Source organism: Schistocerca gregaria, chromosome 7 (genome assembly GCF_023897955.1).
Source record: "Schistocerca gregaria isolate iqSchGreg1 chromosome 7, iqSchGreg1.2, whole genome shotgun sequence".
Classification (NCBI taxonomy): domain Eukaryota; kingdom Metazoa; phylum Arthropoda; class Insecta; order Orthoptera; family Acrididae; genus Schistocerca; species Schistocerca gregaria.
Window position 1 is genome coordinate 213892602 of NC_064926.1, and position 288358 is coordinate 214180959.

Sequence of the window (288358 nt, forward strand, 5' to 3'; positions counted from 1 at the left end):
CTGGAGATTTCGCCCTGTATTTTTACTTTACAGTTGGTTTCGCTGAGGGTCGTCATAGAAAGTTTGATTGAGCATCTTAGGTATTCCAGCCTCTACCATTCCATTCCGCAATGCCACTCTTGAGATGCTATCATAGGCTTGTTTAACGTCGATATAAAACTGGTGCATGTTAATTTGATGTTCGTAACATTTTTCAAGTATTATGCGCAATGTGAATATCTAGTCAGTTGTTGACCTACTGCTTCTAAAGCCACTCTCTCTTCCACATATGAAGTAAGCCTCTTGGGCAGAATCTTGGAGAAAACTTTGTATATAGTATTTGGCAGAGAGATTCCTCGATAGTTCTGGCAGTCTAATTTATCTGCTTTTCTGTATATGGGGCACATTATAGCTGTTTTCCACTCCATTGGCATTCTCTCCTCTTGCCAAATATTCAGTATTCTTTTATGAATTGTTTTCCACAGCGTTTCCCCACCATATTTGAAAGTTCCGGCCTGGATATGATCTTCTCCAGGCGCCTTATTCTTTTTTACGGTCTTAATATATTGAGCAAGCAGTAAAGGAAACAAAAGAAAAATTCGGAGTAGGTATTAAAATCCATGGAGAAGAAATAAAAACTTTGAGATTCGCCGATGACATTGTAATTTTATCACAGACACCAAAGGAATTGGAAGAGCAGTTGAACGGAATGGACAGTGTCTTGAAACGAGGATATAAGATGAATATCAGCAAAACGAGGATAATGGAATGTAGTCCATGAACCATGGACCTTGCCGTTGGTGGGAAGGCTTGCGTACCTCAGCGACACAGATGGCCGTACCGTAGGTGCAACCACAACGGAGGGGTATCTGTTGAGAGGCCAGACAAACGTGTGGTTCCTGAAGAGGGGCAGCAGCCTTTTCAGTAGTTGCAGTGGCAACAGTCTGGATGATTGACTGATCTGGCCTTGCAACATTAACCAAAACGGCCTTGCTGTGCTGGTACTGCGAACGGCTGAAAGCAAGGGGAAACTACAGCCGTAATTTTTCCCAAGGACATGCAGCTTTACTGTATGATTAAATGAGATGGCGTCCTCTTGGGTAAAATATTCCGGAGGTAAAATAGTCCCCCATTCGGATCTCCGGGCGGGAACTACTCAAGAGGATGTCGTTATCAGGAGAAAGAAAACTGGCGTTCTATGGATCGGTACGTGGAATGTCAGATCCCTTAATCGGGCAGGTAGGTTAGAAAATTTAAAAAGGGAAATGGTTAGGTTGAAGTTAGATATAGTGGGAATTAGAGAAGTTCGGTGGCAGGAGGAACAAGACTTCTGGTCAGGTGACTACAGGGTTATAAACACAAAATCAAATAGGGGTAATGCAGGAGTAGGTTTAATAATGAATAGGAAAATAGGAATGCGGGTAAGCTACTACAAACAACACAGTGAACGCATTATTGTGGCCAAGATAGATACGAAGCCCACGCCTGCTTCAGTAGTACAAGTTTATATGCCAACTAGCTCTGCAGATGACGAAGAAATTGAAGAAATGTATGATGAAATAAAAGAAATTATTCAGATAGTGAAGGGAGACGAAAATTTAATAGTCATGGGTGACTGGAATTCCAGTGTTGGAAAAGGGAGAGAACGAAACATAGTAGGTGAATATGGATTGGGCTAAGAAATGAAAGAGGAATCCGTCTGGTAGAATTTTGCTCAGAGCATAACTTAATCATAGCTAACACTTGGTTTCAGAATCATGAAAGAAGGTTGTATACATGGAAGAACCCTGGAGATACTAAAAGGTATCAGATATATTATATAATGGTAAGACAGAGATTTAGGAACCAGGTTTTAAGTTGTAAGACATTTCCAAGGCCAGATGTGGACTCTGACCACAATCTATTGGTTATGACCTGTAGATAAAACTGAAGAAACTGCAAAACGGTGGGAATTTAAGGAGATGGGACCTGGATAAACCGAAAGAACCAGAGGTTGTACAGAGTTTCAGGGTGAGCATAAGGGAAAAATCGACAGGAATAGGGGAAAGAAATACAGTAGAAGAAGAATGGGTAGCTCTGAGGGATACAGTAGTGAAGGCAGCAGAGGATAAAGTAGGTAAAAAGACCAGGGCTGCTGGAAATCCTTGGGTAACAGAAGAAATATTGAATTAAATTGATGAAAGGAGAAATAATAAAAATGCAGTAAATGAAGCAGGCAAAAAGGAATACAAACGTCTCAAAAATGCGATCGACAGGAAGTGCAAAGTGGCTAAACATGGATGGCTAGAGGACAAATGTAAGGATGTAGAAGCTTATCTCACTAGGGGTAAGATAGATACTGCCTACAGGAAAATTAAAGAGACCTTTGGAGAGAAGAGAACCACGTGTATGAATATCAAGAGCTCAGATGGCAGCCCAGTTCTAAGCAAAGAAGGGAAGGCAGAAAGGTGGAAGGAGTATATAGAAGGTTTATACAAGGGCGATGTACTTGAGGACAATATTATGGAAATAGAAGAGGATGTAGATGAAGACGAAATGGGAGATACGATACTGCGTGAAGAGTTTGACAGAGCACTGAAAGACCTGAGTCGAAACAAGGCCCCCGGAGTAGACAACATTCCATTAGAACTACTGACGGCCTTGGGAGAGCCAGTCATGACAAAACTCTACCAGCTGGTGAGCAAGATGTATGAGACAGGCGAAATACCCTCAGACTTCAAGAAGAATATAATAATTCCAATCCCAAAGAAAGCAGGTGCTGACAGATGTGAAAATTACCGAACTATCAGTTTAATAAGCCACGGCTGCAAAATACTAACGCGAATTCTCTATAGACGAATGGAAAAACTGGTAGATGCAGACCTCGGGGAGGATCAGTTTGGATTCCGTAGAAATGTTGGAACACGTGAGGCAATACTGACCTTACGACTTATCTTAGAAGAAAGATTAAGAAAAGGCAAACCTACGTTTCTAGCATTTGTAGACTTAGAGAAAGCTTTTGACAATGTTGACTGGAATACTCTTTTTCAAATTCTAAAGGGGGCAGGGGTAAAATACAGGGAGCGAAAGGCTATTTACAATTTGTACAGAAACCAGATGGCAGTCATAAGAGTCGAGGGGCATGAAAGGGAAGCACTGGTTGGGAAAGGAGTGAGACAGGGTTGTAGCCTCTCCCCGATGTTATTCAATCTAGTCAAATTAAATCGGGTGATGCTGAGGGAATTATATTAGGAAATGAGACACTTAAAGTAGTAAAGGAGTTTTGCTATTTAGGAAGTAAAATAACTGATGATGGTCGAAGTAGAGAGGATATAAAATGTAGACTGGCAATGGCCAGGAAAGTGTTTCTGAAGAACAGAAATTCGTTAACATCGAATATAGATTTATGTATCAGGAAGTCGTTTCTGAAAGTATTTGTTTGGAGTGTAGCCATGTATGGAAGTGAAACATGGACGATAACTAGTTTGGACAAGAAGAGAATAGCTTTCGAAATGTGGTGCTACAGAAGAATACTGAAGATAAGGTGGACAGATCACGTAACTAATGAGGAGGTATTGAATAGGATTGGGGAGAAGTTTGTGGCACAACTTGAGTAGAAGAAGGGATCGATTGGTAGGACATGTTCTGAGGCATCAAGAGATCACAAATTTAGCATTGGAGGGCAGCGTGGAAGGTAAAAATCGTAGAGGGAGACCAAGAGATGAATACACTAAGCAGATTCAGAAGGATGTAGGTTGCAGTGGGTACTGGGAGATGAGGAAGCCAGCAAAGGATAGAGTAGCATGGAGAGCTGCATCAAACCAGTTTAAGGACTGAAGACCACAACAACAACACAATAGCTAGCATCAGTTCCCCCAGTGTAGGTTCTGGTGTTACAACCTCTGGCCCATAGTGAGTTAATTCCACCAGTTCCTGTGGTTCTAACCCTTCTACTTCTGCGTTCAGTAACTCTTGGAAGTATTCTGACCACCTGTCAAGTATTTTATTAATCTCCTCTATCAACTCCCCTTCTTTGTTCCTACACATATTTGCTCTGACTCTGAACCCGGTCTTTCCTTCTTTAACCTTTTGGTACATTTCTCGAATTTGCTTCTCTTCTCCTAGCTGTTCAATTTCTTCCAGTTTTTTCTAGTGCTCTTTTCTTCTATCAGCAGACCCTCTTTGCTACGCGGCCATTTTCATTATATTCATTCAGATTTGATCGAGTCCTTCTCTGCAATAATTTCATTCGTGCTATAATACGTTCCTCAATTTTTTTCACACATTCTTTGTCAAATCAATCTCCCTCTCCCGCTGCCACGAGGATTGCAGTCTTACATCGTTTCCACATTACTTCTATATGTTCATTAGACGTGTCGGTATCATTCCAAAACCCCTCTTCTATTTTCGTCTGATATTCTCTCCGTATTTCTTCTACCTTCAAGAGTAAAAAGAGTAAGGCAACAAAACTCCGTAAACAAGGTAATAATTGCACAGAAATAGCAATTAAAGTTTGTGTGGAGGCGGTACCAAGTCGGATGTTAGAGAAGTTCACAGGCGGTGTGAAGAAACTAGGCGATCCAAAAAGCTCCCAGACCCGGCAGAAAGCTGATACTGACTATCCAGGACTGTCATAGAATCTGAAGTCTCTCTCTGCTAGATCGTCAGCCACGGCAAAAGATTTAAATGGCATCCCAAAGACCTCAGTCTTTGAAGTTTCTTATCGGAAGGTCAGACAAAAAGTTGGTCTCCAAGAAAGATGGCTTATCTGAACAAAATGGAGAGGTAGAAACGTATGCGATGTATTAAGCACACAGAAAGTGTACGTAAAAAAAAATGAGTTAGAGTGATTGGAAGTGATGAGATTACGATCACTATCCTCGGAAGCGACTGACTTAGGTTCTTTAGTTGTAGACGAGGCCAAGACTTGTTGATGAAGTGCACCACCGCCACTATGAAGCATTGTCATGAGTGTCACGGAATGTGATTGCAAGGCAAGATACGGCATTGCGCGTTTGCAGGCATTACAAGGCAACATTCATGTCAAAAATTAGCATAAAGGAAACGCAGTGTTGAAATTGCTGTCCTCCATCCGTGATCCGTTTCAGTGTAAAAACGATCAGTGAATATTTCAGCAAGGCGGTGCATCGTGAGCCAGTAAGAAGTGATTCGCTGACCGTCTCATTGTGCTGAGATGGTTTGGTAACAGTCCCTGTCTCAAACCGATTGAGAACAAGCGGTCAAAGCTGAAAATTATGGTTTCATGACGGAATCCCAGCAACGAGAGCTCCAAAATTTGTTAAACTCGATGTTGTGCAGAATAGAGGCAGCAATTATATAAAAATCATATCCCACGAAATACTGATAAATTGCAGTAAGTTTTGAGCCAAATAACCTGGAGCTCTCTGAAGTTGTTTCGTTGCGAGTATTTTCTTTGATATCAGTTACATATATAATTAAAATTTTATAGTTTAACTCAAATTTCCGAAACAGAGGAGCTCTGAACAAGTTTCCTGATAATTTATAATAAACTGTACTGTATATTTTATCTAAAATAAACAGTATTCCATGAATCTTTACAAAGAGTCCAGAATTAATTCCACTACCAGTGGAGTCGTTGGCACTGTCTGCTCTAATACAACGAGCGCTGGTTCCTTTTCGTGATGGCCCAACTATGTGAGGAGAGTAAATATACTTTTCTTCCAGCCATTCTCGCCAGTAAGTGAGCAGGAAGTGGCAGTACAACTAAATGTGTGGTGAACAGAGTGCAAGGACCGTACAAATGGATCAACGGTTCAAACGGCTCGGAGCACAATCTGACTTAAATCTGAGGTCATCAGTCTCCTAAAACTTACAACTACTTAAACCTAACTAACCTAAGGACATCACACACATCCATGCCCGCGGCAGGATTCGAACCTCCGACCGTAGCTGTCGCGCAGTTCCAGACTGAATGGCCTAGAACCGCTCGGCCACAGCGGCCGGCTCCTGGCCCGCACTGACAGCTATTGCTACGCAGCAGCGCTCCTCAGTTACTGCAAGACTTATTATTACTACATATATTATTAGATTATTAGATATGAGTTCCGCCATTGATGCAAAAAAAATCGTTTTTTTCTTGTTACCCAAACATGTTTTGGCACATCTGCGCCATCATAAGTGGAAATTTTGTATTGAAAAACTGTAAAAAGTGAAAATACTTTAGATTGTGAGTGGTCCAACAAAATGAGGTCAAAAGATATATTTTGTTCAGTTTTGTTCTTACATTGATTTTACTTTAAGGTTTTGCCGGACCATCTGCATGGTGCCCTGCACGATAGCTTGCCATCTGCAAAGCAACTGATGTAAATGTGAATTTTATCGGCACATTAACACATCACTTCAATTTTAAAAACGTAATTTTAGTATGGCAATATGTTTTGTTTGTATATTTGTTATTACTTACGTTTTGTTTTTACAGAACCTTCTGCTTCCGCGTTCTGAGGGCACTGCAAACTCATATTAAATGTACTTGGCATAATTTTGGTTTAACAAACGCCTTTTCACTTCGCAAAACGCAGTGTAAACGTTGTTGTTGCGTGTAAAAGGCCGCGTCGGCATTCATTTGTTCCCAAGTGAGTTCAGCGCTGAATTTGAGTTTTGTTTACTTTTATCTCTCTTTTTCTGTGTGCGGTAAAAGGAATATCTCACCAGTCTAATTTGGGACCGCTGCGTTGTATTGGCACATAAAATTCCACTGAAAAAGTCATTTTGTTTGTGGAATTCTTATTTCTGTATAGCAGCTTTGGCTAGTACACACTTTGCTATTCAGTTTTCTCCGAACAGCGGTTATCGGATCTGTAATTACCAAAAGACGTTGTACATAATTTTGTTGGGTCCTGTAGACGTTCAGTGTTCTTACTGTTGCTAATGTCAGAACATATTTAAACAACGGCGATCGGGGAGTGCTCGAAGTTCCACACCTTATTGTAGCTGACGAAGCATTTCTTCTACAAATATAGTTAATGCGACCATATCCAGGGGATAATTTGAACGATCGAATGAATCGTACCAGAAAAACATCAGAAAATCGTTCTGGTATATTGTGTCAAACATATTTGTTTTACAATAGGTAGGTTCCAGCGGCTCCAAACTATTTAGTTTACATAATTACAACGAACTGCTTAGTGCATAATATTATTTAAACTCTGATAAAAATATATATAATAACGTCACTCAGGGAACAAACCTGAGCAGTTGGGCTGCATTACAAAATTTACGTTAGCAAGGGGGGAGGAAACGCACCGGCGGATGCATTTGGTGAAACGGAAATATTCACTGAATACTTTTGTCCTAATGCTGGTCCCTGCCTTGGTTATCAAACATGCACAGATAAGAAAATGTTACAGCTGTAGCCAATACTCCCAAAAAGAAAAATCTATTACACGTACTTACTTGCCAGTTGTTTTGTTTCTGTTTTATTCCAGAATAAATTTTTGAGCTCTGCGTCCATGCATTTAGTTTGGAAAGATCGTACAACAGAGAATAGTTCCGCACTAATTGAATAAGTTCTTCGTCATACGTGTTCATGTTGATAAAATAATGCACGACAACTCAACAATCTGACCATGCTGCAGCTGTGAAGTAAGAAAATACGGTTATCACGGCAAGGCGTGGACAAGGGCGCGGTAGGGATTGGGTTATAGCTGAAACAACCGATTTTCGGTTATATCGTCTTTTTTTAACGCCATCCGCGATTCGCTGCTTTTCTCGAAAAATGATACGTGGTTGACTACTACAGAAAATCACCAGTATTCTCCTACAGATTCAAATTTTCTGAAAGTCTGCTAAAAATCATGGTGTAAGAGGGGATCATACCACTATTTAACATTACGAACGTTCAGGACTAAAAAGTGAAAACTGAGGCTGAAGGATCTATTTTTCAAGTTAACTTGTCCGTTTTCAGGCTAAAAGCAGATAAAGGCGTGTCGTATGAACACAGACAGCAGATCAGCTGTTTCCTTTTTTTACTGTAGTCTATGAATGAACTGTTAAGTTTTCTGCTTATATTACGTCACAAGTTTGATGAGGTTCCCCCTGTTTTTAATCTTTTAAAACAAATGGAGCATTGTACTTCTTTGATACCGCACTTCGCAGAAGGGTACTTCCAGAATAGGGACAGTGTCATTCTGTAATACAAGTGATATCCTACGACAGTGAGAAGCTACCGTATAGACAAGGGACAAGTCTTGCACGCTGCATGTACATACGTACCATCTAACAGAGCACGCCACAAGCTAGCAGGTACATTATTGTCTCAGAAATGTTGTACCAATTCTTATGCCATGTGTTTGTAGCTCGTCTCTGTCGGTATTTCCACTAAAACAGCGTTGAGCGCTGTTCCCCATTTTCTTTCATACTGCAGCATTTTGAAGCAATCGAACTTTTATGGTTAAAAATTACTCATTTCTTAAAAAGTTGATTTAAAAACAAAAATTTTTTAGCACCGCTGCTATGACTAATTGATATCGGCTGACTGATATTTTCGGTATATGACTAATCGATATTTCGGTTTAGTGAGAAAATAAAAAGACCTGTTATTACCGAGACCAAACAAATATCGAAAAATAGCAGTTAATAACGGTATCTGTTTTAACCGGTCGGTTTTTCCCACACCTAGCGAGCGGTTTGCACTGTCAACTCGATGCCCAGGGCGAGTGTAAGTAATGTCTTTTAAATTCCTACAATGCTTTCAACAATGTCGGAGGATCTGCGGTCCTGTCACAGTGCTGTCGCGTCGTTATTGTGTGTGAATTCACCTTTAGAGTCATAACAGCGTGTCTATAAAATCCGTGTTTTGAGATAAAGGCAAAAGAAGTTTTGCAACAGTGTAAACACTAGCAAAGTTACCACCCAAGATCACTTTTCTGATAATATCTCATAGTTTTTAGAGTATGTTTCTATTCATCCAACATCATCTCACCTTGAGAATTAAATACTGTAGGACAAAAAAAACACACTGTTGTAGTTACGTTATTTAACTTCAAACATCTTGCTGGCCTGGATAGTTACAAGTGATATACTACGGTCAATTTAAATTTGGAAATGAGATTATCGGTCCCTAGGATTACACACTAATTAAACTAACTTACGCTATGGACATCACACCGAGGGAGGACTCAAACCTCCGACGAGGGGAGCCGAGCGGACCGTGACCAGGCGCCCAGACAGCGCGGCTATCCCGCGCGGCTGTCAGTTTAAAATTATTTGATAGTTGACGTCTGTCACATGGGGCTGCAGTGTTGCCTCATCGGCTACCACTCGGTTAAAGGCGACATGCAAACACGGTGGACCACTTCGTAACTGTGCAAATGCTGTTCGTGTAATTCGTTCTTGGAAGTTGTTGCCATTAGGTATGGCGGGAACGCGAAATGCTCTGTCCATAGCTGGTTTTCAATGATCAGCGACTGAACTGCGCCAGACAAAGCGTTTTGTAGACCTGCACAGCAACGCATCCGAGAAAACGGCGGTCAGCAACGTGCAGCAGAACTGTTAATCACGCTCGCTTTGCCCTCGGCGATTAAAGCTGACCTGTACCAGCAAACTCAAGACAGAAATAATTCAGTTTCAGCGCTAAAAGCGAACTGTAACATTTCGCTTTGGATACGCGGGGTGATGCGATAGCGATAGGTACGCAGTCCTGGTTGGAACTCATTTACAGGTTACAGGTGAATCCAAAAGAAAGAAGAATGATAGGAAGAAAAGTAAAGCAAAATAAAGAAAATAAAAAAGTAAGCACGACGGTGAAAATGATGCGACAAAGAATTAAAAATAACAAAATGACATTGAAGCCAGTTAACTGAAAATAATAAGTGTTGTGGTTGTCAGGAGAGCCAACCGTATTCCTAAAGGAGGCCGAAATACACGCGTTTTAGCTCACGCAGGCTGGCGTGAGGTCTGGAACATGACGAGGGAATTAGAATTGACAAAAACGGACGCAGCTTGTGGAATACTTAACTTTAATCCATTAATGGTGAACGTCGCTCTTGACATTACATGATGCACAATATCAATAATAACTGGTAATGGCGCCTTGCTAGGTCGTAGCAAATAACGTAGCTGAAGGCTATGCTAATTATCGTCTCGGCAAATGAGAGCGTAGAAGCCAGTGAACCATCGCTAGCAAAGTCGGCTGTACAACTGGGGCGAGTGCTAGGAAGCCTCTCTAGACTTGCCGTGTGGTGGCGCTCGGTCTGCAATCCATTGATAGTGGCGATACGCGGGTCCGACGTATACTACCGGACCGCGGCCGATTTAAAGGCTACCACCTAGCAAGTGTGGTGTCTGGCGGTGACACCACATTCCTCCCCCGCAAATCGGCGTACGGTTGTGGCATAAGGCTTCCGCCCGCCGTGGGGAGGACCGCATGTTGACGTATGCGACGAGGTGGGGAGCCTAACAACAGGCGAGGCTGTGCCACCCGCACCCTGCCATTCGGACCGCGGGGAGCTGGAAACGCCCGTAGAGAGACGGGAGGGGCCGAAGGGTCGACCTCCATCGGGCCGGGGCACCCGACGGGCGAAGCCGACATATGGTCCGGAGCGGGCAAGAGTTCCATGTCGGAGGACAACTGGTCACGGGAAGCGATCGGCGGCGCGTGACCCAAGGAGGCGCCCGACCGCTGCACCGGCGCGTCCACTGCGGGCGTCGCCGGCGGGAGAACAGGCGGCGGCGGCGGCGCGTCGTCATGGGGCAAAATGGAAGGCAGCGTCGGTAACACCTGGGGCTGAGGCGAGGCAGTAGATGGGTCCCCGGGGCGCTGACCGGACGGCACCGTCGCTGAAAGCAGACGGCGAGCGGCAGATTCCGTGCGACGACAGAGGCGCAGCGGATTGAGATGCCGACGCACCTCACCAGAGGCCCCCAAAACCAGATACATAGCGCGAAAGGCATCGAAGAATGCGCCCTTCGAGCCAACGCCGTGAACCTCGGTAGTGGCGGTAGTAGACAACGTCGCCTGGAGCAAAAGCAGGTGTCGGCCGCTGCACAGGAACCTGATGCGGCGGATGTAGCAAAGACATCAAGGTTCGATGAGGGCGACCGCGGAGCAACTCAGCCGGTGAGCGACCATCTCGGGGCTGAGAGCGATACGAGAACAAAAAGAGCAATAACGAGTCCTCCCGAGAATGCGACTCTTTCAACTTCAACATTTGTGACTTGAAAGTCCTGACCAATCGTTCAGCGGCACCGTTTGACTGTGGCGAAAACGGCGCGGACGTTAGATGTTGAATACCATTGGCCTTGCAGAATGACTGAAATTCTGCGGACATGAACTGTGAGCCGTTGTCGGAAACTATAGTCTGTGGAAGACCTTCAATGCAAAAGATAGCGGATAACGCTTGGATGGTGGAGATGACGTCGTGGAAGACATCCGGACAACAAAAGGAAAATGACTGAATGAATCTACCACAACCAACCATCGAGCATTCCAGAATCGACCAGCTAAATCGATGTGTAAGCGTTGCCAAGGGCAAGTGGCTTTTGGCCATTCAAAGAATTTCCGCGGTGGTGCTGACTGTTGTTCGGCACACACCCTGCAAGAAGAGCACATATTCGTAATCGCGGCATCGATTCCGAACCAAATACAGTGCAGACGAGCAAGTTGTTTCGTTCTCACTACACCCCAATGTCCTTGGCGGAGAAGCTGTAAGACAGAGGACTGTAACGAACGTGGTACCACGACCCTGGATTGATCATTATCAGAACGCAACAGCAAAACACAACGTCGTACAAAAAGTCTCTCCTTGTGAGCAAAAAATCTGCGAACCAACGGGTCCCCGATTCGTGATTTTGACAAGGGCCATTGCGTAGCAACAAAACGCAGAACGGGAGCAAGGACAGGGTCGGCAGCTGTGGCTGTAGCTACACGATGAAAATCAATCGGAAACGAATCGACCACGTCATCGGTTTCCGCATCAATGAACATGCAAGCAAGTTCGGAGGAATCGGATGCCCTATCCTCAGCAACAGGCAAGCGGGACAACGCATTGGCGTTTCCGTGCTTAGCAGTGGACCGATGCAAGATATCGTAGCGGTACTGCGAGAGGAAAATAGGCCAGCGAATGAATTTCTGAGCTGTACGTGGAGGTACAGGCTTGGTCGGATGAAAAAGCGATGTCAATGGTTTGTGGTCTGTGATTATGGTAAAGTGACGACCATACAAGAAATCATGAAACTTTGTAACACCAAATACGAGAGCCAATGCTTCTTTCACGATCTGTGAATAATTTCTTTGCGCAGACGAGAGCAATTTGGACACAAAGGCAATAGGGCGATCGTGCGATCCATCTTTGTGCGCAAGCACAGCACCAATCCCGAAATCCGATGCATCCACCATCAACAAAAGGGGCATCTGAGGATCGAATTGCGTAAGGCAAGTATTGGAAAGCAACGCCGATTTCAACTGGCGAAAGGCGCGTTCGCATTCCGTCGTCCAGACGAACGGAACACCCTTACGGCGTAAGCGATGAAGCGGAGCTGAAATGGAAGAGGCATGCGTCATATATTTGTGATAACAATTAATTTTTCCCAGCACACTCTGTAGCTGCTTCAAATTCTGCTGTGAATGCAAGTCATTTATGGCACGGAGGTGTGTGGGACTGGGATGTATGCATGGCCCAGGTATGGGAAGTCACGAGCAAAAATCACACATCTTTCCTTCCGCAAGCGAAGACCATTTTGTTGCAAGACCTGAAATAATGTTCTGAGATTGGCTAAATGTTCTTCTTTCGTCTTTCCGGAGATCGTCCAGCTAGTTTGCTGCAGTAGGGACCGACGCACAAAAAGTTTGGAGATATTTCTGAAACAATGCAGGGGCGGATGCACACCCGAATGGCAGTCGTTTGAATCGATACAAACCAAGATGCGTGTTAACCACCAAAACGCGCTGGGATTCTTCGTCCACCGGTATTTGCAAGTACGCATCTGCTAGGTCCAACTTCGAAAAATATTTACCCGGGCACAGTTTGTCAGAAAGATCTTCCGGGCGGGGTAAAGGAAAAGTTGCAATCACTAATTGTGGATTCACTGTTGCCTTGAAGTCCACACAAAGTCTCAATTTTCCGGAAGGGTTTGGCAAAATGACGAAGAGTGATGCCCAGAGAGAAGCCTGCACACGTTCAATTACACCATGTGATTCCAAATCGTGTAATGTTTTTGCGACCTCAATACGCAATGCGTGGGGAACATTGCGCGCTCTGAAAAATTTTGGTTGCGCGTTTACTTTCAGTTCCAAGTGTGCTTTATAGTTCTTAGCACAACCGAGGCCCGGTGCAAAAATGTCTGCAAATTCTTCACATAGACGAGAAACGCTGTCTGAAGGCATAGTCTGGTTCACTGATAGGACCTGATTTACTATAGACAAGTTAAACAACTGAAAAAAATCGAAACCAAACAAGTTCACTGCAGAAGAAGAACGAAGGATGTAAAATGTCACAAGTTTTGTTTGTCCTTTGTATGTTGCAAGAAGGCTGCACTGTCCTAACACAGGGATATCTTGACCGGAATAGCTAGATAAGTTAACATTTGCGGCACGCAACGGAGGTGTGTCCAGCAGATTGTAAGTGTCTTGATTGATCAGTGAAACTGCAGCTCCGATATCGAGCTGGAAAGGTATCACTTTGCCGTTGATGGCCAAGTCCACAAAAAGTTTATTGTCCTGCTGACGACAAGAGCGACTGTCTCGTGCAACGTGAACTGACACTGGTACAAAATCACTTGCGACTAGACGGGAGTTCCGGCGATGTCGACGCACACTTTTTTGTGACGAACATAGTCACTGTTAGAGAGAGTGGCACTGGGCGGAGTGGAATGAACTACATGAATTTCCATGGGCGAAGTTTCGCGAGCCTGAGTATCCATGGCTCGATTCCGATTCCAGCGCGAAGCAAAGGGCCTGGATCGGTTTTGAGCTTCCGATCTGAGCTTTTTCTGGCAAACACTCTGAAAATGTCCTTTTTTATTACAATAAAAGCAAATAGGTTGGCGTGACGGGCAATTCTCACGCGAATGTTTAGTAGCACACCGCGGGTATGATTTGATCACTGCATTTGCGTGACGGGGCGGCATACGTGGCTGAGAGCATGGCAGCAGCGGCGCGGCCGGGCGCGAGGGCTGTTTACTGCTCCGTGCAGCTCGCCGGGCGGGCCGGTTAACCTCACACACTGCTGGCGAAGTTTCAAATGATTCCTGAGCAAAGTCAAGTGTGTCCTGCCGATCCAATATGTCCATCACTTGTTGAAGGGAGGGATTTACAAGTTTCAAAATCTTTTCCCCTATACGAACATCAGAAACGTTCTGTGCAATTGCATGACGTACCATAGTATCTGCATAAGGGAGTCCACATTGACATTCAAAAGCACAATCCCTAGTAAGGCCTTGCAAGCTTGCAACCCACTCCCGATTAGTCTGACCTGCCGTACGTTTTGTACGAAAGAAGGTATACCGTTTGGCAACTACATTGACTGATCCTTTGAAATATGCATCTAATGCAGACAAAATTTCTTCGTGGGACAGAGTTGCTACGTCGCGTCGGGGAAATAATTTGACTATCACACGGTATGTGGTCGCCTCTACTGACGATAACAAAAAAGGCTGCCGCTCGTTTCCTTGAATTCTGTAGGCGGCGAGATGGAATCCAAATTGGCGTGACCACTCCGTCAAGCTTTCCAGTGACGCATCAAAAGGTCGAAAAGTGGGTGCAACTGCGTGTTGTGGCTGTGTTAGCGGTGAAGCGGCTGCTGCCGCATCATTTTGCATCGCACGTTGACCCTGGACGAGCTGCCCAAGGGCATCCAGTAAGGCCTGCGTCTGCTGATTCTGTAAGCGATAAAATTCGGACAGTACCTCTGGAGATTGTGGCGAAGCCATTACACAAGTAAATCAGGGCAATTTAGATAAGCACACTTTTACTCTCGTCGCCAATGTTGTGGTTGGCAGAAGAGCCAAGCGTGTTCCTAAAGGAGGCCGAAATACACGCGTTTTAGCTCACGCAGGCTGGCGTGAGGTATGGAACATGACGAGGGAATTAGAATTGAGAAAAACGGACGTAGCTGGTGTAATACTTAACTTTAATCCATTAATGGTGAACGTCGCTCTTGACATTGCATGATTCACAATATCAATAATAACTGGTAATGGCGCCTTGCTAGGTCGTAGCAAATAACGTAGCTGAAGGCTATGATAACTATCGTCTCGGCAAATGAGAGCGTAGAAGTCAGTGAACCGTCGCTAGCAAAGTCGGCTGTACAACTGGGGCGAGTGCTAGGAAGCCTCTCTAGACCTGCCGTGTGGCGGCGCTCGGTCTGCAATCACTGATGGTGGCGACACGCGGGTCAGACGTATACTACCGGACCGCAGCCGATTTAAAGGCTACCACCTAGCAAGTGTGGTGTCTGGCGGTGACACCACAATAAGCCATTTTGATACAGGTATAAAATAAAAATTAAAAAAAATTGTGAGGCTATGGTATTCGAACCACCGACATTCTGCATATTATACTATACTTCTTTTTTCGCATTCTGTTCATTAATGGTCATTGTATTTGACCGCAGTGGATGTCAATTGACATCCGTAGTAGTTCGTTGTTGTTCCGTTCACTCACTCCTTTTATTACAGAGACCAGCCAGCTCTCTGACCCAACACACTGAGCTACCGTGGCGGCAATCTCTGCGCTTCAAAGATTTTTATTTTCTGGTATTACATTTTTTTTTAAATCTAGGGAGCCAGTTTCAAATATCATTTGCCGCCTTCAAAAAGCTCAGTCTCGCTCCATGTCGTATAAAGTTTATCTACTGTAAGACGATCTCAGTGATGACAATAATTGAGTATAAGAAGCTGAATCGCGTCTTGTTCGTAAGAATTCAGTACTCTTCGACTTGTGGTGTGAAAGAAATGTGGGCTATTTTGTTGCCATCGTTGTGTGTTGCTTTGAGTGTGTCTATCATGTGTAATGAAATGAAAAATAGAAGGGCCGGACTTAGGATTCGCGATCGAAACACAGCAAGAAAAAAAAAGTGAGACTAGGGACCGGAAGAGAAGTGACCGTTTCTAGTGGCAGTTTGGAAGTGGCGAACAGTTCTGGCGTGACGTTGGGCGTTCCAAGACCAACAAGGTATTCCACTTCTCGTATAACAAATTAATACTCTCCTTTCAAATTGTTCCTTCCTCCATCAGTTGGGAACATTATACTCATCCATTCTAATGCTGGAGGAACGCGTTTATAAACAGATTACTGGAAAAAAATTGATGTTCTTGTCCTAGATGCTTACATAGGTCTGTTGCTATTAGCAAGAATTTACAAGTCACGTAATGAGACTACCGAAAGTTTACGAGACGAATTCAAAGGTCGCCCAGTTTTCAGAACTAAAATGTCATTAGGAAAGTTCAAAAATAGAGTTGATGATCTTGAGAGAAGACTATGAATACGTGTAAAAGATGATTTTGCATCTATAAGGGATTTGTGAGAATAATGGGTAGAGATATTACCTAAGTTATACAATCCCAACATATTTGTTACAGTAGATGAGCAACTTGTTGCATTCAGAGGAAACTGACCTTGGCACCAGTATTTGCCTAGTAAACTAGCAAAGTACGGCATGACTTTTAGGTACTTTGTGACAATGAAACAAGATATGTGTGAAACATTCAGCCATTTACTGGAGAACTACTACGTAGTGCCCCCGAAAAGAACCAAGGCCTAACTGTTCAATGTTACTGCTTGAAGGGGCATAACATTACCCGTGACAACCTTTTCACCTCCTGAATCAGCAAATGCTGATGAAAAGAAATATCACTAAGTTTGGAACTGTGTGATAAAAAAAAAAAAGCCTTCCAGTCTACCAAAACTATTACAGACCAGGGGGATACCAATCTGCGCATCAACATTTTCTTTCAGAAAGGACACATGTACTGCAATCCAAAAGTCAGTGATGGCACAAAAAAGAAAGCCTCATATTATTTTAAACTACAGTACTAAGAAAGAAGCTGTGGGCAAACTGGACAAGATGGTGGTGAATTATACTGTAAAGAGGAAGTAAAACAGATGGCTTGTTGTTTTGTTCTCGGATATTATCGGCGTACCTGCATATAACTCGTGTCCTATACAAGGCAGCGTATCCCCAGTGGAAAGCAGACGCCGTACAGCGCAAAAGACTATTCCTAGAGACTCTTGGCAAGCAGACAACTGACGCGGGTGTGAAGGGACCAGAACATCTTCCAAGAGGAAGTGCTGCAAGAGAAACTATAAAGAGAAGAACATCGTCTGAGTCTGCACCATAGACGTAGGGAGAAAATTTTACTAGCAGTAAGAAGGCAGGCAGATGTCCTCTATGTGGAAAAACCAATAATAAAAGTTCAGTGAAGTGTGCTAACTGTAAAACATTCACTTGCAAGAAACATCGTAGTCACATGTATAACAAACTGTTAGTAAAAGTTAGGCACAAGGTAGTAAAATCAACAAAAAATCATATTAATATCCCATTATTGTATCGCTGTACTATTCTATTATGAAATCTGAATTATTAATACGTTAAACTTAATTGCATTTATGATTTCAGTATATAAATGTGTAAATGTACAAGTACCAGGAACAGAAAAAAAGCGGGTAACATTTTACCTAAACATCTTGAGTGCATGTGCAAAATAAACAGCGTAGTAGTTTTAAGCAATGTGTTTAAAACATTTATAAGTTTGACAGTGCTGCACAAATTTCGTAGGTCATAATAATTGTATTGACATTTGACCTTAATCGTTTAAAGGGGTAACCATCATGAGAACATTACAAAATACACGACAACACAAGATAACTCTATTTCTTTGTACAGATATAAATGAAACAAACTTTACTAAAAGTTAAATATACTTAAGTCATCGTTAACATCGTTGTGCATATTTAACTTCTCACGGCGTAATGAATAATCTGTAACATTTCGGGCCTATAGTCGCGTAAATATTACTTCTTCAATTGATATTTCGGCCGCGTATCTTCCAGCCATTGTCGAGCACAAGACAATGGACTTGGCAAGTTTTAAACCATCGGTTGTAGGTATGTGGACGACGCGTTTGTAGTTTGACAGGGCCGGCCGCGGTGGTCTCGCGGTTCTAGGCGCGCAGTCCGGAACCGTGCGACTGCTACGGTCGCAGGTTCGAATCCTGCCTCGGGCATGGATGTGTGTGATGTCCTTAGGTTAGTTAGGTTTAAGTAGTTCTAAGTTCTAGGGGACTGATGACCACAGCAGTTGAGTCCCATAGTGCTCAGAGCCATTTTTTTGTAGTTTGACCTCGCGGAAAGGATGAATGACACTGATTTTTTGAGCATTTTAATTCTATTGATACTGGTGTTAAATTTACTGTGGAAATAGGAAATGAAGGCTGCCTTTGTTTTTGGATGTTGATGGCACATTAGGACATGCTGTATATCGTAAATCAACGCATCTTTTTACGTGCTAGCAGTTGCGATCATCCTTCACAAACCGTAGACGTCCGTAAGACCTTATTGCACGGGGTACACTATATATCCGATCATGAAAATTTACAAAAAGAACTCACATACCTCAAGAGCATTTTTAAAGATAAGGGATATTCCCAGCAACCAAGTCGCAGAGCATTCAATCTGAATCTCATAATGTAAGTACGTGATCTGGAAGAATAAAGTAATACCTTCATATCAAGAGCACTTTTGCCTTATTTGTGTGATCTGTCCTCGAATATAAACAGTATTCTCGAGAAACACCGTGTTAAGATTATCTTGCGGCCTCCTAAGAACACTGCAGTCTTGGTTGCTTCTGTGAAGGATGATTTATTGCTTCGGGAGGAGGAGGGCATGCATCAGATTTCTTGCAAAAATCGCGATAAGCCATATATAGGTCAGATAACAAGCGCCGCTCATGAGTGGTGTGTAGAACACTGAAGATTCACGCCGTTACCGTACTCAGAGAAGTCTGCTGTGGCAGAACGTAGTGTAGGTATGGGTCGTTCGATGAACTACAGTGACGTGAAGATTTTAATACTGACCTCTTCCTCTTGTGATTCTATTTTCAAGGAATCCACAGAAATCAGATTAACCGATAACTTAATAAATAAATAAAATGGTTCTAATTTGGATAAGGCTTGAAATCCGGCTCTCGGTGTAATGAAATTGCAGGGAAGTCGTCAAGGCGCTACCATCGCCGAATATACATCGAAATGCGAATCGAATATCTAAGCGGGTTCACCACAGTGGCGCGTGTGCAAGTGTATCTGTTTCCCGCCGACCAGCAACTGTGACCTGCATGCACAGTACCTGTGCGGTGGAGCACATAAAGGCCGCGCCTGGAACCTCGTATTATGCCGCAGTTGGCGCGCTGCGAATTGGCCCTCTACCACAATGACGCAGCGCTGTACACGCGCAGCACGAACGCGCACACGATGCATCGCCGTCTCCAACTCGAGTGCGACACCCTGGGATAATGGTCAACGGAATGAAGGCTGAAATTTAGCGCAGCGAAGAGCCAGACAGTGATCTTCATCCGAAGAATGCTGCCGCCAGATCCCCCGCTCTTCGAAATACTGGTAGCACCTATCCCATGGAGCAAGACGGCGAAGTACCTAGACCAGGCTAGCGCCCGCGATGGCCCGCGGCTAGAGCCCCGGCGCATTCGTGTGTTGCAGCAGTGGCCGAGCCGTGCCGCTTAGCTGGCCGTGCGGACCGCCCGAACGCCAGCCTATAGATATACACTCCTGGAAATTGAAATAAGAACACCGTGAATTCATTGTCCCAGGCAGGGGAAACTTTACTGACACATTCCTGGGGTCAGATACATCACATGATCACACTGACAGAACCACAGGCACATAGACACAGGCAACAGAGCATGCACAATGTCGGCACTAGTACAGTGTATATCCACCTTTCGCAGCAATGCAGGCTGCTATTCTCCCATGGAGACGATCGTAGAGATGCTGGATGTAGTCCTGTGGAACGGCTTGCCATGCCATTTCCACCTGGCGCCTCAGTTGGACCAGCGTTCGTGCTGGACGTGCAGACCGCGTGAGACGACGCTTCATCCAGTCCCAAACATGCTCAATGGGGGACAGATCCGGAGGTCTTGCTGGCCAGGGTAGTTGACTTACACCTTCTAGAGCACGTTTGGTGGCACGGGATACATGCCGACGTGCATTGTCCTGTGGGAACAGCAAGTTCCCTTGCCGGTCTAGGAATGGTAGAACGATGGGTTCGATGACGGTTTGGATGTACCGTGCACTATTCAGTGTCCCCTCGACGATCACCAGAGGTGTACGGCCAGTGTAGGAGATCGCTCCCCACACCATGATGCCGGGTGTTGGCCCTGTGTGCCTCGGTCGTATGCAGTCCTGATTGTGGCGCTCACCTGCACGGCGCCAAACACGCATACGACCATCATTGGCACCAAGGCAGAAGCGACTCTCATCGCTGAAGACGACACGTCTCCATTCGTCCCTCCATTCACGCCTGTCGCGACACCACTGGAGGCGGGCTGCACGATGTTGGGGCGTGATCGGAAGACGGCCTAACGGTGTGCGGGACCGTAGCCCAGCTTCATGGAGACGGTTGCGAATGGTCCTCGCCGATACCCCAGGAGCAACAGTGTCCCTAATTTGCTGGGAAGTGGCGGTGCGGTCCCCTACGGCACTGCGTAGGGTCCTACGGTCCTGGCGTGCATCCGTGCGTCGCTGCGGTCCGGTCCCAGGTCGACGGGCACGTGCATCTTCCGCCGACCACTGGCGACAACATCGATGTACTGTGGAGACCTCACGCCCCACGTGTTGAGCTTCGGCGGTACGTCCACCCGGCCTCCCGCATGCCCACTATACGCCCTCGCTCAAAGTCCGTCAACTGCACATACGGTTCACGTCCACGCTGTCGCGGCATGCTACCAGTGTTAAAGACTGCGATGGAGCTCCGTGTGCCACGGCAAACTGGCTGACACTGACGGCGGCGGTGCACAAATGCTGCGCAGCTAGCGCCATTCGACGGCCAACACCGCGGTTCCTGGTGTGTCCGCTGTGCCGTGCGTGTGATCATTGCTTGTACAGCCCTCTCGCAGTGTCCGGAGCAAGTATGGTGGGTCTGACACACCGGTGTCAATGTGTCCTTTTTTCCATTTCCAGGAGTGTATTTGTTCGCCCGTTTTCCGTTCGGGCAGTGGACGTCTCAAAAGTGCTTCAACTAGAGCTGATTGACCTACAGTGCCATATCCGCGTGAAGGACCGCTTTCTTATGTGCAAAACTTTGGATGACTTTTACAGCTGTCTTCCACGACAGAAATATCCTCTTTTGCTAAAGCACGCGCCCAGAGTTCTCTCAATGTTTGGTTCCAAGTATATTTGTGAGCGCTTTTTCTCTCTTTCAAAGCTTGCTAAAACTAAGAATCGTTCATTCCTTGGCGACAAAAATTTGTCCAATTCTTTGAGGTTAGCAGTCGCACGGAATATTGTACGAAGCCTAGACAAAATCGTTTCCTCGAAAAAGAAAAACGTGTAAAATGTCAACTGTCTTCTTCAACAATGTTAACTGTGAGAATTAAAGAGCTTTATAACCTTAATTCAATTTTTAATAAGTTTTCAAATTTGGTCAGTTAAAATTATTATGTACAGAAGAGCATACTGAGGATCCGATTTCTAAACTCTGAAAAGGGATACAAAACATTGTAGCACGAAGTATAACAAAAAATACTTATTGTAACTACTAACAGTAAGAATGAGACTCTGTATCCCTTACATAAAATTAATTCTAAAATACAATATTTTGTTTACGTTAGATCTGACCGCGGGGCAGTCTAGCTCAGATCAGTGCTGTGCGGAGCCCTACCCTTCGCTCTCTCTACCCGCTGCTGAACCCCCAGTCAACACTGTCGCCCGAACACGGCATTACGCTGTACCTAACACTGGTCCGACCAGTGTTGGAATACGCAGCTGTGGTGCGGGGAACGGCCTCATCGCAACGCTGCAAAGCATCCAGAACCGAGCTCTGAAGACCGCTCTGCGTCTTCCGATGGAATACTCTACTCGTCTACTGGACGAAGACACCGGCATCCCGCCGGCCGTTGTGTCCTAGGGGTTCTAGGCGCTTCAGTCCGGAACCGCGCTGCTGCTACGGTCGCAGGTTCGAATCCTGCCTCGGGCATGGATATGTGTGATGTCCTTAGGTTAGTTAGGTTTAAGTAGTTCTAAGTTCTAGAGGACTGATGACCTCAGGTGTTAAGTCCCATAGTGCTCACAGCCATTTGATCCATTTTTGAACAGGCACCCCACTCCCGCATGACAGACTCAGGATCATTGCGAAGCCCTTCTGCGAGAAGGCGGGACAATCCCGCAACCAGCCCTTCTGTGAACTGAGCCACCAACCACACACCACAGGCTGAGCCCACGTTGGCCTGACATACTGCGAGAATAATTTACTCACAGCAAACACAGGATATCATCACCACATCACCCAAGGACAATTCATATGGATAAGGTTCTTCTTTTCTTCCTCACAGGAACAGCAGGAACAGCATTTTTTTGCTTACAATGGTTAAGGTGCCGAGCAAGGAAAGCTCGCCAATGAAGCGTCAGCGTCAATCTTGTCGTCAGCCTTGCGACTCACTCTGAGGATGGCCGGAATATTCGTGACCGGAATATCAATTGAGAAAGTAGTTTTTGCGAGACTGCATGCCTGAAATCTAATGGATTATAGTCAGCACTAATTTCCCTTACTTCACCCGCTGTTGTATTTGTCATTAATGACTTGTAGAAAAGATGACACAGGTCGGGTATACTGCACGAAATAGTCGCGTGGTTTGAGGCGCCATGTCACGGATTACGCGGCCCCTCCCGCCGGGCATGGGTGTGTGTGTGTTGTTCTTAGCCTAAGTTAGTTTATGTAGTGTGTAAGTCTAGGGACCGCTGACCCCAGTAGTTTGGTCCTGCAGAAATGAAATTAAAAAAAATTAAAAAATATAAAAACAGCTCGGGTATAATCCCAGTCCTGCAAAGATCAAAAGATCCTCAAGCTTATATTTAGGTATGGGAATTAGAGAAAACTATAAATGCTGAATTGTAAAAGATTCTTCCAACCTCGCTTTAGCTCTATGGGAGATACTCATACTTTTAAATTTTTCAGAAGTACACCTGTTTTTAAAATAAATGTGTTCCGAGTTTTCTTTTTTGTACTGAAGCCAGGTTATCCAGAGCCAGACGATATTGCTTCCATCAATGTCAATTTTTCAGTTCTTTGTCTTGCAGCGACGGAGTTCTGTAATATTCAGTACATATTTCTGCTAGACTTCAGTGACATGGTACTTCTGTCAGTCTTTGTTCAATGAACCAGCATAATTGATCAAATATATCAAGCAGTCACGTATTTTTCTTTATTGCCGGCAGCGGTGGCCACGCGGTTCTAGGCGCTTTAGTCCGGAACAGCGCGACTGCTACGGTCGCAGGTTCGAATCCTGCCTCGATCATGGATGTGTGTGATGTCCTTAGGTTAGTTAGGTTTAAGTAGTTCTAAGTTCTAGGGGACCGATGACCTCAGATGCTAAGTCCGACAGTGCTCAGAGCCATTTCAACCTTTTTTTTTTCTTTATTGAGGGACGAACGGAGTCGCACTCCATTGGCGAGTGACTTGGATCAAAGAACATCTGATTTTTCGGGGTGTGTTAAGATGATCAGCAGCTTACAAAAACGTAGCAGATGGTTTGCATTTCTATTTTCTCTTCCACTCGTATCGGAAAAGGAACTCCACTTATTATCATCTGCATTTTTTTTCAATAAAGTGAAACAAGTACTGACCAATTTCTGCGGAGCGATGGTTGGCGGTGTATTCATTCCAGATGCAGCATGCAGATTTACTTGGTTCGTATTGTACATAGTTAAGTTGTCCACAGTCAGTCTCCGTCGATAAAACAATAATTAAACATTTGTCTTTGGCCAACAGAACACACCAACTAGTTGAAATTCAGCTAAATTAGTTAATATTGATACAGCTTCTAATTTGATGCTGTCTTTCATAACCCTTCCTATCAGTGTGACAGCTCTGAATGCTGAATTTCTTTCTGTGGGGCATTAATGTGAGAGAACCTATGGTATTTATCACAGAAATCGTTTTTGAGTACTCGGTGGAATAGGCTAAATTCTGTGTTTTAAGCATATTTCTATAATAATATTCTTTCTGAGGTAGGCCTACGTTATCATAATTTTTGCAAGTTTTCACATAAGCGAACATGAGATATCTTTTTCGGAGATTTAACTTATGTGGCAAGTATCGTTTCTCCGAATCCTTCTTATTACAGTGGAAAGCAAGGTTTGGAAAGTTTTTGACGTGAAATATTATTTGACGTGAAATTATTTGACGGGAAAAACTGTGTCTGCATTGTGGTTGTACTCTTCATTACAAAAAAATGGTTGGGACTTAACATCTGAGGTCATCAGTCTCCTAAACTTAGAACTACTTAAGCCTAACTAACCTAAGGACATCACACACGTCCATGCCCGAGGCAGGATTCGAACCTGCGACCGTAGCAACAGCGCTGTTCCGAACTGAAGCGCCTAGAACCGCTCGGCCACAAAGGCCCGCTCTTCATTACAAAATGGACTGGAGACAACATTTGGATGACTTCACACCGGGAAGAATCATCTAGCACCTGGAAGAAGACAAAGTGTGACCGAGTGCAGCTCAGGAGTTTGCTATTGCTGACAGCATTTTTTCACGTGGATTGGGTTCAAAATGGTTCAAATGGCTCGGAGCACTATGGGTCTTAACTTCTGAGGTCATCAGTCCCCTAGGACTTAAAACTACTTAAACCTAACCAACCTAAGGACATCACACACATCCATCCGCGAGGCAGGATTCGAACCTGCGACCATAGCGGTCGCGCGGTCCCAGACTGCAGAGCCTAGAACCGTTCGGCCACCCTGGTCGGCCGTGAATTGGTGGACATTCCGAATCTACCTGAAAGGAGAGGAGGTGGTCGACCACAGTCAGTTACATCAACAGATGACCGTTACGTCGTCAATAGGCAAGAAGGGGCCCACATCAAATAGAAGGAACAGTGGAAACCACATTTAACATGTCTGCAAGGCGCACACTCTCATGCTGCTGCATGCGGTTTGTCTCTCTGCCCGATGAGCAGTATATGAGGTGCGACATTAAAGTAATGAGACTGGTTTTAAAAAAAATGTTGCTTACCGTTTTAGTCAAGTTTAGTGTTGTTTCTGTCTAAGTAGTTAGTTCCCTCCTGATTGCACACACTTTTTCCAGCGCTTCTGCCATTGATGGTAACATTTCTGGAACTCATCTTCTGAAGTATTCTCCAAGACCCTACTCACAGCTTTTTGGACATCTTGTGTTGTTTGAAAATGGTGTCCCTTGACCGCCGTTTTGACTCCTGGAAATAGAAAAAAGTGGCATGGAGCGATATCTGGTGAATAAGATGGCTGTGGTAGTACTTAAATTTGTTTTGAGGTCAAAAATTCCTGTACTGACAGAGCAATATGGGATGGCGCATTATCGTGATGCAGAATCCAATTATCAGCAATGTTGGCACGGACACAAAGAACTCTTTTACTAAGTCTTTCTAAAATTTATTTGTAGTAATATTGGTTAACTGTTGTCCAGGAGGCACCCGCTCTTTACGAACAATTCCCTTGGAATCAAAGAAGCACACAAGCATGAATTTCACTTTCAATATTCGTTCCGCCTTCACTAAACATTTTATGCCAACGAAACACTTCAGCTCTTGACATAACTTCCTCTCCAAAAGCCTTCTGAAGCCTAACGTAAGTTGTCGTCGTATTTTCACCCAATTTAACGCAAAAAGAAATTGGCATACCGTTGTGCAGTATTATGCGGTTCCATTTCCGTGACGAGAGACAGAAACACGTGTTAACTTATTACAGCACAACTCACGACTGAGCAGTTGCATCGATGTGCCACTTGGACTAGAAGCAGCTTACAGACCAAGGTCAAAGATACTGTGCCTATACAAGTCTGCAGTGTTGCCACATTTTGCAAAGAAAATCAGTCTCGTTACTTTATTGTCACACCTCGTATTGTGTTCTGTTGGCAACCGCACATTGTTGGCACTGATTCCTTTGCACCAAGACCATAGTTCTGTTTTTCGTAAATTTTAGCAAGCTAGCTCTGTACAAGCCGACTTTCTCGGCTAGTATAGACTAGTGCTAGCGTAGCAGGAGAACTTAAAAGAGTCCACTAAGTGACGCTGAAAAATTTCAGACAGAAGGCGTTACCTCTTTTCATTGAAGTGATACCTTACTAGGCAAATTAGCCATATTTTTTATTTGCAAATCAGGGACACTGATATCCAAATCAATTGTATTTCATATGGAATCCAGTCGAAATCCTGGAGACAGGGGAAACGCACGTTTATTCTGAATTGCAGTACAACAACAGTGACTGCGTAGGTGATTTCTTCCCTTTTCTTCTGCTTGTAGATATTCCTTTGCATGTATTAGGTACGGGCCAAGGCGATTTCTGCAGGCTGTGCCAGCCGCAAAGTAGCAGGAGGAACCGTCACTTGCGTGTGAGACCCCAGTGGATTCTGAGATGGAATGAGTTGCCGGGATTGTAGCTGCATGTGATGTGATGCGAAACACACGTGGTTGGTAACGGCCACTGCTGGCAGACTCAGGTTCAAATGGCTCTGAGCACTATGGGACTCAACTGCTGTGGTCATTAGTCACCTAGAACTTAGAACTACTTAAACCTAACTAACCTAAGGACATCACACACATCCATGCCCGAGGCAGGATTCGAACCTGCGGCCGTTGCAGTCGCACGGTTCCGGACTGCGCGCCTAGAACCGCGAGACCGCCGCGGCCGGCGCAGACCCAGGAAAGGGGAGGACAGGTGGTGCAGACAGCCGTGCATCGTGCTGCATTGGCACTCTGGAGAGACTTTGTCAGCCATGGGCACTCTGTATATTTTTTTTGCTAAGAATGTCTGTGAAACGTTTCCCTCGCGGAAAAAAAGATTTGGTAAATAACATGGCCAGTTTTTTGAGCCATTGTTTAAGAGAACACTTTCCAGAGGAAAGCTTTCTAACAGACAAACTTCGGCCACCTATTGAGCACCCAGCCCAACATTTTTTTCCGTTTTTTTTCTATTTTTTCTATTTTTATGTTCCCTCGCTAGAAAACAGAGCTCAAAAAGGCATCAAATATAAGACGACTTGGCTGCCTGAATGCAGTGAAGAACAATTGTTAGGCGGAAGATTCTGGGAAAGGGGTCTCAATACACTTGATTGGAAAGGCAGCATTTTTCTTCCGGTGGTGGAACAAAAATGTCACTTTCCGATTGCCAGTTGTCGCTTGAGACACGCGAAACGTCAGCAAGCTGAGGCGCTCTGGGCATTTAACTCCACTGTGGATTTTGCTCTGCTTGCAATGGCGACACTTCGGCCTCTATTTTCAGCAGAGTCACTTCGCGTCGTACACTCGGTTCCGCTCGCAACCGGGACACTGCGGTCACGTCGCTCCAGGCAGATACTTAGCTAACACACTCGTGGGTCATATGTCGCCCGATGGCGCTGCAGCAGCGGCGTCCACACAGCCGTGTTTAACGAGCCGTCGGTACAGCCCTAAGCCGGCGCATTCTCACTCCGACGACGGTGAGATTTACGGGCAGCACCGGTGGCACAGGTCGCGATGAACTTAATAACTGTCAGTTATTTCTCAGTTAGGCTCTACCTTTCCCCTGGGACTGGCACAAGACGCTCATTAATCCTGATGATCTTACTGACTACCACGCCGTTCTCACGTCAGACGAAAGAACATTACTGCTAATGTTTTGCCAGTCTACGTTCCATGCTGTTGCGGAATATTTAGTTGCTATGTTGTTTTATATTTCATGTTTCCTTCTTTCCTCTAAAACCTTCTTTGCCGTAATGTTTTTGGATTTTAAAAGTTTTTGCTGAGGTAGCTTCGTTGAGAATGCAGCTATCTTCAGGTGAGTGACAGCAGTTACAATACTGTGTATCATATTTGTACTAGGTGGCGGGTTGCAAGTTTCAAACACTATAGCCGCAACGTGTAGTCAGTTAACTAATAACATTTACAGTTACTAAGCATCTAAAAATGTTTGTTAAAGTGCTTCGTGTGTTGTAAGTGAGATACAGGGTGTTCCCGTAAGAGCATGCAAAAATGTAACAGAACTTTTTTTTCTCTTTATTCATTTTCGATTTCCCCCCCCCCCCCCCCCATCTGTGGAGGGGCGGGCTGACAGCAACTTCATACGCTGCTCTACAGCCGAGAGAAAGTTAAACAAAACAATGCTGAGAGAGCAAACAATAAAAAAAGGCGATGAAATGGTGACTTTATTAATAACAGTAAAAGGTCGGAAGTTGCGGAACTTAAAATACAAACACGGCGTTGACGATGCTAATGAAGACACAGAGGGAGGAGACATGCAGAATTAAAAAACACGGCGACAGTCTGGTTTCTGTTCGCACGAGATAAAAACACAACCAGCGACAGTATGGTTGCTGTTCTCAACACTGACAGGGGGCGCACAACACTGAACACTCACTTATAACAGCACTATGCAGGTGACACGGCAGCAGATAGAGTGGGGGGGGGGAGGAGGACCCGGGCCTGAGGGGGAAAAGAGGGGAAGGATAGGAAAAGGAAAAAAAGCGGAGCCGATGGAGGGAGGGGACATAGGAAAGGGGGATGGGTGGATGCGAGAAGTAGGGGGAAAGGCAGTGGAGGGGAGAGCAAAAACGACTCAGGGGAGAGAAGGGAGGCATAGAGAGGGAAGGTGGGGGAAAAAAGGATGGAAGGGGGGAGGGGGGTCACAGGAGAATGCTCCACTGTAGAATTTGAGTTAGGGAACCTGGGCTCGGAGAAGGCAGCTTAAAGAGATATGGAAGTAAACTCTTCCATCGCTTTATCTAGCATTACTGTTTTCCAGATTATTTAGAACTAACATGTGCACAAGTTTACACGTACTGTGCTGTTTACTTACATGTACATTCTTTATCTCCTGTAAGGAAACAAGGAGGACGAGCCTGAATACTAGGAAGTCATGATGCAGGTTTTGTTTACTTTACCTGTTCATAAGGTGGCTCTGTTGTATCGTATTTACATTGTCCTATGCCAGGTTGTGCCTTGAATCAACGACAGACCCATTCATTATCCAGTGCTATCCGGAGACGTACAGTACAATAAGACGTAGCAGTGCCGATACAGTTTCGAAGAACTTACTGAAATGCACCTTGTGTATGCGAAGGTACGTTGCAGTGTTCTCGCTGCTGAAGGCTGTACAGGGAACGATTTCTTGACAGGCACCATCCATCACGAGGAGTGTTTATTTCTCTCTATCGATGAATGCGGCAGACTGGTTCATTAGAAAGAGAAACGGGGGACCTGCCAACATGAGGACCACTCGCATATCCGATTTTGAGAAGAGGTGATGGAACGTGTTGTAGCAGATCCCACTACAAGTACTCATCGTATTGCAAGTGAAAAGGGCATTGGACGTACTAGCGTGTGGCGAGTACTTCACGGACAACAATTACATCTATATCACCCACAACGAGTCCAAACAATGCTTGTGACTGACTTTGAAGGACCACATTGTGTCAGTGGTTGCTCCAGCAATGGACTGATGGACCAGATTTCCTTGGTTGTCGGTGAGAGGATGTGGATGCAACATAACGGTGTACCGCCTCACTTCAGTGTGGATGTCCGCAACCATCTCAATGCTGCATTTCCTGGTCGCTGGATTGGAAAGGGTGGTCCTATCCCATGGCGTGCGAGGTCACCTGACGCGGATTCCCTTCATTATTTCCTATGGGGATATCTACAGTCACTTGTGTAAGACACCCCAGTGGATCCGGAGATGGAATTAGTTGCCAAAATTGCAGCTGCCTGTGATGTGATTCGAAACACACCAGAGATATTTTTCAGGGTGCATCACAATCTTGTTCCCCAATGTCATGTCTGCACTGAGGATTCAGCACATTGTATAAGATATAGTACGATTGGTACACTAATTGTGTTAATGATGATGGCATCTGCAGTTAACTTTAACTGTAACTAACGTAAATAGAAAAGTACACAGTTATGAGATGTTATTCCCATTATCTCCTTAAGCTGGCTTCTCCGACCCCACGTTCCCTATCTCAAATTATTCAGTGGAGCATCCTCTATGTCCTGTTAAAATTTTGCTCGCTCTTGCGAATGATCCTGTGTAAAGAATCTTTTATGAGAGGAAGTTAAGCTGTCCTTAACCAGAAGAACGGCGTGAACATTAAAATGCTTTTCTGTGGATGTCCCTATCGGAAGTGGTATTCCTCTATCTTCCTCTGGCTTATGAACTGAGATACCCAGTCACTCATATGAAGAGCAACAATTTAACTGACTCTCCGAACCACGGTGTAATTTGGCATTTTTCTTAATGATAATCACTGACAAATGTGATAAATCCATTAAAATAAAAACTTTACTTATATTTTTGGTGTCTGTTCTTTCGCACATGTTTTAGAGAACAGACACCAATTCGATCTTGCAGCCACTGTGAATTAAACGCAGTAGAGTTATGTCAATGTGGAAAGTTGAAATTTTGTGCTGGAATGGTGTTCGAACCTGGCTCTCCTGGTTACTAGGCAGACGCGCTGGCCACTACGCCACCCGGACGCAATAGTCGTCACAACTGCGCGGGCTACCGCAGCACGCCTCCCGTCAGTCTCAAATTCTCACTTATCTGCACACTACTAATGTAGTGTCCCCCTCCCCATTATCCTCACTACTTGCAGCATTTCGCCGATTCTCGTAAGAGAAACTCCGCGAGTAATCATGAACAATGGGCAAGGGGCATTACATCGATAGTGTGTCGATCATCTGAGAATTTGGTTTTGATGGGAGATGTGCTAGGTAAGTCACTATAGTTGAGTTAACAACTGTGTCGGGATGGCTTAGTGGTCAGGCGACCTGGGTTCGAATCGTGGTCCGGCATAAGTTTTCAACAGTACTCACTGATATAAATCAGTGCCCACTGGGAGCTAATGTCTTTAATTCCTTCGAGTTTTAAAAATTTTACTACTGTAAACTATGTTGTGGGTGAGCAAGGGCATAGGGTAAAGCATAGGTGTGCGAGAACGCCTGCCGCCACCAGTACGTTCCCTGCCGTTGTGGTGCTTACAGTCGCGTGCCCCGGCATCGCAGACGGGTCGGGCATGTGTACGGCGAAGGCGCTCGCCGATTTTTTTCTTGACAGGGCTTCGTAACAGTAGGTACAGTGAAAATGTCTTGTTCACGGAAAACAAAGCTGAGGTTTAGCTTTGAGAGGAATAGTTTACGTCCATAGTCGTTCTCCCTTTGGAAGTGGCTGGTACATGAGATAAACTGAATGATGACGGATTTTTCGCTGTTTAGGGATGACGTTATAAAAAGTGAATACGTGAAGTCCGTCAATGTTGAAGTTTGTGAAATAATCGTACAAACTAAGAACAGTGCAGGTAAATTTAAGCGCAATTGCTTTAACTTACGCTGGATGAGGTTTAAGGTCTATCAGAATTAACAGTGTGTCCTTCGAAGTTCTGACTGATAAGATACGAGATATTCTGAAGATATATGGCACTGTCTACGATGTCAGAGAGGATACATGGTCAGAGCAATGTCTGTTTGGCAAACTAAATCGAAGAACAAACTGATTTACTCCATTTGCATAAGCAGGAGTCAGTGTGTAATATTTTGACCCAGTACTGTCGAATAGCGTGTTTAAGATTCTCGTCCTATTTGGTGTGCAAATAATCGGTAGCTCAAGGGCTATCCAGTACCCTTAGCCCCACATTTGTACCACCAATAGAATCTCAGGTTTTTATGCGCGGTCTTTCTGAAGGAAGTGTTGAGTGCTATCGACAAGGGATTTCAAATTGATTCCGTATTTTTACGTTTCCAGCAGGCTTTTGACACTGTACCACACAAAAGTCTTGTAGTGAAATTGCATCTCAGTTATGTGACTAGATTGGTGATTTCCTTTCAGAGAGGTCACAATTCGTAGTAACTGACGGAAAGTCATCGAGTAAAACAGAAGAGATTTCTGGCCTTCCCCAAGGTAGTGTTACAGGCCCTCTAACGTTCCTTATCTAACATTGCAGTCGTCTTAGGTTGTTTGCAGATGATGCAGTCGTTTATCGTCTAGTAAAGTCATCAGAAGATCAAAAAAATGCTAAACTATTTAGAAAAGAAACCTGTCTGGTGCGAAAATTGGCAATAGAGACTAAATAAGGAGAAGTATGAACTCATCTACATGGGTGCTAAAAGGTATCCCTTAACCTTCGGTTACACGATAAATCAGTCAAATCTAAAGGCTGTGAATTCAGGTAAATACCTAGGAATTACAATTACGAACAACTTAAATTGAAAAGAACACATAGAGAATGTCTGCGCTTCATTGTCAGAACGCTTAGAAAATGTAGCAGATTTACGAAAGAGAATACCTACAATACGCTTGTCCGTACTCATATGGAATGCTGCTGCGCGGTCTGCGATCCTTACCAGACAAGATTAACAGAATGCATCAAGAAAGTTCAAAGAAGAGCGGCACGTTTTGTACTATCGCGAAATAGAGGAGTGGGTCTTACTGACATGATACACGTTTTGAGGTGGACATCATTCAAGCACAGGCGTTTTTCGTTGCGACGGAATCTTCTCACGAAACTTGAATGACTAATTTCTTCCTCCGAATGCGAAAATATTTTGTTGTCGCCGACCAACCTAGGGAGAAACGTTTATCATAATAAAATAAGGGAAATCAGAGCTCGCACGGAAAGAGATAGGTGTTCGTTTTTCCCGTCCGCTGTTCGAGATTAGAATAATAGAGAATTATTGTGAAGGAAATGATTATAAAGAATCCGCCTCAATTACAAATAGAAACGGGCTGTTGAGCTAGGTTTCAGCGCGGATAACTACACCTTCTTCGGAACACACTAAACTACAAACTGCCTAAAGAGGCGTGGTCCAGTATTAATACAGAACGCCCAAAAGGGCAAAAGACTCGCGTAAAATGTAAAATAAACGGTACGTGTGTACTATGTCAATAGCTGTACTTATCTCAAACGTCATAAGCTTGCTTCCTCACCCCAGCCAACGATCAGTGGGCCGCCGGCTCTCAGGTAAACTAAGAGTTTAAATGAGGAAGCACGCTTCTGACGTTTGAGGTAAGTACAGCTATTGACATGGTACACACATACCGTTTATTTTACATTTTATGCGAGTCTTTTGCCCTTTTGGGCGTTCTGTATTAATATTGGACCAACTTTCTCCTCCGAATGCGAAAATATTTTGTTGACACCGACTTACATAGGGCGGAACGATCACCACGATAAAATAAGGGAAATCAGAGTTCGTACGGAAAGATACACTCCTGGAAATTGAAATAAGAACACCGTGAATTCATTGTCCCAGGAAGGGGAAACATTATTGACACATTCCTGGGGTCAGATACATCACATGATCACATTGACAGAACCACAGGCACATAGACACAGGCAACAGAGCATGCACAATGTCGGCACTAGTACAGTGTATATCCACCTTCCGCAGCAATGCAGGCTGCTATTCTCCCATGGAGACGATCGTAGAGATGCTGGATGTAGTCCTGTGGAACGGCTTGCCATGCCATTTCCACCTGGCGCCTCAGACGACACGTCTCCATTCGTCCCTCCATTCATGCCTGTCGCGACACCACTGGAGACGGGCTGCACGATGTTGGGGCGTGAGCGGAAGACGGCCTAACGGTGTGCGGGACCGTAGCCCAGCTTCATGGAGACGGTTGCGAATGGTCCTCACCGATACCCCAGGAGCAACAGTGTCCCTAATTTGCTGGGAAGTGGCGGTGCGGTCCCCTACGGCACTGCGTAGGATCCTACGGTCTTGGCGTGCATCCGTGCGTCGCTGCGGTCCGGTCCCAGGTCGACGGGCACGTGCACCGTCAGCCGACCAATGGCGACAACATCGATGTACTGTGGAGACCTCACGCCCCACGTGTTGAGCAATTCGGCGGTACGTCCACCCGGCCTCCCGCATTCCCACTATACGCCCTCGCTCAAAGACTGTCAACTGCACATACTGTTCACGTCCACGCTGTCGCGGCATGCTACCAGTGTTAAAGACTGCGATCGAGCTCCGTATGCCACGGCAAACTGGCTGACACTGACGGCGGCGATGCACAAATGCTGCGCAGCTAGCGCCATTCGACGGCCAACACCGCGGTTCCTGGTGTGTCCGCTGTGCCGTGCGTGTGATCATTGCTTGTACAGCCCTCTCGCAGTGTCCGGAGCAAGTATGGTGGGTCTGACACACCGGTGTCAATGCGTTCTTTTTTCCATTTCCAGGAGTGTATATGTGTTCATTCTTTCCGCGCGCTGTACGAGATTGGAATAATAGAGAATTGTGAAGGTGGTTCGATGAACCCTCTGCCAGGCACTTAAATGTGATTTGCAGAGTATTGATGTAGATGTAGATGCCTCGTTAGGCAGTTTGTAGTTTTGTGTGTTCCGAAGAAGGCGTGGTTATCCGCGCCGAAACCTAGGTCAACAGCCGGTTTCTATTTGCAATCGAGGTGGGTTCTTTACAATCATTAAATTATTCACGATTGTTGACGCGCTGCAATGTTAAAAGTTGTCAAATTGTGAAGGTGTTTCGATGAACCCTCTGCCAGACACTTAGGTGTGATTTGGGGAGTATCCATGTAGATGTAGATGTAGATAAATAGCGCACATTGTCACATGTGTACCGAAATTCTCTGAGCACAGCGGCGTTAATTATCCGTTATAGCGGAAGTGCGTGTGGTGCAGCGTTATAGACGACTTCCGAGCAGCGACACACGTCGCAGTTGCATTGGTTGCTACGAGCGTCGCGCAGCAGGTGCGTGTGTGTCATTCTAAGCCGCTCTGCGAGGTCAGTGCATCCTTGCAGACAACACATTAGGCCTCACACGGCGGCCGCTGCTGAAGATCTTGTCCACAGTAAACAACACCACGTCCAGTAGCTCGGGAAACTAAAGAGCCGTCTTCAGCTCACGTGAGGTATCGTACGCTGCTAGCAGAATCGTAGATACCTGTGTAATTTTTAGGGTTCTGTACCTTAATCGATGAAAACGGAACCGTTATAGAATCACACATTTTTCTCATGAAGTTGAAATATATGCCACATACTGAGGTCTATGGTCCCTTGGCGGAGTACAAAATTTAAGCTTCCAAGTCAATGCTATCAGAAAATACGGCCATTTATGTCACATATTTTGATACTTACAAACTCACTCATCAAAACCTATACGGTACTTCCCTTTGACCTAGAATCATGAAATTGAGCAAGAAGCAAGGTTTCACAGTACAGGTAAAGCGAAAAATCCGAAAATTGTAAATCTGTAATTATATGATGCGAAAAAAAGACTTTTTTGTCATGTTATCGGACAATGTGTCTATCTGTGAGTCAAGATCCCTTTTTCTCAGGAACAGGGGGACCTATCGAGTTGAAATTTGTTACATCCTGAAGTCCACGGTCACTTGGCGGTGTAAAATATTTAAGCTTCAGCGTCAATGCAGTGAATAGATACGGTCGTTTGTACCACATAGCCGGCCGAAGTGGCCGAGCGGTTCTAGGCGCTTCAGTCTGGAACTGTGCGACCGCTGCGGTCGCAGGTTCGAATTCTGCCTCGTGCATGGATGTGTGTGATGTCCTTAGGTTAGTTAGGTTTAAGTAGTTCTAAGTTTTAGGGGACTGATGACCTCAGAAGTTAAGTCCCATAGTGCTCAGAGACATTTGAACCATTTATTGTGCCACATATTTTGGTATATTGTCAGTTTCGACATCAATGAGGGGCAAAAATCGTCTAGATTCTCGGTTCCGGTGACGTATGAATTATCCACATACATAATTCAGTTCGTACGGAACCTTCGGCTCACGAGTCCTGCACACACCTATCCGAATTTTTTTACACGCTGTCTGCTGCACGAGTGTAGCCAAATGGAGCATACAGACATAGCATAACTGATGTCGACGAAGATCGAGCACTTTCCCATAATATACTCTCCAAACGATTACACAGTTTCATAAATTGCTTCTGGTTCCGTTACATTTCATTCGTCCTGAAAATAATGCACAATGCATTTGCGACTTATCAGACTTTGCTTTACAAATACAGTCTTGGGTCTGTCGCCGTATAACACTGTATAAATGCCACAATATTTCATCGAAGCAACTGTTGGAGCCGAGCTGTTCTAGACGCTTCAGTCTGGAACTGCGCGACCGCTACGGTCGCAGGTTCGAATCCTGCCTCGGGCTTGGATGTGTGTGACGTCCTTAGGTTAGTTAGGTTTAAGTAGTTTTAAGTTCTAGGAGACTGATGACCTCAGATGTTAAGTCCCATAGTGCTCAGAGCCATTTTAACCATTTGAACCAACTGTTGGACATATTAAGGTAGTTGCGGTAATCACTGGCGACATTCGGCAAGTTGCTTCTAAATTTATCGGGAACGCAAACAGGAGTTGTGAATGCAAGGAAAAGCTCGTAAGCCCGTTTTACACAAGCGACTTTCTGTTGGAGTAACAACTCGCCGTGGGTATGGGTCACCAGGAAGCGAGTGGGACAGCGGCGTCAGTGATCAATTGTCTGTGCCGAGAGTGGAGTTCTAAAATTTTGAGTACACTGCAGACAAGCGAGTGTGGCACCTTCTGCTAACAACTGAAGTTAACGAATTGTCGCCAAGGTCATTCCTATTTGACTAGTGGATTTTGTTCTTTTGTGTCTTTTCCATCATTATTTGTTACTTGGTTTGTTTGCCTGATACCTTGAAACGGTGACCCGTGGGCCTGGTGTTTTTCCTACTACTGTTCTCCAACAGGAGGGACAAAATATCTGTAACCAAAAATTTGTTTACGTTTTACATTACTCAGACAAATAAAAGATTACACTTTTCCTAAATAAGGAGTGAATCGATAAAGGTTTAAAAATGAAAATAGTGAAAAAGTAAACTCTTTTTAGTGAGAAAAATAATTTTCAACGCTATTTAAAATTTAGAAATAAAATAGCTGGAATGTCATCACTCTAGGAGTGGCCTGTTGTAATTACAGGATGATGTCCACATAAATTATAATCATCATTTCTTGTGTCTTAGCCCACATGAGCGCAGGGTCAGCATATTTATTAACGGATGTGGCAACGTTAATTTAACCGGTGCCCAGATGCCCTTCCTGTCGCCACCCCATTACCCCCCCCCCCCCCCAACTGTCTATCTGTAGTGTTATCCATGTAAAAGTGAGTAAAGGTTTTCTCAATATTTGCGAATTGTGTAACTGGGACGCGACTTGGGGACTAGCCCAGTATTAACTTAATGGGACATGGAAAACAGCCTAAAAACCACATTATTGGCCCGCCGGCATACAGATCCTCATCGTTAATCCGCAGGGCATTTCGGTGCAGGGCTGGTGCACCTTCCTGTTCGGCAACTGGTCCTTTAATATGGACGGTGATCCTGGAGGGTACCACGACCACATAAATGTAGAATACAATTAATCGATCTGGTCGACTACAAGTCAATCAACAGCAGGATACGCGACTTCTGCTTGCTTGTAACTTGATGCCACAATATTTCGGCGCAAAAACTTCTGGCCCTTGCCAGGTGTATACTGGCGACAGTACACTGAGATCTCCTTTTCATGATTCTGCCGGCGGCTGCGCCATGTTCCCAGATGTCACTGTGCTCGCGTTGCTTTAGCACCTGTACTCCTGCTGCATGCTTGTGGGCTGATCCGAGCGCCTTCCATGTTGAAAGTTTACGATGTTGTATCGATCGTTCTCACACAGTAAAATCGAAGAACAACACAGAGCACTAGGGTTCCATGCAGTATCTAACTGAAAACCACCGGTCCGATCCATAAGGTCCTCAGACAGTCCTATTTCCACCGATTCATTGATCACGGAATTCCAGAAATTTGAATTATGGGCCACAGCATTTGCTGCACTACATTTCATCGAATGACAAGTAGTAATAGAATGTTCAGCGATAGTGGGTTTGCTTGCTTGGCAGAGATGAGTTGGCCGTTGGTATTTCACATTGCGCCTCTGAATTGTGCGCTTCGTATAAAACTTACAGCAGTGACACGGAATCCTATGAACACTTCTTTTGCGCATCTTCGAGACGTCTTTGACCGATTCTAGAGGCGCCGAGATTTTTGATGGAAGGCGAAAGGTCACATTTACCATCTGTTTTCTTCGTACTCTGCCTATTGTCGTGGAAATATTTTCAATACATGGCAGATAATCAGTCGTCTTGAAGGCCTCATCGTCTTCATCGTTCTGCCATTTATACGCCCGTAGCGCTCTATGTATCAGCTGAAACGAATATTCATTTTCCTGGAACACAATTTGGAGTTGTCCCAGCAGATGAACTGCATAAGTTCGGTGCGTCAGTGCCTTCCGAGTATTAATTGTTTGTGCCTGTAAATACAGCTCTGTATAATTGGAGTTTCGTGAGCAATAGCAAGAAAAGTGTTTCTGAACAATATAAATTTGATAAATTTGTTAATATCGAATAAGATTGAAGTATTAGGATGTCCTTTATGAAGGAATTTACCTTGAGTGTAACCTTGAAAGGAAGTTCAGACAAAATGCGTATAGTAGTCTTTGAAATGTGGTGCTACATAAGAATGCTGAAGTTCAGTTAGAGAGATTTAATAACTAATGAAGGGATACTGAACCGAACTGGGAAGAAAAATTTATGGTACAACTTGAACGAAAGGAGGTGTCGGCTGACAGAACATTGAGGTATCAATAAATCATCTGTTCGATAATTGAGGGAAGTGTGGGAGTAAATACTATAGTTGGAAACCAATGCTTGACTACATTTAGCACGCTGAAATGGATGTCGTTTGTAGTAGTCATGCAGAGATGAAGAGGCATGCGCAGGATACACGACCGTGGAGACCTGAATCAAACTAGTCTCCATATGAAGACTACAGAATCATGGATGCTGGATTCAGAGGCACTTCATGTTCGAGGTCATGCAGACACTGGCCATTGTACCGTGAGTACCTTGGCAAGGGAAAAAGCTGCCACCAGCGTCAGGTTCTGTAAACAACGAAGTTTTGATGGCAGAGATCGTCGCTCACTGTATAAGTTTGTAACAGTAGATACGATGGCCATGGTGCAATTATATCCTAGACAACCTCAACCTGTGAGCAGCTGTATAACCCAGAACATTTGGTCGGTATTGGGTACATGTACCCAGCTGCTGCTCATGCCCCTGCTAACGCCACGTCAAGGACTGAGAAATTAATTTAAGGATATGAACACCGCCAGTGGATTATCAAATCTTGTAGAAAGACTGCGTGAACTGTCGAAACGCGGTCCTGTCTGTTCAAAAGTGTCTGGACACTTTTATGTAGTGGGAAACTGACCAAGAAATGTCACGGGAGGCGGTCCCGGGAATATAAATGGAGGCGAGGAGTACTGTGTTGTGATTAGAGAATCTGTGATAGTAGGATGGGTCGATCAGGAGAGCTGACTGGCTTCGAAGGTGGACCAGTCAGTAGATGTCTGAATAACAAATCCATCTGCGGCATTTCAACTTCTGAAGCTTCCCAAGTCAACATCTGGCGATGTGACTGTGAAGTAGAAACGCAATAGACCAATCGCCGCTAAACCAAACCAAGCAGAACTCATGTTCTGTCTTTTTGTCAATAATCAGAGTTCAATTTCTGAAGAATGATTTTCTTTACAGTAAAACCCATTTCCATGATTCGTAGTAAAGTTGTGAAATTTTGTCATTGTGCATTGCACCTTATACTACACGAAATCACAGATTGTTTCTGACAAGCAAACAAGTTTCAATTAGTTCTCTTTAGCTGCTGCATCTACTGAATTGTATTTGCTTTCGAGAACATCAGTACTTCAGACACAAAAACAGCATGCTGACCAAGAGGTAAGTCACTTTTACTTCAGGGCAGATTTCACTTTGCATTCTCGAGCAAACAGTGTGTAGTTAGGGTTGTCAGGTGTCGTACTAGCAAGACTAGAACTATCTAGTATTACGGAGGGTGTTGTAAGAAACTCATGAAATCAGCCGAAGAATTCACCCACGATTTCAAAAGTACTACCAACAGTGTGACTGTGGGAAGGGAGTTAAAAAAGTGTTGAGTACAATGATGAAGCAGCTCCCCATACGTCGCACACTTCTGTAGTCAACGCTCAGTAAAAATCGAGGTGGTGCAACGAGCGATCGCACTGGACAGTGGATAATTGGATACGAGTTTTCTGGAATGATGATTCACGCTATAACCTCTATCAATCCGATGGATGGGTTTGGGTTTGGCGAATGCCTAGAGAATATTACCTGCAATCATGTGTTCCACCAACAGTGAAGTAAGGAGGATGTGGTTGTATGGTAAGGGGTTGTTTTTCGTGGTTAGGGTGTGAATCCCTTATTGATCCTAGGGATACCTTAAATTGGAAGGATGTGAGCACATATTACTTTATTATACACTGCATTGGGTAAATTAACAATTCGTGCACGATGATCCTTTATATCAGCATGACAATGTATCCTGCCATAAAGCAGCATCTGTGAGACTGTGGTTTGTGGATAATAACATTCCTAAAACAGGCTTGCCTGCCCAAAGTACCGAACCGAACAAGGGGATACCTTTGGAATGAATTAAAAGTCGACTTCGCTCCAGCTTCCAGCGTCCTGCATTAGTACCTTATCTGGTGTTGGCTAAGGTTCTCATATGTTTTCTGCTATTGTGAAATTCACCTTTACTGTACTGGGACAAAGATGACAGAGAGCACTGCAAGTGTGGTGAATAACACCGTTGACGCTGTATTTAGTTTTATCTGTGCTTGACTTGCTAATCTTCCAGTTGCACAGGGCTGAAACGTTATTATTTGAAGCATAGTAGTTGAGGTTTTCAGAGAAAAAGATCTGTTATTTGTGAATCTGGAACTAACTACCTGGAATACTATATTACGAAGATGAAAACTCATTTATAACACTTTCGTGTTCTTTATATTAGTGGACAATATTTTGGAGTAATTTTAAAGGTATGTTTGTAGTTTCTTTGTAATAAGAGAATTTTGGAATTGTTAGAGTCTTCTTAGATTGTGCATAGTCAGAGTTTGATTACTCAAAGTTCATAATGTACACTCCTGGAAATGGAAAAAAGAACACATTGACACCGGTGTGTCAGACCCACCATACTTGCTCCGGACACTGCGAGAGGGCTGTACAAGCAATGATCACATGCACGGCACAGCGGACACACCAGGAACCGCGGTGTTGGCCGTCGAATGGCGCTAGCTGCGCAGCATTTGTGCACCGCCGCCGTCAGTGTCAGCCAGTTTGCCGTGGCATACGGAGCTCCATCGCAGTCTTTAACAATGGTAGCATGCCGCTACCATTTGAGCGAGGTCGTATAGTGGGCATGCGGGAGGGCGGGTGGACGTACCGCCGAATTGCTCAACACGTGGGGCGTGAGGTCTCCACAGTACATCGATGTTGTCGCCAGTGGTCGGCGGAAGGTGCACGTGCCCGTCGACCTGGGACCGGACCGCAGCGACGCACGGATGCACGCCAAGACCGTAGGATCCTACGCAGTGCCGTAGGGGCCCGCACCGCCACTTCCCAGCAAATTAGGGACACTGTTGCTCCTGGGGTATCGGCGAGGACCATTCGCAACCGTCTCCATGAAGCTGGGCTACGGTCCCGCACACCGTTAGGCCGTCTTCCGCTCACGCCCCAACATCGTGCAGCCCGCCTCCAGTGGTGTCGCGACAGGCGTGAATGGAGGGACGAATGGAGACGTGTCGTCTTCAGCGATGAGAGTCGCTTCTGCCTTGGTGCCAATGATGGTCGTATGCGTGTTTGGCGCCGTGCAGGTGAGCGCCACAATCAGGACTGCATACGACCGAGGCACACAGGGCCAACACCCGGCATCATGGTGTGGGGAGCGATCTCCTACACTTGCCGTACACCTCTGGTGATCGTCGAGAGGACACTGAATAGTGCACGGTACATCCAAACCGTCATCGAACCCATCGTTCTACCATTCCTAGACCGGCAAGGGAACTTGCTGTTCCAACAGGACAATGCACGTCCGCATGTATCCCGTGCCACCCAACGTGCTGTAGAAGGTGTAAGTCAACTACCCTGGCCAGCAAGATCTCCGGATCTGTCCCCCATTGAGCATGTTTGGGACTGGATGAAGCGTCGTCTCACGCGGTCTGCACGTCCAGCACGAACGCTGGTCCAACTGAGGCGCCAGGTGGAAATGGCATGGCAAGCCGTTCCACAGGACTACATCCAGCATCTCTACGATCGTCTCCATGGGAGAATAGCAGCCTGCATTGCTGCGAAAGGTGGATATACACTGTACTAGTGCCGACATTGTTCATGCTCTGTTGCCTGTGTCTATGTGCCTGTGGTTCTGTCAGTGTGATCATGTGATGTATCTGACCCCATGAATGTGTCAATAAAGTTTCCCCTTCCTGGGACAATGAATTCACGGTGTTCTTATTTCAATTTCCAGGAGTGTATTTCGACACGTAACGAAAGGAAGCCACCTGTAGCGTTTTGTTTTAGACGTCTATAAAACAAATTTCGATTTCTGTTAATTTTCTCATTTCTTAATTTTTTTTCTATGCGTTCTTGCTACTCGACAGCAGAGCCTCCTGTATTCCATTTCCATTCCTTTCCTTTTCTTTTTGTTCTTGTTTGTAATGGCCTGTCTTTCTATCCCATTCCTACTTACACTTCTAAAATTTAGTTACAGCTTTAGTCCACACAATACACTTTGTTTCTTTCATTGTTACCTCACCAGACCAAATCTGTTGCTAATTTATGCCGTGCTGTCTCCTTTAATTACTACTGATTCACTTAACGATTCATATAATCTACTATTTTTATTGCTTCTGGTCCGGTTCACAAGTCTTACCCGCTGCTTCCAACTAAGATATCCATTGCAAAAGCCCAGGTTCCGGGCATGTTTCTCCAATTTACGAAGCATGTGATTCACATCACTTTCATCTGATACTAAGTTAACCTGACAACTGGAAAAACATTGTCTAAAATATGTTCAACAACACTCAACGAATTTCAATCCGTTCCCACGCAACCGTCAGGTCCATACTCTGTCATCTGCGTGCCACCTTGCCTCATCGCCCACCAACAGCCTGCTGTACGTGTGACAGGTGTTGTTGTTTTTACCACTCCAAGTATCATCGCATTTTAGTTCTTCTAAGTAGCAGCACATGGGCATGTGCAGTATGATGAAAAAAAAAAGAAAATCGCCACGCCCCAAAACACATCTTTAGGCCACTGATCTTTTAGCGCGAACGCCCAGATTTAAATTCCAGATCACTCCGTAATGCGTCATGGGGCGGGGACAAGTGACGCTGTTGGTGATGATCCATGCATCAGAGGCGGATGTTGAGTTCTGCAGCCCCCTTGCTGCTCTTCGAGAGGAGTAGCCTATGTGCCAGCCCCGGGTTCCACCTTCTCCCTTCTCATCACACATAACAACACAAACACACTACACTGTGCAAAAAATCACCACAGCTGTCCACACGAACAAGAATAAACTCAAGGCACTTCATAACTCGGAGAGCCGGTCAGTGTGGCAGTGCGGTTCTAGGCGCTTCAGTTTGGAATCGTGAGACCGCTACGGTCCCAGGTTCGAATACTGCCTCGAGCATGGGTGTGTGATGTCCTTAGATTAGTTACGTTTAAGTAGTTCTAAGTTCTAGGGGACTGATGACCTAAGATGTTAAGTCCCATAGTGCTCAGAGTCATTCGGACCATAACTCGGAGGGAGGTAACGGCAAACCATCTCTACTACACGAGTAAGTTAAGTTTATGGAAATCTGTTTTATACTGCAGTGTTCATGAGGTTTTGTGTTTCTCTACTTGTGTTCCTTTGGTGTCATGTTATTTAGCATACATTGTTTTCATATTGATGTAGAAATGATTTCACTGTATCAATACGAACGACTTTTCTCTAACGCAACATGGACAACAAACTATGAACATCAGCATCTGCAAGCCAAGATAATTTATTTTTTATATACCTTACATAGTTATTTATTTAACCTGATCTGATTAGGGCCATCAGGCCTTCCCTTACAACGAACCAGTGTTTTACATACAGAGTACGTTTTTTTACATCATAGTTACCTAAGAAATAACAATTTAAATATGGCAAATAGTTTTAAAATGATTTGAGAGTCCGTAGAGGCAATGTGAGTAAACAATAGTAACTATTGAAACGTCCCCTTAGAAAAGTTATACACGACTGGTCTATGTGAAACGTCCTCTGTGAAAAATTATACACGGCTGTGTTTAAACTGACACACGATATTTTTAGTACAACGCAATCAGACTTTCAATAATCCCTACAAAAGAATGGCCCTGACTCACATTAACCTATACCTTTCACAAATCACTTACCTCACAAAAAATCTTCGTTACTCGAACTACTGCAATACAGCGAGCACCACTACTGCCAGCTAAATAAAAGATTCAAACTACGGAAGGCACTAACTACTGATAGGTATAGTTAGCAAATGAAAGATTTTAATAGAAAACAAACTGTGTATTTACCTTAATAGTCAAAATATATATGATAGTTCATGACATCCAGTCTTACAAATTACAAAACTCCGCCATCTCTCTCCCCCCATCCACCACTGCTGGCGGCTCACCTCCAACTGCGCAACGCTACGCGCTGTTAGCATCCAGCTGCCGCTGCCCAACACTACAATGGCAGACAACAATGCAAACCAGCCACAGACTGCACACGGCACAGCCAGTGATTTTTATACAGAGCGCTACGTGGCGGCGGCGTTACCAATAAAAAAACCTAAACAGCCTACTTACACTATGAACTAATAAAGTGAATCCTGGCAGTACTTCTACTACTGCTGCTGTTGCAACTAATAATGATAACGCTGTTGTGATCTTCAGTCTGAAGACTGGTTTGATGCAAATCTCCATGCTACTCTATCCTATGCAAGCCACTTCATATCCGAGTAACTACTGCAGCCCACATCCGTTTGAAACTGCTTCTCGTACTCATCTCTTGGTCTCCCTCTACGATTTTTACCGCCAACACTTACCTCCAATACGAAATAGGTGACCCCTTGATGCCTCCGATCCCTTTTTCTAATTAGGTTGTGCCACAAATTACTCATATCACCAATTCGATTCAGTACTTCCTCATTAGTTACACGAGCTACCCATTGGATTTCAGCATTCTTCTGTAGAACCCACCACATTTCAAAAGCCTCTATTCTCTCTCTCTTTTTTATCTAAACTGCTCATGCCGCGTGGGCTAGCCGCGCGGTCTAGGGCGCCTTGTCACGGTCCGTGCGGCTTTCCCCCGTCGGAGGTTCGAGTCCTCCGGCATGGGTGTGTGTGCTGTCCACAGCGTAAGTTGGTTTAAGTTAGATTAAGTAGTGTGTAGGCTTAGGGACCGATAACCTCAGCAGTTTGGTACCATAAGACCTTACCACAAATTTCCAAATTTTTCTAACCTGTTTATCATCCACGTTTCACTTCCATACATGATTGCTCTCCATACAAATACCTCCAGAAAAGACTTCCTAACACATAAATCTGTATTCGAAGTTAACAAATTTCTCTTCTTCAGAAACGTTTTTCGTGCCATAGCCAGTTACATTTTATATCCTCTCCATTTTGAGCTCTCATCAGTTATTTTGTTGGCCAAACAGCAAAACTCATCTACTACTGTAAGTGTCTTGTTCCCTATTATAATTCTCTCAGAATCGCCTGATTTAATTTGACTAAATTTCATTATTATTGTTTGCTTTTGCTGATGTTCATCTTACATCTTCCTTTCAAGACTCCTTCCATTCCATTCATCTACATCCTCATTAGTACTCTGCAATTCACAAATAAGTGCTTGGCAGAGAGTCCATCGAACCAATCATACTATCTCTCTACCATTCCACCCCCGAACAGCGCGCGGGAAAAACGAACACCTAAACCTTTCTGTTCGAGCTCTGATTTCTCTTATTTTAGTTTGATGATCATTCCTAGCTATGTAGGCTGGGCTCAACAAAATATTTTCGTATTCGGAAGAGAAAGTTGGTCTTCCAAATCCTTTGCTGTCTCTGATGGAATTACGGTGTCATCGTCAAATCTCAGTTTTTTTTTATATCTTGTCGCTGAACTTCAATTCGTACTTCAAATTTTTCTTTGATGTTCTTTCCTGCTTCCTGAGCGAACAAACTGAATAACATCGGGATAGGCTACAACCATGTCTCACTCCCTTCTCAGACACTTCTTCCTTTTCATGCCCATCGACTCTTATAATTGCCGTCTCGTTTCTGTACAATTTGCAAATAACCTTTCGCTCCCTGTATTTTACCGCCACTGCCTTCAGAATTTCGAAGAGAATATTCCAGTCAACATTGTCAAAAGCTTTCTCTAAGTCTACAAATGCTATAAACGTAGGTTTGCGTTTACTTAACCTGTCTTCTAATATGAGCCGTAGTGTCAATACTGTCTGGCATGTGCACACGTTTTTACGGAATCCAAACTGATCTTCCCCGTCGTCGGTTGTTACCAATTTTTCCATTCTTCTGCAAAGAATTCGCGTTATTATTTTGCAATCATGACTTATTACAGTCATTGTTCGATAATATTCACAACTGTCAAAGCTTGCTTTCTTTGGAATTACTATATTCTTCTTGAAGTCTGAGGTTATTTCACCTGTCTCATATGTCTTGCACTGCAGATGTAAGAGTTTTGTCAGGGCTGGCTCTCCCATGGCTATCAGCAGATCCGACGGAATGTCAGCTACTCCCGGGGTCTTGTTTCGACCTACGCCTTTCAGTGCTCTGTCAAATTCTCCTCGCAGTATCATGTCTCGCATCTCCGCTTCATCTATGTCCTCTGCCATTTCTATAATAATGCCTGCAAGTTCATCGCCGGTGTATAGGCTTTAAAATACATTCCTTCCACCTTTCAGGTTTCCCTTATTTGCTTAGGACTGGTTTTCCATCAGAGGACTTGATATTCATATAGCTGCTTCTCTTTTCTCTAAAGGCCTCTTTAATTTTCCTGAAGGCTGTATCTATCTTTCTCCTAGTGACATGTACTTCTATATCGTTACATATGTTCTATATCCATTTGTGTTTAGCCAATTTTGCCTTTTCTGTCAGTCTCATATTTAAGACACTTGTATTCCCTTTCATCTGATTCATTTGCTGCGTTTTTACATTTTTTTTTTTTCATCACTTAAATTCTTTATCTCCTGTGTTACACAGGAATTTCCACTAAGCCTTGTCTTTTATAGCTACTTGATCCTCTACTGCCTTCAGTGTTTCCTCTCTTAAAGCTATTCATTTGTTCATTTGTGTTCTACTACATTCCTTTCCCCTATTCTAGCCAGTCGTTGCCCAATGCTCCCTCTTAAACTCACAACAACCCTTAGGTCTTCCAACACGTTCTGGTCCCGTTTTCTTAATATCCTATCTTCAAGCAGTTCATTTAGTTTAATTTGCAGTTCATAATCAGTAAATTGTGGTCAGAGTCCACATCTTCCTCAGGAAGTATCTTACAATTTAAAATCTGGTTTCGAAATCTCTGTTCTACCATTATATATATTATAATCAATATGAAACCCTCCGGTATCTCCAGGCCTCTTCCACTTGTTGTTGTTGTTGTCTTCAGTCCTGGGACTGGTTTGATGCAGCTCTCCATGCTACTCTATCCTGTGCAAGCTGCTTCATCTCCCAGTACCTACTGCAACCTACATCCTTCTGAATCTGCTTAGTGTACTCATCTCTCGGTCTCCCTCTACGATTTTTACCCTCCATGCTGCCCTCCAATGCTAAATTTGTGATCCCTTGATGCCTCAAAACATGTCCTACCAACCGATCCCTTCTTCTAGTCAGGTTGTGCCACAAACTTCTCTTCTCCCCAATCCTATTCAATCCTATTCCACTTATACCGTCTTTTCTCATGATTCTTAAACCAAGTATTAGCGATGATTATATTATGGTCTGTGCAAAATTCTACCAGATGGTTTCCTCGTCATTCCTTTCCTCAAGTCCATATTCACCTAAAATTTTTCCTTCTCTCCCTTTTCCTATTATAGAATTCCAGACGTCCATCGCAATTAAATTTTCGCTCTCTTAACTGTCTGAATTATTTTTTTATCCCGTCATACATTTCTCCAATCTCTTCATCTACAGCGCTTGTTGGCATATAAATTTGTGCTACTGCGGTGTGTGTGGGCTTCGTGCCTACCTAAGCTACGATAATGCGTTCATACTAGCTTACTACGTACCTATTTTCTTATTCATTATTAAACATACTCCTGCGTTACCTCTTTTTTATTTTTGTATTATAACCCTGAATTCACCTGACGAGAAGTCCTGTTTCTCGTGCTGCCGAACTTCACTAATTCCCACCGTATCTAGCTTTGACTTATCCATTTCCCTCTTTCAGTTTTGTAACCTACCTGCCCGATTAAGAGACCTAACATTCCACGCTTCGATATGTAGAATGCCAGCTTTATTTTTTCTGATGATGCATGAGATCAGAATGGAGGACTATTTTACTTCCTGAATATTTTGCCTAAGAGGCTGCAGTAGAAAATAATAATAATAATAATAATGAAAAGTCGTCTGTAGACACAAGGTGTACATGTGGGAAGTGATGTCAGAGAACACAGCACCTAAAGCCCAAAGGCCAAAGTGGACTGAAAAAAAAGGAAGTGTGTCTTTAGTGAACGAATGAAGGAATACTGGAAGAACAGGGAGAAGAAGTAGTCATGAATGTTTCACGTGGTATGATAAAAGGCCTGTAACGATGTTACTAATAATGACAATAATAACAATAATGATAGTGGCAGATATTTAAAAAATTATAGGCGCGCAAAATAGAAGGCCTGGGGAAACCAAATTTAAGGAGACTGCACCACTTAAGAACACTGGGAAATGTGGACGTTGGAGAAAAGGATATACAGAAGTAACGAGTGCATATAGGGACAATGGCAGTCATTATTATTGCTTCAGTAGATATGTCATTAGCTGCCTTCTGAAGATGGAGATGTTATTAAGTTTTCTAATATAATGTCGGAGGTTATTCCAGAGTCTAGTCTCTGCTATGGAGAAGGAACTCGAGAAGTGGCTGGAGTAGGACAGAAGGGATTGTGTTCTGGTAAGAACGGGTGTTTCTGCCATGTTACTCAGACAAGAATGTTAAGCTTCAGGAGAGATATGAGGAACAGTTTACGTTGATAAAACAGCAGAGAGTATGGAAATCTTTGCCCTTGTCCGCATGCAGCCCAAATAGCTGTTCATATGACAGTGAAATACGGTCAAAGGGTCGAACATTACTGCTATATCGAACAAACACATGCATTCATAACCAGTTCCAGGTGTAGCCGGCCGCGGTGGCCGTGAGTTTCTAGGCGCTTCAGTCCGGAACCGCAGGACTGCTACGGTCGCAGTTTCGAATCCTGCCTTGGGCAGGGATGTGTGTGATGTCCTTCAGTTAGTTAGGTTTAAGTAGTTCAAAGTTCTAGGGGACTGATGACCTTAGATGTTAAGTCCCATAGTGCTCATAGTCATTTGAGTTCCAGGTGTGTTGAGCTTTCCTGAAAAACACATTGAAGAATAACATCGCTATAATCAATAACTGGAAGTATAGTTATTTGTAGAAGATTCTTTTACATGTCAAGAGGGAAGAGCTTTTTATATTTTTGTAGGGCATGGAGAGATGCTGATGCGTTCTTGCACACCGCAGTTTCGTGCTCAGTTCTGTGTAGATTTTCGTCCATTATTACCCCTAGACTCTCTACCAGGATTATCGAAGTTATATTTGTCCCATTTAGGATTAAAATTCGTATGGATCCTCGATATTTCGAGCCATTTGTATATATAATGGCATAACATCAGCCCCATCCTCCATCCCACGCTGTTGCAGTTGTGTTCTTCAGTACAAAGACTGGCTTCATGAAGCTGTTCACGTAACTCTATACTGTACAAGTCCATTAAGATCTGTATACCTGCTGCAAAGTACAGCGATTTGGTAACTGCTTAGTGTATTCTATCCTTCGTCTCCCTCAACAGTTTTTATCCCCATACTTCCCTCCACTAGCAAACTGCCTATCCTTTGATGCCTTGGGATGTGTCCCATCAACCAAACTCTTAATTTTTCTTTAGTGCAATTTGTCAGTTCATGTTGAAAGCATACAAAAAAAGGAATTTCGCTTTTGACTGAGATTAACACAAGTTCCAGCTTAGTAACCATTTCAACTTAAGAAGTTCTTATTACAGATCATTCGTAAATAATATCTATGATTAGGGTCAGACTCTATATTCCGGAGTAACAACAGCAGTGTGTCAGAGCAGACGATGTCAGTTCTTTTAAAGAGGCGTCCAGACCATGTAGATGTCAATTGATTTTATAGATTTCAGGTGCTTTAAGGTTTTGGATAATATAATGCGCAAATTATCGATTTCTACTGCACCTCATGAGATTGTTTCGCACGGCAACGCAATAAATGGGTAATTATAAAGGAGAACTCACTTTTATGGTCAGATTGTTAATGTGTTCATGTCGGATCGCGCTCGTGTCTTCAAAAGAATGCAGCGAAATTGTCACAGTATTTTGTACTAAGTTTAAATCACAGCTTTTTGCACTAATTTTAAAACAGAAGTCTGTATAATCAGACGTAATGGACTCGTGTACGCGCAGAACCGGTAAGTTCTAGTTACAAGGATTTTCTCGGGCCGAACTTTGTTTCTTGGCTAATTCCAACACGACGGCCGGTATGCAGTTCTGCATACCATTTAGGTAGATGTCACAGGTATCTATGTATTAAAACCTGCTCAAAGATAGCTAGCATGAAATGTGCTAGAAACTCTTTGACGATAGATGCAGTATCCGTGCACCAGTGTATTGTTTTTTTTACACACTGTATTGTCGGTGTCAGCGTTTGCCGATGTAAATAGAAGAAATAGAAACAGAGCGTTCGTTGCATCCACCTAGAGTAAGTATTTTCTTTGGAACCCGCTCAATTAACAACTTATCAGTTGACCAGTGTGCATAGCTTCCTTACACAGCAAAGGCAACAAAGATTTCCATCTGCTATGGGTCGTAAAAGTAAGCACATGTATGTGTGTATTATTCATTTGTTTCCTTGCTCCCAAGAGTATCAAAACTTCTGATGTGGATAGTTCGAATATTTCAACAACGTTTCAGGATACTTGACTTTTTTTTATACTCCGAAATAACTCCCAGAAGTAGGCTACAATCGTAATGTTAAATGTCAACTTGACTATATTATTAGGTCCTAATTTAATCACCACCTCTCAAAACGTCACATATTCCAAAAATACAGCCAAACGCAGTTGAGAATTATGATTATAAATATCTTTACTGCCTGTTTTTGTGTACAACCAGTTCCACCCTAATCACGACCTCGGGAAACACTGCCTATTTTGAATACAGCCGTACGGCCTAAACTACCTGACAACAAAACGTGGAGACTGCGGTACTAACCATCGGCTTTTATCGGTGATGTAGTGAACATGAGTCAGAAGCCGCAAATAAAGTGGCTACTACAGCTAGAAGACGGCTCGGACAAGATAGAATGATCTCTTTACCCGTACGTTAATATTAAAATTTTGTAAACCACTTTAAGTCGTCATTTTTTAAATATTTTTCGACATTTTGTTTTTTGAAGGTGTTGTTTGACTAACACAATTAAATGCAAGGCTGTTCGTACTTTTTATTGTGCCATACGCATTTCGCTTCTTGTTTGTGAAACATCTTCAGTAGCCTCTGATGCATCTTTGTTTTATGGATACAGTAATTGCATTATATAACAATAATAATAATAATAGGGAGACCATTTACTACATAGCAGCTTCTGTTTTTAGACTATTTTTTTGTTTGGAGAGAAAAAGTTTTTGCAGCACAAGTTTGGTTACGTTAAATTTCTGTTTGTTCCTGCTTAATATTTGTGATCTTATTAGACCATATGTGCCACCCTAGGGTTGTCCGTAGTTGGTCTGTACACACTAGGATCTCTAATTTTCACGTTTCTCGGACACAGTTCAACTCAACACCTAATTATCACCGTTCACTGTGTTTTGATTTGATTTGTTCACTGTATGTAGTGTTGCTGCCAGCTGTCCAAACGTGGTGGTCTTTTGTTTGTTGTGCTGTCTGTGTGTAATTTAATATTCTGCTTTGTTCTTAAATGTGTGTGTGTGTGTGTGTGTGTGTGTGTGTGTGTGTGTGTGTGTGTGTGTGTGTGTCTGTGTTTGTCATGCCGTTTGTGTATGCGTTTTTTTTTCAGATTTAGGTATATGGTCTGGCTATGTTCTACGTCATCTCTGTTACTGTTATAGTGGTTACATGATCCACATGTTATTGTTTGTATTGATCTAGTAATTTATTGCTTTCTTCTGCACTGCAGTGGCTCTTTATATGCTGGAAGCTTCCCTTTAATGTTAGGAATTTTTTGCTGTGGTTGTTCATTCTAACAATTTTCATAACTTGTTCTACATTAGATGGTTCATTCTCATGCTTTATTAGATGTTCAGCGAAGGTAGAATGGCTGTTTCCGTATTTCCAGTTTCTTATTTGTTCTTTGTGTCTAGTTTTCAAATTTCCACAAGTCATTTCCAGATACTCTGAGTAGAAGTCTTGACATTTTAGGTTGTATGAACCAGCTCCTTGGTATTCGCCTCCTTTTTGTAAATACGACTGGAGTGTATTTCTTATTTCGTATGCTATGCATACTCTTCGTTTAATTAGTGCATTTGCTATTATGTGCATTGTCTTGTGTTTGTACGTTGAAAGGTGCCATTTCTTGTGATTACACACGTCATGAGTGTCTCATTTTTGCAAATTTGTGTGTATTGCAGTTTAACTTGTTCGGTACTATGGAGGACAGATGGTAGGCTTCGACATCGCTTGAATTTTCGTGTGTTGAAGTCGAAGAAGTAATTTACACAGACTGAGAACTTGTAGACTGATTATGACCGCACTTTACTATGATACAGTCTGTCGTATTCTTTACAAGTTTTTTAAAATACAACTTTTTCTCGTAATTACTGAGAGTTTTGTAAAATTCACTGAAGAATATTTCTTCAGAAATAGGAAATAAAATGAAGTTGTTATAAATGTTGCCGTCCCCTGGTACATACTGTTAAATATTAGTCATGCGGTTGGTTTATCAGGCGTTAGTAAATTCGCCGTAATATTAACTCATGTAAGACTTTTTAATGCGATAAGCGTTACACTGTGTACCTACAAATATTTTTAAGTGAAACGTTGACAGCATCACGTACATTATACTCAAAATAATTTCTCGTAAGTGATACACAAACAGGAGTTAGAGCATGACTCGAAGATTTCAGTGGATGGTGTGTCCTTTAACAGCCTTCATAATATATAATTAATATAACATTTCGTCCATAAAGGATGACATCGTGATGTAAAGTACAAAGGAAATAGTTTTCCGCGTCAGTCACCTACTTATTTTTCCATTACGGTTTCAATTGTTCACACCATATTCTTCAGGTAGAGGATTGTTTAATAACGTAGGAGATGATAGTGAAGAGCACAGACGCCTTTTCACAGCAGCGGACCAGGAGCAGTGTAGGTTATGTTGAGTCTATTTCTGATGACAAAAACTGTTTTTAGTAAAGTCACTTTTAAAGTTAAAAATACATGTATTTGTGACAGTAAATCGTACTTACAGGGCTGTAGAGTCGTAAAAAGTCTTCATACTGCTACTTGTTGCATGTCCTCTTCACTGTAAATTTATGTTCATAATGTCACTTCAAAGATGTACATGTTATAGATAAGCTTGCTGATAGTGCATCAGAGGTAATTGAATGATGAAATAGCTGGCGGTTGGTTATTAATTACTCTACATCACAATTCAGTTATTATATTACATAGTCATAAACATAAGTACGTAATTCTTTCATTTTGAAAATATGAATCGGCTGCAATAGAAAATGGGCATCGCAAATTAGTTATTATATTAGATTGCTGTTTATACATAAATGAGTTTTTCGGCTGTAGCAGGATATGAAGATGTGCACCATTCACTTATTATATTAAATGTTTTTATATAGAAAGGATTACAACAGATGATGCATATACATTGTAGATGGAACTTAATTAGGAAATGAATGAAAGTGATTAAATAGTTATCACTGAAATTGTAAGTTATGATAGTGAAGAGCACAGACGCCTATCCATAGCAGTAGACCAGGAGCAATGTAGGTTATGTTGCATCTTATGTGAATGCTTTAATTAGTTTGTTAAAGCTTTTGAAAAAGTTGGTTGAGCCTGTTTCATTATTTGTGTTGAGTAGATTTTCCTGGAGCTTTTTTTTCTTTTATTTTTAAATGAAGTAAGTCTTCATAGTGCAATCGATAATTGCGTATGTTTCCTCTTTCGTAATTCCGTAGAGCTAGTAAATGAAGATAAATAGTAATTTCTTCTGCTAGTTTAGAATTTAACCACATTGTCGGAAATTTCGGGGATATCGGAAATACGACGTAAATGTAGATTATTGCAGTGACTCTGACTACGCTACACGTTAGTCTATTACGGTATGTCGCAAAGTACAGACACCACGCATCCATATGACTGATTAGTTTAGATGGGCAGTGTATTCAGCTTCTTCAGCGCGGTTGCACAAGTCGCTATGTTCACATGCGAAACACTACCCGAAAGACGAAAACCGAATTTTTCGAAAACAGTTTTTCGCTGTCGTGCTTACTTGTTAATGTCAAGCGGATTTGCTAGCCTAGTTAAATATGGCGTCTGGAAAACAGCTGATCCAGTTTGCTATGCAGTCAACACAGTCGTTATTTCTCTTCGCTTGAATATTACAGGTAGACAGCTTTATGCTCGGTCTAATATTCCTGCTTCTCCTTCACCGCACAACTCATATTAACCGAATATTCTGAGAACAAGGCGTAACTTGACAACCCAAGCACGTTTCAAAACTGGTTACATGAGAGCAAAAAGTGATTGCGAAAATCGATTGGAAAACCGACAACTAGAAGCGGAATTCCAGAACCGATTTACACAACCAGGGAAAAGTGGTATTGGGATAGCGGTTTACGTAATGTGGTTTAGGGAGCCCCTGCATGGGGCTGAACGGGGTAAGTACGTCCGACCTCCTGCGGGAATCTCAGGGTAGCTAGAACGCAGGAAATGGACAGGGACTGCGAATAGATGGCCCAGGGGGGATTGTGACTCGGCCGTGAGGCGTTGCGAGATATGCCGCGCAGTTGCGGTGAACACTTTGATCCGGGTGGCGCAGTGGTAAACGCACTTACCGCATAAGTAGGAGATCCTGTGTTCGAATCTTGGTCCGACACACATTTTCACTCGTCGCCTCTGATTCCGCGTAATGCCCCGATGCAGCTGACATCAGTAATCCCTTTCCTTCTTCTTCTCCCCCTTCCACCTTCAGTTGACGTACAACAGTCTGCAAATATAGGATCAGATGCTCTCTAGCGGCCAAGCAGTCAACTATCTGCTGAAACGGACATTATCCAGGTTTAATTTTTTCTGTTCTTAAGTTGCCCGATTATACTTGGGACTTAAAGTTTCTGTCAAAATAATAAAAACAAGGTAACTCGGCGTTTTATGTTTTAAGCCGTTATAGTAAAAAATCGAAGCTACTATCGCAATATTTACTTCAGCTGCTAAACTTTAGTATTAGTCCGAGCGGAAGGGGAGATGACAACACTAAACAAGGGTCGTGGTAGTGCCTCTTCCGTATGTGTGAACTTATAATCCTGTACGATTACTCATTTCATTAAAAATAAATGTTTCCTTCAACATCTCAGTAGATGATTTTTTGTTGATAATAACTACAATTCTCGCCGGTTTGATTGCTTGCTGCCGGCAGTAGTCGCCGAGAGGTTCTAGGCGCTACAGTCTGGAACCACGTGACCGCTACGGTCGCAGGTTCGAATCCTGCCTCGGGCATGGATGTGTGTGATGTCCTTAGGTTAGCTAGGTTTAAGTAGTTCTAAGTTCTAGGTGTCTGATGACCTCAGAAGTTAAGTCCCATAGTGCTCAGAGCCATTTTTGAACCATCTTATTACTTCCTGACCTAGGTTGGTTGTTTGCCAGAAATGTTATCTTCAACCACTTTTTCATTTCCGTGGTGGACTTCAGCTGCTAGGGGATAATACTACCTGTAATACGCTTACTTAGTAGTCTCTCACATTACAGCACTTGAAATTCCTCATTTTTAGGTGTCGTAAACGGCACTGGTACTTAATCGATGAATACCATGAAATGCATCTACGATGTATTGCTTCCTGCGACTGGGGGTCTGTAAATAACAGTATATAAGCCGAAGATATCATATAAACTTATATTAACATCGTTAAATTGTGCAGCCATTATTTCACGTTTGGTACTTCAATTATGTTTGTCATGTAAATAAGAAAAACTCCGTCTGCTGCAACTGAATATTTATTTTGGTTCTAACGAAACATGTTTTGCCTATTCATATTAGGTGTAGCCAGTGGTTTTCATTTTTCTGGTCTTTTTCAAGTATCGATGTGGTCTTCCGTAGACACTACATGCGTACAGTACAGATTTGTAGCTGATAGTAGAACAGATTTAATCGACTAACTACACACAGCCTTTCCCCTTGCATATTGCACATGACTTTGGTCGCTTTCTCACTTGCACTTTCACTGGTGCCGCACTTGAGTGAAGGAGGTAAGAAAGTGCTACAGTTCCCCCTCCCCTTCCCCTCCAAACCCACCACACACACCGGTCAAACACTCCTGGATAGATCAGCATTGCACTGCTATCAAAGTGCATCAGAAAACCAGTCATCCTCCTTACCCCTCTGCTCATCAGACCTGCTTCAACATTCCACAACTAGGTTTCTGGAACGCGTCGTCGAGAAGTGTTGAGAATTACGTTTATAATATTTAATTGCTACCTTGGATGACCGTGGCACTTATTAACGTAAATGATTTTTAGTTTTTCTTATGCCTTCATTAGTCTCGTTGGGCACATATACTAAACCTGCGATGATGCAGTGCGAATCAGTGTGGGGTAAAACTGGAGGGAAATATTAAATATTCCTACGAAATAATGGAACCGAGTTCAAAAGATTTACTTAACTCATATTTTTATTCATTTTTGTTCGCAGTTATTCATTGAAAATTATGCGTAATATGTAAGTTGTCTACGATGGCCTCGTCTGACAGTCGACCCTTCAAGACCTTTCTTAAGGCACTGAAGACGTGATAACGCAGTGGGGTGTGATCAGAACTATATGGCGGGTGCTCGAATGTCTCCCGCTTTAGCTGGAGTAACCTCTGCTTTACATTAGCGATATGGGGACATCGGTTATCATGAACATGGGTTTCAGCAGACGTGTTATCCGATACACATTCGTCATTCTCCAGTGGGTGTCAAACGGAGTTTGTCCTTCGATGGCCAAGGAAATAATAACAGGTCGTTGGTGCTATTTGGGTGAATTTGATAACAACGTCGCCATAATTCACGTTTAAGCATTCTACGCAAGCACGTCGGAAAGACCCAAATACCACTCTAATCCCTTGCCTACATTTCGGTGGTTATATACCCATATCGGAAACGCACTACGTTGCATAGAAGCTGTAGCAGTGCCCTCAAACGGAAATTTTCCGATCCCCTCTTATAAAAGCGTTACTGTAAATCACGACTCTTAACTGGTTAGTTTTCCTCGAAGACGGGGAAGAGGTGACGCGTTCGTAAGTTAACACCGTAATCATCAGCATACCGAAGAGCATCCAAAGGCAATCATTCTCAATTGAAGAGCGAGAATATGATATATTTTTGAGTCAATCCCGCTTGACATTCTACGGGCTTACTAAACGTTTTAGTAACATCAGACGCAGACCTATCGACTTTCTTTCGAAACGTTACTTGCATCTCATCCCCGGAGATGCCAGGGGTCGCGGAAAATTCACTCGCTGTTGCGGACGAAATTCCCGCGTTCCTGATTTTTGCTGTTGTGGTCTTCAGTCCGAAGACTGTTCGATGGAGCTCTCCATGCTAATCTGTTCTGTGCAAGGCTATTCGTCTCCAAATAACTGTTGCAACCTACATAGATTTGAGCCTATTTACTGTGTTCATCTCTTGGTCTCCCTCTACAATTTTTACCCCCACCCTTCGCCCCAGTACTAAACTGATGATCTATTGGTGTCTCAGAATATGTCCCACAAACGTTCCCTTCTTTTAGTCAAGCTATGACACAAAGTTCTTTTCTCCCCAGTTCTATTCAGTAGTCTACATCCTCATTAGTTACATAATCTACCTATATAATCTTCAGCATTATTCTCTATCGCCACGTGTCAAAAGCCTCTATTGTCTTCTTGTCTAAACTGGTTATCGTCCATTTTTGACTTCCGCACATGGCTACACACCATACAGGTACTTTCAGAAAAGACTTTCCAACTTTACTTGATGTTAAGAAATTTCTCTTTTTCAGAGTGTCTGGCAACACTGCGCCGACGCGGACTCTTCGAGTATTTGCTGCACTAAATAATTATAAAAAGCGTTGTTATTAAGCGATTTTTAAACGTCTACAGGCGCTATAATATAAGTGTTATTAAAGTAGTGGAAGTGTTAATGAAGTATAAAATAAGATTAAACGGTGTAAGAAGCGTATTTTTCTTCTCGCGCCTGTAGCACGAATCCTAGGCCTAATTTCACGCGCGCGAATTGTAAGTAAGCAGTGATTTAAACTTTTAGAAAAACGTTTCCCGTTGGTAGAAATATATTATAAGTGTTGTTACATTAGTGGAAGTGTTAGTGAAGTGTTAAATTATATTAAACTGGGTAAGAAGTTTATTTTCCTTCTCGCGCCTATAGCACAGATTTGAGGCTTAATTTCACGCGCGCGTATCGTAAGTAAACAGTGACTTAAACTTATATGTAATCACCAGTTTTTTTATTCATTACTCTTTCAATTTATTTATATCTGCCTGAATAGTTTCCAGGGTCCTTTGTTTACGTATTAGCCAGTACTTAAATCAGTTTATACGATTTCTGTTTTTGCCATGAGTGAGAAGTGTGTGACATGCCGTAGGATAGTTAGTTCCGGGATATGGTGTGATGGGTGTTGTAGTTTCTTTCATTGGGGCGAATGTAGTGGCGTGGAAAATGGGGACATAAATGAGGCTCACCAGTGTTATTGTAGAATCTGCAGTAGAGATAGGAAAATACTGGAACAGGAAGGGAAATTTGCAGCTCTTCAAGCTGACCTAAACGAGGCAAGGGAGGATCTGGACAGGTTAAAGAGGGAGAAGGGTGAACAGAGGTGGGAAGTGGCAACAGGTAATAGGGGGAACAGGCAAAGGAGAGCGTCAGAAAGCTTTGTGATAAATCTCTAAAATAGATTTGACCTGTTGCCTCAGTCAGAATCGGACTAGCCTCATGTAGCTAAAGCTGTAGAAAGGGCGCAACAACCTTTCAAGGCCTTGGAAAACGTAGGGAAATTTGTAAAGAGAAAGAAAGTTCTGTTGTTAGGTAGTTCCCATGGTAGAGGTGTTGGCCAACTACTGCAGGAATATCTAGGTCCAGAGTACCAGGTCACAAACTTTTTCAAGCCTAGTGCAGATCTGGGACAGGTAACAGAGCATCTAGGTTCTTTATGCAAGGATTTCACGAAGGAGGATGCCGTGGTTATAGTGGGTGGTCCGGGAAATAGCATTGACAGAGACTCTGAATATTCCGTAGAAAGTGACCTGATGAAGATAGCATCAGCAACGAAGCATACGAGTGTGGGATTTGTGTCTGTGTTGAGACGCTATGATCGGCCGCATTTGAACTTTTCTGTAGGGAGGGTGAACTTGGAGTTGGAGCGGCTGCTTAGGACGGATATAGGGTCCCATATTGGTTTGATTCCTGTGGATGCTGTTGACAGGTGGGACTACACTAGGCATGGCCTGTCACAAGTGGTAAAATACCAGTGGTCACAGGTGTCAGAGGGATGCCTTTTTTAAGATAGGGAAGGGGGATAGAAAACGAGTTTTAAGAGAGATTGACAGACACACTCAGTTTGAGAAAACAGATGAACAGGAGTCAGATTTTAACATACAGCCTCCATTTAAACAATGTTTAACAGAAAGTAATCAGAAACTGCCAGTTCATCTTCACCAAAGCAATTATAATCCCATTAGTATGCAGTATCCGTTATCTTTATTACACCAGAACATTCCGGGACTCAGAAATAAAGTTGATGAACTACTCATCTGTATCAATGAAATGAAATGAATTCATCTAACCAAATTGACATAATCCGCCTCTCTGAGCATCAAGCAACCACTGGTATAGATATGTTAGACATTTCAGGATTTAAGCTAGCTTCCTACTTCTGCAGAGTAGATATGGATGGAGGAGGAGTTGCCACATTTATTAAAAACTGCCATCAATTCAAGAACATTGAGATTAATAAATTCTGCTTAGAGCAGCATGTAGAAGCATGTGCAACAGAAGCAGAGTTCCATAACAGATCCTATATAATAGCAACTATTTACCGAGCATCTGCAGGAAATTATAATCTATTCATAAATCATCTAGAAGCTCTTTTGGGTTATTTAACAGGAAGAAACAAAGAAATTTTGATTGCTGGTGACTTTAATACAGATTTTCTAATGCAATCTTCCAGTAAACATTTACTGCAGTTAGTAATGTTGTCTTTCAATCTAAGTCACACTCTAAACTTTCCAACTAGGATCACTAAATCCTCAAGGAGAGCCATTGATAACGTTTTTGTAGACAAATTAAAGGAACAAAATCACATAATAAAACCTGTAATAAATGGACTATCAGATCATGACATGCAGCTCCTTGTTTTAGATGTAAATTCTAAGCAGATTATCAAGACTGCTAAATCTGAGTACAGGAGAGTATTCAATCAACAAAAAATTGAGTGTTTTAGAAAACTGCTCAAAGATATGAACTGGAAAGATGTTTATAGTGCTCATGACATGAATGAAAAATATAACACATTCATGAACAATGTCAGTACCATGTTTGAAAACTGTTTTCCTCTAAAAGTTATTCAAATTAAACAGAAGTCTATAATAAAACCATGGATCACACAAGGAATAAGGATTTCCTGTAAGACAAAAAGTAAAATGTATCTGTCGACCAAGAATAGATCCAATGCTGATGATTTAGCTAAATACAAGGAATACTGTAAAATATTAAAAAAAAGTAATTCAGACATCTAAACAAATGCACTACGAGAAGAAGATGGCAATGTCAGGGAACAAAATAAAAACAATATTGGGTATAGTGAAAGAGGAGACTGGTAGAACCAGAAAGGGACAGGAGCAAATAGCACTAAGAGTAGAACACATTAGTAACCGATGGGCATAGTGTGGCAAATCTATTTAACAAGTACTTTGTATCCATTACTGATAGAATGGGATTGTCAGGATCAGTAAATAATGCTCTTGAATATCTGAAACTAGCCTTTACAAATAGCTTCAGGTACATGAATATGTCACTCACTTCACCAAAAGAAATAACTTACATAATAAAATCTTTAAAAACAAAGCACTCTAGTGGTTACGATGAAATATCAACAAAGTGAATTAAGGCATGTTCTTGTGAGTTTAGTACAATTCTAAGTTATTTGTGTAACCAGTCAATTATAACTAGGACATTTCCTGACTGGCGGAAATAGTAGATGTTAAGCCTCTATTCAAGAAAGGGGATAAAGAGATGACATCAAACTACAGAACGATTTCACTTTTTGCCAGCATTCTCAAAAATTTTGGAAATAGTCATGTACAGGCAGCTACTCAAACATCTGACCACAAATAAGATATTATCAAGAACACAGTTTGGATTTCTGAAGGGTTCTGATATCTAAAAGGCTATTTACACCTACAGTGAAAATGTACTTCATTCATTAAATAACAAGTTACAAGCAGCAGGTATTTTCTGTGATTTGTCAAAGGCATTCGATTGTGTAAACCACAACATCCTTTTAAATAAATTATAATTCTATGGTGTCACGGGCAGTGCTGCAAAATGGTTCGAGTCATATCTCGCTAACAGGAAACAAAGGGTGTCAGTGCAAGGGACTAGTGAATTAAGTCATCAGTCATCATCAGAATGGGAAGAAATTACATGTGGTGTCCCACAAGGTCCATCTTAGGGCCATTGCTTTTTCTTGTGTACATTAATGATGTCTCATCAATTACACTGCCAGAAGCAGAGTTCGTTTTGTTTGCAGATGACACAAGTATTGCAATAAATAGTTTGTCGAGTGTAGTTCCAGAAAGATCTGCTAATGATATTTTCATGGAAATTAATAAATGGTTTAAAGCCAACTCACTGACATTAAACTTCGAAAAGACTCACTATGTGCAATTCAGAACCCGTAAGAGGTTTCCACCCAGCATATGCGTAAAGTACGAAGAAGAGCAGATAGAAGAGGTTGACCGTCTTAAATTCCTGGGATTACAACTTGATAATAAATTCAGTTGGGAGGAGCACACCACAGAACTGCAGAAACGCCTTAACAAATCTGTATTTCTAATTGGAGTGTTAGCAGACATAGGCGACATGAAAGTGAAAAAGCTTGCATACTTTGCCTACTTTCATTCCATAATGTCACATGGTATAATATTTTGGGGGTAACTCTTCAAGTCAAACAAAAGTTTTCAGTGTCCAAAAGCGTGTCATACGTAGTGGAGTAAATTCACGGACGTCTTGTAGAAGCCTCTTCAAAGAACTGGGTATACTAACTACTGCCTCTCAGTATATTTACACCTCAATGAAATTTGTCCTAAATAATATATCTCTTTTTCCAACAAACAGCTCATTTCATACATACAATACCAGGAACAAAAACGATCTGCACAAGGACTTAAAAGCACTCACTTTAGTTCAAAGAAAAGGAGTCCACTACGCAGGAAAACTCCTCTTCATTAATTTGCCAGCAAACATAAAAGATTTAGTTACAAATAAAGATGAGTTTAAAAGGAGCCTGAAAGGCTTACTAGTGGCCAACTCCTTCTAGTCCACTCACGAATTTTTGGAATAGAAACAAATGATGTGTTGTATATATTCATACTATTAGTATTGTTATTTCAGCTTTTTTTAAAGAAAACTTGACATGTTCCACATCCACGAGGATCTCCTCAACACGGATCTATGAAACGAAAAAATAATCTAATCTAATCTAATCTAGAAGTGCTTTCCTTGTCACTGCCAGTCTGCATTTTATGCCCTCTCTAGTTCAGCTTTCAACAGTTATTTTACTGCCCAAATAACAAAACTCGTTTACTACTTTTAGTGTCTCGTTTCCTAATCTAATTCCCTCAGCATCACCTGATTTAATTGGACTACATTCCATTATCCCCTTGCTTTCGCTGATGTTCGTCTTATACCCTCATTTCAAGACTCTGTCTACATCGTTCAGCTGCACTTCCAAGTCCTTCGCTGTTTCTGACAGAAATGCAATGTCATCGGCACTCCTCAAAGTTTTTATTTCTTCTTAAAATTCTTCTTTGGATTCCTTTTCTGCTTGCTCAATGTAAAGCTTGAATAACATCGGGAATAAACTACAAATCAGTTCTCACTTCCTTCTCAAACACTTCTTCACTTTCATGCCCCTAAACTCTTTTAACTCCCGTCTGTATTCAGTACAAATTGTAACTAGCATTGCGCTCCCTGCATTTTACCCCTGCTATCATCGGGATTTCAAAGACAGCAGTCCACTCACCATTGTCAAAAGCTTTCTCTAAGTCTACAAATGCTGTAAACAAAGGTTTGCCCTTCCTTCACGCATCGTCTAAGAGAAGAGGTAGGGCCAGTATTGCCTCGTGTGTTCCCGATGTGAGGAACAAATTATCCTAAGAGCACTCCGAAGATGAATTCGGAAGCTTTTTTCAGTGAATCCAGAATGATTCTCAGCACAAATACACTTCAAAAAACTGTCTGAGATAGGGTCTCTAAGCTAGAGACGGGCTGAAACTTACCACTGGTTAATGCCGTACAGCTATCAAGCTGTATCCAGCAAGATATACAGGCCCGACCACAGTCCTGGATTGTCCACCGCGAAGAGCCGATAAACCGCTTTCAGTTTTTCTTAGCAACTTCTGCTGACGATCACCGCGAAGCAGAATGGTTGTTGCTTACGCTTGGAGTAGCTCATCTGCTTCCTGTCATGCCTTCTCAGAAACTCCTTTCCGACAACTGCTGGAAAACACCTGCACCTTCATGAGAGAGTCATCAGTATTAAGTCAGCTTGAAGTATTATCTGTGTTCAGCCTCAGCTAATTTGTAGTTAGATTCGGAATTCAAGTTTAAAGGGTACAAGGATCATAATACGAGCACGTGACATCTCTTTTAACTGGCTGTACTTACGTACCGTACTTATTCTTGTCGTTTACTTCCTCTCCATAGACTGAAGTCTTGAGGCTAATAAAGTAAGCCCAAACTATCCCTGAAATACACAAATAGGAGACATAACTTCTTCACGAACCGTTCTACATACACTCCGTATTACAGCAGGCAGCAGTTCTTGTAATACATTACTGTTGATAAACATTAACATTCGTTGAGCAGTCTTTCCCACCTCATGCAACAGAGACAGAATCAATATCCAACTGCACTCGTGACGTCATCATTTAACTGTCACGAGCTTCAGCATTCTCTGGAGCGCTGCGTGTCTCTTGAAAAGTGGCGCACTTGATGGAGTAACCGCCAACACCACCAAGTGCTAAGTTCGGATGGCCAAAACCAGCCGCCACTTCTTACAGAATGGTAGCGTCCATCTCCCGATTTCATGCACGTATAAACTAACTCTTGCAGACTATGCGTATTCGCAGTTATTAACTACTGAACGACTTTTTTATGTTCAGATGACGAACATCGTTCGTCGGTAAAAGAGACATATACTAACTTATCACTGGATACCAGTAATCTTTTCTGGCATTCCTTCTTACCTCCAAAAGCGCTCTGCGATGTGTCCGGGAACTAATTTTGCTTCTTCTTTTTTTTTGTTCTCTTTTTCCTTTTCCTTTTTTCCTTTTTTTAACCTTTCTCCACTTTTCTTGAGTCCCTCATTTCTCTTTTTTCCTTTTGTCATTTCTCTTTAGTTCCTTTTTCCTATTTGCGCTTTCCCTGTTAACTGTTTTTCTTTTCTCTTTAGTTCCTTTTCCCCTTCCCCCGTTTCTCCCTTTGTTCCCTTTCCCCCTTCCATATTCTTCTTGTATATGAGTACGTTAATGAATAAAAAATAATGAAAGTAATACATATGGGTAATTTATGTCAATTCAACGCACCACTCAAACCGACTAGCTGATATTTCTTTCAAAATGGTGCATTCGGTAACCTGGTTAGAGATTGGTAACTACCAATTCACAGAGTACAACGAAAAATGTTACAGGTTACCTTAGTTTGGAACCGTGTGAAATTTACATGCCTCTTTCTCGACATAAATTACTCGAATTCTGCCTCTAATCCAAATATAGCAGTGAAACTTTTATTCCAATTCTGGTTCCAATCGAAATATAGCAATGAAACTTGTATCACTGAAAAGCTAGTGAGCAGAGCTTTACATTGTTATCCATCATGGTGAGTTTCTAAGAGTTTTCACATTCAACGTCATTTACCTTGACTTTTGACCTTGAATATCTTGAAACACCTCGCCTTCATTTTCTTTACATATATTTTATTGGTCCAGAACGTTACTACACTGCTCATAAGAATTATGGGAACATGACTTTGGGCGTATGCCATACTGCATTCAACAATAATTGAGAATTGAGTATATTACCAAATTAAGCCTTTACCTTTCACAGATTAAGTACACAACAAAACATAATTACATCTTCATTAATTTACGTAACAAGAACTGAAATGTCCGCCAGATGTCGAAAACAAGGTGAAGCCAATCACTCACACCGTTATCGTGGGTGCTTTTCTTTCTACTTGGAGACCTTCAGTAAAGTGTGTACCCTCCGCGAGCGTTTACCAGCGTTTACACATACGTACGTGGCACGCTGTGTGTAAGTCCACGAAGTGACCTTCTGGTATCCTTTCCCACTCTACAGTCGGCTCGCTTGAGAGTTCTTGGAGAGTCTGTGATGTAACAGGACGACCACGAACACAGTACCTATAGGGTCTAGGTATGAACTGACCGCTGGGCATTACATTATTTCAATGTACAGGTTTTGCAAAACTTCCCTAGTGACACGCACCACATGGAAAGTCGGCCCGTTTGACGTCCTACCCCCCTTAAAGGCATTTCTAGTTTCAAGTACCACATTCATCTCGGGCTCTTTTAGTAAGAAAGATAATGACGTCGTTTTCGAGTCCCCTAAACACACACACACACACACACACACACACACATATTTTCTCATTTTCTAATTTTACTTTTTGCCCTTTTAGCCATTTTTAGTTTATTCCTGTTTTCCTTTGTTCCTTTTTACCTCTTTTTTTTCTTTTTCCCTTACTTTCTTTTTTCCTTTTCTCTTTTGTCCCTTTTCCACTTTCTCACCTTTTTTTCTCGTTTATCCTTTTATTCCTTTTCCCCCATTTTTCCCTGTGTCTTTTCTCCTTTTCCTCTCCCCCCTCTTTCCGTTTCTCCATTTGTTCCTTTTCCCCTTCTCCCATTTCAGGAAGATTTCACTGCCCTGCGGTAAGCTAGTGTGTACTTCACTGCGGCCCTCCATATGCTACGTGTGTTGACAGGGACGACAGAGAGCGGAGTGTGCGGGCAGCCATGGACCGGTGGTGCGGACGCATCGCGGCGGTGACCGGCGCCGGCTCGGGCATCGGCCTCGCCATCGTCAAGGCGCTCTTCCGCTACGGCGTCACCGTCGTCGGTATGGACGTCAATCTCTGCAAGTTCAAGGTCCACCTGAGCTTACTACGTAACCAGTACATAACGTTCCTCTCTTATCTAGCGCGCTTTCCTAAATTCGACGACTTTCTGTACGATGACAGGCGACCTGATGGCATTCTAATACAAATAAGCAACCTCCGCATCGTTCCAGAAGGTTATGTGTTGTACAGGTATAATTTTTTCGACTTGAGCAATTTATGAGAATGTTGGGTCTTGCTCGTTTCACTTTTAATTATAAGGGGTGATGAAAAGTTTCGGTTCGACGGCCTTGAAGTCCAGAATCGATACGCCAGCCACACAAAGTCACCAAGAGCACTGAGGCAATCACCCCACGGCCTCACCAGTTTGAAGATACCCGTTCGGTAAAACAACGTGTCCTGCTGCGTGAAGAAGTTCGTAACTGCCTGCTACACGTTCTCGGCCGACAGAAATCGTCGACCTTTCAAGGCATTTTTTCAGGGACCGGAGAGAGATGAAGGTTATAGGGCGGGTGCTTAAGTGTCTCCCAATTCAGTTGGCGTAACTTGTGCGTCACAGCACTTCTGATATGAGGTCGTGCGTTATCATTAAGCAACACCCCTTGATGCATCATTCCACAGTGGTGGTTTTTGACAGACGTGGTACTCGATACCCATTCTTCATTCTAGACTACTGGAAATGGAAAAAAGAACACATTGACACCGGTGTGGCAGACCCACCATACTTGCTCCGGACACTGCGAGAGGGCTGTGCAAGCAATGATCACACGCACGGCACAGCGGACACACCAGGAACCGCGGTGTTGGCCGTCGAATGGCGCTAGCTGCGCAGCATTTGTGCACCGCCGCCGTCAGTGTCAGCCACTTAACCGTGGCATACGGAGCTCTATCGCAGTCTTTAACACTGGTAGCATGCCGCGACAGCGTGGACGTGCACCGTATGTGCAGTTGACGGACTTTGAGCGAGGGCGTATAGTGGGCATGCGGGAGGCCGGGTGGACGTACCGCCAAATTGCTCAACACGTGGGGCGTGAGGTCTCCACAGTACATCGATGTTGTCGCCAGTGGTCGGCGGAAGGTGCACGTGCCCGTTGACCTGGGACCGGACCGCAGCGACGCACGGATGCACGCCAAGACCGTAGGATCCTACGCAGTGCCGTAGGGGACCGCACCGCCACTTCCCAGCAAATTAGGGACACTGTTGCTCCTGGGGTATCGGCGAGGACCATTCGCAACCGTCTCCATGAAGCTGGGCTACGGTCCCGCACACCGTTAGGCCGTCTTCCGCTCACGCCCCAACATCGTGCAGCCCGCCTCCAGTGGTGTCGCGACAGGCGTGAATGGAGGGACGAATGGAGACGTGTCGTCTTCAGCGATGAGAGTCGCTTCTGCCTTGGTGCCAATGATGGTCGTATGCGTGTTTGGCGCCGTGCAGGTGAGCGCCACAATCAGTACTGCATACGACTGAGGCACACAGGGCCAACACCCGGCATCATGGTGTGGGGAGCGATCTCCTACACTGGCCGTACACCTCTGGTGATCGTCGAGGGGACACTGAATAGTGCACGGTACATCCAAACCGTCATCGAACCCATCGTTCTACCATTCCTAGACCGGCAAGGGAACTTGCTGTTCCAACAGGACAATGCACGTCCGCATGTATCCCGTGCCACCCAACGTGCTCTAGAAGGTGTAAGTCAACTACCCTGGCCAGCAAGATCTCCGGATCTGTCCCCCATTGAGCATGTTTGGGACTGGATGAAGCGTCGTCTCACGCGGTCTGCACGTCCAGCACGAACGCTGGTCCAACTGAGGCGCCAGGTGGAAATGGCATGGCAAGCCGTTCCACAGGACTACATCCAGCATCTCTACGATCGTCTCCATGGGAGAATAGCAGCCTGCATTGCTGCGAAAGGTGGATATACACTGTACTAGTGCCGACATTGTGCATGCTCTGTTGCCTGTGTCTATGTGCCTGTGGTTCTGTCAGTGTGATCATGTGATGTATCTGACCCCAGGAATGTGTCAATAAAGTTTCCCCTTCCTGGGACAATGAATTCACGGTGTTCTTATTTCAATTTCCAGGAGTGTATGATGGATATCTAAAGGTGTTTGTCCTTCGGCAGCCAAGAAAAGAATAACAGCAGTTTGGTCCTGTTAGACCGCATTTGATAATATTGTCGCCATAGTTTCGTTTCCGCATTTACAGCAGACACGTCGGAAAGACACGAAGACCACCCTAATCCCTAGCCTACATGTCGGTGCTTATATACCCGCATCAAAGACGCGCTACGTTGAATGTACGCTGAAGAAACGCCCTGAAACGGAAGCTTTTTGATCGGGTCTTACAAATGCATCATTAGTACGTTGAAATACTTGACTCTTTATAGAGGAAAACAAGTTTTGGTGCGAATTGGGTGTAGCCTACAGTTTACTTACTCTATTTATTCTCCTTTATTTAATATTCTGTGAAGAGAAATTTTTCCATCGTTGAGCTTCAGGCCTTCGCGATTTTTAGGCTTTGAATAATCTATTTTTCCTTTAGATCTGTTTCAGTTCTTTGCACCTCACTCAACTTTAATACACTGAAGTGACAAAGTCATGAGATACCTCCTTTCGTCCGGTGTAGTAAAGCAACTCAACGTGGCTTGGGCTCAAAAAGTCGTTGGAAGTCCCCTGTAGAAATATTGAGTCATGCTCCCTCTGTAGCCGTCCATAATTGCAAAGTGTTGGCGGTGCAATATTTTTTGCACGAATTGGCTTCTCGATTATGTCCCATAAATGTTCGATGGGATTCATGTTGGGCGATATAGATGGTCAAATCATTCTCTTGAACTGTTGAGAATGTTCTTCAAATCAGTTGCTAACAATTGTGGCCCGGTGGTATGGCGCATTGTCAACCAAAAATATTCCATCGTTCTTTGGGAACATGAAGTTCATGAATGGCTGCAACGATTACAGTTTGCCACACACCACGTCAAAAGCAAACAGTCGTAAACTGCTGCTCATATTAACCGTCAAATCATTTATCTATATAAATAACTAGAGCGATCATATCACACTTCCCTGGGGCGCTCCCAACGGTACCCTTCTCTCTGATGAACACTCGCCATTCAGGGCATCGTACTGGGTCCCATTACTTAAGAAGTCGTCTAACCATTCACGTATCTGGGAACCCATTTCGTATGTTGGGACGTTCATTGACACTCTCAGTGAGGCACTGCGACAAACGCATTCCGATAATACAGGAATATGGAACCTGCCTTTTGCTCTTCATTCGTGGTTCGCAGCATACCATGTGAGCAAAGGGCTAGCTGAGTTTCTCACGAGTGATGCTTTCTAAATCCGTGCTGATTAACGGACAGAAGCTCTTCTGTGTCAAGGCCATTTATGATATTCGTACTGAGAATATGTCAAGAATTCTGCAACGAAAGTCTGTAATTGTACGAATCCATTCTTTTACACTTCTTCTATACTTTTTTCCAGATGCTTGGAAGCATGTGCCAGGTAAGAGATTCGCAATAAATGTAATTTAAGTAAGAGGCCACTCCCGTGGAGCACTCTTTCCTTCAGTTGGCTTCTCTACGCCAGGGATACCTATTTCTATGTCCCCCAAGCAAGAGTTGTACAATAGCCAAATGATAGTCTCCTTGCGCGATTCTCCTGTGTGAACGATTTCTTAAGCGTGAAATTTAAAACTCCACTTTCCTTTTGCTATATACTACTGTCACACTAGACTAGTCAACGAGTGACTGCATAGAAGCCTTCACCCCGCTTAGTGATTTTACATAGGTCCAGAATTTTCTTGGGTTCTCGGCTAGGTCTTTCCCTAAGGTGCAACGGAGGAAGGTGTATGCTTCGGACATCTATATTTTTAAAGACACACGACTATCTACTTAGTCTGCCTGTAGACATTTTTCAGAATTTCGTTATTAAACCATGGTAGGTCTATTCCGTCCTTAATCCACTTACTCTACACGCGCTTCTTTAGACTGCGATTTACATTCAGTTTAAACAGTGCCCATAACTCCTTTACGTTCATCATATTGGAATTAAATGATGTCCATTCAATGTCTAAGTGGAACGCTAACAACTGTTCATCGCTCTTTGTAACAAAAATACTCTGCTGGTCTTCTTGATGGATTTATTAACTTTAGTAACCATCGTCTTATGCTACCTTTTGCTTCATAAGTGGCCTGTGTAATAGTGATTTTTGTGCTTCTTACCAGTCGGATATGTTCACATCTAGCACTGGCGGTAACGTCCATTGTCTGAGCTCTGAAACCATCACCAGCAGCACTAACGCTACCATCAGCACCGCCACTATCATCTTCCACAGGATGCAGAATTTCAGCTCCGTCCTCACGAATGAATGTCCGGTGTCTTACCACGGTGTCGAAGTAGCAGAAGTACTGGAAATTCCCACGCTGACATCGAAGAGCGTTAGTGAGCAGAGCTCTTATTTCTATACTTAATTTTACTTTTTAAGAAGCAACATAGACGGATCATACGTTTCCATAGCCGTAATCTTCAGTGTACGTAAGTGATGCAGCGATTCAGCAGTGATGCAGCGATTCAGCGGAGTGGTTAGTTATTTCCATGTTCTGTCAATCATAACCATGATATCCGACAATAAGGTGGAAAATGTCAATTTGTAAGATACTTTCTCCATAATAAATATATCAACTTACTAATTAAGAGGATTTTCAAAGAAGTAATTTTCTATACTTCACAAAAAAAGTTACACGTCATTTATCAAACTGAAATAATTTTTTGATGTTTAACGTGCCTGTTTTTTTTTTTTTCTAGGCTACTGGCAATAAAATTGCTACATCAAGAAGAAATGCAGATGATAAACGAGTATTCATTGGTCAAATATATTATACTAGAACTGACATCTGATTACATTTTCACGCAGTTTGGGTGCATAGATCCTGAGAAATCAGTACCCAGAACAACCACCTCTGGCCGTAATAACGGCCTTGATACGTGTGGGCATTGAGTCAAACAGAGCTTCGATGGCGTGTACAGGTATAGCTGCCCATGCAGCTTCAACACGATACCACAGTTCATCAAGAGTAATGACTGGCATATTATGACGAACCAGTTGCTCGGCCACCATTGACCAGAGGTTTTCAGTTGGTGAGAGATCAGGAGAATGTGCTGGCCAGGGCAGCAGTCGAACATTTTCTGTATCCAGAAAGGCCCGTACAGGACCTGGAACATGTGGTCTTGCATTATCCTGATGAAATGTAGGGTTTCGCAGTGATTGAATGAAGGATAGAGCCACGGGTCGTAACACATCTGAAATGTAACGTCCACTGTTCAAAGTGCCGTCAATGCGAACAAGAGGTGACCGAGACGTCTAACCAATGGCACCCCGTACCATCACGCCGGGGTGATACGCCAGTATGGCGATGACGAATATACGCTTCCAATGTGCGTTCATCGCGATGTCGCGAAACACGGATGCGACCATCATGATGCTGTAAACCTGGAGTCATCCGAAAAAATGACGTTTTACCTTACGTGCATCCAGCTTCCTCGTTGAGTACGCCATCGCATGCGCTCCTGTCTATGATGCAGCGTCAAGGGTAACCACAGTCATGGTCTCCGATCTGATAGTCCATGCTGCTGCAAACGTCGTCGAACTGTTCGTGCAGATGGTTGTCTTGCATACGTCCCCATCTATTGACTCAGAGATGGAGACATGGCTGAACGATCCGTTACAGCCATGCGGATAAGATGCTTGTCATCTCGACTGCTAGTGATACGAGGCCGCTGTGATCCAGCACGGCGTTCCGTATTACCCTCCTGAACCCACTAATTTCTTATTCTGCCAACAGTCATTGGATCTCGACCAACGCGAGCAGCAATGTCGCGATACGATAAAGCGCAATCGCGATAGGCTGTAATCCGACCTTTATCAAAGTGGGAAACGTGATGGTACGCATTTCTCCTCCTTACACGAGGCATCACAACAACGTTTCACCAGGCAACGCCGTCAACTGCTGTTTGTGAACGAGAAATCGGTTGGAAACTTTCCTTCTGTCAGCACGCTGTAGGTGTCGCCACCTGCGCCAACCTTGTATGAATGCTCTGAAAATCTAATCATGTGCATATCACAGCATCTTCTTCCTGTCGGTTAAATTTCGCGTCTGTAGCACGTCATCTTCGTGGTGTAGCAATTTTAATGGCCAGTAGTGTACATATTCAACACGTCTTTTCAAGCATTTTTGGTAGTGTGACACTATGTTTTCCAAGTCAGTATTGTACCTAGTCGACTCCCGAGCTCGTAATTAGCTGTTCAATGTTGATGTGACTTCTTCATCGTTGTGGAAGTGCTTACCTTCAAGACAACCTTTGTGTTTTTGGAGCATGTGAAATTCACTTGGGGCAAGATCTGGTGAATATGGAGGAGCAAGGAACACTTCCCAGTTGAATCCTGCGAGCTTCGCATGCGTCATTCGAACTGTATTAACGCCAGAACTGTCCTGATGAAAGGGAACTTTGCGAGACAGAAGTCCAGAATGTTTTCTTTCGATGGCAGCCTTCAGTTTCCTCAACACGTTGTAGTAAATCTCTGTATCCGTTGCGGCATTTCGAAGCAGGTAGTGAAGTAGTAAAACCGCCTGACAGTCACAAAAAAAGGTTGCCATAAGTTTCCCTGCCAAATGTGAGACCTTTGCGTTTTTGGAGCACATTAACCAGGATTCTCCTACACCACGCCCCGAAGTTGAATGATAGATGCAGGTATCGTCCCCAATGGCAAGCAGTTTGAAGAGCAGATCCCCCTCCTTCTCATGCATTTCCAGAAACATTGTGGTCGAATCCATCCGTTACTGCTTGTGAACATCACTCAGCACGGACTTTGCGGTAGTGAAGATGGTCTATCAGGGCCTTTGGGGTGAATTAGCGTCCAACTGCAGCTTCAGGGGGTAGCCCTGTTAGAATGTTGTCAATGATAATGCGACGACCGTCCTCCACAATATTGTGGATTGCAATACTGGCATCATAACATGTCACTGTAGTGGGCTTAACTATGCACTTTTCATCATGCATATCTTCGCGCCCTTCCACAAACTGTACACGCCAACGTCAAACCATTTGAATGCTCACGCAGTCTTTCCCATAGACAGAGATTAACTCCCGATGGATATCGATAGCGGATAGTTGTTTTACTGTGAAGAATACGATTGAAAAAGCGAAGCTCACAAGCGGGCATTTTTTGTAGTGGTAACTCCATGTTAATTGCCAACGTACTGGCAAGATACTTCAGTATACATCGTAAAACCGTGTGACCGTATTCAGTGCATATCAGTCGAATTTAATTCTGTTTTTTTACACACACACACACGAGGGTGAGTCAAATGAAACCTTAAAATATTTTTTAAAATATTATTTATTGTGCAGAATTGGTACAGAGCTGTATCACTTTTCAACATAATCTCCTCCATGGTCAATGCAAGTCCTCCAGCACTTACAAAGTGCATAAATTCCTTTAGAAAAACATTCTTTTAGTAGTCTCCGCGCAACCACTCATGCGTGGCGTACCTCTTCATCAGAACCGAATTTCTGTCCTCCCATTGCGTCTTTAAGTGATCCAAACATATGGAAACTACTTGGGACAAGGTCTGGTGAGTATGGTGGATGAGGAAGACACTCAAAATGCAGGTATGTGATTGTTGCAACTGTTGTACGGGCAGTGTGGTGCTTGCATTGTCAGTTGCAAAAGGACACCTGATGACAGCAATCCACGTCGCTTTCATTTGATTGCAGGCCGCAGATGATTTTTTAGAAGATCTGTGTATGGTGCACTGGTGACAGTGGTCCTTCTAGGCATGCAACTCTCCAAAATGACGTCCCAAAAGAGAGTCACCATAACCTTCCCTGTTGATGGTTCTGTTCGAAATTTCATTAGTTTTGGTGATGAGGAATGGCGCCATTCCCTGCTCGCTCTCTTCGCTTCCGGGTGGTAGAAGTGAACCCAGGTTTCGTCCCCAGTAACGATTCTTGCAAAGAAGCCATCACCTTCTAAATCAAAGCGCCGAAGTAGTTCCTCACGAGCAACAACACGTCGTTCTCTCATTTCAGGAGTCAGCTGCCGTGGCACCCATCTTGCTGACACTTTGTGAAACTGGAGCACATCATGCACACTGTGGTGTGCTGACCCATGACGAATCTGTAAACATGCTGCAATGTTATTCATTGTCACTCGGCGGTTTTCCATCACTATGACTTCAACTGCTGCAATGTTCTGTGGAGTCACTGCTCGTTGTGCCTGACCTGGACGAGGAGCATCTTACACTGAAATCACACCATATGCGAACTTCCTACTCCATTCGTAGATTTGCTGCTGTGACATACATGCAACACCGTACTGAACCTTCATTCGTCGATGGATTTCAATAGGTTTCACACCTTCACTACGCAAAAACCGAATAACTGAACGCTGTTCTTCCCTGGTGCAAGTCGCAAGGCGGGCGGTCATCTTTATACGGGTATTGCGACGGTATGTGTGCATCTACACTATGCTGCCACCTACAGGCCATTCTGCACGCTGTTTGTAGCACACTTACCAACTTACTGGACAACGTCGCGAAATTTCGATTTGTTATTGCAAATCTAAGATTTTCATTTGACTCACCCACGTATGTCTCTTTATCTAGCAATCTGCACCAATAAAACACACACACACACACACACACACACACACTGACACGTACGTCAGTACTGCATTTACGAACTCCCTGGTTGTTTCCCGCTTGCAATTTATCATTAACGACAAGCTTTATAAAGGAGTAATGAAGTAAGAACGTTGTGAGTTTGCCAAACTCTTAAAGAGGCTCTTTAAGAGTCTTCCACATGAAGCTCTAAGGCTGTCATTAAATGTTATTGTCATTATGTGCTTCAATACAAACACATTTTCTTCCTTGAGAGTATATAAGACATTATTAAGTGAAAATAGAAAAAATAAGTATATTTTTTACATTTTGATCGCCCTTGTTTTAATACTGCCAACAACGAAAGATAGTCAATAACACGCGAATTCCAGTTCAGATTCTTATCAATATTTTATCAATATAAACACCAAAGAACTTACAATATTCTGTTTCATTTATAAATCTCCCATCAGAAATTATTTCTGCCAATGGGGTCAGATCATGTGCAACACAGAACTGAATGTATTGTGTTTTATTTGCATTGATCGGCCAGAACGTCATGACCACTAACCTGCTATCGATATAAACCCGTCCAGGCGATAGTGCGTCACCTGGCGAAGAATGACTGCTGGTCATACATACGCATGGTGCATGTAGTTACCAATGAACGTGCCGTCCGTGTGCAGTGAGTGAGCTGTCCGTGTCTAGAATGAGGAAGGTGCGCTGTCTATCCGAGTCTCTCTGAGGGCAGAATGTGATGGCCCGTAGGCTCGGCACGAGCATTTCGGAAACGGCACGACTGATTAGGTGCTCGGGGAGTGCTGTGGGGAATATCTTCAAGACGTCGCGAAACCAAGATGAAACCATGTCCAGACGTCGTGGGGTTGGGCGACCACCTCTCATTACAGATGTCGGACGTCGTAGGCTGGGCAGACTGGTAAAATAGGGCAGGTAGCGAACTGTGGCGGAACTTACATCAGACTTTAGCGCTGGGCACAGTGCAAATATGTGTGAACACACAGTGCACCGAATACTCCCAAAGATGGACATCTGCAACCGACGTCCCATACATGTGCCAATGTTAACTTCACAATATCGCAACTACGGAATAAATGGGCACGTGACCAGTAGGCATTATCTGAGGAATCCCGATACCTTCTTCATCATGCCGATGGGAGGGCGTGAATCCGTCGTCTTCCAGGGGAACGGCTTCTTGACACCTTTAGTGCGGGACGGAAATAAGCTCCATTATATTCTGGGGATCATTCACGTAGGCATCTATCGGTTCAGTGGAGCTAATGCAAAGCACCATGATGGCCAAGGAATATCGTACACTCGTTGCATACCACGTACACCCCCTCATCACGATTATGTCTCTCAACGGAAGTGGCATTTTTTAACAAAATAAAGCGCCATTTTCCAAGCCCAGGAGAGCGATGAAGTGGTTCGGGGAACACAGTGGCGAGTTCCAGTTGATGTGATGGCCCCTCAGATAGCCAGATCTGAACCCGATCGAACACATCTGGGATGTGATTAAACGTGGCATCAGAACTCATCGCCTCCCTCCCCGGAATTTACTGCAGTGAGGTGACTTGTGTGTCCACATGTGGTGCTAACTCCGTCCTGCGACCTACCAAGGCCCGAATGCTTCAATTCCATAACGTGTTGCCGCTGTTATCCGTGCCAAAGGTGGATTGACCGGCTATTAGGTAGGTGGTCGTAATGTTCTGCCTCATAGATATAAGATCATTGACAGCCGATTTGCAGAGAATTGGTTAATAATTCTCAAGAATAATGACATTCTCAAATGTTGAAATTTCTCCATTCGGTTGATTATAATGCTTGTATCATCAGGAAAAAAATTATTTCAGCTTCTTCGATGTATGGTTGGTTGGTTGGTTGGTAGGTTGTTTCGGGGAAGGGGACCAAACAGTGAAGTCATCGGTCCCATTGAATTAAGAAAAGTAGGGAAAGGAAGACGGCCGTTCCCTTTCGCAGAAAGCCATTTACGTGAAGCTATTTAGGGAAATCACGGAAATCCTAATTAAGGATGGATGGACGCGGGTTTGAACCGTCCTCCCGAATACGAGTCCAGTGTGCTAACCACTGCGCCGTCCACCCCTGACACTTGTGTGGTCATCGCGACGGAATGTCGTCCCTAACGGCCCGGGTTCGATTCCCGAATGGGTCGGAGATTTTCTCCGCTCAGGGCCTGCGTGTTGTGTTGTACTTATCATCCTTTCACCTACATCGACACGCAAGTCGCCGAAGTGGCGTCGACTCGAAATACTTGCATCAAGCGAACGGTCTACCCGACGGGAGGCCATACCACTGCGCCACCTCACTCAGTTCGATGTATGATGACAGGCTTTTTATACACAACATGGACAAGAACTGCTCCTGTATCGATTCCTTTAGTACACCCCCCATGGTTATACCTCACTCTGGACCTGCTGCTTAATTGTATACACTCCATGGGTTTATTTGTATGACACTCTGCGTTCGTCCACTGACATAATAAAACCATTTAGCAGCAAGATCTCTGATACTATAATGTTTGAGACTCCGTGGAGAAATACTATGTATTAAACAGATATTTTGGACATGTAACATAAAATATCAATTGACAATAGTTTGTCTCCTAAATTTTGTAAAATCCGACTAGTGAATTGAAAAACTTCATATTTCGTGGAGAGATCCTTCTAAACGCTAAACTGACTCGAACTAATTTTTTTATTCTTGGGAATGTATTTTATTGTTCTTGTAGACATAAACTTTTCTAATACGTTCAAAAAGTGAGTGAGTAACGAAACTGATTGGTAATAATTATTAACATCTTTTTACTACCTTTCTCGTAAAGTATTTCAAACTGACTGTAAATATACCCTGTCACAGTGATGTATTGCATAGGTGACTGAATACATTCCATGTAATTAAAGAACAGGATGTCATTAGTATTGTGCAAGTGAAAGTTTTTGCTCTCCGGAGATCTAATAACATTATTAATTTGTTTGGTAGAGCATGGAATAATTGTGATTTGTCTGTACGTGTGCGACATCGCTTCTTGCATGTATTCTGTTGGTTTATTTCTTAAACTTTGAACCACCTATCATAACCTTCTAAGCTACTTCCAGGGAATGATTATTAAATATGTTGGCTATCCAGAAGATACCAGCCTGTCACTTATTTTTGGGCTGATTCAGTTAAAACTAGAACCTTATTTTTCTCTTTCTCTTTTAACTATTCCCCGTACAGTTATAAATGTTTAGTGTTGATTTGAGGCATAAGCAGACTTTTTAAGTACTTAATCTCTTTCCTTATGAAGCACAATATTCCTTGCAATATGAAACGAGTGCTAGGTATTTGCTTCTTTTAACTTTTCGTATAATTTTCATTTCATTGTACATGATGGTTTGATTCCTTCTGTAACCCAGTCCATATTTTACTTCTTATTAATGCCACTCTTCGTTGTCTTAACCACACAGGTTATTAGAGACCAATCAACAGATACATTTAAATTACATTTATGAGATCATAAACATCATTTCAGTCATTAGTCCGCAGTGATACTTTGAAACTTACTGATGTCTGGTTATTAATCATTCTGTTTATCCCGAGACTGCTTAATCGTAATTGGGATGGTTATTAAGTATTCTTAGTTTGCGTCACAGTCAGAGATGCTATCTTGGCTAGGCGAACATTAAAATAAATGACCAAGTGTTCACCTAAAAATATTACGTCGATAATTCTTCTGCAATCCTATGCAATTTTCGTGGAAAAATAATCAATAGAACTCAGCTCGTAAGCATTAAGTAACATTTCTGAGCTGTTTCCTTTGTCTTGCTGTTTCATAAAACTGATATTAAAATCTGCATAGATTATTACTTGCTTTCTTTTGTTCGTCAGGTGGCATAATAATGATTGGATGTATCCAGTCCCAAATCTGCTAATGGAAAGCGCTCTGATAGGCAGTCTTGGTCAATAACTAAATGAAATATGTTTGCGAGTAGTTCCTAAGAACCAGACACTACGCTAATGCCCTGGTTTAAATTTCAGATCTCTCCATTATAATTCACTGAGAGAAGAGTGTGCTAACTGCAACTGTTTGGCACATATGACGACACGGCACCCTGTAGAACTTGTAACAGTCCACCACGGACCACGACTTTAAGACACACGGCGCTGATGATATAAGACCGAACCACAGCGCTTACTGTATCCCTTGAATATCAATGACTAGGTGTCACAGTGATCGAGTTCGATCAAATGAATAAGCAAACGGGATTTTCTTTTACTTGTTCCTCCATCTCAACTTACTAGAGCATTATGTTCACATATGGGTCGTTCGTACAGTAGATTCCTACGTCATGAGGCACACTTTAGTGCTGTCACCGATAATGCGGATGGTTGTCCGAAACAGAAAGTAGTCATTAATAATTGGTAATACAAAAATTTGGAAATAGATAATAGACGCCACAGACGGTATATATACCCAGCGTCTGAAATATTTTGAGACATACCGTTCTTGTCGTCTTTGGAGCTTTTGTGACTTCGAGTGAAGTCCCATTTATGGCCATGTCCAGAATCAACACACAACACACTCGAGACGGCGCTCGAGTGTTACTCATGTTCTGGCAAAGCCGGTTCCGGGTCAGACTCGGACCCCGCGTCGTCTCGAAATAGTTAACATTGTGACAAAACGAATGATTCCCAACAGCAGAATCACCTCCATCATTATTGTCGGGACCACTTGAAAGCACTGCCACCTGGCACTTATTAACAGGCCTAATGATGCCACTATCGCTGGGATAGTCCTCAGAACGATAAAAACATTCATTCACAGTCAACCAGGTCTTCATTGTCGCTAGAAACATCTGAGCGATCGTCGTCAGAGTCTCCGAAAATATTTCATTTTCGTTCATTTCCTGCTGTTTTCTGAACAGGGCTATGTCTAAAAGCAGAAGGAACTTCAGGACGAAAGTTCTACCTATTCGAAACTCTAAAATACAATTAAAATACTAAGTAAGCAGAAAGTACATAAAGGCAATAATGTTTGATACGCTGACTACTGGTGCAGATATCTAAACAGACGTAGTAGTTACAATATATCACAACTGTCACAGCTGCAAATGTTATTAATGTAAGAGATGTCATGATATCAAATTTTAGCAATATGAGGAGACGCACCATGCATGTAGCATACGGGCAGCGGAAGGTCGGGCGAGTGTAACTGTGAATACATCGTGACGAAAGTGATACGTCGCAGGCACGGTCGCTGCTGGGGCGACAACAGCTCTGTATGCAACAGAAGTAACCGCAGCCAGAAGCCAGAGACAAACACGGAAATGATAGCAAGGCTGCCGTCTTTGAGAATCATTTTAACCAAGGTTGAATGGTTCCAGGTACTAGATAAACTTTCGGTATCTTTAGAGGACAACAGCCAAGCCTCTGAGTCGCTACAGATTAATACTTCGATTTTCTGCAGTAAACTACGCGAAGACCAAAAATTCGAAGGAGGACAACTGAGTTTCTGCTGCGTATCCAGCAGCAGTTATTAACTCGGATTTTCTGCCTATCGGTACAGAGCGTACTCTGTAGAGTTTCTCTCTAGTGAAAGGAGTGATCAAAAAGTTTTCGTTTGAGGGTGTTGCTGCAGGCTATATGCAATGTAGCGCGCATGCGATGCGAATATATGATCACTGACAAGTAGCCATGCTATTAGGGGGCATTTGCGTCTTTCTGACATGCGTACCGTAACTGGGAAACGTGAACTGTGGTGACGTCATTAACAAATGCGTTCAAAGAGGACCCGTTTGGTATTATTGTTTTCTTTGCTGCCGAAGAACAAACTCCGGCAGACAGTGGAGAATGAAGGATATATATGGGGCATCATGTATGTCGAAAGCCACCGTTATAGAATGATGCGCCAAGTTCATGGTAACACACATCCTCATATGACTAATGTCGTAACGCAGAAGTTACGCCAACTCGAGTGAGATACACTCGGGCAGCCGCCATGTGGTACTCATCTCTGCCCATGCGATTATCACGCCTTCGACTCCTTAAATAAAGGTCTTGAAAGCTCAACGGTTCCTGTCGGTCAATGGTGTGCAGCAGGCATTTACGAACTTCTCCTCGCAGAAGGACAAGGTGTACTCAACCAGGTGCATTGGTGGGGCGATTGCCTCAGAGCTCACGGTGATTTTGCCTCACTAGCAATCCGCTTCTGCACTGTACGGTCTTCGAACGAACACTTTTTGATCGTCACTTATAGTAGCAACGAGTAAGACATCGAACTGCGTGAGTCGCAACGTGATAATTTGTTGTGTGTGTGTGTGTGTGTGTGTGTGTGTGTATGTTTGTCAGAATATAAAGGTAAAAGAGCACTGTCTCGCACCTGTGCTTTATTTTAAAAATGGCTCTGAACACTATGGGACTTAACTGCTGTGGTCATCAGTCCCCTAGAACTTAGAACTACTTAAACCTAACTAACCTAAGGACATCAGAAACACCCATGTCAGAGGCAGGATTCCAACCTGCGACCGCAGCGGTTGCGCGGTTCCAGACTGTAGGGCCTAGAACCGCTCGGCCACTCCGGCCGGCTGTGCTTTATTTTAGTTAGAGTATTTGTCAGAACGAGCTGCAGCCAAAGTGCTCCTCTCTGATAGTGAAAGCCTGAAATTAGAAACCAGGAGTTGTATCCAATTCAGTTCAATTCCGTTTATTGCTACAAATTTAAGATCTGTTATCTGAAAATCTAAACAGGCCATACATGTTCGTTAATAATGGTGGCGTACAATGTTTTATAATATGTATATAGTAGTAAATCATGTTAACAGCAACCATTTGCAATATTAATGTAGAAGCAAAACTGAATATTTGAAAAATAAGAATAGATTTTAAAAAAGTAACATAAAATAAAGGGAATTAACTCAATTTCTAAGTGAATAACTTCCATCTTACGTTACTACGAGGGTGAGTCAAATGAAAACCTAATTTTTTTTTAATATTATTTATTGTGCAGAAGTGGTACAAAGCTGCATCACTTTTCAACATAATCTCCCCCACGCTCAATGCAAGTCCTCCAGCGCTTACGAAGTGCATAAATTCCATTAGAAGAAAATTCTTTTGGTAGTCCGCGCAAACACTCATGCACCGCCTGGCGTACCTCTTCATCAGGATGGAACTTCTTTCCTCCCATTTCGTCTTTGAGTGATCCAAACATATGGATATCACTTGGGGCAAGGTCTGGCGAGTATGGTGGATAAGGAAGACACTCAAAGTGCAGGTCTGTGATTGTTGCAACTGTTGTACGAGCAGTGTGGGGCCTTGCATTGTCATGTTGCAAAAGAACACCTGCTGACAGCAATCCACGTCGCTTTGGTTTGATTGAAGTCCGCAGATGATTTTTTAGAAGATCTGTGTCTGATGCTCTGGTGACAGTGGTCCCTCTAGGCATGAAATGTTCCAAAATGAAGCCCTTTTCGTCCCGAAAGAGAGTCAGCATAACCTTCCCTGCTGATGGTTTTGTTCGAAACTTCTTTGGTTTTGGTGATGAGGAATGACGCCATTCCTTCCTCGCTCTCTTCGTTTCCGGTTGGTGGAAGTGAACCCAGGTTTCGTCCCCAGTAACGATGCTTGCAAGTAAGCCATCACCTTCTCGTTCAAAGCGCCGAGGAAGTTCTTCACAAACATCAACACGTCGTTCTCTCATTTCAGTAGTCAGCTGCCGTGGCATTCATCTTGCAGACACTTTGTGAAACTGGAGCACATCATGCACAATGTGGTGTGCTGACCCATGACTAATCTGTAAACATGCTGCTGTGTCACTCAGTGTCACTCGGCGGTTTTCCTTCACTATGGCTCCAACTGCTGCAATGTTCTGTGGAGTCACTGCTCGTTGTGCCTGACCTGGACGAGGAGCAATTTCCACTGAAGTCACACCATTTGTGAACTTCCTACTCCATTCGCAGACTTGCTTCTGTGACAAACATGCATGACCGTACTGAAGCTTCATTAGTCGATGAATTTCAGTAGGTTTCACACCTTCACTACGCAAAAACCAAGTAACAGAACGCTGTTATTCCCTGGTGCAAGTCGCAAGTGGGGCGGCCATCTTTATACTGATACTGCGACGGTATGTGTGCATCTGCACTATGATGTTACCTACAGGCCATTCTGCACGCTGTTTGTAGCACGCTTACCAACTTACAGCATAACGACGCGAAATTTCGATTATTTGTTACAAATTTAAGATTTTCATTTGAGTCACCTTCGTATTATGTATGTAGTAGTAAATCATGTTAACCGCAATAATATTAATGTAAAAACAAAACAGAACATTTGATAAATAAGAATCGATTTAAAAAATAAAACAAAAGGGAATTAACTCAAGTTCCAAGTGAATAACTTCCCTCTCACATTACTAGATATGGTAATGACAGCCTCGGAAGAACTCCAGGTTTGCCAACTAATTGCAACTACGCCTACTTCTAAACCAATTGTCGCAGCCCTGTCCTACATCACCCACACTGGTATGTGCGTACCTCGGCAATCCTCGAGTTATGCATACCCATGTGGGTGACCACTGCATTCTTTCTATTCTTTTTCTTTATTTCTTATATATGTGAAGTTTCTCTTCATTAAATGTATAGGTGCCTATTATTATCTATAATTGAGGAAACGCTTCTTGTAACCAATTGACATTATGTTGATAGCGCGTTCTCTTGATGCTACAGACTGAAAGCTAAGCTTGTGGACTAAAGTCAGTATGACAGTGCATCGGATATCCAAAAGCCAACCAGGCGTTGCAGTAAAATACTAACATACACTGTGTATTCGTATTCGTATGGTGTAATCTTACAGCCTTTGTAAGACACCTCTTCGAATGAGTCTGTATAATTGGGAAATAAATTGAAGCACTGAGAATCATAAGGGCCCAAATCACAGACAAAGTTTTGAGAAAAACTGATGTTTGTGTATATCAGAATTATAGACAAACCACTAGTCTCATAGGTCGGAATTGTTTTTCAACCAAGTCTCAACATCCTATGTTTCTTATGAATAACTAATGAAATATTAATTAATATTTAGGATTAAATTATTTGTTAATGTTAATTCACAAAATTCCGATGTACAGGCTGAAGACAATACTGTATTTTGGGAGTTGTAAAGTTTTTAATTAATTTGAAACTAAAATCAGGACAACGAACAGATATTACATGCACGATACACACGTTTATGACCTATTCCAACATTTGAAAGTCATCATTGTCATCCACGTTCTATAGCTTAACATTTACGTAATGTTGCCAATGTACCTCCGATTACGAAGTACTATTAGTACGTACATTAAATTGTACAGACTCTTGTTTCAGGCTATCTAGGTTTTGCTTCATAACATCCATTTGAAAGTCATCATTGTCATCCACGTTCTATAGCTTAACATTTACGTAATGTTGCCAATGTACCTCCGATTACGAAGTACTATTACTACGTACATTAAATTGTACAGACTCTTGTTTCAGGCTATCTAGGTTTTGCTTCATAACATCCACTGTCCTCGTGGAAATATTTGCCTCTTTAATTTGTCTTTGGTCCTAGGATTTTACTATCATCTTTGCACCAACAGGAAGTGGTCTGAACCACATTGTATGCCCCGTACGTGGTAGACACTAAATTACGATGGAAACCCTAAACAACAATTAAGCATAACAGAGCAACATATGAAAATAATTTTCGAGAAATCGGCGAATAAGCTTTTCGTGAATGTTAATATATACAATACGGGCTTATCGGCCTACAGATATAGATACAGCTGGTTCACGATAATATCAACAGATGTAAGGAGCATACATACGTGCTACAGTCTAAAATTGATGACGGTTTGCATTAGGCTCGTATAGTTCTCAGCACCTCAGTTGTTATCAAATTGTAGTCTTAAGTGTTTATACCCTTACTCGCTTCCTACGAAGCCAACAATTTCTCCTCTCCGTTCCAAAATCACATGTGCAACATATCCTAGGAGACTTTCCCCTTTCACAACCCTTCATTACACACTTTTTTTTAGAAGTTAAATTTTTTTTATTTCAAATTGTTCAAGGATGTCAGGAAAAATGTTGAAAAAATAAGATGTTTTTAATTCAGAATAAAAATTTATTTCTATTCAGTTTGCATTTATGCAAAACTGTGTGAAACTAATCATACACATACATAAGTGACACTTTGCACATATGCAAAACCGTGTAATGTTTTTCACACAAAAAGGTTATTAACTGTAAAAAAAATTTTTTCATGTCAAATTAACAACAGATATGAAAGAATTAATGACATATTCGAAAATTAATGAAAGACCCATGTCTTAAACACTATGAAATGCAAGAAAGCAGTTTTTGTCTTTATTTAAACATAAATTCACTTTGCTCTTTTCACACATGATAAAGGTATAGCCTTTGCAGTTAGGGCGTTTGCATGTTGTTCTCTTCTTATTCCACACTTGCCAGTGATCATAAGGATCTAACCTTACTTTCTTTGGAGGTGATGATGATCCCTTATATCTCATCCTGTTTATCCCTATTGGATCTGTGCTAGCTGGTCTACCTCGTTTTTTTTTTGCTCCAGGACAAAGATTTCGAGCCAACTCAGTTCCAAATTTCTTCTGATTCATTGCCATGTTTGCTGCTGCTTTTCCCATTAGTACACTTCTGTACAAAATTTACCAATTTATTACAATTATATCAATCAGATGGAAAAACAAACGTAAATACCAGCGTTTGGATCTAATCTTTATATGAAATCTTCCAATGTTGCTATCCAACAAATCTACATTTCCCATGCGTGAGTTGTAAACAGAAACAACAGCTGGACAGTGCATCATTCTATGTTCTCTCTTCTTTCTGTCAAATCTTGTCACTTCAGATTTTGGCAGGTCACCAACAAATGTAGACAGGAAACAGACAATATTATTATCTTTATACAAAACAGAGGAAATGTCCACATTCTCAACAGTAGTGATGTATTCCTCAGAAGAGCCACATACTTCTTTCTTCAGTTCCTTTTCACTTTGAAATTCGCAACGTGGTGTCCTATTCCTTTGTATTGTCCCTGCACTCTGGATCCCAAGTTTGAAAAGGTATACAATTAGATATCCGTCAAAATAGATCTTGTAATTCTGATACCGTGGATACCTTGGAACTTTCCTTATGAGGCGAATCACATCGTATCCAGATGCTCCAATATCTGGTTCATTACCTAACCTGAATTTTTGATTATTTTCTTGCCCTCAGTAGATTTCACTTTTGTGTGCAAACCCCACATCCCCACACAAAACAAATAGTTTATACCCAGATTTAAGTGGTTTGTCTTTCAAATAAACCTTCATGTGGTGCCTTGCTTTGGTTGCGCAGATTTGTTCATCATCTGACAAACGCTCACTCATTGGAATCAAAAGAAATATCTTATTCACATGATCAATTATAGGTCTGATTTTGAACAATTTGTCATGATCTTGACTCTCAGGGTCTGGCCGCTCTGTCACTGAAATGCAAAGTGGCCATCAGACTCTCAACGTATCTCTGAGACATTGTCTGTTTTACTACCTCAACACCAATAACATCAAATTAAATTAAATGAAACAACAAGTTTACTGTTACCAGTACCAATAACATCATTCAAGAGATCACGAACAGCAGTAGGTGGAGCCAAAGAACTAATAATACATATGCCTATAAGTTTATGAATGTCATGAATATTGCAAGTCAATGGTTTGTTCGGATTTTTTGGTGTGCTGTAAAGATTAGTTTCATGAACAATTTTTGGCATTAATTCATCATTAAAAATATTTTTAAAAACTGATATGGCGTGGACAACTCTAGCACTGAATGTGGCAGTGAGGACTTTCCTTTGAATATAAATTTATCATTTCGAAATACAGCACTTTGTTTTTTCCAGATGATTAGATTTTTCTGAACGTTTTGGTGTTTTTCAGCAGCTTGTGGTACCTGTGCATCAGCAACAGCTTCATTCTCATCATCCTTCAAACAATAATTATTTGAATTATGTGTTTTAACCATAGTAGCCTCAGGCTCGCTATCACTATTGCAGATTCCAGATCATTTACGTTTATTGTCGTGTCTTCATCTGAATGGTCAAAATCTAACTCATCTTCACTGCCAAAAGGGCATTCTAGGGCCATGAATTCTTCACACGTCATCACTTTACGTCGTCCATTGTCGAAATACGAGAATGACTCCATTACAGCACTCGAACTATCACGATAAACTAGAAAAAAGCAGACAGAAGGAAACACTACTTTCTCATCGTTCGATTGTGGATAGAAGTATTATTACGCACTACTGCACATATGCAAACGAAATTGATTTGTATACTACTTACATATTTATTAGCAGAAATACAAGATGGACGAAGTAGAATACCCTCCAAAGTATTGTAGAAGCACTACAAATTTTTTGCATTCACGTGTTCTTCCATTCAACTACTAACAGTCACCGCCGAAAGAGAGAAATGTCAGCCTGACTTACACTGCTACTCACAGCAACACATATTGTCGCGTCATACACTCAGTAGCGCATTCTAGTGGCAGAATCTTATCAGTTACCGTCATAATACAACATAGCACACCAGCAAAGCAGTTTCAATCTTTAAACTTCAAGAACAACGACGAAAAGAGAGTTGAAACTTTGTTTTGCACATCTGCAAAGCAACGCAGTGAAGGGTTATGGGGGGTAGGACGTCAAACGGGCCGACTTGGAGTAGGAGAGGCACCACAGGACATTTTAATTTCCACTGTCTATACTTTTACAAATAAATTCGTAAAACTTTGTCAGCATGACTAGGAAGGATTCAGGATTTACACTTATAGCAGTGGAAGTTCAAAAACATAACAAAATAAATTTGCATTGTTCCTATAGGTAAACTTTTCTTCATAAATAAGAGAGATTCTTAGATGAATTCTGAGCAGCATACAAACCATACTTACAGGTGTATGAAACTCTAGAATTTTCCAAATCTATTGAAAGCCGTGGTAAAAATTCAGAAAATTAACTATAAAATTTGAGTTTTTTTCTAAACATGAAGTTAAAATGTAACAACTCATTCATTTTTTTCATAATTTAAATAAGTGATGATGAGATGACGTGGACTCGGTGAATCAAGGTCTTCAGAACACCCATCGTTTGTGCCGGATGGTGGCAACTAGCGGCTTGCAAGTAAAGGTCTGTGTGAGTGGGCTTTCTATGTACTGAATGACCAAGTACAGCGCGGGATTAGCCGAGCGGTCTAGGGCGCTGCAGTCATGGGCTGTGTGGCTGGTCCCGGCGGAGGTTCGAGTCCTCCCTCGGGCATGGGTGTGTGTGTTTGTCCTTAGGATAATTTAGGCTAAGTAGTGAGTAAGCTTAGGGACTGATGACCTTAGCAGTTAAGTCGCATAAGACTTCACACACATTTCAACATTTGAACAATGACCAAGTTTGCCACTGCACTTACATCCAAAAAGGGCAAGAAACCATCTTCTTCCATCTCCATAGTAAATTTTATGTTTTCTTGTATGGAGTTCATGGAGCCCAAACTATAAAAGTGTCGTCAAAACATCGCCAAAATGCTGTTGCTTTAAAAGTGGCCGAGGCGAGTGCTCGCTCCTCAAAATCATTCATAAAAAGATTGTCCACCAGGGGAGACAAAGGACTCCCCATGGCAACACCGTCCGACAGCTCATAAAAGTCGTTGTTAAAAATATGTAGAGGGGAGGGTGTGCCCAAACAGCGCTGTAATGTCAGCTCCTAACCTATTGCCAATGAGATGTAGTGAGTTCACAAGAGGTACATTTGTAACAAGTGAAACCACATCAAAACTGGCCAACAAGCCATTACTTTGCATCTACAATAACTTAAATCTGCTGATGAAAGCACTAGAATTCTTTATGTGATGTGGACATTTTCCTACCATTGGTTTGAGCAAAGAGGCTATGTACTTTGCTATGTCGTAGGTCTGCTCCAGTGTTACTCACAATTGGACGTAATGGCACGTTATCCTTGTTGATGTTCGGCAGTCCATAAGCGTACGTGGAACTGAACTATTTGGTTTCAGTTTCTTAATTACCTCCTTTGGTTCAAATGGTTCAAATGGCTCTGAGCACTATGGGACTCAACTGCTGTGGTCATTAGTCCCCTAGAACTTAGAACTACTGAAACCTAACTAACCTAAGGACATCACACACATCCATGCCCGAGGCAGGATTCGAACCTGCGACCGTAGCAGCCGCACGGCTCCGGACTGCGCGCCTAGAACCGCGAGACCACCGCGGCCGGCCCTCCTTTGGTAAGGAACTGTTAGGAAGTTCTGCTGTTTTCCGCACCACTCGGGTAGTAGGATCCTTATCTATTTTGCGATATGTTGAGTAGCTTAATAAAACATTGATCTTATTTAATACAGTCCTACCGTAGCATTGAAACAGTAGTATTACATTTGTCCGATTTAAGAACCACTGTATCCGTGCTTGTTTGGGAGGGCTGCCCTCCCCATTGGCGGGATGTTGCTTTTCGGCGGTGTATCTCTTGTCAATACACGACAAGACTCCCGACTTCGCAATCGAAAGGACGACGGTTCAATCCCGCGTCCGGCCATACCGATTTTGGTTTTCCGTGATTTCCCTAACTCGCTCCAGGCAATTGCCGGGGTGGTTCCTTTGAAAGGGCACGGCCGATTTCCTTCCCCGTCCTTTCCCAATCCGATGAGACCGATGACCTCGCTGTCTGGTCTCCTCCCCCAAACAACCCAACCCAACCCAACTCCCGACGCCCTTTCTCTGCTTCATCTGTAGCAACACGGGGCACAGCTTCTTCGCTGGAACTGACAAAGTCCACTAATGATGGTGAAACGGCTGTAGGAGCATAACTGAGACCTCTTGCTTACACAGACGTAGTCGCGTCATTAATAGGTGTCGAAGGTCAGTCAAACTTGGCAGTTTGCCTCGTCATAGACTTGTCATGGCTCCAGCTTGCTTTGGCACATGTCACACTATCCACCCAGTCCCAAGACAACGTAGACAGTCCACTTGTCAATTCTAAATGAAGATAATACACATCCTCCGATACAGAATCCAGTTCACGCCGACTGAAACGAATCCTTTGTGTCACCAATGCCATGCTTGTTTTACGTTTGATATTATTTGCAGCGGCGCTATTAATAAAATGCACAGATTTTGCAGACTTAGTGTCCTCCGTAGCCGGCGTAATTCTGTGATGGAACCACGCGAAAGCAATCGAATTAATATCGATGCGGCGAGTTACCACGGAGGGCGAGCGGCGCAGCAGAATCGAACGCGCTCAAGTAGCGCATGCGCGACCCCAAGGGAATCCACCATGCATGTGATGGCGGGGTCTTAAATATCAGAGCTCAGTGCGTTTATTCCAGTATCGTCTGAAGATAGCGAGATGACTTTGCGACAAAATATTGTGGCAGGAAATTGCAGATATCCGGCAGTTCTCCCGAAATGCTATGGAACAGTATGCACGCCGGGGAAGTTTTAAATCTCACATCAGCCACTGCACTGTCGTGCTGAGAGTTATTGCCTGAAATTTGGTATTCTCGACACACCCTTGACATTGTGGATTTCGGAATATTGTGTTCCGTAACGATTTCCAAAATGGAATGTCTCATGCGCCTAGAATCAACTACCACTCTGCATTCAAAGTCTGGTAGCTTCCATCGTGCTGTCATAATCACATAAGAAACCTTTCCACATGAATCACGTGAGTACAAATGACATCTCCGTCAATGAACTGCCCTTTTATACCTTGTGCACGCGATACTATTGTCATCTATTGTCATCTATAAATAAGCTTATCAATGTCTCATGACTTTTGCCAAATCAGTGTCTGTCCCCGTAGGGGACTGGTTTACGCACCTATGGGAGCACGTTTACGGCTCTCATTGAATACAGTGAATATAAAACATTATTAAAATTTCTAAATATGTGCATATCACTACCCCTACCTCCGTCACCTCAGCGTGTACTTAAGCTCGCGAGCTACCTCGTCATGTAGAACAACAGCAGCTCTCATAGCGCATAAATGCAACACTATCGTGTCTGTGATTTCAGAGTATATTGGTTAATGCACCGATATGAACTTCAGTCCGAAACCACGCTGCTGCTACGCTCGCAGGTTTGAATCCTGCCTCGAGCATGGATGTGTGTGATATCCTTAAGTTAGTTAGGTTTGAGTAGTTCTAAGTCTAGGGGACTGATGGCCTCATATGTAAAGTCTCATAGTGCTTAGAGCCATTTAAACCAGTTAAACTGATATGAACAGCACCCTGTTCCCAAACACTCCACGAAGTATTTCAGAACACACCGGTTTTCGAGAATATATTAATTTGACTTTCAGCCCATCTTCAGACGTTTACATTTACTTACGCATCGTAAACATTGTTTCTTTACTTCCGACGCTTTACAGTAGGTGTATTAAAAACTTCACAGTGTTACGACATGTAAATAAATGTAAATCATGGAAAACTAAGCGTCTATAAGGGTAAACGTTTGCAGCTAGTTCATCTACATCCACACCATACTCCGCAAGCCACTTAACGGCGTATGAAGGAGGATAATTTTCTGGTACCTCTAAGAGATCCTCCCTTCCCTATTCCACCTGCGAATGACACATGGGAAGAATGATTGTCGGTAAGCTTTTGTATTAGCTCTATTTTATACAATTATCTCGTCGTGATCATTTCGTGAGATGTGTGTGGGAGGAAATAATATGTTGTTCGAATCTTCATGAAAGTGCTCTCTTGAAATTTCAATTATGATCCTCTCCGTGACGCACATTCCTCTCCTGTATCGTCTCTCGATGGAGTTTGTTGAGCCTCTTGTTCGAATCTTCATGAAAGGGCTCTCCTGAAATTTCAATTATGAGCATGGATGTATATTCTCGCACTGGCTAAACGATTCAGTGTAGAAACGGGCCGCTCTTCTTTGGATCTTCTCCATCTCTTCTGTCAGACCTATCTTGTAAGAATCCTAGACTGATGAACAGCACTCAAGAATCGGTCGAACAAGCGCTTTATATGCCACTTCCTCCACGGTGAATTACATTTCCTAAGGTCTTCCTGTGAATGTCAGTCTGGCATTTGGTTTTCATACGCTTTGTTTTATGTGGTCATTCGACTTAAGGTCGCTGTAGATAATTAGTGCTAGACATTTTACAGTACATACTGTTTCCAGCAATTTGCATAATTAGTGTAGTTTTGTAATAGCCGATTCCTTTTCCTGTAGATGGGCAATATGTTACATTTATTTACGTTCAGGTCGACTTTCAGAGCCTGCACTATTCATCATCATTCTGCAGATCATTTTGCAAATCTATACTGTCTTCTGGAGTTGCTACTCTTACAAACGCTTCCGACGCTTTCTACTACAACTGTCGTACACATTGTAAACATGAACGTTTCTACCACACTTCTTGGGGTACTCCGTAATTTACCTTTTCGTCCATTAAGAGCGACGTGTTGAATTCTGTCTGCAAGGAAGTCTTGAATCCTGTCGCGTATCTGGTCCTACACTCGGTAAGCTCATATTTTGTTCACAAAAGGGCAGTACGGTACGGTGTCAAATGCCTTCCTGAAACGTAGGAACACCGCGTCAACCTGAGCGCCATTATCTATGGCACTGTGAATCTCAGGGAGGAACGGAGCGAGCTGAGTTCCGCAAGATCTCTGTTTGTGGAGCCCATGTTGATTTTTATAGAGGAGATATTCATTCTTCAAAAATTCTTGAACATAAAACATGTTCCATAATTCCAAGTCATATTGACGTCAACGATATAGACCTATAACTGTGTATATCTACCTTACGACCCCTTCTTATGTATGGGAAAGACCTGCACTTTTTCCAGTCGCTAGGTACCTTTCGTTGCTTCATTATAAAGCACCTTCAATCTCAACATCTGAAGTGTTCTACTACGTCTACAACGAGCAAAAATTATTTACTACTAGAGGAGGAGGTGGTCGTATAATGGGCACCCGCTTCCATTTTTTATACTTACTGCCTATTTCCTGTCTACTTAAGATTTTCTGTGCACATATTATGACATGTCTTTAACTTATTTATCACACAGTTTTTCATGAATGATGAATGGGGCAAAAAATACAATTTGTCTTATGGAACCTTCTACAATCTGTGAAAAAAAAGGTGTGCTGGTAGTTTGAGCACCTTGGGAAAAATTCAAAATATTAAACCAGAACTTACAAGAAAGACAGTTTTATGAAATCAAACATAATAATAAGAATGTACAATGTGAAATTCTACTTGGACATCATCCCCATACAATATCAGGTTTATCAACAGTCATGTAGCTTCAGTAATCTGAAAGACACTTTATCTATTTTAAAAAAAATCATACATAAATTTCAGTCGCATAACCAGAAAAATCATAGTGGACATCACACAGAGCATACACTGCATCCAAATTTCGCCACTACAGACCTGTGTATGCAATGCATTACAAAAGAGACAAGCAGTGTGATCTTTGAGAGGCTTGTTAACACAAAATGCAGCTCCACAATCAGACTACCCAAATCTGTATCTGAACGAGATGACTCATCATCAGAATCTTTGGGGGACAGAAGTAATTTTCTCTTGCAGAGCTTCGTTGAAATGTTTCTTTTTTATTGTTATTATTATTTATATCTTGTTCTTCACGTGTCGCTGGTAACATCCTTTCTCTTACACACTCCCTCCTAGACTCTTTCACGTCACTTTGTTTCCTTTTCATGTCTTGTTTATTCCGAGTTTCTCCTTTGTGTTTTCTCCTACTCATTAACCTTTTACTGGATTTACAAAATTGAACAGAAGCTCTGTAGTGGTTATAATTTGGGCTCCTTTTGTTTTGGCAGCTCATGTTGCCAGCACGAAGAGGGCTCATAACACCAACACCGCCATGTTTGTGTACAAAAATTAGACATCGCCTAACTTAAGCGTAAATCACAATTTAATACTGGAACATAATCTTTGATACATTTGCAATAGAAGGAAAATATCATAATGAGTACTTTCATAGGCATAACTATAGTAGTACTTCTACAGTTGCGCACCTCACAAAGTTTTGGTTCAAATGGCTCTGAGCACTATGGGACTTAACTTCTGAGATCGTAAGTCCCCTGGAACTTAGAACTACTTTAACTTAACTAACCTAAGGACATCACACACATCTATGCCCAAGGTAGGATTCGAACCTGCGACCGTAGCCGTCGCGCGGTACCAGACTGTAGCGCCTAGAGCCGCTCGGCCACAAGGGCGGCCACAAAGTTTTTGTCGGTGGCGAAAAGAAGATTACCTCGCTGTTCGCTAGTAAAACTAGCTACTGCGTCAGGTTGCTCAAGAGTCGAAACTACGAACTAGTACTATAGTCCGATCCAAGAACGATGGCGGTTCGCGCAACTCCAAACACGGACGGGGATTGCATCGTTGTCGGTTTGAAGCGAAGTTCGCAGTAAGCCCGTACACGTGCGTTCCTTTTTTAGATATCGTGTATACTGCAAATTATGTCTCCTGCTTGCTTGTTTAGAATTTGTCGCTTACCACTGCCATGAGCTGTGACAATTCGCAACAAATGGAATAGGAAGTAAGTAACTCGCTGCGATCACGTTTAATGGTCGCGTTAGTTACGACATTTACAGCAGGGCGCTGAGAACACTACTGAATGCTCATTGGTTGCCGGAAATTTGTGACGTAGATGCACAGAACAAATCTCAGCTCGACCGCTATCGTTCATGGCTTCAACTATAGTAACTGACGCGTTCACCAACGGAATGAACTGTATTGCTTATAGGATTTTTAGGGTGCCCAAATACCTGCAGAGGCTCAGGGTACCAATCGTACCTCTGTTAGTATGCAGATACCGGAAAATATGTTCCAAGTTGAGCACAACGCGAGCGTTCCTCCCGCCCCGCCCCCCCTCCCCCCCCCCCAAAAAAAAAAAAATTGTTCCGCGGGCCGGTAGGTCGCTGGTTGACAACTGACAACCCGTGCATTAAACGGTAAATACGTAAGAGGCTAACGCCTTCACAAGCTTCATTTTGACTACCCCTCTTGTTTGATGAATAAAGGAATGCGGCCTGCGTGCTCCAGGATTTCGCTGAGAAATGCGGCTCCTCCAACCTGCATGCGCTCCAGACGGACGTCACCAAGGAGGACGACGTCGTGAAGAACTTCTGCTGGGTCAACCAGAACATGGGCAGGCTCGACATCCTGGTCAACGGAGCCGGCGTTTTCACCGACAGGCCGCTCACAGGTTGGTGTACACGAAAATACGAGTCATTTCGTTCCTCTTCACTTACAAACTGTAAATGATGCTTTCATCACGAAATTCTCAGCCCCACCACCCACCAGAAGCTTCCTCCGCGTTTGTATGCGTCTCTTCCGGGTACCGTCCGCAACTCGTGGTCTCGCGGTCGTGTTCTCGCTTCCCGAGCACGGGGTCCGGGATCAGGGATTTTCACCTCCCTCGAGATGACTGGGTGTTTGTGTTGTGCTCATCATTTCATCCTCATTCATGAAAGCGGCGAGATTGGACTGAGCAAAGGTTGGGAATTTGTACGGGCGCTGATAACCGCGCAGTTGAGCGCCCACAAACCAAACATCATCATCATCATCATCTTCCGGTACCAGTTGTACAGACTTCGCTGTACCTGCAGCAGGAAGGCACTACACGCTCTGATTTAGTTTCGCTCCGTTAATTCTTAAGTGCATTCTGATTTTTGCAGAGTGCAGTTTATTGTCTGTGTAAAAGTAAGTCGACCATTATTAGAGCATTTCTTCCCAAGAATTTTTAACTTTGTGCTTAATTCCTTTACATATATTAGAACACGCTCCCAAACAAAAATGTACAATAAATGTCTGTAGCATATAATAATCACACAGCTCCCACGACACCAATGCTGTGAAAGCCGACGCCATTTGACAACTGGAGCGACACTAACAAATAAGAAATAATTTTTTATTAATTTTCAAGTACTTTACGAATCATTTATTTTATTTTCGGTACTCGAGAGCTACACTACTATCAAGAGATACGAATGACTGTAAAATAGCCATCAGTATAGCTAAAACTCATAAATAACCAACTAAATATCACTGAAAAAATTAATGCAGCTGCAACTCACCTCCTTGTAATCAAGAGAATATACTCACATTACTTCACTTGTTTAAGAAGCATGTTCATATACAATGGTGGCCATTAAAACAGCAAAAAAAATGTCAATTTGGCACGAACTGAAACATATGCTTAGGTACTCAAATGATCATCGTTTATGCGCAACCGTACGAAGCAATGTAATACCACTTAAATTTTTTAAAGGAAAGACTGCACAGGGCGTGTCTCATTAAGAACTCGTATTTCAGTGTTGGTTGTTTGTGAAAAGAATGCATTGTTCTTCGAGTAAAAATGAAAAATGTCCACCACTACTTACCGGAATTTGAAACCGGCTGAACTGTGTCCTATTGAGGCTGTGGTTTTCGGTTCCACGACATTCCTGCTTCTGTCGATAGCGATTCCAATACTATCGCACCAGTATGGAATCGATGATTCAGGATGGTCATACTCGACGCCGTGCAGAATTTCAACAACTAACACCAACAGGGCGGACATACTGTTTGTCGGTCTTTTGCGCAATGGTACAGACCTGTCACATACTTTAAGCCAGGAAATGGTCTTCTGTTCAGCAAGACAAGTATCCACTTGGATGGTACGACGAGGCCTGGAACACTACTACTATTGTTGCGGTTTCTCTTGACACTGACGCACCAAAAGTGGTACGCCCAACGACGTTACTGAACACAGAAATGGCACCATGTTTTATTTTCAGGAGATTCCCTTGTCTGTATACAGGATCACAATGGAAAGCACCTTGAGTGGAGGCTCTCAAATTGTATTCGTCATTGATAGAGGCTGCGCTTGCGTAATGGCCTAATTTTGGCATCGGCTGTTACATTTCTGACATGTTAGAACTGGTGACTGTATCCTGTCCTTTGTGGTGTTATCTTTCGACAATATAACGCAAGACCACAAGCCGTCGCTCACCTGATCTTCATCGATCACATGGTTTTCGACTGCTTCCATGTTCTCTAGACCTCTAAACCACTGAAAACATGTGATCATCGGTCGCCGAGAGACAGGCACATCACCATTTGCCAGCAACTACAACCAATGAAATCTGGTGTAGAGTTGAAGCAGAATGGAATGTTGTTCCCTTATCTATCATCAAAGATTTGTTCGACTCAGTGCTCAGCCGAGTTACAGCATGTTTTGTTGCCAGCTGTGGCACTTCCACACACTATACGTAACACACTCCAAACTACCTACAAATTAGTCATGTATTCATCCTGCTATACTGTATACAGATAATAAGTACAATTTTGGCCAGCATTGGACTTAACCTAGGTTAAGCGCCTGCAACTTGAGCACAGCGTTTGGGTGGAGGGACCACATGAGCAGTACTCACTGACCAATCACTCTCACCGCACGCGTTCTGGACGTTCTGGAAGCACGTGGTCGACCGTTTCCACACGTGGTATCTCGCATCACGTACTCACTGAGGGGCGTGCTCTCACAGACAAGGAGATCGCATGGCATCGGATTACTATATTTTTTTTTTATGTTTATGACGCGCAAAGTTCTGAACTCAGATATCACTCTCCCAAAACATCTGGATGCACACCCAAAAATCCACGGAAAAATTTACTTTGAAGTTTTTCTAATGTATTTAGTTGAATAAAGTAGTATATTTGTGTGGTGTCTGTCCTTTCAGACATTTCAGGAAGAACAGGCACAATTTTCATCCTGCAGCCACTATGATTCAAGGTACAAAGGAAATGAACAAATTAGCTTCTGATGGACACTGATTTATACCAATGGGAAACCTTGAAAATTTTTGCCAGACCCGGGTTCAAACCCATGTCTCCTGGTTTCCAGGCAGATGGATTGACCACTGCACCATCCGGACACAGTGCCAGTCCGGCACAATTTTTTTTATATTCCCCAGTGATATACACTCCTGGAAATGGAAAAAAGAACACATTGACACCGGTGTGTCAGACCCACCATACTTGCTCCGGACACTGCGAGAGGGCTGTACAAGCAATGATCACACGCACGGCACAGCGGACACACCAGGAACCGCGGTGTTGGCCGTCGAATGGCGCTAGCTGCGCAGCATTTGTGCATCGCTGCCGTCAGTGTTAGCCAGTTTGCCGTGGCATACGGAGCTCCATCGCAGTCTTTAACACTGGTAGCATGCCGCGACAGCGTGGACGTGAACCGTATGTGCAGTTGACGGACTTTGAGCGAGGGCGTATAGTGGGCATGCGGGAGGCCGGGTGGACGTACCGCCGAATTGCTCAACACGTGGGGCGTGAGGTCTCCACAGTACATCGATGTTGTCGCCAGTGGTCGGCGGAAGGTGCACATGCCCGTCGACCTGGGACCGGACCGCAGCGACGCACGGATGCACGCCAAGACCGAAGGATCCTACGCAGTGCCGTAGGGGACCGCATCGCCACTTCCCAGCAAATTAGGGACACTGTTGCTCCTGGGGTATCGGCGAGGACCATTCGCAACTATCTCCATGAAGCTGGGCTACGGTCCCGCACACCGTTAGGCCGTCTTCCGCTCACGCCCCAACATCGTGCAGCCCACCTCCAGTGGTGTCGCGACAGGCGTGAATGGAGGGACGAATGGAGACGTGTCGTCTTCAGCGATGAGAGTCGCTTCTACCTTGGTGCCAATGATGGCCGTATGCGTGTTTGGCGCCGTGCAGGTGAGCGCCACAATCAGGACTGCATACGACCGAGACACACAGGGCCAACACCCGGCATCATGGTGTGGGGAGCGATCTCCTACACTGGCCGTACACCTCTGGTGATCGTCGAGGGGACACTGAATAGTGCACGGTATATCCAAACCGTCATCGAACCCATAGTTCTACCATTCCTAGACCGGCAAGGGAACTTGCTGTCCAACAGGACAATGCACGTCCGCATGTATCTCGTGCCAGCCAACGTGCTCTAGAAGGTGTAAGTCAACTACCCTGGCCAGCAAGATCTCCGGATCTGTCCCCCATTGAGCATGTTTGGGACTGGATGAAGCGTCGTCTTACGCGGTCTGCACGTCCAGCACGAAAGCTGGTCCAACTGAGGCGCCAGGTGGAAATGGCATGTCAAGCCGTTCCACAGGACTACATCCAGCATCTCTACGATCGTCTCCATGGGAGAATAGCAGCCTGCATTGCTGCGAAAGGTGGATATACACTGTACTAGTGCCGACATTGTGCATGCTCTGTTGCCTGTGTCTATGTGCCTGTGGTTCTGTCAGTGTGATCATGTGATGTATCTGACCCCAGGAATGTGTCAATAAAGTTTCCCCTTCCTGGGACAATGAATTCACGGTGTTCTTATTTCAATTTCCAGGAGTGTAAATCCATGGGCACTGGAAAGTTATGTCTTTAATTCCTTTGTGTCTTGGTTCATAGTGGCTGCAGAATCAAATCTCACGAGAATCGGCTGAATGCCGCAGGTAATGAGGATAATGAACAAGGAGGACTACATCAGTACTGTGTGGATAAGTCGATAATTTTGCTCTGACGGGGGGCGTGCTAGAATAGTCCGTCCAGTGCAGATGTGTCTGGATGGCATAGTGGCCAGGACATCTGCCTAGTAAGCAGAAGACCCGGGTATGAATCTTGGTCAGGCACGAATTTTCAATTTACCTCATCGATACAAAACAATGTCCACTGGCAGCCAATATCTTTACTTCCTATGTGTCTTGAATCATAAATTAAATCAGTTGCGCGAGAGATGATATGACTCACTGGTAGAGTGCTTCTCTGGCAAGTGAGCGATTCCCAGCCAGTGCAAATATTTATACAAAGGTGCATGTTCTACAAGCATATCCATGAAGCATAAAATGCCTGAAGATGGAAAAAAATCGGTAGCACTCGAGACACCAGTCATTGGCTCTACTCTCGATTCGGTCCTTATCTTTTTTCTTTTTCGTTCATCTCAATTAACATATAAAATTCATGAATATATGCTAACTAACACATATGTAATAGTCATTTTTATGAAAAATGCTGGTCTTTTCTATTGCTAATTATCTATCACGCACAAAAATCCAGTTTTCACTGCAAATATAAACTCCGATTTAACAATCTATTACAAAAGATTGTTAATAAAGTTTGTGTCAAAGAAAAATAATGCAACTTAAATTTTTTCCGTATTTATGTATTTTAACTCTTCACGAAAATGCAGGCGAACATGCATCTATGTTTAACAATTTACCACGGCCGGAAATCGAACCCCGGCCACTAAGGTGGTGGGCAAGTACTCTACCAATGGCCATACTGCCTGTGAAACATAGAGTTTACTTTAGGATATTATCGACGCTCGGAAAAACTTCCAATTTGATTTTGTCGAGAATATCTTGGAGTTGCGTCGCAGTGCTTAGTGGGTCTGCTATTTTCAACTTCTCGTACCATAAACATAAAAAATTACGAAAATCTCATTACCATGTGGTTCCGTTGAGAGTGGCCCTGCCACGCAGCTGAGGAAACATAGGCGCTATACAGCTCCGTCACAAAGTAGCGGCGCTGCGTCGGAAGCATGTACAATTAGAATTTGTTTTTAGCTGTTCATTTTCCATGTTTTCTGTAGAGAAAATGAATGCTGTACACCTAAGATTCACCTACCATTTCCACAGTGATTGCGTATGGTCGTGCCTAACGAAAATTAAAGTGATAATCAAATACTGAATGTAATACAAGGCCATTGCTTTAACTTTGGAACTATAAATATCCAAGAACGAACAGCTGATGACATAATGTTCGCATTCAGTCTGCTGCTAAAATCACCCTGACGTTGAGAAAATTTTGGACTGAACAAACAGAAAACATTTATCTTTAGGAACGTGGCAACAGATTATAATTCTTAACTTTGGTTTATAGGTAATAAAAAAAATTTCGATCCAGCTGCACTATAGGCTCTCGTGAGTAAATTGAGCAAGTGAACTAATAGAACTCTTTGCAGTTGATAATATAACTACAATGAACAGAATGAGGAAGGAAGCGCAATGTGTGGTGGTCAGTAGAGATGGACAATACTCGAATAAATTTCTATCTGCATAGTTATTAGGGTAAGTAGATCATCAAAAAAAATATTCGCCAATAAATTATGTATAGTATAAGTGCTGTAGAACTCCACTGTATTTTCTTCATTTACTTCTTCTACAGAATTCTTTAACTTGGAACAGTGTAGTTTCTATTTTATAAATAACTTATTTATGGTTTTCGACAGATATGTGCCTCGGTGGCTCAGACACGTCCACCATGCACAAGCTGTGGAACGGGGGCACCTCCCTTACGCGCAGCTTGCTGGAAATTCTTATGCCCGCGACCATAACGCCACCAGTACCAGTCGGAAACATCAAGCACCATCTGACGCACATTTCTGATTTCATCGCCGACTTCAGTTATGCTCATACACACTTCCCGAACACGTGTTCTCCTCGACCTAAAGATTTTTACACCCCACTGCTTCCTTACATGTCCAGCAACAACATCAACGCGGTGGCCCACGGTTTGGTGTCATATCCGCCAGCTTTTCCATCCCTCCAACGTCCGGGCCACATGGCACCACGTGGCATGTGGAAAATTCGGCACAAATCAACGCCTTCAAACCATCGGACTAAATGACCCTTCTCTTTGTTCAATTTGCCGCCTCATGGGTGACAACGTCCACTAGCTCACTTGTGCTGCCACCAGTGACGTCTGTAAACTTGGCCGTTACCTCCGCGTTCCGCCGGATTCGATTGACCCATGAACTTTTATCCATCCTGAGTATACTTACTTCCGCCACCAAAAATTAATGCGATTGTATGAGGCAAAGGGTGGACGCTCCATCTGCCGGGCAGTTGCCTGCAAGTCTTATCATACCCCCGCACCTTCTTCCCTTTTTGTCTATTGCCTCACACCTCTTACCTTACTTCAGTATTACTGTTATTATTTTTCTCCAACACCTTGTTAAAAAGGCTTTTTCTCGCCTTGTACGAGTGTGATGTCTCGTGTTGATTCCGCGGAAGGATGGAATTTCTGTTGTATTCATTCTTGACCAAATAAAGATATTTTGTTTACTTACCCTGTTCCCGGCAAAAAAAGACTAGACGGGATTGATTCATGGATGAGAAGGGTGAGGCAGCGTGGCCAGTCCTCGGGTTTCGACCCTGCCCATCCTGTCTCCACCAGCTCAGAACTGACCACTCTACTCTTCACCATTTTTTTATAATTAAAAAAATGGAGGTAGAATCTTTAAAAAAACTGGGTTAAATTCCGGACCGCGAAACCAGGGGATTGGCTTTCGATCCACCGATGGTCCTACTATTTTCTCTGTTACTTATTCCTTCTCTTATCTCTAACACTGAGAAAAATGACAAGTCGCACTACATCAAGTTTCGGAGTGCATGTTAGAATGTTGGTCCCCTGTAACTGGTTGTGTAGGTCTGTTCAGAGATGGGAAGAAGTCAAGGGCATCAGACCCACTCTATGAGGGTAATACATATTTACTTGCTTTACATCGGGACAAATGCAACAAAAAGCTTGCAGCTTCATTGACTGACGGTCTTAGCAGCTACACTATCGACGCGGCGTAATTTATCTCTCTCTGCACTTACCAGTACTTCCTCCTTCCCCTGTTAACGTGCAGAAGAACTCTATGTAAGTAGCAGAACATGAAAATGCAGAAACAGAAACTCGTAATACCCAAAACCTTCTTCCGTTGTACCAATATCGCTAACACTATCCAATATGGGCGTCTCTTTGACATAATTATGCAGTTCGTTCGTACTTATGCTAAAAGATGAGTGAACGTAGCAAGAACTAATTGGTTGCTAACGACTAATATCAGCACGCTTTAAGATGTAAAGTCTGATGAAACGTTTCTGGAATGCTGCTCGACGTCCAAAGTCATCCAAAACTGTATGAGGCTAACCCTGCATAAGCACTCCGTTAGAAGATGGAATAGTTTTTCGACCCGACATGCGTCAATGCTGAGTTTTAGTATCAGAAAGATTCAGAACAAAAAAGAAGTACGTAATATTGCAGCACTCTGGCAAATTTTTTTATCGGGAAAGAGCCTTGAAACGATTGGAAGACAATTTTCGCTTTTCTAAACTGCAGCAACTTCTGATTCACGATTTAAAAACAAAAAGTTCACATGCGTTATTGTCAAAGATCAAAGAACGCCTACTAGAAACTATAGACACAACCAAAGAAATGTCGAAGAAAAGATAGCGTAAAAAGTAAATTGGTTTTGAACATGATTTCGTAATCGAAACTAATGTAGAGTCTCAACGAAGTTATTAGGTAGACTTTAATGGAATTGATTTCTCAGTTTTTGCAGAAGAAGATTGTGATTTGAGGCTCTTATATTCTTATCCTGAAGGAAAGACGATTTCGGGAGTTATAGTGAAGATGTAGTTTCTTTAATACCTCACAATGGCAAATTTTTGAATAACAAATCAGTTTCATGAAAATTTAAAATTAACAAAATGTACATTTGTTTAATAAATTACAAAGAACTGGAGCAATAAATGTCACTGGATTTCATGTTATTTTCAGTGCATTTTATTCACAGATAACGAATAAAACTTTTATCATATGAATATCGATTCGAATATGTATTTTTATTTATTACTCACGAACGACGAGAAATAATTTTTATTTGTATTCGTCATTCGTCGATCAGCAAACTTTGGCCAACTGTGCTGGTGTGGGAAGCATACTGCACATGCACACACACCAAATTCGCAGACTACGTGCAAATGAATACGAGCGCGTGATATCTGCCTGTCTACGGATAAGCCCGTGACCTGCACGTGGCCGTTGACAAGCGCGCACTCTCTCTGAGGCAGTATCGGACATTTTCGGCAACGTCGCCGAAGTTTGCAAAATGTATTCACGCTCTCTCTCCCACACACACACCATACGCACGTGCAGACCAAGCGATGAGTCACACATTTGTAGTGCTCTGTCCATCACATTGTTCTGAATAGACACAATGCTTGGACAAGAATTCATCCTGCAATGAATGGTCCCACCAGTATGCGGTATCTGCTGTTGGTAGGCTGGACCGTGAAATGACAGTATAATTACATTGTGTTTATCATAGCAGTTAACTGCGTACTTCTTGTAAACAGACATGCCGTACGTAGACTGTTGGAAGACAGCTACGTATTTAAAGTGCAGCTCTTAGGCGTCCAGTTGTCACACAGTTCTTCTTTTGGAGCATTTCAAGCAAATAAAATATAGTTTTATAAAGATAATTTAATGAAATTTCGTGGACATAAAGTGGTGTGCATTTCAGAATTGCAAGAGGTTTCCTCACAGTACATGTCTGAAATACAGCAATAAGCAGGTACACGAAGTTGTCAGTGTTAAGTTCTTGGAATTACAACTTAATGATGAATTCATTTGGGAGGGATATTCACAGAACGGCCGAAGCACCAACACAAATCTTAATTTGCGATGTGAATGTTGTCAGACAAAGGTGACATAAAAATAAAAATCTAGCACTCATCGATTATTTTCATTCCATAATGTCCTACACTATAATTTTTCGGGCAAGTCATCAAGACAGGATACAGTTTTCGAAGTTCATAAGCGCGTGCTACGAATTTATTGACTTGACCTGCTGTGAGCTATAGAACATCCTACAGACCCTATTCAGGGATCAAGGGATACTACTTCCCAATACATTTATTCCTTAATGAAATTTCTGACAATAAAAATCTCTTTTTTTAAACCAACAGCTCGGTCGTGGAATCAGTAACTGAATTAAGAGTACTCTAGATAAGTATTTAAAGTCGGTTATTAAGGACCATAAACGTGTCTGTTATTGAAGAAAACACATTTTCATCAACTTTGCATTAGCCAGAAATAGTACAGCTACGAATAAAGTACACTTTAAGGGGAGCCTAATTGCTTTCTTGGTAACCAAATACCAATACTCCATTGATGAATTTCTTAGAAGAATCAATTTTGAGGTGGAATGTCTCGCCTTTGCTGACGATGTAGCAGTTATTTCTAAGGACAAAACAGATTCGAGGATAATTATAGAAACACTTCATGAAAATTCAGCTTAAACCGGATTACAAATATCAGATGAGAAAATGGAATACATTGAACTTTAATGCAGCAGAGAAGAATATATAGAGTTGTAAGGTGTCAGGCAAATCCAACACCTTACATGAAAACCCTGACATGATAAGCAAACCTACTAGTATGTCACATAGCTCCGAATAAATCGTGACATTAAATTAACCAAAGTAATACGAGTAACGAGTGAGCAAATGGAATACCACAGACTAACACAAGAATGCCTAAATGCATGTCGTACCTTCCCACCGTGAGGCAGACGCAGTTCCGAGGGGAGAAACGAGGACAGAAGCCGAGAGCAGAACCGTGTTAAGCTAGATAAGGGAGGGGTTGGGCACCCACGCCGCGAGCCTACCTGTACAACTATACAACCCGCACGTTTTAGCGTGAGGCTTTTTCGCGTCTCAGGTACGTCAAGGATCACCCCCAGCCCATGTTAAAAGCTAGAGCCCTCCAGAAAAGCAGTATAGATCTTACGATAACACAAAAAGGGCCACTACCACCCGCAAGTTTTAGCGTGAGACTTTTTCGCGTGTCTGTTACATTAGGATCACTCCCCAGCCCATGTTAAAAGATAGAGCCCTCCAGAAGAGCAGTATAGATCTTACGATAACGCTAAAAGGACCACACTAGCTGCAGGTTTTAGCGTGAGACTTTTTAGCGTCTCTGTTACGTTGCAAACTTTAAAAACGAAAAGTATAACGTTTCTCATTGGATAGACAGAATTTTTGTAGGCGGAGCTTAAGGTTAACATTGAGACCCTGATTGGTCAGATGAAAACATAGCCAGATAGTTTTTTTAAACTAACTTCGGTAAATTGTAGTAAGGAGAAGTTAGAGGAGAGTTGGTTCCGAGACGGCGAGCTGGATGGCTGCTGCGCCGGCCGCTGCCGCCCTGACGCTGCTTAAACACCGACAAGGTAATGAACGCACGCAATGCCGCATTTTTGAGTGCATAAGGCTTCACTCAGAACTGCAGAAGTCTCATCTGTTACACCCCCTTTTTGCGTAATACTAGTGTCGATCGTTAATTAAAACTCATGGTGTTCACATTTGCCACTTGAAGAACATATCTGAAACGCGATGATTTTTCTTTTATATAGTTATTGAGAAGCCACATCAGCCACTGTAATTTACGACAAGTTAAATAAGTAATTAAAGATAATTGAGGGTCACTGTAGACCATTTTGATAGTTTTCTCTTTTGTGAAACTTAAATTAAACCTAGATTATAGATGTGATATGGCATAGGTCATCCTTCGATCCATTGTAGAACTTGGAAACCTATTCAGGGAATATTCGTTCACATTTTTGTTAGACGCTGTTGGTTTTTACCATCCTGTATTAAAACATGTCCTTTTATCAATAGTGCAATTTATAAACGATGTTTTGTGAGTAGAATAAAATTTCCAATGGTAAACTTAACTGCTTTTTCGACGTTATTTTACCAGCTAACTAAAAATAGGAAAGCCTTGAACCCTTTCCACTAAATTTAGTTAGTGTTAAGATTCTTTTACAGGGAGTGCAGTGGAGCTGACGCTGAGATCATTTAGTATTTGGTTATATCATCGCTAGTCTCACTGAACTCTTCTGAATTCTACATGTCATGTGTGGTCTGGCGTCTCCTTACCAGCAACAGGTCCCAGGTTCAAACTAGTAAATTCCCTAAAAAAAACAACCTCAGAGCGTCTTTGCGCGAAAGTGGTAGGGAGACACGATATAGAAGAATCAGACACCACCATGAATGTTTAGAGGGTGAATCACGTAAGACACCCCTTTTATATCGTGAACGGCTATACATAACGAAATGCGACTTTCGTCAAATGTTATAACGTCTCGGGATTAATGTTTTTAGCGCTGATATCAACTGAGATAATAAAGTAAGTATGTGTTTTTAAATGGAACCGTATATTTTTATAACTTTATTCGATAGCACAATTACAGTGATACAGCGTTTGTTACTGTTGAATAAATGGTAATTAATTGAAACCATCAGCTGCCGACAGGTGTTGTTGTTATACCTCGATGGGGACGGCTGAAAATGTGTGCCCCGACCGGGACTCGAACCCGGGATCTCCTGCTTACATAGCAGACGTTCTATCCATCTGAGCCACCGAGGACCCCATCCACTCATTACTCGCGCACACTTTGACTGTTCCCGTAAGAGTTCGGGTAACCTATGAGCATTCGCACAGACGAAGGTCAATGGCTGGGTTGGTTTTTAACTATATATGGAGATAGTAACTGCTCTCGAAACAACAGATACCATTGATGACCGTGCAGCTTCTGTAGAATAAATGATAATTAATTGAAACCCTCAGCTGTCCCCATCGAGGTATATCAACTGCCTGTCGGCAACTGAGAGTTTGAATTAATTATCATTTACTCTAGAGAAAGCTGCACGGTCATCAATAGTGTCTGTTCTTTCGAGAACAGTTCATTGTCTTCATATACGTTACTGTTGACGCTGAAACTTATCGCAGAACGATTCGAGAAATGTCCTAGAATTTGAGAGGACGGTGGCCGGAATTGACATTAGCGGTGCAAACACCGCCAAGCAGAGCTCTCGTGCTACGCTGTGTCAGAAAGTCAACACTTTTGCCCGTTTATTTGTCTACAGTGCAGACCGCTCATTTCTGCTTCAACATTCGTTGTGTGCAGTCATGTACACCAGTGAGGAAAAGTTGGATTTAGTACTTTTATATGGTGGATGTAAGGAAAATGTCGTAAAAACAGTACAACGGTATATACACTCCTGGAAATTGAAATAAGAACACCGTGAATTCATTGTCCCAGGAAGGGGAAACTTTATTGACACATTCCTGGGGTCAGATACATCACATGATCACACTGACAGAACCACAGGCACATAGACACAGGCAACAGAGCATGCACAATGTCGGCACTAGTACAGTGTATATCCACCTTTCGCAGCAATGCAGGCTGCTATTCTCCCATGGAGACGATCGTAGAGATGCTGGATGTAGTCCTGTGGGACGGCTTGCCATGCCATTTCCACCTGGCGCCTCAGTTGGACCAGCGTTCGTGCTGGACGTGCAGACCGCGTGAGACGACGCTTCATCCAGTCCCAAACATGCTCAATGGGGGACAGATACGGAGATCTTGTTGGCCAGGGTAGTTGACTTACACCTTCTAGAGCACGTTGGGTGGCACGGGATACATGCGGACGTGCATTGTCCTGTTGGAACAGCAAGTTCCATTGCCGGTCTAGGAATGGTAGAACGATGGGTTCGATGACGGTTTGGATGTACCGTGCACTATTCAGTGTCCCCTCGACGATCACCAGAGGTGTACGGCCAGTGTAGGAGATCGCTTCCCACACCATGATGCCGGGTGTTGGCCCTGTGTGCCTCGGTCGTATGCAGTCCTGATTGTGGCGTTCACCTGCACGGCGCCAAACACGCATACGACCACCATTGGCACCAAGGCAGAAGCGACTCTCATCGCTGAAGACGACACGTCTCCATTCGTCCCTCCATTCACGCCTGTCGCGACACCACTGGAGGCGGGCTGCACGATGTTGGGGCGTGAGCGGAAGACGGCCTAACGGTGTGCGGGACCTTAGCCCAGCTTCATGGAGACGGTTGCGAATGGTCCTCGCCGATACCCCAGGACCAACAGTGTCCCTAATTTGCTGGGAAGTGGCGGTGTGGTCCCCTACGGCACTGCGTAGGATCCTACGGTCTTGGCGTGCATCCGTGCGTCGCTGCGGTCCGGTCCCAGGTCGACGGGCACGTGCACCTTCCGCAGACCACTGGCGACAACATCGATGTACTGTGGAGACCTCACGCCCCACGTGTTGAGCAATTCGGCGGTACGTCCACCCGGCCTCCCGCGTGCCCACTATACGCCCTCGCTCAAAGTCCGTCAACTGCACATACGGTGCACGTCCACGCTGTCGCGGCATGCTACCATTGTTAAAGACTGCGATGGAGCTCCGTATGCCACGGCAAACTGGCTGACACTGACGGCGGCGGTGCACAAATGCTGCGCAGCTAGCGCCATTCGACGGCCAACACCGCGGTTCCTGGTGTGTCCGCTGTGCCGTGCGTGTGATCATTGCTTGTACAGCCCTCTCGCAGTGTCCGGAGCAAGTATGGTGGGTCTGACACACCGGTGTCAATGTGTTCTTCTTTCCATTTCCAGGAGTGTAGCTACCTATCCGAATCGCCGTTGTCCGACGCGCCAGGTATTTGCACGAATTATTAAGACGCTAGTGCGGAGAGGCAGCCTTAAAGTCAGAAAGAGGCCAAGAAGGAAGACTTCAACTGACAGAGAACACGAAGAAGCTGTTCTGACTAAGACGGCAATGAATCCGCACAGTAGTACGAGACATATTACCAAACAATGTGGAATCAGCCAGACGAGTGTCATTCGACAGAATTTCCATCCCTGTAATCTTCACTACAACAGGCACTCGACGATTTTGAACGCTGTACATAATTTTGTCGCAGGCACTCGAAGATTTGGATTTGCCCTGAGAGACGACACTATGTTTTTCCTACGTGTTCTCTTTACCTATAAAGCAACGAATAATAACCACGCTAACGTTAATTTGCATAACATGAACCACGTGGCAACTGAAAATCCATACTGGCTTCGTCAGGTGCAACGTCAACGGCCGTGGAGCATAAACCTACGGTGAGGTATCACAGGAAAATATATTGTAACATCTTAGTTCATCTCAGGCGTTCTAAATGGACATTCGCACGCACACTTTCTGACGAACAGTCTGCCGGTTCTTGTAGTATATATGGCAGTGTATGTGTATTCGATAGTGTATGAGGCTGCAACATAACAGTTGTTCATCTAACTCGTCTCGTGGGGCAACGCAAATACTGAATGAGAAGTTTCGATGACGGTGCATAGGACGAAATTCTGTTCTCAGATGGCCTGCGAGATCCCCCGATTTGACTTCTCTTTCTTTCTTTCCTTGGGGACCGCTCAAAGATACCGTCTATGAAGAAGCCCCAACTACGCCGGAGAATATGTGTCGTCGAATCTTCAGTGTATACTCTACCATATCATCCACCGTAATGATACCCGTTCATCCTTCTTTCGAACGGCGATTGCAAATGTGCGTTTCAGTCCAAGATCGACAGTGTGAACAAATGGTTAAATAAAGGATTAAGTTATTTTGTTTTGGAAGACAAAATTTGTGTTATATGATCTGGGTGGTTACCCAATCATTGTCAGTAAACATGGTGTTTCAAAATGAGCATACCGGCTTTAAGGCGTAGTAGCATTTATTAGTTCAAATTGCAGTTGTAAATAATACACCAAATGAAAGAGCAACTGAAACTGTTTGGTTTGTATACCTGTGCGCAATAGGAAGAGTATTGAATGACCAAGAGTGACTGATAAATGTGCTGAACAAGTCCGAGTCTTTCACGCTTAGCCCCAACAAATATTCGCGCGGAAAGTAATTGGGCCTTTCTTTTTCTGTGAATCAACTGTGACTCATGCTTCATTTCTTGATGTGCTACAGCGAGCGCCCGTGCTTCGACGGGAAGAAGCTGAACAACACATCTTTATTTGGGGGCAAGATGATGTGCCGCCTCACTGGCATAACTCAGTACGCGGCTGGCTAAATGACCGGTGGATTGGTCGCAAGGGGCAGGTTGACACAGCATTTTGTACATGACCTCCACCTTCACACACGAACTGACTCGATCATGTGTACGTGCCTCCGATACCGCTGAACTAGCCGACTTTAGAAACAGTGTTGTTGCAACAGTTACTCCTGACACATTGATCAGCGTTTCGGAACAACTCACCTATCGACTCGCTGTATAACCGGTGTTCACACTGAATGATTGTAAGAAAAACTGTTTGTGTTTCTCTTTCATTTGATGTATTATTTATAATTATAAGGTGAATGTAATGTGTGCTACAAAGCCTTAAAGCCCGTATATTCATTTTGAAACACGATGTTATTTATTTCATTTACGTGAATACGAAATTGCACCGCAGTGTCAAATACGTCGACAGCGTGTATTCCACTTGGCTGATAACACTGTCATTACACTCTTACGTTCAGCGTGAAACGACGTTTCGTTAAGAACATTTATTTTGCGTTGTAGAAGTGGTCACTTAAGTATTTTTAATAAAATGTTTAGTTCAACGAATGTATCCCACAAGATATAATATCTTGAGCGGTGTGGATCGAGACACTTATCCGACAGCATTTTTTTTTTTTCCTTCTGAGAAGCACGCAGCCACGTACAGGAAGAGGTAGATCAAATCTTCCTTCTAACATTTAGATATTTAATACAGTACTTGCGTTTTGAAGGGTATAAAACCTTTTTATTTTTGGAGAAGGACCAGTTGATTTCACTGTTTCAGCTCACATAAATCTAGGAGCATACATAAATGTGAAATAGTTTTCCTGATCCCTTTGTGATACGTTAGATTCTAGCCTATGTCGTATTTTCATATACAACATTCGTAGGTGAACCTGAATCTAGGTCGTAAGTAGATTCAAGGGGATATAAAGCTTTATGCTCGTAACACAGGCCTACCTTACGTTCTGCAACTATGCAGGCTGGTCCGCCTGCTTGGCAGTGTTCGCGCCGAAAATGCCGTTTACGGCCAACGTGCTCTCAAATTATAGAACATTCCTTGAATGTTTTACGACAGGGTTCAATGTCAACATTACGAAATGCTATATAACTTTAACTGTCTTCTCAAGAGTTATAAAAAGTATAGGTTCCACTTTAAAAAAAAAGTACTTGCGTCAGTGTCTCCGTTGTTACCAAACAAAAACATACGTGCCCCTGGATGCTGTAAAATTTGTCGAAGACCGTCTTTCGATATGTGTAAACGTTCACGAATTAAAAAGGGTGTTACGTCTTATGTAACTCACCCCGTATACAAAAACAACACGGAAACATCAAAAGAGCTGATAAGTTTAAGCATTTGGGAGAATGGACATAATCAAATAGACTATATAACAGTTTAAGTAGTTAGGATAACGGATATAATCAAACGGTTTAGTTAACACCACAAGTGAAGAAAGATCGAATAAAATGGAATTAGCACACACAAACTCATCCAAAACCAATATCATAAGAGATCAGCATAACTCAAGGCAAAAGTTAAACACTACCTACAATAGTAAAATCGAAAACACTTTACGGACCTGAGCGCCTAAGACAGAATAAAAGTGAGAAAGGAAAATACTCAGAAATATCAAGACTACAAAGGAACAAAGAAGAGGAGGAATTAAGATACAGAAACATAGAAACAATCACAGACACAATCAGAAACAGGAGATTAAAGTCTTACGGTCATATTTACAGAATGAATGGCAATAAGCTAAGGAAGAAAATTTGTAATTTCATTTCCAAATTGAGAAACACCTCGGGATGCTGGAAGAGGCAAGAAGGGACTTGAGAAAACTTAACAGGAGAGGGAACGTTTCAGTCTACTGATCAGTACTGCAAACTTTTCTGTCCAACAATAATATTCACAACCTAGGAGGGTGACACATGAACAGAGGCAGACCATCAGTCAACGCATGAAGAAATTCATGAAGAAATTCTGGGAAGATAAGAAGAAAAATTGTACCTTTGTCTTAGGTTCTAAGCGGTCTATAATTGGCAAATACCATAAGTGTTAACTAAAATTTGGCTTTTGCATATCTTCAACTTAGGAATATTGTAAGCAAATGTTGTAACTCGTTTTGCGTTTGATGATGCCAGGTTACGAAGCCCTAACAATTATCTCATCTACTTCAGCGTGTATAAGTTTACACATTTGTGAAAAGTTTGGATTACCTCCTTAATGAAATTACACTTCAGGTTTTTATTTCATATCCTTAAAGACCATTTTACTTAGGATTTGTGGAAGGGATATCAGCATATCTCTTGTTTCGTTAGTGTGAGCTTTGTATTTATATGACATGTTCTACATCCTTGAGAATCCCCTCACAATGGATCTGTAGAAAGAAAGAGCTTGTATCCATGTAGCTATCTGCGCGAATTCTTGGATCTACATCTTTCTTTCACGGACGTAATTTTCAGTGAGGAATAGCTTCACGTCGTAACCACACTCAACTCCAAACCTGAATGCAGGGTCACCATTGGAATTCAACACAGCATTGGAATCATCTTTGATCAGAACACCAACGTACAGTCAGAACAGTACTGGATGCAAAGTGTTGTTATTCACACAGACCTCGAATATTCCAAAATACACATTGCTTATAATTGCTAAGGAACAGAGTCATTGTTGGACAGGACTAGTCACAGGGAATTGTGGACGATATGAACCAGAGTACATACGTAATAGAGGTGGACTGGTATATTATAACGAAATGTGGTAGAGATTTTACCATGTAAGAAAGAAAGATAATAGATATACCGGGTGATCAAAAAGTCAGCAGAAATTTGAAAACTGAATAAATCACTGAATAATGTAGATAGAGAGATATAAATTGACACACATGCTTGGAATGACATGGGGTTTTATTAGAACCAACAAAATACAAAAGTTCAAAATATGTCCGACAGATGGACCTTCATCTGATCAGAAAAGCAATAATTAGCATAGCAGAGTAAGATATGATGTTCTATACAGCAAATGCTCAATATGTCCACCACCGTTGCTTAACGATAGCTGTAGTCGAGCAATAATGTTGTGAACAGCACTGTAAAGCATGACCGGAGTTATGGCGAGGCATTGGCGTCGGATGTTGTCTTTCAGCATCCCTAGAGATGTCGGTCGGTAACGATACACTTTCGACTTCAGGTAACCCCAAAGCCAATAATCGCACGGACTAAGGTTTGGGGATCTAGGAGGCCAAGCTTGACGAAAGTGGCGGCTGAGCACACGACCATCATCAAACGACGCGCGCAAGAGATCTTTCACGCGTCAAGCAATATGGGGTGGTTCTAATAAAACTCCATGTCATTCCAAGCATGTGTGTCAATTTTTACCCCTCTATCTACATTATTCCGTAGTTTATTAAGTTTTCAAATTTATACTGATTTTTTTTTATCACCCGGTAGATAACGTTCACCTTCGACACAAGTCAGATACCCAATACAGATCGCTGTTGGACCCAGTAATGAAAATGCCTTCTCGGACACTACTGTGCATTTTGCAGCTGTTGTTCATGCTGCCTAGCAAACTGTTGAGGAGTCCTTGCGATATATATAGTCTCACTTCTCCCTGGAGGCGGTTTTCAATTCTTGCCCGATTCGAGGAAGGGGAGTTAGATGAGAAGCACGTCTGCCAAAAGCATCTCAGGCATGACCTATAGTGCTTAGGTCCAGGGAGTACGCAGGCCATTCCATACGTTCAATATCTTCTCTTTTCCCCCTCGTGTGACCATCACCTCAGCAGTCCTTTGTGGGCGGGAATCGTCGTCCATAAACAGAAAGTCGGAACATACCGCACCCCTAAACAGTCGGACATCATCCAGAATAATCTGCCTGCAGTATCACAGTGCCGTAACGGTACCTCGCGCAAAGATATGCGCGGTGTTTGCCCTCTGTGCATGACGACTGCCCACATGGTACCGCCTAGGCCTTACCGGTGACATTCATGAACATTCTGTGCAGTGTAACGTGTTACCCTCTCACTCCACACTAACTCTCGTCCAGAGTGGCGCAGACTGGTGCTACAGATCGACGCACCTCTTCTTCAACATTCTCTATTACCTCCTGACGTATGACGCCGACATTCATGGCTGCTCTCTTTTGATTATTGAGCCCAACAGTTCCAGTTGCCAAAAGTGCTGTATCTCTTTGCCCACTACCTAGAGGACGACAGAAGCTTAGTTACATGCTCTATACCATTTTCTGAAAATGACATCATAGTCGCCGTTGACTGTACAAAATATTTATTATTGCGACTGCAATTACGGTCTTACGGCCATTTTCAAGTAACATTGCAAAAGTTACCTAAACACAAAAACACAAAAGTGAAGCACAGGGTGTATATACATAATTAAGCAAACATTTCATTAAGTAGCTCAATTATAGAAATGGGTGAGAAATGTACATTACTTACATTCTGTCAGTATATAAAACAAAATGCAGCCTTTTGACTGTGAGAGTCCCACAAGATCCGATGAGTACGACACTTATTACATCGTAATATGTTGTTAAATATTTACTGGACTGTCAATGTTACCATCGTTCTAATAATCTGTTACACATACAAGCTCAGGTGCACTGACAACATGTGGAGCCAAGTCCGTCGGCGCGCAAGTACATTTACTAAAGATACTGCCTGTGCACGTAACAAAGATAGTGCACACCAAGGATACAACTTATAAACGTTGTATCGTAAAGTCTTTTCATCTGTCGACTTTCATACAGCTTTCTAAACAGTCCTATGATTGTAAGGGGCAGTAGGATAAGATGGAAATATATATTTATAACATAATGGAGGATAGTACATGTGTTATCTGTTAATAAGCTCTCACATTGACCTGAGTGCTCGTAATTCAGATGAGGACAGAGCTTTGTATGCGTATAAATTTTACGAATATGAATGTCGAAAACTGCTCTCCAGCAGTCCAATTCACTGCGCAGCACCACAAATTCTGACAAAACATCACAATGCCTCGGCACAAATACAGGATGCATCCTTCAAGCTGGCTCTATTATAGCAAGCTTTTGTATTTTTCTGCTTAGGTAACTTTTGCAGTGTAATTTGAAATTGCCAAATCGTAATAATAAATATTTTATACAGTCAACGGCGACTATGATGTCTTTTAAGAAACACTTAATAATTCTTAGGAAAATATCATTTACCAACTCCTCTGTTGCTTTCTATCTCAAGGGATTTATTACAACAATAGTTTCGTCTGCAAAAGTTACCAATACTGCTTGTTGAATGTTAGATGGAAGGGCGTTTGAACTGTTCAACACAACCTTTTGCGTTCTGTTTGTTAAGTATGATTCAAACCAACTGGGCCTAAAGCCACCGATACCATAAAACTTGAGTTTTCTTATGAGAATAACGTGATCTATACAAAAGAACGCCTTGGAAAGATCACAAAAGTAACTGGGGATATTTTGTTATTTAAGGCTTGTACTATTTGATAAGTGGATATGTAAATATAAATAATATTCTCTGCCGAGTCATTCTTCTGGAATCCAAACTATGATATACTAAGTACACTGTTTGCACTTAAGTGTGAGACTAATCTTGAGTACATTACTTTTTCGAATATTTTGGGAAAAGGCGTCAGTAAGAAAACTAGACTACAACCGTGTAAATCTGTCTTGTAACGTTTCTTATGAATAAATTTAACAGTTGCACATTGTAACCTCCCTGGAAAAATTCCCTGTGGCATGATGCACTGCGTGTATCATGGAGGGAATTACTTAAGTTCGAACAACTTTTGGTTTGAAACTCTATCAACACCACATGAGCTTTTGCTTTTAAAATTTTTATAATTCTATTAATTTCGGTGAAGGATGTTGGCACTATTTCTAGTTGCTTAATGTTTTGTGGAACGACGTTTTTAATAAATTCTCTTGCTTATTCAATTGAACCATTGAGACCTATTTTTGCTGCTATATTTAGAAAGTGATTGTTAAATGTACTTCTAACTTGCGAATTACCAGTAATTACATTATCATTTAGTTTACTTGTTATGGAATCCTGTGGACTGGCTGCTTGTCTGGTCTTCCATTGGACAATATCCCTACAGTTTTAATCTTATTACCAGCATTACTTATTTCGATCCGGACTTGCATACTTTTTGATATTTTAATGACTCACATTTAATTATTACAATTTAATTTGTAATATGCAAGTAATGTCGGACCTTGATTTACTATGAGCTCTAAATAAATTACACTCTGCTTTTTTTTTCACTGGATCTTCTCGATAATTTTTTTAAGAAACCAGTTTCAGTGCTATTTGTCTGTAACCGTGTCCTAACTTACAAAATGGGTCCTTTTCATTCTAGTAACCACAGGGATTTTGTCTTGTATGCTTGTGGCCCCCTTACACTTCTCGCAAGATGTTCAGTTGATCTTTCCCTCCCTCTGTTCCTGAGTTGCAGGCCATGATTAGGGTATCCCCATTTCCCAGTCGTAACAACAGGCACCCCCCATGAACCATGGACCTTGCCGTTTGTGGGGAGGCTTGCGTGCCTCAGCGATACAGATGGCCGTACCGGAGGTGCAACCACAACGGAGGGGTATCTGTTGAGAGACCATACAAACCTGTGGTTCCTGAAGAGGGGCAGCAGCCTTTTCAGTAGTTGCAGGGGCAACAGTCTGGATGATTGACTGATCTGGCCTTGCAACATTAACCAAAACGGCCTTGCTGTGCTGGTACTGCGAACGGCTGAAAGCAAGGGGAAACTACAGCCGTAATTTTTCCCGAGGACATGCAGCTTTACTGTATGATTAAATGATGATGGCGTCCTCTTGGGTAAAATATTCCGGAGGTAAAATAGTCCCCCATTCGGATCTCCGGGCGGGGACTACTCAGGAGGACGTCGTTATCAGGAGAAAGAAAACTGGCGTTCTACGGATCGGAGTGTGGAATGTCAGATCCCTTAATCGGGCAGGTAGGATAGAAAATTTAAAAAGGGAAATGGATAGGTTAAAGTTAGATATAGTGGAAATTAGTGAAGTTCGATTGCAGGAGGAACAAGACTTTTGGTTAGGTGAATACAGGGCTATAAATACAAAAACAAATAGGGGTAGTGCAGGAGTAGGTTTAATAATGAATAAAAAATAGGAGTGCCGGTAAGCTACTACAAACAGCATAGTGAACGCATTATTCTGGCCAAGATAGACACAAAGCCCATGCCTACTACAGTAGTACAAGTCTATATGCCAACTAGCTCTGCAGATGATGAAGAAATTGATGAAATGTATGATGAGATAAAAGAAATTATTCAGGTAGTGAAGGGAGACGAAAATTTAATAGTCATGGGTGACTGGAATTCGTCAGTAGGAAAAGGGAGAGAAGGAAACACAGTAGGTGATTATGGATTGGGGCTAAGAAATGAAAGAGTAAGCCGTCTGGTAGAATTTTGCACAGAGCATAATTTAATCATAGCTAACACTTGGTTCAAGAATCATAAAAGAAGGTTGTATACAAGGAAGAATCCTGGAGATACTAAAAGGTATCAGATAGATTATATAATGGTAAGACAGAGATTTAGGAATCAGGTTTTAAATTGTAGGACATGTCCAAGGGCAGATGTGGACTCTGACCACAATCTATTGGTTATGACCTTTAGGTTAAAACTGAAGAAACTGCAAAAAGGTGGGAATTTAAGGACATGGGATCTGGATAACCTGAAAGAACCAGAGGTTGTACAGAGTTTCAAGGAGAGCATAAGGGAACAATTGACAGAAATGGGGGAAAGAAACACAGTAGAAGAAGAATGGGTAGCCCTGATGGATGAAGTAGTGAAGGCAGCAGAGGATAAAGTAGGTAAAAAGACGAGGGCTGCTAGAAATCCTTGGGTAACAGAAGAAATATTGAATTTAATTGATGAAAGGAGAAAATATAAAAATGCAGTAAATGAAGCAGGCAAAAAGGAATACAAACGTCTCAAAAATGAGATCGACGGGAAGTGCAAAATGGCTAAGCAGGGATGGCTAGAGGACAAATGTAAGGATGGAGAAGCTTATCTCACTAGGGGTAGATAGATACTGCCTACAGGAGAATTAAAGAGACCTTTGGAGAGAAGAGAACCACGTGTATGAATATCAAGAGCTCAGATTGAAACCCAGTTCTAAGCAAAGAAGGGAAAGCAGAAAGGTGGAAGGAGTATATAGAAGGTTTGTACAAGGGCGATGTACTTGAGGACAATATTATGGAAATGGAAGTGGTTGTAGATGAAGACGAAATGGGAGATAAGATACTGCGTGAAGAGTTTGACAGAGCACTGAAAGACCTGAGTCGAAACAAGGCGCCCGGAGTAGACAACATTCCATTAGAACTACTGACGGCCTTGGGAGAGCCATTCATGTCAAAACTCTACCAGCTGGTGAGCAAGATGTATGAGACAGGCGAAATACTCTCAGACTTCAAGAAGAATATAATAATTCCAATCCCAAAGAAAGCAGGTGTTGACAGATGTGAAAATTACCGAACTATCAGTTTAATAACTCAAAGCTGCAAAATACTAACGCGAATTCTTTACAGACGAATGGAAAAACTGGTAGATGCGGACCTCGGGGAGGATCAATTTGGATTCCGTAGAAATGTTGTAACACGTGAGGCAATACTGACGTTATGACTTATTTTAGAAGAAAGATTAAGAAAAGGCAAACCTACGTTTCTAGCATTTGTAGACTTAGAGAAAGCTTTTGACAATGTTGACTGGAATACTCCCTTTCAAATTCTGAAAGTGGCAGGGGTAAAATACAGGGAGCGAAAGGCTATTTACAATTTGTACAGAAACCAGATGGCAGTTATTAGAGTCGAGGGGCATGAAAGGGAAGCAGTGGTTGGGAAAGGAGTGAGACAGGGTTGTAGCCTCTCCCCGATGTTATTCAATCTGTATATTGAGCAAGCAGTAAAGGAAACGAAAGAAAAATTTGGAGTAGGTATTAAAATTCATGGAGAAGAATTAAAAACTTTGAGGTTCGCCGATGACATTGTAATTCTGTCAGAGACGGCAAAGGACTTGGAAGAGCACTTGAACGGAATGGATAGTGTCTGGAAAGGAGGATATAAGATGAACATCAACAAAAGCAAAACGAGGATAGTGGAATGTAGTCAAATTAAATCGGGTGATGCTGAGGGAATTAGATTAGGAAATGAGACACTTAAAGTAGTAAAGGAGTTTTGCTATTTAGGAAGTAAAATAACTGATGATGGTCGAAGTAGAGAGGATATAAAATGTAGACTGGCAATGGGAAGGAAAGCGTTTCTGAAGAACAGAAATTTGTTAACATCGAATATAGATTTATGTATCAGGAAGTCGTTTCTGAAAGTATTTGTTTGGGGTGTAGCCATGTATGGAAGTGAAACATGGACGATAACTAGTTTAGACAAGAAGAGAATAGAAGCTTTCGAAATGTGATGCTACAGAAGAATGCTGAAGATAAGGTGGATAGATCACGTAACTAATGAGGAGGCATTGAATAGTATTGGTGAGAAGAGAAGTTTGTGGCACAACTTGACTAGAAGAAGGGATCGGTTAGTAGGCCATGTTTTGAGGCATCAAGGGATCACAAATTTAGCATTGGAGGGCAGCGTGGAGGGTAAAAATCGTAGAGGGAGACCAAGAGATGAATACACTAAGCAGATTCAGAAGGATGTAGGTTGAAGCAAGTACTGGGAGATGAAGAAGCTTGCACAGGATAGAGTAGCATGGTGAGCTGCATCAAACCAGTCTCAGGACTGAAGACAACAACAACAGGCACAGCACAGATATTAGACTTTGTTTCAATCAAAAGCAGTTCGCTCAGCTCTTTGTTCACACGACTAACACTGCAAAACCTCCACAAATCGCACACTAGTGTGTGCTGTTGCTGCACCTATTTCATCCAGGTCACTTTTTGATGCCGTATTCTAATTTGTTAGCCAGGCTGTTTCCTGCTTTTTCTACTATAAGTATCAAATCCTCCCCATCCAAATATCTACCCAAGACCCCCTTGTTCTCTGTTACATGACTCAACTTGGCGCTAGGTTCACGATGCTTGCGACATGGTATCCTACACCTAGCATTTCCTGTAGGAATTTGCCTACACTTCTCCTGTGACTGCTCTTTTCTTTATACGTAACTTTCCTACCGACCTAGCATTAAAGTCGTTCATTCTGTACTAAGCTCAAAAACTGGCTGCGGATCTTCTCTTGCTTCAGGTAACAAGTCAAAGTGATTGCTAATCGGAATTTTAAATGTGATTTCTGTCGTTTTCAGCTTTTGCCTATTGCTTGTCACCTTCTCCCAGCCCCGATTGTCTCTTTCTGCCTGCAACATATCTAATTCAAAGTATTCCGTTTTTAATTCTGCCTGGAGGGCACAAATCTCTCTTCCCTCTTCCTCGATTTTCTCGTCTCTATGACATAATCTGTGACATCATGGGAGAGCCTCATTTTGACACTCTTTTAGTTTACCCTCTACATTGTCCGCAGTGAAAACCAATCCACAGTCCTGATATGTTTTCCCATACTCATTAACCTATGGCAACATCTACATTTGTCACACATGACGCAACTGTTGCACTAAACTAAAAAGTACTACAAGATACCTAAACCGTAATAAAGTAATAATTACTAAAAAGTTCCGTTGAGCTATGCAGCTAACGGTGTCAAGCAGACGTAAAGTAACGCGGCTGATGTTCGTTGAACGTGTGTAATAGTAGATAAAAAATGAATAAAAACTGAAAATTATGATATTTTCTAACAACAATCTGAAACCGTCGCTATTAGGGAAATTTTATAAAGCGCTAAAAATGTTGTGTGACTAGAGCCTCCCGCGGGTAGACCGTTCGCCTGGTGCAAGTCTTTCGATTTGACGCCGCTTCGGCGACTTGCGCGTCGATGGGGATGAAATGATGATGATGAGGACAACACAACACCCAGTTCCTGAGTGGAGAAAATCTCCGACCCAGACGGGAATCGAACCCGGGCCCTTAGGATTGACATTCTGTCGCGCTTACCACTTTTTTTTTTAAATCTCATTTTGTTCGTTTTCCTTCGTTGTATCTGCTCTGGGCGGACGTAGAAATACACCCGTTTCAGTTCCTTGTTGATCCATGAACTCAGTTTTTTTTTTTTTTTTTTTATTACAGAGGGCAGTTAGCCTTCAGACCGAACATGATTTACCGTGTCGGCTACCACTCAGCTACCATGGGCGGACTTCGTAACCTCCGCAACTCAATATTCGTTAAAGCCTGTCTTATCAGAAAGGATTTTCGTATAGATATCGACTGCGTGTACCTGAATGGTGGCAGATCAGACTTACATGCACTCTGTAATAACAATGATACGTCATTAAGTTCGAAATGCAATTGCACGTCAGGATGGACCAAAAGCAACTCTGAAGATGCTACCAATTTGTTAATAATACGGTCGCCATCCTAATTAGACATTAACTGAGTTTCTTCCCTATACAAGTTGGTATATATTCATGCAAAATAACAAGTTGTAGCACTGCATAATGTAGTAGAATTTTAGAACCATAAAATCTATTGAACTGATAGTTTCACGTTCTATACTGATATGGAAAAACCATGAATACGTAACACTACACTATAATGTATACTACAAAACTTTATACTGTATATTAATCTGATTAAAATCGGGCATAGGTTACCCTAGAAATAGCACTTTCGAGCCACACACAAAATGTCAATTTTGATAAAGATAAAACACTGATAAATTTTGACTTTTATACTGACTTTAACTTTTGCTGGTCAAACCAATTTAAAACACTTACACACTTCAGAATTCAAATGAATAAAAGGGGGGGGCTGAAACTGTTATGAACACTGTATTAAAAGAATGATTACTGGATTTATTATGCGTTCAAGATTTTCAGTATATAAGTTAGTACTTAGTACCAAAATAATACGTGACGAATAGACGGCGGGCAGACGTTAACACTTGCTTGCAAACACACCACCGAATTCATTGAACGTAGATTTTAAACATGGTGACAAAAAAGGAAGGGAGGTGACATTACGTCACAAACTTGAGGCCGGTGTCCGGAATCTTAACTACCCCTAAACATTAGGTTCGCCGCATTCATACCCCCGTAGTTCACAGCGGTGACACTTCCCCATGACGTCACTTTGTCTCGTATTACTAGAGCAAATACGCATTCAAGAACAGAAAAAACGTTCGAAATTGCCTTCTTGATAGTAGGTTATTCATATAAGGTCTGTAACTTTTAGCATTTAAAACAGTTGTTGGGCGCACACGAAAGAAATAATGAACAAGAAGCACTCAGAAACAGTAGTCTGCTAATGTTTTGGGCTGTTTAAGATGGTGGCAGGCCCCGCCTACTCTGGCTTCGAACCAACGTTCAGCTTAAGTCTGCAGTGCCACCTCCCTTCTTTTTTTACCTCTATGATTTTAAATTACAGTAGACACTTAAACTAATGACAACTTCGAACAGCACGATACTTGAAACTTCCTGGCAAATTAAAACTTTGTGACGGACCGAGACTCGAAATCGGGACCTTTGCCTTTTGCAGCAAGTGCTCTACCACTTGCCCGCGAAAGGCAAAGGTCCCGAGTTCGAGTCTCGGTCAGTCACACAGTTTTAATTTGCCAGGCAGTTTCATATCAGCGCACGCACACTCCACTGCAGAGTGAAATTCGCATTCTGGAAGCACGATACTTGTAACAACAGTATTAAACATACACTATGTTGAAATAATGGAGAGCGCTGCAATACATCCAAAAGAAAACAATATATCCAAAAAAAACTTGCAATGCTCCGCCAGGACTGCTATTTACTTGCGAAAGCTTGAGCAGCGAGGTCGTGGTGTCTTCCACAACTGCAGCAGGGCCTACATGTGGAAGTGAGTAACACTTTTTTCGTCCGAATATTTTCTGTTGTCTTTCCTCGAAGCGTTGGCACCAATGTATTTATTCCTCCGTTGTGACAAGAGCTTCATACATGCCTTCCGCGACACCTTTAATCGCCGGCCGGTGTGGTCGTGCGGATCTAAGCGCTTCAGTTTGGAACCACGTGACCGCTACGGTCGCAGGTTCGATTCCTGCCTCGGGCATGGATGTGTGTGATGTCCTTAGGTTAGTTAGGTTTAAGTAGTTCTAAGTTCTAGGGGACTGATGAACTCAGTAGTTAAGTGCCCAGAGCCATTTGAACCATTTGAACATCTTTAATCAAGAACGATGTTGAGCTTCTGTCGTATTTAGATTCAATATGCAGCACAGGGCCAAAACAGTGTCAGTAGATCTGTGTCGTTTGCCCATGACGTTGGGCCCCGTTCTTCAATCGTTAATTCAATAAGCAGACTTGCTGCTGAGTTTCACTAAACATTTTCTTCAGTTCGACCTGGAATTTGTTCCAGCTATCGAGCTTGTCTTCATTGTTCTCGCTCCATCGTCAGGCTGTACCGTCCAAGAAAAAGAACACATTTGCCAAACACATCATGTCATTCCATCTCTTGCTGGCGACTCGGTCGAGCCTTTAAATCATTTTGTCGAATCCTGACCAGTCTCTGGAAAACGGTGACGGATACCTGATGTGCATTTGATTTTTTTGCTGTTTTGAAATCCATTGGCAAGCTGGAAATGCAGACCTTGCGAACGAAAAGTACTGCTCGTATTCCGTTTCCTGCTCGTGTAGGTGACAAATTTTACGTTGCCTAACTTGAGCAACAGTCATGAATATGTTTTGAAGTACCCAAAATCTTCTAAAACCGCACTGAAGTCCAAATTCGAGCCGCTAGTGAAATACAATACTTAGCAGTCAAACCACTTTTATTATGAACACCAACATAGGGACAGAACAAAAGTGAACTCTAGGACAGAGAGTGCTGGTATTTACACACACATCGAATATTTCAGAATATACAAAAATTGTAAACATAAGAAATTTGTAGAACCTTCCAGAAATGACAAATACTTAATAATAAATTACTCAGCACACCAGCCAGCGACACTAAACGCTATGCGCCACTGCAGTATGTGGGTTCAGGGCGAAACACACACACCAACACATGCACATACAAATACTCGTCAGTATGTTAAGAACTCTGTGGCACAATCTTTTCTTTGCAGAGGAGTGCACCGAAAACATGAAGCGTATGCTGGACGTGAACGTGTTGGGACTGGCGATGTGCGCCAGGGAGGGTATCAAGATCATGCGTGAGAAGTGCATCGACGACGCACACATCATTAACATCTGCAGGTAACGACTTCTCTACAGTCTTCAAGTTACTTCGGTTGGTGGATTTTGCACATCTGTGTGAGTAATACTGTTATTTAGGAACTTAGCACGATGTAAATTAATTTTACGAACTCACTGATTTTTATATCAAATTTCATTGAGTAAACTTACATTTAAGATCTCGACAGTTTTTCGCAAATGTCTTAGCAGTTTCTATCTCTGTTACTTCGTATTAAAATTAAATTTCCGCGTACTCCACCATTTCAGTACATTTCGAGGAAGACATCCACTGTAATCTCTCTCTCTCTCTCTCTCTCTCTCTCTCTCCCTCTCTCCCCCCCCCCCCTCTCTCTCTCTCTCTCTCTCTCTCTCTCTCTCTCTCTCTCTCTCTCTCTCTCTGTGTGTGTGTGAGTGTGTGTGTGTGTGTGTGTGAGAGAGAGAGAGAGAGAGAGAGAGACAGGGAGTGGTTGTGTTCAGGTATTCCTTTTCTGAAACGCTGCTCTCGCAACAACCAATTTGGAATACCTCGAATCTCTTGATTCTGATCAATCTTTGCTGCTGGAGATTTCAATTGATTGTTTGTCAAATGCTGAAAACCTAATTGCAAGCGATGAGTACGTAAGGCCGGTAGTAGGGAAGGCAAATGCTCGACTCCGTGGATAATTTTGGAAAAGTGAAACTCATCTATAAAGGAAACGGCATGTAGAACGCTACTGCGATCTGTTTCTTGAGTACTGTTAAGGTTTTTGAGATCCCCACGTGGTCGGATTAAAGGAAGAAATCGAAGCAGTTCAGAAACATGCCGATAGATTTGTTACCGGTAGCTTCGATCATCATGCAAGTATTAGGGAGATTCTTCGTGAACTCAAGTAGGAATCCCTTGAGGGAAGGAGACGTTCTTTTTGCAAGGCATTATTGCGGAAATTTGGGGAACTTGCATTTGAGGCCGACTGTAGATTGCTCCTATTGCCGCCATTCTACATTTCGGCTAGGACCACGGAGATAAGATGAGATAAACGAGGGCTCCTACGGACGCGTAAGGACAGTCGTTTTTCCCTCACTCTATTTGCGAGTGGAACGGGAAACTAAATGAGACTGCTTGTGGTGCAAGGTTCAAAATGGCTCTGAGCACTATAGGACTTAACATATGAAGTCATCAGTCCCCTATACTTAGAACTACCTAAACCTAACTAACCTAAGGACATCAAACACATCCTTGCCCGAGGCAGGATTCGAACCTGCGACTGTAGCGGTCGCGCGGTTCCAGACTGTAGTGCGTAGAACCGCTCGGCCATCTCGGCCGGCAGTGGTACAAGGTACTCTGCGCCATGCTCAGTACGGTGGATGCGGTGTATGTATGTAGATGTAGATCTTCCCAAGTATTAACCTTGAAATCTCTTTGCACTCCTCCTTGCAGGATGAGAAAGAGAGAATGCTACAATGGCCTTTCCTTAGGATACGAAATTTGCAAAGAAGAAAGAGTTTTCCTGACATGTTTATTCTTTCTTCCTCGTTTTATTGCAAAGTAACGGTCAAAGGCTTAAGCCTAACAGCTGCAGTAATTGAACTCTACCCACAGGAGTCGCCATTAAAAGCCGCATTTCATCACAGACGCCTCCGTAATTGGCTCGTCGCTAATTACATTCTTGTCAGCGGCACACTGAATTCAAAGCAACAAAGTAAAATCAAACAGCGATGAGTTAACGACTTCCTCTTTTCAAATCAAAACTGTACTGCTTTACCAACGATCCCACGTCTTCACTAAAGCCTTACACTCAAATTGAGTGAGGTGGCCCAGTAGTTAAGATGACACTGGACTCTGCATCCGAGATGATAAGTGTTCAAACCCTGTTCTGGACTTCCTGATTTAGTTAAGTTTCAAAAAGAAAACAGTCTTGGTTGCAAATAATTATTGTTTCGTAACGCGTTACATTCTTTTGGGGCATAATCAGGTTATGTACGATGGCGTGCTGAAAAGTAATTCCTCCGAATTTTTTATGTGAAATTTTTTAAAGCCTTTTAAATAAAACAAACGTTATAAACATTTCGCATATATATTCTTCATGTCTACATATTTATTTCTCAACGTAGTCACCCTGGCGACGAACACGTTTCTCCCAACGAGAGACCAATTCGTTGATATCGTCACTGAAGACTGTTTGACTTCGTTCACGGAGCCATAACCTCACTTCTGCTGGCACCGCTTCATCATTATGAAAGTGAAGTCCTCGAACGTGTACTTTAAAGAAGTTTTGGAAACAGATGAAAATCGGATGATGATCGACGGCAATGAAGCACAGGCGTCGGACTACTGCAATCGTCGCACCGCTCGCTTGTGGTCTCGCTCTATCACGCTAAAGGAGAGGGTGTTCCTTGTGCGGACGAACTCTTCGAATTCGAAACTCGGTTACTGCACGCTGTTTCTCACGCGGCGACATGATTACGTTTCGCACCGCCATGCTAAACGCTACAGTTCGGAGCCCTCTAGCGACTGAGGGCTGCAAATACGTATGTAGACACGAAAAATATAAATTTAGAAAGTTAATAACGTTTGTTTCATTTTAAAAGCTTTAAGAGTTTACACAAAATTTGGAAGGCATTACTTTTCAGCATGCTCTCGTAGTGTTACGCAAATAAGCATCCGCAACAGTTTGTGTAAGGTCCATTTGCTATCTCGCGCGTTGTTTGACAAATGCTTGTCTGCAGAGCACTAGATAATTTGATGATACCCTCAAAGGGTGAAACGCTTTATTAATTAATTATTATTTTGCAACCAAGAGCGTTTTCTTTTGAAAATAAATTGTAACGGTTGCTCTACCAGCCAGCCCGTTGAATGGAAAAGATTCCTGATTTAATTTTTTCTTCGTTGTCCTTAAATCACTTAAGGCAACTGGACGAATGATTCATTTAACTGAGCGACGGCTGATTGCTGATGCCGTTACAACGAGGTGGTTGGACGGTACTTTTTTTTTTTTTTTTTTGTAACTTGATGGGCAGCTGGTTGTGCTTCGTTCTGCTGCCGCTGGGATGGAATGGTACAGCAAAAATATCGTGCTTAGGGTCGTCGTAGATTTCCGCTCATTACAGCATGAAACAAATAGAAAAAACACACATTAGCACACACATATAAGCTAGTCCTATCAATAGGTTGCCACTGTATTGCGTTCTCTGTTTATTGATTGGATAGCCACTGAATTGCTATTTATTTATTTAATGGGATAATAATTATTATTATTAAAATGTGGCAATTTTATTTAAGCACTGTTTTTACTCTTTCGATTGTTGCGAGTCAGCGATAGTGCAATGCTGCTCGGTTAAAAGAATACACATTTTATAAGAATTATTTGGTCCAGGAAACACTTTTGCGATCACGGTTGCGATGTAGACGGTATTCGCGTAATTGTACTGATTAAAAGTTATCGTTTCCGAAAGACGCAGGTTCGATTAAATCTGAGTGCACTTTTGCGAGTATAATGAAAATATTCATAACACGTCGCGTACAAAAAAGAAACATGCGAATCACAACCGTGATCAAACGTAGAAAATATATGATAAGATAAATGTTATCAGGACAGGCTTAGATTAGACCTTGCAACTTTTAGCTATAGTAAATCACAAGACGTTACACTTTAGAGATATTTGTTTTGAATAACTTTTATTTACCTTCTCTCTCTCTCCTTTTTACAGCCTTTATACCTTCACATCGATTAAGGAACTTTACCTTCTCTACCGACCAGTACGAGAACAAAATTCAGACTCAACAAAATGTCTTACATCTAATTATTACATGCTTAACCATTAACAATCATATATAGTTTCGTAGTACAAAAAACGCTAATTTATTCCGTGCACTAGAAAGTCTTTGATACACTGAGCACAAAAATGAAAATAATAAAATTATAATTACATTTTTAATATCATAAATACTTATTTAAATCATGAAAATAAGGTTTGACGTCGTCGTAATATTAATTTTCATTATTGAAGCACTACAAGCTGTATCTTGAGTTTGATGTTTCCTTGGTCGATGAGCTTGCAGAGGAGAACCATGGGATTGACCTCAACGATGGCTGGATGTAAATCCACTTCGTTATTTATTTTTGGAACGCAATTTTACGTTCTGTATCAACAGTGTTCTACAACGAGTGATGACATGAAAAACCAAATTCGCAAAGTTTGTCGTTCGCTCCCGGATACAGAGATAAACTGGGGCCACTTAACGTACACAACCGGGGAAGCGAATCGATGTTAGAAAGAATTTCGCTAACAGCTGATAGCTTCCTTTTTTTAGATTTTTTAGTGGTGCCGACATGGCAAATAAAATTTCTTCAAAACTGAAAGTGCTAGGAAAAGTTTTTTCTCTCACTACTTCATCCAAAAGTGCGTTTTTTATTCTTCAAAAAATATTTTTCTTACCTTAACTGTATTTCAGATTATCGGTCGAGGAATTTTTTTTTTAATACGTATTATCGAATCGGTACCAAACAAGAAATTAGGTGGCATTAATTTTTCACCATATTCCTACTTGAAATTCTTCAGCTAAATTTGTATTTTCAAACTTCCAGGCAATGTAGGGCTCACTATGGAACACACACACACACACACACACACACATATATATATATATATATATATATATATATATATATATATATATATATATATATATATACAGGGATGGCTAGAGGACGAATGGAAGGATGTAGAGGCTTATCTCACTAAGGGTAAGATAGATACTGCCTGCAGGAAAATTAAAGAGACCTTTGGAGAAAAGAGAACCACTTGTATGAATATCAAGAGCTCAGATTGAAACCCAGTTCTAAGCAAAGAATGGAAAGCAGAAAGGTGGAGGGAGCATATAGAGGGTCTATACAAGGGCGATGTACTTGAGGACAATATTATGGAAATGGAAGAGGATGTAGATGAAGATGAAATGGGAGATACGATACTGCGTGAAGAGTTTGACAGAGCACTGAAAGACCTGAGTCGAAACAAGGCGCCCGGAGTAGACAACATTCCATTAGAACTACTGACGGCCTTGGGAGAGCCGGTCCTGACAAAACTCTACCATCTGGTGAGCAAGATGTATGAGACAGGCGAAATACCCTCAGACTTCTAGAAGAATATAATAATTCCAATCCCAAAGAAAGCAGGTGTTGACAGATGTGAAAATTACCGAACTATCAGTTTAATAAGTCACAGCAGCCAAATACTAACCCGAATTCTTTACAGACGAATGGAAAAACTGGTAGATGCGGACCTCGGTGAGGATCAATTTGGATTCCGTAGAAATGTTGTAACACGTGAGGCAATACTGACGTTACGACTTATCTTAGAAGAAAGATTAAGAAAAGGCAAACCTACGTTTCTAGCATTTGTAGACTTAGAGAAAGCTTTTGACAATGTTGACTGGAATACTCTCTTTCAAATTCTGAAGGATGCAGGGGTAAAATACAGGGAGCGAAAGGCTATTTACAATTTGTACAGAAACCAAATGGCAGTTATAAGAGTTGAGGGGCATGGAAGGGAAGCAGTGGTTGGGAAGGGAGTGAGACAGCGTTGTAGCCTCTCCCCGATGTTATTCAATCTGTATATTGAGCGAACAGCGAAGGAAACAAAAGAAAAATTCGTAGTAGGTATTAAAATCCATGGAGAAGAATTAAAAACTTTAAGGTTCGCCGATGTCATTGTAATTCTGTCAGAGAGACAGCAAAGGACTTGAAAGAGCAGTTAACGCAATGGATAGTGTCTTGAAGGGAGGATATAAGATTAACATCAACAAAAGCAAAACGAGGATAATGGAATGTAGTCGACTTAATTCGGGTGATGTTGAGGGTATTAGATTAGGAAATAAGACACTTAAATAAGTAAAGGAGTTTTGCTATTCGGGGAGCAAAATAACCGATGAGGATCGAAGTAGAGAGGATATAAAATGTAGACTGGCAATGGGGAAGGAAAGCGTTTCTGAAGAAAAGAAATTTGTTAACATTGAGTATAGATTTAAGTGTCAGGAAGTCGTTTCTGAAAGTATTTGTATGGAGTGTAGCCATGTATGGAAGTGAAACATGGACGATAAATAGTTTAGACAAGAAGAGAATAGAAGCTTTCGAAATGTGGTTCTACAGAAGAATGCTGAAGATTAGATGGGTAGATCACATAACTAATGAGGAGGTATTGAATAAGACTGGGGAGAAGAGAAGTTTGTGGCACAACTTGACTGGAAGGAGGGATCGGTTGGTAGGACATGTTCTGAGGCATCAAGGGATCACCAATTTAGTATTGGAGGGCAGCGTGGAGGGAAAAAAGCGTAGAGGGAGACCAAGAGATGAATACACCAAGCAGATTCAGAAGGATGTAGGTTGCAATAGGTACTGGGAGATGAAGAAGCTTGCGTAGGATAGAGTAGCATGGAGAGCTGCATCAAACCAGTCTCAGGACTGAAGACCACAACAATATATATATATATATATATATATATATATATCAACCAGCTTGAAATAGTCCATTCTCTCGCTTCTGAAAATGTTTGTCACCAACGGCACTTATGTTATTGCACTTCATTTTTTATACTTTACGTATCATTTGCCTGCTCGATTTCAGAAAGAATTGTGGAACTAAATTTCATTTACTTTACATCTATGGTCACAAACTTTTCGCCAACAGATTACCGGTTTCGGTCTATAATGACCATCTTCAGATCTTTTTTATATAAACAATGTCCTAATGTACTGCAGTCGTAGTGGCATCGTGAAATGTTAAATGCAAAATCAGCACCAGTATCGTCAAATGTATATAAATAACTAGCATATGCACGAGTCATGTTGTCAGCAGCACTAATGTTCAAAACAACTGGAAGTTGACTCGTGCATATGCTGCAGCCGTAGTGGCATCGTGAAATGTTTATTGCAAAATGAGCACCAGTATCGTCAAATGTATATAAATAACTAGCATGTGCACGAGACATGTTGTCAGCAGCACTAATGTTCAAAACAACTGGAAGTTGACTCGCGTATATGCTGTTATTAATATACATTTGACGACAATGGTGCTGATTTTGCATTTAACATTTCACGATGCCACTACGGCTGCAGTACATTAGGACATTGTTTTTATAAAACAGATCTGAAGACGGCCATTATAGACCGAAACCGGTAATCTGTTGACGAAACGTTTGTGACCATAGACGTAAAGCAAAGGAAATTTGTTCTGTATACTGGTCACTGTTTTTTTCGCGACAATGTCGCAGCTTGTGAAACTTGTAGAATTGTTGGCTTCGATAATGTGTTTGATGTGTAAAGTACGTTACGTCCAAACTGTCTTCTGCAGCAGCCATTTTTGCACTTGATAAAGTAAATAAATAAAGGACGAAACTACAACTTAAATACACTGCAAGATATAACGTAAAACATTAACTACTTATTGTATTATTTCATTTTATTATTCGGTTTACCATTCCCTTCAACTTTTTAAATACAGTTGGCACAGCAAGTAATTTTTTGACTTAACACCCTTTCTCAAACACGCACAATATTATTTCTTATGAAAGTGAAAAACTCAATTCCCGAAACCGTGCAGTATCTCGAAGGTCACTGGGCAATTCAAACTGGAGGACTGTGCTCAATTCTCCTAACTATAAAATCCAAATGGCAGACTTTACCCAGTTGCCCCAAGACTAGAATCCAAGATGGCGGCATCTATCGCGGTACAATCCAACGTGGCAGATCCAAGACGACGGATCGAGTCCATTTGTCCATCTGAAGGTCATCCAGACTGTTTTTAAAGGTTTCTCATACCCTATCTATTTCCCGAGGCAGACTAAGGAGTTTCCTAACCGCTGTGACATCATATGCCAACGAACCTCTGTAAAAAAGGGGGAAAATTCAAAAATTGGGGAAAATCACGTAATCAATTGGACTAAGTTTTCAGACAGTGATAGACATCCATACTTGATACGGTTTGCGTATTCACTATATTAAGCCATATCATGTGAAACGATGTAACTCAACAGTGCATTAACGTACATCTCTCTAAATAGTATTTCTCAAACTTCACTGTTTCCTAAAGCAGCACTCACAACATGCCACTCCCCTGCTTTACTGACTGAACTTGCTCACCCTGCGAAGATAACATTACATGACCATAGAGATTTTTCCCGTTTTTCCTTTACATTTTTTTCGTTACTTCTGCTTTATTTTCGATACACACTGAAAGATTATTATTTCAGGTTACGTTATGCAAATTTATTTCTTTGTACAATTACATTTCTGTGTGCGTCATGCAAATGATTATGAATGGACTTCCTTTTCTTCTGTTCGGATGCTGTATGTTTTCTCATTTATTAATGTGTTGTTTAAACTCCTCCCCCTCCATGAACGGAGGAATGCGACGATGTTAATTTTGTACGATACTGTAAATCGATGTATTTGGAAATTTGAAAGTGTAATGTGAAGGGACGTGGTTTTAGCAGTGTAGAATAGGGTGTCCATTCGTCCCGTTTTTCCCGGGACAGTCCCGTTTTATACCAAAATGTCCCACTGTCCCGAAAGTTTTTTTGGGGACCCTCAAATGTCCCGTTTTTTATTATTCCGCTTGGCTAGAGTATTTTACGCTACTGGTTGTTTGACTTGCTATTAACTGCGCTGTTATTTACGCTAGGAAGCGTGTGATGACTTTCAGCTTACCCCAAACATGCACCGAACTGTGAAAAATCGCAAGTAATTTTAAACGCACTATAGGTTACGAATAACAAAGAAGATTCTTCTCTTCTAAATCGGTCCACTGAATCCATCCTTTCGGTCCAGAGATACTCTACACCACTGATACTTGCTCTCTGGCTTTCGTCACCACACTGTTAATGTTTTGCACTGTGCAATCACTATTTCATTCTGCCAAAAGGAAAGTGTAATTTTAACAGCAATATTAAAAGCAAGTTTCCTTTCATCACTGGTAGTGAAGAAACTGTAGAATGTACGTTGTGCAGATAAAAATTTGCTATTGGTCATGGTGGAAGATCTGACATTGAGAATCACATTAAGACGAAGAAACATCACATGAGTGATCAAGCAAAAAGAGCAAATAAATGCGTGAGTGACTACTATGTAAGCTTAAAATCAGTAACAGAAACGGAGAGGCAGTGGCAGCACAAGAAACTACGTTTGCATAGCACAATGTAATGCATAACCATAGCTTTGAAGACAATGGACTGTACTACAGCAGTTGTTAAAAAACTTTTCGATCCTAACTTCACATGTGGACACACAAAATGTAATGCAATCATTTCACATGTTATTGCACCGTATGCAACTCAGCAGGTTTTAAATGAACTGAAAAGTACTCGATTCATTTCTGTAATGATTGATACATCGAATCATCTGGATTTGGAGTTGGTTCCTGTCCTTATCAGGTATTTTCACCCTGAAAATGGCATCACGGTGAAAGTGCTCGAATTGGTTAATTTAGATGGAGAAACTTCACATTTACTTCAGAATTATGTGCTAGAGGTTTTAAAGTAATATGATCTTGAGGGAAAGGTGATTGCAGTTTCCCCAGACAACTCTAACACCAATTTTGGTAGTAAGCAGAGGAAAGGAAAAAACAATTTGTTTTATAAACTGCAACAGAACACAGTGAATAATACAGTAGGTGTTGGCTGTCCAGCACATGTGGTGCACAATTCCTTACAGACTGGCTCAGATTGCCTACCCATCGACTGCCAATTAATTGTAAACAAAATCTACAAGCATTTCCACATAGATACAGTAAGAGTTGAATCTATGGAGTCATTCTGTAAGTTTACTGAAACTGAATACATAACTGTACTTGGGCACTGCAAGACAAGGTGGCTTTCCAGTATTGGAAAGAATTGTAGAGATATTTCCTGCTTTGAAATCATATTTCATTTCTCTTGATAAGTGTCCTTTTATCCTTAAACGATTCTTTGATAACCCTGTGTCTATTGTTCTTCTACATTTTCTTGTTAGCCAGCTAAAACCTTTCTCCACAACAATTAAATGTATTGAGAAACAAGAAATCACAATAGTGGAAGTTTATCAAGAAATAAACAAATTATTGGGTAAATTACAATGTAGAAAATCTGAAAGATTACTCACATCCTTCGTACATGAGACTCTAAGAAAGCTGGAAGACGAGGGTGAAATTACAGTAGAACAATTTCATATTTATGCTGACATCTTCTATGACTCTTGCATTGAATATATTACAGAATGGTGTTTACCATTTCTCACACCTTTTAAAGCATTTGACTGGGTTAATACTGAAAAGGGGCAGCTACAATGGAAAGATGTTCAGGACTGTTGTGTTTTTGATAAAAGTATTGAACCAAATTTTCCTGTTGATGAAGACGAACTGTTCGATGAATTTTCATGTGCACAGAAATTCATAAAAAGTGAAGAAGGAGACAAATAAAGTATTAGTGCAACGTGGTGTAAAATATTTGCTTATTTCAAAAGTAAAAACATTAACATGAGAAACGTGATTCGTTTGGTGGAGTTTTGTGTCGCAATTCCTGGGTCAAATGCTGCTGTGGAACGTGTGTTTTCGATAGTGAGGGCTTTGTGGTCAGATGAAAAAAACAGAATGAAAGTTGAAACAGTGAGGGCCTTGCTCATTGTCAAAAAACGCTTTAATGGTGTATCGTGTACTGACTTTTATGACAGAATTTTAAACGAAAATGCACTTCTTGATAAAGTACATAAAAGTGAAAAGTACGGTGATAGAGTGGCAGAATAATTGTAAAAAGTGATTTGGGATCATCTGCGTGCACGTTGTAAAGGTAAACTTGTATGTGTATTAAATTTAGTCAATACAATATTTATGTCCCGTTTTTTTTCTTCATTGTCCCAGATTTTTCTCTAATCTATTTTAAAAGTCCCCTTTTTCAATGAAAATGAAATGGACACCCTAGCGTAGAAGCATATCAGTAGGTCGATGGAGAAAGCATCAAGAAAGAGTTGGGAGCGTGAATGAAGAAGGCGATTGTCGTGCCACGTGTCGGTGTCTGATGTAAAGTAACTGTTTGAACAGTGTTACGTTTTGTGGTTTTAATGTGTATCACGGACAAAGAAATTGCCTACGGTGTCGCGTTACTTGCTAGTCGGAACAGCTGTTCAGTACATCAAGCTTAAGAACATGCACTGCACGTGCAGACCGTTAAGATGCGTCACGCTGTACGTGCACTGTGAAATCAACCTGTTCATCCTGACTGCTACATCTGTAGAGTTCATTCCCAGTTTTTCTTTGATTTCCTCATTGTGGACACCCTCCTGCCATTGTTCCCATCTACTAGTACCTGCAATCATCCTAGCTACTTTCATATCCGTAACCTCAACCTTGTTGATAAGGTAACCTGAATCTACCCAGCTACCAACAAAGTTGGTCGAAAGATTGAACGGTGCGCAGATAACTTAGTTTTGGTACTGACTTCTTTCTTGCAGAAAAGAGTAGATGGTAGCTGAGCGCTCACTGCATTAGCTTTGCTACACCTCGCTTCCAGTTCTTTCACTATGTTGCCATCCTGTGAGAATATGCATCCTAAGTACTTGAAACTGTCCACCTGTTCTAACTTTGTTCCTCCTATTTGGCACTCAATCCGTTTATATTTCTTTCCCACTTACATTACTTTCGTTTTGGAGATGCTAATCTTCATACCATAGTCCTTACATTTCTGATCTAGCTCTGAAATATTACTTTGCAAACTTTCAATCGAATCTGCCATCACAACTAAGTCATCCGCATATGCAAGACGGCTTATTTTGTGTTCACATATCTTGATCTCACCCAGCCAGTCTATTGTCTTCAACATATGATCCATAAATAATATGAACAACAGTGGAGACAGGTTGCAGTCTTGTCTTACCCCTGAAACTACTCTGAACCATGAATTTACCGTCAACTCTTAACTGCTGCCTGACTATCCATGTAAAGACCTTTAATTGCTTGAAAAAGTTTGTCTCCTATTCCATAATCTCGTAGAACAGACAATAACTTCCTCCTAGGAATCCGGTCATATGCCTTTTCGAGATCTATAAGGCATAGATACAGTTCCCTTTTCCACGCATAACACTTCTCCATTATTTGCCGTAAGCTAAAGATCTGGTCCTGACAACCTCTAAGAGACCTAAACCCACACTGATATTCATCCAATTGGTCCTCAACTAATACTCGCACTTTCCTTTCAACAGTACCTGAGAAGATTTTACCCACAACACTGATTAAAGAGATACCTCTGTAGTTGTTACAATCTTTTCTGTTTCCATGTTTAAAGACTGGTGTGATTATTGCTTTTGTCCAGTCTGATGGAACCTGTCCCGACTCGCAGGCCATTTCGATTATCCTGTGTATCCATTTAAGACCTGACGTTCCACTGTATTTGATGAGTTCCGACTTAATTTCATCCACCCCAGCTGCTTTATGGAACTGCAATCTATTGACCATTTTCTCCACTTCCTCAAATGTGATCCTATTTCCGTCATCAGTCCTATCCCATTCTACATTGAAATCTGAAACATTGCTGATCGTATTTTCACCTACATTGAGCAACTCTTCAAAATATTCTCTCCATCTGCCCAAGGCATCCACAGGATTCACCAGCAGTTTTCCTGACCTGTCCAAAATACTTGTCATTTCCTTCTTACCTCCCTTTCGAAGACTGCTAATTACACTCCAGAATGGTTTTCCAGCAGCTTGGCCCATAGTCTCCAATCTGTTTCCAAAGTCTTCCTAAGATTTCTTCTTGGATGCTGCAATTATCTGTTTGGCTTTATTTCTTTCTTCAACATAACTTTCTCTGTCTACCTGAGTTCTAGTATGTAGCCATTTTTGATACGCCTTCTTTTTCCTTTTACAGGCTGCCTTGACTGTGTCATTCCACCAAGCTGTTCGCTTCATCCTACTTTTACACACTACTGTTCCAACACATTCTTTAGCCAATTCTAGTACTGCGTCCCTGTACCTTGTCCATTCCTTTCCCAATGACTGTAATTGACTACATTCAATTAACTGGTACCTTTCTGAGATCGCTGTTATGTACTTGTGCCTGATTTCCTTATCCTGAAGTTTCTCCACTCTTATCCTCCTACATATGGACCTGACCTCCTGCACTTTCGGCCTCAAAATCCCAATTTCACTGCAGATTAAATAATGATCAGTGTCATCAAAGAATCCCCTGAATACACGTGTGTCCCTCATAGCCTTCCTGAATTCCTGATCTGTTATTATATAGTCAATGACAGATCTGGTTCCCCTGCCTTCCCAAGTATACCGGTGAATGTTCTTATGTTTAAAGAAGGAGTTTGTGATTACTAAGCCCATACAGGCACAGAAATCCAAGAGTTGTTTCCCGTTCCTGTTGGCCTCCATATCCTCTCCAAATTTACCCATAACCTTTTCATACCCTTCTGTTCGATTTCCAATCCTGGCATTAAAATCACCCATGAGCAGAACACTGTCCTTGTCCTTTACTCTAACAACTACATCACTGAGTGCCTCATAAAAATTATCCATCTTATCTTAATTTGTCCCTTCACAATGCGAATATACTGACACAGTCCTAATTTTCTTGCTAGACACTGTCAAATCTATCCACATCAGTCGTTCATTTACATACCTTACTGCAACTACACTGGGTTCCATTTCTTTCCTGATGTAAAGCCCTACACCCCATTGTGCTAATCCTGCTTTGACTCCTGACAGGTAGACCTTGTATTCTCCCACTTCCTCTTCTTTCTCACCCCTTACCCGAATGTCACTAACAGCTAAAACGTCCAGCCCCATCTTACTTGCAGCCTCTGCGAGCTCTACCTTCTTCCCAGAGTAGCCCCCATTGATATTAATAGCTCCCCATCTCATTACCATTTGTTTGCCAAGTCGTATCTTAGGAGTTCCTGGTTTGTCAGTTAGAGGTGAGACTCTGTCACCTCCAAAGGTCCGAGGCATTTTGCTCTGATTGTTGCCAGTTTCAGTAGTTTTCAAAATTAAAGATTAAAATCAGTTCCGTTCAGTAAATCAACTGGTATTACAGATGTCATTCTTTTGCAACCATAGCTTTCCTTTCGTCTGATACAGTCCCCATTATTGCAAATAACTACTGTTTTAATCAATGAAACTAAATTTATTCAGTCTTCAATTTCCTCTGAGTCTAACTGCTTATGCTTATTTGTTTGTTTTGTTTGATGATATTATTTTTTATTAGCATGTTACTTTGTTGTTGTGTCAATTCTCGAATAATTACACATTATCCGCCATCACGTTACCATGCAGCAGTCAACCCTGTAAGGCCAGTGTGCTTAGTAAGCTTCTTTGGTACAGAGAGAACTTTGATTTTGGTAGGTGTGTGAAACTTATCATATGAACCTCACTTGCTTGTGTGGACGTACTGCACAATTAATCCTGAGGAAAGTTAAATACTTTTGGTTTCAGTTGCTTTAAAACTTACGCAGAAATCAGGGGCGACGTACCAGACTTCCACCATTTTTAATGGATGAACACGCTCATTTCTAGTTAAATTAACATTCGAGGGGACTCTGTTTCGTCACAACCCCTTCCCTTCCCCACCAACATACTGTTGGTCAGTTTGAACCAGTAATAATAATACGTCGGTTTATAGGTTAGTGTGAATAGAGCTTCAGCATGGACTTTTTTAAAATCGTACGTCTTCTGATTGTTTTCACAAGGCCCTTACGAATTCCTCTTCTGTAGCAACCTTTTTTTTTATCTCAGAGTAACACTTGCAACCTACGTCATTAAATATTTGCTGGATTTATTCTAAACTCTATCTCCCTCTACCGTTTCTGTTCTCTACTGCTCCCTCCAGTACCATGGAAGTCATTCCCTGATGTCTTAACAGAAGTCTTATCATACCGTCCCTTCTCCTTATCATTGTTTTCCACATATTCCTTTCCTCTCCGATTCTGCGCAGAACCACCTCATTCCTTACTTTATCAGTTCAAATAATTTTCAACACGCTCCATGTTTCACTTCCATAAAATTCTGTGCGCTAGATATACATTCTCAGAAATGTTTTTCTCATATTTAGCTTATGTTTGATAGAACCAGACTTCTCTTGGCGAGGAATGCCCTTTTTCCAGTGCTAGTCTGTTTTTTATGTTCACCTTGCTCCGTCCATCATGGGTTGTTTTGCTGCCTAGATAGTATAGTCACCTGATTTCTTCTATTCCGTGATCCTCAATTTTGATATCAATTTCCCACTGTTCTCACTTCTGTTACTTCTGAATTATTTCTCTGTCTTCGATTTACCGTCAATCCATCTTCTGTACTCACTAGATTGTTCATTGCAACCAATAAATTCTGTAAGTCTTTTTCACTTTCACTGAGGACAGCAATGCCATCAGCCAATCGTATCATTTATATCCTTTTACCCTGAATTTTAAATCACATTTGAATCTTTATTTTGTTGCCGCATTGCTTCCTCGATGTACAGATTGAATACTATGGGCGAAAGACTATATCACTGTGTTAAAGCCTTTTTAATCCATGCACTTCGTTCTTGGTCTTCCATTCTTATTTTTCCCTATTAGTTCTTGCTATTTTGTACATTACCAGTCTGTCCCTATATTTTACCCCAATTTTTCTCAGGATTCCGAACATTTTGCACCATTTAACATTGTCGAACGCTTTTTCCAAGCGTGTCTTGATTTTTCTTTAGTCCTGCTTCCATTACCACCCGAAAAGTGAGAACTCCTTCTCTGGTGCCTTTACGTTTCCTAAAGCCGAACTGATCGTCATGTAACATATCATCTTCTTTCTTTTCAATTCTTCATTTAAATTCTGATTCTAATCGTTGATCCTCTAACTCTTTCCTGCTGGCTTCTTTTTCTTCTCCTATCACGTTATCAGACTGGTCCTCTCTTCATAGAGGCCTACAGTGTACTCTTTCCACCTATCTTCTCTCTGCTCTGCATTTAACAGTGGAATTCTCGTTGCACTCTTAACGTTACCGCTCTTGTTTTTAATTTCACCGACGGCTGTTTTGACTTTCCTATATGCTAAGTCAGTCCTTCGGAAAATCATTTCTATTTCCATTTCCTCACATTTTTCATAGAGCCATTTTACCTTAGCATCCTTGCACGTTCTTTTCATTGCTATATGACTTGTACCTCTGTATGCCCAAAATTCCATGAACATGTTTGTACTTCCTTCTTTCGCCGATCAACTGAATTAATTCTTCTGTTAACAATGGTTTCTTCGCAGTTGCCTAAGTTGTACATATGTTCTTGATTCCTGCTTTTGTCATTGCCCTTTTTGGACATGTCGATTCCTCTTCGAGTGACCTACCTACTGAGGTATTCATATCAATATGTATAACCTTACAGAATTTCAAGCGTATTTCTTCGTTCCTTAATATGTCGGTATTCCGCTTCTTTGTGCATTGGTTCTTGCTAACTAGTCTCTTAAACTTCAGCTTTCTCTTTATCATAACTAAAGTGTTATCTGAGTCTATATCTGTCGCTAGGTACGCGTTACAATCCAATATCAGATTTTGGAATCACTGGCCATGATGTAATATAACTGAAATCTCCCTGTATATCTCGTCCTTTCCCAAATATACCACCTTCTCCTGTATTTCTTTAACAGAGTATTCGCTATTACCATCTGATATTTATTGCTGAGCTCAGTCGATCTTTCTCCTGTCTAATTCCTACTACAAAGCCCATATTTTCCCATAACTCTTTCTTCTACTCCTTCCTTTACAACCACATTCCATTCCCCAGGGCTATTATATTTTCGTCTCCCTTTATGTACTGAATTACCCGTTCAATATCTTCATATACTGCCTCTGCCTCTTCATTTCCTGCTTACGATGTCGGCATATAACCGACCTATTGTGTCGATGTTGATTTGCTGTGGATTCTGATGAGAACAACCCTATCACTGAACTGTCGCAGCAACTGACTCGCTGTCCTACCTTCCTATTCATAATGAACCTGACTCCTATCACAGCATTTTCTTCTGCTACTCATACTACCCTATACTCATGTGGTCATAAATTCTGACATCCGCGTCCGGAGCCGTAGAACGTTATTCGTTGATAGGTTGTTCGATCTTTTTCTCGTGGTCACTTTCCCCGTGACAATCACCTACTACAGATCAGAAAGGCGGACTAATCCGGAATCTGTTGTAAATGGCAAGATCATCACTATAATTTTCATTTGCACGCCGCAAGTCTTGTGAATGCACATTGCGTGTCTTTAATGCAGCGATTTCCATTGCCTTCTGCATCCACATGCCATAGATCATTGCCGATTCTACCGCCTTTTTGAGGGACGGTTTCCTTCGACAAGGGCAAGAGAGTGCCCTAAACGTCTGTCCGTTCCTCTGCCAACTTTGACAAGGCCGTTGGCAGAATGAGGCTGACATATTACAACGGAAATCTTGGCCCGCCATTGCTGATTATTTTTTATTCAGAATATAAGCAGTCGCGGAGCTCAGTTCCGGGATGGAGGACGTTTTGATTATTAGCCAAAGACGCTACTCCGAGACCATGGGTGCTGGGGTATAGTTCGTAAATTAAGAAAAAGGATATACTCGTATGTTAACAAATTATTCAGGTTATTGACCAGGTGGCGTATTACAAGGGCTTCTTTATATACACAATAAAAATATTTTTGCACTGGTTTATCGTGAAAGTCTCAATAAATGTCACTGGACGTTTTTACCATTGTTGTTACTCTTTTTACAATTGTTGTTGCTCTTTTTTATAGTAGTTGTTACACTTCTTTAACAGTTGTTACTGCACTTTTGTTACATATGTGTTGGGCATTATTTACAAACTTTAAAGTTGTTGCACTTCTTTAGAGCTCATGTTGCACTTCGTTAGAATTTCTGTTTCACAATTTTTTTCATATTACACTTGCTACACTTTACATGGGAAAAAATGTACATGAACTACGAAAGTAAATTGATTTGAATGACTAGCAATTGGAGAACAATAAAACTAAGTAAATACAACAGTATTGTGTAAACAATTCACACGCAGACAAAGATTTATAACACGTACAAGTCACACACATATTTGTGCAGATATAAAATATGTACACACATGTATTTTACTTACAGCATACGCATCTACTCTCTATTACTTAAGTCAGTAGTGCAAGGGCTGTAGGGTCGTAATCTCGTCCTCACAATTGACACACAATATGTCATCATCCAACAGGCTAATCTTCAGCTGCTCTTGGTCGAACTGAAAACTGAAGCACCGAAGTGGGAGCATGATCTACACAACTACACAGGCAAAGCAGGTAGTCGCTAACCATAAGTGGTCTTATAGCCACATGCAGTACACGCTTAGCCTGTCTTTGGAGGTGAAGAGGGGACAACCAGTTCAGTATGGCATGCACACATTTCAGATCTGAGAGCTAAAAACTCCACAGTCTGTGACCCATTCGCCTCCTTCGTCATTAAGTTGATAATCTTATTCTTTTCTGGTTTATGCCAAAAGGCATATTGGCTACGTTTCTAGATTTGTCACATGCTTTTGGGTGACGCTTTAGCATTTCATCTGGATCAAAGTTCTTCACCCAATTAATGAAGCTGTTCGTATCCATCTAAAGCAACTTCGGGTCTTTAATAGGTTTGTGTGAACTAGTAATGAAAACGGCACATGTGGAGTTTCGATAGGTCCAGTATACGCATAAGGTTGGACAAAAAAATGGAAAGCATCGAGAAATGTGTTCTCGAACGTAAATGCAAATGCTAGCCAAACCTTCAAGTTGCAGCGTTGTATTAGACCACGAACGATAGCAGTGCAATGTCCTCAATACATTGCAAGCGTCATTCATGGTCAGAACAGTGTTCTGTATGTTTGTTATATCGACAATAAATGACTTCGAACACGGAAAAATTGTTGGTCCTAATAGGGTTGATGCTTCCCCAATCAAGGTAGATACTGCATGTAGGGAATGCTGAAAAACATTATCCGCTAAGTCACAACGCGGACGACAGCGTGTGTTGAATGACTGTAACAGACGAAGAGGACTGTAACAAATAAGAAAAGAATGGCAGCTGCAAAATTCAGTGCGGAGTTGAATGTTGCACTTACAAATCCATCAGCACCTTAAACAACATGAAAGGAGTTCCATAAAATGGGAATTTCTGGGTGAGCTGGAATTCCAAAACCACACATCAGTGACCCAAATGCGAATTACAGAAAAACGTGGTGCTGAAGCCATGAAACCTGGACTATCTATGTAGGAATGGAAGAAAATCATTTGGCCAGGTGAATCTTGTTGCACACTATTTACATCTTCTGGCTGAATTTATATCCCAAGAGTGAAACATGGTGGTGTTTAGATGATGATTTGGGCAGTCTTGTAATATTCGATGGGCCTCAAGGATACACTGCAATCTTGCATTACTGCCAAGGATTATGTAACCATTTTGTCTGATCAGGTTCATCTCATAGTATAATTTTTGTTCCCCAAAGGTGATGCATTGTGCCAAGACGACAGGGCCACTCTTCACAGAGCGCACATCATATCGTCTGGGAATGGTTTTGTCTGCACAAGGATGAACTGTCGCTTCTCCCCTAGCCACCAAATACACTAGACGTCAGTGTTATTGAGCCATTACGGTCTAGTTTGCAGAGAATGGTGCATGACTGCTATACACATCCATCGTTGTTACCTGAATTTGCCACTATTTTTCAGGAGGAAGGTGTGATTGTGTAAGATTCGCTTGAAAACCATACAGTTAATGTATTTATCCTTCCAACGGTTTTCCTACACCATATTAGGTGTGGTAATGTGTTGTGTTTTTGGTGTTTCTGTGTTTTTTACTAACCCCTATATTCCAACATAAACAAGTTTCATGAACTGTATTGAAACTGTCACCATCTATAGAGCCTCAGATCATTGAAAATAGTAGGCTGCTTATAATTTGGCTTTGCAATAAATTTTCTCAGTCCCTAACACTCATTCTGCCGACCGAATGAGCAACCCTATGGACCCTAATGTTTCCCATGGTTTTGCCGAAAATCTCACAGTTCATTAATTTATAAGAGTCTTTCTCAAAATCACCCATCACATACTATCAACTTTTTCTGTGTTAATGTCAATATACTTCTTCAGCTAGCATGACTGATGTAATTTAATAACGCAGGTGAGTTGAAACAGTTGCATCACCAAACTTAAACACTGCCTGAAGTTTCTATAACAAAGTATATACCTTTTCTCATCCACCAGCGTCATCAGCAGATTGGGGTCGGAACCATTTCGCGCAGTTTGGTGCTCTGGGCATAACAGTAGATCACCAAGCACATAATGCATACTACTAGGACATGCTAGGGCTGTCGCCAAAACATATACCATATCAAAACTGTCTACCTATCTCATCACTAGTTAGCCACATAAACCCTCCAGCATGGGCCGGCCGGAGTGGCCAAGCGGTTCTAGGCGCTACAGTCTGGAACCGCGCGACCGCTACGGTCGCAGGTTCGAATCTTGCCTCGGGCATGGATGTGTGTTATGTCCTTAGGTTAGTTAGGTTTAAGTATTTCTAAGATTTAGGGGACTGATGACCTGAGAAGTTAAGTCCCATAGTGCTGAGAGCCATTTGAACCTCCAGCATGGTGAACCTAAGTAATCTGTTGGGATCAAGTAAAATATGTCACTTGAATCGACAGATTTCTTTACACGTTTCATGCATTTTTGGGTTACTTGCTTTGGCAACCTATGGACACACCGTCAATATCCCCCAATTTTTGGAATACCTGACTTTTTAAATAGGACAGTTAAGGTATGACGACATAGGAGTTGGGGAACTCTATTATCTGTCCCAGAAATAGAACAGTAGGGGCGGGGGAAGGGGAAATCCCTTATAACTAGTCGGGTTTGACCTTGAGATGGACAGGTGGGATAGGTCCGATATCTAGCATTCGTCGTCTTTGACTGTGACATCATAGAGTATGTCGTCTTTGAAATTAAGCTTAGAAAAATTGGATTAGGTCTGCCATCCTTGATCGACCGTCTTGGATTTTATTCTTAGGTCAACAGCCTAGATTGGATCCTCCATCTTGGATTCCCTGCTGACCTTGGGGAATGAGTGAGGGTTACGGAGAGGAACAGGACAGTAATGAAACATTCCTTTCTTCAGAATGAAAAGGGGTAAATTTTTTCTCTGCTCCAGGACAAATCCAGCACGCTTACTGACAGCTACCTTAAAAACAGATATCAACCAATTACCTGTGAGCTGCAGAAGTCACCACTGAAAAAAATGCTTTGAGTAGCCAGCCATCATTCAGTGTTTACTCTGTTGATTAAGTTACTGCATTGTGTATCACTGATATTTTATCTATATTACATTCTTGTAACTGTCACTTATTTTCTGACAATATCCAAATTCATCAAAGCACCAGCAATAACAATATTGGTTGTACCATATCAGGTGTAAATAATGGCCTTTATTTAATATCATGATGGGCAAAAAATATGAATCATCAACTGATCCCTAAGAACTCACAGGACATCATCATATCACACAGAAATTGTTCAATGAGCATTTTTGTGAAACAGTTCCACATGAAGTCCTTGCTGGTATCCAGTTGCACTATCAAAAAACAGAGACCTAAAAGATCTTCATATAATGTTGGGCGAGCATGTAAGCTGGGAAGAACAAACTAGTCCATTATTTTGTCATGCAAATTCTTAACTTCTGTGAAGACACTTAACTTGGCAGAAATCGAAAAAACTTCACATGACTCAGGGAAGCCACAAACGCTTTTACAAGACATGTTTGTAACATTTGACCATGTAGTTGTCTCAGTTCTACCGAGGCCATGTTACTGTGGATGTGATTGGATAGGCAACAAGATTTCTTGATTGGTTTGTGAGTCATTGTGTCTGTACAAGCTCCCCTCTCATTTAAAATACCTACCCTCATTCTACAATTGCATTAAAAATTCTAGAATGTCCAGCACATTAGCTCTACGCAAGTATAGCACCTAATATTTCTCCATCTCCATACGACCCTGAAACAAATTATCGAATAATCTGAGTCCAATTCAAAACCACATTTCCTAAAAGAAAATGTATATTTTTTCTAATATCAACACTGTAGCTTCGCTCTTTGCTCATATCAGCTGTATTTGTTTTGCTGAACAATAAACCAGTAATTATTTCACATTGTCAGTGCATTCTGTGCTTCCTTCTCTACCTGTTTCTGTTGTCTTTCTTCCATCTCATCTGCTAACATTACCATACTATTTCTCATTTCTCCACAGACCAGTCAACATATTCTCCAGTCTTCGTTCCTTCAGTATCCTCCCATGGATTTCTGATAGTATGTCATTGCTGTGTTCGGCAGGAAAATAATAAGGAAACATTGCTGAAACACCATACCTTCATTACTACACCTGTTACTGTTATTTAATGTCTCACTCACTTTTACATGATGATAACGATTTAGTTAATGATAATGTTGAGTATCTTATCCTAGAACCTTACAAGCTATTCTGCAGTTTTTCAGTGCAACTGCTTTCTGCAGTCGCAGACAGAGCATAGGAAGCAGTTTAGGTCCTCCATTTCGTTCTGGGACTGTACGTACCATTGCTCGATATTACCACAGAGACAATGCTTGCTGACTTCTGTTTCCACATGGGCTTTATTTGATCCGCTATATCCATGTATTTGGCCGTCTTCTCATTAAAGATGGTTAGTATATTAGGAATGTTGGGTACTGCGATATTTATGATGGGAATGACTGGGTCAGCTTTGTTATTCGCTGTTGTACCCTTTACAAGAGAGTATTTTATCAATTGTTATTAAATGGTTAATTTTCCTTTTTCTACAATACTGAGAGAATCGTATGTGCAACATAGAGGCATAGGCATCACCAAGGGGAGGAGGTGGGAGGTGGAGGGAGGAGAACAATCCAAGGAGAAAGTGAACCTTTGCAAACATTGGAAAAGTCCCCAGTGTTTCCTCTATTGCTTTCTCGTACAGTGTTTATCAAGCTGCAGAAAAGAACTGTTCCAACACCCAATGCAGACTATGGTGCCAGGTGTTAATACGCCAGTGTCCTACCTCACCAGCAATACTTCCTCATACTAGAATTGACTGAATGACATCACTACCCAAATGCCATAACGACACCCCTTCCCCTTGCTGATCAGCTTAGTCACAATAGTAACTTATCTTTTGCCTGGGGACAGATAATACTCGTAATGGCCAGCTGAGACTTCCTCCAACTTCATACATAGGTGCAATTGTAGATCCTGAAATAAAATGGGCTTGGTACTGTCAGTCTGCTCGTTTATATTGATTTTCTAAAAACAGATGCAAGTCGCATTTTCTGCATTACGAAAGAGAGGAAACAAAGCATGAAATTTCACGGTCAAGAAATGTCCTATCCGAAAGTTGGCAGCAACTCGATCTTTACAGTATGCAGCACAGCTCAATATGAAGTCATAAAGCTACAGATTCAGCAGTCCAGTTGAAACGGCTACATAGTAAGGTCTTATGCTGAGGAGACTAAAACGGTTTTAATTTAGTTTTAAGCTGTTAAGAGTCGGTTCTACTGGACAATTTAAAGGAAATTTCTCGACATTCTTCACGTTCATGTGGTCGAATATTGGCCTGACATCCAATTTACACAAACAACTCAAAAAAAATAGCTTCCAAAACACATTTTATAAAGCTTAATTATCCCAACAGACATTAAAAAATAGAAACCATGAAAATATGGCACGAAATTCACTAACATTATCAGGTGTGAAGCTCTCTAAGCAAAGAGATGGCATCAGAGTTGAGTAATAGGAATATTGCTAATAGTGTTTTTACATTTGTTGATGTCCAATATGGATTCTTCAGGCCCTTTTTCACTCAGTTTAGGTTTCTAATTTTCAATCACATCGTAACTTTATTGGTATATGGATCAAAATATCTTTTTTGAACATTTTCTAGTTACATTTCGTAACTACTTGAATATGCTTGATTTAATCCCAAACAGATGTAATTTTTGGTTATTAACTTGAAAAAGGCTGCGTCCATAATCATATTACCAACATCGAAAGACGTACTTTGTATACCTTAATGAAACTGACTCACCTATGAGCCATCAAAGTAATCCAACGAAAAAAGAAAAAAAAATTAAATTTGAGTGGACAGCGATCAGTCATTTGTGGTACTGTGAGTTTTGTGTATTGGCTGTAATATTTAGTTCCTAGGTCATGACGTGTCATCAAGCTCACTGAATCAGTCATCAGTAACTGCAGTTTTAAAATCTTGCCCCTTCTTCAACAACTTTCTTCTTTAACAAATTTTTACGGACAACCAACTGTGGGGGAAAGTCTTTCATTAATTGGTAACACTGTCACAAATTTTGGTGTATTCATTTGGCCACTGCATCATGACTTGACAAATATTTCGTAGTTGACAGGGTATTACATAAAGATGTGTGGAGCAATCTCATCTCCATCTGAGCCCCGAACTTCCTGGCAGTATCATCGATACCTTGCATTTTCAGTATATACTTATGGTAATTACTCATCACGGTGACCACATGTTGTAGCGCTGTCCAAAATCCACAAGTTTTATTATTATTATTATTATATTATATTTACACACGTTACAGGCCTTTTATCAGACCACTCAAAACATTCAAGACTACTTGTTCCTCCAGTACTCCATTTGTTCACTAAAGGCTGTCTTCCTTTCTTCAGTCTGCTTTGGCCTTTGGCCTTAGGTGCTGTTTTCTCTGACATCACTTCCCACTTGTACACCTTGTGTCTATATACAACTTTGTCAATGATGTCCACTGAATCTATCTGAGCTCTTTCCAGATCAGTTTTGATTTGTGTCATCCAGAGTGTAATGGTCTTGAGTCCCTAGATGTACCTCAGGATTCTGTTGGTGAGTCTGCTCTGCGGGAGTTCGCTGATGTATCCATAAAATTTTAGTCGTCTGCTTATAATGTCCGCTGTGATGTTGGGAAACCTATCTTTGGTGTCCCTGTAGTAAAGCCTATATCCTTCGTCCGTGAGTTTTGGTACAATAATTTTCGTAATGATTTTTCTTTCCTGTGTGAGAATGTTCTCAAGGTCGGTTTTTGTGTGTAACATCAGTGTCTCACTAGCGTATAGCAAATCATCTTTGATTGCAGTGTTGTTGTGACGAATTTTGGTACAATACCCTGTGTTTTCTATAAGGTTCTCTTCATTCTTCATTTTCAATAACCTAGTATTCTGGGCAATTTTCTCCTTTCCTGTCGGTTCGAGCACTTCACGAAGGTACTTAAAGTGTGTGACCCTGTTGATCTTGCCATACTTTGTGTTCAAATTTAGTGTGTTTAATTTCGTGTAAAAGAGCTTCGTTTTCTGAGGGGTGATCTGTAGTCTTACTTTTTCTGCGCACTCTTTGAGAACTTCTATCTGATTGCTGCGGTTTCGTTATCTGTGAGTAGTGCCAGATCGTCTGCGAAGGCTAGACAGCCGACCTCCATCTTGTCAATGGGTCGTCCAAGTCGCTCTGGCTTCCAGTGGCCTTGTATTTGCAGCTCTTTTTCCCATTTCTTGATGATCTTATCCAGCACTATGTTGAAGAGGAATGGTGAGAGTTCATCACCTTGACGAACGCCTGTCTTGATCTCAAAGGGTTCGGAGATTTCCCTTTGAAGCTCACCTCAGATGTCGTGTCCATCAGTGTCCGTCTCATCAGTCAGTGTCTTGCGTCCAAACCTTGTTCATGTAGAATATTGAACAATGACTGGCGGTCGATGGAGACATATGCCTTCTTGAAGTCAACGAAGGTGCATATAACTGGACTTTTCCTGAAGGCTTTGACTTTCAGGGTAGTCTTCAGACTGAACATTTGTTATTTACAGGAGCGATCAGGTGGAAGCCCGCCTGGTACTGTACTCGCCGATCTTATGTTCCAGTTGGTTCCGTGTCCTGTGGAGTAGGCACGCTGAGAATACCTTGTGTGTGACTTGCATTAGTGAGATGCACCTGTAATTGTTCACATATTTGGAGTCACTCTTTTTGTGCAGAGAGTGGCGCCTGTGGACTTCCTCTTGTGTCAGGGGTAGTGCGTCTGTGTGTCTTTCTGTAGGTTCTTCATCTGGAAATCTCACTGTGGGTTCTGGGCAATTGAGGATTTTTGAGAAGTACTGTACCAGCACCTTGTAGTTCTCATTTTCCATCAGTGCCAATTTTCAATCACTATTTCTAAAGCAGAGCTTCGGTGGTGTGTATCCTCGGATGTGCCGTGCAAACGTCCTGTGGAAGTCCCTTGCGTTGTAGTTGCGGAAGTTGTCCTCTATAGAGTCCAGCTATTCCTTCAGGTATTTCCTCTTGGATTGTCTAATGATTTTTGCTGTTGTCTTTCGTGTTCCGTTGAACAACTGTAAATTTTCTGGGGATTTGTTACTGCTGTATTTCAGGTATGCCAATTTCCTAGCGACGAATGCATTCTCACAATCAGTGTCCCAACAGGAGTGCTTGTTGTTCTTATTCAGAGGAATGGGGGCTTCTGCTTTTTCTGTGATTTCTTGACAGAAATTTTACCATTCACTTGTATGTTTATTTTCCCAGTTCTCTTTCACCCCAGAGTCAGCGATCTTTTTAGCGTCAAATTTGAGTAGGGGAGTTTTCTTACAGATAATTCTCTTTGGAGTGAACTTGACTTTGATACGTGTTAGGTAGTAATCAGAATCAATGTTGGCTCCCTGCATACCTGCACGTCATGGATCTCTTTCTGTACTGGGTACGAGATTGCCACATGGTCAATTAGGAACTCGCCTAACTGCTGGACTGGTGAACGCCAGGTTTTCTGTTTTCTGGGGTATTTTCTGAGGGATGTCGACATAAACTTGAAGTTGTGGTGCTGGCAAAGTTCTATGAGCCGCGTGCCATTTTTGTTGGTGAATTTATGTGCGGGATAATTTCCAAGAGTTTTCCTGTGCATTTTTTTCTCTGCCAGTCTGTGTAATGAAATCGCCTGTAAGAAGTTTGATGTCATCCTTGGGGATTTTGGATAATACATTCTCAAGTGTTGACCAGAATTTATTAGCGGGCTGTGGGTCCCTGTTGTTGCTCTGGTTAGTAGGGGCGTGTGCATTGATCAGTGCATATTTTTTGTTGGCACTCTGAATGCGCATGGTCATCAGTCGGTTGTTTACTGGTGTGACTACTCTGATGGATTCGAGTATGGTATTATGGACCATGAAGGCCATCCCTAACAGTGGAGCCACTTTGGCAACTAGCCTATCAGTTTTGCTCTTAGAGATGCGGTACTTGCCGTAGTCTGTGGTGTCTCTTGCAGTGCGAGGGTCAATATCTTCTGCCTATCGAGTTCTGTCACTATGTTGTGTAGCTTTCCAGGTTGTATAAGAGTGTTGATGTTGAAGGTGCCAATGTAGGTTGGTACCTTTGCCAGAGAATTCCGACTTTCTCTGTGGCCGTGGAAGTCCGTGCCCCCAGAATCTGAGTGCCTGGTCGCCTCCTGTCGACAAGTGGATTCGTTATCATCTGGGGTTGCTGTTATTACTTACAGGAGCCAAGATTGCTTGGAAGCATTGGTGTCGTGGAGTCACCCACTGGATTTGTTAGAATCGTGGATTGTCAGTTTCTGAACCAAGTATTGCAGCCACACTCACTAAATGGACGCCGACCAGTCGCCAGTGGCTACTACTACTTGGATTTGATGTACTACACTAGTCCCGAGTACTGGGCTGCCTCTTCCTCCAACTACGTTGATTTGAAGTACATCTTCTCCATCGTAGATGCTGTTGAGGTCTTCACCCTAACCTTGGCAGGAGGCCCTATAACAGGGCACTACCATCCAGAGACTGCTGGACCCTGGTTTTTTAACGAGGTTGATACTCCTCCCACTCCTCCTTCCTCATCACTTGCGAGATGAGGCGTCGAGCTTGCGACCAGCAATGGCGGAGTTCCAGTTTTATTATTATTATTATCACCTTGTTATGTATGTTTGGTTGTATGTGATAGAGGTTTCGAATGCCCCATTCTTTTCAGGTAAAAGAATAGGACATTCAAAAATAAATAATTCTTTGAATGGCTTATCAATTTCACACCACTTTCATACTTTTTTCTGTGTTTAACATTTCTTACAACCTGTAATACAGTCTGAAGGACAGAATAACCTTGTTGATGCAGCATGGTGGGTCACTGGCCGCCAGCCACGTCAGAGGAGGCTTTCTACACATCCACCAAGCATGCTGTCAAGGCGCTCTCTGAAGGTCTGCGCCAGGAGTTCGTGCAGCGTAAGAGCTGCATGCGGATCACGGTAAGTGAGACAGTCGCTGCTCACTGATTCTGGCAGCACACAAGTAATTCTGTGGTGCCTGTAATGCATTGCGATCAGCCAAAACAACTATTTTGTCAAGGAATCAGCGCTTTCAGCTGCTGACCATGGACACTGAACAATGTGACACAGAAAGTAACCGACATCAGTAGTAGGTATATGCCAGATTTGATCCGCTTAGCAACTTGAAAAGTGCCAGTGTTGACCTTGAAAACACGATGTCATCAGGATGGTGACGACAAGGAAATTTAACTACCCACGTTGGTGGAACGAAAGCATTTTTGGTAGTGTGAAATTACAATAAGTTAAAAGAAAAATTTAAAAAACTGCGAGTAGTAACCACACTCTAAGGGTTCCACATGAACAAGTAGTTTGTTTATCTGTAGGTTTTGAGGAGCGAGTTTGCGAGTACAAAATATGTGACAAATGTTGTATCTTTTGATTTCATTTACAAGAAGCTTACAGTTTTTACACAGCATACTTTAGTATTTGACATAAGTTCCAACTTTATACCTGTACCTGTCCACCTGCTTAGCTGGGTGGTAGCGTGCTCGCCTTCCATGCAAGTGGGCCCGGGTTCGATTCCCATACGGGTTGGAGATTTTCTCTGCTCGGGGACTGTGTGTTGTATAGTCCTCATCATCATTTCATCTTCATCACCGGCGCGCAAGCCGCCCAATGAGGCATTGACTGAACTAAAACGTGCACTTGGCGGCCGAGACGGAGAGACAGTCAACAAGATATAAGGGTTTCTTTTTACCGACTATGGTACAGAACACTAAAAATCGAAAAAAGTCCAAGATAGCGGAATCAACTCACTTGTGCTAATAGCCATTATGACACCACGTTCGAAAATATCTGAATTTCAAATTAACATTATGTTTAAAAATATATAGACATTGACAATTCTGCAGCATTTCCATGCTAAAAATAAGCAGACTTCGTCTGAATTTTGCGTAAATTGGAACCATATTCGAAAGTATTCGATGGTTCATCAAAAATAAGTAAAGATATTGACGAATTGATATAAGTTGGCACTATACGCTTGTTCACAAACAATGTAAGTCCGCATGGGTCGAGGCACTGATAGGGATTGCAGTTTTGCAGTTCCAAGCGACAATAGCAGTAAGTGCATAGAGGGGCTTCTCACTTGAAGGGAAAAGGGTGTATCCTGTAAATTACGTCCTCACTTGCTTATATGGAATTTGTCGCTTACCACGATCATCAGTCATGACAGTTTGCTGTCAGTGGAATAAAAAACTTATTAAATTACTCGCTATTATAACGTTAATACTCGCATTGGCTGCAATGTTCACAGAACAGTGCTAAGAACGCTACTGAACCCTCCTTGAATGTCGGAAAATGCGTGTCATAGGTGTACCGAAACAGCCTAAATGCGACCGACATCGTTTGTTACTCTAACTACAGTGATTTAAATTTATAAGTCAAGCAGCACTTATAAATGTCCATACTTTGATATCTGTACCACACTTTGTGAAAAGGACAAGGGACCCACAAATTATAAATACTTACTAATATAAATTGTTTCACGAAACACATGATCCTTGCAAAGTATCGCTATGTTATTTCCACATATAAAATGTCTGATAATAATTCGTCAACAACATGGAAATTCTGTGTGCAGAAATAAGACTGTAACACTTGATACAAACATACACACACACACACACACACACACACACACACACACACACACACACACATAACCGTCCAAATTTATGTCTTAAAAGTGACTATGGCCTCACAAATTAAGTGCCCTCATGCTACTCCCACATCTAAATTGTTACAAAACACAAGCGGCTAAAAAATGACATCCTAAGAAGGCGGATTGGAATTTAATTTTAAGCTTAGATGAAGGGATGTGCAAATACAAACCAGACCCATCCTGTAACTACAAAAAAAGCATGTTGTCTAAAATACTATGATAAGTTGGCAAGCACAAAAACAAACAAATAGTCTGAAATGCTGTCAACTAGTCGAATGTAATAAACAAGTGACACCTAAAACATGGCTGTGAACTCTCAAATTAACTGCTACAGTATTAATTCAACATCTAAATTGTTTTGTAACTGTACAGAACATCGGTAGCATCCTAAACAGGCTATTGATATTTCACCGAGGCCTTAGAAGACTATGAACAGAAAAATACTTGAAGAAGCATCATTTTACTGAGGAAGCGTATACTAACACAGACAATCTTGATCAAGTGTCACAATGTTAATTTCATGTTAAAAACACACATAAAAATATCTGAAAGTTGTAATGCACGATATTCCTGTATCAAAAAATATGTTTAGAAGAATTAGAAGTTTCTCAGTACTGCATCTCCTCATCAAGCATCATTTAAGGGGGGGGGGGGAGGAGGCAATGCATCATGTTCTGTGCCAGAAAAATGTTATCGACGATATTCATTGACTAATGTTGCTTTTCACTCTATGTAATTTAGACCTGCTCGAGGTTAAAACAAAAAAAATTGAACATAGACATAGGAAATGGACTGGCCAAGCACCATATTAAGAGGGAAGACAGCACTTATTGCATTATAACACTTCAACCACATATTTTCGTAATACACAATTGTAAGTTCATTATGCTCTGAACATGAGATAAAAGCTTGACCAAGGCTATGGTGCACAATATTCCCAATACAGAGGTGAAACTGTAGTATGTCTTTGCATTACTGTTCTCTGATCGTTAACGAAAATCCGATCATAGAACAAAAATAAAATTATTTGTCAAAACAAATTAAGATTTCAAGTTTAATATCACATACAGGTTGCTTATCATAATATGTCAGTACATTTACAGATCTGTAGTCCTGAAAGAAAATCGAACTTGTACCAAAGTAAAATTGTATTATTTCTCAACACAGGTAGGATTTCAAGTTCAAAACGTGTGGCACCTGGCACCACTGTCATAATTGGACTGTTGTACATGTTTTAAAAAAATACACATAGCTTGTACATTGACACTACTGATAAAACATGCAGTTTAAAGTACACAAGCAACAACTCAAGTTCGATATCTGTATCACAATTTACAAGGCACAATGAACTTCAAATTAAATATTTTCATATGATAACTTAAAAATGACCCTATCGACCTTTTTTCTACTCTCAACAATAACATTCTCTTAATGTCTGTCTTGAGAGATTCTGCTTGTGTCTGTGAAGCATCATTACTTTTAAATGACTTTTTATACCTTCTGTAGTGCCTATATTCAGACTTGTGATTCCAACTAATAATATGTTAAACTACAACACACCCTTTGACCAACCTCGACCGCTTATTTACCTAACTGAATTTTGATTTGACTATCATCTTTCCTCTAAAGTGGTCAGGAGGCAAACTGTTGGGTCACTGTATTTAGCAATAAAGTAATCGCTACACTTCGCTAACTACCAGGAATTATTGTTTTGATAATTTATGTTTTCCACTAAACATAGAGTCTACTTTCACCACTGAGACTGGGACCATGACTAAATTTATCTGGATGAATCTCCCCTGAAATTTAGCTCTAAAATTTGCTATTTATGGTCGCCACATTCTGGAGCAACGAAAATTAAAAGTTAAATCTGTTCATTCGACTCTGAACAGTTATTTAAGTTTTGTTTTAATAAAGTTAAAACTTGTTTTGAAGAACCAGAATGAAACTGACAAGATATTGATCGACTTCTTTCATGACCTTAACTCTTTTCAAAAAATTGAAGTTGAGGTACGTAATTTGATAAAATTAATTTACAATTAAAACTTTGAGAAATTACGTTTATGATGACACTATATACTGAAGGACCACAACACAACGATCCATCATATATGCATTATACTTTGGCTCATTAAACTGACTATAAAATTGCAGCTACTGCTACTACTGTTAAACACAACACTGATAAACCTTTATGCTGGGTTCAAGTAAAATGAAATGAGTACTTTAAATTGCAGGCACAATTTTCAGGTATACATATAACTATTCTGACAAAAGTCACTCATGATTGTACCAAATGTTGAATTTACCCTAGCTCTCGTTTTACAAGAATAATAAAAAAATAGTCTGTAGCTTCTTTGTTATAAATAGTCTGTAGCTTCTTTGTTATGAGTAGAGCAATCAAGGATATGGTGCCCAAAAAAACTTCTATATATTCTTTATGTCTCTGGCGAAAATCTTATGACAGTGGTATCTTAAAAGCTGCCCTTATTACACCAGATTCAATCAAACTGGTGCAACCGTTGCAGCAGCATTATTTAGCTTGATATGTCTTACATCCATGGCTAATAATTACCAGAAATGAGTTCTTCATGTTGAATCATTAATAAATGTATTCTTCCAATAATAAGTGCATTTGTCAACAAAAATAGCGATATCTTGTGAAGTGCAACAAAACACGACCTGTTGTCATCGCTGCTGACTGGCTACTACTAACAGCTCAAGTCTGTCTGCAGTAAACCTTCTTCCACCTGAAAGGTGTTCCCCAGAACGGAACACAGAAGGCCAACTCTTATCCCTATCTGAGTATTGTCCACTGGGCTTGCCTTCTGTTCAATTTTACTAAATGGAATCGACAAAAGCAAAAACTTGAACGTCTACATGCCTATTGGCTTCTTTCTTTCTACTGTATGATTACATTTTTTCGTAATAGCAAACAGAATGAAGTTAAGGAGGAGCTCAGCTGTAGATAAATGACTTACTCTTTATTCTTCATTGTAGAACATTAAAATAACTGTTTATTTCCCATGCTAATTAAACTTGCACAAAAATTAATAAATACAACATTAAATCTCGACACCACGCTACATATATGGACATTAACACAGTTTTCTGTAATACACTGCCTGTACTACTTATCAAAATATATGTGGCTTGCTTGTTAGCACTACGGCAATGACTTACAAATTAGTCAACAAACTTAATTCGATCTTAGTCCCACATGTTAAAGAAACCAAAATTCATAAACATTTGTTCTATAACATAACAAAACACACATGGACATTACTAACGATCTACATTCCATCTTAAAGACAACTGAACGACAAGAATTACCAAAGTAAGTAATGTTGTTCCTATGACATTGACAATGACATCATCATATGTTCCCAAAAATCATTTTCAGCTAGTCCGCCATTCACCGATCATCTGTACATCTCCCCATGCTTGGAAAACATTTTGCACAGCAGTATTGTCAGAACACCTACCGACAGCAAATATTGTTTCCTGATATGTCAAATGGCGATTGTCTATAGAGTCAAGACACCTCTTTCTTCTAAGCACTTGTTTTCTCTCAGTAAGACTTTAGCTTCAATTACAGCATTAGTAAATGAAGACTAAGTTCCCTTGCTTAGAAACTGTGCAGCTGCTCCTAAACACAGTAGTTTTATTCACAAAATGTCGTCTTAGTCGGATTGGAACCGATTCAAAGCCAGACCAACGTTACAGTGACCCCATACCAGGTATCTTGCCATTTAAGAAGTTGGTCATCTTCTGCTATGCGACAGTGGAGGCCTCATACCACTATGCCCCTTGCATGACCATTTTACAGCAAAATTGTAAAAAATTGCTCCCTCTTATAACAATTGTCCCATACATTGGCGTGTTAAATCGAATATATAAAAGAATACTGCTCACTAGAGCAAAAATGTAAAATGTGCTTCATACATCGCTATGCTACAGCAAAACCGTAACAACTGCCCCATACATCACAATGTTCGTGCAAAATTCTAAGAAATTGTCCCATATATCGACATTTACAGCAGAAATGTAACAATTTGTCCTATACATCACTGTGTTACAGCAAAATTGTAAGAAATTTTCTAGTGCTACATCAAAAAGGTAAGAAATTACCCCATAAATCGACATGCTACGTCATAATTTCAGCAAATTACTCAATGTTACATGAAAAATGTAGTAAATCACCTCATACATCACCATGTTATATCAATATTGTCACTAACTGCCGAAAAACTTAGAGGTGTGAAGAAAACATTGTAAGCAAATGCTCCGTACATCTTGATCTTACATCAAAACCTGTAGTAAATTGCTCAATATAGGATTATGTTACAGGATAAATGTAACAAATTTCCCTGGTGTTATAAGAGAAATATAACAGATTTCTCTGTACATAACCATATATAGCAAAACTGTATATAGCCATACGAAAATGTAGCAAACAGTCAGATACATCACGATCTTCCATCAGACTTGTAACAAACTGCGCTATCTGCCGATATATCAGAACTAAATTTTAATAGATTTCCCCATATGTCATGATGTTACAGTTTTGCTGTGTTTCACCATGGTACAGTAAAATTGTGAAAATGTTGCATAAATCACCATGCTGAAGGAAAATTGTAACACACAACTATAAAACGAATTCCACTGAGATGTCATGAATTCTGTCATCTTTGTTCATGATGTCATGTGGTTAAGGTCAATGACACACATGTGATGTCATAGTAAGTGGGTCATGGTTGTGATACAGAGAGGGAACTGATCTGTGCAAGTGATGTCATGACTCTGAGAAATAAATATAAACTTGTGTTTATGTGTTTTCCTCACATGGGAATGTTTTTAGGATTTCTCAGGTATTCAGCAGGGTGACGTCGTCCAGAAGGTGCTGACTTTTGGTAAGCTGACTTCTTGCCCATTGCAGCATGCTTGATGACTGTTTCCATCTTCACACACAACTTTCTCCCTGCCCACAGCCTCTGGTCAGCCACCTCTGGTCCTGGACCTAGTGTGGAGATAGGGAAGTGTAACAGCAGGTATTGATCCTTGGCCTTCAGTTGCTGTTGCCATTGTAATTTGTGACATGTCTGAGGGAGATGCACAGACAATGAACAGCTGACAAAATCTGCTGTGACTGAGCACTGCTTCTCCCATGGACTTGTCCTCGATTACAATGGCACCGTGTTCTTTCAACAGTCCATTAACTTCTGAGATTGTATTTTTAAAAAAGGCTGTAGACCTGACAAATTAAAAGATTAAGACAGTGGATTTCAACTAAGCAAGGGTTGGAGCAAAATCTTGAGCATGGCAAAAGCACAGTAGCAATCTGCATTGAAATCTGTTCCCATCATGACAACTGAAGAAAATGAGAATACACTGTCGCCACATCATAGACACTGCCGTGAGACTGAAGACCCTGTATGTAGCCTCAACATCATTCTTCCTTCACACCGTACTATTTCCACTCACAGTGCCAGTCATCACTCAGAGGCTGCAGTGTCAAGGAGAGGATATATAGATGGTTCCCATCAGAAAAGTCATCAGGAATGTCTGTTAATGTAAACAAGTCAACTTGCCAAAATACTGCGCCTTTCAGATTATGCCACCCTGCTCAATACCTCAGAGATATTTAGAAAATGTCAGCCTGCATAGTCAGTGATGCATGGGAGTAATTTGTTAAAATTTTATGTAACAATGGAATAATTTTTGCTGTAACATAGCAATGTATGGAAAATAATTTGTTACAATTTTTGCTATAAGTAGACAACTTGTTCCTGTTTTGCTATAACATGGATAATTTAAAACATTTTTCTGTAACATGTTTATGCATAGGACAATTTGTTACAATTTTTGCTATAACATAGTGATACATGCAACCATTTGTTACAGTTTTGGTGTAACATGATAATGTATAGCGCAGTTTGTTACCATTTCACTGTATGTTTATCTGTAACTGAAGAAGTGGGTGACACTGTAACAGGTGACACTCTCAGTAGCTGACACCCCCAGTAACTCACATCCCCATTAGTTGAGATCTCCACTATCTGACACCCATGAACGTACACAATATCAATTCTGCTGTTACAATACTGTTATGAGATCCTCACTGACAATCCTGCTAACTGCTCATCATTGCCACACCCTTTAAACTAAGCATAAACTTGCCACCCTGTAAACTGAACTGTATGGGGTGATTTGTAACAGTTTTGTTATAACTTGGTCCTGTATGACCCCATTTCTTATAGTTATCGTGTAAAATATCGATGTAGTGGGGAATTCGTTACAATTACGCTGAAACAATAGTGATGTATGGGAAAATTTGATTCATTTTTGCGGTAAAATGACAAAAGGAGCAATTTATTGCAATTTTCTTGTAGTATAGGAAAAATTTGCTACAATTTTACCCTTACATGTGTGCAGTTTTTTACAATTTTGCTCTAACATATTGCTATATAGGACATTTTTATACTTTTGCTGTAATGGGGGGCAAGTTGTTGCATTTTTGCTGCAGTATGGGATAGTTTGTTATATTTTTGCTGTGACATTGGGCAGTTAGTTATAATTTTGCTGTAACATAATGATGTATAGAGGATTCTGTTCATTCTTTCTTTAACATGGGGAAATTTGTTGCAATGGTTCTTGTTCAGGTAAGTTCCTGTCCATACTCTCAGACATGAAATGACAATTGCTTGCTCTGCATGCTAAATGTGTTTTGTAGAATTATAGGAAAATTTAGGTGTGGAATTAGCATTTTGCAATTAATGTGAGAACTCACAGTCATGCTTTATGTGTTACACATTAATTTAATTGTTCCTGAAGCTGATACTACTTCATACTGCCTATTTGTTTGTTTATGCACTTGCCTAATTATATATGTATTTTAGCCAACAAGTGTTTTGTGCAGTTATATAGCTAATTAAGTGTGTTTTAGTGCACTTTCTCACCTAAGCATCAGACTGAAATTCCAAGCTGCTTGCTTAGGTTATTATTTTTTAGTACATGGCATGTATTTTGTAAATATTTAGATGTGGAAATAGTGTGGAGAAACTAATTTGTGAGCATGTGTGTGTAGAAAAAAGAATAGTGTCACTTCACATAAATGTTGTATTTTTGGTTGGCTGACATTTATATAGATATTTTAGATTTGGAAATAATACTGTGATACTTAGCAAGTGTCATGTGTTTCTAAAAATAAGATAGAAGTAGAAATATTTGAGAGTCCCTCGTGCCTTACACTGACTATGGTCCGAGATCAAACTACAGATGTTCACAAGTGCTGCTTAACCTGTAAATTAGGTAATTAGTACCAAGTTACTCTGATGTTGTCAACATATTTATGTATTTTTAATAAATAATTGAATACTTTCGAACATGGAGTTAATTTGCATGAAGTTCAGGTTAAGTGTATATTGTTGGCATGGAAATTCTATCTGATGTGCATCCCACACCATGTGACAGTACTGCAGAAGAGGATGGACATATGTAATGGCAGTCTCTTTAGTGGACCTGTTGCATCTTCCAAGTGTTCTGTCAGTAAGCCACAGACTTTGGCAAGCTTTCTCCACAACATTATTTATGCAATAGATCTAATGTAAGTTAGTCATAACTGTAATCCCTGAGTAATTAGTTGAATCCACAGCCTTTAGATTTATGTGATTTATTGTGTAATCTAGATTAACCAATTCCTTTTAGTACTCTTGTGGATTACTTATCAGTATTCATTATTTAAGGTCTACTGCTACTTGCCATACCATATAAATAACTTGTCTTAATGTTTGGGTGCTTTCCAACATGGAGTCCTAATGGCTACTAGTGCATGTGAACTAGTTCCACCTGATTCGATTTTTTATCTTTTATTACTTTTTTATTTCTCTCTAGCATAACTGATTTACCTCTGCTATTGCGAGTTTTAAACATCTTGCTAACATAATTTTGATGACATAATGTGTATAAGGTGTTTGATGATGAAGTAATTGCCCCTCACATGTAGCCAACTGACACTAGCGCCTCTACTTACCAGTCATTTAAGTGAAACGTGGATAAAAGCCGACCTAGCCCCACTATTCATATGAAAGTGTGCTACATGTGTATGAAAATGATCAACATTTCAACGCAGCTACTCAAAGCAGATAACAGCAATGCATCTTAATTTTGTATAAAAGGAAATATTACTCAGCAAGTTTCTGTCAGAAATCAAATTTGAATTTTGGTAATTTGCGAGAAGACTGTGTTGCGTCGACACTGCAATTTATCATTCCACAATATTGCTGCTTGTGTTGGTCAGCATACCACAAATGTCGTGCAAATATGGCACCAATAAGTTCAAGACGGCCATACTCAATGCCATAGAGAATCTCAATAACCCTACACTACTAATGCCTGACAGGACAGGCATATTATTCACTTTCAAGCAGAATCGTACAGTAATGTGAGGCACCTTAAGTCAGGAAATGGGTTGCTTGCAGCAACACAAGTGGGATGAAGTCTGAAGCACCACTGACTGTCAGCATGGTTGGCATTTTTGGGGGTTCCCTTGACGCAGGAGTTGAGAGGCGCAACCTGTCTACAAAGCACCCAACAATGGCCATAGGAGTGGCACCATGTACTTAGTCATTTCAGCCAGTTCCTGGTTCTGCATATAGCATCACAATCGACTTCTTCATCGTCATATGGGCCAAGCACCTTTAATGACATCTTGATGTGCCATAGAGAATACAATATTATCACCTCTGGTTCGTATAGCCAGAAACTTGAACAGCAACCATTACATCTAACGAGTTAAGGCCAGTGGATGCGTCCTATCTTTGAGGTCTCCTTGGAGCTATCTTTCACCAACAAGAGACTGCAAGACCTCACATATATCATGCTGTTCTGATCTACCTTGGTATAGAGGATGTACAGCTATTCCCTTGAAACTGACACAGAAAAATCCACCAGTCACCACAGTTGATAAATTCTGACGTAACGTTGAAACAGTACAAAGTTAACAGAATGAGCACTTGCCTGCAAAAGGCAAAAGTTCCGAGTTCGAGTCTCGGTCTGGAACACAGTTTTAATCCGCCAGGAAGTTTCAGTTCAGAATTATGTTCTCATGTATGTCATCCAAGCTTAGGTCCACTTGACACCTAGATGGATTATATCCATTAGCCATTGGTACTGCCAGATGTGACAGGCCTGTGAACAAAATTTTGCACCCTCTTCTCACCCAAACATTTTGTAAGGTTAACCATGTATTCTTATATCTAAACTACAATAAGTAGATATATAACATTACTAGCCACTACAAAATTTGCTGTATACTGGTACTGTTATTCCTATGAAAGGATGTTTTGTGATCGTGACTATTTGTAATGGAAACGTATCAGATTACTTGCCGACTCTGGAGAGATTCTTATTGAGAGGGAAACAACAGCAAAACCAATGCAATTCGAACCAAGGTTATATTAGTAGCCAAGCAAACTGTAATTACATAAAAAGAAACGGTTCCTAGTATAATTAGGCAAAGTTTTACTAGAATGATTCGTAAAGAAAGTTAACTATTTGGTTTGACTTTACTTGATACTAAACCCCTGTTTTTCTGATAGCATACAGGACAGTAGCACAATTTACCAAGTAATGTTCCAGTGAATTGACTACACAGGAGAAATATTAATATGTTTAGGCATCAACTGGCTCTTAATGACACTTACTATCTGTACATTACATTAGGAAGAGCGTGACAATTATAGGTAAATGATTACTAATAATGGAGTACTACTGACATGGACAGGAGGTTCTTTTGTCAGTTTAACTAAAGTTAATTACTACTATTGAAATATTTATGAAGTAATTGTATCTTTTGTGCTGATTATTATTTGTATTCTCGAGGAATATTCACTACCTTATGTTATTTAGCTCATATGGAATATGTGGCACATGGATCTAGTATAGTTTGAACAATTGCAGCCAGTTGCTTATTTTTTCTTGATTGATATTATTGTAATATGACATTTAAATTTGGCTCCACAACTAGCATCAGCGCCCAGAAACAAATCTGTTGGTATATTCTGATAATGACTGAATACTTTAGTCACAACACAAGATGGAAACAATATTAACATGTTTCACATGAAAATGTAATCACTATTGTCTCAGTTAAAAGTATCTTTGAACTGAATGATTTTACCATCCCTTCATGAAAACTATGTGGAGTATTTCAAAACTTACGCTCACTAAATAATTATGTACTTTACAACTACACAAAGCCTGTTCACTTTTGTTAAGGAAAATAATTACTTTTCTGTTCACTAAACAAGATATTCAGATTCATCGTAGCATTTGGTTTATAAACCTATCTTGATAAAAGACTATGAATTAAATACAAAGGCTCGATACAATGCTTACAGAACACAAAATTATTATTGAAAATGAAATCATATAACTGGTCCATGCAATTACACAGTATTCAAGTGACAAATTGACATGAAGGTGATGGCAGTGCCGACCTCCTGTGCTATTAAAAAAAAAAAGGATGATCAAGGTATCCATAGTTCTTCCTGTGCCACAAGCTCTGAGAATTCTCTTCTTAGGGTTTTCATAGAATAAAGCTAACCAGAATAGACCATGAACAATAAGCCACACTACTTCCACATCAAGGTTACATTATATAATCTCGCAGTTCTTCTCCCCTCTTTTAGTTCACAAGATGCGCCCCTGTTGCCGGCTAGTCACTGACTGAATTATGCTGCATAGGAGCCTTGCAGTTTGACAGCCATATCCTCCTGTTCTGTTCCTGTTTAGCCCGTTCTATTGCAGAGGGACTTCCATGCAAGTTTTACATGATTACAAACCTATTTTCCCTATGTGTGGACCAGTGTTACAATTAAAATTTTAGCTTTTACATTCTTTTACAGCACACTACTTTCGACATTACATAAATTATGAGAAATAAACAATAAAACATTTACATGGATGTCACATCAAAGAGTGTAGATCTGCTTTAGTCACATTAAGTAAAAACAGACAAAGAAATTAGATAAAATCATTACAGACCATATCGATAATCATGTTTCAAACACAATAAGTGACATTTGACGTTTTTCCAAGGTTTTGCCATCTTAATGCCCAGCAGTGTAGTTAAGCAAAGTTAAGAGACCATATCACGTTTTGAACGGGTGCAATGATCAGACATTAGCATTTATTCTGAAACTAGAGGACTTACCAGAATGCTATATTTTTTCTATTAGTTTCAAATACACCACATTTTAGTGGGAAATATTTTGTGTTGTATATAAATTGTCGAGAACAAGCGTTGTGTTTTCTTTCCTTTTCCTTGTCTGTCTTGCTCTAATCATCCCCTCATTAAATATTTCTATGTGAGCATGCTGAAAAGTAACGACTCCGATTTTGTTATTCTGTTCTCATTATTGGTTGACGTATTACATGTCATGCATGTTACTCTGTCAACTTTCCACATTTCGTACGCAGGTTGCAACCCTCTGATTCTAGAGGGTTCCAAATTATAGCATGTAACAGGGTGTTTGTAACATCAGTGGCTCAGAAACAGCATACTGTAATTAAAATTCGAAATCGAAAAGTTCGTCCAGACATGCAGCATCTACTCCTTAAACCTGACAGTTCCAGTCCACACATGAGCACTGCGATATCTGAAACAACCTGACATCTTGGGTTCACGTTCATCAGCCATCCTCCACACAGTCCCAACTTGGGCCCAACCGATTTTCATCTTTTTTTTTCAAAACTTAAAGAACCCCGTAAAACATGAAGGTGAGGTTCTGGCTCTGTCAACAAAGTGAAACATGCTATAGCTATGATATCAATAAACTGGTCTCTCTCTTGACAAATAAATATGTAGACCTGAAGAATAAAGATGTAGAATGTTAATAACATTTCTTTTACTGAAGAATCTTTAAGAGTTTTCACATAATAAATTTGGAAGAGTTATTTTTCTGCACAGCCTCATACTTTGATGCATCTCAGGCAAATCAAGAATGGTTTTCTACACCTGGTTAATGAAGTTTCATGGATAGTAATAAAAGTGCTTTCTGGTCAATTCTTTGTCACTCAACTTTGAAAGGACACACTATACAGTTCCTGCAAGAGGTGTCTTCACACTATATGAACAGGATATGATGACAAATAGGCAGCATTAAAGTCTTGGGATAAGATTTTTCTAACATTAATTGACTTTTCTGTTGGTACTTTGCAGAATATGATTATGATATTAAATAGGAAACTCTTTCTGATGTTTTGTAAAATCATTTTCATTTAGTCACTCCTTCGCTGTTGGCTCATTAGCCTATCTTCAAGTGACAACTGAATGTCGCAAACACAGATATTACATGCATGGAAGATATGAAAAGATATTAAAACTGTGACATGAATAGTGTTTTAGCATAGGGAATATTACGTTTTTGTCATTCAGAAATAATTATATTAACTAAAAAAGAAAACAAAGTTTTTGTATACACATATTCAACAACAAGTAAAAAATAAATGTTAATTCTATTTTCACCATAATATTCATACCCAAAACTTAATTTAAAAGAGGGAAAAATTTATTTCGATCTTTTAATAGTAAGGTGGCATTTTGTGTCATATGTTTGTTGATTTACAATATTTCTGGGTGGGTCATCTCTCTACATTTCTGTACAGCATATAAAGCTTCACAATCTACATCACATGAGTTTTTATTATGTTACAAGATTGTCTGAAAAATTAAATCTTTTCTAATTTCTGGATGACCTTATTACTGTAGCTCTGCCTGACTGACCAATATATGTTTTTGCTCAGTGTTTGCTTGCGATTCTATGTGCATCACTCATTTCATTGCAAGTTGCAGTTTGTCTTTACAGCTGAATAAGAATTGTGATATGATATGTTGTTGGGAATATAAAGTACAGGTCTGTAGGCTTCAATTTTTTTTACTGAGGTTATATCACAGTTTTTATTCAATAGTAAAGACAAACTACAAATCCAAGGTACAGAGTGGTGTATATGAAAGTACATGCAACCACTGTGGGAATGTGTATATTGGTCAGTCAGGCAGAGCTGTGGCAGTTAGGTAATCTGAGATGAGAGAAGCTGCAGATTAAGAAAGAAGGGTTGAATTCTTCGAACCATTTTATAACAGAAAACTACTCATATGATACAGATTTTGAAGTTTTAGATCCTGTAAAGAAATGTAGAAAGATGATCCTGTTGGAAATACTGTAAATCAATTATCATAACACAACAAACACCAGCTTAGTATTAAATGATGAAAGTAAATTTCTCTTTTCAATCTTTGTAATTAAGTTTTGGTTATGAATAATATGGTGAAAATGTAAATTCAAAATTACTATTCACTAGTTGTTGAATGTATCTATACAAAATATCTTTGTTTCCTCTTTTAGTTAATGTAATTATTTCTGTATGACAAAAAAGTAACACTTTTGTATGCAAAAACAATACGTGTCACCATTTTATCCATCTTCTGTATTTTAAGAGTAAGTAATATCTGTGTAAGTCACACTTCATTGTATTGTGTTTATGACTTTCAGTAGTCACCTGAAGATCACCTAAGAAACCAAAAGCTGATCTGTGATCAAATAAATATCGTTTTGCAGAACATCAGGAAGTGTTTAATATTAATTATTTAATATTAATTGAAAACACTTTGAAATTGGAGAAAAACGCCACAGAAAATCAAAATAATCAGAGTTTATATAGAAATTTATTGACATTCATTTTCCCATGAATCATTTTCCAAAGCAACAGAGAAGGGGAAAAGACCAGGTTGATGCAGAGTAATATCTTAACAAATTCGCAGCTTAGAAAAATTTATATAAATTCTAGTGCAAAGTGTATAAAAAATTCTGGCGACAAATACAGTTTGTGCTTCTCAGGTGCTGATACAGTAATTAACTGTAGAAGTATGTGTATGCCATCGAAAACGAAGAACAGTGTTCTGGTGCCAAAAGGCGATCAAAAGGTCATAATTTACTCGGCATCTAAAGACGAAATAATTACAGTACTGCAAGAGTATAGAGGTGCCATGTTGTCCAAAATCAGTGAAAAACATAAAGAAATAAAGAGTCTTCATTTGCCCTGCCATTATTATAACAGTATAACTCGCAATGAAGTCTATTGATAATTTATCAGTTCAACTCAAACTTTGCGGAGAGGAGCATTTGCCTGTCAGCAAAAATCTTTGAAATAGATGAGAAACTTAGTGCTGAACAGGAAAAAGCACGACGAACACAGATAATTTAAAGTCGAAAATGAGGGCAAGTTCATATTCTAGTGCTTGCCCAGTATTAACGCCATCCAGAAAAAAATCATCAGAATAAGTAAATGTCTTGCTGACAAAGGAACTATTCTGAGGCCAGCTACTCAATAGATAGTGCAAATTGTAAGTGTAACTTAAGACAGTGTTCACATGCCAACCAGCGAAAACGAAACTACTGTTAACGACTCCATTAGTGTTCTGGAAGATAAAGCACATAAACAAATGAAACAAAATTACAAGTCGAGGAATACAGTACAGAAGCCAAAAATTTTGATAGTAACTGAAGTCAAGGCAGGTACTGTAGAAAAACTCTGGAAAAAAAGTTCGAATCAGAGTATGATATTCAAAGTGTTATTAAGCCAAATGCTCGTCTCTGCGAATTTTCAGTTGAACTAATAAATTATCAGTATAGTTCATTGCGAGTTATATGGTTATATTAATGGCAGGGCAAACGATACTGAAGACTCATACAACAAAATTCTTGAAACATTGATAATGTCTTAACACATGTTCTTCAAATTGGTAATAAGACCAATGTTATTTTACACACAATTCCAAAAAGATTCGACAAAAAATATGTAAACAAGGAAGTCAGCATGGTTACTCATCATTTAGTGCAAACAGTGAACAGCAACAGAAGTAGAATGTCCATAAAATTTTACATGGAGCATTGTTGTGTGATAAATACACACGGCACGGATTTCACTTGAACAGACAGGGGAAAGGGCAAGTATGTGGTAGAACTTCTTCAGTAATTAAAATTATCAATTGTGTAAAACAGATCCATTCATCTTTGAGGCAATAAGCCTGCCTGAAGACATCAGTTTTAAAACAAAATTAGTACAGTTTGAAAGCCAGTATGATGCAAGTGCGAAAATGCAACCAATGCTTCTCTACAAGTGGATTATAATTAGATGCACCATGGCACAAGAAAGGCAGGACCCAAATTACAGGGAACAAGCTGGCAGGAAGACACCACCCTCCTCTCAAAATGAGAATTTTTAACAGCTAACAATACTATATTAAAAAAAGAGGTAAGTGGTGAAGTACGACTCAATAACATTCCTAGTTCAAACTTTAAATTGCTCCTCCAAAATGTTGAGTCCCTTTCCAACAAGCTGAATGAAAAAGAAATCTTGTTAAACGATTTGAATGATATTTGTGTTCATGTTTCACTGATCACTGGTTGAGCAGAAACATGTTAGAACTGACTAACCTACCTCAGTTCAAATTAGGAGGCAAATTTTGTAGAAAAGTGCTCAGGCATGGTGGTAGCTGTATATATGTCCGACAAAATATAGATTTCATTAATATAACCAAATTTGATACCTTATACAGAGAAAGAGAGAGAAGGAGAGAGACATATAACAGTAAATAGTAGAACTGTCAAATCAAAATACAGTCATCATCTGTGTATACAGACCACCAGATGACGATAAAAAACTTTTATAATAAAATGGGAGAGTTGTTAAAGAACTTTAACACCCCCAAGAAAAATATTTTCTTGTGTCGAGACTTCAATGTTGATTTTTCGAAACCCAATAAATTTAAACATGAAATAAGGAACTACTTAAGTCCTTTAATTTGAAAATAACTGTAACTAACACAGTACATGTTAATAGTACTTTTGCATCAGCCATTGGTCAGGTTTTTGTAAGCACTGATAAATATACCTCCAACATACAAGTTGTGATCACTGATTTTAGTGATCACAATACCCAAAGACTAACAACAGCTTTTCCACTAGACATGAAAGCCAAAAAAATAGAACTAATACCAGAAATTCCAGTGACAAAAATGTAGATTACTTTTACTCTCGCTTGTGAATAGCTAACTGAAATGGTATTTATAGTTCAAACCATACAGGTTAGAAGTTTTATAAATTTATGGCCACATAACAACATTTTTGTGTCTGAAATAGCTTTTGCTACACAAACATTAGTAACTAATTCTAGGATGAAAGAATATTATATAAAAACTCAAAAACCCACAAGTCTTGTTTTTATTAATTATTTTAAACACTATAAACGAATCTTCAGACAATTTTTATCAAAAGCAAAGAACATTGAAAATGACAAATAAATAGAAAAATTGGGGAACAAGACCCAAGAAACCTGAAATTTTATCTACAAAGTAACAGGTACTACATCATTAGACCACAATAACATAGAACTTCATGAAAATAACAATAAAATAACCAACCCCACAGAAGTGGCTGATAATGTTTCAAATATATCACAGTACCTGATTACTAAGCATTACAGCTCACAAATAGACAGCAATACACTACATTCAGATACAAATATCTATACAAGAACTCTATTTATGTCTCCTACAACACCTGATATTATTTATGGGTATAAAAAGATTACCTAACAAATATTCAGCAGGTACTGATGAAATACCAGATATTATCATCAAAGCAAGTGCAGTATCTATTATAAAACCATTAATAGATGTTTTCAACTCATCATTCGTGAGTAGTATGTTCCCAACAAATCTGAAAATGGCAAAAGTAACACCACTATACAATGAAGGAGACAAATATGAGACTGCAAACTGCAGGCCTGTATCCATATTGTCAGGCTTTGGCAAGATTCTTGAAAAACTGTTTCTTAGGAGACTAACAGCCGTCCTAAATAAAGAAATGATAATAAGTGATTCACAACATGGATTCAGAACTGGCAGATCAACACAGTCAGGTATTTTTACATTCCTAGATGAAATTCTAACTGCAATAGATAATATGCACGATATTTCTTCCATATTCCTTGACCTTAGTAAAGCTTTTGATTTAATTGATCATGACATCCTGTTGCAGAAGCTAAGAAATTGTGGAATATGAGGCCTACCAAATAGGTGGATCCACTCTTACCTGCATGATTATCAACAGGTCACTCAAATAAAACACATAAATGTAAAAATGCACAAAGTTTCTAATTTTTATAGTAATGCACGTAAAATGAAATATGGAGTACCTCAAGGGTCAGTTCTCGTTCCCATTCATTCTTTATGTTAATGATCTATCAGAAAACTAACTAGAGGGACAACAGTAGTTTCTACAGATAACACTAATATCCTAAGTCATGTGATCAAGAGAGCCTACAAGAAACAGCTGCAGCTGTGATACAAGATTTAAAACAATGATTCTGAACAAATAAGCTAAAAAGAAATTCTAAAAAACTTATGTCACTCAATCTTGACACTTCAAAGATGTTCCACATGGCAATACTGATTTTTAACTTTGGCAGCAAAACTCATCAGGAAATATGTCAAAATTTTCAGATATACATAACCAGGATAACAGGAAATGGGAGACACACCTCAACAATGTAAATAAAATGTTAAATACACTTACATATGCTATAGTACTCATCTTCATAAAAGTAAACATATTAAAAAAAAGAAAATATCATCAAGCTTAGCTCGCTGGTATGGCCAAGCGGTTCTAGGTGCTTCAGTCTGGAACCGTGTGACCGCTACGTTTGCAGGTTCAAATCCTGCCTCGGGCATGGATGTGTGTGATGTCCTTAGGTTAGTTAGGTTTAAGTTGTTCTAAGTTCTAGGGGACTGATGACTCCATATGTTAAGTCCCATAGTGCTCAGAGCCATTTGAACCCTTTTTTTCTTCAAGCATAACTGTGATTTCCATTCTCAAGATACTAGGCAGAATCATTACCGACATGTCAGTACAGAAAGTACAAACATTTGTAGGAGAGGAGTGTATCACACTGGCATTGTGTTGTACAACCACCTGCCACCCTATCTGAAACAGAAACAAAAATTATCTAAGTTTAAAGAGAAACTGAAAGAGTATTTGCTTGACCACTACTCCTATTCTGTTCTAAGTTTTTGGAGCACTAAGATTATATAGTGTAATTAATTACATAATTATTCTTGAGCATACTATTCTTTCAATCATATGTTACCAGTATTCAACATGCATTGATTCTTGTTTTCTATATAACAGTATCTATAAATTTGAATGTACTATACCCAACCTGACTTATCCTAATCGTTTGTACAAACTATGTTCTTAATAACGATTTACAGGATGAATAAAGAATGATAGTTGTACCAGAGGTACCCTCCACCATTTTCTGTTAGGTAGTTTACAGAGTATGGAAACAAATGTGGATGTAGATGTAAGTAGGTTGCCAGTGCTGGTTCTGGGTGAAATAATGATATTATCTCAACATCACTTCCATTGTTAGGTTACACTTCTGGTGTCAGGTTACAGGCTCGGGTGACTTATATTCAAGATGACCCCAGACTAGCCTCACCTGGGGGAACCTTTGGCAGTTGATTAATATCACCACTACCCCTCTCTTCCTGATCTCCTGCTTTCCACAGAGCAATAGGAAGGCTCAACCAATAGGAAACAAGATGTTCCCTTCCCCCTGTTTATTATATTATGAAACCACATAACTGAGTGTTCCTCATTCAAAGTCTGATCTTCATAGTGAAAGGGTGAAGTGCCAGCAGGGACCAGCCAATGGCCCCAGGCATAAGAGGAATAAGATTGTTAGATTTGAAAGTAAGTATCCAATGTTATTATGTTTATTTAATTTTTATTAATAAATATTTGTTATGCTTATGGTTTGATATTTCTATTCCAGCAGCATAATGCATCCCTGATCCGATATTAGTAGAACTTCTGGATGAGGACAGTCACGTACTACTGTCCACACCACTACAGCAGCAGCCAACAAATGGCTTTCCTGATTTATCAGATCTGGGATTGTTCAACTTTACTGTACCATCACTACAGCAGCAGCAGCTTCCACCATTGGAACTACTACAGCTGACAAAACTACTTGAATTTTTCTGTTCACTGTCATTTATAACACGAACATGAGTGGATCTAAACCTGTACATATAGGTCTGGCACTGGACTGTGACTTTGCCATGGTGACTGAAGTTTGAAGTATACAACACATTGATGCCAAAGTTGAACATGGAGCAAGTGTGAATATCTGTATAGTATGGTGGGGTCTATAAGGAAAACAATGATGACAAAATATGATCCATCCTATTCTCCAGCAGACGTTCAAAGGTTAACCACAGAGTCACCCCAGTTTATACACATGGTAAGACAATGCTAGAATTAGTTTCATGTGACATGAATATATGCTGAAAACATCCAAGTGTTGTGAAATTACATGGACTGTACATTATTGTTCCCTACAGAACAATTGTGCCTATGGCACCCATACGAAAGAGTGCTGTACTGTGAGTTTGTTGACTGTGTGAGCAAAATAGTGTTAGTACATAACAATCAGAATAGTCTCTTGCCCTTGTACCACAGTATGTAAATGTAGAATCTGTCAGGTGTATGGAAGCTGAGTTCACAGAAGGAAAACTATGTGAATAATGCCACCTATTACCCTCAGTGTGATACAAACTGTATTTAAGGAATACCAAAGATAGCTGTTTCCAAAATTCTGTGCTGCAATTACACTATGGAACTTGTACATAAACTTATCAATAGAACACATTGTGTTTCCTACAAAATAATTGTCAATTCTCAGTCTCATGTCCAATCCAACTATCTATAACAACATATAATGTTTCTTACCAGGAGTGAGCACACTCACATGTTGCCACAGTCCCCAACACTGCAGTCAGCATTGCTCTGACACTGAAGCCAGCACTGTCGCTGCCACTGATACTGTGGCTTTGAACAGTTGTGGGCGAATGTCTAATGTGGATGTATGTTGGGAGTCTCAGGCCCTCAGATTGTCAATACCCGATAAGCAGTCACCACCAATATACAAGTGAACATAGCTCATTAATGGTCAAGTAACTAACTATCGTGTAACTAGGTCCTCCCGTTGGGCAGACCCTTTGCCGGGTGCAAGTCTTTCAATTTGACGCCACTGCGGCGACTTGCGCGTCGATGGGGATGAAATGATGATGATGATGATTAGGACAACACAACACCCAGTCCATGAGCGGAGAAAATCTCCGACTCAGCCGGGAATCGAACGTGGGCCCTTAGGATTGACATTCTGTCGCGCTGACCACTCAGCTACCGGGGGCGGACTAATGGTCAAGTGGAGTAAGGCACAGTTGCCTCACTGAAGTAAGAGTTTGTGAATATATGTAGTCCATGTGGCCTAGTCAGTGGCATCTTAAACATTAGCATTTACTTGCCAAGCCACCATGTCTACACATATTTTATCAATTAAAAACATAGAATAGAAAGAAATAATTTGTTATTTTACTTTTTACACCTAATACATTACAGTTTACTAGGAGAAGGCTCATCAATCTGGCACCACACATTCACATCATAGTGTTTAGAACAGGGCTCAGACAGAGAAAGAAGCACGTTATTTTTAAACACTTGAAGCAGCAAGTTAAATCCTTGTAAAAAACCAAATAGCAAAGGAATAAGATGTGTAGAAAAAAAGTAATAGTCTATGTTAGCGGTAATCAACCTTTCTTATCTGTCACATAATGGTTCTTTATAATGTAGGAAAGTAACTTTACTTTCATAAAATTTATAAAGCAAGTTAAAACGTATAATAATAATTACTTTGTCAAAATGCTATGAACAGCTAATAAAAACATTTTTAAAATTACTGCTGCTGCCACCCATCATGGAATCTGGAAAGCCCCCTAGTTGGTGGTAGGGCCATGTTGGCTACCACTGGTCTACAGCATTCAAACTGCGACATCCTTCAGTACGTAAAATTTTATAGTCACTTTACAATTATTTCTTGATATCAACTCTCGAACATATTATAAGCAGTAATGCAATCACTGGTATCATCATCTAGGAAGCCATAATCCTCTAGTTGAATCATTGTAACATATTCAGCAATATCCATAACATCTGATTTAAGTCTTTTATCGAATACATCAAAGTTGGACAGTTACTTTTCTCCATTAATCAGGAGATAGTGGTTGAGGCGTCAATGAAATTCTCTTGCCATATACACTCACTGCCCTCATATAAGTTAAAATTGAGCACCATTGTTCCACAAAAGATATTAACCTTGTTCATCCTAACGATAAACTGGTAAAAGATGCAGCTTAATCGTCTTTTACACTATGATATTTTTTTAAGTTGCTCACACTGTCACAAATAATGTATATTAACAGTGTTCAATGAATAGTTCATCCAGTTGGAGAAAACTGCCAAAGAATGAAAGTGTCGAAATGTGTAGCAGATGAGGTGAAAAAGCAGTCGCATTACTTGGTAACTACATTGTTTAAAGTTAGCTACAGCTTAAACAACACTGGCTGTAAATGTGTCAGTCTCAGTATGATGTCAGACTGGGAGTTCTGTCCAGTGTTGTATTTGAAAATCCACGATTTTGTGATGCTAGAGTGATATCTGTAGATGAGTGGTGTTGACTATGTGATACGTCAATAGAAATTTCAGCTTTCATCATCAGTAGTGTCGGGAGATAATATGTTTACAGCAAAAGTCTTCCCAGGAACAGTTATAATATTCGCTAGCAGGGAGAGCATACAGATACAGGAGCAGACGTTTAAGAGTCTAGCATATATAAATTGTTGTATAAAGTATGCAGTAGACTGTCGACTAAGGTGGCAGTTAACTGCTTCATATGTGTTTGTTTCCTATAAAATACCCTGTATGCCAATGTGAGTGCTTAGTCGTCGTTGTGCCCGAATGGATGAAACATACACATCACAAAAGTCTTGTAGTAATTAACTGGTCCTGCAGTGATGCTGCAAACCGCAAAAAGAAGGAAACAAATGGATCTTTACTTTCTGAAAACGTAGATGCTTTAGTTGTTAGACTTTCAGATTGTGGGAAGGCTAATATGATTTTCACACTGTTAACACAACACGAGAGGATACAGTTCGAGTATGTACATATTTTTCCAAAAAACGCTGTTTCAGCTAAAATTTTAGCTATAGCAGGAGATATTGCATGGTACTTAGAGAGTAACATGCCAGACGTTCAGAGAAACCAGCGATGTTCCACCACCACAAAGGAAAAGACAAATAGCATACTCATACTTGAGGACGTTGCAGAGGAAAACCAGGATGTGATCCGGAAGTAAGTGTTCTTTGACCTCTGTATGCAACTCGAAATACCTTGCTGGAAAGAAAAAAGTTAATACATCTAGAAAATCGACAGCGAATTTGATCTGATGACAGCATGTGCCACCAAGGGGACTGTAGATGTACTGATAATGGTTTGTGTTGTCCACCAACAGACTGCATTGTCACATAGCTACCGAAGTGTCATCTGTGTCTACCCTTAAGTATGGAATGCTCACAGCTAGAAGGTTTAGTATGGTGCAAATGTGTGAAGCAAGCAGGCAACCATGCCACAGGGATGCACTCATGGTTCCTTCATCCAACTGAGTGAGTTTGAGAAAGGTCAGACTGTAGTCTTTCAAGTGGTAGAATGGTCCTACCACAGAATTGCCACACAAGTTGGACATGCTGCATCAGTCGTAAAATGATGCTGCTAGCAGTGGTCACACAAACATTGTCTCGCCCTTAGACAAGGTTCTGGACGTCCACGCAGCACAAACGCTCATCAGCATCATCATAGTGTAAGGCCAGCAGTGTCAGATCGTACAGCTATCACCACACAGATAAGAGGACTTGTGAGTCCAGACGTCTTAACATGTAACAATTGTGAAGCAGTTATTAGCAGTGGGACTATGGGTACACACATCTACAGCCAACATTCCAGTCACGCCACAGCATCTACATTGCCCGATTGATGCTGTTGGAGGATCACTTGAAACATTGAACCACACCGTGTTATTCAGCGATGAAAGCAGATGTGGCTGGCCACAGTGGTCTCGCGGTTCTAGGCGCTCAGTCCGGAACCACGCGACTGCTACGGTCGCAGGTTCGAATCCTGCCTCGGGCATGGATGTGTGTGATGTCCTTAGGTTAGTTAGGTTTAATTAGCTCTAAGTTCTAGGCGACTGATGACCACAGATGTTAGGTCGCATAGTGCTCAGAGCCAAAGCAGATGTGCCTGAATGCAAGTGATCTTCATTCATGCTGTCTCATAGAGTGCAGTCGTGTACACATATTGCCCCCTCCCCCCTCCCCCCCATCAGAGCTTATGGTCTGCAATTAGCTACAGCTCTCGTTCACCTTTGTTGCTTCTGGAGAGAACACTAACCAGTGCTCAGTATGAGCAGAAGGTTGTAAGAGGCATTCTTTTGCCATTCTTGCAAGAGAAAGTTGATATGTTAATCCACACACTGCCCATGAAACTCAATGTGCTCTGTGAGATGTGTAACACCTCCCCTGGCCAACACACACTCTGGACTTGTCTCCCATCAAACACATGTGATTTATGGTGGGACTCATCAACCAATAACTCTTACAGAACTATATGGACAGGTCGAGCAGGCAGTATTCGCCTTTTGTGTGAACCATTGGATGCCAAAGTCAGCGCCTTCATTGCCACCAATCTAGGCTACTGACTACATACTAACTGGGTGGTTGAGCATGAGTCAATACCTGGTACCTAAGAACCGCTTTTGCTATTGATCTGTAAAGGTAATTTAGCGTATTCCATACGCACTGTTGCAACAATAAATCCCGAGTGAACTGGAAATCCATAAAAGGGTGTACTAACTTTTTCCGGGAGTGTAATTCAATTGGGCCAGACATACTCGAGGATCCTGAGGCAGTTGGTCCAGGATAATGTGTATCTTGTTATCACTTTTAAACAAGGCAATCTGAATTTAAAGCATATTACAAAGCCCATGTAGAAACTGACATGTTAATCAATGAATTCGTTGCTATATCCAAAGATTGCTGTAGTAACTCACAGTAAGGCTTTCTGGTTATTGATGAAACTAGTAAGTTCAATGAGGTTCAATATAGATGAAACTTTCCAGAGGCTGCCCATAATGGGCAGTTTTCCAAAACGTTACTGTGTCAGCACATTTTCGACTATAGACTAATTTGCAGAGATGCACTGCTCATCCCTATGGGACGAAGCATAAGCAAAACATATGTTTGTATTTTGACAGAAAGATTTAGGCGATCAATCCAATATTAATGAAATTGGATAGCGGTCTCAAGGCAGTAACTACAAAAGGTGATGCTCAGATGAATGACAGAATCCAACAAACTGGGCAAGAAATCAACACAGGGTTAACGGAACTGGATAGCATTATCAAGGTAGCAGTTGTAGCAGATGATACTAAGGTGGAATAGTTTAACGACAGAATCCAGCGATGTGAGGCACATGAAGATGGGAAAAAATGAAATAATCAATACAAGTGTCAATATATAATTCATGAAACTGGATGTGTTTATGAGGGCAATAGTTATGAAAGTCACGTTGTACAGCTCACAGATAGGGGTGCACAAATGAAAGAGTCCATTGACATGAATCTGAGATAGGAAAGTTAAAAAGTCGAACAACGCATCATCACAGCTAGCCCTAGAGTATATCTTGTATAAGATGTGTATGCTGTCCAAGTAGGTTTAGTATGCAGCAACCTCTCGACAAAATGTAAAGTCATAGAAGTGCAAAAAGCTATTCATCTCCAACTATGACTCTTAAAACTGGGACAACTGGACCATGAACAGTCTCTCTGAGACGTTTAGATCCATAACAGAAACTATAAAGCAGCTCTCATTCATGGTGAAGCAATGTGATGGAAGATGAGAAGACAGAATGAAAGAAGAGAGTAAGGAAGCTATCGAATTAGAGGGGTCTGTCAGGATCAACCATATATGTTGGGATTACTTCCTATATACTTGACGAGAAACACCATGTACGTTGGAGACGGGGGGTCTGAACAGACACCATGTTTGGTGGAGGTAATGTTCCTGAGAACCTTGAACTGCAAAAAGCTTTTGCGAAAGAGAAGATATCTCATGTTGAAATATCACGTATGACAAACACACATACGTAACACAATATCCAAAAGGACAGTTAAGAACCACAAACAGTAGGAAATACATTAGCATTATTAGACCAGCAATAAGTGGTGTACACGGCGAAAGCAGAGGCACTGACATTCATCACAAAAAGCTGAACATATAAACTGCAGAGTATATATTTTATAAAAATCCGAACAAAATTATAGACAAACTGTGGCTACTGACAGCAACAGCTAAAGCAAGGAAAAGAGCCCACTAAATGAAATTATATTAGAAGCTTCGAGAGAGATGCATTATCAATTAATGGAGACAGTGGTCTGTGAACTCCACAGGCCTGCCTGCCAAACATTCCAGTACAGATAACTCATAATACGTGGTTTCAGTGATTTAAGGCAGTCTGTTATTGTAGATACGAAAGAATGTTTCGAAATACAGAAGTGTGGTCGGGAAGTCTTACCTTCCGAATTGATCAATGGAGATATTTAGTGTCCAAAGTACAGAGAACAAAACCCAAGAGCTTACATATTAAGGAGAGTGATGATGAAGAGACTGCAGGGAGTTTTTAAACAGAGGAATTACAAAAAAGTTCTGAACTGGGTGTGTTTCTTGTAGAGTGTATCAAAGGCAATGCAGGAGCAAGTGGGCGAACATTCATCGGTTGGTACATAACAGGGCGCACGAACCTCAGACAGAGGTGGTGGTGGTATTCTTGATAAACTGCCAGTTGAACTTAATATTCCAGGATCCAACTTCTGAGGACATGAACGAAACTAAAAAAGCATCTGGCTCTACCTGATGAAGTCTGCGAGTAGCATGATTTAGCATATGCTGAAAACCGAGGTTTGGCAGAACGTTATGCTACAGATCGAATTTTAGCCGACAAAGCTACGCAAGTACATTACAGAAGGCGCATTGACATAGGACAACGTACTGCAGCATTCCATGGTTGATAAAGCAATGTGTGCCAGACTTAACTTGCGTCCTACAATTAATTCAAACAAATTACGAACGCAGCTTGTCAAACAGTAAAAGAGAAACGTATAGGTTGCTTAAAAATTATCAGTCAGCTGTCCTAGTGGCAAGAAGTCTGTTGAAGACGGAGAAGAAGAGAGAAGCAAGAAGAAGAAGGCATGTCAAAATTCCTAGAGTTCTGTCAACACATAAGACATCTCGTGGAATTATCCTGTTTCCAGTTCCAGCAGTAGCAGAGCTATTGGTAATTGGGTAGTTAGCAGGAGGAGGTGCTACCATAGCCTGAACATTAAAGCCTGCAAAAAACGCTCAGGAGTTACTGCAGGAATCTAAAAGGCATAACAGGGTGATTGAGCCGTCACTATTGGTGAAGGACTATATTTAAAACCTTGAAAGAAAAAATGGACTGTTTATTCATGTTGTATTTATGTGGAATATCTTGCTGCAGATGATTTGGTAATGCAAGGAAAGTGGGATCGTAAATTTAGACGTTGCAGGCGTACCTATAACGAACTTTGTTGTATACGAGCGTTGACTGAAAAGTGATGCCCCCACCTTCGTAACTCTTCAACAGTTGGCAGCATTGGTATGTGGCAAGTACTGGCTTGTTCCGAAGCCTCTTCTCTATATCTCCAGTTGGCAGGAAGCCTTAGCATTGACCAGTTGTGTTGTTACAGTGTAAAGTATGGGACCCTGTGCAGACGGTCGGTCAGTGAGATTTTAGCAACGTGCAGTCATTGAATTATTGACACCTGAAGGTGTCACCCTAAAGGAGATTAATCAGAGAATGAAATTAGTTTATGGTGGTTGTGTTGATGTGAGTACAGTTGTTGAGCGAGTAAGTTTAAAAACGTGAGGTAGGAACATTTACCTGCATAGCAAACAGTGAGTTGAACGTCGTGTGACAGCAACCACAGCATCCTCTATACAGTCCAGATTTAGCACCGTCTGACTTTCATCTGTTCCCAATAATGAAAGACGATCTGTAGGGACATCGTTATACTTCTGATAAAGACGTTGAGAGAACTGTGAGACTGTGGTTGTGGAAACAGAGTGTCGACATCTTCCGTGATGGCTTCAAAAAACTTGTTCATCGTTGGCAGAAATGTATCCAATTGGCTGGTAAATATGTGGAAAAGTGAATATTAGTAATTAAATATCACACTGTAAAAATTATTTCTGGGTTTCATTTATTAAAATATTCCCATCCAAACACAATTAATGAAGGTGGAGGCATTACTTTTCATTCAACCCTCGTATATAACGAAAAATAGAATAACGTCTACTTTTTTACTCGTAGGGGGCTTACAATGGCCAGAAGAATAGCACCGATACAACGCCTACAGCCATTTGTTCTACAAGAACCTCAGTGGTCATTTCTGTTTCTCCAGATACATTTATAAAAACGGGCAGCAGCCATATAATTTGAGGTGTAGATGTGATGTCATACACTCTGACTTTAGAAGAGCACTCTGTACGAAGTGCAGATTATTCTCCCCTCCACTCACCCCCTTCCCAATAGATCCAAGCAAGGGTGAATGTAGTATTCCACTGATCAGCGTGGAAACATAATAGTATTCCAAATATCACAGGGCTGAACAGCAAACTCCATCAGAAAATGGCAAAGTTCTGAAGATTCTCTTGGCTCGTATGAGACTGACTATCTAATGCAATTGTAAAGTGAACTGTGCAAGCATTTGACTCATATACAAACGTTAATTCTTTTCATACAATGACTTTACCCAGGAAGGCTGAATAGGGTCAATACCTGGCTTCTGAAGGAGTCAAGTTTTGGCTAACAATACGAAGAAAATTTACGAATAAGATCAACCAGTGGATCTTTTACCATGATCCATCTCAAGTGTAACATTGTTCTGAACTCATACCTCAAAAGTCGATTAATACATATTGTCTACAGATTATTCCCAATAGTGGGACGAGGCTACATGGGGTGCTCCCCATGACTGTTCAGACATTCTGCAGCTGAATTACATCCGAGTTATGAGTTCCACAAGTCGATAGGAATGATACTTCGCAGTAAAATCACTCGAAATAACACCTCCAGTTCAATAAAACGAACGATCACTTGTCAGGAATATATATCCCACAAAGCTTTTGCTTCGGTGATGTTCAATAATAGTGACAAGATGAGAATTCTGATTCAACTCCATGATTATTTAACAGTTCCAAGCAGGAATTTCCTAAACTTCGAAGGCACGTTTATGAAGAATCTTCGAGGTGAGCCCACAGAACGATCACAACTTATGTGTAAAGCATTCACCTTTCTGTTTCAAAGAGCTACAATATGAACTTTAATGATCGAGTGCAGAAGGAACAAAGAAATTACATCGACATTCAAAGATTATGTATCCACATTAAATTCGGACTTGAACGCAGGATAGTCCATTGACAGATCAATATTTAATCACTTTAGTATATACATACCTCTCAACATGTTTCAAGGGTTCTTTGAAAGGAATAAACATTTCATTATGAAAGCCAAGCAGGAACTGATTCTTGTTCGAAGTGTCACAGATAATAATGCATACTTTCAAGAAGTACAAGCAGCAGAAAATAAAACTGTTCTAGATAAATTGATGTGGAAAGTACTACACGTATCTGTGCTGAACTGTGAAGCTTCTGTTAAATTTCCATTTGTGAGAACGCCGAGTATCCAGTTCTACTGACGATTTGAAGACAGCCGGTTGATTAAGACATCTATTTAACTAGGAATGGCTCGATTTATTATTCTGAGACTGCAGGCATAATTAAGAGGGAATGTGACTTTGGATTCCAGCTTATTTGACAACTATAATCTAACCAGTGCAAAACTGTTCCTGAATTCAATATATTACCCGTACAATTAACTACAAATTGATTGGAACAATGACAATAACAGTCTACTGTACAATATGTACTTGGGGTTTCACACGAATTTGGATGTGTACTCAGCTCCATAAGTTTAAAGAATTAGCGCCACGTTCATGATTGACTACTCGAAGCAAAATGAGAGTATCAAAATAGGCCCTATTGACATCCATACTGAATCTGAATTACCTACCAATTTTCCTCCATGCAGTGCAGTAAATGCATTATTGTTGCACTGTTCCCACAGGAATAGCATAGCGATTAGTATAATGTGATGGTGATGCTTCACACCAGAGGCATTCAACAATTACACCTTAAAGTGCAAACATCGTCGTAGATGTAGACGAGTGTGAAAAGTTTGTGTTTAAGGACGTTGCATTCGACAACAGTGAATGGGTACTGACGACATTCTGTACCTGCACTATCGTCGCTTCACCCAAACTGTTTAGAACAATACACTAAAATGCCACGACTTGACAGACAGTTGTGTGGTTAACCTACAGTCACCATGGGAAGTGATGGGATGATGACAGATTTCAGTATGAAGAAATTGCGACATCATTTCTAATCTATCATCATTACAAAAATTCTGTGGCTTCCCGAAAATGCGTCAGTAAGGAACCCTGAAGGTTATAGCTGCCCAACTATTTGGAGACTTAAGAAAAAGTATGGTGGACACATAACTGATTAAATATGTGCTGCAGTAAGTGTGCAAATACTTTTCAGTTGGATTACCAGTAAATGATATTCTCTTTTTTTTAAACTGTATATTTTTTTATTTATTGTCTTCATTCTGTACCCATTACAGGGTTCTTTCAAGTATACATTATATGCTGCCTGAACAGTTTGCTGAGTTTTGGTGTTACAATTTAGAAGCCGTCTCGATATGTTTCTGCAACTGCTGCCTGCATACAAGGGTACATACAGCACTCTTTGTACAGGGTAAGTGGCAAATAATTTAATACAAGAACTGAGGTACACACGTCATTTGGAAAGTGGACTTTCTTCATCATCTCTGTGACATCTCGGTCGTAGTCCTTTAATATTCATTACCACCAGATGCACTGCAACCCATGTATGACCTCACATATGATACAGCAAACATCTCCACTCAAATATGAGAACATTGTCTTGACAACACTGCCGTTAACTGGGCCGCAAATCAGCAGAAGGAATTACTTTTCGTTTCATCACTGGAAGTAGCTAAATTCCAACTCCGATCACGTGATGGTCTGGCGTGATAGCGGGCAGGCTCTAACTTTCTTGTGCCTACAGCTGCAGTATCCAGCCTGTCTAAACAGGGGTAAGGGTCCCCATTTCCTATTGGCTGAAATATACAATGGAATACGGATTTCGTTTATAAAAGAGCCACTTTTGCGTCGATGGTCATTTCAGTCTGATCATTAACAGGAGTCACTTCTCTTCCTTCTGCTAGTGAGTGGACTGGCCACAACCACTCTTCTGCGCTTGTCAGTAGCTACCCTTCATTCCCTATTGAGTTGACTGCCTGGAGAAGCTCTCTGATGCCTCAGAGCAACAACCATCGAAGAATTCCCTTCACTTTCTATTGGAGCAACTCTCTGGTGCTTCTCAAGAGTATCCATCCCAACATTCCTTTCATTCCCACTGAGAAGATTGACTAGAGTACTCTCAAGCGCTTCTCGTTAGGAACTAACACCGTCCTATTCTTTTCCTCCCTTCTTATACCTTTTCAGCGTTCTGTGAACTATAAGCAAAATACTGGCAGTGACGATGGCGCCCCTAATAATCATCGCAAATTTAACTCTGATGGTTCAACAGGTATGTGGTGATGATTTCCGTTCATATTGTTGCTTCTATGCGCTTAATTCTTTTTAGCTGAAATCTGATGATCAGTTTTTTCTCTCCTCTTCTTCCTCTGCTACAGATGGCCGCATACCACCATCTCTGATGAGTACAGTACTCTGGAGGACTTGGTGAGGTGCCTTGGCATTCCAAAGGATGGTGCACGAGTAAATCCCGAATCACCCGCACATAAGTGCCCATTTTCCTCTCTTTCCCTCTCCATGTGTGTGTGTGTGTGTGTGTGTGTGTGTGTGTGTGTGTGTGTGTGTGTGTGTGTGTGTGTGTGTGAATAATGCAGTTACCTATTGTTAGGCTTTTTTCTGTTTGTTGCAGAATTTTTCTACAAAATCGTGGCTATGGGAATGGATGAGATACCACTGCATCCAGTAACAATCAATTCGACGCTGGAGTCAGTCACTTTAATTGATTCAGGTGATAATCATGATGATGATGATGCGCTGGTAATGGAACCAGAGATCCCCATATTTGAGCTGGCACCTTTCTTGTGTGTGAGCTTATGGGGAATGATGCCAGTCATCGAGGTGTGAATTCATGGGTAGTAGTTATTCTTCTTCTACAGTAACAATAATATGCTTGTTACCCAACACAGTTGCATTCATGCATTAGTAGTGTGATGTGTTCTTCTCTAGTTGTAGGTGCCTCGATGATCATGGCTGAGGGAATGAATTAATCCTTTCAACGCCATGGCTTATGATTGTGAACCCATCTTCATTCTCCAGCATTAGTTTGTGGGGGTAACATCAATCATCAAACAACAAATACATGAGTAGCAGTCCTTTCTATTCTCCTGCAACAATAATACGCTTGTAACCCACACATAATTGCATGCATACATTACTAACAGCAGGTGTTCTTGTTTGTATCTAGCTGCACTCGGTGACAATGTTGCCATGAATCAGAGAGTCGATCTGCAGCAGATTTGGATAGAATATTGTTAGAGATTGGAGCCAAAAATATCTTATGGACTGATCCAGACACTGATAATCCTGAAAATCAGTGGAAACATTATAGGCATCTGCTTATATCTTTATTTATTTAATTATGTATATTATTAAATACTTTTTTCTTTGCAGGTGATGAGGGGGAGACATTTGGAAGCAGGCTTGTGCCTGAAACAACAACTCACCATTCATCAACGATGATGATACATCCAAGGCCAGATGTGCCGCTGCCCAGTCCATCATCGATGATTATGTACCCATCACTGGACAAGTCACAGCCCAGCGCATCACTGAAAATGATGACGTATCAGTATCTGGATATGTCATAACCCAGGACTTCATCTATGATGATGGACCTGCAGCCTGACACGCCACAGTCTGGCACATCTACAATGATGTATGCACAGCTGGATGTGCTGCAGACCAGCGCTTATATGATGATGTACCCACAGCTAGACATTCTGCAACACAGCACAATATCTGCGACACAGCTCAGGCTATCAACGACCTGGGCCAGTCCATCATCAACATCCTGGCACAGCACTACAACTCAGGCCTATTTTCTATAGTGTGGAGCATGCTCCATGGGTCTTAGCCAGTTTGTAAACATTGCCATTGGAAACCACTATGACATCACGTTGGGAACACATGCACACACACACAGACATACACACACTAAAAGAGAGCAGTGATGCTGTTGAGGAGAAGAGCATCGTCAACATTTGAAGAATTAATTATGTGATATCACGTGTTAGTCAACTGCAGAATGGTTGAGAACTTTTACCAAGAGCATCATATTGGGAATTTTTTCCAAAAGCAGGAAAGAGGGTCCAGTAGTGCGCCAACTGTGTATTCCACCTCGATATATGCTCACATGTCTTTGATCTATTTAAAGGGTGAAGTCCAGTTTTATTCCTCTCATAAAATATACTGATGCTAAAAAAGAATGCATTAATGTCTACAATATTACCGATAATTATTTCTTTACTTGGTCACTTCTTGCTATCGAGAGAATTGCCATTAAAATTCATGTGATCTGAGAATATATAAAACATCTGGTATCCATGATATTTACAATTTACAAGGCGTCTTATTCGCTATAGAACTCTGATTATTCAGTTAACATATACAGCGTAGATCTTTGTGACAGCAAGCCATAAGATGGCAGTTATGAGCAAATAGTGCAAAACAAACAAGTGAAGCATTAAGTAGTTGGACACCTCTACTTTTCGAAATTAGCTAGTCGACATACCAAAGATATAGATTTACTGCCATTTTCCAAAGGTGAGCAGCAACACTATGAGCAGACCAAAAACATGTTCACCTAGATTCCTCCCAGTTGAATAAACAAGTATATAAATGACTTCTTTGCCATGGATTTCTCAACTCGTTTACCATGAGTGAGTATCTTGAAAGGTACCTCATCGACTGCTCTACCCATGAAGTACCAACTGCCATATTCTTTCACAATCTGAGTGGATAAGATACCAGCTTTCTCTTTCTTGTTCAGCATTTGCGTAATATGCGTTTGAAGGGTGATAAGTAACTATCGTTCCTAATATTATTGTAAAATGAATTTTCTTTACCAAGAAAATCATGTCAAGAATAATGCTCCAATTCCTGGATTTGCTTCGCTTCAGACATGCTTCTCTTCAGAAACTGTGTCAGGAGGAAATGCATATCACCAGAGCCACATATCCTGCTGATGCAAAGTTTCAGCTCTTGACGAAGAAGGGGTATTTCTATAACAATACCTAGATTCAGTAGAGAGACTCAATGAAGCAGTGACTGCACATTACGAGTATATGGTGAATATTTGGCCTAAGTTCCGCATCCCTTATTTAGGGGAATATGCTAGGTTATGCATGAACACAGATGTACAAATGCTCACAGACATTTTTGAAGATTTCCAAAGTGTATGCCTGAGCACATATGGTTTGGATTCTGCCTTCTGTTTCACTGTGCTAGGGCTTTCATGGGGTGCAATCTTAAAAAGAATACATATCAGCATTAAGCTGTTGACCAATGTTGGCATGTTGCTCTATTTGAGCTCCAGATTCACTGGGGACATGTCCAAAGTACACTCAGGTATGCCATTGTGAATTACCTACAAATCGTTGAAAAGGAGTACAGGAATTATGACTTTCCTGTTACATCCTTTTCCTACATGTAAACTGGTACGCCACACAACAAAGTCAACGATTTGTGTGATTCTGATGGTTGCCTGAGGAAGAAATCATCAAACTGAAGGTAGATGTGACTGTGGATGCTGGTGAAGGATATGTTTGGAGGTAGAACTGACATAATCCGCCCATCGCGCACAGCAACTTTCCAATGTATCCAGAGCACATAGTCTCACGAAGTTTGTTTCATGCCAGAGCTGTTGACAACGCTGAGGAGTAAGCAGCGATATATTCTACACTACAGAAACCAAAAGCAATATCTCAGGTTGGGGATGGAACTTCTTACCATCACTCATGGCATCTCCTTCAAGTACTATTGCTGGTTGAATTGCTGGTTGAAGGAGTACATTGATGTAAACTCCCAAAGACAGGTCTTGCAAAGTATGACTTTGAAAACGATTTTTACAAGTTAATGAATAATTCTGAATAATTCTCAATTTTTGAAAAAACAATGCCAAATGTTAGAGAACATCGTAAAACTCATTTAATTTACAGGTGAGAGGGTCAAGAGATTACACGGTTGGACCAAATTTCAAGTGGGCCACCATCTTCAGTGAAGGACTGGTGGATGTGGAGACAGTCAGGTTTCATTGCAGTTCAAAAAATATGTCTATTTTGGTATGTGTGTTCTGGACCACTCCATACACTAGATGTACCAATTCCACTACGAGTTTGCAAAGCCAAACTTCGCTGATCCCAGGTTACTTCATATGGATACAGACTGATAGGTGAAAGTCTGCAATTGTATGAAGTAACTGGCTAAAATCATGAAGAATTCGACACATACAGATATGCAACCGATAATCGTTTTGGAATAACGCCATGAAACAACAAGGTAATCTGCCTGATGAAAGATGAGGCGAAGGGTTTGGAGGTTGTAGAGTTTGTGTGGCTCAGACCGAAATTGTATGCATACCATACAGATGCTGGTTCCACCCAGAGGCAGTGTATGGTGTGCATCGTGTGGCCTCCAAGGCTCTCACAATTGAGAATTACAAGAGGTGCCTGCTTGTGAGCATTGGCACTAAAGCTCTGTATAAAGATATATACAGGGCTTTAGTTGGTGCTGCTCCACATATCGTGTACCATATAATCTTTCAATCACAAGCCAATGAGGTAGATACTGCATTGAAGCTGTATGTAGCATTGTTGAATCATGACAATATATGGTTTATTCCATGGGGACAGGATTGGCACACTCCCGTAATCACACTACTGAATAGTTAAGCATGTGGTTATCTTTTTATTCATTTGTAAACAATGGATGTACATCCAAGTGTGTGCACAATAGTTGGGTGAGCTGCTTGTTATAATTGTTCATGTGTCATTACGCATGCCTGATAGCAGATTATATATATATATATATATATATATATATATATATATATATATATTAACTAGTTTATATGCAGAAAAAATGTAAACATTCTACATAGAAACATATTGGGAAATTTTATATTTAGGTCTTCTAGGTTTAGTGCAATGTACCTGACAGTCATAAGTCTTCAGAAAAATAGCTTTGCAAATAAAACCAATTTATATATGGTGAGCCAAAAGGCTGTTTAAGTATACAAATAAAAAAATTGTAAATTGTTTTTTATTAGGAAAAAATATGTATTTGAATACAACATTGAGAGACTATGTGTATGTCATCAGAAACAAATGGCTTTTGCAATAAAAAATTATTAATAAATAACCATAAATTATTGTAAAAATGCATTGCAAAAACAAAATTTATAATAATAAACCATTATTTAATTAGTTTTATCACTGATCTAATTTCAAAACCCTGCAACTATATAATTATTGTTAATTTGTTTATAACAAACCTGAACATCTCTTCATAACACAGAAACTTCGAACATATATAGCCCAAGTGTGTATGAGGAAAGATCATAATCTCACTCTTAACTTTCACTGATAACCTATTGATGTACATACAGTATTGCCGAAGGGGATACAAAAATAAAAAGTTAGCAGACTTTCCATATTTTTGTACCATATAGTCATTTAGTTTTGCAACTGTGTTCAAAAGTATGCGACATGAATGATTTGTAATGTGAACTACTAAATAGTAAATAATGCTCCCAGTATGCAGGGTGGTCAGAAAGAGATTGAAAAGCATGTAAGGGTTTTTCAGAGGACGTTGTGCTGAAAAATAATTGTTAAGAAAAAGATTTGATACATTGCTTTGTTTAAGAATTGTTTAACATTGAACTTAGCCAATCAGGTCGTTGTGTGCAAAAATTCAAGCACTTGCACGTGCAAAAATTCGGTAGCGCTCAGGCATTATGAGGTGAAATGTACCTTTTTCGGAACTGATAAATTTACATTATGTGAGCAAAGGCTATGGTCGTTCTATGTGAGGAAACCAAACGAAGAATAGTTTTGGTGACACCGTGCGCATGGCGACCTGACTGGCTAACTTTAATGCTAAATAACTAGCAGGAAGCGCAACGTCTACAAATTTTTTTCTGAATAATTATTTTTCAGCACAACATCCTCTGCAACAGACTCATAAGCTTTTCAGACAGTTTCTGATCACTCTGTATTTATACCTTAATCAAATTTCTTATAAATATCTCTTTTTCAAAATCAACAGCTTAGTTCATAGAACCAGTACTATAAGCAAGAATCATCCTAATAAAGTTTTAAAGTTACTCACTTTGGCCCAAAAAAATACCTTACTGAGGAACAAACATTATCAGTAACTCGCTAGGAGCCATAAAAAGCATATAATCACCTTGAAATGTTCTTGAGTATTTAGTCTGTTGGTGTCATGAGTGCCTCTTTGTTTGATTACACATGGTTACAATAACCTAAGAATGCCATATGCATTTCGATGTATTACATAATTACACATATTGTGATAAGTTTGTTATTACCTCCTAAATGAAAACATTTTTACATTCTGTTGAGGTATTCCACATCCATTATGATCTTTTCACTCGGGATCTGAGAAAGGAATATTTTCATATATTTTTTCATAAATATGAATTATGTTGTGTGACATATTCTACATCCTTGTTGGTCTCGTTATTACTGAGTCATGTATCAGAAAGTGTATCTGATCTAATCACACTAATTATGGAATTTTGGATAATTTTTCACTGAAACTCTTTATTAATAATGTCCATACCCACAATAATACAAGACAAAAATGCCCTTCATTACTAATTACTGAAGCTGTCAGTGACCCAGAAAGTAATTCAATATGCATCAACAAAAATCTTTGATCATTTGGCCAATAACACAAAAGTCTAACGAATAGTAAAGCAAATTTCGAATCTAACCCAAAATCGTTTTTTCTGGATAACTCCTCCTATTCCATAGACGAATTTCTATTTCAAAACTGGTGGCCTTAAATAGTAATTAATGTTAAAACCACTTGTGTTAAAACTAATTGTGTGTACATATCCTGTAAACTGACTCATTCCATAGCATTCCGATGGAAAATTCATTCAAATGCTTTATGGAATGTGCAGCTAACTATCTACCGTCTCTGCATTAAAGAGCTTCCTTTCCTAGAGTTTACAGTTCGCAGAAGTTAGACAGAATAGGTTGCACTCTGTTGCAGCAAGTGAGCCCTGGCGTGGTGTACACGGATCTCTTCAACCAGCTGCATCGCTTCAAGCCAGAACGCCTGTATCAACACCCCCATCTCAAGCCAGAGGATATCGCGAATGCCGTCATCTTCGCTCTCGGAGCACCGCCAACAGTGCAGGTACAAATGACACAGTCATTCTTTAGCCAACGGAAGGAAGCAACGGTGCCATCAGGCAAGGTTTCCTCAAGACTTTTTTTTACCCATTATGGTCTTTAGCTATAGACACCACATGTATCCACGTTGTTCTTTCATATTTTCTAATGCCGTCTCACCACATTGTTAGGTGGTATCTCACTGGACCAGAAGACTATTTCCTTGATCCGTTTGCTATGTACAGCCGTCACCATTTCATTTTCATTACAGTTGCAATTACACTTTCTACTTAAGTTTCCTCTTCTTGTTTCCTGTTCCTCCTACAGTTGTCAGCATACGTCTTTTACAGTTTAAGAACGCTTTTCCCACCAGAAGTCCATATTTCACTGCCATACGTCAGAGCTAGACCTACATCCAGACTGTTTACTTTCTGACTCGGACTTTTCTGGGAGCTTTGTTTGCTGAAGGGAATCCAAACCACTGGTTTATTTCTTTTGCTATCGATCCAGTCATTGCTGCAACTGGCTAAGGTTCTACGACTTCATTCCCTCTTTTCATGGAGTAGGGCAGTCTGTTTGAAGGCGACTTTTACACCCTTTTCAGCGTTCGGCGTCTATATTTCGTTATTCTGCTTGCTTCCCTTTTTTCTTTGTAATGCTTTGTAGTTTTTTCCCAATTGGGGATTTATTTATTTACTTGAAAGGTGTTGGGGGACATTTCTGACATTTGCCCAACAACCTGGCTAGAACTACTGGTGTTGGCGTTGACACCTTACTTGACCACATGTCATGTGGCGTGGATCCAGTATTTTATACCTGTTGCTTGCCCCCTCCACAGTCGGTTCTAGGCACATCGTCTGCAGTCCGTTTCCTCTAGAAACGTCTTTGTACCGATGCATCTGGACACAAGCTGGGGTTCTGTTCTTGGTACGGTGCCTCTGGTGCTCCATCTACGGTTCGTACCCTATGTCCACGTTCTCAGTATTTCGTTTTGTTCAACAAAACCACTGCTAGTCGCCTCTGCACATCACATGATGGCGACAAGCATCTAATTGTTTCTGACCAGCTACAAATCCTGCAGGTATTTTCGTTATCAATTTAAGAGTTATTGTTTTTTGTTGTTGGCTTTATGAGCATAAAATGAAACAATTTTTAGGTCCTCGGCTTGACATAACTATAAAGAAGCAAAGAAAAATTCGTGAATTTAATGTTGCATGGACTGCCATTTTCACGTTTACTGAAAACTTCAATAGTCTTTCAGAGATCCGAAAGAAAAAAAATTGTTCAAAGTAAGAAATCAAATTCGCTGGGGCACTTTACAATCAAACAGATGTCATTTAGCATTAAATGTCTTGTCGGTGATATAAAGAAGCGTAAGCAGTTGAGGAACGTCGGACGAGCAAGAGGAATCAAATTCTGTATTTAATTACTGGCTGCAATCGGCCAACAACGTTGATTTTTCAAGTTTTGTGATTAGTAAAGAGGTTGCTAACAGAGAAAGACGTGTATATTGCAGGTACATAAAAAGTTGTTTCATAAATGTATCTGAAGAGCTATATCAGGGTCTTAAGAGCAACGCAGGAATTTTAAAATATAAAGAGTTACCACTGTCTGCTAAAATGGTGAAAGATAGAACTATCAGAATGTCTTCCAATATAACCAGCCAGAAAGTCGAATATCTGAAACTGGTTTCAGCTTTATCAGTAACTGTTGTCGAGTCTTGCAACGTAAATGCTAGAACAGAAGTTTCACTTTTTGTACGATTTATTTCGTTTACAGGTCCTTAAGAAGAATTTCAAAAGCTAAAGACACGGAGAGGATATAACAAATGTTGTAATTGAGTGCACAGAGAAACAGAACAGTCCACTCTGTCTTAGTTTCAACAGATGGGACGAAAAGTACGTAGCCATTTTGACAGAAAAAATTAATCACAAGGTAGTTACTTATAATTACATCATTCAGCAAGAAGCAATTTGTGTGGAGACTTCCCAGAAGAAATTTGCAAAGCTGTGAAATAGGTGATGAAGATTATCAGCTTCATTCTAGATAAAAGACTTAATCGCCTCCAGTTTACAGAATTTCTAGCGGAAATGGACAGTGAGTATGTAGATCTTGTGCTGCACACCAAGGCACGTTGTTTACTAGGAGGTAACTTTTTAAAACGTGTCTCTCCCATATTAATATAAATTAAAGCACTTTTCCTTGCTAATGGTGTTAACAATTCAGGACTAACGTATGATCAGTAGATCCAAAATTGTTATTTCACGGTAGACGTTTCATGTCATTTAAATGAACTTAATTGCAAACTACAGAGGGAGGGAAACACACATCTTTCCACATCAGAAATTATTTAACTTGAAAATAAATTTTCTCTTTTTTGCTCAAGATCCTGAATGATAAACGTTTATTCAGCTTTCAAGCCTGTTGAAAGATCACCAAGAAAATTACTGTGATACCAACATTTGCTATTTTAAAACAAGGCTTTTAAATATGAGGGAAGCTTTTCTCAACGAATTTCAGGAATTTAGAAAGAGCAAATGTTAAAACACGTCTCGTAAAACTCCAATACATAATGGTGGCAGGAAGTAACTTATGCTGTAGGTACAGAGTACAACTTCTGCTTTATTACAGAAAACGCAGCACATGTAAGAGTAAATATTCACACTCTAAAGTTGTCCGAGACTACACTCTCAAGGTAGAGTGAGTCTGCCTCAAAACGCCCTCTGATCAATTATGCTACTGTTCCCACCTTTTTTACTGCTGCTGTAACAGAAGTAATTTTTTCTCCCTTTATTCGTGACATTGGAAGCTTTGAAACGCAGTTCCTGGATTTAGAAAGCAAAGAATTGTTGAGCTCGAAATTTTAATACGTTTGTGCTGATATGAAAATATTCGAGAAAAAACCGAATGTAAACCTAGTTCTTAGCACAAGTGCTCCACTTTAAAAGACCTGGGGAAGGAAGATATGTTAACTTTCAACACATGGAATAATAATTCTGACTCAAATAATCAGCTGAAAAATACTAGCATTTGTTGTTCCTTCCTTATTTGCCATGCAAACAATCGTTTCCACACATGAACCTTATCAGAATTAATTAAGAAATCATCTTATTGATGAGAACCAGTAATCGTGCCTAAAATTAAAAACTACCACATACAAACTTAAGTTACCCAAATTTCAAAGGAGATGCAAGGCCATCCATTGTTCACATCGACATTTGTCAGTCATCGTCCCGTAAACGTAAAATGTAAATGTGGTAAGTTATGTCATTGTTGGCTGGGATGTCCAACAGGGTGGGTTCAGCCATGCTTCAGAAAGGGCTCTTTCCTAGTGGGACTGTGAGAGATGTGCAAATGTATTTGTAGAGTGTAGACAAGTGTAATGGATACATTCAATCATGTATAACATGGTATTAGGTAATGATGATGATGAAAAAAGGGAGAGGATGAAACGTGGTGCCGACTTGCCTACTACTCTCAAATAGCATCAAGGGGGCCACTAGGCTTAATGTCCCCATCTGATGAACGGATCCCCTCCCCCCCTTTAGATCTCAAGGAATGGGAAAATAGAGAGTAATCAGGCATTCTTCTTTCAAGAAAATGATTGAAAAGAGGGTGTTACACAGGTTTTTAATAGGAATGGAACTGGAACTCTTTTATGCACACTTACACGTCGTCATTAATCTTACAATATGTTAAAAATACTGTATAACCCAAGGTCCAGAGCCGCCCTCCCACCCCCCCCCTTTCCCACTGCAAACTATTGTATGGGCGCTCTTGTTGCATGTGCCACTGCAGAGAGGCTTGGTATGTAATCCATAACACTGGCGCAAAGTCTGGTGACCAGCAAGTTGACCGCCTCTCCTCCCCTTGCCGGCCAAACAAAGACAAGGAAAATTTCAACCGCCACCGCGATTCGAACCGGCTTACTTCCAAGTCAGGCGCCAACACACAGTCGTGCATTAATGGCCTTGGCTAAGTAGGAAAGTCATGAATTAACTTCATGGATGCCATAAAATTAATAAATAAATGAATAAAATCGTTATTGAGGATAATATGAAGTTGTAGTTTTAGTAGGAATTTAAACCTTAACTGAAGTTTGCTGATTTTAGGGACCATTGTGGAGTGAACCAAAATGTAGTGTTGAGAACTGAGAAAAAGGTGTTTCGATGGTTCTGACATATAGAGACGATCAAAAGGAGAGAGACAACAGAGCTGCACAAATATGTATGGGAGAGTTGGAAGGAGACAGCCTCAAAGAACATAGAGTCTGGGCAGGATAGGGCGTTAATGCGCTGTGAGCAATTTTCCTCCAAAGCGCTGGGCGAGATCATTCGTTCGTTTAAATGGATTCTACCGTGTTATTTCGCTAACTGCAGACGCTTTTAATGAAAAAATTTAATTTTTAAGGGCCATCGATAGCTGGTGAAACGAGAAATGCTGTGGGTTTTGGAACAACGTAACTGAAGTCATTAAACGTTTATTTTGTATCGAGGATTTGCTTTTTATAAGCTACAGACCTTATTTTTCCTCCGTTCTTATTTAATAAACTTAATAAACCACTGTTTCAGAATTCGCTCACAACTGTGTCTGCACAATATGTTAGATAGGTGACAGTTTGTAAACTCTGCTGTTTTGACAAAAAAGCAAATTTTAACATGGTAGCTAGAGAAATGTATAGGTTTTACTCAAAACTGGCCACTCATGACGCTTGTCTGGAAGTTACAGGTGGTTAAGAAGCCAAGCGAAATAAATCACTGCATTTTATGCAGAGTTCTTTGTAGATACTAAGCATAGCAGAGGTGACTGATCTTTTGAATGGCCACTATGCAAGTGTGGGTGTGGAGGGGCTCCAATTAATATGCACAAAAAATGTGAGCTTCAATTTGGAATTGCACTTCCCCTCCAGCGTTCGGCATTTTCCCTACAGCGCCTGAACGTAATTCGCATCAATACTGCTCTGCTCATGAATGCCTTGCCAACTGTGCATCTGTCGACCATAGTATTTTGCATGAACTCTACCTCAATCAGAATAAGGACATTTTCAGCGAAGGCCAGCTTGGGAGTACCATTATTAAGTTAATAACAATGTATCTATCGCTACAATTTAAGTTTAAAAAATTTGTCTCTCAGAAAAACATTCAGTCATCGTACTAGTGGTATTTGGCACTATTGGCTAATGAGTTTGCTGATCCCTGTCCTATTGCAATCATACAATAACATTTCCTCTTTCTTTTTTTCCAGGTTACAGAAATGATTGTATTGCCTGTTGGACAGAAAATGCTTGGCCAGATGTGAATTGTGTCAAAATGTGAACGTTGGAAGATAAAAGTTTTTTTTCTTTGAATGTATTCTTACTTAAATAAAACTCTCGTTGATAACTACTGTTTTGTTTTGTATCTCGTCGACTCTTATGAATTACATTGAATGGCTAACCATTGGGGCACTACAGTAAGAACACATTTTCTGCAACACATTCGTGTTTGTCAGGACGTATACATTACAATCTACTGGATCTACTAATGGTACATTTTACATACATGTCTCATGTTTGGCTGTAATTTTTCGTACAGTAGACGAGAGGCCTAAGGAAGGGAACATACCTCAATGCAAGTATAACTAGAAACAGCATGCCTATTTTGCTTTTGTATTGTAGTACAACTACCGTTTGCTTTAAACTTGTGTATATGTAACTTGATGTTCTTCTCATAGCACGATTATACAATTTGTGTGTTATAGACCACCTCGTAAAGGATGACAACGTCATTTCGTTTTAGAAAATGATGGTAGTACCATACACAAACTTTCTGATGCCGCTATCATACTGGCAATATCATATATATATATATATATATATATATATATATATATATATATATATATATATATATATATCAATGATGTCACTAAAGAGTAGAGTCGCAATATGACGGCGAGCGCAAAGGGCGTGTAAACAACTGATTATTTACTAATAAAAACGTCCTGACAAATAAGGATGAACTGATATAACTATGTTATTTTTAGAGTTTTGACATAATGCTCAATACATGTGTCATGTTTGGCTGTAATTTTTCGTACAGTAGATGAGAGGCCTAATGAAGGGAACATACCTCAATGCAAGTATAACTGGAAACAGCATGCCTACTTTCCTTTCGTATTGTAGTAAGACTAAATAATTACATTACATCAAATTCTTGTTGGGTTTCCAGCCGGATCAAACTGTCACCTCTGCACAATATTTCAGCGGTCCATCTGGCCGCCATTATCAGGTGAGAAAAGCTACGGTGCTCTCGCCGATAACTGATTCCACTCGCAAATGACTGCACCTTTACATGCATCGGAAGTTCAACAGCGCATGCTGTAGATACAGTGTGCATGCGTTCAATCATTCCTTCTGCCCCCTGGCGCCAAAAAGAGTTGCAGCACCTCCGGTGGTGAATACTGTCGAAAACGATACATCGTTACAAACGTTTATTCATAGCTGGCCAGTTCAGATGCCGTTGTTTCTTTATGTCTGTTAAAATAGGAATCCACGTTTTACTTAGTGGTTGTCCATTATCACGATTAATGATATTATCTGCTAGTCTGATTTCGAAAGACTCTTTTAGGACACAACCCCAATACCGCGAAGCGCAATATCAGTGTAAACATGGCCGTTCCACTTGCGACTTGCACCAGGGACGAACAGCGTTCCGTTATTCGGTTTTTGCGTAGTGAAGGTGTGCAACCTATTGAAATTCAGCGACGAATGAAGGTTCAGTACCGTGTGCATGTTTATCACAGCAGCAAGTCGACGAATAGAGTAGGAAGATCGCTAATGGGGTTACTTCAGTGGAAGATGCTCCTCGTCCAGGTCAGGCACGAGGAATTGTGACATTGCAGCAGTTGAAGCCATAGTGAAAGGAAACCGCCGAGTGACACTGAATGACATTGCAGCATGTTTACAGATTAGTCATGTGTCAGCACACCACATTGTGCATGATGTGTTCCAGTGTCACAAAGTGTCTGCAAGATGTGTGTCACGGCAGCTGACTCCTGAAATGAGAGAACGACGTGTTGATCCTTGTAAAGAACTTCTCTGGAGCTTTGAACGAGACGGTGATGGCTCCTTGCAAGAATCGTTACTGGGGACGAAACCTGGGTTCGCTTCCACCAACTGGAGACGAAAAGAGCGAGCAAGGAATAGCGTCATTCCCCATCACCAAAACCAAAGAAGTTTCGAACAGAACCATCAGCATGGAAGGTTATGTTGACTCTCTTTTGGGACGAAAAGGCGTCATTTTGGAGCATTACATGCCTAGAGGGACCACTGTCACCAGTGCATCATACAAAGATTTCCTAAAAAATCGTCTGCGGCCTGCAATGAAATCAAAGCAATGTGGATTGCTGTCAGTAGGTGTCCTTTTGCAACATGACAATGCAAGGCCCCACACTGCCCATACAACAGTTGCAACAATCACAGACCTGCATTTTGGGTGTCTTCCTCATCCACCATACTCACCAGAATTTGCCCCAAGTGATTTCCATATATTTTGACCACTCAAGGAGGCAATGGGAGGAAATATGTTAAATTCTGAAGAAGAGGTATTCCACGTGGTGCATGAATGGTTGTGCGGAATACCAAAAGAATTTTTTTTCTAAAGGAATTTATGCACTTTTGTAATTGCTGGAGGACTAGCATTGACCGTGGGGGAGATTATGTTGAAAAGTGATACAGCTGTATACCACTTCTGCATGATAAATACTATTTAAAAAAATATTTAAGGTTTTCATTTAACTCACCCTTGTATTATTCTGACTGCAATTAAAAATAAACAAAAGACCTGACCAGTCTCATTGCTTACATGCATTGTGTGGTGTACCTAATTACAAGGCTGATCTGTCTCTGTCATGTTAGATTTTTGATGATGAATATGAATTATGTACCTATTGTCACATTATCTGCTGTCTGACAAACTATGTAGATTTCCTTGTGTGTACTTAAATAAAATCTTTGAAGTGTTCCACATATATCACTCCAGACATCAGAAAATACACTCCTGGAAATGGAAAAAAGAACACATTGACACTGGTGTGTCAGACCCACCATACTTGCTCCGGACACTGCGAGAGGGCTGTACAAGCAATGATCACACGCACGGCACAGCGGACACACCAGGAACCGCGGTGTTGGCCGTCGAATGGCGCTAGCTGCGCAGGATTTGTGCACCGCCGCCGTCAGTGTCAGCCAGTTTGCCGTGACATACGGAGCTCCATCGCAGTCTTTAACACTGGTAGCATGCCGCGACAGCGTGGACGTGAACCGTATGTGCAGTTGACGGACTTTGAGCGAGGGCGTATAGTGGGCATGCGGGAGGCCGGGTGGACGTACCGCCGAATTGCTCAACACGTGGGGCGTGAGGTCTCCACAGTACATCGATGTCGTCGCCAGTGGTCGGCGGAAGGTGCACGTGCCCGTCGACCTGGGACCGGACCGCAGCGACGCACGGATGCATGCCAAGACCGTAGGATCCTACGCAGTGCCGTAGGGGACCGCACCGCCACTTCCCAGCAAATTAGGGACACTGTTGCTCCTGGGGTATCGGCGAGGACCATTCGCAACCGTCTCCATGAAGCTGGGCTACGGTCCCACACACCGTTAGGCCGTCTTCCGCTCACGCCCCAACATCGTGCAGCCCGCCTCCAGTGGTGTCGCGACAGACGTGAATGGAGGGACGAATGGAGACGTGTCGTCTTCAGCGATGAGAGTCGCTTCTGCCTTGGTGCCAATGATGGTCGTATGCGTGTTTGGCGCCGTGCAGGTGAGCGCCACAATCAGCACTGCATACGACCGAGGCACACAGGGCCAACACCCGGCATCATGGTGTGGGGAGCGATCTCCTACACTGGCCGTACACCTCTGGTGATCGTCGAGGGGACACTGAATAGTGCACGGTACATCCAAACCGTCATCGAACCCATCGTTCTACCATTCCTAGATCGGCAAGGGAACTTGCTGTTCCAACAGGACAATACACGTACGCATGTATCCCGTGCCACCCAACGTGCTCTAGAAGGTGTAAGTCAACTACCCTGGCCAGCAAGATCTCTGGATCTGTCCCCCATTGAGCATGTTTGGGACTGGACGAAGCGTCGTCTCACGCGGTCTGCACGTCCAGCAGGAACGCTGGTCCAACTGAGGCGCTTGGTGGAAATGGCATGGCAAGCCGTTCCACAGGACTACATCCAGCATCTCTAAGATCGTCTCCATGGGAGAATAGCAGCCTGCATTGCTGCGAAAGGTGGATATACACTGTACTAGTGCCGACATTGAGCATGCTCTGTTGCCTGTGTCTATGTGCCTGTGGTTCTGTCAGTGTGATCATGTGATGTATCTGACCCCAGGAATGTGTCAATAAAGTTTCCCCTTCCTGGGACAATGAATTCACGGTGTTCTTATTTCAATTTCCAGGAGTATATTTGAGTTATGCAGTCAAACCTCGATATATCGAATCTCTAGAGAAGGCAAAATTTATTCGATATATCGAGGGTTCGATAAAAGGAGTATATAGTTTACAACCCATGACTTTTTTATTACTATAATGTTATTTTTTTCGCATATGTGTCTGATATAGGCCTATGATTAGTTTTCGTAAAATAAAAAAGAAGAAGATAGATTGTTATGCATGTTGTTTCTGAAACAGACAATAACTTATAAGTTTACCATAATTAAAAATTAAACTTAGTAAAAGAATGACTCATGTACATAAAAAAATCCAGAAATCATTGGCCTAAAAGTAATCTGCAATTTTGGTTTGTTTTAAGTTTTTGATAATCTGTGAGTCATACTTCACCACGTACACTCTGATTGTATTGATAGCTGCTTTGGTCTGCCTGGACATCACTGGGGGTGCTTCTTCAACCTCCTCCGCCTCTTCCATTTCCTCTTTGTCATTGTTGCCGCCTTCTTTTCATTCGATGTCTTCGCGGAGTCAACAATCTCGACTAATGTAAGTGACATTGCTACTATGACATTATTGTCCACATTCATGAAATCTTCCAAACAAATGCAAGAGTTGTTAAAGTGAGTCAGCACTTTCGTCCAATCAGACTCAAAGACTGTAAGTACTTTATAAAATAAAAATTTTAATCAAAATTCCCATAAACCAGTCTCAGAATCAAACTAAGCTTTTACATGCTTAAGTATTAAACCTAATAGCTACTCATTTTCATCTATCATCGAAAATCCACATGTTCGAAACAATTAATAACTGTTGTAGGGTTATCATTGTCAACATTGCGGACTGCCATTTGGACTTTCTTTGGCATTCTTGATTATTCCTTGATCTAATGGCTGCAATTTCGATGTAGTATGTCATGGTAAAAATTGTAATGTCACGGATTTTAACAGAGGGATGACATTGCGTGCACTACAATTGATCACAAACAACACAATTTTTCGATTTTTACTAGTCATTTTTTATCGAAATTCCTTAGCCAGTTGGAAAACACTTCTGAAGTCATCCAGCTTTCTTGCACACTGTGTACTCCATATGAAACAACTTAAATCCAGTAAAACATTGTGGGTTCTTAGATTTTTCAGTCCAAAGCGGCTTGTGTTTTCCGTGCCAGTCATATTTTCTACTAACAGAATGGTAAGACAACCTTTTCTTAGCTTGCCCATGTGACATTTTCCTCCTTAAAAAGTCGAAATTTTGTCTGGAAGACGTTTGAAAAAAGGCCAAGTTCATCTGCATTAAGCGGCATAGGACGTCAAAAATTTAAAAAAATCGATTTATCCAAAATATGCCTGTTTTGTACAGCACATTTTCTTGAATAGTTTTTTGTACAAACATGTACATTTGAATTCGCATGTTTATATTTCGCCAGAGATTGTCATATGTGAAACAAAGGACTATTGATTCGATACTTACTCTGCTGCTATCATGGAGGTATACCTCCATGGCTGCTATCGACATGCATTTTGTTGATCGCTGATTTTGTTTGTTCTCTGTTTTGAAAGACTTGCAGTGTGGCGTTGTGAATTTCGAAACGATTTTCAATTAGCTTGGCAATAATAAAGAACACAGGGGGCCTTAAAAATGCAGCAAGCAGTTTGGGCCTTTTACTTCCACAAAATGTCCACAGGCAATGACGCTATCCACAACTTGTACCCAAAAGGAAATGAATCATGGTGTAGCTACCAAAGATCAATTGCTGGCGGTGAAGAATATCATCTCGAGAATTCTCTTCCAACTCCTGTAATGGAAGCCATCAAACCTATATTCAGGGACTTGAAAATGAAAATTTATTGAAGAAATATCTCTGTGGTGACTCTTAAAACTCAAATGAAAGTTTTAACCAACATATATGGGAAAGATTGCAAAAAACCATTTCTGTGGGAAGAAATGCACTTGCTATTGGTATTTGTGATGCTGTTTCATGCTTTAATTATGGTATGCACAACAGGAAATATGTTCTAGAGAAAATGGGAAGTAAGCCCAGAGTGCAATGGATCAAAGCTTTGTATACAATAGACAGAGAGCATGTAGTGAAAGCACATAAAACACTTTTTGAGGTGATAAAATCACGAAGAGGAATGTGAAAAGGAAGAAAACTGCTTTAGAAAATGAAAAAGGACCTGTTGGACAGTTCTAAAAGAACGCCACATACAAGTGGAATTTTTCATAAAATACAAATTTCTGTACTTAGGAACATGTAACATCCAAAATAAATATCCTATTATTTTCAAACTTGGTATGCTTATTAAGCACAAAGTCCTTAATGTAAAACTCTATAATTTTCCAAACCTATTAAAAACTGTGGTAAAATTGAGATAATTAAATATAAAATTTCAGGTTTTTCTAAACATGAAGTTTATAATGTAACAGCTCGGTCATTAAATTGTAGAGTTTCATACATCTGTAAGTAGGGTTTGTATGCTGTGTAGAATTCATCGAAGTATCTCTCTTACTTATGAAGAAAAGTGTGCCTATAGCAACAAATGCAGCCAATAGTGAGTGAAAAAATGATAAAATTTCACATGTAAAAAAATATTTTTTTATGTTTTTGAACTTACACTGCTATGAGTGTGAATCCTGAATCCTTCCTGCCCATGCAGACAAAATTTTATGAATTTATTTGTAAAAGTATAGACAGTGTAAATTAAAATGTCCTGTGGTGCCCCTCCTGTTCCAAGTTGGCCCGTTTGATGTCCTATCCCCCTTAGAAACATCATCCGGTTTGTAATCTTGAAGGATCCTCTGCAATTCTAACTTAGACTCATCACAAATTTTACTACCCTTACTGGCATTTTCCAAATTCACATTTTGGAAAAGAATATTGTTTCTTTTCCTCAAATTTTCTGAACACCCAATACAGCATGAAACATATTGTATCCAATGCTGCAGTAAATTAATCTGCCTTTTTTTTTTCAAACTAAGTTCACCAGTGTTCACATTATTGTTCCTTTGTTGTTGGAACGACTGCACAACGCTTATCTAAATCTGGATAGTCATGCTTTTGTTGTCATTTCCGATGTGTCCCCTCATCTGTGGTAATCAAGTGGTGTTCATTCTTGATTATTGCTGACAGTGGGCATGCCGGAATCCCAAACAGTGGAGCTATGTTTTTCTTTTTCTTCACTCCTGCTTTCACTTCGTCTATTAACTTTTGCTTTTCAGCAATTGTCAGATATTTTGACTTAAGAGTCCATGGATGACACATCTCACACTCAATCAAAACAAATACTGAAACTTTCTGGCAAATTAAAACTGTGTGCTGGACCGAAACTCGAACTAGTTCGAGTCTCGGTGCAGCACAAAGTTTTAATCTGCCAGGAAGTTTCACATCAGCAAACACTCCACTGCAGAGTGAAAAGGAAGGGCGTGGGAAATTCAATGCGACACAGATCTTATTCATGCTTCGATGCAGTGATGGGGGGTGGGGGTGGGGGACGGGGGAACGTCTGGGATTCCCCTACTTGTGCGCACTTTGAAAAACAGAGGTATCATATTAAAGACTTCGATATATAGAAGCGATAAAGAGTTTTGTTCCACTGTACTTCGATATATAGAGGTAAAATCTGCCCTTCTCTAGCCTTCCAAAAACTTCGGTATAATGGTGGCTTTTCTTCGAAGTATCAAGGTTTTGGCTTTCCAAGGAGAGAGACTGAAGAAAAATTTCGATATAGACAGATCTTAGGTATTTCCAGGTTCGATATATTGATGGTTGACTGCAGCAGCCATTAAAATGCAAAACAATCATTATGGTAATGTAAACTGTAAATACCTCACGCTGCTGATTGTTGGAATGTAAAATCCAGGTTGTCTTTTAGGTTATGTTAGTCGTCAGTAGTTAAGTGTTCTGCTATTAAATTGCCTTCTCAGTTGTAATGAAAAGTTCTGGACAAATGCTAAGGAATGCTGGAGTTGGAGATTAGTATTAAGTGCATTACCTTAAAGCATTTCACGTTTATGTACGAACTTAGAGAGCTATGTGTTTTCTTTCTTGTACTATGCTATATGTTTCCGTCCTTCATTGAGAGTATAATGCATTGTAGGCCTACAAAACGTAAGTTGACAATACACCTTAGGCCTACACTTCGCTTTTCACTCCCTCTTGCTCTTTTCTGTTGATTTCAGTATGGATGCTTATTCCCAGATACAAACGAAAGATGGTGCAGACAAGTACATCCTGGTGCATTGTTTGCAAATATGTCTGTACTCACTTCCCTTCACTCTGATATAAAGGGGTCTAGGTAGTGGGGAGCGGGCGAGGTAACTACGACGATAAATAATCACTCGCACTCCCGTCACTTACTATGAATACTTTTATTCTCGTAGCATATACACTATTCCTGTAGCGTAGAGCGCGTACTACAGAGAACTGATCTGACAAGATAGTTGTTCTTGCTGCGGTAGGGCAGCGCGATATTTTTTGGGTGTTAAGCCAGTGGTTGGTTCTATGTCCCTACAGGGGGCTCAAAAGTGACCCTTTTCCGATCAGTAAAACACGGCTGACTTCGACTGAAACGAAATGTTTACGGTCATGGCCCCCTTAAGCTACCTAACAATCTACATCTACATGATATATTCGAACATTACGGGTTTGTTTTACCCACTCATCCATATTAACTTATATTTTTCTATGTGTAGAGGTAGCTGCCATTCATCATACCAGCTAGAAATTGTGTCTACTCACATTGTATCCTCCTACAGGGATTCAACGATACTTTCCCATACACCACAGTATCATCAGTAAAAAGCTGAAGATTGCTGATCACCCTGTCTGCCAGATCATTTGTGTACCAAGTGGTTAATTATAAAGTGCAGCCACTCACAGAGGTCCAGTGCGGGCTGTAATTACTATATGGCAGCGTAACTTGGTAGACACAGGTTTGCTAATGTGTTAATGTGGAACCAATTTATACCAAGAAATTAGTTCCAAATTTGGCCACCAGGTGCGAATCTGGCGCTGAACACTGTTTGTATGACAGTACGACGTAGCGTGATAGAACAGTAGGACCTATAGTTATTGAAAAGAGAGAGCATGGAAGGTTAGTGAAACTGTTTTATGTGAACAGCAATTACAATGGTGTCAGGTGTGTTGTGACATCTGAACATTATTGAGACCTCCTTGTACAACACATGATTTCTATTTTCGAAGAGCATAACTGTGTGAAAACCACTGTTTCAATGCAAGATGGAGCAACACCTCATATCATTTGCCCAGTGAAAGATCTAATCAATGCAACATTCTACGAATGTGTTAAACTCAAGAGGCTTTCCAGATGCATGGCCTGCAAGATCACCTGATCTGAATCCGGGCGCTTCTGGCTCCGGGGATATCTAAAAGAATGCGTTTACCGGGGCATGTTCAGACTATACCTGACCTGAAGGTGAGTGTGCAGGAACACATTGGTCAGATTACTCTGACACTGTTGCAAGCAGTCACGGATGCAGCATCTCGTCAATGACTCCAGTGCTCATATTGAACAAATTGCGTAAGCGGTGGTTAATGATAAAATCAACATCACGCCTTTCTCACTTGTTTGAACTTTTCTGCCTATGTCCCGTTCCTAATCCGTTACATATAGAAACATTTCTATACATCTTTCTTGCAGTCATAGCCTTAGATTTGCAACTCGAACACATTATAATAGCTGAAAGGTCGGGGAAGAAGGCCAGTGTTCACTCCGTCTGCTTGCCGGGGGGTCTCATCCGAGATGTGGAGGAGGCCCCACCGGCGGCGATAGAGAGCACTGGGTGCACCCGACTGCAAATTGTTGCTCATGTCGGCACCAATGACTCCTGCCGTCTGGGTTCTGAGGTCATCCTCAGTTCGTACAGGCGGTTGGCGGAGTTGGTGAAGGCGGAAAGCCTCGCTCGCGGGGTGGAATCAGAGCTAACTATTTGTAGTATCGTTCCCAGAACCGATCGCGGTCCTCTGGTTTGGAGCCGAGTGGAAGGCTTAAACCAGAGGCTCAGACGATTCTGCGGAGAGCTGGGGTGCAAATTTCTCGACCTCCGCTATCGGGTGGAGAAATGTAGGGTCCCCCTGAATAGGTCAGGCGTGCACTACACGCCGGAAGCGGCTATGAGGGTAGCGGAGTACGTGTGGAGTGCACATGGGTTTTTTTTAGGTTAGAGAATTCCCTCCCTAGGCCCGACAAGACGCCTCCTGAGACGCGGCAAGGCAGGAGTAGGCAAAATGCAACAAGGAATAACAATATTAATGTGCTAATAGTAAACTGCAGGAGCATCTATAGAAAGGTCCCAGAACTGCTCTCATTAAAAAACGGTCGCAACGCCCATATAGTACTAGGAACAGAAAGTTGGCTGAAACCAGACGTAAACAGTAATGAAATCCTAAACTCTGATTGGAATGTATACCGCAGAGATAGGCTGGACAGTGAAGGGGGAGGCGTGTTTATAGCGATAAGAAGTGCAATAGTATCGAAGGAAATTGACGGAGATTGGAATTGTGTAATGATTTGGGTGAAGGTCACGGTTAAAGCAGGCTCAGACATGGTAATTGGATGTCTCTATAGGCCCCCGGGCTCAGCAGCTGTTGTGGCTCAGCACCTGAAGAATAATTTGGAAAATATTTCGAGTAGATTTCCCCACCATGTTATAGTTCTGGGTGGAGATTTTAATTTGCCGGATATAGACTGGGAGACTCAAACGTTCATAACGGGTGGCAGGGACAAAGAATCCAGTGAAATATTTTTAAGTGCTTTATCTGAAAACTACCTTGAGCAGTTAAACAGAAAACCGACTTGTGGCGATAACATATTAGACCTTCTGGTGACAAACAGACCCGAACTATTTGAATCAGTTAATGCAGAACAGGGAATCAGCGATCATAAAGCGGTTACTGCATCGATGATTTCAGCCGTAAACAGAAATATTAAAAAAGGTAGGAAGATTTTTCTGTTTAGCAAAAGTGACAAAAAGATTACAGAGTACCTGACGGCTCAACACAAAAGTTTTGTCTCAAGTGCAGATAGTGTTGAGGATTAGTGGACAAAGTTCAAAACCATGGTACAATATGCGTTAGATGAGTATGTGCCAAGCAAGATCGTAAGAGATGGGAAAGAGCCACCGTGGTACAACAACCGAGTTAGAAAACTGCTGCGGAAGCAAAGGGAACTTCACAGCAAACATAAACATAGCCAAAGCCTTGCAGACAAACAAAAATTACGCGAAGCGAAATGTAGTGTGAGGAGGGCTATGCGAGAGGCTTTCAATGAATTCGAAATTAAAGTTCTATGTACTGACTTGGCAGAAAATCCTAAGAAATTTTGGTCCTATGTCAAAGCGGTAGGTGGATCAAAACAAAATGTCCAGACACTCTGTGACCAAAATGGTACTGAAACAGAGGATGACAGACTAAAGGCCGAAATACTAAATGTCTTCTTCCAAAGCTGTTTCACAGAGGAAGACTGCACTGTCTTCCTTCACTAGATTGTCGCACAGTTGACAAAATGGTAGATATCGAAGTAGACGACAGAGGGATAGAGAAACAATAAAAATCGCTCAAAAGAGGAAAGGCCGCTGGTCCTGATGGGATACCAGTTCGATTTTACACAGAGTACGCGAAGGAACTTGCCCCCCTTCTTGCAGTGGTCTATCGTAGGTCTCTAGAAGAGCGAAGCATTCCAAAGGATTGGAAAAGGGCATAGGTCATCCCCGTTTTCAAGAAGGGACGTCGAACAAATGTGCAGAACTATAGACCTATATCTCTAACGTCGATCAGTTGTAGAATTTTGGAACACGTATTATGTTCGAGTATAATGTCTTTTCTGGAGACTAGAAATCTACTCTGTAGGAATCAGCATGGGTTTCGAAAAAGATGGTCGTGTGAAACCCAGCTCGCGCTATTCGTCCACGAGACTCAGAGGGCCTTAGACACGGATTCACAGGTAGATGCCGTGTTTCTTGACTTCCGCAAGGCGTTTGACACAGTTCCCCACAGTCGTATAATGAACAAAGTAAGAGCATACGGACAATTGTGTGATTGGATTGAGGAGTTCCTAGATAACAGAACGCAGCATGTCATTCTCAATGGAGAGAAGTCTTCCGAAGTAAGAGTGATTTCAGGTGTGCCGCAGGGGAGTGTCATAGGACTGTTGCTATTCACAATATACATGAATGACCTGGTGGATGACATCCGAAGTTCACTGAGGCTTTTTGCAGATGATGCTGTGGTGTATCGAGAGGTTGCAACAATGGAAAATTGTACTGAAATGCAGGAGGATCTGCAGCAAATTGACGCATGGTGCACGGAATGGCAATTGAATCTCAATATAGACAAGTGTAATGTGATGCGAATACATAGAAAGATAGGTCCCTTATCATTTAGCTATAAAATAGCAGGTCAGCAACTGGAAGCAGTTAATTCCATAAATTATCTGGGAGTACGCATTAGGAGTGATTTAAAATGGAATTATCATATAAAGTTGATCGTCCATAAAGCAGATGCCAGACTGAGATTCATTAGAAGAATCCTAAGGAAATGCAATCCGACAACAAAGGAAGTAGGTTACAGTACGCTTGTTCGCCCAATGCTAGAATACTGCTCAGCGGTGCGGGATCCGCACCAGGTAGGGTTGATAAAAGAGATAGAGAAGATCCAACGGAGAGCAGCGCGCTTCGTTACAGGATCATTTAGTAATTGCGAAAGCGTTACGGAGATGATAGATAAACTCCAGTGGAAGCCTCTGCAGGAGAGACCCTCAGTAGCTCGGTACGGGCTTTTGTTAAAGTTTCGAGAACATACCTTCACCGAAGAGTCAAGCAGTATATTGCTCCCTCCTACGTATATCTCGCGAAGAGACCATGAGGATAAAATCAGAGAGATTAGAGCCCACACAGAAGCATACCGACAATCCTTCTTTCCACGTACAATACGAGACTGGAATAGAAGGGAGAACTGATAGAGGTACTCAGGGTACCCTCCGCCACACACCATCAGGTGGCTTGCGGAGTATGGATGTAGATGTAGATGTACCAAGTTTTGCTCCTATACAATAATTACAGCCCACTTTCGACCTCTGTGTGCAACTGCACTATAATTATAATCATCTGGTATATAGAGAATAAGAGGTCCTATTACACTTTCCTGGTGCATTCCTGACAATACCCATATGTTTGATGAACACTCGCCATCAAGGATAATGTACTGGATTCTTTTACTTAAGAAGTCTTCAAGACACTGTCATACCTGGGAATGTATTCTGTTTGCTCAAACAATGTTATGCATAGTAGCAGTCAAGTAGCCATTGTGAAAATAGTGTTGGTTCATGTGTGATGTTATGTCTAGTGATATATTCACATCTGCATCTATACACTGCAAACCACTGAGAAGTCCTTGGCAAAGGGTGCATTCAGTTGTGGGCTTTCCAAAAATTAGGCCTTTTTTCCATTCCAGTCATTTATGGAACGTGGGGAAAATAAAAGTGCCTCTTTGTGTGCTATTTTGTCCTCCCAGTCGCTATGATAGCAATCAGTATGGTGTTGTAGCATAGTCACAGAGTCATCATTTAAAGCCTGTTTTCGCAAATAACAGAAATATTAAGGAAAGATGCCACACATCTCTTGAAGAGCTACTTAGAAAATTTCATGAACCATCTTGTAGGACAGAAACTGTTATTAGTCGTCAGATTGCAATCTATTTATCCCTTTTTATGATTAGATATTGTGCAGATAAAATGAAGAAAAAAAAAAACAAATCACATAGACGTATACAAGCAATCACTTTTCCCATGCCAAATGGAGTATGAAGAAAGCTTAAAGTATAGTTCAATACAAAGTACCTCTACCATGCACTTTACAACAATTCAATTCATGGACTAAAGAGGTAAATACCACAGATATAACAGTAGTGTTGTGTAGCTAACAACCACTTCTTTCACAAATGTTGCACATTCCAGTGCGAAAAGCAATAGAACACCTTTAGATAGAAAATTTATAGACATCACTATATTACCTCTTCTTTCTCATAAAATACTGTGTTCATTGTGAACTGACTTGAAAGAGATACACCACAAGCAATAGTGTAATTTGTACACTGAATGATATCTGGAGAGGTTTACAACAGACATTCCATACAGAAAGTTATTGGCAGTTCACAAAGTGCACTGATAATATCTCCTTAGTAATATCATCTCTAAGCCTCAGACAGCACGATGGCATTGCAAACAGGAGTATGTAACCATCAGCATCTGAATAAAATCTCTGTGCAAGTACAATGAGAGAAAGAAAATCATAACACAAAGAAGGCATTGTGTGGCATAAACACAAGTTGATAGACATGTTCCTACATCTGAGGGATGATGTATATTAAAATTTCACATCAGTTGCATAAAAATGGCGCTTTTAGCACCACTATGGGGATGCAGATGAGGTTTACTTAAAATACCTGCTGTACTGGTTGTGAGTGGTAATTACCTTTGAGACTGGTTATGGTGCATTGATACTAGTCAAGAATGCCTTTAAGGTGACGAAGACATCATTATCAGCACCTTACTGAGTTTGAACGAGGCCATATAATAAGGCTATGAGAAGTTGGGTGTTTCATCTGCTATATTGCTGAAAGACTTGCAAGTAATGTAGCTACACTCTGGATGGTCATGTGGTACTGCCAAGACAGAAGACCATTGTATTTGGTGTATGGCTATGGCACGTCATACTGCATCTTCAGTAGCAATTTGGGCAGCAGTTGGCACAGCAGTGACACAACAAAATGTTACTAGTTGGTTACTTCAAGGAGAGCTCCAAGACACATAGGCTGTAGCATGCATTCCACTAACCCCAAAGCACCGCCATTTGCAACTTCTGTGGTGTCAAGTGAGAGCTCATTGGAGGGCAGGGTGGAGATCTATTGCGTTTTATGATGAAAGCTGATTCTGCCTTGGTGCCAGTGATGGTTGTGCATTGGTTAGAGGATGGCTGGTTGAAGGCCTCGAATGAACCTCTCTGTGGCCTAGCCACACTTGTTCTACATCTGGAGGTGCTGGGGTGCGATTTTGTATGACAGCATGAGCACTCTCATGGCTGTCCCATACACAATGATTACAAATTTGTATATCCATGTGGTAATTTGACCCGTTATGTTGCCATTCATGAACAACATTCCACAGGGTGTAATCCATCAGGATAATGCTCACCCACATACTGCTGTTGAAACCCAACATGCTCTGCATAGTGTTCATATGTTGTCTTGGCCTGATCAGTCACCAGACCTGTCTCCAGTCGAGCACATATGGGTCATATGGCACCTGTGCAACATAGTGCATGCATATTTACATGCTTGCATTTAACTTTATTAATGCACCAATATTTCACATTTGCAATGCCATATCTGAAACTTGCATTACTCCATTACCCAGCAGTGTTAATCACTTAATATGTTACCTTAACAATTGTATTCCCAAAATTTCATTACTCTGCATTAATTACTTTTTGATGTTGCAGTTTTCTTCCATCAGTGTAGATACATAGTATTGCATCAACTATGTGAACCACTTGTGTGATGTGAAACTTTCTTGATTTGACAGTGGAAAGAGGCATTCATAATTCAACATAACCATCTCTAAGGTCAATGCAATTTTTCAGATGATGTTCCAGTAAGTCCATGCCAGAATTTTTATTTGAGAAAATCCAAAAAATATCCAGATGTGGCTTCCATTATCTCTTCAGTAGAATCAAGATATGTTCCACCTAACAATTTCTTATATGTGGTAATAGATGGAAGTTAGAGAGCATCAACTGTGGCGAATAGGATGGCTGTTCCAATAATTCGTATTTCAGTGCGCTGAGCACTACCATAGCCCCTGGAGCATTTTTTCACACAGTTGGTCTGAAAGATATTTCCATTCATTGTTTAATCCCTTGCAAGCAAATTAATAACAAAAATCAGTTTTTTGTACCAGGAAATACAGCCTTAACCTTCTGGCAGATGAAATATGCTTTGTCTGTTAAGATGAAGGACAGCTGGTTTCTACTCAGTGCATTCACATACATGAATATGATTAAACAATGCTAATGTTGTAATGTATTTTATTGTATGGAAATGGGGCACTAGAAATGATGGAGAGGCTTCGTTCCTGCTGTAGCCTTCAGTGCTAGACAACCCCACAATAGGCTACAGCTGTCCGCTCACCCCACCGCCACCCCACACCGAACCCAGGGTTATTGTTCAGTTCGGCCCCAGTGGATTCCCCCCCCCTCCCCCCTCCCCCCCATCCTTGTAACATCTCACACCAGATGAGTGTACCCACAATGTTTGCGTGGTAGAATAATTATGGTGTACTCGTACATGGAGAAAGCGTCTGCACAGCAATCGGCAACATAGTGTAACTGAGGAGGAATAAGGGGAACCAGCTCACATTTGCTGAGGCAGATGGAAAACTGCCTTTAAAACCATCCACAGACTGGCTGGCACACCGGGCCTTGACACTAAACCACCGAGTGGATTCGTGCTGGGAACCAGCATGCCTTCCTGCCCGGAAAGCAGTTCATTAGACCGGCTAACCAAGTGGGCAATGCTAATGTTACTTGCATAAACTTTGTTCATTGTTCATATTTATGATAAAAGAATTTTTTGTAGTTTAGCACACTATAACCAACACGAGCAACACCATATAGTAATGTATTCTTTGACTAAAAAGATGGCATTAGCTCTAGATAATACCACACCCCAAATGTGCTACACAGAAAAAAATACACTGACTGATGACAAAGTTTGCTATCTTCTTACCTACACATCAAAACTGTTAGTAACAGTAACTGTCATTTGAGAGAAGAACATAATTCACAGATGGTGGGGGGAGGGGGGGGGGGGAGTTTGCACTGCTCAACCTCAAAATATTTTTTCATGGGGAGGAGTGAGATTAAATAACATTCTTAACTACTCATGATAATGGGGTTGTTCATAGTTACTCATGATCTGCCGTAGTTGTTGACCTGAGTACCTTGACAATCACTGTAAATTAACTACTGGAGAGTTAATTTAGTTTAATCTTGTGTTAAGTTTCACCATTTTTATTATACTTTCAAAACAAAATCAAAGTATTACTACATTTGCTTACAATACTTACAATACAAAAGGAGCAGCTACCTGCTCATTGCTCAAAAACCAAAACCAGACTGACCTTCATTGCCAACATGGCTGTAACTATTTATACATTCTTAACAATCCAGAACAATCCTCGGCATTGTTTAAAATGCTTATTTGATGAATTAACAATTAAAACTCTCATCGTAAAACAAATGACACTTTTCAGTGATTACCTACGTTGTTCTATATTAAACACATGAGTGAATTCTAGTCTCTATATTAATTGTATCATGTATAAATGCTTAGATATCAAATGTTAACAATACACTTGTTATATTTACTAATTACAGAAGATTCATATCATATAAAATGTTCCTACCAATTAACAGACTTCTACACATTAGTGTAATTAAGATTTCATAATTGTTTTTTTGTAACTTTTTCACAGGTACATATTTCCATACACCTCTATGTCAGAAATTACTGTTTATCATTAAAATTTACATGTTTGAATTAGTTTCAATTAGACTGTAATGTTTCAATTATCATTGCATTTCATGTCTGAAGTGTTCCATAAATGTTCAAAAGTTGTGAGTCAAAAGTTGCCGTTCCAAAATTAAACTGCAGTTTCTATACCAGTATGCATTTCTGTGACTGAAAGTTCTGCCAGTTAACAAAAATTGCACCTTTATTAAGCTCACTGGCCAAAAAATTTGTCACACCTAGAGAAACCATTACAAATATCTTTTAACAGAGTGTAATACCAGCCCTCGACTTAATAACTGTCTGTATTCAGTTACAAATGGACTCAACAAGGTTGTTCGGGTATTTCACATCCAGATTAAGCCACTCGCTAAGAATTTGATATGCAGTTCCACCAAATTGTGGAAATGCTGATGTTGGAGTTTTATCCTCTGCTCCAACATCTCCCACAGTTTTTCTGTGAAATTCAAGTCAGATATATAGAAAGGGGAAAGGGGGGGTGGCAGAATTCAGAAAACCAGATGCATATTCTTTCAGTCCAATGAACTTCACTGTTATTTTCTTTATGTGTCTGTAAGCAATAGGATCTTGTGAGGTGACTGGTGACTGATTCGAAATGTTCATTTCACACATTTCCCATTGAAATGTTCTCTTACGAACAGGTTGGTATGGATCTTCATTCACAGCCTGCAGTAGTTCCTGTGAGGGTTGAAAGTGATTTTGATTCACAAGGTGTGGAACGCGCCTCTGGTCACTCTCAGTTAGGATCTTTTCTGACCACAATTCTGACATCATATTTCATGGACATGTGTGTTGCACCACAGCTTGTAGACATGGTGAACAGTCAACTGCGAAACACCAACAAATCCAACAACTTTACATATCACAGGGGCATGGGCATGCCAAGCATGATTGCCCCTTTTTGCCACTCTGTGATATCCTTTCATTTACCCATGTTTACCTACAATGTCCATTCAAAACAACAATGTCTCACTGATTGCTAGTGCCTTATGGTATCATAGAGGCAGTATGTGCATGGTTAAGAATCTCACTCAAATGCTGTGCCACCTTTAATGGCTTAATGATTCCTCTGTGCTTGTGCACTGGTATTACTAATTCTTTGCCTGATATGCTTACTAAATGACTCTCCTGGAACCCAAGGCATGGTATCAGTTTCCATTATATAATGGCTTTCAGGGGCAACAAAAATTTGATTTCCAATATTTTGAGGGATTATTAACCAAATTTAAAAATTTTAAATGCTGTCTTAATGTAGGTCCTTTCATTAAAAGAAGTAATATTATATTAAAAAATTAAATTAGTAAAACTGATATTACAGTTAGAAACAGTGTATTTGTCTTGATGCTGTGTAACCGATGGTGTACCAACATCCAGACTTTACTCCCCCAGTATTTGAGAATGAGAGCACTTAGGGACATCAAATAAACTTTACACATAATTCCAAGTCTTTAATCATTTTCTCGCTGACATCCCTACAAAATGAGGAAACGAAAAATGTTTAGTGTTTAATACATTTTTTTGTTCAAGCAGTTAGTCTTCAGCATTCAGTATGACATTTTAATTTCTTATTTCTTTACCACTTACACTATTTGCAACACACTTTGCAGACAGTATCTGCATATGCTACTGAATGTACAACTAAAATTATATCACTGCAAGACACACAGTTCTAGAGATATGGCATCATAAACATTTGGATGCATGAAAAAGTAGGTTTTACTTAAAATGCAAGGCAAATAACCAATACTATATTTATCCACTCTTTCATAATGATAGCACTTAGTGACTTCCAACAAACTTCAGTCAAAATCTCAAACCTTTCCTAATTTTTTGTCATTTGCATGCTCAAAATCAAATATTTAAAGCATTAACTCATTTGTAAAGTAATCAGCAATGAAGCTGTTGTGTACATGGGAGTGAAATTATTTAAAGAACTGGGGGTTTACTGATTATATTCTATAGACCACTTTTGACTATAGATGTGCCAGGTAGTAGGCCTTTAAATTTATTGTTTTCTCAAATGGGATCGGTTTGTTAAAAAGTGTCTACTTGCAGGAAGAAGGAAAGGTTGCCACCCTTATACATGTTCTACTGCAGTATTAAAACTAAATGCTATGTCTTAATTTTCCGACATGCAATGTTGATTTGGTTTACTCAGGGAAATATTATGCCAACGTAGATATCAAGCAGTTCAATGTTGGCAACTGCTTATAATGTCCACTTCTATCTGATTTTAGTTGATAGTCTTAAATGTCTGTCACACCACCTGTGCTACTGATTCCAAAAGAAAACTGCCATCTGCATAGCAAAATAGCTGTGTGCATCTGTGTGAAGTGTTTGGGGGGAGGGGGGGGGGGGGTACTGAGTAGTACCACTAATCCACACTTGGAAGAGAGAAGGATGAAGAATTGAACTTAGGATAATGCTCCACATCACTGTATCATTGGTGACTGGAAATCCATAATCTTACTATTTAGTCTGGACGAAACTTTATAATTAATTAAATATGAGTAGATGGACAGAAGCTGCAAAGATGAGATTTTGATATTCTATACCTTCAGTTTCTTAAGCATCAGTTCATGGTCACCTAACTCAAACACTTTTGAAATACCATAAACTGGGGTGAATAGGGACTCAGGTGAAAATAGGGGCTGCAGTTCAGGAAAAAGTTTTATGTGTTACTAACTCAATGAAAAATCATTTGTCTGTAGTGAGATCTGATGTCCGAAACACATTATGAGTTTTTTCTCTGAAGTACTTCATTACTATCATTTTTGACTTATTTCAGAAGTTGGCAGCCTTGTTCAAACTTGTCATCTGTTTGTGTTGTTTTTGTTTTGGCAGTAAAACTTCAGCTGTACATGCTACATACTTTTGAGGAATCTTTTCAAAAGTTTCCAGGTAAATATTATCACTATACACAAGAGACATGCTCAGAGATTTATGATACAGTTATGTTTTTGTAGAAACTGTAATATATTTTCTCTTATGTTCTAACTTTTTTTAACTTTCAGGGGTGAATAGGGACAGAACTGTTAGGAAATATCAGCATAATCCTCAAGGTCATTGCCACAAACATGTTACACGAGAGGACCTGGAGAGGGCTACAGAAACTATTACAAAAGGGATGTCACTCCAAAAAGCTTCATAAAATTTTAAAATTGTGAAATCTGCATAGCAAATTAGAGCAAAATGTCTAAGGAGGAAATTGAAAACAAAAATAAGAAGGGAGTACAAACAGCTCCTGGTGTGCCAACTGAAGTGAAGATTGTGGAAAGTGTTGTTTCTTGGGGAAGATGGGGATATCCACTAAGCATGTGTGACATATAATGTTTTGTGAAGTACTATTTGGACAGAGAAGGAAGAATAATAAAGCAATTTAAAAACAATCTTCCAGGTCCAGATTGAGAGACACAAAGTTATTTCTCCACGAATATGTCAAAATCTATGCCAGAGCAGGGCTAAAGTTACCTCAGCATATTGTTCATTATACAACTTTAAACATAGCTGTGTGCAGCAACTGTGAACATATTTTTTATAGTAAAGACAGCCCGCTGGTTGCAATTGATTTTATGGTCGAATTGACCATGGTTTTGACTCCTAAACTAAGGGAGACTATAAAATCCATTGGAACCAGTGGGCTGTCTTTGATATGTGACTTACCAAACGAAAGTGCTGGCAGGTCGATAGACACACAAACAAATACAAACATACACACAAAATTATAGCTTTCGCAACCAACAATTGCTTCTTCAGGAAAGAGATGTGATATGCGGATGGATATGTGGGTGTGTGCGAGTGTACACCTGTCCTGTTTTCCCCCTAAGGTAAGCCTTTCCACTCCCGGGATTGGAATGACTCCTTACCCTCTCCCTGAAAACCCACATCCTTTTGTCTTTCCCTCTCCTTCCCCCTTTCCTGAAGAAGCAACCGTTGGTTGTGAAAGCTAGAATTTTGTGTGTATGTATGTGTTTGTTTGTGTGGTTATCGACCTGCCAGCGTTTTTGTTTGGTAAGTCATATCATCTTTGTTTTTAGATATATTTTTCCCATGTGGAATGTTTCCCTCTATTATATATATATATATATATATATATATATATATATATATATATATATATATATATATACAAAGTCTGCTTGTGTCTGTGTATGTGCGGATGGATATGTGTATGTGTGTGTGTGTGTGTGTGTGTGTGTGTGCGAGTCTACACCTGTCCTTTTTTTCCCCTAAGGGAAGTCTTTCCGCTCCCGGGATTGGAATGACTCCTTACCCTCTCCCTTAAAACCCACATCCTTTCATCTTTCCCTCTCCTTCCTGAAGAAGCAACCATCAGTTGTGAAAGCTAGTAATTCTGTGTGTGTGTTTGTGTGTTTTGTTCATGTGCCTGTCTGCCGGCGCTTTCCCGCTTGGTAAGTCTTGGAATCTTTGTTTTTAATATATTTTTCCCATGTGGAAGTTTCTTTCTATTTTATTTACATAAAAACAAAGTTGATATGACTTACCAAACAAAAGCAATGGCAGACCAATAGATGCATAAACAAACACAAACATACACATTGTCATAGCAATCATGACCTTGGTGCCTGTTTCAACATATGCACCGTCTGCATTCTTCTCCTGGACACCCGTTCAGAATTTGAAAGAGAGTATTCCAGTCAACATTGTCAAAAGCTTTCTCTAAGTCTACAAATGCTAGAAACGTAGGTTTGCCTTTCCTTAATCTTTCTTCTAAGATAAGTCATAGGGTCAGTATTGCCTGACATGTTCCAACATTTCTACGGAATCCAAACTGATCTTCCCCAAGGTCGGCTTCTATTAGTTTTTTCATTCATCTGTAAAGAATTCACTTTAGTATTTTGCAGCTGTGACTTATTGAACTGATAGTTTGGTAATTTTCACATCTGTCAACAGGTGCTTTCTTTGGGATTGGAATTATTATATTCTTCTTGAAGTCTGAGGGTATTTCGCCAATACATCTTGCTCACCAGATGGTAGAGTTTTGTCAGGACTGGCTCTCCCAAGGCTGTCTGTAGTTCTAATGGTATGTTGTCTACTCCTGGGGCCTTCTTTCGACTCAGGTCTTTCAGTGCTCTGTCAAACTCTTCACACAGTATCGTATCTCCCATTTCATCTTCATCTACATACTCTTCCATTTCCATAACATTGTCCTCAAGTACATTGCCCTTGTATAGACCTTCTGTATACTCTTTCCACCTTTCTGCTTTCCCTTCTTTACTTCGAACTGGGCTTCCATCTGAGCTCTTGATATTCTTACAAGTGGTTCTCATTCCTCCAACGGTCTCTTTAATTTTCCTGTAGGCAGTATTTATCTTACCCCTAGTGAGATAAGCCTCTACATCCTTACATTTGTCCTCTAGCCATCCCTGCTTAGCCATTTTGCATTTCCTGTCGATCCCATTTTTGAGACGTCTGTATTCCTTTTTGCCTGCTTCATTTACTGCATTTTTATATTTTCTCCTTTCATCAATTAAGTTCAATATTTCTTGTGTTATCTAAGGATTTCTAGTAGCCCTCGTCTTTTTACCTACATGATCCTCTGCTGCCTTCACTACTTCATCCCTCAGAGCTACCCATTCTTCTTCTACTGTACTTCTTTCCCCCATCCCTGTCAATTGTTCCCTTATGCTCTCCATGAAACTGTACAACCTCTGGTTCTTTCAGTCTATCCAGATCCCATCTCCTTAAATTCTCACCTTTTTGCAGTTTCTTCAGTTTTAATCTACTTTTCATAACCAATAGATTGTGGTCAGAGTCCACATCTGCCCCTGGAAATGTCTTACAATTTAAAACCTGGTCTCTAAATCTCTGTCTTACCATTATATAAACTATCTGATACCTTCTAGCATCTCCAGGATTCTTCCATGTATACAACCTTCTTTCATGATTCTTGAACCAAGTGTTAGCTATGATTAAGTTATGCTCTGTGCAAAACTCTACCAGGCGGCTTCCTCTTTCATTTCTTAGCCCCAATCCATATTCACCTACTATGTTTCCTTCTCTCCCTTTTCTGAGTCTCGAAATCCACTCACCCATGACTATTAAATTTTCGTCTCCCTTCACTACCTGAATAATTTCTTTTATCTCATCATACATTTCTTCAATTTCTTCATGATCTTCAGAGCTACCGGTAGTTGGCATATAAACTTGTACTATTGTAGTATGTGTGGGCTTTGTGTCTATCTTGGCCACAATAATGCGTTCACTATGCTGTTTGTAGTAGCTTACCTGCACTCCTATTTTTGTATTCATTATGAAACCTACCCCTGCATTACCCCTATTTGATTTTGTGGTTATAACCCTGTATTCACCTGACCAAACGTCTTGTTCCTCCTGCCACCGAACTTCACTAATTCCCACTATATATAACTTTAACCTATCCATTTCCCTTTTTAAATTTTCTAATCTACCTGCCCGGTTAAGGGATCTCACATTCTAATCTCCGATCCACGGCAGTTTTCTTTTGCCTGATAATGATGTCCTCTTGAGTAGTCCCTGCCCTGAGATCCGTATGGGGGACTATTTTACCTCTGGAATATTTTACTCAAGAGGACACCATCATCATTTATCCATAAAGTAAAGCTGCATGCCCACGGGAAAAATTACGTCCGTAGTTTCCCCTCAGATCAGTCAATCATCCAGACTGTTGCCCCTGCAACTACTGAAAAGGCTGCTGCCCCTCTTCAGGAACCACACCTCCGTTGTGGTTGCACCTATGGTACGGCCATCTGTATCGTTGAGGTACGCAAGCCTCCCCACCAGTGGCAAGGTCCATGGTTCATGGGGAAAACTGCTATAGATGAGCTGAAAATGAAGAAACATTCTGGTCTGAGCTGCCAGAGATCTTCTCTCTTTTACAAAAGACTGAAAAGCATGAATATAACACTAGACTAAAAATAACCTCCACAAACTCTTGAAGGGTTTAATACTAGCCCAGAAAGGAGTCAGATACATGGGTATTTGATTATCCAACAACCTTCCATAACACATTAAAAATCGTACACGTATTGGAGTTTTTAGACTCAATTAAAACTTTCTTATGCTCAACGTTCCTCTGCTGCAATGAAAAATATGTCCAGTCTGAGTTGAGATGGCAATCTTGTGCAAGTGAGATGTGTTTGCTTGTATGAGTGAATGGGTATGTGTTTCCTTTTCTGCAGAAGGCTTCAGCTGAAAGCTAAATGTGTAATGGTCTTATTGTTGGGCCTGTCAATCTATCGTTGTCCTTATATTGTTGCCAAAATTGACTTATGAATTTTTGTCAACTATTATATAGTCTATTATAGTAAACCTTGGTACCTGAACATACAATATTTTCAAAATTATGTGAGCTTATAGATTCAGGAGCAAAATTTTGATTGTGTTACAATAGTTTGCATCTATATAGCTCTCCAAATACATTTTGATTATTGGGTCTTGTCTAACTGAGTACAGTAGTGAATATAGCCAGAAAGTGCAACACATCTGCCGTTGTTACCAAGATATTCCAATAATCTGATGTTCACTTAAATTAAATTCCTGTTCTTTACACTGAATTACAAGTCCACTTATTTCAATTATACCTTTTTCACAATGATACTTAAGACCTGACATTATTTATTTAAGCTGAATGGAGTAATTCAGTAATTCAAATTGCCGCACCCAATGCCGGCTCCAGAGCAGCTCGGGGAGACGACCCATGTCTCTGTACAAGGCAGAGGGTTTTTTGGGGACAGTAATATCTAAATTTTAATATGGCTCTAAAAGGATGAATTAACAAGACAATGAAAGTTTAGCATAAATAGAGAACAGATGAAGTGTAGGAGTTGGTTGCATTGGGTGAGGTCTTGCAAAATAATAAAGCTTGCCAGTAGCAGTGTCACTAACTCATTTTCTACCATGTGCCTGCACAACCTTGAAATGTATCTATGTCAGCTCAAAAGCCCCTACAAATGAAAAAAAAAAATACTTTACAATAAAGATAAATGTTGGAATATGAGGGTGTAATAGTTACTATTCAGCAGCCTTACACACCTACATCAGATTGCTGAGAAAAACAGTCTGTAATGAATAAAAAATAAGTAAAAATATGAACGGAATGTCATACTCCATAGCTTTTGATCCCAAACATTGTGAATAAGCAGCATTTGTATATGGAAATATGCTTGGCCTTCTTCCCCCACCACTCCCTCTTTTTTGGTTCATTTACATTGTTCTCCTTCTTATCATGCTCCTCTAAATTAGTTGTTTCTTCTTTGTCTGTAGCTTCCTTTATTTTCCCTCATTTGCTTTTCTCAGTGTTGAAGCCATAATCAGTGGAGAGTAATACGAAGATCATACAAAAAAATCCTATCAAACGTTATTTTGGAGCTGAAGCAACTAAACTGCACTTCATGATTATTTATCCATTTTTTGTCATATTTTGTACTATTTCTGTCACAACATTTACTTTTCACTACAATAAATGAAAATGCTTTCTAAATTATTAGTTGTTTTGAGCCATAAATTGTAGTGATGACATTGAAAGAATGCCTTCTTGATGATTACTTCCAACAGATATCTTCCCTTCTACTGCATACAATAATTTTTAAATTTACAGAAGAGCCTATGTTGTAACCTTAGCAGTTAACCCTAGCAGTTGCTGATCCAGTGTACAATGAGCTTGTAGTCCGCACAGCCAGCTATACAAACCAAAGGTTATACAAAAAATAGCCTTTAAAATCACGTGATGATTTTTACCCTCAGAAATCATAGCAAAACTTTTAAAACACAATACAAGCATAATAAAAGATACAATAAAGTTACACCATCTGACGTAAAGTACAAGATAAAATTTTATAGGAATATACCTAATGTAAAAGTACATAATAATTTCTTAATAACAAGTACACAAAACTAATATGAGAAACAACCTACTTACATTTCCAAAAAAAATTGATTAAATGTAACAACATTAACCCTCTACAATGTGACGTTAGGCCCTCTCTTATCATACTTGAACACTAGACCAACCTAATGATTGACAGTATCGGTGTAAATTCGTAATAGGCATTTACAAAATGTAATAAAAAGACACTGACGGTAATACAATAATCTCCCATATGATGTACCAGACCTGTAATACTGCTGTATTTTACGTGAGCAATTTGCATTACATTTCAAAACGCTTATGACAAAGTTGGTGACTGTGATAACTTCAATGAATAAACAAGCATATACCAAATATACATTGCAAATAGTGCTCAAAAATAAAACTATGTTCACTATTTGCTGTTAGGAAACCTGTTTAATACCTCACAGCAAAAAATTTCTGATGAAGACGCTAACCTAAATGCACAGCATGTTTATGCTCATAATGTGAATCAGCATGTTGCACTGTACAAGAGCATTGTACCATCAAATCTTCACACCCTCCAGCAGATTACCTTGCCGCCTGATCTGTGCTCACCTATGTCACATACTCCCACAACAAGGCCCACTTTACCTGTACATGTCTTCACACCCCTGTTTAAGCGCCTCTCCTCCTCCCTCCACTCCCTTCCCCCTCCCCACCCTGGTGTGCCAACAGTATTGTCTCCTCCACCTAAACATCTGCTCCTTCTCTGCCAACAAATACCTCTTCATGTGTACCCTGTCCGAGTACCAGGTCAACTCGTTCATCCTTAATGAAACCTTCCTACAACCTCACCATGTTGTCCACAACTCTTCGTGCCTCCTTCACTGCACCAAAAATTCCCTTCCCCTAGCATGAGGCAGATTCACTATTGGCCATCTCAAGCATATCCCTGTCCGGCCACAACCCCTGCTGAATGACCTGATGGAACACCTCATTCTCAGCATCTTTTTTCCATTCCTCACCATCAGCTGTATCACAATCTATGTCTGTCCAGCAGCTATTTTCCCCTATGACTTCCTCTCCCATGTTAACAGCACCTTCTCCCCCTATGTGATTGCTCCAGACCTCAACATCTATAGCCATGAACCTGCCACCTGTTAGCAGTGACATCAGTTCCTTGCTACACTCCAAGGTGGTCTTGTTCCCCTTCCACAGCACACTTGTCTTGAAAGTGACTCCCCCCCTCCATGTTGCCCTCACTTCCCCCAACCACCTTGACTGTATTGCCATGGAAGTCCTAGACTCTGTTGGTAGCGACCACCTCCAAGTCCTTCTTATCATCTCCTCAGCCCACTGCCCACCTCCTGCCCCCTGCCCTACTGCCCCTCTAAAGTTAGTCCATGACTACTGCTGAGCCAACTTGGATGCCTACCAGGAATCCATTGCCACTCAGGTCAAAAGCTGCTCACTTACTATTCAACAACCCGCTGACATCACCCATGCCTTGTCCTCCAACATAAGAGCATTGCTTACACCATAGAGGCCCACTTTCCTGCCAAACATATCCACCCTCCCTGCCCTACTCTTCCTCTGCAGGCTGTCCTTCTATATGAATCCTGCAGGCTCTACCACTCCTTCCTGCACACCCATGATGGGTACACAGTCCTCTGCCACTGGCAATTCCAACAATGCATACTGAACATCTTAAGAGCAAAGAAATGCCCAGACCTGCACCAGACCTGTATATGACCGAATGCCACACTCCCTGTCAACTCCTCCAAGTACTGGTCTGCTGCATTACTCTCATTCTACATGATGACCGCCCTTTCCCTGACAACATAAGTAAAGCTAACCATTTTGCTTCCCTCCCACCTCTCTGAGGTCTTCTCCATTCCTGATGATCTCCTCTTCGATAACTCTCTCTTCCTCATAGTCCTTGAATGCACCGATACCTCCATCCAGCCACTTGTCCCAAGTTTACAGCACTGGGATCAGTTAGCCCCCTCAGATTTAAACACTCCTATTGCAGCACACTACATAAAACTCACACTCTGCTCCCCTCCTGCCCGGCTGTCCTCGCTGCTTTGTATAATGTCATCCACTCCACTGGCTTTTACCCCATCATGTGGAAGACTTCCTATGCCCTAAAAAACTAAAAAAAGAACCCCTCACAAACAGGCCATGAAGGCCCAACAGTACCAACCACCTGCCGTGTCACCTTCAGCTGATAGGTTTTCTATGTCCTGCTGTTCCTTAAACTCAACAAACCCTCCTCTGACACCTCTTCCTGCCATCCCATTTGCCTCACCTCCAAGTTCAGTAAGGTCTTTGAGTCTATCCTCTTCTGACGTATTCATCACCAGCTCAGCCAGCACCGCCTCCTCCCCATTACCCAGTGTGGCTTCCGGCATTCCTTCTCTGCCAATGACCAGCTCCTTAACCTCACCAACCTACTTTCCCTCCAGCTTAACTCCCATCATTTTGGTGTCTTTGTTTCCCTTGACCTCCAGAACGCCTATGACAGTAAGGCATCCTGGGCTCCACTTCAAACTCCAGATCTACATCCTTCCTATCAGTTTCATCCATGCTGTTGCTTCCTTCCTTCCTGTTGTCCCTACTGTGTCACTATCCACAATAACAACTCCTGTACATTTTACTGCACCATGGGCATGCCCCAAGGCTCCATTCTTTCCCCTCTCCTCTATCCTCTATCTCCTGCATATTGCAGATATGCCAAAACATTCCCTGCCTGTTCAGCTCATCCAATTTGCTGATACACCACCTTCATGGTTCTCTATCCTACCCTTCAACTGTCCCAAAATACCCTCCAAAGCCACCTCGACCAGTTGACCGCTTGGAGCAGCCAGTGGATTCTTCGCATCAACCATTCCAAGACCCAGGCAGTCATCATAGGATGGTACCACCCCTCTATTCTCACTCCATAATTTTTAGTTTACTATTTATGGTCATCCTACTGAATTCACCCTCAATCATCACCTCACCTGCACTCCCTGTCTCCTTATGATCCAACACAAAGCCCACAATAGACTCCACCTTCTGAAACTCCTGTCCTGCCAAACATTGAGACTGCACCCTGCCACCATCATACACACCTACAAATCCTTGATCTGTCCCATGCTTTTCTACGCCTGCAACACCTGGATTTCCATCCCACTTAGATTCTACAAAGCCCTCCCAATCCTTGAACACCATGCACTCTGCCTTGCCTTGCATATTTGCCCCCCACCCCCTCTACGAATCCTCTATGTCCTCATCCCCTTCCCACATCTACTCCTTTTCCTGGAACACATCCGCACTCCCTACATCATTTTCAGACTTCATCCCCCTCACTCCCTGGTGTCTCTCATCCTCTCTACCCCCCACCCATTGCTGTGCCTTTACCATTGTGTCCCGCCCTCTCTCCACCTCCACACCCTCCACCTCCTTTACCATGCACCTTCCAGCACTTACCCCTCCCAGATGATGAGCTTCGACCTGATATATAACCCTCCAGCAACACTAACACCACCTCCGCCATCTCCCTCATCAGGACACCCTCTAACCTCCTTTTCCCTTCTCCTGAGTGATTATTTCCTCCCTCTTATGCCTCTGGAAAGAAGACAAGGATTTCTGGTCAGCTAAGTATAGGGTAATATCAACAGCAGCAGAAATGGTATGACAGGGGTAGGATTCATTATGAATAAGAAGACAGGGCAGAGTGTGTGTTACAGTGAACAGTTCAGTGATAGGGTTGTTATTGCCAAAACTGACAGCAAACGGACACTAACAACAATACTTCAGGTATGCATAGGGATGTTGCAAGCTGGAGATGAACAGATAGAGAAAATATATGAAAATATTGAAAGAGTAAAACAGCATATAGAAGAAGATGAAAATCTAATAATCATGGGGGACTGGAACGCAGTTGCAGGGGAAGGAACAGAAGAAAAGGTTACAGGAGAATATGGGGTTGTGACAAGGAATGAGAGAGGAGAAAGACTAACTGAATTCTGCAATAAATTTCAGCTAGTATACTTGGAAAAGACTGAGTAGATAAAGGAAGCTTTCAATTAGATTATATCATGGTCAGACAGAGATTCCAAAATCAGTTACTGGATTATCAGACATACCCAGATATAGACACAGACCACAATTTAGTAGTGACGGAAAGCAGGCTGAAATTCAAAAGATTAGTCAAGAAGAATCAATACACAAAGAAGTGGGATACAGAAGTACTAAGGGGGTGATGAGACACACTTGAAGTTCTTGAAGGCTATAGACACAGCAATAGGGAATAGCTCAGTAGGCAGTACCGTTGAAGAGGAATGGAGATCTCTTAAAAGTGTAATCACAGGAGTTGGAAAGAAAAACATAGGTACAAAGGAGGTAACTATGAAGAAACCATGGCTGTCAGAAGGAATATTTCAGTTGAGCAATTAAAGAAGGAAGTACAAAAAACGTTCAGGGAAATTCAGGAATACAGAAATGCAAATCACTGAGGAATGAAATAAATAGGAAGTGCAGGGCTGCTAAGATGAAATGGCTCTATGAAAAATGTGAAGAAATTGAAAAAGAAATGATTGTGAGAAGGACTGATTGAGCATATAGGAAAAGTCAAAACAACCTTCAGTGACATTAAAAGCAAGGGTGGTAACATTGAGAGTGCAATGGGAATTCTACTGTTAAATGCAGAGGAGAGAGCAAATAGGTGGAAAGGGTTCACTGAAAGCCTCTATGAGGAGGAAGATTTGCCTGATGTGATAGAATAAGAAACAGGAGTCGATTTAGAAGAGATAGGGGATCCAGTTCTGGAATCAGAGTTTAAGAGAGCTTTCGAGAACTCAAGACCAAATAAGGCAGAAGGGATAGATAAGACTAAATCAGAATTTCTAAAATCATTGGGAGAAGTGACAACAAAATGACTATTCATGTTGGTGTGCCTAGAATGTATGAGTCTGGTGACGTACCATCTGACTTTCAGAAAAATATCATCAGCACAATTCCCAAGACTGTAAAAGCTGACAAGTGCAAGTATTATCACACAACATGCTTAACTGCTCATGCATCCAAGTTGCCAACAAGAATAATATGCAGAAGAATGGAAAAGAAAATTGAGGATGAGCTAGATGATGGTCAGTTTAGCTTTAGAAAGGTAAAGGGACCAGAAAGACAATTCTGACCTTGCAGTTGATAATGGAAGCAAGACCAAAGAGAAATCAAGAAATGTTCATAAGATTTGTTGACCAGGAAAAAGCATTTGACAATGTAAAATGGTGCAAGAGTTCAAAATTCTGAGAGAAATAGGAGTAAGCTATAGGGTGAGATGGGTAAGATACAATATGTACAAGAGCCAAGAGGGAATAATAGGAGTGGATGACAAACAACAAAGAGCTTGGATTAAATAGGGTGCAAGACAGGGATGTAGTGTTTTCCCCCCTACTGTTCAATCTGCACATCAAAGAAACAATAATGAAGATAAAGGAAAGGCTAGGGAGAGGAATGAAATTCAGTGTGAAATGATATCAATGATATGATTCGCTGATGACATTGCTACCCTGAGTGAAAGTGAAGAAGAATTTCATGATCTCCTGAATGGAATGAACAATCTAATGAGTGCTGAATTTGGACTGAGAGTAAATTGAAAAAAGATGGAAGTAATGAGAAGTAACAGAAATGAGAACAACAAGAAACTTAATATCTGGTTTGGTGGTCATGAAGTAGATGAAGTTAAAGAATTCTGCAAACTTGGCAGCACAATACAAAAATAGCCAATGATGGACAGAGCAAGGAGGACATCAAAAGTGGACTAGCCTTGGCAAAAAGGGCATTCCTGTCCAAGAGAAGTGCACTAATATCAAAAATAGGACTTAATTTGAGGAAGGAATTTCTGAGAATGTACGTCTGAAACATGGACTGTGCGAAAATCAGAATGGAAAAAATGAAAGCATTTGAGATGTGGGGCTACAGGTGAAATTTGAAAATTAGGTGGAAAGATAAGCTAAGGTAAGAGGAGGTTCTGTGCAGAATCAGAGAAGAAAAGAATATGTGGAAAACACTGACAAGGGAAAGGGACAAGGTGAGAGGACATCTGTTAAGACATCAGGTAATGACTTTTGTGGTAGTAGATGGAGCTGTAGAGGGCAAAAACTGTAGAGGAAGACTGATATTGGAATACATCCAACAAATAATTGAGCATGTAGGTTGCAAGTGCTACTCTGAGATGAGGAGGTTGGCACAGGAGAGGAATTCATGGTGGGCTTCATCAAACCAGTTAGAAGAATGATGATAAAAAAAAATAAAAATGCCCCCTACCATTCCAGCGAACCCCTTTCGCACCTCTGTGCTCTCTCCCGGCTTGCTTTCTCTCTCCCACTCCACCTACCTCCTGCCCCTTGGTGCACCACCTGGCCCCAGTTTTTCATCCCCACCTTCCCTCTCCTCTATTCCCTCCTCTCAGGCCTCCCCTCCCTAGACAGGTCACTCCTGGCAGTTTTTACTCTTTGTCACGTGTACTGTGTCTCATGCAGTGGTTTTGAAGTGCCATTGTTCTGGTGTGGGTTTTTAATCATGTGGCCAACTTTTATCTTGTGTTTGTGACTTTGGTGTATTTTACATGCTATACACATTGCTAACTGTGTTTTTATCTTTATGTGGACCTTTTCTTACTGTATCCCACAATGAACATCTCTGTGTAAGCAAATATTTTAACCCACATTGTCTCCCTCCTTATTATGTTCTTAGATTCCCTTTTTATTGCCTTTCTATATGTTTTGTTTCATCTTTTCGACAACTGCATTGTCTCTCTGCTGAAGACTGACAAATTGTCCTGCTTGCAGCCCTTCGCTACCAGCATGGGGCCATGAAATGAAATTACAATAATAAAAAATAAAAAAAATCAAATCTTCCATACCACTGCTGGCCTTGTAAACAGTTGTCTTGCCATGCATTAGCCAGCTTTCACTAACTGTCTGCTCATTAAGCAACATGGAAATATGAGATTTCAAATTGCAGAAAATCTCCATCTCCTCAAGGAGATCCAGATATCTACCCTATGCACCAATTTAAGCTGCAGGGTCAAGTTGGGAGGAGCATGATCCATATCAGTCATATGTGCCACAAAGTTGGATTTGTCAGAAATATTCCTCCTATTCAGCACAACATGGTCACGACATCTTACGTTGAGTTCTTTCCCTGTCTGCCGCACATAAATAGCATTACAATCAGCACACTTAGACATACACACATGCACACACACGCGCGCACACACACACACACACACACACACACACACACACACACACACACATTATTAATTAACAATTTATGGAGCCTATCTTCAGTTGAAAATAAGGGCACACTCACACCTACTTTTTTGAAAATCATAGCGGTTCTAGTACTAAAAATCCCATAGTAAGGTAAAGTAACACTTTTTTCTGTCCATTATTATTCATAACTGGCACACATTTCTGCTTATTGATCTGTATCAGCAGTCGAGTGAGCACAGTGCAGGGAGACAGGCATCACATGTGTGTGAGCATGTTTCTCGTACAGCTTGAAATAGGGATTCTGTTCCAAAAGCTAGCAATGTAAAGCTCTGTATCTTTTGTCTGTGCACTTGTCAATGATGCAGCATCCCTGCCTTTAGGTGAGTTATCTGCTTTATTCCTAAATAATTCATTATTCTCAACCAGAACATTCCATACATTATCATTAATTAATAATGTATATAAATTTAATTTTTTACGAGAGTCAGGGGTTTACAGATTACAATGTACTGATTGTAATGCTATTTATGTGGGGCAGAAAGGGGGTAAAACTTGAAGTAAGATATCAAGAGAGTGTTGTACTGGAGAGGAGATGTATTGCCAACAGATCTAACGTCGCGGCACATATGACTGATATGGGCCATGCTCCTCCCGACTTAACATCTCAGCTTAAACTGGTAGATAGGGGAGAACAAAGCAGATATTTAGATCTCCTCGAGGAAACAAAAATTTTCTGCAATTTGAAATCTTATATTTCCATGTTGTTAACAAGCACACAGTTATGGAAAACTGCCTAGCACATGGTAAGAAAGTCATTTACAAGGCCAGCAATGGTACAGAAGTTCTGGTTTTTTCCCCTTTATTGATATTTCATGCCCATGTCTCCTGTGGGCAGGGGTGCGCTGGCAGCAGCACAGTTCACTGCTCTTCAGCCAAGAGACTGCATAAAATGAAACGTTACATACATAAAAGGCAGAGATAAGAGATGGAGTTTACACATGAGAAGGGGAAACAAAGGAAGTTAAAATACACAAAAAGGGGATATTTCATGAGGCACATTTATATAGAATCCACATATAACTAAAATGACACTTGACAAAGAGGTAACACATAAACACTGGCAGCACAAAGAGCACAATTGAAAACAGCATTCACAGTGATGAGAGTTACAGGCTGATGACTCTGAACACAAACTGTACTTATGTTACATACACGGCACACACCAAAACAGAACAAAGAATTTTAAATTGGAAGGTCGTGCAAGGTAGGGTAGGTCAGAGAAAAAGGAGAAAGGAAAGAGAGAGAGAGGGGGGGGGGTCAGCAGAGTAGGAGGGGAGTGCAGGTAAGGGCATAAGGGGGGAAGCTGTACTTATGTTACATACACGGCACACACCAAAACAGAACAAAGAAATTTAAATTGGAAGGTCGTGCAAGGTAGGGTAGGTCAGAGAAAAAGGAGAAAGGAAAGAGAGAGGGGGGGGGGGGGTCAGCAGAGTAGGAGGGGAGTGCAGGTAAGGGCATAAGGGGGGAAGCTGGTAACGTACCAAGGGGCAGGAGACAGGGATGGTGGGAAGGGAGCAGCCCAAGTGGGAGTGCAAGGATTTGGAAAGGAGATGTGAGAAGGGCAGGGGGGTAGGAGAGAGGAAACAGCAGAGAGGGAGGTGAAGGAGAGGGAGCCCTAGGGAGGATAGGAGGGGAATAGAAGGGTCAGATTTGGAAGGAAGTGTAAATATCAGGGCAAAGCACATCACCTGAGAATGGGGAGACATTGGAAGTTTCCTTAGAAGAGGAGTTAGAGGCTGTAGAGATAGAGAGACGGTGGGGCACATTGGTAAAGTTGTGGCAGCAGGCAGGGAGTGGAGAGGAAAGGAGACACCAGAGGGTGAGGGGGAGCAAGGTGGCAGTTGATGTAAAAGATATGGATGTGTTCAAGTAAAAGGAGGAGATGTGGGAAGGGGATGAGGTCAAAGTGGATCCTCATGGAGGACAGGAGACAGATACAGAAAGTGAGGCACAGTGCCTGGCATTTAAGTATTTGGAGGGCTTTATAGAACTTACTAGGTGTGGTGATTCAGGCAACACTGGCATAACAAAGGATGGGATGGTTCAAGGATTGGTAACTATGAAGGATGGTGGAACGATGCAAACCTCATGTCTGGCCAGACAGGATTTTCAGGAGGCGGAGTCTACTAGAACTTAGAGGAGTTGACGGAGAGGGTGGCATTGAATTGTGTGCATGTTTGGTGCCATCCCAGCATTTCTTTGCTGTCAGGTTTCAAACTTGTCATTGTAATTGCCGGTGGTGGAGGAGCATGTCCCTGTTATGATTGCAGAGGAAGGAACAGTACAGCCAGCGGGATTTCCACAGATGGAGTATGATCTGTGGCAGAGCAGAAGGGTAGGGCACTGGGAGTGGATAGGTTTGGTGGGAACATGGGCTGCCACAGTGTCAGAGATGGTCTTCTGGAGTAAGGACGAGTTGTGAGCAATGCCATCAGAATGATGCAAGAGAGGGGGTGTCTTCTGACCTGAATGTTAATAGTTTCCCAGTAGGCATTCCAGTTGCACATTGGTACTTTGAACGACTATGGGAGGGGTGACAGGGTGGGGAGCCAGTGGAGGGCCAAAAGATTTGAAGGTATGACACTCTTATACAGTGCAACATGCTGATTCACATTATGAGTGTAAACTTTGTGTGCATTTAGGCAAACCTCTTCTTCAGCAGTTTTTTACTATGAGGTATCTAACAGGTTTCCTAACAGCAAATAGTGAACACAGTTTTATTTTTGAGCACTATTTGCAATGTATATTTGGCATATGCCTGTTTATTCATTGAAGCTGTCACAATCACCCACTTTGTTGTACTGTATTAATGCCAGTTGCTCACATAAAAAATGGCAGTATTACAAGTCTGTTAGACCATATGAGAGATTATTGTATTTCTGTCAGTATCGTTTTATTCTGTCCCCTATGAACCATGGACTTTGCCGTTGGTGGGGAGGCTAGTGTGTCTCAGCGATACAGATAGCCGTACCTTAGGTGCAACCACAATGGAGAGGTATCTGTTGAGAGGTCAGACAAACGTGTGGTTCCTGAAGAGGGGCAGCAGCCTTTTCAGTAGTTGCAGGGGCAACAGTCTGGATGATTGACTGATCTGGCCTTGTAACACTAACTAAAACGGCTTTGCTGTGCTGGTACTGCGAACGGCTGAAAGCAAGGGGAAACTATAGTCATAATTTTTCCCGAGGGCATGCAGCTTTACTGTATGGTTAAATGATGATGGCGTCCTCTTGGGTAAAATATTCAAGTAAAATATTCCGGAGGTAAAATAGTCCCCCATTCGGATCTCCGGGTGGTGACTACTCAAGAGGACATTGTTATCAGGAGAAAGAAAACTGGCATTCTATGGATTGGAGTGTGGAATGACAGATACCTTAATTGGGCAGGTACGTTAGAAAATTTAAAAAGGGAAATGGATAGGATCTAGTTAGATATAGTGGGAATTAGTGAAGTTCAGTGGTAGGAGGAACAAGACTTTTGGTCAGGCGAATAGAGGGTTATAAATACAAAATCAAATAGGGGTAATGCAGGAGTAGGTTTAATAATGAATAAAAAAATAGGAGTGTGGGTAAGCTACTACAAGAAGCATAGTGAACACATTATTGTGGCCCACACCTACTACAGTAGTACAAGTTTATATGCCAACTAGCTCAGCAGATGATGAAGAAATTGAAGAAATATGTGATGAAATAAAAGAAATTATTCAGATAGTGAAGGGAGACGGAAATTTAATAGTCACGGGTGACTGGAATTCGAGAGTAGGAAAAGGGAGAGAAGGAAATGTAGTAGGTGAATATGGATTGGGGCTAAGAAATGAAAGAGGAAGCTGACTGGTAGAGTTTTGCACAGCGCATAGCTTAATCATAGCTAACACTTGGTTCAAGAATCATGAAAGAAGGTTGTATACATGGAATTATCCTGGAAATACTAGAAGGTATCAGATAGTTTATATAATGTTAAGACAGAGATTTAGAAACCAGGTTTTAAATTGTAAGACATTTCCAGGGGCAGATGTGGACTCTGACCACAATCTATTGGTTATGAAAAGTAGATTAAAACTGAAGAAACTACGAAAAGGTGAGATTTAAGGAGATGGGGCCTGGATAAACTGAAAGAACCAGAGGTTGTACAGAGCTTCATGGAGAGCATAAGGGAACAATTGACAGGGATGGGGGAAAGAAGTACAGTAGAAGAAGAATGGGTAGCTCTGAGGAATGAAGTAGTGAAGGCAGCAGAGGATCAAGTAGGTAAAAAGACGAGGGCTACTAGAAATCCTTGGATAACAGAAGAAATATTGAACTTAATTGATGAAAGGAGAAAATATAAAAATGCAGTAAATGAAGCAGGCAAAAAGGAATACAGACGTCTCAAAAATGGGATCGACAGGAAATGCAAAATGGCTAAGCAGGGATGGCTAAAGGACAAATGTAAGGATGTACAGGCTTATCTCACTAGGGGTAAGATATATACTGCCTACAGGAAAATTAAAGAGACCTTTGGAGAGAAGAGAACCACGTGTATGAATATCGAGAGCTCAGATGGAAACCCAGTTCTAAGCAAAGAAGGGAAAGCAGAAAGGTGGAAGGAGTATATAGAGGGTCTATACAATGGCGATGTACTTGAGGACAATATTACAGAAATGGAAGAGTATGTAGATGAAGATGAAATGGGAGATACGATACTGTGTGAAGAGTTTGACAGAGCATTGAAAAACCTGAGTCGAAAGAAGGCCCCAGGAGTAGACAACATACCATTAGAACTACTGACAGCCTTGGGAGAGCCAGTCCTGACAAAACTCCACCATCTGGTGAGCAAGATGTATTGGCGAAATACCCTCAGACTTCAAGAAGTATGTAATAATTCCAATCCCAAAGAAAGCAGCTGTTGACAGATGTGAAAATTACCGAACTATCAGTTCAATAAGTCACAGCTGCAAAATACTAATGTGAATTCCTTACAGATGAACGGAAAAACTAGTAGAATCCTACCTCGGGGAAGATCAGTTTGGATTCTGTAGAAATATTGGAACACATAAGGCAATACTGGTCCTATGACTTATCTTAGAAGCTAGAGTAAGGAAAGGCAAATCTACATTTCTAACATTTGTAGACTCTAGAAAATCTTTGAAAATATTGACTGGAATATACTCTTTCAAATTCTGAAGGTGGCAGGGGTAAAATACAGGGAGCGAAAGGCTATTTACAATTTGTACAGAAACCAGATGGCAGTTTTAAGAGTCGAGGGACATAAGAGGGAAGCAGTGGTTCGGAAGGGAGTGAGACAGGGTTGTAGCCTCTCCCCAATGTTATTCAATCTGTATATTGAGCAAGCAGTGAAAGAAACAAAAGAAAAATTCAGAGTAGGTATTAGCATCCATGGAGAATAAATAAAAACTTTGAGGTTCGTCGATGACATTGTAATTCTGTCAGAGACAGCAAAGGACTTGGAAGAGCAGTTGAACGGAATGGACAGTGTCTTGAAAGGGGGATATAAGATGAACATCTACAAAAGCAAAACGAGGATAATGGAATGTAGTCGAATTAAGTCGGGTGATGCTGAGGGAATTAGATTAGGAAATGAGACACTTAAAGTAGTAAAGGAGTTTTGCTATTTGGGGAGCAAAATAACTGATAGTGGTCGAAGTAGAGAGGATATAAAATGTAGACTGGCAATCGCAAGGGAATTGTTTCTGAAGAAGAGAAATTTGTTAACATCGAGTATAGAGTTAAGTGTCAGGAAGTCATTTCTGAAAATATTTGTATGGAGTGTAGCCATCTATGGAAGTGAAACATGGATTATAAGTAGCTTGGACAAGAAGAAAATAGAAGCTTTTGAAATGTGGTGCTACAGAAGAGTGCTGAAGATTAGATGGGTAGATCACATAACTAATGAGGAGGTATTGAATAGGATTGGGAAGAAGAGAAGTTTGTGGCACAACTTGATTAGAAGAAGGGATCAGTTGGTAGGACATGTTCTGAGGCATCAAGGAATCACCAATTTAGTATTGGAGGGCAGTGTGGAGGGTAAAAATCATAGAGTAAGACCAAGAGATGAATACACTAAGCAGATTCAGAAGGATGTAGGTTGCAGTAGGTACTGGGAGATGAAGAAGCTTGCACAGGATGGAGTAGCATGGAGAGCTGCACGAAACCAGTCTCAGGACTGTCTAGTCTAGTCTTCAAGTATGATAAGAGAGGGCATAATGTCACATTGTAGAGGGTTAATGTTGTTACATTTAATCGATGTTTTTGGAAAAGTAAATTGGCTGTTTCTCATATTAGTTTTGTGTATTTGTTTTTAAGAAATTACTATATACTTTTACATTAGGTATATTCCTATAAAATTTTATCTTGTTCTTTATGTCAGACAGTGTAAATTTATTGTATTTTTTGTTATGCTTGTATTGTGTTTTAAAAGTTTTACTATGATTTCTGATGGTAAAAAATCATTATGTGATTTTTAAAGGTTATTTTTTATATAAACTTTGGTTTAGATAGTTGGCTGTGTAAGCTACAAGCTCACTGCACATTGAATCAGCAAACTGCTAGGGTTAACTGCTAAGGTTACAACATAGGCTCTTCTGTAGTTTTAAAAATTATTCTATGCAGTAAGAGTGAAGATACCTGTTGGAAGAAATCATCACAGTACATGTTACATATCATAGGAAATGTTATGCTCTTACGATATGGCCTCCAGAGTTGAATAAGTAGGCATGAAGAAGAATCTGTATATTTGCATGTGTTTTTCTGTTACCATATTTTTCGATAGTGGTTATAAATAGGGCCACATTTGTGTTAATATCCTCAGGTTCTGATGGTTCTTATGTATTTTCAGCACTGAAGTTGGTCACACAGTGACTGAAATCAATCTGTAAAATAAAGGATTTCAGTATTTATGAGGGATGCTGCCATTTATCCATAAAGTATATTGACAATAATATGGTCATGTTGCATACAATTCTCAATGGAATTAGACATTAAAATTTTTCCTTTATGCACTATGGACACACTAAATAGGCACTGGCCACTTATACATGTTCTTCCCTACAAATAAAGCATGTACTCAGCTGTGCTGATTGCTACAGGTGTCACACCACAATTGTTGTCCTGTTTTCACAATGATGTTGCAAACTCTCCTTCCTTTCTAACAGAACTTGGTTTGGCCAGACAGAGTCCTAAAAGAAAAAGTTCCAAATAGACAAAATACATGGTATACAAAACAGCTATCTACTATGAAAAACCAAGTTATGTTGTTGTACAATATTTATAGAAATCTGAAAACCAACCATGCTACATTAGCCTGTGTTAGATCTGGGAATGAGTACAAAAAGCAATTGTGGAAGCCAAACAAGCACACAAACTCAGAAGTATTGAGAAATCCACCAATAAGTGCAAAGCAGCATGGACACTTATAAATGGTGTTGCCAAAGATAAAAGAAGTGACAAAATTAGTATCTCTCCCCAGGAATTGAATGACTTTTTCATTAAAACAGTTGAGGAAGTAGGAAGTGCTATAATTAAACCTGAAATCAGCTCATCACAGTTACTGTCAAAAAATGTTGCTAGGTCATCAACAGACACAAGTACTATCAATTTTTCTGAGGTCTCACCTGGTTTTGTGTTAAGAATAGTGAAGCAGTTAAAATCATCAGTGTAGACATATATAACCTGTCTTGTAACATGCTGAAGAAAGTAATAGACTTTATAGTGTACCCCCTAACATATTGTATAAACAAGTGTATACTGGAGGGTTTTTCCCTGATGAGCTTAAACTGTCTAGGGTAGTTCCAGTACAAAAAAAAGGAGACAAAAATTCTGTCTCAAGTTACAGGCCAATATCTGTAGTCCCGGTACCAACAATTATCTGTTTACTTTGATAACATAGGATTAATAAGTGGATCACAGTACGGTTTTAGGAAAAACCTGTGAACCATTGATGCCATAGACAGTGTTGTTAAATACATCCATCAAGTATTTTAAGATAAATGCTTTGCTCCAGTGACTTTTTGTGACCTAAGCAAAGCCTTTGACTGTGTAGAACATACACTGCTACTCAAAAATGGACTTTTATGGTGTTAAAAGTAACAGCCTTAAGCTATTAAGATCATATTTACAAAACAGTAAGCAAGCCGTCTGTATTGGGAAAGAAATGTCCAGTATAGAACAAGTTAAGGTAGATGTTCTGCAGGGATTCGTGCTGGGCCCTTTCCTTTTCCTAATAATGATAAATGACCTGTCATCATTTATTAAATCCAGAACAGTACTCTAAGCTGAAGATACAATGTTTCTGAACAGCAATAAGGATCTTAATAGCCTTAAAACATGTGTTACAGAGCAAACTGAGCAAACTTCACTCTGGTTTAAAGCAAATGGGTTCTTGCTTAATGAAAACAAAACCCAGCAGATGGTATTTAGTTTAAAAGACAAGTTTCCATCAGATGATCCTAGTTGTGTTAAATTTTTGGGGGTATATTTGGAAACTTTCTTGGAATCCACATATTAAGTATATTAGTGGTAAATTGTCTAGGGTAATCTACTTGTTAAGGTGATTAATGCACTGTGTACATAAAAATTATGTTGGAGTATCTTACTACTCATTTTTCCAAAGCATCATATCCTATGGTATTATTTTATGGGGAAACTCTACTTGTGTGCATGATATACTATTGATGCAAAAGAAATCTATTAGGATAATTAGAGGCTCACCATACAAAGCTCATTGTAAACCTTTGTTTACTCAACAAAAAATCATGACAGTAATAAACCTATATATTTTTTATGTTTTAATCTACACAAAAAAGAACTTACCTAAAGTAAAACGCAGGGCAAATATATATTGTTACAACACTAGAACAAACAGCTGTATCTATACACCCTACCACAGACTGTCAAAATCAGTTAACAGTTATGAACTTATGGGTCACAAATTATTTAGCAAACTTCCACAAGCTACACACAATTTACCAGAGCAACAATACAAACAAACACTTTATGACTGGTTACTTGTAAACCAATTCTACAATATAAAGGATTTCATGATCTGTGATATTAAACTCTAATGTTAATAACAATTCTGTTTTTTATAGCATTTACTGTATTGTATTATGTGTATGACTTTGTCTATTGCTGTAATGGCTTAAAGACAATAAAATTATTATTATTATTATTATTATTAACAGCGAGGTTGGCTGTTTTGATGTTGGAAAACAATGTTTGTTTGCTTTGTTCATAAATGGTTACCACTAGTGGTTAAGTAGCAAGTCAAGTGCGGTGTAGTGATCGAGCTATAATTTGTGTCACTATTATACAGTAGGTCTATATGTGCTGAGCTTGTTAGAAATATATTTCCTTTACCACACATAATTTATTTTTATCTAATAACTTTGGACAGTAATCATGTAGGTGAAGAAGATTCTGTCACTGGTCCTATCATTTCTGTTACAGGCTGTCCAATGAAGAAGACAGCAACAATTGTGTTAAAAGTTAATATTTATACACTCAGCTGATGGCATTCAGCAATTAGTAGTTTAATGCGAAAAGGCTGTCTCCCTGTAATGTGTCATGTTTTCATTAGGCTACATTATGAATGTCATAAAGTCTTACAATGTCTGCTGGCAGGAAGCACCTTTCCATAAGTCTGTATAGGAAAAGATGAACTGAAAGAAAAAATAATGTAGATAAAAAATTGAAATTTTCATTAGACAGTAAGATAAAGATGATCAATGAATGAACACAAATGCAGATATAAATCAGGGTAAGCCTTTGGTAGGTGAAGATATATTTCAGTTCTTTTTTATTCCAGCCATGATTATCATTTTCATTTTTTGCTTTCTGAACAGTTCTAGGCAGGATGGTAAGTTACCCCTGAAAGTGATCCAATACTTCAGAACAGAATGTATATTAGTATAATAAACAATTATTAGACTGTTCTTTTGACAATAGTTTTCTGGCACTCACTTTAAATATCACATGGTACATACTCTCTTGAATATACTATAAATATGAGTATCCCACCAAAGGTTATCTTGGAGCCAGCATCCAAGTATTTTGTATTCAATACACCTGCAGTATCTTTGTCTGATATCTGCATTTTTATGCCCTCTTCTATGTTTCTGTTGACATTATGAAAATTTAATGGTACTGCTTTACTTTTATTTATTAAAAGTTTGTTTTGGCTGAATCAATTTACAACACTAGTTAATATCTCAGATAGTGCTGTCTCTAACATTTCTGGTGTCGTCCTACTGACTAAAATGCTTGATTCATCTGCAAACTGGATAGTGCTATGAGACTGTTTGGTTAATGCGAGGCCACTTAAATACATCAAAAACAGGATGGGACCCAGTAATGAGCCCTGCAGTACACAATACTTTACTTCTTTGTAATCATAATAGTGCCTGGTTGATTTATTATCTTCTTAAAATTGTATTTATACTACTTGCTTGTGATCAGAAAGATATGATCTAAGCCAGTTATCAGATGTACCTCTGATACCAATACTATCAAGTTTCTGCAGCAATAGGATATGTATGATCTATGATCTCAAAGATCTTAAACAGATCAAGGCATATGCCAGTTACACTTTCTCCACTATCAAGTTTTTGGAGCACTTCATTCAGAAATTCAGATATTGCTGTTTCTATTGATCAGCCTTTCTGGAAACCATGTTGGGCTGTCGATAATGTGTTGCAGTTTTCTAGAAAATTGAGAAACATCTTATGAAAAATTTTGTTTAGTATTTTCGAAAATTCAGATAGCAAAGCAGTACATCTGTAATTAGCTATGTCTTCTTTCTTATCATTTTTTAACAGTGTGAATGAACTGTTGAAAAGGTGAGATAATGATACTGCAATGAGGTCACCTGTGTTTTTAACGACATAATCCGGAATCTCGCCAACATCTGTTGAAAATTTTGCTGTTAGATACAGATTGCTAGTACAATTTCTTTAGGCTCAGTTGGAGAAAGAAACAGGGGGTCACTTCTTTAATTAAGGGTTTAATTGAGTAATGAAGGGTGGTACAAGTTTCAGGGAAATTAAGGCAACAAAACTGTAAATGGCAACGTAATTTTGGATGTGTGTGTGAACTTAAATTAAAGACAAATTAAGGTAATTAGTTTTGGAAAAACTGGAATAGAAAGAATGAAATGATAGCTTTCTAATGAATGGTTAGCTCACAGTAGTTTTACTATTACACTTTGTAGTAATAACATCAGTTGTAAGTTGCTCTTTATTAACTTGGCTTCTGTGGAACTAAATATACCATTGTAGTCATTGGGTGCAAAACTATCACCTGAGTAATAATTAATGAGGAAATATTGTATGTAAAACACTTCTACAACTTCAGGTGTGCTTAGTACACACACAGCATGTTAAGTTACACACAACTGAAATATAGAGAAAAGAAAAAAAATGATTATTTGACAGGGTTAAAATTATACAGACATATACTTAAAAACTAGCTGATTGTATACTCCACTTAAGTACAAATCAAACATAAATGAATTCAAGCTACATAAATTTATAATACTGAACTTCAACTGTCTGATGCCAAAACTGGTCGTCACATTATAGCACAAAAATACAAATTCATTACAATTTTCTACTTGTATAGATACACATACAAATTTTTAAACAATTCAAGTTTCACTCTTGAAACATTAAGCAAGAAAACGAAAATCATTCCTATAGTTTTTGTAATTGCTTTCATGGCAGAAACTTGGTATTATACACAAACACACACACACACACACACACACACACAAGAAAACTTCTGGTACAAAACTGACTCCCATCCTCGAATAGCCCTGGCTGTGTATCTACTGTTCTCCAGTGTCTATGTGTTTCACAGTTCTCCATGCTGATACATAAATAAAAAAAATTAAGAAAATATTATAAATTAGCACAAGAATACAAATTTTTGCTAAACTTGAAAGAAACTGAATTATCCTCCTTCTAGATAAAACATTAATAATACACATAAAAAATCTTTGTACATAGTTAAACATTGGTTAAATTATAGGATAGAAACAATTTTGTATTCAAATTTTCCTGAAACTAAAATCAGTACTGGAATTTTCCATTTTACTTATCCAAAATTTATGTCTCTTCTGTAGTTCATACCTGTCAAATCTATTAGATATTTTTCTCACTTACTGCTACTAATTATGCGTCAATAGTTTTTCTTGGTGCATTATTACTTGAAATTATTAATATAGAAAAAGGCATGTAGAAAATACACTTCATGGTGGAATTAAGCATTATGTTGTGGTGGTTGTTGTTGTGTTCTTCAGTCTGAAGACTTGTTTGATGCAGCTACTCTATCCTGTCCAAGGCTCTTCAGCTCTAAATAATTACAGCAACCCTCATGAATTTGAACCTACTTACTGTGTTCATCTCCTGGTCTCCCTCTACAATTTTTACCTGCCACCCTTCCCTCCAATACTAAACCGATGATTTCAGAATGTGTTCCATCAACTGAGCCCTAATTTTGTTCATTAGGCTACCTCCTCATTAGTTACATGATCTACCCATCTAATGTTCAGCATCCTTTCTGCAGCACCACATTTCAATAGCTTCTATTTACTTTTAGTCTGAGCTGTTTACTGTCTAAATTTCTCTTCAATGCAAGGCTGCACTCCAGACAAATACCTTTAGAAAAGGGCTCCTAACACTTAAATCTATATTCATTGTTAACAAATTCCTTTTCTTCAGAAATGCTTTTCTTGCCATTGTCAGTCTACAATTCATAACTTTTCTATTTTGTCCACCAACAGTCTTTTACTGCCCAAATAGCAAAAATCAACTATTACTTTTACTTTCTCATTTCTTTATCTAGTTCTCACAGCATCCCCATATTTAATTCATCTACATTTCATAATCCTTGTCTTGCTTTTGACAATTTTCATCTTATATCCTCATTTCAAGGCACTCTCTGTTCTGTTCAACTGCTCTTTCAAGTTCTCTTCTGCCTCTGCCAGAATTACAATGTCATTGGCACCTATAGCATGGCTGTATGCATCACTGAGGCACACAAGCCAACCCACTATGGCAAGATCCATAGTGCATGAGGGAGCATTATATTAATCTGAACATATGATATGCTATATCATATATTTGATAAGTCTGACTCTCACTCAACTTTTTACTTATAATAGCATAAATTACATGTGAGATGCAATCAGAAAGTAATGGGTATTTTTTTTTCCTTAAGGAAACTTTATTTATTCATCAATATCAGTTTTGTGCCCTTCTAAGTAAATCCCTTCAGATGTAATAAACTTGTACCAGCACTTTTCCAAATCTTCAAAGCTCTTCTGGAACTTACTTTCCATTATGGTGATCAGCTCCTTTAGCAGTTCTGTTTTTAACTCATCAATGGTGACAAAAGCTGTCCTTTTATTGCTCTCTTCAGCCTTGGGTCTAGAAAGAAGTCACGGGGGACCAAGTTTAGTGAATGTGAGGGCTGAGGCAATGTAACTGTTTTGTTCCTTGCCAAAAAATTGTTAAAAGGCATTGCAGTGTGAGCAGGAGACTTATCATGATGCGAATTCCATGAGAGGTTTTGACACAAATTTCATTATTTTCTAGGCATTGCATAATGCAAATCATGCATAACTTCCAGATAGTATTCCTTATTGACCACATGACCATAAGGCAGGAACTCACGATGCACTATCCCATTGTAATCAAAGAGAACAGTAAGAAAAACCTTCACATGTGATCAAACTTGATGGTTTTTTTTTTTTCAGTCTTGCCTTCCCAAGAAGTTTCTATTGGGACAAATGGGCGTTGGTTTCAATGTCATATCCATATACCCAAGTTTTGTCACCTGTTATAACCTTATTTAGAATTTCTGTCTCATTGTCAACTTAATTTAAGAATTCCTGAGCAATGTCTACATGACATCATTTTTGGTTGAAATTCAACCATTTTAGAACAAACTTTGCTGCTACGCAATTCATGCCTAAAAAGTCTGAAAAATTGCTTGGCATGAGCCAAAGGATATGCTAATGTCATCAGCAAGCTCTCTGATGGATGATTTGGCAGTTTTCCAGAACCATCTACTTGTCACTCTGAAATGTTTGTACCACTTGTAAACTCTTGTGTAACTCATAGGTGATTCCCTATCCACAGTCAACATTTCAAATGTATGGCTGCCTTTTATTCCATTTTTAAGCAAAATTGAATGCAAATTCTTTGATAAATCTTTTCTGAAAGTAAAAAGTAGCCAAGCACTTGTAAACACATATATTACTAAACTAAATATTCAAAACAGCTTAAAATGCAAATGTACATCAAGAACATTTGTACCACCAAGATAAAAAAATTGAAAATCAGATGTGAAAAGCCTGGGAAATTAATAAATTTACATTATCTTTTCTTCACAACTTGTATATTATTCCCATGTTGCCTCAAATCATATAGGTGTCTATTTACAATGAAAAAAAAAACAATATTTTTTACACACATATCCCATCTCACCAAATTCTTTCCTTAAAACCTTACTGACCATAGAAGTGCATTTGCAAAACAAACTACTGCAAAGGCAGGATTTCTAATTGTGACTGTTTCACATAGTGTTTTCTACTTCTCATGTTATTGTTGTCTTCAGTTTGAAGACTGATTTGATGCTACTCTATCCTCTGCAAGCCTTTTCATCTGCAAATAACTGCCCCCCCCCCCCCCCCCCCCCCCGTGCTTCTTTCCAATACTAAATTTGTGATCCCTTTGTATCTCATAATGTGCCACATAAATAAATCAATCCTTTCTTCTTGTCAGGCTGTGCCACAAATTTCTTTTCTCCCCATTCTCTTTAATACCTCTTCATTAGTTACATGATCTAAACACACAATCCTGTGCGATCTTCTGTACCATCACATTTCAAAAGCTTCTACCCTCCTCTTGTGTAAATTGTTTATCATCCATCTCTCACTTACATACATGGCTATACTCCAGAAAAATACCTTCATAAACGCGTTCGTAACACTTAACTTTATATTCAATGTTAACAAATTTCTCTTCTTCAGTAACACTTTTTTTCCATTGGCAGTGTACATTTTATATCCTCACTACTTTGACCACCATCATTTATATTACTGTCCAATAACAAAACTCACCCACTATTTCAAGTGTCTCATTTCCTAATCTATTTTTCTCCCAATCTTCACCTGATTTAATTTGACTAAATTCCATTATTCCTGTTTTGCTTTTGTTAATGTTCATTTTATAGCTTCCTTTCAAGACACTGTCCATTACTTTCAATTATTCTTCAGAAGTCTTTGCTGTCTCTGACAGAATTACAATGCCATGGGAAAACCTCAAAGTTTTTATTTACTCTACCTGAATTTTAATTCCTGCTCCAAATTTTTCTTTTGTTTTCTTTACTGCTTTCTCAGTATACAAACTGAATAAAATCAAAATAGGCTACAACCCTTCCTCACTCCCCTCTCAACCTCTGTTTCCCTTTCAAACCCCTTGACTCTTATACCTGCTGTCTGGTTTCTGAGCAAGTTGTGAATATCATTTTTCTCCCTGTGTTTTACCTCTGTTACTTTAAGAACTCTAAGAGAGTGTTTCAGTCAGTACAGTCAAAAGCTTTCCTTAATTCTACAAATGCTATAAATGTAGGTTTGCCTTTCATTAAGCTATCTTCTATGACAAGTCATAGGGTCAGTATTGTTTGACATGTTCCTACCTTCTCCAGAATCCTAACTGATCTTCCCCAAGGTTGGCCTCTCCTAGTTTTTCCATTCATCTGTAAAGAATCCATGTTGCAACAATGACTCATTAAACTAACAGTCAATTAATATTGACACCTGTCATCATCACCTGTCTTCTTTGGATTTATTTATTCTTATTGAAGTCTGAGGGTATTTTGCCACTTCTCTCATACATGTTGCACACCAGATGGGAGAGTTTTATCATGGCTGACTCTCCCAAGGCTATCAGTAATCCCGCTGGAATGTCATCTCCTCCTGGGGCCTTGTTTCAAATTAAGTCTTTTAGTGCACTGTCAAATTCTTGTTACGGTATCATACCAACCATCTCATCTTCATCTAAATCCTCTTCCATTTCTAAAATGTTGCCTTCAAACTCATCTTCTTTGCATGGAGTGTGTAACACTCCTTGCATCTTTCAGCTTTCCTTTGTTTTCTTAAGACTGGTTTCCTATCTAAGCTCTTGATATTCACACAGCTGCTTTTCTTTATTCAAAAGGCCTCTTTAATTTTCCTGTGAGTGGTACCTATCTTTCCCCTAGTGAAATATGATTCTGATTCCTTTCATTTGTTCTCCAGCCATTCCTCTGTAACCATTTTGCACTCCCTGTCAGTGTCATTTTTTAGATATTTATACCCTTTTTTTGTGCCTGCTTCACTTGCTGCATTTTTATATTTTCACTTTTCATCAATTAAATGAGTGTATTTTAGCATGTCATGCTCAATTAACTCGATTTTCACATGAAGTGAATCATGTAGTATCATGTTCTCAGATGAATATGCTATTTATCACAGCTGACATGCTATAAATATTGTCTTTTGGGTCAAAGAGAAGCCTCAATACACAGCTAAGTTGGAAAGGAACCCATCTCATGTAATGCTATGGTCAGCAATGTCATCAAAACATCTGCCTGGTCCATATTATTTTGAATGGACTGTGAATGATTCAGTTTATTTAGACATGTTACAAACAAGGTTAATTACTCAGCTAGAGGAAATGAGCCTCACAGAATGCTTATCATTGGAGTAAGATAGAGTGCCACCTCACTATACTCTTGAAGTATGCGAGTTACTAACTGAAAACTTTTCAGGATGGTGGATAGATTGTGATTCATCAGTGAAAGCAATTCCCTTGAAATGGCCACCAAGAAGTCCTGACCTCACTACATCTGACAACCCATTATGGGCATTTATTAATGTCCATGTATCTGCATATCATTATGTTCACAGAAAGAACTGCTGAATGCTGTTGATGCATTTTGCACTATAATGCTGGACTCACTCAAAAATATTTCAAAAGGAACATGCAGTTATATGGAAATTTGTTTACAGGATGATGGACAAGATACCAATATGTTGGACACTTGATACAAAAGTACGTTGTTGTGATGAAACAAATAAAATGAATTAGCTTTCAATTTTTATTGATACAGGGCTTCTCACCCATCCTGTGCATTACAAACTGACTTCTGCATGTTTACACAGAAAACTGTTTCTGTATACTATTCTCTTTACTGTCAACTTAAAAAATTTTAGACACAGTTACTACTGGTAATTTAACAGCAATCTAGTTTACTTTAGCCACTTTTAATTTTGTTCCAACATTTTTACCTTTGTCTTAATTAACTGCATCTCATTTATCATATTGTTAATTACATAAAACTTTAAATTTCTCTTTAAACTGACGACCTGTCACAATATCCCCAACTTCTTTTTGTCTGTCATTCAGTTCAGTGCTGAACACAACACACTTAAGTTAGATTTCTCATGATATAACATTTATTCACATCAAACAACTGAATGTCCTTTAGGCATTATTCCACTGGCAAATTTAGCCAAAACTGTAGTGCAAATTGCAGATCAAAACAATGTCATTAAGCAACCATGTAAAGTAATCTTCATTTCAATGTTATAAACTACAGGAACACTCAGTGACAGCAGTAACAACATGAATGTCAACTACTACCACCTCAGCAAGAGTAGGAAGTTCAGCAATTCAAGTGAGAAGAAATGTAAAGTGACCAAGTCATGTGCAAGACTTTTTATTCCTGAAAGGCCTCAAGACTAAATTAATATAAATACTGTACCTATAAACAACACCTCCAGAAGCAGAACTTTCAGCAAAAGCAGAAACCACATCAGCATCAACCACACAAGAAGAATTACTAAAGAGATGGAGAACTGCTCCTTTTCAACATCAGGACATTTTCTTATGACCAACAGAATAAAACAACTCACTCTTCAAGATGAGAAGGAAGATTCCTCATGCAATTTAAATTAAGGAATAAAGGTAAGTGGTCAGCCAAGTACAATCAGAACAAACCTAAAATCTCACCAAGTCACTCTTCTTCATCAGAATATACAGTCACTTAGGAATAAAGTAAGAGAGCTGGAAATCTAGCTATCAAGTGAACTCAGATATGTTAATGTACTTTGATTAACTGAACCCTGGCTGAAACAAAATGAGTTAAAGATAGTGAAAACAATAGATTAGATGTTAGTGGCACAAACTTGTAGAAAGCAGTTTACACAAGGAGGAAACTGCATATACACAAAGATATATCACGTTCAATAACTTAAACAATGTTGAATCCTTAAACACTGAGAAAGGTTTTGAAATATCAGGCACAGAAATTCCAGCATTCAAGTTAATTGTAATATGTTTATATAGATCTCCAGATAGCCACTTTATGAAATCCAACACTCAGCTTGATACTTTACTAAAAAAAGAGTAGTAATAAATCAAAAAACAGTTCTTATATGTGGAGACCTAAATGTAGACTTTAATAAGCCAAGTAATTAAAAATCTGAGTTGATGAACATATTAACAGTCAACAATTTGGAGATTACAATCCAGTCCCTTACACATGAAACAAATCATTCTAGTATTACTATAGACCACTTAATAATTGGCTCAAAAAATTATAAATCAGTTGTAATTAAAGCTGAACTGGCAGACCATCATGCTCAGGCTATACACTTTTGTGTAAACACTAAGTCATCCTATAAGTATATGAGGAAGGCTACACACATGGGCACAGCTTTCAGTAGTGCTGCAGTACAAACTTTCCAGAATTATCTCCAACAAGAATCATGGGAGCTAGTGTACAGTACAGTAAATATTCCTGATAAGTTTCAGACAGTCACGTACATATTGAAATATTATTTTGATCTTGCTTTTCCATTGAAAGCCAAAACCACCCAAACCACTAAATGCAATAAGTAGATTACTATTAGTATAAGGAAATCTTGTGCTAGGGAACAGCACCTACACAATACTGCAAGACATTGCAAAACAACTCCTGAATTTGACAGTTATGTCAAAAAATGTAAATCTATCTTAAATAAAATAATAAAGGAGGCAATGAAATGAGATACTGACAAATATGTAGAATATGGTTCAAACAGAACCAAAGCAACCTGGCAAATTGTAAAGAAAGGAACCCAACCTGATACAAATAGAGTTAATAATATTGTATTAAACATTAATAACCTCAAGAAAGTAGCTAATATGTTTAATAACTATTTTATAAGTGGAATAGAGAAGCTACACAATAGACCTCCAATAGAAAACCATACAGAAACAGGGAAAAAGTCTCAAACAAATCAATGTTCCTGTACCCAACAAATGTAGAAAAAGTACAGGTTACAATAAAAAGTCTCAAAATGAAACACACTGCAGGAGTAGATGATTACCTGATATCATTATAAATAAATATGGGGACTTGATTACTGAGCCCTTAACTCACCTATGTAGCATATCTTTTGTTACATGAACTTTTCCTCAATGTTTGAAAATAGCAAAAGTAAGGCCATTGCACAAGACAGGAAACAAAGATGATATTTCCTACTACAGACCATTGACACTTTTCTCTGTTTTCTCAAAAATATTAGAAAGGCTCTTCAATAAGAAACTAACAGACTTCTTAGGATAATGGCATTCAGTCAGAATCTCAACTTGGATTTAGAGCACACTGTTCATTCGAATCAACAGTTCGCTCCTTTCTATTTGAAGTGCTGTTAGCATTAGACAACAAAAAGGTTACCATGGTCATATTTTTAGATTTATCAAAGCAATTTAACACCATAAATCATGAAAAATTGCTACATAAGCTAAAAAATCTTGGCATCATAGGAACAGCTAATAACTGACTCATATCTTAAGAACAGGGAACGATGTTTGGAAATAGATCAGGAAGGAGATAATGTCATTAGGAAGTATAATTCCAAGCTACTGACTCTTAAATATGGCATGTCACAAGGATCAGTACTGGGCCTGTCCTGTTCTACTCTATGTAAATCATCTAGACATAAGCAATGACAGCAGTAATGTATTTCAATTTGCTGATGATACAAATGTTCTAATTACAGTAAACTCAGAAGAAACCATTGCAAAAAACATAAGAGGAGCAACTGACAGGATAACATGTTACTTTGATAACAATGGCTTAATAATAAACACTGGGAAAACTGCAGCTACAGATATACGCACAGCACAAACAAAAAATCTGGTATTACCCATTCTAAAGCTATATGGACAGACAATTGCCAAAACAATCTCTACCAAATTTCTTGGGCTTCATCTACAAGTCAACTTGAAATGAAAGCACATATTGAGCAAATGAGAAAAAACTTAAGTCCTTCTTGATTTGTGCTGCATACATTAAAAAAATGTGCCAGCTACAACACTCTTCAGTGTGTCCATTTTGTACGTACAATCTCACCACCGGTATGAGATACTGTTCTGGGGAAATTCTGGAGATGCCATCAAAACATTCAAAATTTAATTTATATAACAGAAAGAAACTTCCACATGGGAAAAAAAAAATTAATGTCTGCTCGTGTCTGTGTATGTGCGGATGGATATATGTGTGTGTGTGCGCGAGTGTACACCTGTCCTTTTTTTCCCCTAAGGGAAGTCTTTCCGCTCCCGGGATTGGAATGACTCCTTACCCTCTCCCTTAAAACCCACATCCTTTCGTCTTTCCCTCTCCTTCCTGAAGAAGCAACCATCGGTTGTGAAAGCTAGTAATTCTGTGTGTGTGTTTGTGTGTTTTGTTCATGTGCCTGTCTGCCGGCGCTTTCCCGCTTGGTAAGTCTTGGAATCTTTGTTTTTAATATATTTTTTCCATGTGGAAGTTTCTTTATATATATATATATATATATATATATATATATATATATATATATATATATATATATATATAAAACAGAAAGAAATTTCCACATGGGGAAAATATATTAAAAACAAAGATTCCAAGACTTACCAAGCGGGAAAGCGCCGGCAGACAGGCACATGAACAAAACACACAAACACACACACAGAATTACGAGCTTTCGCAACTGGCAGTTGCTTCGTCAGGAAAGAGGGAAGCAACTGCCAGTTGCGAAAGCTCGTAATTCTGTGTGTGTGTTTGTGTGTTTTGTTCATGTGCCTGTCTGCCGGCGCTTTCCCGCTTGGTACATAATTGCAAATCATGTAGACCACTGTTTCAAAAAAGGATGGTCCTGCGTTTTCCTTGTATATATATCCTTGAAAGTATAATGTATTTGAAACAAAACCTACACACAAAAAGACCTCCCATCCCTCAAAATCACAAAATACACAGCTATGATACAAGACAAAAATTGGATGGACTTGAAACTTCCTGGCAGATTAAAACTGTGTGCTGGACCGAGACCCGAACTCCGGACCTTTGCCTATCGCGGGCAAGTTCTCTACCAACTGAGATACCCAAGCACGATGCACACCCCATCTTTACTTCTGCCAGTATCTCGTCTCCTACCTTCCAAACTTTACAGAAGCACTCCTGCGAACCTTGCAGAACTAGCACTCCTGAAAGAAAGGATATTGTGGAGACATGGCTTAGCCACAGCCTTGGCAATGTTACCAGAATGAGATCATTTGTTCACAATACAAAAGTCAATAAAACACTAGCCTTATGCATTCAGAAATAAACATTACTGTATGCAGTGAATCACTGGCTTTCATAAAAGAAAATACTGTGAGCCTGTTCACATGATTCTAATTAAGAGTATTCTTTCATCAAACTGTTAGATTAATTATAGTAGTACAAAGATTTTATAAAGGTATTAACTGATTACAAGACTGACATACACACATTATGCTTCAATCTTATCATGTTGAATGCTAACTGTGGATTCATTATGCATAGGTCTTACTTGACTTGTTGCTTGCCTCAAACTTTGATACATTTTAGTTCATACTGTTGCTCATTTGTTTACAGAAACATATATGTGTTACTCAAATAGTTGCCATGCACAGACTGCAAATTTTTGGAAGGGAAGGTGTACTTATAGATTGGTCCAACGACATTTTGTGATTTTGAGAATTACATTATATTTTTTAACAATATTATGAGAAGGAAAGTTGCTACTCACCATATAGTGGTGATACTGAGAAAAAAAAGACTCTCACAATTAAAGCTTTCAGACATTAAGGCCTTCATCAACAGCAGACACACATACACAACTCATGCAAATGCAACCCACACACACACGACTGCAGTCTCAGGCAACTGAAACCACACTTCGAGCAGCCACACCAGTGCGTGATGGGAGTGGTGACTGGTTGCGGATAAGTAAGACCCTGGGGAGAGGAGGGGAACGGATAGTATGGTGAGGGTAGCGGACAGTGAAGTGCTGCAGGTTAGACAGAGGGCAGGGGGAGGTGGGGTGGGGTGGGGTGGGGTGGGGGGTAAGTAGTGGGAAAGGAGAGAAATAAAAAGATGGTGTGTGATGGTAGAATGATGGCTGAATAGTGCTGCAATGGGAACAGAGAAGGGGCTGGATGAGTGAGGACAAGGACTAATGAAAGTTGAGGCCAGGAGGTATACAGACAGAAACATAGAATGAATTACAGGGAAAGTACTCACGTGCACAATTCAGAAAAGCCGGTGTTAATGGAAAGGATCCATATGGCACAGGCTGTGAAGGTCATTGAAGTGAAGCATATCATGTTTAGCAGCACGGTCAGCAACAGGGAGGTCCACAAGTTTCTTGGCCACAGTTTGTCGAAACCCTGGTGGAGAATTAATTCAGTTGCTCCAGTCCTGTGTGGTACTGAGTTACGAGGGGAATGCTCCTCTGTGGCCAGATGGTGTGACTTGGTGGGTGGGAGGGAGTGGAGGAGGGGGGAGGGAGGTGAGAGACTGGAAAAATAAGGCACAGAAGATTTGTTTTTGTACAAACCCCTCATAACTATGTACCACCCAGGACTGGTGCAACTGAATTACACTCTCCACCAAGGCTTTGACTACCCCTTCTCATACCCTGAAATGACAAATGTCCTGCCCACTATCCTCGCCACTCCTCCCACAGTGGTATTCCACCACCCACCAAACCCACACAATATACTTGTCCATCCTTGCACAGCCCCAGCTCCCAATCCCTTACGTCATGGCTCATACTCTTTAATACACCTAGATGCAAGACCTGTTTCATATATCCTCCCTCCACCACCTGTTCCAGACCGGTCACTAACATCACCTATCCCATCAGAGGCAGGGCTACCTGTGAAACCGGTCATGTGATCTACAAGCTAAGCCGCAACTACTGTGCTGCATTCTATGTAGGCAAGACAACCAACAAGCTGTCTGTCCACATGAGTGGCCACCGCCAATCCGTGTCCAAGAAATAAGTGGACCTCCCTGTTGCTGAACATGCTGCTAAACATAATATACTTCACTTCAATAACTGCTTCATAGTCTGTGCCATATGGGTGCTTCCCACTAACACCAGCTCTTCTGATTTGCACAGGTGGGAACTTTCTCTGCAGTACATAGTATGTTATCACATATGTTCCCATATCCCTCTGGGCCTCAACACTTGTCATTCACTGTCCTCAACCATCCAGCCCCTTCCCTGTTCCCATTCCAGCACTACACAGCTGTCATTCTACCACCACACACAGTCTCTTTATTTCTCTTGTTTTCCGCTACTCCCCCCCCACCCCCCACTCCACCCCGCCCCTCCCCCCGCAACGACCCCAACTGTCCCCTACCTTCCATCTAACCTGCAGCACTTCACTGTCTGCCACCTCCAACATACTATACTTCTCTCTCCTAGCCCCAGCCTCCTCATTCACCCCCCTCCCCCCCTCCACCCTCCCCCTCCCCCCCCACCCCACTTGACATCCTGTGGTTTCAGCTGCCTGAGACTGCAGTCATGTGTGTGAGCTGCATTTGTGTGTGTGTGTGTGTGTGTGTGTGTGTGTGTGTGTGTGTGTGTGTGTGTATCTATTGTTGACAAAGGGCTTAATGGCCAAAAGCTTTAACTGTGAGTTACTTTCTGTTGTGCCTGTCTGCGAGTCAGCATCTCTGCTATAAGGTGGGTAGCAACTTTCTTTCTCATAATATTGTTAAATTCGATCCTGGATTTTCCATTGTTAAATTGTAGTTTGTAAGTTTGCACTGTGAATATTATGTAGATGACCAGTAGAAACAGTTTAAGCCTCAAGTGACACAAGCAGCCATTTATTTGGGGTGCCAAACTGAGAGGTGCACCAGTGTCACCCAAGAGCAAAAATAATATACAGCATGAGTCATGTTGAATAGCAAAGACTGACTTGAGTGAAAGTATACAATAATAAAAGGGGCATTCTGTAAGCAATGCAACACTTTTTTTTTCTGGAAGTAAGTTACTTTCACTCAGTGTTCCAGTCATAATGTTATTCTTTACTATTTTGGCTACAAAACCCTATTTTTCAACATAATCTCCATTCAGTGCTAAGAACTTTTGCTACCTTACTGGGAAAGCCTGTATGCCTGAATTGTACACTCTGTTGGTCAACGTTGGAGTCAGTGTCTTGCCGCATCAATAACCTCCCCATCATCCACATAATGCTTTCTGCAGAGTGCATCCATCAGTGGCCCAAACAGATAGAAATCAGAATGTGTGAGATCCAAACTATAGAGTCAATGAGGACAGAAGTTTTGTGACCACACTAATTCAATACATAGGAGATTGGGCAGGTGTGTTCAACCTTGATGTAATAATGTCAGACACATTCCCCAATCACTCACCATGATTTTGTTCACTGCCTTGTCTCTATAGACATACTGCAAGTGTCTATGAACATCTCTATACTTGGAATGCACCTCTATTACATAATCCATTTTGAAGGCATCTATAGACCTTCATACACTATAAGGGCTAAAGCTGGAATATCCCATGATGTTCCACACAAAATTTGGCATTTTTTCCATCCGGAACTGGCTGAGAAAAAAATGTATTGCATTACTCATTGAATGCGCCTCATAGAAGCAAAAATGTACTTGTACACATGGTTCTGCACTCAGGTTTATTCGACGCAGTTTGGAATGTAAGGCTTTGAGACACCACTGACTTCTTTATCAAATATTGTCCATCAAGTGCTGCTTATCTTATCTATCTTTCACCTTATTGGTGTGTTAACTGCAATCTTATACAAGCAGGATTATGTTCCATTGTCCCATCATGCTCATAAAACATTCATCAACATTACACAAGGTAGTGTAGGTTATGAGTGAAAACTGGGTCCAAGTAGATGCAAACTTAATCAAAATGTTTACCATTCAAAAACAATTGTACTGACTAAGACAATGTTTCATATTGAAGTCTATGGCATCTCCTAATTTCACATTCACAATTATCTCAAAATAGCTCATTTGCTGACCCCTGTTTGCTAAAAAAAATTTCTTATCTTCCTATATACTTTCACATGTGCCAGTTTTTTCTATTAATTGTGATCTATCCTGCGTATATAATAACAATATTTTTAGTATTCTGTCTACAGACTAAAAATAATAAATGTAGTTCGTCTCACAGTTTGTTGCAAGTTTTTCATTTGACCATTTCAGTGATGGAGAGGTCAGTTTAAATTGGTGCTATTGCTGGTAAGTGAACCTAGGCCCAATGCACCATTTCTCTTTGTATCACATGTTAGTTGCACATATAAAAATTTTGATCCTATTTATCGATTTTCAGTTTATTTCATGGTTAATGTCCTAAAATGTAACTACTTACTTGTGTGTTTTTATCACATCTGTAAACAATGTATGTTTAATATGCTACTATAAAGTTAGAGAACTTTTTAAAAATATTTTTGCCCTTTTCCTAATGTAAAGTTAAGTAATTTATAAATTGTAGAACTAAAAAATTCCATTATTATTAAAGTAAAAAATATTATTATTAAAGTAAAAAATTGCAGAAACTTTAAAGTTTCATTCTTTCTGCACAGTTCAACTAGTAATATATTTCTATTGAAACCATCTTAATATTACCCTGGTTACAATATTAACCAGTTGCTACTGGACAGACCATGTCAGTGTTAACAAGGTTGAGATTACAAAAGCATTATAATACAATAACAAATCAGCATCACTATAATACCTGAAGCACTAAAGAAACTGATATAGGCATGCGTATTCAAACACACAAACAGGTAGACAGTCGGAATATGGCACTGAAGTAAGAAATGGCTCAAATGGCTCTGAGCACTATGGGACTTAACATCTCAGGTCATCAGTCCCCTAGAACTTAGAACTACTTAAACCTAACTAAACTAAGGACATCACACACATTCATGCCCATGGCAGGATTCAAACCTGCAACCGTAGCGGCTGTGCGGTTCCAGACTTAAATGCCTAGAACCGCTCGGCCACCAGCGGCCGGCAGGTAAGAAATGCCTATATAAGACAACAAGTGTTTGGCACAGTTGTTAGATTGCTGGTCATCAAGATTTAAGTGCGTTCGAACATGGTGTTATACACAGTGCACAAGCAATGGGACACAGCATCTCCACTCATTTCATGAGTGTACTGTGAATATCAGGAATCCCATAAGACATCAAAATCTCTGACATCACTGCAGCTGGAAAAAGATCCTGCAAGAATGGGACCAGTGATGACTGAAGAGAATTGTTCAGCATGACAGATTTGCAACCCTACCATAGATTGCTGCATATTTCAATGCTGGGCCATCAAAAAGTGTCAATGTGTGAGCCATTCAATGAAACATCATCGAGATGTGCTTTTGGAGCTGAAGGCCCACTCGTGTGCCCTTGATGATAAAGCTTTACACCTTGCCTAGGCCTGTCATCATTGACATTGATCTGTTGATGACTGGAAACATGTTGCCTGGTCAGATGAGTCTCATTTCAAATTGTATCGAGCAGATGGATGGATGTGAGTGGGTATGGAGACAACTTCATGAATCCATGGACCCTGCATGTCATGTCAGCATGGGATTGTCCAAGCTGGTGGAGGCTCTATAATGGTGTGGGGCTTGTGCTGTTGGAGTGATATGGGACCCCTGATACATCTAGATATGACTCTGACAGGTGACTTGTACGTAAGCATCACGTCTGATCACCTGCATTTGTACATGTGCATTGTGCATTCTGACAGACTGGGGCAGTTCCAGCAGTACAATGTGACACCTGACACGTCCATAATTGCTACAGAGTGGCTCCAGGAACACTATTCTGAGTTTAAACACTTTTGCTAGCCAACAAGCTCCCCAGACATGAACATTATTGAGAATATTTGGGATGCCTTGCAACATGCTGTTCAGAAGAGATCTCCACCCCTCATACTATTACAGATTTATGGAGACCCCTGCACGATTCATGGTGTCAGTTGCCTCCAGCATGACTTCATACATTAGTCGAGTCCATGCCACATTGTGATGTGGCACTTCTACACGTTCATGGGGGCCCTGTACAATATTAGGCAGGTGTACCACTCTCTTTTACTCATTGATGTATCATACTTAATAACATTTAGAAATGTTTTTACGAGCACATGTTCACTAAATAATAATTAAATTCATATAGTAGTGCATTATTTAGAATTAGACAGTCCAATTTGCTCCTTTACTGTCAACACATTCATTCAAAGTGCATAGTGGTTTTTGATTGTGTGACATATTTCCTCAGAATTTCAACAATTCTGAGATCAGCATTTAGATGACTGAATATTTTAATAACTACTGCTGCAAAAATAACCCATATCATGAATGTAGAAAAAGACAGATTGCCATTGCTACAGCTGTCTTCAGCATTGCCACTCCCCACAGTCATCAGAGTATTCTGGTACCTTTGTCTGGATCAAATCTCAAAGATGATGGGATTCCATGTATTATCCAGCTGATAGCCACTGTCATGGTTCATTAGATCTTCTGCAATGTGTATTTCAACAGATTCTTTCATAATGGAGTCCAAAATAGATGTTGCTGTGGCCAAAATTAATGTTTTCTCATGCTCCATTGAATGATCATCGTAGATACAATGTACTGCAGCTTCAGACTTGATGGGTTGCAGAAGGTGAGTGCAACATTTATGTTCTGTGCAATGTTCTTCCACTGTGGGTGTTGTTTGTCCTGTATAGGTTGTATCACAACAGCCAGGTATTATGTAAATTTATGCCTTCCACAATAACAAATTATCCTTCACTGATTGCAGCAGGTCTGAAATCTTACTCTGTGGATGGAAAATCACTTTCACCTGAAAATGACTAAGGATTCTTGCTGTTTTGAAGAAAATATTTCCAAAGGGACTTTGCTGATGTGTTCTCCTCTTCATCCACTTCCCAGTTCTTGGTTGTAGCTGAGAATGTTTTAGCAGAGAATGCCCTGTTAATTTTCCAGGTTGAGTATCCATTGTCTCTGAATACTGTTCTTAAATGTGCAAGCTCTTTAGGTGACGTATCTGCATTTGGCATTGTATGGACTCCGTGGACAAGGGTTTTAAGCACACTAATGGTCTAGGATGAGTGATGGCGACTTGTAGAGTGCAAGTATCGATCAGTGTGAGTGGGCTTATGGTAAAGAGAATGTCCCAAAGAGCCATCACTCTTCTGTCTAACCAAAACATCCAGGAATGGGAGACAACCATGTTTCTCTAATTCCATAGTAAATTGAATGTTCCCATGAACTAATCTTCCGCATGGGGCCACGCTATGAAAGTGTCATGCACATACTTCCAAAAAACATTTGATTTAAAATACTGATTCAAGTGCTCTTTTCTCAAAATCCTCAATAGAGACAAGGGCCTGTCCACAGTTATGCCGTACATCTGTTCAAAATATTGGTCATTAAATACAAAATAGGTTCAGGAAAGAGCATGTCGGAAGAGCATGTATTTGGAGAAGACGTATGGCCTTTTTAGTGATGTACAGGAAGACTGACCACAAGCCTATAACATGTGTACAGTGACAGACATGTACACTCTTGAATTCTTCTTCATCACCTCCAGCATACTACTAAGACTGAATGTTCCTAAGGTGCACAAAGGAGGTCTTCCTTTACAGCCTGTAGGGAGTAACACTTATGTCCCCATAGATGATTTGGCCAAAGATCTTGCTTTCTTGCTGAGATCATTGTTTGGCAAATGTCCACATCATATAGAGAACTCTGCCAATTTTAGCAACAGACTGTGGGCTCTCCATCTAAGTTGTTTGTATCTCTTGGTGAGTTTTGATGTAGTATCTCTGTAGTAACACAATTCACGTTTCCGTCGCACTTCACCTAGTGTAGACCGGCAACTGCCTGTTAGGCATGCCCAATGTGAACTGGCTGGGCATGGCCCGTGCTGCCTGAGTTGTTGTTGTTTCACCAGCAGAGGGTGTGGCCCAATTTTTGTGTGCCCTCTGGTGGGCAGGACTTTACTTGTGGCAACTACTGTCTGTGACATGCAGTACCGATGTGCCCCTCCCGCGATCTTTCTGGTGGCTACTGCAATCTCTTTTCATAAAAGTACCTCTTGCTGATTCCTTGACACTAATTGGTAAACAGTTTCAGTTGGACATCACTGCTTTATTTTGGCATGCTCTTTCCTCAACCTGTTTAATGTTTAACCAAGAACATTTTGAACAGACTGATGGAGTCACCATGGACAGCCCATTGTCTCTTCTGGTTTATTCAGGATTTTAAGGAAAAAGCACTTGAATCAGCATTTCTTGGAGGTAACTGGATGACACTTCTGTAGAGGGGCCCCATGGACAAGATAAGTTAATGGAGAAAATAATGGAGTTTTTACATCATCTGAACTCCATTCATGAGAACATTCAATTTACTATGGAATTAGAGGAAGATGGTTGTCTCCCATGCCTGAAAGTTTTAGTTAGATGAAAGTGTGGTGGCTCTCTGGGACATTCTGTTTACTACAATTTATAAATTACTTAACTATACATTAGGAAAAGGGGAGAAATATTTTTAAAAAGTTCTCTAACTTTATAATAGCATATTAAAAATACATTGTTTACAGCATAAGCTGTTTGTTAGATGTGATAAAAAACACACAAGTAAGTAGTTACATTTTAGGAAATTAACAATGAAATAAACTGAAAATTGATAAACAGGATCAAAATTTTTATATATGCCACTAATATGTGATACAAAGAGAATGGTGCATTGGGCCTAGGTTCACTTACCAGCAACAGCATCAATTTAAACTGACATGCCCATCACTGAAATGGTCAAATGAAAAATTTGCAGCAAACTGTGAGATGCACTACATTTACTATTTATTAGTCTGTAGACAAAATACTAAAAATATTGTTATTATATACGCAGGATGGATCGCAATTAATAGAAAAACCTGGCACATGTGAAAGTATATAGGAAGATAAGAAATTTTTTTCAGCAAACAGGGGTCAGCAAATGAGCTATTTTGAGATAATTGTGAATGTGAAGTTAGGAGATGCCATAGACTTCAGTATGAAACATTGTCTTAGTCAGTACAATTGTTTTTGAGTGGTAAACATTTTGATTAAGTTTGCATCTACTTGGACCCAGTTGTCACTCATAGCCTACACTACCTTGTGTAATGTTGATGAATGTTTTATGAGCATAATGGGACAATGGAACATAATCCTGCTTGTATAAGATTGCAGTTAACACACCAATGAGGTGAAAGATAGATAAGATAAGCAGCACTTGATGGACAATATTTGATAAAGAAGTCAGTGGTGTCTCAAAGCCATACATTCCAAACTGTGTCGAATCAAACTGAGTGCAGAACCATGTGTACATTTTTGCTTCTATGAGGCGCATTCAATGAGTAATGCAATACATTTTTTTCTCAGCCAGTTCCGGATGGAAAAAATGCCAAATTTTGTGTGGAACATCATGGGATATTCCAGCTTCAGCACTTATAGTGTATGATGGTCTACAGATGCCTTCAAAATGGATTATGTAATAGAGGTGCATTCCAAGTGTAGAACTATCTGTAAACATCTTTTGGCAGAAAACCAGATCATCATAGATGTTCATAGGCACTTGCAGTATGTCTACAGAGACAAGGCAGTGAACAAAATCATGGTGAGTGATTGGGGAATGTGTCTGACATTATTACATCAAGGTTGAACACACCTGCCCAATCTCCTACGTATTGAATTAATGGAGGTCACAAAACTTCTGTCCTCATTGACTCTAAAGTTTGGATCTCACACATTCTGATTTCTATCTGTTTGGGCCAATGATGGATGCACTCTGCAGGAAGCATTATGTGGATGATGGGGAGGTTATTGATGTGGCAAGACACTGACTCCTACGTATTGAATTAGTGGAGGTCACAAAACTTCTGTCCTCATTGACTCTAAAGTTTGGATCTCACACATTCTGATTTGTATCTGTTTGGGCCAATGATGGATGCACTCTGCAGGAAGCATTATGTGGATGATGGGGAGGTTATTGATGCGGCAAGACACTGACTCCAACGTTGACCAACAGAGTGTACAATTCAGGCAGACAGGCTTTCCCAGTAAGGTAGCAAAAGACCTTAGCACTGAATGGAGATTATGTTGAAAAATAGGGTTTTGTGGCCAAAAGGGTAGAGAATAACATTATGATTGGAACACTGACTAAAAGTAAAAAAATGTGTTGCATTGCTTATTGAATGCCCCTTTTATTATTGTATACTTTTACTCATGTCAGTCTTTGCTATTCAACATGACTCATGCTGTATATTATTTTTGCTCTTGGGTGACACTGGTGCACCTCTCAGTTTGAAACTCCAAATAAATGGCTGCTTGTGCCACTTGAGCCTTAAACTGTTTCTACTGGTCATCTACATTATCAAATATTCACACTGCCAACTTGCAAACTATAATTTAACAATGGAAAATCCAGGATGGAATGTAACAATATTATGAGAAAGAAAGTTGCTACTCACCTTATAACAGAGATGATGACTCGCAGACAGGCACAACAGAAAGGCTCTCACAATTAAAGCTTTTGGCCATTAAGGCCTTCGTCAGCAATAGATACACACACACACACACACACACACACACACACACACACACACACACACACACACACACGGAATGGGAACAGGGAAGGGACTGGATGGGTGAGGACGACAGTGCATGACAAGTGTTGAGGCCCAGAGGAATATGGGAACATACGTGGGACACACACACACACACACACACACACACACACACACACACACACACACACACACACACACACAAATGCAGCTCACACACATGACTGCAGTCTCAGGCAGCTGAAACCACACTCCGAGGAGCAGCACCAGTGCAGGACGTGGCTGTCAACTGTCAACTGGGGGGGGAGGGGGGGGTTAAGGAGGTGGCTAGTGCTGGGAGACGGAAGTACAGTAAGTTGGGGGTGGCAGAAAGTAAAGTGCTGTAGGTTAGATAGAAGGCAGGGGAGGGTTGGGGTAGTTGCGAGTGTGGGGGGGGGGGGGGGGGGGGGAGGGGGAGGAGTAGCGAAAAAGGAGTGAAATAAGAAGACTGTGTGTGGTGGTAGAATGACAGCTGTGTAGTGCTGGAATGGGAACAGGAAAGGGGCTGGATTTGTGAGGACAGTGAATTACAAGTGTTGAGGCCAGGAGGGATACGGGAACATAGGATGTATTGCAGGGAAAGTTCCCACCTGTGCAATTCAGAAGAAATGCTGTTAGTGGGAAGGATCCATATGGCATGGGCTGTGAAGCAGACAGTGAAGTGATGGATATTATGTTTAGCAGCAGGATTTTCTGTTTTTAAATTATAGTTTGTAAGTTTGCAGTGTGAATATTTAATAATGTCCACTTATTTCTTGTACACGGTTTGTCAGTGGCTACTCATGCGGACAGACAGCTTGTTGGTTGTCTTGCCTACATAGAATGCAGCACAGTAGTTGCAGCTTAGCTTGTAGATCACATGACTGGTTTCACAGGAAGCCCTGCCTTTGATGGGATAGGTGATGTTAGTGTGTCTGGAATAGGTGGTGGAGGGAGGATATATGAGATAGGTGTTGCATCTACGTCTATTAAAGGGTATGAGCCGTGACGTAAGGGATTGGGAGCAGGGGCTGTGCAAGGATGGACAAGTATATTGTGTGGGTTTGGTGGGTGGTGGAATACCACTGTGGGAGGAGTGGCGAGGATAGTGGGCAGGACATTTGTCATTTCAGGGTAAGAGAAGAGGTAGTCAAAGCCTTGGTGGAGAATGTAATTCAGTTGCACCAGTCCTGGGTGGTACATAGTTATGAGGGGTTTGTACAAAAACAAATCTTCTGTGCCTTATTTTTCCAGTCTCTCACCTCCCTCCCCCCTCCTCCACTCCCTCCCACCCACCAAGTCACACCATCTGGCCACAGAGGAGCATTCCCCTCGTAACTCAGTACCACACAGGACTGGAGCAACTAAATTAATTCTCCACCAGGGTTTAGACAAACTGTGGCCAAGAAACTTATGGACCTCCCTGTTTCTGATCGTGCTGCTAAACATGATATGCTTCACTTCAATGACCTTCACAGCCTGTGCCATATGGATCCTTTCCATTAACACCGGCTTTTCTGAATTGTGCACGTGAGTACTTTCCCTGTAATTCATTCTATGTTTCTGTATACCTCCTGGCCTCAACTTTCTTTAGTCCCTGTCCTCACTCATGCACCTCCTTCCCTGTTCCCATTCCATCATTCCATCACAATACAGCCATCATTCTACTATCACACACAGTCTTTTTATTTCTCTCCTTTCGCACTACTTACACCCCCCCCCCCCCCTCCCACACTCCATCCCATCTCCCCCTGCCCTCTGTCTAACCTGAGGCACTTCACTTCACTGTCCACTTATGCGCAACCAGTCACCACTCCCATGATGCACTGGTGCTGCTGCTCACAGTGTGGTTTCAGTTGCCTGAGACTGCAGTTGTGTGTGTGGGTTGCATTTGCGTGAGTTGTGTATGTGTGTCTGCTGTTGATGAAGGCCTTAATGTCTGAAAGCTTTAACTGTGAGAGTCTTTTTCTTCTCAGTGTCTCTACTATATGGTGAGCAGCAACTTTCCTTCTTGTAATATTGTTATAAACTATAATGCAATTCTCAAAATCACAAAATATCATTGGACCAACCTATAAGTACACCTTCCCTTCCAAAAATGTGCAGTCTGCGCATGGCAACTATTTGAGTAACACATGTATATTTCTGTAGACAAATGAGCAACAGTATGTACTAAAATGTATCAAAGTCTGAGGCAAGCAACCAGCCAAGTAAGACATAAGCATAATGAATCCACAGTTAGGTTTAAACATGATAAGATCCAAGCATAATGTGTCCATGTCAGTCTTATAATCAGTTAATACCTTTATAAAATCATTGTACTACTATAATTAATCTAACAGTTAGATGAAAGGTTGCTCTTAATTATAATCATGTGAACAGGTTCATAGTATTTTCTTTTCTGAAAGCCAGTGATTCACTGCATACAGTAATGTTTATTTCTGACTGCATAAGGCTGGTGTTTTTTTAACTTTTATATTGTGAATAAAAGAAAAGTGTTGAGTTGTATGTATTATTTTGATGGACTGTGACTTGAAAGGTAATTAGGCTCACCATCAGTAAAATTAGAACTTTTGTTAATGAACTATTATGATTACAATGTTAATGTATTCAGTGGACTGTAAAGTGAACTGTGTAATGAGATTATGAATGGATGAAGTTTTAGTCTGCAGCAGGATGTACACTGGTACGAAACTTCCTGGCAAATTAAAAGTGTGTGCTGAACCACTACTCAAACTCAGTAGCTTTCATGGGCAAGTGCTCCACCAACTGAGCTACCAAAACACAACTCATGACCCATCCTCCCAGCTTTACTTCCACCAATATCTCATCTCCTACCTTACAGACATCTGCATCATGAATCATGCCTGGGTACCAACTGAGCTACCAAAACCCAACTCATGACCCATCCTCTCAGCTTTACTTCCACCAATGCCTCATCTCCTACCTTACAGACATCTGCATCATGAATCATGTTTGGGTAGCACAATCAGTAGAGCATTTGCCATCAAAAGGTAAAGGTCCTGAATCTGACTCCCAGTCTGGTACACAGTTTTAACCTGCTAGGCTGTTTGATATCACCGAACAGTACACTGCTGAGTGAAAAATTCATTCTGGAAACATTTCTTATGCTGTAGCCAAACCATGTCTCCACAATGTCCTTTCTTCCAGAAACACTAGTTTTGCAGGTTTCACTGGAGAGCTTCTATGAGTTTGGAATATAGGAAAAGTGGTACTGATGGAAGTAAGGCTGTGAGGATGGGCCGTGAGTTGTGCCTGGGAAGCTCAGCTGGTGGAGCACTTGCCCGTGAAAGGCAAAGTCCCAAGTTCAAGTCTTGGTCTGGCACACAGTTTTAATCTGCCATGAAGTTTCAAGTACATCCAATTTTTGTCTTGTATGATAACTGCGTAGTTTGTGATTTTGAGTGATGGGAGGTCTTTTTGTGTGTAACTTTTGTTTTAAATATGTTATACTTTCAAGTATATATATACAAGGAAAACGCAGGATCATCCTTTTTTGAAACAGTGGTCTACATGATTTGCAATTATGTACCCCTTCTATTATAATTATATATATATATATTTTAAATTTTGAATGTTTTGATGGCGTCTCCAGAATTTCCCCAGAACAGTATCTCATACCGGAGGTGAAATTGTACGTACAGAATGTACACACTGAAGAGTGTTGCAGCTGGTACATTATTTTTAATGCGCGTAACCACAAATCAAGAAGGACTTAAGTTTTTGTTCATTTGCTCAATATTTGCTTTCCATTTCAAGTTGCCTTGTAGATGAAGTCCAAGAAATTTGGTAGAGATTGTTTTGGCAATTGTCTGTCCATATAGCTTTAGAATGGGTAATACCAGATTTTTTGTTTGTGCCGTGTGTATATCTGTAGCTACAGTTTTCCCAGTGTTTAATATTAAGCCATTGTTATCAAAGTAACATGTTATCCTGTCAGTTGCTCCTCTTATGTTTTTTGCAATGGTTTCTTCTGAGTTTACTGTAATTAGAACATCTGTATCATCAGCAAATTGAAATACATTACTGCTGTCATTGCTTATGTTTAGGTGATTTACATAGAGTAAGAACAGAAAAGGACCCATTACTGATCCTTGTGGCACGCCACATTTAACAGTCAGTAGCTTGGAATTATATTTCCTAATGGCATTATCCCCTTCCTGATCTATTTACAAATATCGTTCCCTGTTCTTAAGATATGAGAGGAGCCAGGTATTAGCTGTTCCTCTGATGCCAAGATTTTTTAGCTTATGTAGCAATTTTTCATGATTTTCATGATTTGATAAATCTAAAAATATGACCATGTTGTCTAATGCTAACAGCACTTCAAATAGAAAGGAGCGAACTGTTGATTCGAATGAACAGTGTGCTCTAAATCCAAGTTGAGATTCTGACTGAATGCCATTATCCTAAGAAGTCTGTTAGTTTCTTATTGAAGAGCCTTTCTAATATTTTTGAGAAAACAGAGAAAAGTGTCAATGGTCTGTAGTAGGAAATATCATCTTTGTTTCCTGTCTTGTGCAATGGCCTTACTTTTGCTATTTTCAAACATTGAGGAAAAGTTCCTGTAACAAAAGATACGCTACATAGGGAGTTAAGGGCTCAGTAATCAAGTCCCCATATTTATTTATAATGATATCAGGTAATCATCTACTCCTGCAGTGTGTTTCATTTTGAGACTTTTTATTGTAACCTGTACTTTTTCTACATTTGTTGGGTACAGGAACATTGATTTGTTTGAGACTTTTTCCTGTTTCTGTATGATGTTTTCTATTGGAGGTCTATTGTGTAGCTTCTCTATTCCATTTATAAAATAGTTATCAAACATATTAATGTTTAATAAAATATTATTAACTCTATTTGTATCAGGTTGGGTTCCTTTCTTTACAATTTGCCAGGTTGCTTTGGTTCTGTTTGAACCATATTCTACATATTTGTCAGTATCTCATTTCATTGCCTCCTTTATTATTTTATTTAAGATAGATTTACATTTTTTGACATAACTGTCAAACTCTTGCAACATCTTGCAGTATTGTGTAAGTACTGTTTCCTAGCACAAGATTTCCTTATACTACTAGTAATCTACTTGTTGCGTTTAGTGCTCTGGGTTGTTTTGGCTTTCATCGGAAAAGCAAGATGAAAATAATATTTCAGTATGTTCATGACTGTCTGAAACTTCACAGGAATATTTACTGTACTGTACACTAGCTCCCATTATTCTTGTTGGAGATAATTCTGGAAAGTTTGTACAGCAGCACTACTGAAAGTTGTGCCCATGTGTGTAGCCTTTCTCATATACTTATAGGATGACTTAGTGTTTACACAAAAGTGTATAGCCTGAGTTTGATGGTCTGCCAGTCCAGCTTTAATTATAACTGATTTATAATTTCTTTTGAGCTAATTATTATTTGGTCTATGGTAGTACTAGAATGACTTGTTTCACGTCTAGGGGAGTGGATTGTAATCTCCAAATTATTTACTGTTAATATGTTCATCAACTCAGATTTTTAATTACTTGGTTTATTAAAGTCTACATTTAGGTCTCCACATATAAGAACTGTTTTTTGATTTGTTACTACTCTACCATTACAGAGCCTCCACCAGTTTGAACACTCCCCTGCCGACCTGCAGCTTCCATGGATGCATGAGGTTGTCTCCATACCTGTACACTTCCATCCACTAGATACAACTTGAATCGAGAGTCTTCCAACCAGGAAATTTTACCAGTCATCAACAGCCCAATGTCCATGTTGACGGGCCCAGATGAGGCGTAAAGCTTTGTGTCGTGCAATCATCATGGGTACAAGAGTGGGCCTTCGGTTCCAAAAGCCCATATCGATGATGTTACGTTGAATGGTCCGCACGCTGACACTTGTTGATGGCCCAGCATTGAAATCTGCAGCAATTTGCGGAAGTGTTGCACTTGTGTCACGGCGGGCGATTCTCTTCAGTCATCGTTGTTCACTTTCTTGCACGATGTTTTTCTGGCCACAGCAACGTCGGAGACTTGATGTTTCACCGGATTCCTGATATTCGTTGTGCACTCGTGAAATGGTCATACAGAAAAATCCCCACTTCATCGCTGCCTCGGAGATGCTGATCCCATCGGTGGTGCGCCGACTATAACATCACGTTCAAACCCACATAAATCTTGATAATCTGCCATTGCAGCACCAGAAACTGATCAAACAACTGCGCCAGACACTTGTTATCTTCTATAGATGTTGGCAACCGCAGCGGTGTACTTTGCTATTTATGTATCTCTGTATTTGAATACACATGCATATACCAGTTTTTTTGACACTTCTGTGTAGAACAGATTGTGGGAGAGTTTTGGGCGTAAATTGCCATGTCGTGACATCTAGTGGTCAAATACACTTTGTATAGGTGTGTCCCAGTACTTCTTATCATATAGCATATATACAGCTATGCTGTAATACACTTCAGGGCATTTTGCCAACAAATAAAGTCGGCAGCGTTTCGCCAAGATAATATACCTCTGGATTTTTAGGCAATTCACATATCCAATTGTGTGTCCATGGGGGGGGGGGGGCAAGAAATTTGATGTTGAACCATAAATCTAGCACCCTACATCAAAATGGGGGATGTTTCGCAGCTTCATTTCAAATTAACATTATGTGTCGTTTCTCTAGTTGAACCAAGAACCTAGTGTTTCATAGGCTCTTACTGACTGGGCTAATCAAACACTATTAACTACCTGTTCCTTAGAGCTTTTGACTTACCTACCAATGTTTCTGGCGCTGGCTACATAAATTTGCGACACTGGGCTTTGTTGTCTGATGCAACCAACTTCAGTTTCTGGAACTGACCATCAGATTACAGAAATGTTATGTAACACTTCTAAATATATGAAATTAGGTGATATCATTTGACTACACATTCTGCAAATAGTCACAACCGTAGAGCATGCAAAGTGTCTACTAGGAGACACTGAAGATGGAACAAGTTCGTAAACTTAGCAACAAGGAAGGGAAATATGTGAGACATTTAGTGGAACAATCTTATGAAAGTAAAACTTATCAAAACAGGTTATCACATACTAAACTGTCGTTTGACAGATTTTTAGAACTGTTTGTCGATTTGACGTTCTCACCATGTTCAATTAACGGAAGAAGAGGGAGACCGTTCAAAGCAGTCATACGCTGGATCACAATTTTATGTAGTCCTTACAAGAACCTCACTCAAACGCACTATGAATCAGGGAGAACTTTACTGTCGAAATTTAGAGAGCCCTAGTTCGGATATGACTCATGAAAAATATTGATTTTTATGTTATAACTCAGGGATAAATTACAGGGTGTCAAAAGGTTGTCTGTAACTTGTACAGAAACCAGTCAGAAGTTATGAGAGTGGAATGCTACGCAAAGGAAGTAATAGTTGTGAATTAAGTAAAGCAGTGATGCAGCCTATCCGTAATTTGTACATAAACGAGAGTGAAGTTATAGAATGAAACAGTATTCAAAGGAAGCAATAAATGAGAATAGAGTAAAGTGGTGTTGTAGCCTACCATCGAAGTCATTCAATCTGTACACTGAACAGGCATTTCACTAAGGCGAAATGTAGAGAAAAAATACAAGGTTTATTGTTTGGCGAGGACTTTTTAATTCTGTCCGAGACGGTAACAGTCTTGAAAGATCAGTTGAAAAGAATGGATAGTGTAGTAAACAAAGGTTATAAGATGAATGTCGAAAAAGTAAAACAAGCGTAATGGAATGCAGGTGAATTAAACTAGGCGATGCTCACAGATATAGAGAGAATTAGATCAAGCAATAATATGCTATTTGGGCAGCAAAATAACTGCTGATGACCGAAGCAAGGAAGATATGAAATGCAGACTGGCAATAGCAAGAAAAGCATCTCGGGAAAAAGGGGGATTAGTTAACAGTTAACATAAATTTAAGTGTTAGGAAGTATTTTGTGAAAATTTTTGTATGGTATGTACCTCTGTACGGAAGTGAAACATGGACTATAGCCAATTCAGACAAAAAGGGAATAAAATGTTTGAAACTTGTTGCTACAAAGAAGTTGACAATTAGATCGTTAGATCTAATCACTAACGCTGAGGTACTTAGTCGAATTGGAGGGAAAATAAATTTGTGCCTAAAGTTGACGAAAATAAGGTTCAATGGGCTCTGAGCACTATGAGACTTAACATCCCCTAGAACTTCGAACTACTTGAATCTAACTAACCTAAGGACAGCACAAATATTCATGCCCGAGGCAGGATCGATCCTGCGACCGTAGCGGTCGCACGGTTCCAGACTGAAGCACCTAGAACCGCTCGGTCACAACGGCCGGCTTCACTGAAATAAGGGATTTGTCGGTAGTACATGTATTGAGTATAGTCAAGTGCTTAACAGAGGGACGTGTAAGGTCTAAAAATGGTAAACTTGAATACAGTAAGCAAGTTCAAATGGATGTAGGCCGCAGTAATTATTCGGAGATGAAGAGGCTTGCACAGGAAAGAGTAGCGACGACAGCTGTATCGAATCATTCTGCGGACTGAAGAACACAACAACAATCACCATCAAGGTGAAATTAGAGATACACTACTGGCCATTAAAATTGCTACACCAAGAAGAAATGCAGGTGATAAACTGGTATTCATTGGACAAATACACTCCTGGAAATTGAAATAAGAGCACCGTGAATTCACTGTCCCAGGAAGGGGAAACTTTATTGACACATTCCTGGGTCAGATACATCACATGATCACACTGACAGAACCACAGGCACATAGACACAGGCAACAGAGCATGCACAATGTCGGAACTAGTACAGTGTATATCCACCTTTCGCAGCAATGCAGGCTGCTATTCTCCCATGGAGACGATCGTAGAGATGCTGGATGTAGTCCTGTGGAACGGCTTGCCATGCCATTTCCACCTGGCGCCTCAGTTGGACCAGCGTTCGTGCTGGACGTGCAGACCGCGTGAGACGACGCTTCATCCAGTCCCAAACATGCTCAATGGGGGACAGATCCGGAGATCTTGCTGGCCAGGGTAGTTGACTTACACCTTATAGAGCACATTGGGTGGCACGGGATACATGCGGACGTGCATTGTCCTGTTGGAGCAGCAAGTTCCCTTACCGGTCTAGGAATGGTAGAACGATGGGTTATATGACGGTTTGGATGTACCGTGCACTATTCAGTGTCCCCTCGACGATCACCAGAGGTGTACGGCCAGTGTAGGAGATCGCTCCCCATACCATGATGCCGGGTGTTGGCCCTGTGTGCCTCGGTCGTATGCAGTCCTGATTGTGGCGCTCACCTGCACGGCGCCAAACACGCATACGACCATCATTGGCACCAAGGCAGAAGCGACTCTCATCGCTGAAGACGACACGTCTCCATTCGTCCCTCCATTCACGTCTGTCGCGACACCACTGGAGGCGGGCTGCACGATGTTGGGGCGTGAGCGGAAGACGGCCTAACGGTGTGTGGGACCGTAGCCCAGCTTCATGGAGACGGTTGCGAATGGTCTTCGCCGATACCCCAGGAGCAACAGTGTCCCTAATTTGCTGGGAAGTGGCGGTGCGGTCCCCTACGGCACTGCGTAGGATCCTACGGTCTTGGCGTGCATCCGTGCGTCGCTGCGGTCCGGTCCTAGGTCGACGGGCACGTGCACCTTCCGCCGACCACTGGCGACAACATCGATGTACTGTGGAGACCTCACGCCCCACGTGTTGAGCAATTCGGCGGTACGTCCACCCGGCCTCCTGCATGCCCACTATACGCCCTCGCTCAAAGTCCGTCAATTGCACTTACGGTTCACGTCCACGCCGTCGCGGCATGCTACCAGTGTTAAAGACTGCGATGGAGCTCCGTATGCCACGGCAAACTGGCTGACACTGACGGCGGCGGTGCACAAATACTGCGCAGCTAGCGCCATTCGACGGCCAACACCGCGGTTCCTGGTGTGTCCGCTGTGCCGTGCGTGTGATCATTGCTTGTGCAACCCTCTCGCAGTGTCCGGAGCAAGTATGGTGGGTTTGACACACCGGTGTCAATGTGTTCTTTTTTCCATTTCCAGGAGTGTATATTATACTAGAACTGACATGTGATTACATTTTCACGCAATTTGGGTGCATAGATCCTGAGAAATCAGTACCCAGAAGGAGCACCTCTGGCCGTAATAACGGCCTTGATACGCCTGCCTAGGAATTGAGTCAAAGAAAGCTTGGATGGCGTGTACAGGTACAGTTGCCCACGCAGCTTCAACATGATACCACAGTTCATCAAGAGTAGTGACTGGCGTATTGTGACGAGCCAGTTGCTCGGCCACCATTGGCCAGACGTTTTCAATTGGTGAGAGATCTGGAGAACGTAATGGCCAGGTCATTAGTCGAACATTTTCTGCATCTAGAAAGGCCCGTACAGGACCTGCAATATGCGGTCGTGCATAATCCTTCTGAAATGTAGGATTTCGAAGGAATCGAATGAAGGGTAGAGCCATGGGTCGTAACACATCTGAAATGTAGCGTCCACTGTTCAAAATGCAGTCGATGCGAACAAGAGGTGACCGAGACGTGTAACCAATGGCACCCCATACCATCACGCCGGGTGATACGCCAGTATGGCGATGACGAATACACGCTTCCAATGTGCGTTCACCGCGATGTCGCCAAACACGGATGCGACCAGCATGATGCTGTAAACAGAACCTGGATTCATCCGTAAAAAATTACGTTTTGCCATTCGTGCACCCAGGTCCGTCGTTGAGTACACCATCGCAGGCGCTCCTGTCTGAGGTGCAGCGTCAAGGGTAACCGCAGCCATGGTCTCCGAGCTGCTGCAAACATCATCGAACTGTTCGTGTAGATGGTTGTTGTCTTGCAAACGTCCCCATCTGTTGACTCAAGGATCGAGACGTGGCTACACGATCCGTTACAGCCATGCGGATAAGATGCCTGTAATCTCGACTGCTAGTGATACGAGGCTGTTGGGATCAAGCAAGGCGTTCCGTATTACACTCCTGAACTCACCGATTCCATATTCTGCTAACAGTTATTGGATTTCGACCAACGCGAGCAGCAATATCGTGATACGATAAACCGCAATCGTGATAGGCTACAATCCGACCTTTGTCAAAGTCGAAAACGTGATGGTACGCATTTCTCCTCCTTACACGAGGCATCCCAACAACATTTCACCAGGCAACGCTGGTCAACTGCTGTTTGTGTTTGAGAAATCGGTTAGAAACTTTCCTCATGTCAGTACGTTGTAGGTGTCGCCACCGGCACCAACCTGTGTGAATGCTCTGAAAAGCTAATCATTTGCATATCACAGCATCTTCTTCCTGTCGGTTAAATTTCGCGTCTGTAGCACATCATCTTCTTGGTGTAGCAGTTTTAATGGCCAGTAGTGTATTTGGGCGTACACAGTGGGAGGCCGAGAAACATTTTTCCCACACGCCACATACAAATGGAAAAGGAAGGGAGAGATATGATTATGTAACAACGTGTACCTTCGACCATACAACGTTCGGTGGCTTGCGGGCTAAAAATGTGGGTGTAATCGGTTTCAGTTGTGAGAGGGTCCCGCGGCCTGTATGCTGAGACGCAAGGAGCGCTATCAGGTGACTTAGCAGGGCAGCACTGTCCTAGAAAAACGGCTGCACCTGGCTGAGAAGTATCCGCTGACCGCTGCAGCTAATGCGATTAGCAGAGGGGCGACCACCCGTAACTCCACACCGCTCACACCTGCCAGAGAAGTGGTGTTAAACGGCCAGACGTATCGAGCTGTTTCCTGAGTAGTATTAGTAACTGAAGCCCTCCCGTTGGTGGAGCATTGCAGACTATTTCTGGAAGAGAGGGAACCACTTTCGATGTAATACAGGGTCTAAGAGTCAACAGTACGTCATGTATCGTCTTTTAAAGTAGTGGAACACAGTACTTTCTCGTATTTTTGGGCCACAATCACGTGGTAATATTTGAATGATATTTCCGTAATTAGACTGTACAAACTGCTTTATTTTATATTACTGTCATGATTATGGCCTTAATCCATCATCAAGTAACAGAATGTTGGGTATAATTAGACTTTGTTAAATGAAGTCATCATCAAGAACTACTGAATTAGGTTTCCCAACGTGTAAACATGTGCAAAATCACAATAATTTATGGCAGACAATTAGCATACATGTTTCCCAATCATAGGAAAATTGATTGACAGAATGAACATCAATACAGCCGTTACGTGTGCAGTGAACATGGTCTGAAAAGAAGCACCAAATTTCAGAAACTTCTATTCTCCTGTTGTCTAAACGGTTTATCGCCCATGTTTCACTTCCACACATGGCTACACTCCTAATATTTAAACCCATAGTTGATGTTAAGAATGTTGATGTTTACCTTATATCCTCCGATCAAGACACTGTCCATTCCGTTCAGCTCCACTTCCAAACCTTTTGCTGTCTCTGACAGAATTACAATGCCATTGGCAAACCTCGAAGTTTTTATTTCTTCTCTCTGAACTTTAATTCCTACCTCAATTTTTTCTATTGTTTCCATTACAAGGTGCACGATTTACAGATTAAATAACATCAGGGATAGACTGAAACCTTGTCTCACTCCCTTCTCAACTGCTGCTGTGGTTCATGTAATGTTAATACAACAGCTGATTCCTCAAACTGGGGGGCTATCAAGCACGGGGTCCCACAGGGTTCGGTCTTAGGACCTTTACTGTTCTTGATATATATTAATGACTTACCATTCCATATTGATGAGGATGCAAAGTTAGTTCTTTTTGCTCATGATACAAGTATAGTAATAACATCCCAAAACCAAGAACTAAGTGATGTAATGGTAAATGATGTTTTTCACAAAATTATTAAGTGGTTCTCAGCAAACGGACTCTCTTTAAATTTTGATAAAACACAGTATATACAGTTCCGTACAGTAAATGGCACAACTCCAGTAATAAATATAGACTTTGAACAGAAGTCTGTAGCTAAGGTAGAATTTTCAAAATTTTTAGGTGTGTCCATTGGTGAGAGGTTAAACTGGAAGCAACACATTGATGGTCTGCTGAAACGTCTGAGTTCGGCTACGTATGCTATTAGGGTTATTGCAAATTTTGGTGATAAGAATCTCAGTAAATTAGCTTACTATGCCTACTTTCATTCACTGCTTTCGTATGGTATCATATTCTGGGGTAATTCATCGTTGAGTAGAAAAGTATTCATTGCTCAAAAACGTGTAATCAGAATAATTGCTGGAGCCCACCCACTGTCATCTTGCAGACATCTATTTAAGGATCTAGGTATCCTCACACTATATATATTCACTTATGAAATTTGTTGTTAATAATCCAGCCCAGTTCAAAAGTAATAGCAGTGTACATAGCTATAACACCAGGAGAAAGGATGATCTTCACTATGCAGGGTTAAATCTGACTTTGGCACAGAAGGGGGTAAATTATGCTGCCACAAAAGCCTTTGGTCACCTACCAAACAGCATCAAAAGCCTGACAGATAGTCAACCAACATTTAAAAATAAATTAAAAGAATTTCTAGATGACAACTCCTTCTATTCATTGGCTGAATTTTTAGATATAAATTAAGGGAGGGAAAAAAACTAACTTAAGCATTAGTGTCATGCAATATTTTGTGTAATGTAATATCTTGTACATTCATCTTTCATTAACCTGACACATTCCACATCATTACGAAGTGTCGTATTCATGATCTATGGAACAAGTATTAATCTAATCTAATCTAATCTAATCTAATCTAATCTGCTTCGCCTTCATGCCCCTCGACTGTTATAAACGCCGTATAGCTTCTGCAAATGTTTTAATATTTGTGAAAACAAATTAAGTTTTTATTATTACTCAAACTATGCAGTGGTGTAGTGAGAAGACCACAGTGTAAAATAATAACGTCCTAGCGTAGTCTGCGAAAATTTTATGTTAAAACTCTTAAAGATTTTTAAGATTTGGGTAACAATCTTTCTACATCTTTATTCTTCATGTCTACGTATCTATTTCTCAGTGTAATAATCCTGGAGACGAACACATTTCTCCCAATAAGAGACCAGTTTGCTGATACTGTCAATGTAGAATGTTTGACTTTGTTAATAGAGTCACAATCTCATCTCTACTTGCGTCGCTTCATCACTACCAAAGTGAAGTCCTCGAGGTGTCCTTTAAGTTCTGGAAGCACGTGAAAAAGGGATGGTGCTATGTCTGAACCATATGGAGGATGATCAGTGACAGTGAATCCAAGGCGTCGGATTGTTGTAGATATCGTAGAGCTCGTGTATGATCTGCCGTTGTCATGCTGAAGGATAAGATGCTCCATGTGTGGACTAACGCTTTTAGTTCGTTCTTACCGCTCTAACAGTGTTTGACGGTATTCAAGTTCCCAGACACTATGACCATGGCTCTGGCTGCTGATGGTATGGTCTTGAACTTGTGGAGGAACTCCATTGATACTCTCTTGTTTGTGGGGTCAAAATGGTGAACTCAGCTTTCATCATCTGTCACTATATTGTGAAGGAAGCCAGCACTTTCATCCTTAAAACGCAAAAGAAATTGTTGACGAATGTTCAGTCTCCTCTGCTTCATGTCAGGGGTGATCATTCAAGGCATGGATTATGCATACACTTTTCGGCACCACACTTCTGCAATGATGGCCTATACATGCTCTTATCATATACCACACTTACTTGAAAGCTGGCCTCTATTTTCAGACGAGTTCCTCTGATGAGTTCATCAGCTCGATTCCGATAAGTCTCGTCAGTTGCCATACGCAGTCATCCACTCTGAGCTCTGTCTTGTATGTTTAGTTTAGCACGACCATTTACTTCACTGCTATCATGAAAAACCCAATGTTGTTGTTGTGGTCTTCAGTCCTGAGACTGGTTAGACTGGTTTGGTGCAGCTCTCCATGCTACTCTATCTTGTCCAAGCTTCTTCATCTCCCAGTACCTACTGCAACCTACATCCTTCTGAATCTGCTTAGTGTAGCCATCTCTTGGTCTCCCTCTACTATTTTTACCCTCCACGCTGCCCTCCAATATTAAATTGGTGATCCCTTGATGCCTCAGAACATGTCCTACCAACCGATCCCTTCTTCTGGTCAAGTTGTAAACCTACTCCTGCATTACCCTATTTGATTTTGTGTTTATAACCCTGTAGTCACCTGACCAAAAGTCTTGTTCCTCCTGCCACCGAACTTCAATAATTCCCACTATATCTAACTTTAACCTATCAATTCCCCTTTTTAAATTTTCTAACCTACCTGCCCAATTAAGGGATCTGACATTCCACGCTCCGATTCGTAGAACGCCAGTTTTCTTTCTCCTGATAACGACATCCTCTTGAGTAGCCCCCGCCCTGAGATCCGAATGGGGAACTATTTTACCTCCGGAATATTTTATCCAAGAGGACGCCATCATCATTTAATCATACAGTAAAGCTGCATGCCCTCGGGAAAAATTACGGCCGTAGTTTCCCCTTGCTTTCAGCCGTTCGCAGTACCAGCACAGCAAGGCCGTTTTGGTTATTGTTAGAAGGCCAGATCAGTCAATCATCCAGACTGTTGCCCCTGCAACTACTGAAAAAGGCTGCTGCCCCTCTTCAGGAACCACACGTTTGTCTGGCCTCTCAACAGATACCCCTCCATTGTGGTTGTACCTACGGTACGGCTATCTGTATCACTGAGGCACGCAAGCCTCCCCACCAGCGGCAAGGTCCATGGTTCATGGGGGGGGGGGGGGGGGGGGGACCCAATATCGGACATTATTGATGTCGATAAAATCTTCATCTTACACAGCTCTCATTGTTCTATGACTTTATCGTTAGAAACGCGATTACAGTACGCTGTTTCTAATGCACCAACACAGTTACCTTACACACTACCATGTCGTACACCACAGTTCGAAGATCTCTAGATGCAGTGGGTTGCAACTTGCGTCAGTGAATTGGGAGAGTCCACCGAGTAATATGCGTGACATTTAATACCTCAACCAATATTGAGAACAAAATAAAAATTTGGAGGCATTACTTTTTCGCATGCCCTCATACTATCATGTGCATATACGCACTTGCTGGACATGATTATGTTAATTTCAGCTTAGATTCTTATCATTATAACTAATATGTAGCTATAATAACATTATGATTTCTAGATACTTGTTTACACGAGTTTAATTTGTTGTTAACATCTAACTCGATACAGATGGAGGTGTGTTATCTTAATGTCAGTTAGCTAATTTCATCAATTTTTTATGCTTGTATTTTTGTCTATTACACCACCTTTTATGGCTGGTCAGAGTTGGCAAGGAAGACACATGGATGTGCTAACATCTTGGTATATCTACATGACAGTAATAAAATATCATGAAAACGTCACATGGATAACATTACGAAATGTAAGTTTTCTTCGTATTTGTAGGGCAGACACTATGGTTATGCATCGAAGCTTAACACACAAAATAAATCAACCATATTCTGCAATATGTGATACCATCTTCTATAGAACAGTGTCTCGATTTCCTCCTCCTCCTTCTCCTCATCATCATTTAAGACTGATTATGCCTTTCAGCGTTCAGTCTGGAGCATAGCCCCCTTATAAAATTCCTCCATGATCCCCTATTCAGTGCTAACATTGGTGCCTCTTCTGATGTTAAACCTATTACTTCAAAATCATTCTTAACCGAATCCAGGTACCTTCTCCTTGGTCTGCCCCGACTCCGCCTACCCGTTACTGCTGAACCCATGAGTCTCTTGGGTAACCTTGCTTCTCCCATGCGTGTAACATGACCCCACCATCTAAGCTTGTTCATCCTGACTGCTATATCTATAGAGTTCATTTCCAGTTTTTCTTTGATTTCCTCATTGTGGACACCCTCCTGCTATTGTTCCCATCTACTACTACCTGCAATCATCCTAGCTACTTTCATATCCTTTAACCTCAGCCTTCTTGATAAGGTAACCTGAATCCACCCAACTTTCGCTCCCATACCTCAAAGCTGGTCGAAAGATTGAACGGTGCACAGATAACTTAGTCTTGGTACTGACTTCCTTCTTGCAGAAGAGAGTAGATGGTAGCTGAGCGCTCACTGCATTAGCTTTGCTACACCTCGCTTCCATTTCTTTCACTATTTTGCCATCCTGTGAGAATATGCGTCCGAAGTACTTGAAACTGTCCACCTGTTCTAACTTTGTTCCTCCTATTTGGCACTCAATCCGTTTATATTTCTTTCCCACTGACATTACTTTCGTTTTGGATATGCTAACCTTCATACCATAGTCCTTACATTTCTGATATAGTTCTGAAATATTACTTTCCAAACTGTCAATCGAATCTGCCATCACTACTAAGTCATCCGCATATGCAAGACTGCTTATTTTGTGTTCACATATCTTGATCTCACCCAGCCAGTCTATTGTTTTCAACATATGATCCATAAATAATATGAACAACAGTGGGGACAGGTTGCAGTCTTGTCTTACCCCTGAAACTACTCTGAACCATGAATTTACCGTCAACTCTAACTGCTGCCTGACTATCCATGTACAGACCTTTAATTGCTTGAAAAAGTTTGATTCCTATTTCATAATCTCGTAGAACAGACAATAACTTCCTCCTAGGAACCCGGTCATACGCCTTATCTAGATCTATAGAGCATAGATACAGTTCCCTGTTCCACTCATAACACTTTTCCTTTATTTGCCGTAAGCTAAAGATCTGGTCCTGACAACCTCTAAGAGGCCTAAACCCACACTGATTTTCATCCAATTGGTCCTCAACTAATACTCGCACTTTCCTTTCAACAATACCTGAGAAGACTTTACCCACAACGCTGATTAAAGAGATACCTCTGTAATTGTTACAATCTTTTCTGTTTCCATGTTTAAAGATAGGTGTGATTACTGCTTCTGTCCAGTCTGATGGAACCCATCCCGACTCCCGGGCAATTTCAATTCACCTGTGTAGCCATTTAACACCTGACGTTCCACTGTATTTGATGAGTTCCGACTTAATTTCATCCACCCCAGCTGCTTTATTGCACTGCAGTCTATTGACCATTTTCTCCACTTCCTCAAATGTGATCCTATTTCCATCATCATTCCTATCCCATTCTACCTCGAAATCTGAAACATTGCTGATCGTATTTTCACCTACATTGAGCAACTCTTCCCTCCATCTGCCCAAGGCATCCACAGGATTCACCAGCAGTTTTCCTGACCTGTACAGCTTGACCCATAGTCTCCAACCTGTTTCCAAAGTCTTTCCAAGATTTCTTCTTGGATGCTGCAATTCGATTTCCTTGTTAATAAATTAAACCAATAGACAGGCAGGTAATAATTGCATTAGATACACTGGTTCTTCTTCTTAAGACCTGCGAAATGATGTTATTTGTAGGACCCAGTCATACTTCGATATTATCTTTATTTGATGGTATTGTGGTGAATAAGTATGTTTCTACCGTTGCCCTAATATAAAATTATACGCAGTGGCGTAAGCGCTGGCTCAGTCCCGATGGTAGATAGAATGTTCATCTGCAATGAGTCCTGACAACCCGTGGGCTTGTAAAAGTACTTGGTTAATACTTTCGGCAGTCACCAACTCAGCTGAAATGCTTAAGTGTAGAGACAAGCTGAGAATTGCAAACATGCTAGTTCAGGCATGCTGTTACTGCCTAATGGTCATGTGTGTCGAAAAATACTGTATCATACGTAATTGATATCACATACTCACAGCACTAAAATATTACACACACAAAAGGATGAGTTGGCGCAGTGCAAGATCTGTATGCTTGTAGCAAGTTACAGTTCTATATCAGTGGAGTGCTAATAGAAAATGCCCAATACTTTGCTGCCAGATAAGAAACCTATTAATTGTGGTCATACGTAGGTTGGAACCGAAATAGTGGCTATACTGTTATGGAGACACTATGCAATGGAATCTACTATTGTCGCTGATAGCACACGTTGCTGACATACCTACCTTACCTCCGAGCAAATGGACTCGCCCGTCCCACGTCACCGGCGTGCGCACAATCGAGGAAAACACAGCCACTTGTGAGCGAGTGGTCTAACGTAACGGTGTCACTATGTTTTCGACACAGGAATAACGGAATTGGGTCAGGATTGAATGTGTCAGAGGTCGTACAGCACGGCAGTGTCATCAAGGTCTTCAAGAGGCTTGCGGGGAATCGGCATTGCCATACAGAACAGTGCCACGTTGGGTAAAAGTCTTCAACGAAGGTTGGCAAACTTTGGGAGACATGCATAGGGTAGGTCATCCTAGCGTCTCTGAAGAAGTGCATGCTGTTGCCGCGTTAGTGGACAGTGAGCGATGCCATACGATTCGTGAGCTCGCCCACGAAACCGGATTAGCGCATACGACTGTGCTTCGCATCTCGAAGAAACGCCTGGGCATGAAAAAATTGTATCACGATGAGTTTCGCATGACGACGAAAATGCAGAAATGGATGCGTTACGACGCTGCTCGGACGCACTTGGAGCGCTATGAGCGCGAAAGAGAGGCTTTCTTACGCCGTATCGTAACACTGGATGAGACATGGGCCACATGGTACGAGCCAAAACTGAAATGCCAGTCCAACGAATTGCGTCATTATAGTTCGCCGCGAAAGCTGAAAGTGCGTCAGAGCCCCAGTATGGTGAAAGTTATGGTGATTCTCGTGTATGACTGTGATTGTGTTACCCTAACGCTCTACGTTCCTCCATGACAGAACGTCAATGCACAGTATTACTGCCGCGCGGAGTGACCGCGCGGTTTGAGGCGTCATATCACGGACTGCGCGGCCCTTCTCGTCGGTGGTTCGAGTCCTCCCTCGGGTATGGGTGTGTGTGTTGTCCTTAGCTTAGGTTAGCTTAAATTAGTTTAAGTAGTGTGTAATTCTAGGGACCGATGGCCTCAGCAGTTTGGTCCCTTAGGAATTCACACACATTTGAACACTGAACAATATTACTATTCGTTTTTAGAGCATCCCCTGCGACCAGCTTTGCGAAAGAAGCGGCGGTACTTTCTGCGCAGTCCACCCATCCTTTAGCACGACAATACGTTGGCGCATACAGCGCAAGCTGTGGCTGCTCTGTTCGGTCGATGGGACTGGGAAGTACTGTACCATCATCCACCATACTCCCCAGACTCTGATTTGATTCCGAAGATGAAGGAACCACTTCGTGGCATTCGCTTCAGAACTGTTCCAGAGATTCGACAGGCAGTAAACTGCTCCATTCGCATCATCAACAGAACTGACTCTGCTAACGGTGTACTATGCCTTCCACATCGCTGGCAACGGATTCTACACAACGCTGGTGACTACTTTGAAGGACAGTAACAGGTGCAAAAAAGTAACTCTTTTGTATTGGTTGTGGATAAATAGTTGACACTTTCTAAGTTCCAACTCTCGTATTAGCTACCTATTGTAAGATGGATCACATCCAGTTACCCACAATTCGCCAGAGGCAAACATTTTTCTGGAATTCAAACACACTGTAATGTCAGTGTACCATATATTAACGTTTACCAAGATTTTATGGAATTTGGAGTGGTTTCCCTCAGGGGGACATACAACAATTCTATCAATCAATGCAAAGCCGAATAATTGCTATCATCGCGTTATTGATTTGTTCAGTTTGTGAAAATCTTTCTCTTGAATAAATCATCACGTTTTTCGGAAATTGTAAGCGTTTATTTGTCTGTAAATGTACGTGACATCTAACGATTTGCTCCCCATCTGGATAATTCCTTCGTATTGCGTATGTTTTCTTTTCTTTCTTTCTTTTTCTTTCTTTTTTTTCCCTTAGAGTATAGACTGATTGTGGGAAATACACAGAACTTAACGTGGCAGCATACTATGTGAAATATACAAATAGCCCTCACAGCTGCGTCAGGCTAAGTTGTATTTATTAAGTTTAGTACAGTGCTTTGTGTTCCGTTTCTTAGAAGAGAATGTTGCATTTGACTCACGTCATTGCTTATGTTGCATCCGACTCGCTTCTTGGTGTTACTGATCTTTAGGGACTTGGCCAGTACATAATTTTTAATAAGTGCTCATGTAGGACTCTATTTACGGTACAACTCAATGGAAGCGTGCACAAATGAGGAGCAATGGTCGAGCCATTCAACATTTCTCCAGGCGTGTTTTGTAGAAATAAGGAGCACCGACGGAGGAAGATTGAATCCACTGTTCATTGACTTAGGAAGTATTAAGCGTTTCAGTCTGCTACTTGAGAGTCGGTAGAACCTAGAGGGACCAGACCACCACTATTGGAGGAAACAGCTCTTCATGCATCTGATAACGACCCAAGTGTGAGCTCAACAGAAGTAGCCGTAACAAGTCATGCTGACCACGGGATTCGATGGCGACCCTTATGTGATAACTCGCTGTATTCATATAATTTACAGCGAGTGCAAAAACTGTCAGCTGTCTGCGACATCGAATGAGGCGTTGTTTCAACGTAATCAGAATGTAAACTACCACAAACAGCAATTATGAGCTTATGTGAATCCTCACACAGCTATTAAAACACGTCGTAAATAAAGCTGTTCTACCACTTTCAGCGTCTGCGGTGTTGATCAGTCCAAGCTCAAAAGACGCACTTCCTGCGGAGTGCTGCAACTGATCTGGGGCTCGCTGTCATCCATATTGACTTACGAAGGGATTCCCTGAAGACCACGCCTCCCCTCTCAGCCCAGCAGCGCCCTCATACTGAGGCCAAGCAGGAGCTCTGTCCCAGTTCGAGACCTGAGCTGCAGCAATCAACATCGTAATATAGGACCATTGCTATAGTTATAGTTTCTAATGGACTCATTCATTTAACTGTGGAACACCATACTGCCAGCTAACAGTTCGTTAATGTGAGAATTAAGTGATGGTTAAACATTAAATAACGGTTGTAATTTTTCAAGTACTCCTGTGGCAAAGTTAAGTAAATCTTCTATTCATTTATGCAATAAAATGAACTAATATTTCATATGTTCTAATTTGATGTGCCACCTCACAGAGCAATCAAGGAACCCACACTTGGGGCAGCACGGAAGTAGTTTCGCCTGTCACAACAACATTAATAACAATAATTATAAATACTTTGTCTCGAAACCTGGCAGAAAATCCAAAGAGATTCTGCTCGTATGTGAAGTATATTAGCGGCAAGAAAGAATTAATGCCTTCTCTGCGTGATAACAATGGAAATACTATCAAAGACACTGCTGCCAAAGTAGAGTTACTAAACACAGCCTTCCGAAATGCCTTCTCAAAGTATTCCAGTATTCGAATCGAGAACAGCTGCAGACATGAGTAACGTAGAAGTAAATATCCTCGGAGTAGTGAAGCAACTTAAATCACTTAATGAAAGCAAGTCTTCTGGTCCAGACTGTTTACCAATTAGGTTCCTTTCGGAGTATGCTGATGCATTAGCTCCATACTTAACAATCATATACAACCGTTCGTTCGACGAAAGATCCGTACCCAAAGACTGGAAAGTTGCACAGGTCACACCAACATTCAAGAAAGCTAGTACGAGTTAGGAAACTTCGGTCCTGTGAAGCACAACTAGCTCTTTATTCATATAAATTGTTGACTGCTACTGACAAGGGATTTCAGATCGCTTCCGTATTTCTGGATTTCCGGAAGGCTTTTGACACTGTACCACATAAGCGGCTTGCAGTCAAATTGCGTGCTTATTGGATATCGTTTCAGTTATGTGACTGGATTTGTGAAATCCTGTCAGACAGGTCACAGTTCGTAGTAACTGACAGAAAGTGATCGAGTAAAACAGAAGTGATTTCTGGCGTTTCCCAAGGTAGTGTTATAGGCCCTTTGCTGTTTCTAATCTATATAAACGATTTAGGAGACAATGTGAGTAGCCGTCTTATGTTGTTTGCCGATGACGCTGTCATTTATCGACTAATAAAGTCATCAGAAGACCAAAACAAATTGCAAAAAGATTTAGAAAAGATATCAGAATGGTGCGAAAATTGGCAGTTGACCCTAAACAACGAAAAATATGAGGTCATCCACTTGAGTGGTAAAAGGAATTCGTTAAACTTCGGTTGCACGATAAATCAGTCTACTCTAAAAGCCGTAAATTCAACTAAATATCTAGATATTACAATTACGAACAACTGAAATTGGAAGGAACACATAGAAAATGTTGTGGGGAAGGCTAACCAAAGACTGCGTTTTATTGGCAGGACACTTGGAAAATGTAACAGATCTACTGAGGCCACTGCCTACACTACACTATTGCACGGTGTGGGATCCTTACCAGATAGGGCTGACGGAGTACATCGAAAAAGTTCAGAGAAGGGCAGGACGTTTTGTATTATCGCAGAATATGGGAGAGACTGTCACAGAAATGATACAGGATTTGGGCTGGACATCATTAAAAGAAAGGCGTCTTTCTTTGCGACGAAATCTTCTCTCGAAATTCCAATCACCAAATTTCTCATTCGAAAGCAAAAATATTTTGTTGACGCCGAACTATATGGGGAGAAACGATCACCACGATAATATAAAGGAAATCAGAGCTCGTACGGATAGATATGGGTGTTCGTTCTTCGCGCTATACGAGATTGGAATAATAGAGAGTTGTGAAGGTGGTTCGATGAACCCTCTGGCAGGCACTTAAATATGATTTACAGAGTATCGACGTAGATAGATGAAGAAATCTGAGTGAAATTTGTCATCGGTAGAACTCGAACAACTGCCATGTGACATTCGTAAACTACCACTGAGGAGAAAACGATGAAGAAACAGGTCGAAAAAACAAATAAAAAAGTAGCGTTGGTGGCTTTACAGATGTAAGGTCCAGTTCATTTCCCGGTACCTACTCACATTCTTTTCTGTTAGAG

General features: G+C 40.9%; 1 protein-coding gene across 1 annotated transcript; it reads left to right on the forward strand.

Moving 5' to 3' along the window:
- Positions 1-50927: 50927 nt before the first annotated feature.
- LOC126281641 (dehydrogenase/reductase SDR family member 11-like) lies at positions 50928-198649 on the forward strand. Its single transcript, XM_049980772.1, has 7 exons — positions 50928-51035; positions 66767-66929; positions 95705-95867; positions 125489-125618; positions 153745-153874; positions 193143-193289; positions 198509-198649. The coding sequence occupies exons 2-7, from the start codon at positions 66798-66800 to the stop codon at positions 198560-198562; spliced, it is 756 nt and encodes a 251-aa protein (XP_049836729.1). The 5' UTR covers positions 50928-51035; positions 66767-66797; the 3' UTR covers positions 198563-198649.
- Positions 198650-288358: the final 89709 nt, after the last annotated feature.

Excerpts from the sequence above, each read along its gene's own strand:
- LOC126281641 (XM_049980772.1), top strand. The coding sequence starts at position 66,798 with ATGGACCGGTGGTGCGGACGCATCGCGGCGGTGACCGGCGCCGGCTCG. Across the intron at positions 66,930-95,704 it reads TCAATCTCTGCAAGTTCAAG|GATTTCGCTGAGAAATGCGG; the intron begins GTCCACCTGAGC and ends TGCGTGCTCCAG. Across the intron at positions 193,290-198,508 it reads GAGCACCGCCAACAGTGCAG|GTTACAGAAATGATTGTATT; the intron begins GTACAAATGACA and ends CTTTTTTTCCAG.